The following is a 275,493-nucleotide window of genomic DNA, read 5'->3' on the forward strand; positions in this document are numbered from 1 at the left end:
GCATCACCTAGCTGTTCTTCCTTGATCAGAACTGAGGTCCAATTACTAGCCTTCTAAACAAAGGCATTCCCAACACTATGAATCCTATTTCAACACTAGTCCTACATAGCTAAGCTTCTTATATGGGGCTGGGAAGGTGGCTCAGTGGTAGAGTGCTTGCCTTGCATGCCTGAGGCCCTGGGTTCGATTCCTCAGCACCACATTAAGCAAAAAGAAAAAAGCCGGAAGTGGCGCTGTGGCTCAAGTGGTAGAGCGCTAGCCTTGAGCTGAAGAGCTGAGGGACAGCGCCCAGGCCCAGAGTTCAGGCCCCACGACCGGACCCAAAAAAAAAATTGTTTTAAATAATAGAATGTTAGTGAATTTTTTTGTTTCCCAGCAGGAAGTCAGTTTGCAATTGCTTCGGCTTCTTTCCTAACTGGTAAGACTAATGGAGGGACACAGATGTTCTATTCCTTTGTTCATATGACAGCATTCAGATTTCTTTGATATAGCCAATCATCTTTCCCTCACAGGGAAACTTAAGGAAGCATTAAAGGCAGAGCTTGCGAGGCTCTGATGTGAGAACAGACACCAGAGTGGAGACAGAGGCTCTGAGTTCAGCTGCTGTAGATTCAGGCTTTTTTGCTCTTATCCATGGAGCCTTCTGCCCTACTAATTTGCCCAGGGCAAGGATTCTGACTAGTGTGAAACCAGGCATGGCCTGGACCTGGATGAGAGGGATGAGCAACTAGTCTCATCAGTTGGTATTTTCCCAAATTGGCAACTGAATGGGTACTTACAGAGGTCTATGCTTCTGGCAATGTGGAAATGCTAAGCAAAGGGAAGCTGAGGACTTCAGTGCTATACTTAGAGTCAGCTAGGCCTCAAAGCCAAAGGGAGTGCCCCCAGCTCTCTGAGGGAGACTAACTGGCTGTACCACAGGTCTTACTCTCCTCTGTTACAAAGATGCAGGAAGCCTGCATTGGGGATGGAACCCATAGTTATGAGTGTTAGACAAGTGTTCTACCACTGAGCTAGCTCCTTCAAGCATTCTGAATTCCACCCCAGTGCCTCAACTCTGCCTGCTGATCCACACTGGGTGCTATATGTATACTCCTACCTGCCTTACTCATGTGCAGGGCATGGAGAAAGTTAGTCATGCATGGGGAAGAATTGTCCCACTGAAGCAGGTGTTGGTATATACCTAACTTTAGCTATTCAGGAGGCCAAGATCTGGAAGATAGCAGTTTAAAGCCATTTAAAGCCAGCCAGAGCAGAAAAAATTTGTGAGTCCATCTCCAAAATAACCATCAAAAAGCTGTGCTGGGGGGCATGCTCAAGTGGCAGAACACCAGTCCAGCAAGCAAGCACAAGGCCATATGACTTCAGCTGTAAGGCAAGATCGTTCTCTACTTCTTTGGCTGTTGTGCTTTTGACTCTGAGGCCTGCGTTACAGAAAGTTTCTGAATTAACTGTACCTGAGCTCTGACTCACTTGCTCTGAGTCAGGGTATAGCTCAGGTGTCTCTTGTGAAACAATTATGGACGTGTCCATGCCCTTCTGATGAGGGTGTACTGCTATGACAATGGTGGATCAGAAACAGTGGAGAAGGAGTCCTGACTCCAGTTTTGTCATCTGAATGGTGGCTGGGCTCCAGACCTTACTTTACTGCTGTTCACCCAACACATCCTGGACATCCCAGTAACAGGAGACATTGACCCACAAACTCAAGAAGGAAAGCAGTGGGACAGGCAATGGTATTGGTACTAAGACATTTATTACATCATAAAAAGTCTATTATTGTTTTCCATATATACATGCTCCTGTGGGCAGTCCCCCTATTCAGCCCCACCCATCCACCCTTTGTGGTGCCAAGCATTTCTCCAAACTTACCAACTATTTAATAAAAGAGGAAGAATTGGAGGTGGCAGCCCAGGACAGATGGGAACGAGATGGGAAGAGGGAAACAAAGTGCAGAGTGGTTGGGCTTGGCTCTCAATGCCCGACCCGGCAGGAGGGGCACGTGCAGGCACTACAGGGTTGCTACAGCAGTGCCTCCCTGAGCTGCCAGGCTGCAGGCAGAGGCTACAGATGATACCCGAGTGAGTGCTCAGGTTGGACCCTCAGATATGGACAGCAGAGGAGAAAGAGGGCCCAGTAGGGGATATCCCCCATCCACATGGCAGCAACAGCAGCTTGGATTGGGCCAGAAGAGTTGGTGACTTCTGGGACAGCTGGAATGGGGCCTGGAATAGCCTGATGGGAAGTGCTGGTCCTGATCTCTAAGGGCCCCGCTTTAGTTGACTTCAGAGGTGGGTATGGGGTCTGTGGGGCGGGGCGTGGCTAGGAGGGGTACTGGAGACGTTGCTTCAATGAGTGCAGGGTTGAGGATGATGGGCAGAGACATGGGCGGCACACCCACCTGTAGTGGGGAGGCCAAGGGCTGTAGAATTAGTGGGGGCTGGGTCAGAGCGGGAGGCCCTTCTGGGGTAGGACTCGGCCTGCTGGGGCTACAGGCCATTGGTGATCCAGGGGAGCTGCTGTTGGGGGCTCGGGGACCCTCAGGTTTCTCCAAGTCTGTAAAGAAAGTTGCAATTAGACTCTTGTCAGCATACCAAGTCTGTTTCTCCCAATTTCCCTTCCAGGCTAAAATACTGAGTCTCAAAACTCATCTCATGTTCAGCTACCTTAGGTAATAGATCCACCCTTTATCTCCTTCACTCAAACTTTGGTCTGGATTTAGCTAGAATCCATGAATCCTAGCTTACCTTGCTCTGCTATTTCCCATAGAAAGGGTGGGCAAATAGCCAGCCTGGGCTGCTTCCTTCCCAACTCCCTGCTAACACCACCAGCAAACCCAAGTTCCCTAGTCTTCCTCTTAGACATTCTTCTTCCTGCCCAACCACAAGCAGACCATCAAGGAGAGACTCACTGCAGGGCCCCAGCTCCGAGGGTGTTTCTGGGGGAGGCTGATGGCCATGTGTCCAGGGGTCACCAGCAGCAGGAGTGAGGTGAGCTGGGGCCAGGGGTTTGGGGCTGTGGTGCTCCATGGGCACAGGGTCTGGTTAGACAGAGGGTACAGGTGGCCACTCTTAGTGCTTAGTCCTGGATATGTACCACTTCTTCCACCCCCATAGGACCCAGGGGATTCTTTGGTGGGATGGGCTGGGTACCCTACCTTGAATGACAGTCTGCTTGAAGAGCTCATCACGTAAGTGTGGAAGAAAGCAGTCAATGCGCTCCCATGTGATCTCCCAGAGGGCAGAGGGACCACCTCCTCGTGAGTCTGCACTGTGGAAAATCTCTGCCGTGTCCATCACAAGGAGCATGTTCTTCAGAGACTCAGGGATGGCCTCTGACTGCAGGGGGCAGTGGGATAGTGGGAACAGAGCAGAAGCATGAGGGAGACAGTAGCAAAGGGAGAGACAGCAAGTCTCCTGGCAGGCAGGAAAGAAAATGGGCAGGGGGAATCCAGCTAAGGTCAAACATACCAGTAAATCACTGGAGCCTGCGTGCATGTACTTGTCCATGAAGTCTAGGATGGTGAGCCAGAGCGCAGCGAAGGTGGAGAGTGACAGCAGTGGAGACAGGTGCTGCAGGAACACCTGGAGCCCACGACAGCCTGTTAGCCACAGGCAGTGTATGAACCTCTACGTCCCTCTCCAGAGTTAGGAAGTAAGCCTGCTTCATCTTGCATGGAAATTGCTCTGATCAGAAATTGCTCTGAAATCCAGAGTCCTTCTGAGTCCCTGGGTCCTTTACAGTTTCCTGAGCCAGGGGTCCTGAGTACCTACATTGTGTTTCTGGGTCTCACCCAACCTGGAGATGTCCTTTTCCCTCTTTGGAAAAGGGCAGGGCTTGGGAGAGTAGGTGTGAGTACAGTGGTGAGCAGTACCTTTGAGAGCAGCGTGGAAGCCCTCATCCGGGTCTCCTCCATCCCACCCACATCGGCTGGGCTGATGTTCTCTAAGAGCTTGGTCAATAGAGGAAACAGCACCTGGTAGGTAAATAGCAATGTTATTCTAGTTGAGCAGCCTTGCCCCAAGGATAGGCAAGATGGGTAGATGGGGCATGAGGCTGGAGATGGGCAGATGGGGCAGAGCGCACCAGGGAAGTCTCATACAAGCTGAGGAGACATTAGGGGTTCTTGGGAGGCTGCCTGGCTCTCCCTGCCTTAGGTTTCAAACTTTATCTACCTTGTTAAAACAGGACTCCCATTCTAGGGCATCCAGCTTTTGCAGGTCATGTACCAGCAGTGCTCGCTGCAGATAGGTCAGGGCCTGCATCCGCACCTGGCACCGGGCATCACAGCACAGGCAAGCAATGCCTGAGAACGAGAACGGGATGGGGATCATGCAGTCATCTGGTCCTGGTGCTCTGACCTTACCTCTGCCATACCCTGCCTCCACCTGCAAGTTTACCCTGTAGTAAAGGGCACCAGCAATGGGCCCAGAGGGTGCGCGAATCGGCTTCGATCTTCTGGCCACCTGTCTCCAAGTGACGCTGCTCTTCTGCCCATGAGCTATAGATAGAGGCGGCCCGCGTGTGCAGGGTGTGCATCAGGTCTAGCAACTGGCATCACAGAAGAGAGCAGGATATGAGTGGGGTTAGGCCTGGTGGGTTCCTTGTCCTCCCCCTGTAACTGTCCCTAAGTCATCAAAGGACACCCTCCCCCTTAGTAACAGCACAGTCCACCCCTTTCTCTATTTCCTTTGTTGTGGTGTTTTTTGTTTATCTTTCCAGTCCCGGGGCTTGAACTCAGGGCCTGGGCTCTGTCCCTGAGCTTCTCTGTGCTCAAGGCTCTACCACCTGAGCCACAGCACCACTTCTGGCCTTTTCTTCTTATGTGGTACTGCAGGATCAAACCCAGGGCTTCATGCATGCTAGACAAGCACTCTACCACTAAGCCACATTTCCAGACTCTTTGTCTTAACTTGATAAGCTAGTAGCTCTAGTTCTGGCTATGTTTCTCATAGTCACAAGTTATTCATGGCAGAGGAGATTTTAGGACCAAAATTCAACACAGAATTACAGCAAAAAAGGAACTTTCATTTTAAGTCTAAAATAAATCCTTGTTAAAGAAAAAAAAAAAGTAATTAGTTAATCTCATCTTAAAAACAAATCAAATTGTCAGGTATCAGTGACTCATGCCTGTAATCCTATCTACTTAGAAGGCTGAGATCTGAGGATGGTGATTTGCAGCCAGTCTGGACAAAAATGTCCATGAGACTCATCTCCAATTAGCCAGCAAAAACTTGAAGTAAAGGTGTGGCTCAAGTGGTTGAGCACTAGCCTTGAGCAAATGAGCCACGGACACCTGAGTTCAAGCCCCAGCACTAGCACTTGCATGCATACACCCACACACAGACCCAAGCAAATCAAATCTCAAGCTCAGAGGCTTTCCTGGGCAATTGTCTGGCCAGAATTAATACTTTTTTGTTTTCTGAGACAAGGTCTTAACTAGCCTGCCTCAAGCTCACGTATGCAAGGCAGGCTGGCCCTGTCATGACCTCCCGCCTGAGCCTCCTGAGTGTCAGCATTACAGGTGCCACCACACCTGGCTAATACTTTACTTTCATAATTTTTGGAAAGTTCTTACTGAAAGCAAGCAACTCTTTTTCCATTTATTTAGTGATATAAAGTCAACTCATAAGATCAATTTTATATGCCTTGAATAGACACACAAATAACTTTGGAAGGAAAGACACAAAAACGGGGACAAAATTGCCTTTAGTGACAAAAATTCTGTGGTTGGGGGCAGGAATAAAATGGAAACATTTTTATCAGTTTACCCTGTTTACCTTTTGAATTTTGTACCATGTGCATATTCAAAAATAAATAAACTTTAATTTTAAAATAAACTTAGGCAAGCAAGGATTCATAGGTGATCCTGGATAATGGGGATACTGTGGAGGTAGTCATGGGCCTGGGCAGAACACATGGGCCCTTCCTCTTGCCCCCCCCCCCCCGCTCCCAGGTGCAGGGGAGGAGAGGAAGTAAAGGGTGCCATACTTACGTCCTGACTGACCTGTAAAGACACCGTATGGTAGCTGGCAGGCACGCCTTCATCTTCATCATCGTCACTGTGCCCACCCCGTGTGGGATGTTGGTTGGAGGTTCGAGGACGACGAAGCATCGAGCCCTCCTTGGACTTTTTCTTGAAGCGGTTCCCTTTGCTGTCATATTTATGACTCTTGCTGCGTTTCTCCTGAGATTTGCACCCTGGACAGAGATGGACCCAGGTCACACTTCCACAGCTAGAAGCAAAGATGTCCAGCCTTTCTCCCCTTTTTTCCATCCCCACTGTAATTACATGGCTCTTCCCCAACTAACCCTTCATCAAGTAACCTACCGCCATTCAGACTGGCCTCCACAAAGACACGCAGAGTCTTGACGCAGAGCTCGAAGTTGTCAGGGGTGATGTGAGCAGCATCACGAACAATGAAGGACAATGATTCCACACACTTAAGTAGGGACTTAGTGTCATGTGGCCCCAGGTCCAGCCCCACTGTTAGGCTATACTGATTCACCAGGGGTGAAGGGCCTGGCCGACTGGACCCTGGTCCTGGCTTGGAGTTATCAATGTCATCCTTTCCCACCTGTGAAGTACATAGGGTAGAAGCTGGGGAACTAGTCTTGACCCCTATTTGTCCTCTCAGAGAACCAGGAATCTCTCTTATAAGCCCAGGAGGGAAGACTCATCAGCTGCCCATACCCTCACTCACCACAAGCCAACCACTGTTGACCACATCAGCATCTGTGGCTGATCGATGCATCTTGCCAGGCCTGCCATGATCAGTGTAGACCTCTGAGTCGGAAGTGTAGCCTCGGTCTAGGCTCACATCATTCTGATGGTAAGACGGTAGCTCACTATCTGACTGGGCTCCTAAGCCAGGCAGGGAGAAGAACAGAGGCAGGTTAGGGATGGGACACTGGGGCAAAGAAAATTTAGACTCTCAGAAGAAAAGTGCTAAGGCCTGGCCTCCTCTCTCTCTGGCCTGGATTATTTCTGCCCTGTCACCAGAGGACTTCAGCCTAGACAGCTTCTCTTATGACCAAATAGGGCAATAGGCTAATTTGGGCTTCTGATAGCATCTAGTAGCAGCTGTTAGGAAAATCGAGTGGCAGCAAGGGCATAATTTCTGGGAAAATAGTCCACAGGATGGTAGGAAGCCTGGCTTCACGGCCTTCTACATTGCCTACTTGCCTTCATGCTATTTAACCTGTGGATACTAGCCAGCAGGCACTGAAAGATCTGGAAGCAGATGGCAGAAGCCAGGCATATTTAATCTGCTGAATGCAATAACCTGTGTTTTGTTTTCCTGTCCCAGCGCCTGGGCCACAGCTATTTATCTGCCAGTGAGAGTCTCCCTGGGAGAAGGCTTACCAGCATCAGGTGCATCAGTCCTAGCTGTGGCCTGCAGAGCAGCTGGAGGCTTCACACCTGAGCCGATACACTCCAGTAGTGTGAAAAGGGTGGCCCAGTCATCCCCCAAGTGGATGTTCGCTGCATTTGTCTTAAGGAGTTCATGGAGCCCATATGCAACTTGGTGACTAACTCTGGACAGCACGCCAGGCTTCATCAGCAACAAGATGCGCAGGGAGAGCAGCACCTGGGGTAGGGGTGGGGAGCAGGAAAGAGGAGAGTGGGCACATAGCTTCCTATGGAAGAAGCTTCCCTATCAGTCTCTTTAGGTCAGCCAGGAGGGTTTGGTTAGAATCCAACTTGAGCTGATGTTGCTAGTCTCTCTCTCGCACATGGTGCTGGGGCTTGAACTCAGGGTCTCAAGCTTGCTAGGTGGGCACTCTACCACTGAGCCATGCCTCCAGCCCTTGTCTCTTCTTTTTTCTTCCTATACATATATATATATTCTCTCTCTATATATGTATATATTTATTTAAAAATTTAATTGTTGTTATAAAGGTGATGTATACAGGGGTTACAGTTACCTAAGTCAGGTAAAAAGTACCTTCCTTTCTGGACAATGTTATCCTTTTTTTTTTTTGGGGGGGGGGGTTCCAGTCGTGGGGCCTGAACTCTGGGCCTGGGCTCTGTCCCTCAGCTCTTCAGCTCAAGGATAACGCTCTACCACTTGAGCCACAGCGCGACTTCCGGCTTTTTTTCTTTTTGCTTATGTGGTGCTGGGGAATCCAACCCAGAGCCTGATGCATGCAAGGCAAGTGCTCTACCACTGAGCCACCTTCCCAGCCCTCCTTTTTTTTTTTTTGGCCAGTCCTGGTGTTTGAGCTCAGGGTCTGGGCTCTGTCCCTGAGCTTCTTCTGCGTAAGGCTAGCACTCTACCACTTGAGCCACAGTGCTACTTCTGGTCTTTTCTGTTTATGCAGTACTGAGGAACTGAACCCAGGGCCTCATGCATGCTAGGCAAGCACTCTACAAACTAAGCCACATTCCCAGCTCCACCCCTCCTTTTTGAGAGGGACTGGTGATCCACTAAGGGCTAAGCACTCAGCCACTCATTTTATTTTATTTTTAAATATTTATTTATTTATATATTTATTGTTGGTTGTGGGGCTTGAACTCTGGGCTTGGGTGCTGTCCCTGTGCTCTTCAGCTCAAGGCAAGTGCTCTACCACTTGAGCCACAGCGCCACTTCTGGTTTTACTAGTAGTTTATTGGAGATGAGAGTCTCACAGACTTTCCTGCCCGGGCTAGCTTTGAACCACAATCCTCAGATCTCAGCCTCCTGTGTAGCTAGGATTATAGGTGTGAGCCACCCGCGCCCAGCTTCAGCACTGGGCTTCATTTTATTTTATACTAAACTGTTTATTGAATTGATTAGTATCATATGCAATTGTTAGAAATAATACAAAGTACCTAATATACTTTGTCCAACTTATCCCAATAGTAACAATATGCAAAACACAATCAAAATATTGATATTGATACAACTCACAGATACTATATGGATTTCTCTATTCTCTACAATTTTTTTTTTTTTTTTTTTTTTGGTCAGTCATGGGCCTGAACTCTGGGCCTGGGCGATGTCCCACAGCTCTTTGGCTCAAGGCTAGCGCTCGACCACTTGAGCTACAGCACCACTTCTGGCTTTTTCTGATTATGTGGTGCTGAGGAATTGAACCCAGGGCCTCATGCATGCAAGGCTAGCACTCTACCACTGAGCCACCTTCCCAGCCCCTCTACAATTTTTTTTAAACAACTTTTTTTTTTTTTATGTTGGTCATGGGGCTTGAACTCTGGGCCTGGGCACTGTCCCTCAGCTCTTCAGCTCAAGGCTAGCGCTCTACCACTCTACAATTTTTATCACCTATATAGCTTTATGAATCCACAAGTCAAGATGCTGAATGGCTCCTATACCATAGGCTGTTTCATGCTGCCCTTTTCTAACTATAGCTTGTCCTTTTTCCTAACCCCTAGCAATCTGTCCTCAACGTATAAAATTTTCTGAGTTCACAAACGTCATATGAATGGAATTATGTAGTATATAGTCTTTGAAGATTGGCTTTTCACTCAGTACCTAAGTCATTACATCTAGTCTGTTCCTTGAAGACTATTCTATAGTATAGAATACAGTATACTATATATAGCATTCCATAGAATATGTATGTGTACCATAGTTTACTTATTGCAAGTCATCTGGACTAATTCCAGTTGGGGCTACTCTGTAGATGTTTTGTTGTTGTTTATATTGTCATTTGTGGGACTTGAATTCTGTGCCTGGGCGCTATCCCTGAGCTCTTTAGCTCAAGGCTAAAGCTCTACCACTCTTTTTTTTTTTTTTTGGTCCGGTTGTGGGGCCTGAACTCTGGGCTTGGGTGCTGTCCCTCAGCTCTTCAGCTCAAGGCTAGCGCTCTACCACTTGAGCCACAACACCACTTCCGGCTTTTTTCTATTTCCTTATGTGGTGCTGAGGAATCGAACCCAGGGCCTCAAGCATGCAAGGCAAGCACTCTACCACTGAGCCACCTTCCCAGCCCCAGCTCTACCACTCTGAACCATAGCTCTACCTCTAGTTTTTTTTTTTTTTCTTTTTCTTTTTGTCGGTCATGGGGCCTGAACTCTGGGCCTGGGCGCTCTCCTTCAGCTCTTCAGCTCAAGACTAGTGCTCTATGACTTGAGCCACAGCACCACTTCCGGTTTTTTCTGCTTATGTGGTACTAAGGAATCGAACCCAGGGCCTCATGCATGCAAGGCAAGCACTCTACTACTGAACCACCTTCCAGCCCCTCTACCTCTAGTTTTTGAGTGGTTAATTTGATATATGAATCTCATGGAGACTTTTCTTCTCAGGCTGGGTTTGAATTGCAATCCTCAGATCTCAGCCTCCTAAGTAGCTAAGATTACAGGAGTGAGCCACTGGTGCCCAGCTGTTATTACGTTCTTGTTTGTTTGTTTTGGCCGGTCATGGGGCCTGAACTCTGGGCCTGGGCACTGTCCTTCAGCTCTTCAGCTCAAGGCTAGTGTTCTATCACTCAAGCCATAGTGCCACTTCTGACTCTTTCTGCTTATGTGGTACTGAGGAATTGAACCCAGGGCCTCATGTATGCAAGGCAAACACTCTACCACTGAGCCACCTTCCCAGCCCTGTTATTACATTCTTTTTTTTTTTTTTTTTGTCGGTCGTGGGGCTTGAACTCTGGGCCTGGGCGCTGTCCTTCAGCTCTTCAGCTCAAGGCGAGCGCTCTACCACTTGAGCTACAGCGCCACTTCCGGTTTTCTGGTGGTTTATTTGAGATAGGAGTCTCATGGTCTCTCCTGCCCGGGCTGGCTTTGAACTGCGATCCTCAGATCTCAGCCTCCTGAGTAGCTAGGATTATAGGCGTGAGCCACCAGCGCCCGGCTTGTTATTACATTCTTAATTTCAGCTTTCAAAAGTTCATTGTTAGCATATAGAAACAGATCTTATATTTTGTAACCTTATTGAACTAAATTAATAGTTTTTTGAACTTTTTAAATACGTTTTGTTTGGTTGGTTGTTTTTTGTACTATAGGCAAGAGATCTCATGCTTAGGAAGCATAAGAACCCCAAACCAGATATAGGCCTGGGGCTACTAAAAGGTAGCAGCAATCCAGCCCCACAAAACAGACTGAGAGAGGTACAGGGCATTAGCTTCAATGCTTAGGGTCATTCCAGGTACCTCTGTTAAAAGACTGTGCCACCCTTGTGGTTGGCCACTAGATTCATGTTATGGAGCATTATGTACAGTGTACACACACACACACACACACACACACACACACACACACACACGCACACACGCACACACGCACACACGCACACATACATAGATGGAGTCTGTCTTAGATCATATCCATAATGAACAGCAGCCTGCCCACCTTCCCAGATACACTCTGCTTACCTGACCACTGATCTCTTCTCTACGGAGTAGCCGGATGGCTAGGCGCAGCAGCCCTACCACTGCTCGCTCCACAAGGAAACAGAAATCTTGTGCCTGGACACAGAGGTGGTATAAATGGTCTCGAACAGTCTGCCATACACATCCCACTCGGTCCCTTACAGAAAACAGGAATAAGGACAATCTCAGTGGAGGCCACTGGGCAATTTGTCTCCTATCCCTTTCCTGGTTTATTGGAATCATACCCTAAGCAGACAGGAGTAGAGATCAAACTTTTCCCTTATTGCCTATGGGTTTGTATATTTCAGGCCCCAAAGTCTGGTATAGAGTCTGCCTAAAGACTTTTTTTTGTCAGTTGTGGGGCTTCAACTGGCCCTGGGCACTGTCCCTGAGCTCTTCAGCTCAAGGCTAGCGCGCTACCACTTGAGTCACAGCGCCACTTTTGGTTTTTTGTGGTTAATTGGAGATAAGAGTCTCAGACTTTCCTGAGCAGGCTGGCTTTGAACTGTGATCCTCAGATCTCAGCTTCCTGAGCAGCTAGGATTACAGGCGTGAGCCACTAGCACCCAGCTTGCCTAAAAGATCTTCACCTGCCTTATCCTACCTGTTCTCCAATACAATCCGTAGCAGCATCTCAAGACAAAAAGCGGCGTCTTCCTCATCATATGTTTCTTCATCTGGTGTCACTGAGACTAGAGCCTGGAGGGGAACAGCAGTAGGAAAGAAGTCATGGAGGAGAGGCCAGCCACTGGCTCTGCCTCAAAAGAAATAGAGATACTAACTATTACCCCTCCCAGACACAGGCAGCTCTCCATCTCTTCCCTTCCTCTGGTACCTTCATGAGCTCCTGCAGGGACTCCAGCTGGAGGAACTTGCTCTCTGTGATCATCTTTTCTGGGTCACATTGCTAGAGAGGGCATAAGAAAAAGAGGGTCTGTGACAAAGACTGAAGGGAGAGAGCCAGGGAGACAGGGCAGAATCCTACATGATTCTATTCTTTACCTACAAGCTACATCTTTCTAATAGGTAGGGGTTTAGGTTCTTGCCAGGGGTGGGGAGTTACCTTGATACAGTCCAAGGCCATTTTCTTAGCCTCTTGGTTCTCAGTGGATGGGCCCCGTACACTAGACTGCTCAGGGCCACTCAACGTTAGCCAGCTCACAAAGCTCAGTACTGTTGACTCTCCTCTGTAGGAAGAGGGTACATGGTGATCCCCAAAGTTCTGACCCTCCCTATATAAGATCCTTAGCTTCTGCTTTTGGTCTTTACGTACCGGTTTGATGGTGTTTCTTCTCGCTGTAGAGAGATCTTGCCATTGGGATCCACAAAATCTTCTACCTGGCATAATAGGACAAGAAATGATTTCTTTCCCCAAATCCTTTGCATTTCTGTTCCCTCAAGCAAATTTTTCTAGATTTCTTCCTGTAGCTCTCTGTCCCTGAACTATTTTTCAGGGTAATATAAGTAGTAATGACTTCTACCAGCCTTTCTTTATAACTTTCTTCAAGATCTGTGGCATTTGGGCTGGGAAGGTGGCTCAGTGGTAGAGTGCTTGCCTTGCATGCATGAGGCCCTGGGTTCGATTCCTCAGCACCACATAAGCAGGAAAAGCTGGAAGTGGCGCTGTGGCTCAAGAGGCGCTAGCCTTGGGCTGAAGAACTGAGGACAGCGCCCAGGCCCAGAGTTCAGGCCCCATGAATGGCAAAAAAAAAAAAAAAAAAAAAAGATCTGTGGCATTAATTTGAGCTTTGGCAGGCATCAGGCTCAGTGCTCCTCTCGGCCAATTCTATGTCTATGCACAAAATGCTAGGACTCTTGCTTTGTTATTGTTGATTAATCTACCAAAAATTACCTCCACCATTGCCTTGGGCAGCAGCTGGGCTCGGAAGAGCTGCAGCATGGCTTCCATGATATTCTTCCAGCCCTCCCGCAGGATGTCACCATGACGATGGGCCAAATGGAATACTGTCTTGGCTGCAATGTGGGCTTTAGGGTTGCTTCCAAATACACTGGGTAAGTTCTCAATAGACTGGAAAAGAGAATGAGAAGAGGCTTCAGGTAGTATCTGGAAGAAAACTCTCAGGTCTCTTTCTGCCTGTGGTTCCCTGAGAATCCTTCTGCTGGCTTTGCTTTTTTTTTTTTTCTTTTGGTCTGGGCCTGGGCTCTGTCCCTGAGCTCTTCAGCTCAAGGCAAGTGCTCTATCACTTGAGCCACAGAGCCACTTCCAGTTTTCTGGTAGTTAATTGGAGATGAGAGTCTCATGGACTTTCCTGCCCAGGCTGACTTTGAACCGTAATCCTCAGATCTCAGTCTCCTGAGTATCTAGGATTACAGGCGTGAGCCACCAGTGCCCAGCCTGGCTTTGCTTTTTTAATCCTCCATAATACTGATGGTCTTTCCCACTCCTTCATCTTTTCTTCCATCCCAGTACATGAAGTGATTATTCTCTTTCCAGAGTGTGCACGACTAAAATGGCCTAAGCCCTGGTGAAGCTAAGAAGCTAGGTACAGATATGGATAGGTCCACTGCTAAAGGAGAGGTCCTCCTTTGGAACTCTAAGTAAAGTTCCTGCCCGAACTCACCTCACTGCTGAGAGCTGTGAATTTGCACAGAGAGATGATGAGATTGTCAAACACATCGCTGAGGCCATAGTGGGCGGAGATCATGGCACACTTCCTGTAATGTCACCCCCATCCCCAAAACAGAGTCACTGGAAGGTCAATAACCCTTCCAAGTCCCTGTGGAGGTTTACATGGGCTTCTACCCCAATCAGACCCAGGAAGAAACCTTTCACACTAGTCTTTAAGACAGATTTCCCCTAAGCTATAGTGTCCCTCTACAAACTCAGGAAGAACCCCATTCTCAGGAAAGGAAGAGTAAAAGTTACAAGAGGTAACCATGTTAGCTTTTGAGAGATAGGAGGAGATAAAGGCCAAAACCAAAGCTGACCTACCTGAAACCTGAGATGGCTTTCTGGATGATTGTCTCTTCAAGGCTTTTGTCAAAGACATAAGAAAGAGCAGCAATAGTGGGGCCCCAAGTCATAGTGAAGAGGTCGAGATCATAGCTGCCAGGAGGCACTCGGAGGAATATTCCCTCAGGGGTGGCACCACGATGAAGAATCACATTCCACACATAGTTCTCACGAACTAAGCCAGTCTGTTCCTCGGGCATCACAATTTCCTCATTCCTGTTAAGAGATAAGGGAAGGAATAGGTGAATCTGGGTGGTTCCAAACTAGGACAAGGCCTTTGTGAATACAGCCATCTTCCATCAACATGAGGTAATCAAAACTGCAGCTCAGTAATCTGTTTCCTACCCTGGGAAGAAGAAGGGAAAGGAAGTGTCCTATAGTCTTCAAATTCTGTCTTTAAGTAGGGCCTTCAGTTCTGTAATAAGACTTCATATTCTTCTGGCTATTGAAAGGATTAAATAATTTCTTCTTTTTCTAATTTATAATAAAGAACTAAGTGTCTTATCTCTGACCTAAGCCTCACTCTTTAGTGCCCATTTTAACTTCTATACCAGCCACAGAATGCAGCCACAGTATCCAGTTACTTTAGGTTCAGGAAATGAGACAATGATACCTCACTTAAGGGTAGCAGTTTGTGCTAGGGATACAGCTCAATGACAGAGCACATTTTAATTAGCATGTGTGGTGCTTTGGGTTCAGTCCTCAGGGAGGAAAAAAAGAGTGGCAGTTTATATAAAGCCTGGCTTAAAGTAATAGAGCTCCAATATTGTCCAAGCTTCTCTAAAGAAAAATACAAGTTGTTGGAGTGGGTTGCTCCTAAATCCTGAGATTAAATCTGGGGCATTATAAATGACTGATGTGATTCTGAGAAAGGAAGCAATGTGCCTGTCCTTAATGGAGATGCTACACTTTTCTCTCTCTTTTTCTTTCTTTCTTTTCTTTCTTTCTTTCTTTCTTTCTTTCTTTCTTTCTTTCTTTCTTTCTTTCTTTCTTTCTTTCTTTCTTTCTTTCTTTCTTTCCTCCTTCCTTCCTTCCTTTCTGTCTTTTCTTTTTCTTCTTTCTTTCTTTTTTTTGTTGTTGGTCATGGGGCCTGAACTCTGGGCCTGGGCACTGTCCCTCAGCTTTTTAGCATAAGGCTAGTGCTCTACCACTTGAGCCACAGCACCATTTCTGTTTTTTTCTGTTTATGTGGTGCTAAGGAACCCAGGGCCTCATGCATGCAAGGCAAGCACTCTACCACTGAGCCACCTTCTCAGCTCCACAGTTTTCTTTATATATACTCACTTAATGGCATGGTACATGTCCTCCAGGATGTCTTGCTCAAAATCCTTGCCTCCATTCACACCTTTTAGATTTTTTCGAAACTCCTAGAGACAGACCAGTAAGTTTTTCCTGCTTTGTATCAATGTTGAAGCCCCACCCAATGAAAAAATTAAGTGAAATAACCCACCTACCTCTTCAACCCAGTTCTTTCCCGATTCCCAGAACTCTGTCCACTGTGCCCAGGGGAAACCCCATGCCCTTCTGGCTATCTCCAAAGCTGCACTTATCTTCTCTGCATTGGTTGGGACCCAGGCTTACCTCCAGCGTCATGGGTGCATTTTGTTTGCGAACATTGTGGTTGTGCTGGTCAGTGTTCAGCATGATGACAGCATAGGCCAGGGCAAAGCAAGCATCGCTATTGGCAAATGGGGAGCCATTACAATTCTGAAAAAGCAAAGAGCCCACCTGAGTCAATGCCCTGTTTTGGCCAATGAAACCCTCACTATCAATCCCCTGGTCAGTGCTGGCACAGAGAGGAGGTGTTACCTAGAAAGTGGGCAAGCTCTTGCCAATTTCTTTGCTTTTTCTTTTTTTGCCAGTCTTGTGATTTAAACTCAGAGCCTGGGCATTTTCCTTCAGCCTTTTTTTTTGGCCAGTCCTGGGGCTTGAACTCAGGGCCTGGGGTCTGTCCCTGAGCCTCTCTATGCTCAAGGCTAACACTCTACTACTTGAGCCACAGAACCACTTATGGCCTTTTCTGTTTATGTGGTACTGAGGAATCGAACCTGGGGCTTCATGCATGCTAGGCAAGCACTCTACCACTAAGCCAACATTCCCAGTCCCTCAGCTGCTTTTGCTCAAGGCTAGCACTCTACTACTTGAGCCACAGAGCCACTTCTGGCTTTTTCTATTCATGTGGTACTGAGGAATTGAACCCAGGGCTTCATGCATGCTAGGTAAGCACTATACCACTAAGCCATATTCCCAGATCAGCTTTTGGCTATTTCAGACATTTCCATGACTTTTCCATGAAAAGCTCATTTTTTGCTTTTGTTTTCTTTTTAAGTTTTAGCAAGCATTTATTTTAGTATGACTGAGTTATAGGGAGAAATGAAGAGAGAAACACTTCCTGGAGAGCTTGTACAGGAGATGGGAGTTAAAGGCTCCTCTTAGCCTTCTTTAGAGACAGCATGAGTGTTTTGATTGGGGCCCACAGAGGTCCTCAAGCTGATCTAAGGGGCTCTGCTCCTGCAACTCAGACTCACTCACCCTCCAATGTTCAGTGAATGCCTCCAGCAACCTGTGGATGACTGGTGCCTCCCCAGGCAAACGGAAGGCTTCTAGGTAGAGGCGGAGAGCTTCATCGAGCCGCAGACCCTGAAAGCTGAAGGTGCTAAAGGGAAAAAAAAGCAGAACGAAGAAGCTGGAGATAGAAAAGCTGCACAGGTTGGCCTGTTAGCCCAGTCCAGAACCCTACCCTACCCTCACTTGCAATGTTCTCTATGTAAATGGAAGGCTTCCAAAGGTGTCTTACTGGAGTCCCTTTCAGGTACAACAGATATAACTGATGGGAAGAAGAGAATGCGTGACCTGGTCATCATTAGGTCATCAGATATACTCTGAAGGGATGCCATGTTCCCCAGACTTTTATTTTCTCCCTTTGCTTCTCCTTCCCTTTCTTTCTGTAAGACTGGAGATCAAACCCAGGGTGTCATGTATGCTAGAAAAACATTCTACTACTAAGGTACACAATTATTCCTGACATTTCTTATAATTTCCTTACCTCACAAAACTCTCCAACAGGTCAATGTTTTTTCGATCACTCACAAATTCTCCAATCATTTTCTTGTCCAGCCGAGGGTTCTCTCTGAGCCATTGGGCTACCTCTGTGTTATCCATTGGGATGGTGAGGAGGCCCTTCTCCTGTAGAAACTGTATCCCCTTCTTTGGTTTCTGGTTGAACTGCTCTGTACCAGTTATTAGCAGCTGGAGAAGAAAAACTAGAGGTGTCAGAAGCCACTCTGCCCCTAAATCAAACAAGGTTAGGCAGACTCTACTAAAGCCCCCAGCTTGTTACCTAATGAGCCCATAGAACATGGTTCATAGTGATTCTACAAGTAAGAATGGATCATACTGGCTCCAGTTTTCTCTCATCTCTTTGTTTCATTAGAAGTATCAGAGGAGCTCCTTGCCACTCTTTTGGTGTGTTCAAAATGCAAGGACAGCCTCCTTCTCCTCTAATTTGGGGATCAGAAAATATGAGAAGAGAAGAGAGTTTTCTTCAGGTTATACTCATCCTTATTCCCCTCCACATGTACGGATGTATGTATCTGCATATATACATATATACACACATACACGTACGTATGTATGTATATTGGGGAGGGGGGCTGGTCCTGGGGCTTGAACTCAGGGACTGAGTTTTTTTTAGTCAAGTCTAGTGCTATATGACTTGAGCCACAGCTCCACTTCTGGCTTTTTTTAGTGGTTAATTAGAGATAAGAGTCTCATGGACTTTCCTGCTTGGGCTGGCTTCAAACCATGATCCTCAGTCTTCTGAGTAGTTAGGATCACAGGCATGAGCCACTGACACAGGGCTCACTCCTTAGTTATAGTTTAGCTTAGATTCTTCTTTGCTTTTTTGTTTATTTGTTCATTTGTGGGACTTGAACTCAGGGCCTGGGTGCTGTCTATAAGTCTTTCTTTCAAGGCTCTACCACAGTGCCACTTCCGTTTTTCTGGTGGTTAATTGGAGCCTCACAGATTTTCTGGCCTGGGCTGGCTTTGAACTGCAATCCTCAGACCTCAGAGTAGCTAGGATTATAGGTGTGAGCCACCTGTGCCCAGCTCTCTCCTTTGCTTTTTGGTTGCTTGGTTCTTAAGGTTCTGAGTTTGAAAGACCTGGTAGACTGATTATAGTGAGCACTTTGGTCCCTTTGTTGTCCAGTTGCAGCCCTGCAATCAAGGGCACATATAAGCCAGTCATTTATGGCTGGCAATAAGAGGAAGAAAAGGCAGTAGAAAATTTTCTTTGTGTTAAGAAAACTAAAAGCATGAACAGTTATTTGAACTTTACTAAGGTACTAGAATAAATGTTCTTTTATTGGTAGTCATTATGCTGGAGCTAGACATGACCAATAACCTTTGGTGACTCACATGACGCCAGTTTCCAAGACTTCTGGCACCAGAACCAGTTAACACCTGGCTATCAGCTGCAGTTAGAGCCTGCTCAAGAGTAAACAGTAGCATTGCTTATCTACATGGCTTAAGAGGAAGACAAGGAAGGTCTTGAAAGGAGATGGGGAGGTTACAAATGTCCCAGCAAACCTGAAGCTTAGTAACCACAAAAAGCTTGTAAAGGGGGGCTGGGAAGGTGGCTCAGTGGTAGAGTGCTTGCCTTGCATGCCTGAGGCCCTGGGTTCGATTCCCCAGCACCACATAAGCAAAAAGAAAAAAAAGCCAGAAGTGGCACTGTAGCTCAAGTGGTAGAGTGCTAGCCTTGCGCTGAAGAGCTGAAGGACAGCGCCCAGGCCCAGAGTTCAGGCCCCATGACTGGACCCCCCCCCCCAAAAAAAAAAAAAAAAAAAGAAGCTTATAAAGGGCTGGGAAGGTGGCTCAGTTGCCTTGCATGCATGAGGCCCTGGATTTGATTCCTCAGCACCACATAAGCAGAAACAAAAAAGCTAGAAGTGGCACTGTGGCTCAAGTGGTAGAGCACTAGCCTTGAGGTGAAGAGCTGAGGGACAGTGCCCAGGCCCAGAGTTCAGGCCCATGACTGGACCACCCCCCCCCCAAAAAAAAAAAAAAAAGCTTGTAAAATCTCCCTGATCCTCATCCTTTGGGACAGAAACCTTACAAAGGACACTAGATAGAAGTGGGCAAAGTCTGAACTCTAAGGAATATATGTATGTATACATCTATACCTTCTTTTTGTTTTTAATTTCAATTAGTTCCCGTGGATCTGGCAGAAGAGAAGAAAATCGAGGTGGCTTCCGGGTAAATTTTTTGTCAGCTAGAAATGAGAAGAAGAAAGGGGAACATCCATAAGAATGATTTTACCAGGACTTCTGGAAGGTCACTAATACATTCTCTAATTTTAATTTGCTTTCTTAGATCTGTCTGTCCATCCATCCATCCATCCATCCATCCATCCATCCATCATCCCAGGGTTTTAAACTCAGAACTTTGTGTTTGGTAGGTAGGTGCTCTATTACTTGAGTTATAACTCTAGCCCAATACTCTCCAGTGAAAAGGATGAACCCTAGAAATTGTCTTGTCCTCACGAGTCTCCTACACACTGGAATTCTTACTTTTGGAATTAAGTATTTTGTTTCTTCTCTGGGTGAAACCCAGGTGAGCTGCCAAGTTTCACTCAGGCATGACCCTAGGTTGTTGCTATGCTCCCTGCTCTGTTTCCTAACAGGACCTGTAGTAGAGGGAATTTAAGGTCATGGAAACCGGATACTCACGCCCAGAATCACCAGCTTCCTCTAGATCACTGCCTCCTAGCTTCCCATGTTCAGCTGGTAGTCTCCCTCCTGCTGACAGATGCAGGCCTGGGACATCTGGGGCCAGGCTTATGGATTTCCCATCACTGGGCGCTCTCTCAACTACTATGAAAAAAATACATGGGAAGACTTGTAAGTAGAAGTCAAGCAAAGCTACATGGGTTAAGTCTCAAGCTAAAAGCTAAATGTTCCATACAGGGGACCAGCCAGAGGTACCGGGTGCTGGTGGCTCACGCCTGTAAGCCTAGCTACTCAGGAGGCTGAGATCTGAGGATCCGGTTCAAAGCCAGCCCGGGCAGGAAAGACTCCTATCTCTAATAAACCACCAGAAAACCGGAAGTGGCGCTGTAGCTCAAGTGGTAGAGTGCTCGCCTTGAGCTGAAGAGCTGAGGGACAGCGCTCAGGCCCAGAGTTCAAGCCCCATGACCGACAAAAAAAAAAAAAAAGAAATTAGAATATATATAAGGATGGGAAAAATGACTCAGCAAGGAGAATGGATAAACACAGAATTTTGAGAACATCAAAAAGAAATGGCTGGGGGGCCTGGGAAGGTGGCTCAGTGGTGAGTGCTTGCCTTGCATGCATGAGGCCCTGGGTTCAATTCCTCAGCACTACATAAGCAGAAAAATAAAGCCAAAAGTGGTGCTGTGGCTCAAGTGGTAGAGCATTAGCTTGAGGTGAAGAACTGAGGGACAGTGCCCAGGCCCAGAGTTCAGGCCCACGACTGGACCCTCCCAAAAAAAAAATTAAAAAAAAAAAAAAAAAGAAAGAAAGAAATGGTTGGACACTTGGTGGCTCACACCTGTAATCCTAGCTACTCAGGAGACTGAGATCTGAGGATCCAGGTTCAAAGCCAACCTGAGCAGGAAAAGTCCGTGAGATTCTTATCTCCAATTAAACACCAGAAAACCAGAAATGGCCCTTTGGCTTAAGTGGTAGAGCACTAGCCTTGAGTTAAAAGAGCTCAGGGAGGGGGGAGGGGGGAGGCTGGGAAGGGAGGTGAAGGGTAAACAAAGGAGGAGGCTGCAATGCTTGGTAAGAAATGTATGCATTATCCTGCCCATGTAATTGTAACCCCTCTGTACAGTATGTTCACAAATAAAATAAAATAAAATAAAATAAAATAAAATAAAATTAAAAAAAAAAAAAGAGCTCAGGGAGGGCTGGGAAGGTGGCTCAGTGGTAGAGCACTTGCCTTGCATGCATGAGGCCCTGGGTTCAATTCCTCAGCACCACATAAGCAGGAAAAAAAAAAGCCAGAAGTGGCACTGTGGCTCAAGTGGTAGAGCTCTAGCCTTGATGTGAAAAGCTGAGGGACAGCGCACAGGCCCAGAGTTCAGGCCCACGACTGGACTCAAAAAAAAAAAAAAAAAAAAAAAAAGAAAAAAAGTGCTCAGGGCTGGCAGCCAGGCCCAGAGTTCAAGCACAAAGAAAAAAAAAAAAGAAAACAGGAATAGGGAAGATGGGCCCTTGTCAGCACAAAAATTCCAGGGAAGAACTGGTAGAGTACTTGCCTAGTGTGCATGAAGCCCTGGGTTCCATTCCTCAGTACCACATACACTGAAAAAGCCAGAGGTGGCACTGTGGCTCAAGTGGTAGAGTGCTAGCCTTGAGCACAGAGACGCTCAAGGACAGTGCCCAAACCCTGAGTTCAAGTCCCAGGACTGGCAAAAAATAAAAAATAAAAAATAAAAGAAATAAAAGAGAGTGGGAAAAAGAACAAGAGAAGCTGGGCGCTGGTGGCTCACGCCTGTAATCCTGGCTATTAAGGAGGCTGAGATCTGAGGATCATGGTTCAATGCCAGCCCAGGCAAGAAAGTCCATGAGATTCCAATTAACCACCAGAAAACTGGAAGTGGTGCTGTGGCTCAAGTGGTAGAGCGCTTGCCTTGAGCTGAAGAGCTCAAGGACAGTATCCAGGCCCAGAGTTAAAGTCCCATAACTGACAAAAAAAGAAAAGAGAAAGAGAGAAAGGAGCAAAAGGGAAGAAGGGAAGACAGGAGGGAGGGAGGGAGAGAAGAAGGAAGGAAGGAAGGAAGGAAGGAAGGAAGGAAGGAAGGAAGAAAGGAAGGAAGGAAGGAAGGAAAAAGAAATGCCTCTTACTGTCTACAGCTTCTCGGGTGCCATCTACTGCTTCATAGCTGGTTCTGGCTGTCTCTTTTTTTTCTTGCTGGGTGAGGTTGTTGAGGACTTTGGCTTGACAGTGGGCCTCAGTGCTGTCAATCACTGTCAACAGGGCATCAAGAGATAGTAGGTGTGTTGTATAGAGTTGACCAGACACAGGGAAGGCATTCTGGAAAATAAACATATCCATCAGATTTGAGGTTAAGAGAATACTTTAGTTGATCACCCAAAAAAGAAAAAAAAAATTGTCTCCTCAATTGCCCTTATGAAGTGCCTTTCTTCTTCCTGTTTCCCATCTCTGAGTATTCTCCTCCCTGAATGTAGCATCTTCACTACCATCAGGGAGGCTTCTTTAAAAAGAGCCTTCTTTCTAGAGGCCAATAATAGGCTCAGCACCTTGGACAGCAGCTTAGTGAGGTCCTCAAAGAGGTTGGAACAGTAGTAGTCACAATCATAGTTGATGTACAGTTCTGTGACAAAACTGGGGATGCGCCAGAGCTGCACAATGGCCTCCAGTGCCATCTCCTTCATCTCATAAGGCATCTTGGGATTTTCCACAGTGATGATCTCCATGAGCTTTTTGATGTACATCTGGCGATCACCAGTAGAAGAGAAAATTGGACAGGAAAAATATTAACAGGAGGCAGAAACCCAGACAAAAGTCATACATTAAGATATACTTACAGGTGCAAACATATCCTGGTATATATATCCCCCTACTCATCTCAGGGTATAAAACCTGGCCCTTTTCCTTATTCCTAATTCAAAAGAAGTTGTTGCTTTCTGTGTTCTCTATGTGAACCCAGCTTAGTTCTTTCTTTTTGTTTTTTGTTTTTTTTTGTCGGTCGTGGGGCTTGAATTCTGGGCCTGGGCGTTGTCCCTCAGCTCTTCAGCTCAAGGCGAGCGCTCTACCACTTGAGCTACAGCGCCACTTCCGGTTTTCTGGTGGTTTATTGGAGATAGGAGTCTCGCGGTCTTTCCTGCCCGGGCTGGCTTTGAACCGCGATCCTCAGATCTCAGCCTGCTGAGTAGCTAGGATTACAGGCGTGAGCCACCAGCGCCCGGCTTTGTTTTTTTTTTGGTTGGTTGTGGGGCCTGAACTCTGGGCCTGGGCACCGTCCCTCAGACTTTCAGACCTTCAGCTCAAGGCTAATGCTCTACCACTTGAGACATAGCACCACTTCCAGCTTTTTCTGCTTATGTGGTGCTGCGGAATTGAACCCAGAGCCTCATGCATGCAAGGTAAGCACTTTACCACTGAGCCACCTTCCCAGCCCCCAGCTTAGTCCTATAAGAGTTTCCTTTTGCAATTTAGTAACAGTCCTGGCTTGACTTGTAAGAGGAACTCCTGGGATGAAGACCTGCTCCCACTGAAGATGAAGTTACATTCCAGGCTTTGTATTTGGGCTCTCCTTCTTTATAGTCAGCCATTTTTCTTTGGGCTTCTTTGAACTTTTCTACTACAGAGCCAGTCAAAAAAAAACAAACTAGAGGCTAAAGTACCCTCCTAGAGAAAGCCCATAAATCCTATCCCTGTAGCATAACAGGCTGGCCCCACTGAAGATGCCATATATCTGGTTTTTTTTCTCTCTCATCCAAGATCAAGAAACTTACCTCTAATTGGAACTTGAGGTGCTCCCGCATGCTCTCAAACAGTAGGAAGCATACTCGCAGGGAAGCAGCATACAGGTTCAGCCGCTCTACACTGAGTAGCTGGAGATTAGAGGATAAGGTTGTTGGTTTTTTTTTCGGTTGGTTGTGGGGCCTGAACTCTGGGCCTGGGGGCTGTCCCTCAGCAATTCAGCTCAAGGCTAGTGCTCTACCACTTGAGCCACAGCACCACTTCCAGCTTTTTGTGCGTATGTGGTGCTAAGGAATAGAACTCAGGGCCTCATGCATGGAAGGCAAGCACTTTACCACTGAGCCACCTTCCCAACTCTAGAGGATAGGTTTTCAAAGTTGATTGATTCAGCCGACAGTCAGGAGAACAAATTGGTGAAGTTGCCATAGAATGACTGAACACTGAAGGAACTCTATCTACTACAAACCTCGGAGAGCTACTAGAACTCCTTTACTTATAAATTACTGTGAGGAAGGTACTTTCTTGGGACCCATACTCTGCACAATTGGCCAAACCATCCTCCTTCTGCTTTTGAGAGACCCTGAAAAACAGATAGGGGCTAGGAGCAATAAGATCTTACCTGGAATAAGTGGCGACACATTTCATCCTTGATAAGACCCAGGAGGGTCTGGCATTGGGCCACAGGTGCTGATTCAAGGGCCACCGTCAGTAAATGCAGTCCCATGTGGATCATAACCTCTGAGTTGTGGCGGTCATGTGGGTTGGTGAGGGAGATAAGGAAGCGGAAGAGCTCACGGATACAGGGAAGACCATAAGGTACCAGAGCTGTGCCTGGGAATGTGAGAAGTGAGACTGCTAAGAAACAACCAGCCTGCTGGCTCAGCCCAACCCATCTGTGACAACAGTTTGAAGGCTGGACTACATTTTCTGCCTGGAACATAGCCTAAAAGTAGGACCCAGAGGCAATAGTGACCTTGGTCCAATGTGATCTAGACTCAGGCATCTTAGAGGGTAGGATGAGGGAGGGAGAATGAGTACCAACCTTCTTTCTGGGAGGACTGTGTAAAGCGTACACCCCGTGGGTTGACGTAATCCATGTCATGGACTGAGGCAGAGTCAGAGTGATCAGCAGGGGATGTGCACTCCTCTAACACTTCAGGGATGGATTCCACTGATGCTGACTGGGCTTTTTCCACGTGAGCCCCTTCCTGCTATGACCAGCAGCAGGCAGAAATAATAGGAATAAGGTTAAGTCAAGGGCAACTTAGAACTTATTCCCCTCAAGTCCAAGCAATCTCCAATGGACTTCAAGGGAGAGATTCAGTTTGGTGGTTTATCAATCAATGAAAGAGATAGCTCAGGGCAGGAATAGGACAAAGGACTCAGAAAACATCTCTTGAGGTGTCATTGATTTATAGTGACTGAAACTCTATAGAGATGCAGAAAAAGCCATGGTCAGCTCCTTCCCTTTTGCCAGACACTACCATAAATACTACATTGCATAACTTGATAAATACCCTGAGCTGTCTCTCACAGTGTGTTATACTGTAGGCTTTTCTGGGAAGTATGGCTAATTCTGAGCAACAGGGAAGAACTTCCTCCCTCAAGCTTGTTTTGAATCAAGGTCTGGCCTGGACACAAGATCTAAGAGACTAAGCCAGTTCTCAGAGTGGAAGGCAGAAGAGGGACCTCTAGAAATCAAAGCCATACCTGAGGGTCAGGCTGATCAGAAACCCCTAGCTCAGCACTCCCAGGCTCTGCAGCTGTGCTTTCCCTTGGAGAAACAGGTTGCTCCAGGTCAGTGAGATCCTCCTTGGAGGTGGTCTGGGATGAGAATTCCACACCACTGTCTGTAGAGGGGCTGACCACTGCTGAGGCAGCTTCTGAACTTGCAGAGGAGATGGGTGTGGGCACATCGATGAAGGGCATGCCACCTGCCAAGAAAAGTGAAGCTTGAAGGAGAAGAGAGACTTTGTGGGCAATACATGCTCTCCAAAGGTACAAGATGCTCTGTTTCTCCAACTGCATGCTCACCTATGAATATGCTTGTCTCTAAAATAGAGTTTTTCTTACCTCTGTAAGAAAAACAATCTTAAAGAACAACTTTTACGTTGCTGTGGAATTGCTGAGTAGTCACAGTCTGATTTGAAGTATAATTGTTTCTTTTGCTCTACCATTTAAGCCACAGCACCACTTCTGGCCTTTTCTGTTTATGTGGTACTGAGGAATCAAACCCAGAGCTTCATGCATGCTAGGCAAGCACTCTACCACTAAGCCACATCCCCAACACCAAGAAGCTTTTCTTTTGTTTCTTCTTCTTTTTTTTTTTTTTTTTGGTCTGGTCATGGGGTCTGAACTCTGGGTCTGGGTGCTGTCCCTCAGCTCTTCAGCTCAAGGCTAGCGCTCTACCACTTGAGCCACAGCACCATTTCCAGCTTTTTTCTGCTTATGTGGTGCTGAGGAATCGAACCCAGGGCCTCATGAATGGGAGGCAAGCATTCTACCACTGAGCCAACTTCCCAGCCCTTCTTTTGTTTCTTCTAATCAGAGGAAACAGCCCAGGACACTCACCAGTGAGGTTAGAGGATAAGGTGGCTCCATTTGGAGTGGGCTCGGAACTTGGTGTGACTTTGGTCATATGACGTGGAGGTCGGGGAGATCTCTTCTGTTTCTTCCATTTCGATGAATCACTCATTCCTCCTGCTCTCATTTTCAGCTGGAAATACCACACCTCGTTAGCACTCTAGGAGTATTCTGACTAAGACTACCCCTAGAAACAGCTCTTCACTTAGTTCTTCTGGTCTCTACAAAAATAGTCTATTCCCTACATCTGTGCTAGCACAAGAACCTAGACCATCAGACCACATTCTTATGATTTTAACCTAACTCCTACTCTCCCCAGGGAAACCAGCCTCCACATGGCCTAGTCGTTGATAGGGCCAGCTATTTTGGCCTACAGGCTCATGGACTCCTGGGCTTTACTTAAGTACTCTACACAGCAACCCCCTACCACTAGTTTTTATGCAACTATGAGCACCAAACTTATAGCTTTCTTATTATTGTATGGATTGAGCCTAGACCATAAAAGTATATGCCTTACTCTAGAAATTCCACATCAAATTGATCAAAGAATAATTCCTTAGAGTTAGAAAAGAAAGAACATCCTAGGGTGTTTATTTGTGGAGTTGAGGGTGGAGGATCATGTCCTGCTATTGCTCTGTTCCCAGTTTGAGTATACAAGCAGGACTTCCAGTTCCTCTCTCTACTGCCTTTTCTGGCTGGAATTTTTAGGAATTTGCTCAATTCCTTCTGATGTTTGGGAATAGGTTCCCTTCCTTAAGCTCCCCCACACTCTCAGACCTGACTAACCTTTGATTTTCTTGCTTAGAAACCACATAATCTTGCCTTCTATGAGTCCAGGTTCTTCCAATAAAGGAGAAAAGCCCAAAAGCTGAGCCTTTCCCCAGTTCTTAACATAGTAACAGCTTCATATTGGATTCACACTTCTTTTTCCTTCTATCTCCAAAATGCCTGCAGTTATTCACCTAGTCTGAGCTTCAACTATTTGAGCACTATGGCTAAATAGGAACCAGGATGCTCTCTCTAGGAACCATTGCAGCTCAGCTAGATCAAATTTATGCTAAAAACTGATCTCGGAGAGCTGGGCGCTGGTGGCTCATGCCTGTAATCCTAGCTACTCAGGAGGCTGAGATTAGGAGGATAGTGTTGAGGTCAGCCCAGGCAAAAGTTTTAGAGATCCCATCTCAGCCAGTAAAAAGCTGAGTATGGTAGCACACACTGTTGTCCCAGCTACATAATCAAATAGGAGGATAGTGGTCCAGACCAGTCTGGACATAAATACAAGATCCTATTTGAAAAATAAAAAAAAGCCAGGTGCCAGTGGCTCATGCCTGTAATCCTAGCTACTCAGGAGGCTGAGGATCGCAGTTCAAAGCCAGCCCAGGCAGGAAAGTCCATGAGACTCTTATCTCCAATTAACTACCAGAAAACCGGAAACAGCACTGTTGTTCAAGTGGTAGAGTGCTTGCCTTGAGCTGAAGAGCGCAGGGACAGTGCCCAAGCCCAGAGTTCAAGCCCCATGACCAACAACAAAAAAAAAAAAAAAAAGAAAAAGAAAGAAAAAAGGAGTAGCAGCATGGCTGAAATGGTAGCTCAGCAAGTGCTTAAAAACAAAAACAAAAATAAAAAAAAGGGGCTGGGAAGGTGGCTCAGTGGTAGAGTGCTTGCTTTGCATGCATGAGGCCCTGGGTTTGATTCCTCAGCACCACATAAGCAGAAAAAGCCAGAAGTGATGCTGTGGCTCAAGTGGTAGAGTGCTAGCCTTGAGCTGAAAAGCTGAGGGACAGCGCCCAGGCCCAGAGCTCAGGTCCCATGACCGACAAAAAAACAAAACAAAACAAAACAAAAAACAGTACTGCCAGGTGCTGGTGGCGCATACCTTAATCCTAGCTACACAGGAGGCTGAGATCTGAGGATCACAGTTCAAAACTGGCCCGGGAAGGAAGTCTATGAGACTCTTATTTCTAGCTAACCACCAGAACACTGGAAGTAGCACTGTGGTTCAAAGTAGAATACTAGCCTTAAGTAAAAGAGCTCAGAGACAGTGCCCAGGCCCTGAGTTCAAGCCCCACGACCAACCAAAAAAAAAAAAAAGGGACTAACAACTGGATCTACTTTTATGAAATAGTCTTTCTCTTGAAAAGGTTTTCGCATTTTAGTCTAGCTTCCACTGAGAACCAGAGCCAGTCATTTACATTGCTTCCATACTACCATCAGTCTTTCTTGTTTCTTTTGCTATCTGCTGCAAAGTTAGCTCTGACTTGGTCATTTCAATGAGTGTTCTTGGCCTCCTGGCTGCAGTGGGGGCTTAGAAAGCTGGCAGCTCTCACAAATACTTTAGCTTTTAAAAAATGATATTTTTTGCCTAAGGCACAAGCAAGCGGTGGATGTTTATGGAACCCTACACCCCTTTATCTGTATAATTCTATACGTCAAAGGACAACAGAAACTTTACAAAAAAAGAGAGCAGGTTCTAGGTTAATAATCATGGCAATGTGCTGGGTAACCACTGATGCAAATACAAAGGAAACTGTGACAATGCATTCAAAGAGGACATAGGTCTATGGACTATCTACACTAATGGATGGACGGACACACACACACACACACACACACACACACACACACACACACAATTTCTGTCTCCAATGATGGGACGGACACACACACACACACACACACACACACACACACACACACACACACACACACAATTTCTGTCTCCAATGACCTAGATGTTACAATTACACTTCCAGTATGCATATTGTTGGACTAGATAGCTTAGATGTCCCCTACCTCTTTCTCTCCCTCCTCTTCTCCTTTTTTTATTTTTATTTTTGTGCCAGTCCTGGGGCTTGAACTCAGAGCCTGGGTACTGTCCCTGAGCTTCTTTTGCTCAAGGCTAGCACTCTACCACTTGAGCCACAACACCACTTTCAGTTTTTTTCTGTTTATATGATACTGAGGAATCAACCCAGAGCTTTATGCATGCTAGGCAAGCACTTTACCAGTAAGCCACATTCCCAGCCTTCTTCTTCTTCATAAAGTAGAGATATGGGGACTAGGATAATCTTTAGTTTGGACTCCTCCTCTAAGCTTCTTTACATCTTGACTTTGAAAAGATACAGGGTATCTTTGCAGATCCCAGAGTGTTCCCAATGTCTTGGCTATCCTGGTACCTGCTTCCTTTCTATCAATCTAGAGCTCTAAACCTTGGAATGAATCCTTTAGTGGTAATCAAGAAAAACAAGACTCACTAAACTACTGTTCCTCACCAAACTAGCACACATATCCAGATTTACTTGAAGATTGTACTTAAGCTCTCTGTCCTAGCTCTAAGATAGGGAAAGGGTAAAAAAGGGAAGTCTTGCTTAGAAGTCCAGGTCTTAAGTCTCACCATACAATGACAGCACGACCCAGGCTCTCTAGGTTATATAATATTCAAAGCTTCCTTCTGCCTCTAGGCAATCAGAGGTCCCAGGAGAATTCCCAACACTGCAAAGTCATAAACACATGCAACTTTTCTGAAGCCAAGCTGTGTTACTAGGGAGAGGTAAGTTGTGCTCTACACAATGGAAATGGGACCCAGGTGTTACAATAATAAAAAATAAGTATTTAAAGAAATAAAAAAGGGAAAAGGAGAAGGGGAGGGAGAGGGAGAGAGACCTTGAGGTTCTTAAAGAGTAGTACCCTCTCTAACTGGTTCAGGGCTTTGGTCTGCTCCCCACTACTTAGCTCCAGTTTGTTGAGGAGACATGGAGAAATCTGTGAAAGACAGGCAAATGCACGATTTAAACAGAGTGAAATAAACACACACACTAACAGGGAAGGAATGGGGATGGATAGCAGGAACAGGGGAAGGTCAGGTGCATGCACCAAATAGCCAAGGTCATCTCTGTGAGTAGAACCTCTTAGGGGTACAAGCAGAATCCTCACTAGTGGCCTGTGAAGTCCAGGACTTCTGTTCAAGACAGAAAGAGGCCATCCTTCTAACCACCCTTCTCCTACTCCCTTTGATCTGGATCCCAGCTTAATTTCTCTCTTTAACAGAGACTAGTACAAGAGTGAGCCCACTTTTACCCAGCATTATGTTTTATAACACAGCTTCTCTAGGACTCCTACCTGATGGTAAGGCTGAGCCTTGAGGAGATGGCCATGCCAACTTTTTTTTTTTTTGTAGGTCGTGGGGTCTGAACTCTGGGCCTGGGCGCTGTTCCTCAGCTCTTCAGCTCAAGGCTAGCGCTTGACCACTTGAGCCACCTTCCCAACATACATTTTTAACCCAGCCTGGGGGCCTGTTTCCATGAAGGACTGGATCATCAGCTTATGCAGAGGGCCAACAAATACAGCCCAAAAAGGCAACACTGGGGAAGGAGAGGTATCTGGGAGAAAACGAATTTCTCACTAAAAGAGTGAGAACTATTTCTAGATTCCAAGCAGACCTGTCCAGACAAAAGCATGTCTTTGCTAGTAAGCAGGGGTATCCCATAGCACTGAAGTTCAGTGATTAAGGTTTAGACAGGGACAGCAATTAATTTCTCAGATCCTACCTTTTTCATGTTGGTCCCCACATAGCTCTTAGGTTCTTCTTTAAACTGAGGTAACCTGTAAGATAGAGAATCCCATTGACTGTCATTCAGGATGACAAATGGCCTCCTTTATGCAAGCCATAGCCAAAGGCACCATGGGCCAGAGACATCCCTGTCTCTTAGGCATCAGGCTAATTTAACCCTTTTCAGAGTCATCAAAGAGCCAGAGGAAAAAATGGGGTAGACGATGGAAGGAGTGACATTGATCAAGATGCATTATTTGTATAACCTGACATGGAATTGCAATCTCTTTGTACAACTACATCATAATAATAAGTGAGTTACAGGAGCTGGTGTGGTAGCTTAGGTGGGTACCTGCTTAACAAGTATGAAGTCCTAAGTTTAAAACCTAGTACCTCAAATTTTTTTTTCTACAATATTAAGCTGGAGGCATGGCTCAGTGGTAGAGCACCAGCCTAGTAAGTGAGAGATTCTGAGAATCCAAGTTCCAGTAGTTTTTTTTTTTTTTTTTTAATCTTCAAGCTGGGAGCAGGTAGCTTATGCCTGGAATCCTAATTACTCAGGAGGCTAAGATCTGAGGATCACAGTTCAAAGCCAGCCCAGGCAGGAAAGGTCATGAGACTCTTAACTCCAATTAATCACCAGAAAGCCAGAACTGAAAAATAAAGGAGGAGGTAACAGTGCTCGATAGGAAATGTACTCATTACTTTACTCATGGAACTGTAACCCCTCTGTACAGTATTTTTACAATTAAAAAAATATATATATATAAAAGAAAACTAGAATTGGCACTGTGGCTCAAAGTAGTAGAGTACTAGCCTTGAGCAAAAAAGCTCAGGACAATCCTGAGTTCAAGCCCCAAGACCAACAACAAAAAATCTGGGCATGGGTGGTTTGCACTTGTAATACTACTCAGGAGGCTGATTTCTGGAAGATCAAGGTTTGAGACAAGTCTGGGCAGGAGTTTGGTAGACTCCATCTCTAAAAGAAACCAGCAAAAAGCAGGGCTAGAGGCATTGCTCAATGGTTACAAGTGCTAGTCAAGCAAGTACCAGGCCCTGTCAAACCACAAAGCTACATTTAAAAAAAGGAGTCACAGATGTTAGATATTTGACATGGACTAAGATGACAATCACCAGGGCAAAGTAATTAAGCAAGTATGTAGTATGGAGGTTCATTTCATTCTTAGCTAAGTCCTACTAAAAGCCAAGAGATGGGTTCAGGGCAAAAAGGGTAATCTATCAGAACCCCAGAAGACCAAGCATAGAGTGAAAAGCAAAAAACAGGTTGAGTTCAGAAGCCAATAAATTTGAATCCAAGAAGAAAGTCTTTGCATTAAGGTCCAAGAACAATCTAGTTGGTAGATAAAGATTATCATCTATAGATCTAAAAGCAAAAGAAATCTTAGGGGAAGTTTTGAAGCCACTGCTTCAGTTCTTCTCAAAGCAAGTTATTGAAAGGAACTTTGGGAAATAGGTTTTTATGTTTAGTATGAAAAGGCCTCTCAAGCTCTAGGCTTAAAGACCTTACTTAGGGAAATCAACCACCTTGCTTTGCCTGAGACTGGGGAGGGAGGGAGGAGGGGGTATTGCCAGGACATAGAACTTGGACTGCTAAAATTAGGGCAGTCCCAGGTAAACCAAGTTAAGAGATCAGTTCTCATGATTGTTGTTCACCCTAGTCTTGGCCTTCTCTCACACAAATTAAGACTGAGATCTGGGAGCTCAGTAACTATTCCAGGCTCCCTTAAGTCTGGCTTCCTCTTTGGGCTCCCTTTCTCAGCTGCTACCTGCACAGAGACAGACACAAGTTTAGGAAGCAGAACAAGATCTGTCTACATAGATTAAATAACCTTCTACCTCCCCCTGAGGCCATGCCAGCTCCCTTCTTCTCCCTTGCTCAGTAACCCTGAGCCCAGAGAACTACCCCCATCCATAATCCCAGTGGCCTCTGATGTGGCTGTGGGGTTGGCCAGGTCCCCAAAGTGGCTGTGTGGAGGCAGGCAGACTCAAGAGGCCTGGGCAGCCGGGCTGAAGCAAACAGCAGCAGGTTTACCTTGTGAAGAGCAGCTGCACCATGTCTACGAGAGTGTGCTCTGCGGATTTTCTCAATAACTCTGCACAGGCAAAAACAAATAACACAGGTGTCATTACTTGCTGTGCTATTATCAGGAGACTTCTCAGAGCAGACTCCCCTCCAAACCTTGTTTACCAAGGATTATGCCAAACTTATTAAAACCAACTCCAGCTCAGCTGGCAGTCGTAACTTCACTGGGCCACTAGGTGGCACTACCGAGTTAGGAAAAAAAGGGGGGGGAACTTGATGAGTTTTAGGCTGGTGTCAATCTCAGAAACCCCATGGGAAGGAGATTTGGTGTTGGGGTAAGTCAGTCTGGGATCCATCCCCATTCTTGCTCTGGCATAATGGGTTGAGATCTCTATTTTAGCTTCACAACAAATAGATCCCCAAGGCCCCACAAGGTAGAAAAGTCCATCTCTGGGGTACTTGAGACAGTATCCTATATACATACACAGACATTTGCCTTGGAATAGTAAAGGAGTCAGTATTCAAGCACTTACCACTGAGCCTCATTTCAAAGCAGATCCGAAAGCAAGACTGCATAATCTCACATACAGATTCATTAGTCAGGTGGGAACCTACTGGAGTTAGCAATAGAGTCCGGAGAACCTTCCAGAAAGAAAGAGAAGACGTCATGATCAACAAGGTAGTTAGGTAAGGTTTACCTGAAGGAAAAAAAGCTACCTCTTGTTCCTCCAGTCCCCTAATGAAGTACTCAGGGGTAAGTTTTATATTATTATTATTAGTAATTTTAATTTCTTTTGTCGGTCATGGGATTTGAACTCAGGGCCTGGGCACCATCCCAAGTTCTTTCACTCATGGCTAGCACTCTACCACTTCCAGTTTTCTGGTGGTTAATTGAAGAAAAGAGTCTAGGGCTGGCTTCAAACTACAATCCTCAGATCTCAGCCTCTGAGTAGCTAGAATTACAGGTGCAAGCCACTAGTGCCTGGCCAGTTTTGCTGTTTTCATTATTATTTTTTACTATGGCTTAAAAAAAATGTTAGTACCAGAGCTTGAACTCAGGCTTTTCTCAGTTTTTTTTTTTTTTTTTTTTTTTTTTTGCCAGTCCTAGGGCTTAAACTGTCCCTGAGCTTCTTTTGCTTAAGGCTAACACTCTACCACTTGAGCCACAGCGCCACTTCCAGCCTTTTCTGTTTATGTGGTACTGAAGAATTGAACACAAGGCTTCATGCATGCCAGACAAGCACTCCACCACTAAGCCACATTCCCAGTTCTTGCTCAATTTTTTTCTTTCATAGTTGGTACTCTATCACTTGAGCCATGTCTCTGGTCTAGTTTGTTTTGCTAGTTAATTGGAGAGAGTCTTAGGGACTATTCCAACAAGGATAGCTTTGAATTGTGATACTCAGATCTTAGCCCCCTGAGTAGCTAGGATTATAAGAATGATCCACCAGCACCCATCTTTAAAAAAAAAACAAAACATACTATTTCTTAAAGTTATAGTGCTGGGGCTTAAACCCAGGGGTATGCACATGCTATGCAAATGATCTACCACTGAATGCCATTCCAGCTCAGGGGTAAAGTTTTTTTGTTTTGTAAAAATACAATTTTATTGTTGTTATTGAAGTGTTGTATAGAGGGGTTACTATTTCATAAGTTAGGTAACAAATACAATTGTTTTTGGACAATGTCACCCCTTTGTTTTCCCCTAGTTTCTCCCCCTGACCACAAGTTGCATAGTTCATTTTCCAGAGTATACTGAATACTATGACTGCATTTTGTGACCCCTCCCCCTCCTGCCCCAAAAAAGAACAAAAAAACCCAATACTACCCCCTCCCCCACACTCATGTTTCCATTTCCTGGAATTCATTTTGATAAATAGTATTTAAAATGTTACAAGTTAGGGTTCCTCTCTGAAGAGTATCCTCTGTTAAGTCTGTTGATGTGTGAATGCCTAGATTCCTGTATGTCATCAGGTCCACTTAGTTTTTTTTTTTTTTTTTTTTTTGGGGGGGGGTCCAATCGTGGGGCCAGGACTCTGGGCCTGGGCGCTGTCCCTCAGCTCTTCAGCTCAAGGGTAGTGCTCTACCTCTTGAGCCACAGCTCCACTTCTGGCTTTTTTTCTTTTTGCTTATGTGGTGCTGAGGAGTCGAACCCAGGGTCTCATGCATGCAAGGCAAGCACTCTACCACTGAGCCACCTTCCCAGCCCCAGTTGTGCTTTTTTGTTCTTTGCTTTTTTGGTTGTGGGACTTGAACTCGGGGCCTGGACATTGTCCCTAAGGCTCTTCAACTCAAGGCTAGCGTTCTACCACTTGAGCCACAGTGCCACTTCCAGTTTTCTGATGGTTAACTAGAGATAAGAGTCTCAAAGACTTTCCCACCTTGGGCTGGCTTTGAACGGTGATCCCTAGATCTCAGCCTCATGAGTAGATAGGATTACAGGCATGAGCCACTGGTGCCCAGCTTTTAGTTGTATTTTAAATCTAGTTTCCATATATGAGAGAAAGGATACACTGTTTATCTCTGAGTTTGGCTTACCTTAATATGATTTGCAGAACTAACAGGGGGTAGTTTTAGTTGAAAACTGTTTCTTCACTCTATGGAACCCTGACATATTCAGAACTTATTTCAGCTCTAGCTCACAAGCCTAACAGATGGATGGCACAGATACAGTCCAGCCAGGCAAGTGTATTACAGGCTTCTGGTATTTGATATCAATTCATTTAAAGCTCTTAATTATTTTCCTTAGAAAAAGCTTTTGCTTTGGTTACCTGAGCTGCTTGTTTGGAAACAAAGTTGGTCCCTAAGCTCCAGTGGAGTCAAAACACAATTTCATGCTGCTGGCAGACTCAAGTAAGTAGAGCCAGGGGCACCAGCCCTTGGCCATTAGCCTAATTGCTCTTCTCCCACTTACCTGAAGGATTTTCATCAGAACAACCTCATCACTAGCAGGATCTGTGCCCACAAAACGGGCATGGGTGACAGCATCTGCCATGTTCTCCATGCCCTCAGCTGTGCCCTCATGAGTGGGATCTGCTCCAGTAAAAAAGGACAAATTAAATGATGTGGTAGGACAGAGAAAAGGAAGGCAGAGAAACCCGTTTGGCTTTCTCTCCTCTAGTCCCCAAATCCATGATCCCTGAGCTACCTAAGATTTTGGCTCATAAATGGCTCCTCTGAACAAATCCACTGGATAAAACAGTGCTTCTCAAATTTGAGCATATATTGAAATTACCTGGAATACATTGCTGTGCCCATCTCCAGAATTTTTGGTTTTGTACATCTACATGGGGCTTGGGAATTTATAGCTCTAGTTCCCATGTGAAATTAATGCTGCTAGTCAGGGGGGCCTTACTTTGGGAACTTTGGTATTAAACTGCTCATTTCATAGAGGAAGGACCTGGAAATAAATTTTTGCTTCAAAGCAAGTGTCAAGTAGGGTCAGAGCTGTGAAGGCCAGAGTTATAGCCTTTTTCTTTTCCTTTCTTCTTTTTTTGTGCTGGTTCTGGGGCTTGAGCTCAGGGCCTGGGTGCTGTCCTTGAGCTTTTTTGGTCAAGGCTAGTGCTCTACCACTTGAGGCATTGCTTTTTGGTGGTTACTTGGAGATTAGAGTCTCAAGGACTTTCCTGTCCTGGCTGGCTTCAAACCTCAATCCTCAAATTTCAGCCTCCTGATAGATAGGATTATAGGCATAATCCACTAGCACTCAACTATCTTTCCTTTTTCTTTTTCTTCTTCTTTTTTTTTTTTTTTTACTGGGGATTGAACTCAGGACATTACACTTGCTTAGGCAAGTGCTTTGCTACTGAGCTACATCCCAGCCCTACCTTTTGTCTTTCTCTTTTTTATTTTGTTGGTTGTAGGGCTTGAACTCAGGGTCTAGGCACTGTCCCTGAACCTCATTGTGCTTAAGGCTAGTGCTCTACCACTTGAGTCACAGCACCACTTCTGGTTTTTGAGTGGCTAATTGGAGATAAGAGTCTCACCAAGATTTTTCTGCCCTAGCTTTGAGTCACGATCCACAGATCTCAGCCTCCTGAGTAGCTAGGATTACAGGAGTGAGTGATCTGCACCCAGGTGAGTACATTTCTTTCTTTCTTTCTTCTTTTTGTTGGTCGTGGGGCTTGAACTCTGGGCTTGGGCACTGTCCCTGTGCTCTTCAGCTCAAGGTGAGCACTCTACCGCTTGAGCCACAGCGCCACTTCTGGTTTTCTAGTGGTTTATTGGAGATAAGTGTCTCACACTTTCCTGCCTGGGCTGGCTTTGAACCATGATCCTCAGATCTCAGCCTCCTGAGTAGCTAGGATTCCAGGCGCCCAGCAGCTGAGTACATTTCTTTTTGGACAATGTCACCCTTTCCCTTGTTCTCTCCCAGTTTTTACTTCCAGCTTTTTGTGGTTAATTGAGATGAGAGTCTCTTGGACTTTGCTGCCAGGACTGGCTTGGAAGTGATCCACAGATCTCAGCATCCTGAATAGCTAGGATTACTGGCACCTGGCTGTGGTTTCATTCTCATTTAAAATAATATGACAATGGACCAGCCTTTAAGAGAAAAAAGGAGACAACTAAACTGGACCGGAGTCTAGCTAGTTGGGGTATGGGAAAGAGGATCAGATTAAGAATATGGGAGGAGAGCTGGGCATTGGGGGCTCAGACCTGTAATCCTAGCTATTTAGGTTGACATCTAAGGATTTTGGGTTCAAAGCCAGCCCAGGCAGTAAAGTCCATGAGACTTTTATCTCCAATTAACCACCAAAAAGCTGGCAGTAGAGCAGTAGCTCAAGTGGTAGAGCATTAGCCTTGAGCAAAAAAGCTCAGGAACAGCACCCAGGGCCCAGGACCTATACACCTGCATGCACATGCATGCACACATGCACACACGTGAAAGCACACACAGATGGGAGGCACTAGAATTAAGACTACTAGCGCTACACTGGAAGTAAACATAAATGCTGCCAAGTGGGTAGTTCTGCTTTCACTTATGTTAAAGGAGCAGGTCAAGAAGTTGACTCCAATAAGGCCTCTGTTCTAAAGGACTCTTTCCACACTGCTTAGTTCTGTAGGGAAGAAGGGCAGGCACACGATCAAGCTCTGGAAGTGATAAGGTGCTCCTGAGGTAGAATGATATAATGCAGGGGCATTACTAATTTGAAATTCAGGGATTGCCAGGAAACTTGAATGTTTCTTTTGGAAAAATTAGCCAGAAGACTTGAGGTCATATAAAAGATCAGTCAAGTTTTGTGATTTGTATCATAACCCAGCTCCTCCTTTTATCACCTTACCTCATCACAGAAAATCCTATATTCTTTGGCACTTGCTTAAAATCTCCCTCCTGTTCCCACCTCACAGTCCTTAGTCAGTCCTCCAGGACCCACCCAAGAAAGCCAGGCCCTTCTCAACACAGCGGGGCAGGCCCTGCTTCCATCTCACAAAGCTCCTAGAGGTCCATTTCTTCCCCTCTTTCAGTAATCTCTTGTTAAAGCAATTTAAGCTCTTTTAATCTCTTTGTGTTTTTACTCCTTAAGCTTGAACAAGTAGTAAAGTTCATTTTCTAAAAAGGCAAATAATAGTGACAGGTCTTTACAACCTCGGGAAGGGCCTGTCAGCAAGCTGGGCAATCTGTGGCACAAATCCTGGTCTGGCAGCTGTGTGGGGCTGGACCAAAGGCCAGTTTACTTGTAGTAGGACCTAAAATTAACCCAGAAGCCTTGGGTCACAGAATTGAGAGGTCAGAAGCAGTTTCTTCTAAGTAGAAAGCCTAAACAGAGGCTTGTTTGGCTTGAGTTCACTTAGTAGATCTTGTCTTCCTAAGGCCCCCTCCTCAGAATGTCCTCTTCCGGCCGCTCAGGAGGCAGCTCCAGGGATATTTGCCAAACTCATCTCCTTTGCTTTCTGGCTTTTTCACATACTCCTTCCTGTCCTTTTCTTATGCCTACTGAAATCACCACCTTCAGCATTCTCATTTCCCACCACAGGAAACTCCAATGACCAGCTGGCCTGAGGACTCTAATAACTAGCCTCTGCCAAGCCCAGGAAGGGAAGAAATGAATACCAAGAGATCAGAGGGAAAGAAGCAGAAGGGCAGCTGCTGGAGGCTGTGAAGAGCCATGACCTGCAGGTGGTGCTCAGGGCAAGGCTGGAAGTGGCTGGGCCTGATTTCATTTAGGAAAACTATGAAGCTGGGACTAGAGTGTGCCTAGAGAGGTTATACATTATTCAGAACCTGGCTGGCACCCAATACTCCTGCTTAGGATCCTGAGCAATGCTTTAGCTAAACGAACCCAACTTGCCCTGACTTGAAGGTCATTTGCTTTTCTGGCTAGCTACAGCCTAAGCCTCATCTTTCCTGTTTCCTACGTCCATTATGCCTAGACAAGGATTGGTATTGGGGAAAAGGAATTTAAGATTCTTAGTGGCAAGATCAACTAAAAAAAGAAAAACAATAACAAAAAAAGGCAATGTAAACAAATTCAGAGGGTTGGGGATGTTGCTTATCATGCACAGGGCCCTGAGTTCAGTCTCTAGCACTGCAGGAAAACAGAGATCAACCATAAATTGGGTGACATATTTTGATCAAGATTGAGAGCAAACTGTGTGTGTGTGTGTGTGTGTGTGTGTGTGTGTGTGTGTGTGTGTGTGTGTGTGTGTGTGTGTGTGTGTGTGTGTGTGTGTGTGTGTATGTGCGCGCGCACCAATATTGAGCTTGAACTCAAGACTTGGGTGCTATCCTTTTTTGCTCAAGGCTGGTACTCTATCACTTGAGCTACAGGTCTCCTTCTGGCTTATTTGCTTGTTAATTTGAGATAAGAGTTTCATGGGCTCGTTTCAAACCTCAATCCTCAGATCTCAGTCTCTTGAGTAGCTAGGATTAAAGATATGAGCCACTGACACCTGGCAAGAGAGCAAAGATTTTTAAATACTATGACAGACAAGAAGTTGTTGTCCTTACTTTAGCAAGAGCTTTTATAAACTGATAAGAAAAGAGGAAAAGGAAAAGAGAATTAAAAAATGTTTGACCTCAAGAAAATAAAAACAGCAAATATCAGTTTTTACTTTCTAAAATGGTGCATGCGTGCACGCACACACACAAACACTAAAAAAAACCCATAATATTTAGTGCTGATGACCGAGTGGGAAAAATGGAAAACATTCAAACATTTCTGGAAAGAGATAAAATGCTGCAATCCTTTGGGAAAGCAAATTGGTATTCCATAAATTCCAATTTAGAAATACTTCATATAGAATCAGACACTGATGGCTCATGACTATAGTCTTAGCTATTTGGGAAGCTGAAATCTGGAGGATCATGGCCAGTTTGGGCAGAAATTTTGTTGTTGTTGTTGATTGTGGCTTGAACTCTGGGTTTGGGCTTGAACTCTTCAGCTCAACTCTACTGCTTGGGCCACAGTGGCACTTCCAGTTTTCTAGTGGTTTATTGGAGATAAGAGTCTCACAGACTTTCCTGCCCAGGCTGGCTTTGAACCATGATCCTCAGATCTCAGCCTCCTGAGTAGCTAGGATTACAGGTGTTAGTCACTAGTGCCCAGCTTGGGCAGAAAATGTTGAGACCTTCTCTTCAACCCACAGCAGGGCATAGCAGTATGCACCTGTTGTCCCAACTACATAGGAGGCTGAGGTTAGAGAACTGCAGCTCCAGGCCAGTTTGGGCAGAAAACTGCAAGACAAAGTAGACAATTACAGCTCAGGAATGTACTTGGGTAGAAGCAAGACTACTACAAAAGTAATCAGCAGGGGCTGGGAAGGTGGCTTCCCTTGCATGCATGAGGCCCTCCGCACCACATAAGCAGAAAAAGCCAGAAATGGCGCTGTGGCTCAAATGATAGAGTGCTAGCCTTGAGCTGAAGAGCTGAGGGAAGTACCCAGGGCCAGAGTTCAGGCCCCAAGACCAACAACAACAACAACAAAAAGTAATCAGCAAAAAATGCCTAGAGGCAGGGCTCAAGTAGTAAAGTGCTAGTCTAGCAAGCCCTGAATTCAAACCCCAGTACTGAAAAAAAAGTGTGTGTGTGTGTTTGTGTGTGTGTGTATACATACATATACATATATATATATATGAAAAGATTAGTGAATAAGGGCCTGTGAATAAGGATGTTTATTTCAGTCTTACATATAATAGCTTCAAAAGGAAATAAATAATAACTAAGAGAATGACCAACTGAATTGTGCTATATCTCTGCCATGATATGGAATTATACAATTAATAAGAAGAAAACAATCATACTGAACTAAGTGGTGGGGGAAGGAAGGGGAGTTAGGGAAATGGATGAAGGAAATGGTAAACACTGTTAACATAATTAATACCATTAACTTCTATAAAAATGATTTTAAAATTTCATATTACTACAATAAAAATAAACCAGATGGATCATTACACTATATCTAAATTACTACTATTAAGTGAAAAAAAGAAAACATTAAGCACATAATCTTTTTTTCCTTTTTTGTCTTAATTAGCTTACATTATCCTTGTTTTCTTTATAAAAGGGGTAGTTCTTGCATTCATGATGCTGAGGCAAGAGGACCAAAAGTTAAAGGCAAAAGTTGGTTACCCAGTGAGTTGCAGAGCAGCCTAGGCTACATATCAAGGGGATTCAGTAGAACTTCATATTTATTTACATGCAGAAAAAAGTATAAAGGTTCAAACCAGACTAGTGGAATGGTTCACACCTCCAATCTCAGCTACTCAGGAGGCAGAGATTGGTGGGTCATGGTTAGAGGCCAGTCCAGGCAAAAGGTTAGGAAGATCCCATCCTAACAAGCAAGTACAAAGATCTGAGTTTAAACTCTAGCACTACCAAAATGAATGAATGAATGAATGAACAAATAAAAGATTCAAACTAGGTCACTATCACTATTTAGTTAAGTCCTAAAAAATGACAGGAGAGACAACTTTTCTTTCAGCCATCTCTTTATTGTTTATTCTAATAGGTATATTTGAAAAAACTTGAAACAATGTAACTTGAAAGCTAAAGTAAACCCAACTTCCAAAGGAACTTTATCTTCAACTTTCTCCAAAGCATAGGTAGAGAAACCAGAATTTTAGGGCAATCTCTCTCTTTCTTTCTCCCCTCCATGAACACAACCCCTGTCAATTAGCATGAAGAGTAGCAGAAACAATCCTATTTCTCTCCTATAAGGAGAGATGGTTGAGGAAAATTTCTCAGTCTGACAGCTAGTTGTGCAGCTGAAGGGAGGCAGGAAATAAAGCACTATAGTTACCCAACAAAGCCTAAGTTCTTACCTATGAGTGCATAGGACAGGAACTTGTTTACAGAAGTGAGTGCCAGGCCAGTGATAGGGCCAGTGGTATCTTCAGAGCGAATTACTTCCAGAAATGGACGAAGGAATACATTTGGCTCAATCTCTGAGAGTTCTACAAGAAAAAAAAGAAAAAACTTAAAACTTGCAGAGGGGGGAGGAAATTTTTGTTAGCAATTCAATGGATAAGGCATTAATATCAAGAATATAAAGAGAACTCAAAAAATTGAACAGCAAGAAAACAAGAAACCCAATAAACAAATGGGCAAAGTAAATCGTTCTCACAAGAAGAAATACAAACGCCTAACAGATACATGAAGAGATACTGATTATCCTTAAGCCATAAGAGATGAGCAAATCAAAACCACACTGAGATTCCATCTCATTCCAGTCAGAGTGGCAGCATCAAGTAAATAGCAAATATAGGAGAAGATGCGGGGAAAGAGACTCCTTCATACATTTGGTGGAAATGTTGTTGCAGCCTCTGTGGAAATCAGAATGGAGGTTTCTCAAAAGACTAAAAGTAGATTTTGCTATGATCCCACCATACCACTATTGGGTATAAATCAAAAGGATACATCTACTCTACCTAGGGTTTAATTTGTTTTCTAGACTCTCATCTGTCAGAGCCAATCTCTCACATAGGCTACCTAAATAAGCCAGAAACATTTAGGGAGTTAACAAAATTGTCCCACCTTAGAAACAAAGGAAGTTGGGCTTCCCAAGCACCTTTATTTTCATGTAAATACAAGGATGATCTACTTAATTCCCACCAACTCTCTCACCCCCCCCACCCCTCCCTCTTTGGATAAACATTCCCTGGGCTCTATTGTTTCCCAGATTAATGCTTTAATTGGCAGGCTGGGTAGTATTTTCCACACTTGTCAGTATAGTGATCACAGCAGCTGTATAAAACCTGTCTCTTAGCTGGGTGCAAAGGCTCAGGCCTATAATCCTAGCTACTAAGGAGGCTGAGATCTGAAGGTCACGGTTCAAAGCCAGCCCAAAGTGGAAAAGTCCCTGAGACTCTTATCTCCAATAAACTAGTTAGACACAGTTGGAAGAGGCACTGAGGCTCAAGTGGTAGAGGGCTAGCCTTGAGTAAAAGAAGCTCAGAGACAGCTTCCAGGGCCAGAGTTCAAGCGCCAGGACCGGAAAAAAAAAAAAAAAATCTGCCTCTCACCTTTGCATTGTCTATTCAGAGATATATACAATTTGCAGAGAAATAGAATGTGTTGGTGAAAACAGATATTCTATCTCTCAATCTATTTATTTCTAAGTTTATTTTTCTCTCTCTTTTTCTCTCTCTCTGCTGGTACTAGGGTTTGAACTCAGGACCTTGCATTTGCTAGGTAGGCACTTTACCACTTGTGTACCCTTCCCACTCTCCTCCAGCCCTTGTGTGTGTATGTGTGTGGTGTGTGTGTGTGTGTGTGTGTGTGTGTGTGTGTGTATGTATTTAAAACATTAACACAGGCTGTGAATGTGGCTTAGTGGTAGAGTGCTTGCCTTGCATGCATGAAGCCCTGGGTTCAATTCCTCAGTACCACATAAAGAGAAAAGGCCAGAAATGGTGCTGTGGCTCAAGTGGTAGAGTGCTAGCCTTGAGCAAAGGAAGCTCAAGGACAGTACCCAGGCCCTGAGTTCAAGCCCCAGGACTGGTGCGCATGCATATACACACACAAAACATTAACACAAGTATCTTATGTACAGGTTGGTCTGTCATATAATGTTTGGTATATATGATACATATGTTCAGATGAAAAAAAATACTTAAGAATGGGGAAAGAAGGGGCTGGGAAGGTGGCTCAGTGGTAGAGTGCTCACCTTGCATGCATGAAGCCCTGGGGTTGATTCCTCAGTACTACATAAGCAGAAAAAGCCGGAAATGGGAGCTGTGGCTCCAAGTAGTAAAGTGATAACTTTGAGCCTTGATGAGGGACAGCGCCCAGGCCGAGTTCAGGCCCCACAACCACCAAAAAAAAAAAAAAAAAAAAAAAAAGTGGGGGAGAGAAGCTAGGTTTAGAATGGGAAGAGAAAAGCCAGGCACTGGTGTCTCCCATCTGTAATCCTAGCTACTCAGAAAGCTGAGATCAAAGCCAGCCAGCCAGGAAAGTTTGTAAGTTTGTGTGAGACTCTCTCCCTCTCTCTCTCTCTCTCTCTCTCTCTCTCTCTCTCTCTCTCTCTCTCTCTCTCTCTCTCTCTAATCTTGTTTTCTTTTTTGGTATTGGGGATTGAACCCAGGACATTACACTTGCTAGGCAAGTGCTTTCCACTGAGCTATATCACAGCCCACATAAGACTCTTATCTCTAGTTCACCACCAGAAATCTGGCCCTGTGGCTCAAAGTGGTAAAGTACTAGCTTTGAGCAGAAAAAGCTCAGGGACAGTACCCAGGCCCTGAGTTCAAGCACCATGACTGATCAAAAAAAGGAACGAGGAGAGAAACTGGGTGCTGGTGGCTCATACCTGTAATCCTAAGTGAGATCTTCAAACCCCATGGTTTAAAGCAGTAAGGACAGAAATTCCATGAGATTCTTACCTTCATTTAGCCACCAAAAAGGACAGAAGTAAAGCTATAACTCAAGTGATAGAATGCCAACCCTGAGTGGAAAAGCTCAAGGACAGTGCCCAGGCCCTGAGTTCAAGTGCCAGTACTGGCACCTGTGCACATGAGCATGCGCACCCATGTACACACGTACACACACACACACACACACACACACACACACACACACACACACACGGAGAGAAATAGATTTTCTGTTTGTTTGTTTTTTTGGGGGGGGGTGGTCCGGTCGTGGGACTTGGGCCTGGGTGCTGTCCCTCAGCTCTTCAGCTCAAGGCTAGAGCTCTACCACTTGAGCCACAGCACCACTTCTGCCTTTTTTCTTTTTGCTTATGTGGTGCTGAGGAATCAAACCCAGGGCCTCATGCATGCAAGGCAAGCACTCTACCACTGAGCCACCTTCCCAGTCCCAGATTTTCTGGGTTTTTATCTAGTTAAAACAACTTGTTTCATGTCTTCATGTGAAAGACTAGGGCAATTTTACACCAGGTCCATGTTTTCAGCCTTTTAAAAACAAAAACCATGGGGCTGGGAATGAGGCTTAGTGGTAGAGTGCTTGCCTGGCATGCATGAAGCCCGGGTTTGATTCCTCAGTACCACATAACAGAAAATACCAGAAGTGGTGCTGTGGCTTAAGTGGTAGGGTGCTAGCCTTAAGCAAAAGAAGCACAGGGACAGAGCCCAGGCCCTGAGTTCAAGCCCCAGGATGGGCAAAAACAAAACAAAACAGGGTCTCATCTCAGAGCAGGTTGCTGGTGGCTCACATCTGTAATCTTAGCTACTCAGAAGGTTGAAATCTGAGGATCATGGTTCACAGCCAGTTTAGGCAGGAAAGTCCGTGAGATTCTTAATCTCCAGTTAACCACCAAAAAGCTGTGGCTTAACTGGTAGAGCGCTAGCCTTGAACAGAAAGGCTCAGGGACAGTGACTAGGCCCTGACTTCAAGCCCCACGATGGGCACACACAGACAAAAAGAGTCTCATTAGATTGTACAGGTTGGTCTCAAACCTAGTTCTAGGATTACAGGAGTCCTGCCTTTTGTTTTTGTTGTTTCTTTGTTAATTTGGTAACACTCTTGTGTAACTACCACCACAAACAGGACATAGAACAATTTGTCCAGAAAACTCCCTACACCCTCTCATTACACTCATACCTCTCTGACACTGCTAACCCCTGGCAAGTACTAATCTATTCCCATCACCAGTTTTATTAAGACTCTTGTGAATGGAATCATACAGTTAGTAATCTTCTGAGGCTGGCTTCTTTCATTTAACAAGATGCTTCTGAGATTTGCTTGGACAGATATCAGTAGTTTGTTCCTTTTTACTGCTGAGTAGTATTCTATTGCACGCACGTGCCTATAGTTCTTTGTTATTTTAATCCATTCTCCAGTTTGGGGCAATTATGAATAGAACTGTTATAAACATTTGTATACTTTTTTTGTGTGTTAATAAGGTTTTCATTTCTCTAGGGTAAGTATACAGAAATGGGATTTCTGGCTTTACAGACAAGCTGTTTTCCAGAGTTCTTTGCATTCCAAGAATTCTAGTTTCTCCACATCTTCCCCAGTTTGGGGTTTTTTGTTTGTTATGGGTCAGTTGTGGGGCTTGAACTCGGCCTGGGCACTGTCCCTCAGCTCTTCAGCTCAAGGCTAGCACTCTACCACTTGAGCCACAGAGCCACTTCAGATTTTCTGAGTGGTTTGTTGAAGATAAGAGTCTCACCAGCTTTGCCTGGGCTGGCTTTAAACCATGATCCTCAGATCTCAGCCTCCTGAGCAGCTAAGATTATAGGCGTGAACGACCAGCACCTGGCTTTTCCAGTTTATATTTTCAGGTTTTAAATATATATATATTGATATTGATATATATTGGCTTATATCATTTATGGGGAGGAATTTCATTGTATATCTCCATAGGTTAACACTATTTTCTCAATCAATTTCACCACTTTTAACATACTCCCCAGTTCTCCTCCCTCTAAGAAACTGTCCCCAACAGGTTTCCTTGTTCCTTGTTCATAGTTGCAAATAGTCTATTCAGTCTTTTTTATCTTCTCACTGCTGTTCCCCTATGCACAGTTCTCTCCCCTCCATCCCCCTTTTGATCATCGTTTGTGGAGTTTATGCTGCTCTCATATGGCATCTTCACTATTTTTATAAAAGCCATTCATATAGGTAAAGAGTAGTATCTCTAACATTTATTTACTTATTTTAGCAGTACCAGCAATTGAACTTGGGGCTCACTTGCTTGGCTCACTTGCCCATAGTTGGCACTTTGCTCCTTGAGCCACACCTCAAGCCCAATTGTTTGCTGGTTATTTTTGTGTGTGTGTGTCTCGGTCGTGGGGCTTGAACTCTGGGCGTGGGCGCTGTCTCTCAGCTCTTCAGCTCAAGGCAAGCACTCTACCACTTGAGCTACAGCACCACTTCCAATTTTCTAGTGGTTTGTTGGAGATAGTAGTCTTATGGACTTTCCTGCCCAGGCTGGCTTTGAACCGCGATCCTCAAATCTCAGCCTCCTGAGTAGCTAGGATTACCGGCGTGAGCTACCGGTGCCCGGCTGTTTGCTGGTTACTTTGGAGATACAGTCTTACAGACTTTTCTAAAGACTGGCTTTGAACTGTGATCCTCAGATTTTAGCCTCCTGAATAGCTTCCATGTGTCACTCTGCTTCCATGTGGTTTAAGATTATATTTCCCTAATATTATTTATTTATAACTCATATATCCTTTTGGGTAATGTACCTGTTCAAGCCTTTAGTCTTTAGTTTTCTTATTGCTAAATGCTGAATTTAGAGACTTCTTAATCTATTCTGCATTGTCCTTTACTGGTGATAGAATTACTTAGATATTTCTCTGAGTCTGAAGCCTAAATCTTTTCATTGTTTTAACAGTATCTTTCATAGAGCAGACATTTCAGCTTTTGATTAAGTGGAATTTAACAGTATTTATTTTACAGATTGTGTTTGGAATAATGCCTAAATTCACAGGACTTAATTTCAGGACTTGACGATTTTTTTCTGTATGTACTTGTACTAGAACTTGAACTCAGGTCCTCAGACTCACTTGGCTTTCTTGCTGTTGTTTGGCCTCCAGGCCAACATTTTGCTGGCTAAATGGAGATAGAGTCTTGCAGATTTTTCTGCCCAGGCTGGCTTTGAACCTCAATCTTCCAGGTTGCAGCTTCTTGAGTAAGTATGAGTTGCCAGCAACTTGTGATTCACCCCCCCCACCCCCGCCTCTCCCCCCTCAGCGCCCTGTACCCAACTCAGGTAAGAGAGGGTCTCACCAGGTAGTCCAGGTTGTCCTGGAACTTGCATGTGGCTCAAGCTGGCCTCAAACAGTACAGATATGTACTACCACACTTGACTGCAATTGGCTTTTTCCCATATTTTCTTCTAAAGGTTTTCAATTTTACACTTATGTTTTTTATACTGTGACCCATTTCAATTTTTGTGTGTGAGGCCAAGGTTCATGTGTTTGTGTTTGTGTATAGATGTCAAATTGTTGTAATACCATTGTATTGAAGTTGAAACTTAAATACCAAATTCTCCTTGAGTTTTTTGTTTTTTAGACAAGGTGAGACCCGAGCTCAGCCTGGTCTGGAACTTGTAACCCTTTTGCTTCAACCTCTTCTGTGTGCTAGGATGTACCATTACATCTGGATTTTTTAGAATTTAGGAGTATAAGTTAGAGGAGGACTCTCCAGGTGTTGGTGACTCACACCTGTAATCCTAGCTACTTAAGAAGCTGAGATCTATGCCAGATGCAGGTGGCTCATGCCTGTAATCCTAGCTACTCAGGAGGTTGAGGTCTGGGGATGGCAGTTCAAAAAGCCAGTCCGGACAGGAAAGTCCATGAGACTCTTACCTCTAATTAAAACACCAGAAACCTGGAAGTGGCGCTGTGGCTCAAGTGGTAGAGTGCCAGCCTTGAGCTGAAGAGGTCAGGGACAGGGCCCAGGCCCAGAGCTTAAGACCCACAACCGACCAAAAAAAAAAAAAAAAAAAAGGAAATCTGAGGATCCAGACTTGAAGGTAACCCAGGCAGCAAAGTCCAAGAGGCTCTATCTCCAATTAGCCAGCCAAACAGCTGGACTTGAGGTATGACTCAAGTGCTAGAATGCCATGAAAACATGCTACGTAAGAGCAGAAAGCCCCAAGTTCAAGCCCCAGTACTAGAACAAAAACAACAAAAAAGCTGGAGGATTCATTCTTGGGTCTCTCTTCTGTAGAAATCTCCCATAGGACTCAGACCTTGTTACTACTTGTTTCTTTCTGGGGTTTTCTGAATTGTGTTTTAAGTGCCATGTAACAGAACACTCATTATTTGTAAGTTGATTGAGCATGAAGTGTTTTATTATACAATCACTCTCGATCACAAGAAGGCATGTGGCTACATAAAAACATTCACTCTGCCCTCTGCTCTGGAATGCAACTTTATGAGAATAATGCAGCTTTTGTATTAAGTATAGTTGAGACAGATAGGCAGATATTGTTGGGAGAACAGATGTTGGCTGGGCCCAGTTGTTTTCTAACTCTCCCAGATTTATGTGTTCAGATTCAGCTGTCTTCAAAGTTTCTCTGGGCACCTCTCAGGGTAAGTATTATGAGACTTTTCAGAGAATAGCTACTCTAGGAACTGTAGCTGTCTTATCCCCATCGGTTACAGTTTTTTTTTTTTTTTTTTTTTTTGGGTCCGGTTGTGGGGCCTGAACTCTGGGCCTGGGCCCTGTCACTCAGCTCTTCAGCTCAAGGCTAGCGCTCTACCACTTGAGCCACAGCGCAACTTCCGGCTTTTTTCTTTTTGCTTATATGGTGCTGAGGAATCGAACCCAGGGCCTCAGGCTTGCAAGGCAAGCGCTCTACCACTGAGCCACCTTCCCAGCCCCGGTTACAGTTTTGAGGCCTTTGTTTTTCTCATCAGTAAAATGGGAAATATCCCTATAAAGTTCTTGTAGCCATTAGGATGAGGTAGCCCAATCAGAATTAAGAGTGCTCAGTCTTGGTGTCACTAGGAATGGATTATGTGTTATTGTAATAACACTTTCTGCCTGGTGGAGAAAGGTGAATAAGTAGAGATGTGAATATTTAAAGGGCTGGGAGACGTTTCCCAGCAGTCCTGTAATTGATACTCTCTGGGGAATCCTCTGATCCTTTTTCAATAGCTTTGGCTACTGACCTATCACGGCTGATCTATCATCTATAGACTTTCCTAACATTAATTCTGAATTTTCTTCTTCATTTCCTTCTTTGTTTCTCTTCAAGGTTCCTAGAGAAGACCTGACAGGGTGGTATTTAATAATAAACCTGTAACTATCTTCTCTTCTTGTTGCCATTTACAATAACTTTTTTTTTTTTTTAAATGAGGCTGCAAAAGGAGTTTGTTGAAAAAGCTGCTCTAAGTATAATGAATGCATAAAGCTTGGGTGAATTATTCTGTTGTAAAGTAGAGCAGTGAAAGTTTGTAATTTCTCCTGGGCTTTCAAATTGCCTGCTTAGGTTTAGGTTTGTTCATGTATAGTGCATGCAGAAAAAAGCAAAACAGTGAAGAACTACAGCATCTCTAGTTTGCTTGTATGTTACAACCTAATTGCCTTCCTTCAATATGTGCCAATTTCCTCTAGAAGCAAGAGAACTAGTGTTTAGAGTTGATACCCATTGAACTGTGCTCTCGGTGAGACAGATGGATCAGTCTGTCTTCAGGCCTCTATGTATGTTTGAGGCCAGTCCCTATGGACATCATTTAGCTCTGCTGGCCTTGTTAAGGAGGCCTCACTCTCCCTCTTGGATTAGGAATGAACCTGGACAAACTTAATGCTTAACTGTGTGACAGTACTACAATCAGTAACTAACAGTGGTTAGCCACTGGTTAGGAGGAACAAAGGTATAGAACAAACTTTTTATTTGCTATTTTAGTCATACAATTAGGAAACCCATAGAGCCATAGTTTGACATAACAAGAATATAATGCATAGGCTGGGCGCTGGTGGCTCATGCCTGAAATCCTATCTACTCAGGAGGCTGAGATTTGAGGATTGGGGTTTGAAGCCAGCTCAGGCAGGAAAGTCCGTGAGACTCCATTTAACCACCAGAAAACCAGAAGTGGCACTGTGGTTCAAAGTGGTAGAGTGCTATTCTTTTTTTTTTTTTTTTGGTCCAGTCGTGGGGCCTGAACTCTGGGCCTGGGCACTGTCCCTCAGCTCTTCAGCTCAAGGCTAGCACTGTACCACTTGAGCCACAGTGCCACTTCGGCTTTTTTTTGTTTTGCTTATGTGGTGCTGAGGAATCGAACCCAGGGCCTCATGCATGCAAGGCACGTGCTCTACCACTGAGCCATCTTCCTAGCTCTAGAATGCTATTCTTGAGCAAAAAAGCTCAGGCCCTCAGTTCAAGACCCACAACCAACCAAAAAAAAAAAAAAAAAAAAAAAAAAAAGAATATAATGCAGTGTTTAAGAGTATCAAGCTTTGGAGTTAACAAGATGTGCGCTCAAATTCTATTTCACCTACTGTGTGGTCTTAGGTAAGTCACTTAACCTCTCATAGCCTTGGTTTCCTTATTTATAAACATAGAGACAGTGATACTGTTTCTCAGAGTTATTTGGAGAATAGAATAACCCAGGCAGGCTAGCATTGGTCGCTCACACCTGTAATCTTAGCTACAGAGGAGGCTGAGACCTAGAGGATTATGGTTCAAAGCTAGCCCAGACAGAAAAGTCCATGAGATTCCTTCTCCAATTAATTAACAAAAGCCAGGCTAAAAGCATGGCTCAAGTGGTAGAACACTAGCTGTGAGCATATAAGCTGAGTGAGAGCATGAAGTGTGGAACCAGCAACAAACAGAACCCAGAAAATAATTATAATAATAATTAAATTTTTTTCTTTGGCATGAGATCTCACTATGTTGAGCACACTAGCCTTAAATTCTAGAATCCTCCAGCCTCAGCCTGAATTGCTAAGATTACAGCTGTGCATCAATCCCTGGCTTGATAACTGTGTTTCATATATGTAACTGTTGCTGACTTCCAAGGCAAATTAAGGTTATTCTTCTGAGCAATGGAATATAATCCTAAAAGTGAGAAACAGGTTCCAGCAGCCAGCTAACCGAGCTATTTAACAGGAAGGTCCAAAGTGGTAAATCATTCTCATTCTAATCAGGATTGATGCATCATATTGGACAAAATCTTGTTTTGAAACTATTTTTCTCTGCCTATGCTGCCTTTAAGCACTTGTTAAGTCTTTCTAAAGTAGAGGCTAAGTTTGACCTCAGGAAGACCAGGCTGGCCCCACTTACCAAGAAAAGAAATAGTAAAAATAAGTACTTCAGGAGGAGATATTTATTTTTTGCTGATTGTGGAGCTTGAACTCAGGCCCTGGGCACTGTCCTTGTGCCTCTCTGTGCTCAAGGCTAGCACTCTACCACGTGAGCCATAGCACTACTTCTGGCTTTTTCTGTTTATGTGGTACTGAGGAATCGAACCCAGGGTTTCATGCATGCTAGGCAAGCACTCTACTGCTAAGCCACATTCCCAGCCCAGGAGCAGATATTTATTTATTAAAGGAAACAGTGGGTTCCTCATACTATGCTATGATACATGCTATCAGGGATTCCATACCTGGTGAAAGACACCCCCTTCCTATTTTCTCTCTCAGGAGAGGCTGAACTGCTATAAAGACAGAGATGGCCAAAACCCCAATAAGGAGTTCAAGCTAGAGAGTATAAATGCGTGCAACTGCTTTCTTGGCCACTTTAGAGGTTTCTTAAGAGGTCGTATGTTCACTTAGGAAACTGAGATATGAGGATCAAGGATTAAAGGTAGCCAATGAAGAAATATCCAAGAGACACTATCTCCGATTATCTAGCCAAAAAGCTAGACTGGAGGTGTGGCTTAATTAGCAGCATGTTAGCCATGAACAAAAATGTTGAGCAAGTGTGAGGCCCTGAATTCAAGCCCTAGCACTAACATAAGAAAAAGCAAGCAAGCAAGGAAGGAAGGGAGAATCTAGTTAAATTACTAGCTTTATCCTCCTCAGGAAATCCCAGTGCGTAAGGAAACTATGACCCAGAGAAGTGAGGTGTTTTTTGCCCAAGGTCACACAATTAGTGACAACCAGGACTAAGCCTAGCCTATTTCATTTCTCCTGCTGTACAGGGCAGGAGTACAAAGGCCTATATGGGTTGGTACTAAGCCCAGGCTAGCAAGTAACATCTGTGGGACCTGGTCTTGGCAATTTTCTCTGGAATCAATCAGTTCCTAAGACTAAATGCCCACCTGTCTATGTATAGTTCAAGATAATGCTGACGTTATAAGAGATATGACATATAATCTAGGTCTCTAGCTTTGCTTAGTTTGCTCATTCTTTGAATCACTACTCTTTTTTTTTTTTTTTTTTTTTTTGGTTCTGGGACTTGAACTCTGGGCCTGGGCATTGTTTCTGAGCTTTTGTTCTCAAGACTAGCACTGTATCACTTGAGCCACAGCTCTAATTCTGGCTTTTTGTGGTTAATTAAAAGATAAGAGTCTCACTGACTTTTCTGCCCCAGATGGCACTGAATTGTGATCCTTGGATCTCAACCTCCTGAGCAGCTAAGAACAGGCATGAGCCACCAGCAGGTGACTGGGCCACTATTCTTTTTTTTTTCCCCCAAGTTTTGAGTTTTTGGACCACTATTCTTTTTTTTTTTTGTTGGTCGTGGGGCTTGAACTCTGGGCCTGGGCGTTGTCCCTCAGCTCTTCAGCTCAAGGCGAGCGCTCTACCACTTGAGCTACAGCGCCACTTCCGGTTTTCTGGTGGTTTATTGGAGATAGGAGTCTCACGGTCTTTCTTGCCCGGGCTGGCTTTGAACCGCGATCCTCAGATCTCAGCCTCCTGAGTAGCTAGGATTACAGGCGTGAGCCACCAGCGCCCGGCTTGGACCACTATTCTTGATGTTAACTAGTGTCAAAAAAAACCCATAGCTCCTCCCTACAGTCTCTATTTATAGATTGTTCTCACTCTGACTTTTATAAGAAAATTCATTTCTCATTTTCTTTCTTTTTTTTTGGGGGGGGGGGTCTGGTCATGGGCCTGAACTCTGGGCCTGGGCGCTGTTCCTCAGCTCTTCAGCTCAAGGATAGCAATTTACTACTTGAGCCACAGCGCCACTTCCGGCTTTTTTTTTTTTCTGAGCCACCCATTTCTCATTTTCTTTACAATAAAATTTAAATTAAAAAAGAAATACAGGGGCTGGGAAGGTGGCTCAGTGGTAGAACGCCTGCCTTGCATGCATGAGGCCCTGGGTTCTATTCCTCAGCACCACATAAACAAAAAGAAAAAGCCAGAAGTGGCGCTGTGGCTCAAGTGGTAGAGCAATAGCCCTGAGCTGAAGAGCTGAGGGACAGTGCCCAGGCCCAGAATTCAGGCCCCATGACTGGACCGGGGGGGGGGGGGGGGGAGGGGGGAGGAACATTCCTAAATACAGCATAGTCAGAAAAATAGAATGTGAGGACCTAACACTTGCTCCTAAAATAGAATGTACCAGGATTGACAGAAAACCGAAAAAGGTTCTGTGTTCAAATAACTTTATTCTATACCACTGGATAAAGAACTGTCAAGAGGGGTAAACATACTAGACTTCTGTTTTTATCATGTTTTGACTCATTAGTTTGTTATACTCGATCCATCTTGTGAATGATGACATTCTGTCTCCAGGAACATGGGCCAATATTTACAGGATGAAGACTTTTGGGGGCAGGCTGGTGACCCTCTAGGAAACAAGAAGAGAGCAGAAGTAGACTCTGAGGGCAAAAGGGTCGAGACAGGCATTTCTAAAGCCAAATGGTGTTGAAATAATATACCGCAGGCCTTTTTCCTTGTCAGCGTAATCCAATTGAGAATGCCCAACTGCCCGATAAGAATCACTCAGGAGTGAAGAGTTTCACTACCAGGGAAAGCAGCTTATGTGTGCATTTTGGCTCAGGAATGTGCCAGCCCAATGTTGGCCAAATGAGAAAAGGCTGTTACAGGCTGGAGAACACAGCCTCCTGGGAGAGGAGTGGCTGCTAGGAGAGTAGGCTAGGAGATGTTCTTTTCTGTCCAAGGGCAGTGCTTGAGGCCACACATTGAGGCCTTTCATAGAGTTTACTAAAAAGTGTGGCAGCTCTGACATAAAGAGAAAACTGTCAGGATTCATTGCGCCTTTTAGTCAGGTCACACTCATCATTTGAGAAGACAGGAGACTTGGGGGGCACTGGCAGATTCTTTGATAAATGGCCAGTTTGCAACTTCTGTTTGAACATCATAATGTAGGGAACACAGTTCCCTGCCCACTGATGTTGAGCCAACAATGAACAGAACAGCACCGTGACATCTCCAAAGGGGTCACTAGCCTTGGGTTGAAGAGGCCTTTGAGACTACCCACAAGTAATTTTTGTTATAATTTGGCACTCACTGTCTAGAAATTGAACTTGAACTCCAGGAAAACCTCAAGTGTTATTCTCTAGTGAAGGATGCATTTCCTTTCCTTGGACTTGTTTTTTTTTTCCCTAATCCTACAATATGAACCAGTCACCTTCAGATTACCCCTCTTCCTAATCTGCACTGTTTGTTTACTGGACTGTTTGTGCCTTCAGGTTGACAGTCTTCCAGGGCGGGAATTTTGGCTGCTTGGCTGTAGTGTCAGATGTCTCCTTGGTTGTGAAACTACTCAGCCTGCTTACTATGAGCAACATCATGACACTTTCCTTCTGAAGAACTCAGGCAGTAACTCTCACTCTTCTAATGAAAACTCAAGAACTTAAAATCCTGTCTCTGGTCAGGCCAAGACAGAAAGTAAATCACCAGAAACCATTCTTTCTGTTGTGGCCTACTGGTGTATAAGAGTAGTAGAAGAGCTAGAAGCACAGCTTTTGAGGTCAGATGGATCTGGACTTGATTCTGTTTCTACAACTAGCTAGTTACATGATTTTTAACTGGTAGACACATTTACTTTACTTTTCTCTTTTTCTTTTTTTGTTGGTCGTGGGGCTTGAACTCTGGGCCTGGGCACTGTCCCTCAGCTCTTCAGCTCAAGGCTAGTGCTCTACCACTTGAGCCACAGCGCCACTTCCGGCTTTTTTTTCCCTTGCTTATGTGGTGCTAAGGAATCGAACCCAGGGCCTCAAGCATGCAAGGCAAGCGCTCTACCACTGAGCCACCTTCCCAGCCCCTGGCCTGATAATTTTTAAAATAGGGTTTCACTTCCTGTCCAGGAATATGCCTGGACCATGATCCAACTTTTAGGCTTCTAGTTGTAGTTGAGATAACAAGCTGCACCAACTTATACAACCTGATGGAATAATACCATGTATGTTGATTCTAGTATGAAAAAAAAAAATAGTTGCTAGATGCTGTGGCTCATGCCTGTAAGCCTAGCTACTCAGGGGGTTGAGATCTGAGGATCGAAGGATTATAGTTTTAAGCCAACCTAGGCAGAAAAGTCCCCATATCTCCAGTAAACTAGCAAAATAAAGCCAAAATAAAGTCAAGCAGTAGTGTGTTAGCCATGAGCAAGCTAGTGGTGGGAAAGCATGAAGACTGAGTTCAAGCCCTGGCACAGGGGAAAAAAAGTTTATATTGCATTTTTTTTTTTCCTGGTTGGTTGTGGGGCTTTGAACTTTGGGCCTGGGCACTGTCCCTAAGCTCTTCAGCTCAAAGCGAGTGCTCTATCACTTGAACTACAGCGTTAATTAGAGATAAGAGTCACATTGGCTTTCCGGCCAGGATAGCCTTTTAAAATCAACTCTATTCCATTTTATAAAACTGAGTCTGCAATAGATTGGCATAAAAACAAAAAAAAAGAAAAAGGAGCTGGCACTTTATCACAGTTTGAGAAGCACCATTTTAGAGGTCTACCTGAACATCTTACCCTTTTTCACTTGCATATATCCAAGAAGTACCTCTTAAATCAGTAATGTCCTTACAGATTCCCTGCTAGGAACACAACCTGCAGCTGCAGGAAGTGCTCTTGTCCGAGTTTCTCTGATGCACCAGCATTTGAACCTAAGGGGCAAACCTCCATTCCTGTTTAGAAGTGTCTTGAGAAAGTTAATTGTATCCAGGGGTGGAGAATGTCCAACCTATGTGTCATATATAGACTTCAAAATCATTTTATACATGATAGGACATATACAATGCTTTGAGATGCTTTAAGATGGGCACAGAGCCCATCTGTCTATACTGATAATTTTGTGTGGTTCATAATATTATGAATAGCCAAATAACTCAACAGAAAAAAAACTTGTCTCCTTCCATGCCAGTACAGGGTCTAGAGGCTGTCATTTAGCTTTATTTGCTCAAGGTTCCCACTTTCTTTTTTTCTTTTCTTTTCTTTTTTTTTTTGTCATTCATGGGGCCTGAACTCTGGGCCTGGGCACTGTCCCTCACCTCTTCAGCTCAAGGCAAGCACTCTACCACTTGAGCCATAGTGTCACTTCCAGCTTTTTCTGCTTATGTGGTGCTGAGAAATCAAACCCAGGGCCTCATGAATGCAAGGCAAGTGCTCTACCACTAAGCCCTCTTCCCAGCCCCCACCCTATCATTTGAGCAACACCTCCGCTTTCAGCATTTTGGTGGTTAATTGGAGATAAGATTCTCCTGGAGTGGACTGGGAAGGTGGCTCAGAGGTAGAGGGCTTGCCTTGCATGCCTGAGGCCCTGAGTTTGATTCCTCAGCACCACATAAGCAAAAAGAAAAAAGCCGGAAGTGGCACTGTGGCTCAAGTGGTAGAGCGCTAGCCTTGACCTGAAGAACTGAGGGACAGCACCCAGGCCCAGAGTTCAGGCCCCACAACCAGACACCCCCACCCCCACCCCCCCAAAAAAAAAAGATTCTCAGACTTTTCTTCTCAGACTGGCTTTCAACCAGAATCCTTAGATCTCAGCCCTCTGGAGTAGTTAAAATTAGAGGCATAAGCCACAAGCACCCAGCAATAATTTTCTTTTTTGGAGGAGTGAGGGATTGAGGATGATAGAGATGGTGGCCTCATTCAAAACATCTAGTCCTAGTTGTTTTTATTTATTTTTTGTCTGACCAGGACTCCCAACTCACTGTCCGATATTTGCTTTTACCCATTTGGCTGGCACTCTACCACCTGAGCCATACCTCCAATCCCCTTCTAGTTTTCTATTATTTCTACGAAGTCTTGATTCATGAACTGAAAGTATTAGAATAAATCTATTTTTTTAATTATTTATTTTGTTGCCAGTCCTGAGGCTTGAATTCTGGGCCTGGGTCGTGTCTCTGAGCTCCTTTTATTGTTCAAGTCGAACACTCTATCACTTGAGCAACAGAACAACATCCAGCTTTTTCTGTGATTTAATTGGAGATAAGAATCTCACAGACTTTCCTGTCTGCTTGGCTTCCAGCTGTGATTCTCAGATCTCAAGCTCCTGAGTAGCTAGGATTATAGATGTGAGCCACTGGGGCCAGCTTAATGAATCTATCTTAATAGCCAAAGATTCTAAATTGACAGATTAAAAATGTGGATATCATATGTCTGGCTCTCTCATCCACTGACTGAATTACATATTGTATGAGGGCTATACCCTGACAATTCCCCATAGGACTTTGTACAAGCTTCTGTATGGTATCACGCTTGCCTCCCAAGTCTTGGTCCAAAAGCCATAATAATTAGCTTTTTTTATTTAAAAGGTAGATTAACAAATCAAATATAGAAAGATGTAAAAAGAATAATATACCAAGACTAAGTGAGGTTTGAGAATACAAGGCTGATTCAATATCTGAAAACAAATTATTCTAACATATCAACATTCTATAGAAGACAAATATGATATTAGATGAAAAAAGTGTTTGATAACATCAATTCATGATAATAAACATCTACAGAAAACTGATGGGTATGACTGGAGGCATGGCTCAAATCAGAGTACCGAGCTGGGAAGGTGGCTCAGTTGTAGAGTGCTTGCCTTGCATGCATGAGGCCCTGGGTTCGATTCCTCAGCACCACATAAGCAGAAAAAGCCAGCAGTGGTGCTATGGCTCGAGTAGTAGAGCACTAGCCTTGAGCTGAAGAGGTGATGGACAGTGCCCAGGCCCAGAGTTCAGGCCCTATGACCGCCCCCCCCCCAAAAAAAAATCACAGAGTGCCAGTTATGAACAAGAAAGGAAGGGCCTTGAGTTCAAGCTCCAGTAATGGTACCAAAAAAAAAAAAGAAAGAAAGAAAGAAACAGAATAAAAACAATGGCTAACATCATACTTTACAGCAAAATGCTAATTTATTGTATTTATCCTAAAACTAGGAACAAGGTAAGATATCCATTTTCATAGGAGTCCTAATCCCTATAATTAGACAAGAAAATAAAACAGCATGCCAGGTGCTGAAGGCTCACATCTATAATCCTAGGTACTGGGCTGGGAAGGTGGCTCTGTGGTAGAGTGCTTGCCTTGTATGCATGAGGCCCTGGGTTCGATTCCTCAGCACCACATAAGAAAAAAGCCAGAAGTGGCGCTGTGGCTCAAGTGGTAGAGCGCTAGCCTTGAGCTGAAGAGCTGAGGGACAGCACCCAGGCCCAGAGTTCAGGCCCCATGACCAAAATCCCCCCTCCCCCCAAAATATATATACATATATATATAATCCTAGGTACTCAGGAGGCTGAGATCTGAGGATCATGGTTTGAAGCACCCTGGGGCAGAAAAGTACCAGTGTGACTGTTAACTCCAATTAATTACTCAAAACCGAAAGTAGAACATTGGCTCAAAGTGGTAGAGTGCTAGCCTTGAGCCAAAGAGCTCAGGAACAGGACCCAGGACCCAGGCCCTGAGTTCAAGTCCATGATCAACAAAAAAAAAAAAACCAAAACAGCCAGGTATCAGTGGCTCTCACCTATAATCCTAGCTACTCAGGAGGCTGAGATCTGAGGATCACAGTTCAAAGCCAGCCCAGCAGGAAAGTCCATGAGACTCTGATCTCCAATTAACCACCAGAAAACTGGAAGTGGCACTATAGCCCAATGGTAGAGTACTCACCTTGAGCTGAAGAGCTCAGGGACAGCACCCAAGCCCAGAGTTCAAACCCCAAGACTGACAAAAAAAAAAACAAAAACAAAAACAAAACCCACAACAACAAAAAAAAGCAGAATGTAAATTACAAAGAAATAAAACTGTTACACACACACACACACACACACACACACACACACACACACACTTTGCTGGTACTAGGGCTTGAACTCAGGGACTTGCACTTTCTTGGCTATTTTTTTCAAGGCTATTGATTTACCACTTCAACTTCTGGCTTTTTGCTGGTTAATTGTATCTAAGAGTCTCATGGACAGAATGCCCCAGCTGGCTTTTAAAAACTGAAATCCTCAGATCTAGGCTTCCTGAGTAGCTAGGATTACAGGTGTGAACCACCAGCACCCAGCCTTCTCTTCACATTCTTCTAATCAATACCGGAAGACATTTGAAATTGGAACCCATTCTTTTTTTTTTTTTTTTTTGGTCATGGATCTTGAACTCTGGGCCTGGACACTGTTCCTGAGCTCTTCAGCTCAAGACAAGCATTCTACCACTTGAGCCACAGTGACACGTCTGGTTTTTCTGGTAGTTAATTGGATATAAGAGTCTCATGGACTTTCCTGCCCGAGTTAGCTTTGACCTCGATCCTTAGATCTCAGCCTCCTGAGTAGCTAAGATTGATTAACCCCATTCTTTTAAAATCTTCAGTTGAGGCAGTCCTTCGAAAATCACACTTCAACTCCACTAAGCATAACTAGAGAAACTGCTGCTCTGGCTAACTTTCAATTTCCTGATGTGCATGCACACACACATGCATGCCAGTACTGGTGCTTGAACTCAGCACCTCATGCTTTCACTTGTTTGTTTTTTTTCTGCTCTTATTGGTGCTATCATGTGAGCTAATCTCCGCTTCCCTGCTTTTATTTGTTTGTTTGTTTTGCCTGTCCTAGGGCTTGAACTCAAGAGCCTGGGCTCTGTCCCTGAGCCTCTCTGTGCTCAAGGCTAGTGCTCTACCACTTGAGCCACAGCACCACTTCCAGTTTTCTGGTGGTTAATTGGAGATAAGAGTCTCAAGGATATTCCTGCCTGGGCTGGCTTCAAACTGTGATCCTCAGATCTCAGCTTCCTGAGTAGCTAGAATTGCAGGCGCGAGCCATCGGCACCTGGTTGCTTTAACTCTTGACAGGAGAGAATTATTAGTTCCTCAAGTCCTATGTAAGATAGAAGTGTTTAAAATCAGAATTTATTAGGGTTTAATTTATTTTCCATAATATTTGGTACATAGGATACTAAGTTTTACCTGGCTAAAAGCAATTGGTAATATTAACTTTACTAAAAGTAATGCTGACTCCACTGTATATACAGATTTGAAAAGAAAAGATACATCCATGCTTCCTAGTGAAGATATGGAGGGTTTTCATGGGATACATAGCCTAATTATTCCCTACTCAGAAAGAATTTGGGGGCTGGGAGGGTGGCTCAGTGGTAGAGTGCTTGCCTTGCATGCATGAGGCCCTGGGTTCAATTCCTCAGCACCACATAAGCAGAAAAAGCCGGAAGTGGTGCTGTGGCTCGAGTGGTAGGGCGCTAGCCTGGAGCTGAAGAGCAGAGGGACAGTGCCCAGGCCCAGAGTTCAGGCCCCACAACCGACCAAAAGAAAGAAAGAAAGAAAGAGAGAGAAAGAGAAAGAGAGAGAGAGAGAGAGAGAGAGAGAGAGAGAGAGAGAGAGAGAGAGAGAGAGAGAGAGAGAGGAGTGAGAAAGGAAGAAAGAAAGAAAGAAAGAAAGAAAGAAAGAAAGAAAGAAAGAAAGAAAGAAAGAAAGAAAGAAAGAAAGAAAGAAAGAAAGAAAGAATTTGGACCAGGCACCAGTGGTAGCCCAGCATGGTGGCTTCATGCCTGTAATCCTATCTACTCAGGAGGCTGAGATCTGAGGATCTCGGTTCAAAGCCTGCCTGGGCAGGAAAGGAGACTCTTATCGCCAATAAACCACTCAGAAAACCTGAAGTGGCGCTGTGGCTCAAGTGGTAGACCTCTAGCCTTGAGCTGAAGAGCTGAGGGACAGTGCCCAGGCCCAGAGTTCAAGCCCCAGGACTGACAAAAAAAAAAAAAGCTAACGGTAGGAAAAATCCAAGAATCTCTTATCTCCAATTAACCATAAACATCCAGAAGTAGAGCTGTGGTACAAGTGGTAATGCACTTTAAGCAAAAGAGCTCAGAGACAGTGCCTAGACCCTGAGTTTAAGCTTCAGTTTTGGCACAGAAAAAAAGAAAAAAAGTATCTGGGCCCCTCTTACATGATAATGTTCACTCACCTGTTTCAAACATTAATAGGCCACAGTATATACACTATTATGTAGCTATGTTCTATAAAAGCCTCTAATCCAGCCCCATTTGATTAGTCCCAAATTCTGCTGGCCAAGCCTTAGCCTCTCAGGGAGTTGGCACCAAATAGAGAAGCTGGAGTAGGATTTCAAACACCTGTTTCAGCTTTTTAAATGTCCATTTCAGGCCACTATGCTCTGACAGCAGGGACCCTGATGACATGGCTTCTTTCCTGCCAAATATTCTCACAAAAGAAAGATAGAGCTGGGGGTACAGCCACAATGAAGAACTATTTCTTTTAAAGTAAAATAAATGTTATATTATTGGCCCACTCTTAGGTATTTATTCAACAGAAACTAAAACATGTTCAAAAAGACTGTTCACAAATAGTATTAGACTATTTATAGTAATAATAGTAAAAATAAAAATCTGAAAGCAAACTAATGTCTTTCGTTAAAAGAATGGATATGTTTTCTTTAGGTATATCCATATACTTGAATATGGCTCAGAAAAATGCAATACAAAAAAAACTCATGCAACAACACAGATGACTTCCAAGAATGTGCTAAGCACAAAGAAGTTAGATACAAAAAAATATACCCTCTACGATTCTATTCATATGAAATCTCAAAACTAACCTATGTGACAGGACTCAGAAAATGGGTTTCTGTATGTGTGGATGGGTAAGGGAGCATGAAGGAACTTCAGAGAGTAGTGAAAAAATGTTCTTTAATTCTTTAGTTGTTTTTTTGACATATTTGTATTATGGAACCCAGTCTGTCTGGAACTTGTGATCCCCTGCCTCAGCCCCCCAAGTGCTAGGAATACAGGCCTGCCCCACCATACCCAACTGTATCTTTTTAAAAAGATGGTAGTTATGTAATTTACAAATTAGCGAAACTTTTACCAAATGAACATCCAATCTTTTTTTAAATTTAATTTTATTGTCAAGGTGATGTACAGAGAGGCTGTAGTTACATATATAAGGTAATGGGTACATTTCTTGAACATTGTTATCCCCCCTCGTTTTTCTCTCACTTCTCCCCCTCCCCCATTTCCCCTATCTAATCTTATATATATTATTATATATTATATCTCAAGAAAAAAGTAACAACAAAAACGACAGAAGGATATAGCTTAGGAGTACAATACTTGTTCAGCATACATGAAGCCCTCAGTTCAATCCCTAGCACCAACAAATTTTTTAAAAAAGACAGCTGGTTTTTTGTTTGTTTGTTTGTTTGTTGTAAGTCTCCTCTACTTGTCATTAGAATGAAGACGGAACAAAACTAATTTACTTCCCAACTCACCATCCTGGGAGCAGAGAGGATCAACAGCTAGCTGAGCTGCCACCTCGGTGCCCCTGAGCAATCTTTAAGGAAAGAAGAGATTTTCAAGTATAACTTATACTACTCTCAATGAAGCCTCCCCAAAGAAGTATCATTAACACACCTTCAAGGGTATTTACTTTCCTGTTGCTAAAGTATGATTAGGATTCACTTGAGAAGAAGAAAGTTCATATATAATAGACCTAGAGAACTTGTGCGTACAGAAGTAATATACAAATCAGAACTCTAATTCTATAGGTGCACTACTCTGTTATGGGGTCTTGCACAAGACATCATGTTCTCTGTCCCACAGTTCTTTCCCTATACAACAAAGTTGGTGAACTTTCTACTCCACTTTAGTAACCCCCACTCTATACTAGAGATTGAACCATGGCTTGTATAGTGCTACTTTGCCTGGGCTGTTCTCAAACTGCAATCCTGCCTCTGCCTCCTGAGTAGTTAGGATTACAGGTATGAACCATCATGCCCACCCTTATTTTAGGTTTTAACACTGTATAATTTTGAACTCTTAGAAGTTTATGTGGCCTTCAGGATCAGTTGGGGAAGGCAAGGCTGTGGTGTTCCTCAGTACTTGTACAGAGACCCACCTGTCTTTTGGCTTAACAAGGGCATCCAAAGGGATTTTGCATACCATGTAAAAAATAATTACTTCAATACACTTACAGATTAGAGCTAAGAAATTAAGATGTGAGAAGCTGCTAACATGGCAAACCCAGTGTTTCATGGGATAAAAGAAAGAGTAGATATCTTGAAAACACAGAAGAAAAACTGAAGAAAAAACCCTAAACATATATCAATGTGCAAGGTGTGCATTGTACTAAACATCTTGTACATTTAATCCTCACAAGCACTTACAGGGCAAGTTTGCTGAAGATTGGATTTGAATCTAAGTATACATATTTTGACATAGAAAAAAAAATCTATGCTTTTTTTCTATTGCCATTTGGCAAGAAATAAGTTAGAAATCCTGGATCCCAAAGGAGCTCTTTGAAACCCTGGCTTCTACTTCTTACACATAATCCATTTCCTATTCTGTGGTAGTTCATGGCATTACACAGAAGAAAGGGTTAAATCTACAGTTAGGAAGAGGAAATTCCCTGGAAAATTGGAACACATGCTGTGGCTCTGACTAAATTTCACACTCATTTGGTTGAGCAACATCCATAGTGTGTGAGAAAAGACTCTTTCCCTCTGCAGCCTCCCACCCTCATCGTTTATGCATTCCATCACCTGCTGCCTTCCTTCAGACTAAGCTGAGGGAAAAGTAAGGGGGACTATACATCTTTGCTTGGTGGATATTTAAGCCAGAGGTTAACAAACTCAGAGTAAAAGATGTACTGTGTGAAAAAAGAAAAGGAATATATTACTCTCTGATTTTTACTTGGACCAGTTCAGGAGGGAGCTCTTGGGACAAACAGTAATAAAGGAAGGGGGTGGACTTCTGTTGGGAAGGCGAGGGGGAGGCTGTCCTTCCTGGAGAGTAGGCAGAATTCAGAACAAGGCCTATTTACACCTGTCTACTTGTCTGGCATTTCGTGCTCAAATGAACTCTGTATTTCTGTCCATGAGAGTTATGTCTCACCCAGGAGAACAAATGGGAAGACGGAAACATTGCAATTTTTTTTCTCTTTACCCTCTTCAACCAGATCTCTGTATAAATAAGACAATGAATACAACTATTTGGCACTGGAAGCTGACTGAATAAAAGATGGATATTAGAGTCTAGGGTAGCTAATCAAAATAAAAAAAGGAAAAGGCAAAGGTGACCAAAAAAATTACATAGTACTAGATATGAAAATCACAACCACAGTTGACTATAATCACAAGAGAAATTCCAAGTGAGACCATAAGAACTGCCTAGCTAGGTCCTAGACAACCTATGAAATTGTAGAACATAATAAAATGTTTTAAGCCACAAACGTTTTGGTACTAGGGTTTAAACATTTGAGCCCAAAGTCCCAGGCCCTTTTTTCTTTATTTTTTGAATAGTTTAATGTTTATCCCCAGGCTGGTCTGGACTGTAATCCTCCTATCTACACTTCCTGTGTATCTGGGATGACAGGTGCAACATACCACCATACCCAGCTATTCACTGGAGATACAAAGATAAATAATGCTTAGTCCTTGCCTATAGACTATACTAGCTTATATAGCCATGGCCAAACTTCAAATATTCACCTTTTCTCTGGATAGGGTAACTCTAAAAATTCAGTGATTATGATTTTTTTCCTCTTGTTGGTGATAAGACTCAAACTAGAACTTGCTATTCAACACTTTCTACTCATTGGCAGGTGCCCTACCACCTGAGCCACACTAACAACCCTGTGATTATGATTTTTCATTGCTTGGCATGCCAAGTGTTTCTACTTGTTTAGTGAAATGTGTTTTCATCTCTTTTTTTTTTCCTTCTTTTTTTCTGAAGATAGTGTTTCATTCAATATGCCAAAATTGGCCCTAAACTCCTAGGTTCAAGCAATCCTCCTACTTGAGCCTTACAAATTGCTGGGACTATAGGTATGTACCACCATTTAAAAAACTGAAACAGTCGGGTGCCAGTGGCTACTCAGGAGGCTGAGATCTGAGGATCGAGGTTCAAAGCCTGCCTGGGCAGGAAAGTCTGTGAGTCTCCTTATCTCCAATAAACCACCAGAAAACTGGCAGTAGCACTTGGCTCAAGTGGCAGAGTGCTAGCCTTGAGCTGAAGAGCTAAGGGACAGCGCCCAGGCACAAAGTTCAAGCCCCATGACTGACAAAGAACAACAACAACAACAAAAAACAAGGAAACAAAAACTGAAACAATTACAATTTGATGCTTCCACTTTTGAGGCTAGAGCCCAATGCCTTCCATGTGATGAGTACTTGTCCTACCACAAAGCTACATCCCCAGGCCCATAGGCTTGCTTTTTGTGATTTGTTTAGTTTATAGTACTGGGAAGTACTCAGGGCCTGGGTGCTGTCACTGAGCTTCTTTGTTCAATTGAATCATAGCTCTACTTCCAGCTTTTTGGTGGTTAGTTGGAGATAAGAGTCTCATGGACATTCCTGCCCAGGCAAGGTAGCTTCAAACAGTGATCATCAGATCTCAGCCTCCTCAATATCCCAACAGTGCCTGGCTTAGCCCCACAGTTTTAAATTTGTGGCTCACATGACACCTAAATGGTGGCTTTGTTCATAACATTTATTGAATAGTCACAGATATTGTCATAGACGTGGGTATAAAGAAAGAGTAAAAGAAGACAACTAGGGCTGGGAAGGTGGCTCAGTGGCAAAGCGTTTGCCTTGCATGCATGAGGCCCTGGGTTCGATTCCTCAGCACCACATAAGCAAAAAGAAAAACGCAGAATTGGCACTGTGGCTCAAGTGGTAGAGCGTTAGTCTTGAGCTGAAGAGCTGAGGGACAGTGCCCAGGACTAGAGTTCAGGCCCCACGACCTGATCCCCCCCCCCAAAAAAGAAGAAGACAACTGAACTTACCAAGTATAGGCTATACACATCTTTACTTGAACAGTACTAGTTAAAAACTAGAGGTCAAAGATCAGAGGGAAGGAAAGTGGAGATAAATTGATCTCAAAAGTATGATATAAACACAGAAATGCCAAGGGACCAGCTACTGCCCTCATTTTGATGCAACATTTGTATGTCACTTTGAAATACAGTAGATAAAAGGAATGACAAAGAAAACAGAACAGTACAGAAATGGATTAGTACTCCCACCTTGTAGTAAAGTAGGAAGCGTAATTGCACTGTGATGTGGAAACATCTCTTTTCTAGGTTAGTTTTTATTCACTGGTTCAGGATATACTATGTTTCTGCTTTGATGATAATAACAAAACCAAGACCTTCCAAAGTATCTAGGTCTGACTCTTACTTCTCACCTTCTCAGTTTCAACAAAGAAAGATCTCCTTGATTTCTTACTACTAGAACTAATCTCCCCCTCCCTGGTATTTCCATAGTGTGCTATTGCTTTAGTGTAGCATATTCTGCTTTATAGATAAATGTAGTCTATAAACTCCTAGAAGGCAGAGAAAGACAAGCCTCCTCTTTTCTGTTACAGTATATCCTAGAACATCAGGAACATAGTAGCATTCAATGTGTCTGTATTAGTCAAAAAAAGGTCAGGTGAAAGTACTGAAGAAGGCTATACCCCAACTTTCCTATCAAAGATTTCTTGTCACTTCTAGAAAAAACATTGATAAATAGTGATGTTTACAAGGACTAGAACAGCACCTGAACAGAAGGTCTCTCCATATGTGACCAGTGGCCGTTGGCCAGGAGTGAGACTTTAGAGAAGTAACATCTCTGAGAACAGCCTGCCAATGATGATAGAAAGCAGCCTAAACTTTGAGGTGGCTGTATTTGGAAGGAAGGCCATTTTTTGCTCTTTGGGGAAAATGTTAATGAGAGGTTTCACAAATGTCAGACTTGCCTGATTAAACGAAGCCAGCTAGGTAGATGTTTTCCATATTAATGCCATCTCTGCCGAAAGAGCAAAGAGGGGGAAGAAAAGGAGGTTTGAGAAAGGAAAATGATAAAGATCAATTATTTACAAAAGAAATTATGCTTCTGCAAGCTTGGGAAGGATATCAGAGAACTGTTATATGGCAAGCCTGGTAGCCCTACATCATTGCCTCTTTAAAAAAGAAAAATTCAAGCCTTCAAGCCAAGTGAGAAGACTAGATAGATCATTGTAACTAGTCCTGGCCTATATGATCTACTAAGAACCTCAGAGAAGCTAGAGGATGCTCATTTGAATAGCTTTTTTATTTGTGTGTGTTTTTAAAATAAAGCCTGTGTGTGTGTGTGCGTGTGTGTGTACACACAAAGCTGGCCTTTAACTTATATGATACTGCCTCAACCTCCTAACTGCTGAGATTACAGGCATGCAGCACCACACACCTTTAATAGTGACTCAAAATTAAAGCTGGCCTGGTGCTGTATTCCTGTGATCCTAAGTACTCAAGAGTCTAAGAAAGGAGAAAAGAAGAAAGTCTAAGAAAGAAGTAGTTTGAGGCTAGCATGTGCTATGTAGCAAGATCTTGTCTCAAAATAAAAACTTAAAGGAAGAAAAAGTATAAAAGGAAAGTCATTCAAATAATTGATATCCTTAAGGGACTTTCTCCTCTCTTTAAAACTTTCAACTATAACTGGGTGTCAATTATATGTGTGTGTGTGTGTGTGTGTGTGTGTGTGTGTCTGTGAGTGTCTGTGTGTGTGTGTCTGTGTGTCTGTGTGTACCTATAATTCTAGTTATTCAGGAGTCTAAGATCTGAGGACTGAGGTTTAAAGCCAGCCTGGGCAGGAAAGTCCATGAGACTGTTATCTCTAATTAACTGCCAAAAAGCTCGAAGTAGAGCTGTAACTCAAGTGGCAGAAATGTAGTCTTGAGCAAAGAGCTCAGGGACAACTCCCAGAACCTGTGCCCAAGCCCCAGGACTGGCACTAAAAATAAATAAATAAATAAATAAATTTTAAAAATCAAATACGTAGTTTCTTTTTTGAATTTGCATGCCCAGAACTAGATTGCTTATACTCCTTGTCCTAAAACAAACTCTCATTAATAGTTTTTAGTTTTTCATCTAAATTGAAGGGCAGGGTGGACAAACACTGTTAAAAGAGCTCAGCCTCCTTTTATCCTTATTTCTCCTAGCTAGCCTGCAATTGTGCCCCAATCAACCAGCATTAATACAGACACATTATTTGCTGCTGATTCTGTCTAGCAGTATTCAGACTGGATCTCTATGTGTATTTAATAAATCACTCTAGTTAGGTGGATAGGATTAGTTCCAAGTCACCTAATGACTATATCATGAACTGCAGCATTAAAGGGATTAATATTAATCTGAGCCATTGCAGTTCAGTGGAAAAGGCCAATCCATTCTCGAACAGGAGCTCTAGTCGGCAAGAAATCCTCAACAAGACCAGGAAGATTAACGAGGGCTTCTACTTTCTGCCTGCAAATCTTCACCTACGAGGGTGTAGGGCAGTGAATCCCAGTCCAGACGAGCTCATAAATAACCCTCAATATCACAAGTATTTGGGGCAGCTGAGCCCCAGTAAGGGAGGGCCAGCTAGCCTGCTCCATCTTCTCCTCTTGTAACCCACACCATTGAGATGGCACAGGAATTTTACAGGCCTACACAGCAGCCGGGTATGTTTTCTTTCACTTAAGGACCCACATCTCATAAATCACTTTCTTACTTCAGGAGAAGAAGAGTACAAACTGCAGTATGGACCTGTGTATACTCAAGAATATGAAGCTTCTTGTTACTTTCCCAAAGTTAGGAAAATAACTTAGCTTCCATGATTCATGGAATGTGCTTCCAAGTCAAGGTTCCTTTCCTCACTGTACAATTCCTCTTCATTAGTAACCACAAAATGCTAAGTCAGTGCTGAGCCTACATGGAGTTAGAAATACTTTTTTGGTCCTGCCAAAGTGAATGTATCTTAGGAAGAATTAGACCTATAAAACACCACAGAAAGCAGCCTTCATATTTTGGCCTTAATTCCACCTTTCAGAGACTACAACTATAAGCCCAGCCAAACTTTAGATCTCCATAAGACAAGATACAGTCTGGAATTATGTAGATCAGAACAACTGAGCCAGTACAATATTCAGACAGAGAAAGCTATAAACTACAATTAAAACTCAATTAACTGAAACCGGTTTTTCCTTAGTGACTTTACAAGCACAACAGGAATAAATATTAAGAGCTGAGTTATCTGTTGAAGAAATCAAACTGACATAGCTGCTTCTATCTGCAGCACTGCTTTCATGTTTGGGAACACCAAAAGTGTGAACAACTAAGAACCTTCAACCTGCACAGATAACAGGAGTCAGCTTCCAAGACTGCCTTGAAATGGATACAACTGTCAACTAGAATAGTTAGGCTTCTACCAAAAAGTTTTTGAGCTGAAAGCTAGATTTCAGTAGCATCATTATATAAGCAAACTGAGGGCCTGTGAAAAGTTATCCAAAGTTTACAAATGCTTGACAAGCAACCTAAGCATAGAGCTGGTATGCCTACTGCTGAACAGAAGAGAAAGGGATCCAGTAAGCACATTATATTCCTCAACCCCACTGCAGAGTGGAGCAGAGAGAGAATATTTTCTGTTTATAAACATTCCACTATACTTATGGGAAGGATGTTTAAAGATAGGGTTCACCTAAGCTTTTCATGAAGTAAAAGAGGAGCTGGAGGGAATTATTAGTTAGATCTTTGTTTTTCAGCGCACAAGCAAGAGAAGAAAACCATGTTTGCTGGGAAAATGTTCTGTGAAGTCAGGGACCCTGTGTACCTTCAGTTCTACTGGAGAAGTTCAACTGTGGGAAAACTGATGGAGCAAAGGAATGGTTGATTCTACAGCTAACAAAATTAGTTTACTTGAGTGGGAATAGATTAGGCCCAAAGCCACAATTCATGTTATCCCCCTTTTTTTCTTTTTTCTTTTTCTTTTTTTTTAATTTTCTTGGTCATGGGGCTTGAACTCTGGGCCTGGGCGCTGTCCCTGAGCTCTTCAGATCAAGGCTAGCACTTTACCACTTGAGCTACAGTGCCACTTCCATCATGTTATCCTGACAGTGTTGCTAGTTTAGATGAAGTTCTCAACGGATGGAGGAGTTAAGGGACAGGGGCTTTCTCATCACCTTACCAATAGTCCAAGGTAACATCAAACATCTGAGTCGAGTTACAAGATAAATAGCACAGTAATAGTAGCATAAGAATTACACTAGGGGCTGGGAAGTGGCTCAGTGGTAGAGCGCTTGCCTTGCATGCATGAGGCCCTGGGTTCGACTCCTCAGCACCACATAAGCCAAAAAAAAAAAAAAAAAAAAGCTGAAAGTGGCACTGTGGCTCAAGTGGTAGAGCGCTAGCCTTGAGCTGAAGAGCTGAGGGACAGCGCCCAGGCCCAGAGTTCAAGCCCCATGACCGACCAAAAAAAAAAGAATTACACTAGAGAAAAGGTAGGATTATCTGATAACTTTTTCTTGATAATTGTAAAAGGCTCGATTCTCTCCCTACTTTCATTTCCCTGGCAGTTTCTTTCCTGGTCTAAGGAAATTAACCATCTCACATGTAGTCTAGAGCTTTCTTGTCATAGGCCAATCTTAAGGCTTAAGCTTCAGGACAACCTGGGACATTAATCAGAAGTGTTATCATGTTAAGATCATATGTACAGTCCACAGTAATCTGCTTAGAGCTCCAGCCCCAATACAGAGTGACAGAGAGTATTTATAGTACTTAAGAGTTCCCCTGTCCCTTGCCAGACATTCCTGTCCTTCTAACAAATTAAGCCTTCAAACTAGTACAAGAAAGATGCTCCCTGGACATGGGGAACTTGTGTTATATAATTCTATGGGAAGGAGACTTCTGGCAACAAACTTTCTTTCCTCAAAGCACCCTCTAAAGGAGAGCAGCTCACACCCTGCAGAGTCCCCAGGCCATCATGTACACAGGACAGAGCCATCCAGCAGGATGCATCAGGCTCCAGGAATGCTGAAGTCCACATATTTGCCATTCAACACCAAAATGGCTTTTCAAGTTCAATCAGCTATAAATGTTGCTTTGTTTTAATTTTCCACTGAACTTCCTGGAACCTATTATCCAACTGTCAGGGATGTATATTTAGCAAGAGCAACATGGCCTCTTTGACGCTGCCCCACTGCTCATGTCACCTCTAATAAATAGAAAACCAACCTCTTCCTCAATCCCTGCTGCAAATGTAGCTTGGGTTGGTTAAAAAAAAAAAATCCTTGGTATACAGGCCACAAATTGAATAACCTTACACAGTTATGTGCGAAACCCAAATTTCTTTTAGTCTAATGTTGTTAAGGTTTTCTAATAGTCCTAGGTAAAACTAGTGCTTGTAATCACTAGATTTCAAATCTGCATACATGCCTATAATGCCAATAGCTGAATACTCTGTAAGAGTAACCTAATATAGATTTTAAAAAAATTTTCAGCCAATACAGAAATAACAGTTAGTACCAGTTAAAAGATTACTAGGAAAGATTTAAAAAAAAAAAAAACTAAAGTAAAAGCTAAAAAGAATAAGCAAACAGATGTACAGCTTCAACTTCATTTCAGGAAGCTAGTTTGAAAATATAATCTCCTCTTGTTCAGTAGAAAACATGAGGTACAAGTTTTTCCATCCTGTCAAGTTTCTTCTTTTTCAGCACTGACACATTTTACTCTGACATCAAACAATAATAGCCTAGACTTGAATAAGAAATACATGAATATTATCTATCATCTTTCCAATTCACCAACTTCTACCAATAACAAATTCATCTAAACCTCACAACTATCCATATGGTCTTGTTCTAAAATTCCACCGTATCTAGCACAATCCTTCAAGCCAAACAGAAATGATGATGTGCACATATATATAAATGATATATATGATATAGTCATATTTTTCCTAAATACAAATGTAAGCCAAGAGCCAAAATATTATATTTTTGCATGAATTTATTTACTTATTTAAAATTATTTATAAAGTTACTTAAAATTATTTACATAATTTTATTAGCATACATTGGGGGCACAAGGTGGGGGGTTCACTGTGCATTTCCACACATGCATACAATGTATCCTGATCCCCTGCCTGTGTCACTTGCCATCCCACTCTCCCTTCTTAAAACAATTTCAACAGGTTTCATTGTTTTACAAATAGTTCTTTTCTGGTTTGTTTGTTTGTTTGTTTGGTGCTGTTCCTAGGGTTTGAACTCAGGGTCTGGATGCTGTCCCTAAGTTTGTTTGCACAAGGCTAACACTCTACCACTTAAGCCACTTTGGGCTTTTTGGCGGTTAATTGGAGATAAGAATCTCATGGAGGGCTAGGAAGGTGGCTCAGTGGTAGAGCGCTTGCCTTGCATTCATGAGACCCTGGGTTCGATTCCTCAGCACCACATAAGCAAAAAAAGCTGGAAGTGGCACTGTGACTCAAGTGGTAGAGTGCTTGCCTTGAGCTGAAGAGCTGAGGGACAGCACCCAGGCCCAGAGTTCAGGCCCCATGACCAAAAACAAAGAATCTCATGGACTTCACTGCCAGGGAAGGCTTTGAACCACAACCCTCAGATCTCAGCTTCCTGAGTAGTTAGGATTAGGTGTGAGTCACAAACTGGCCAAATATGTGTGTGTGTATGAGTGTGAGTGAATGTGTGGGTTTTGTTGTTGTTTTTTTGCTGGTCGAGAGACCTGAACTCTGGGCCTGGGTGCTGTCCCTCAGCTCTTCAGCTCAAGGCCAGCGCCCTACCGCCTGAGCCACAGCACCACTTCCAGCTTTTTTTTTTTGGGGGGGGGGAGGGGGGTCCGGTCATGGGGCCTGAACTCTAGGCCTGAGCGCTGTCCCTCAGCTCTTCAGCTCAAGGCTAGCGCTCTACCACTTGAGCCACAGCGCCACTTCCGGCTTTTTTCTTGTTGCTTATGTGGTGTTAAGGAATCGAACCCAGGGCCTCATGCATGCAAGGCAAGTACTCTACCACTGAGCCACCTTCCCAGCCCTGAATGTGTGTTTATAACAAAGAAACATAGAATAAATTAAGCTAAAATTCAAAGCAATTTCTAGAACTAATTCAACATCACTCAATTAGCTTCTTATTAAAACTTTCTGACTGCAGATCCAGAACTCAATTAGCTTCTTATTAAAACTTTCTGACTGCAGATCCAGAACGGGGAGAAATTCAGGAAGACAAAAGCTTTGCTTCTCATTTCACAATTAATAATAAATGAAGGTCCAGACACACAAACAAGAAGGTGCAAAAACTACAACTCGGAAGACCTCAAATTTTCAAAAACATAAATATACAAAATAAATACCATAATACCAATATCTAAATATAATACACAAGATATGGGAAGTAGAGATGAAATATCTCAGAAAAGATATTGTGAACAACATTAAGAAAAGTCACACACTGAGTTCACTAAAGACCAAATTTCAGTATTGCCAGGGGAAATACATCTCCTTCCTGCCCTTTCACATTGGTAATCTACTTTTATTTTTGATGGTACTGGAAGTTGACCTCAGTGCTTCACACTTGCTACCCAGTGCCTGACCCCTTAAGCTACATCTCTGGCTCTCATTTTAATAATTTTGCATGTGTCTCTCTATAGGCCATCTTATTAGTATTGATGACCAAAATAATCAAACACAAAATAGTCACCCTTACATTCACAGATTTAAATTTTACTGTTTCAACTATCCAAGAGTTATTCTAAAGAACCAAGACAAGTCATAATTTTTCTCAGACATGAGTCTGATTCCTGCTCTATGGGTTCATAAACTAGTGAGTGAGCCGAACTTATTTCTTAGCATATGCAAATTCATCTTTTTTTTAAGAAAACATTTACTGATTTTTTGTGCCAGTCCAGGGGCTTGAACTCAGGGACTGGGTGCTGTCCCTGAGCTTTTCTGTCAAAGCTAGTGCTTTACCACTTCAGAGTCCTACTTTCAGCTTTTGTGGTAGTAAGCTGGAGATAAGAGTTTCATGGTCTTTCCTGACTAGACTGGTTTTGAACCACAATCATCAGATTTCAACCTCCCAAGTAACTAGATTATAGACGTGGGCCATAAACTCCTGAACTAGGAATTTATTTACTTATTTATGTATGTATGTATGTCAGTTGTGAGGGCTGAACTCTTCTGGGCATGGGCTCAGCTTTTCAGCTCAAGGTTAGTGCCCTACCACTTGAGCCACAGTGCCACTTCAGGCTTTTTTCTGCTTATGTGGTGGTGCTGAAGAACTGAACCCAGGGTCTCATGTATATAAGGCAAGCACTCTACCACTGAGCCAACTTCCCAGCCTGAACTAGGAAACTTTTAAGTTGAAATATATAACATCTTAAGTATAAATTCAATGATTTTTCACAAATCTGTCCATGTAACCAGGACCCAGAAATCTCAAGGCTCCATCCACATTTTTTTATCACTTGGCACTATCTTCTATGTGTATTCATTCCACCATGGTTTTGAATTTATCCAATCACTGACAAAGTTGGATACTTTTTAAAAGTATTTATTAATAGATTACTCAGATATCCTCTATTAAGAGAGTTCTGGTCAAGTATTTTTCTTTTTTTTTTTTTTTTTTTCTTTTTCTGTGTGTGGTACTGAGGAATCAAACCCAGGGCTTCATGCATGCTAGGCAAGCACTCTACCACTAACCCACATTCGCAGCCCCAATAGGAATCTTTAATTGCCAAGTATTTTTGTTTTCTTGTGCTAGTACTGAGGCTTGAACTCAAGGCCTTCTCACTGTCCCTTAGCTTTTTTGTTCAGGGATGGCACTCTACACTTGAACCATAGCTCCACTTCCCAGTTTGTTTTTGTTTTGTTTTGTTGATTAATTGAAAATAAGAATTTCATGGACTATTCTGACTGATCTGGCTTTGAACCATAAGCATCAGATCTCAGCCTCCTCTGAGTAGCTAGGATTACAGGTATGAGCCACTGGTGCCTAGCTTGTTTTTGTTTTTTTAAGAAAGGGTCTCACTATGTAGCCAGGCTGGCCGCAAAGTCACATCCTTTTGCCTCAGCCTCTAAGTGCTACAGTTACAGGCATGCCTGCCTGTTGTTGTTTTGTTATTGTTGTTTTGCAGCTGGGGATCAAACTCAAGTCTCACACATGTTAGGCAAAGTGCTCTAACACTAAGCTACATCTCCAACACCCCTATTTCTCTCAAAATCAAAAACTGGATGTATTTCATGCAATATCTCTGTAATTCTGTGCATTTAAAAAAAGCCTCAGGGCTGGGAAGGTGGCTCAATGGTAGAGCGCTTGCCTTGCATGCCTGAGGCCCTGGGTTCGCTTCCTCAGCACCACATAGCAAAAAGAAAAAAAGCCGGAAGTGGTGTTGTGGTTCAAGTGGTAGAGCGCTAGCCTTGAGCTGAAGAGCTGAGGGATAGCGCCCAAGCCCAGAGTTCAGGCCCCACGAATGGACCCAAAAATAAAAACCCAAAACTTAAAAAAAGCCTCAAACTAAGCTTTAATTATGATCATTCATCTGAGACTACCCAGAAACACTGAGGTCCAGGTCTCAATAATTGCTAAAAATCATCTTCCTAAGATAACAGAAATGAATATGGGAAAAGAAGTCAATACTTTTCTGGAGACAAAAGTCCATACAACACATAAGTCTTTTAATAAATGGAAATTCTAGATAGCCTCTGAATAGAATCCTTTTCCACCTTTAAAGTAATTTACAGCTTAATGTCAGCTAAATTTAGTAACTTCTCCCATTTGTCCATGGCAAAGAGATTCTTGGCTAGTTTTCATGGCCATTACAAGCCTTTTCATAGATCCCTGAAATATGATGTGGCCATCAAAATGTCAGCACTTACCTGCTGCCCACTATCTGGACACATGGCCCGGCAGGACACTGACTTATAACATGAAGAAATAAGACCAGCTTCAGACTTAATTCAAAATAGATAGCTGGCAGATTCCACATTCTCACTTAAGCTAATAATAATAACAACAACATTCAACTCTTTGGTGACATTAAAAACAATCTAAAGTAACAGTTGCCCATCCACTAGTCACACAAGAGTGGAAGAAGCAGGGTTACTAAGAGTATCTGAAGTCGAGTATAATGGTGCCACCTTGGGAGGTGGAAATTAGGGCATCATTGTCAGTGGCCAGCCCTGGCAATAATAAGTTCCCAAGATTCCATCTCAACCAATGGCTAGGTATGGTGGAACATGCCTGTTATTGTGGCTATAGGGGAGGCACAATGGACAGGAACATGCCAAATATCAAATTTGAAGTGAGACTCAACCTCAGAAATAACCAATGTTAAAAAGAGATTAAAGATGTGACTCAAGTGCCAGTCTAGCAAAAAACTGACCCTGAGTTCAATCCCCAGTACTATCAACCAGAGAGAGCTTAAGTTACTTGCACAAATTCAGAGATTTAAAAATTAGATCATAATCGCTGCATTTGAGATCTTACTGAATTGGAGTTTCTCTCCAACTGTGTTTATATGTGTATGCATATGTTCACACACATATACAAATAATTCTGCATATAATTTCAAGTGGTCTGTTATAGCCCATTCTTGGATCCTGATCAGAATGCCTTACCTCAATTCTTTTTTTTGAGTTTTTTTTTAAATTTTATTTTATTTGTGAACATACTGTACAGAGGGGTTACAATTACATGGGCAGGATAATGCGTACATTTCTTACCAAGCATTGCACCCTCCTCCTTTCCTTACCTCAATTCTTACTGTTCTAATCTCTTATACAAAATTTTATTTTTTATTTTTTGTGATTATAAAGGGAATGTATAGAAGAGTTACAGTTACATAAGTCGGGTAATGAGTACATTTCCTTTTGGACAATGTTACCCTTCCCTGGCTTATATAAAATTTTGTAAATTTACTTAGGATCAAGTAAGAAAGAACATTTTCTTATGCTTAATTACAGTGTAAAGATTATGTTTTCAGTATATAATATCACAAGATTTATAACTCCTTCTGATATTTCAAATGTCTTTGAATTTTTATTATATTATTTTTTTGTCAGGCTAGGGATAGACCAGGGCCTCACAAATGCTAGGCAAATGCTCTTACTCTAAGCTACACCCCAAGCTCTAAAATTAAAAATTAAATTAAAAAGAATTAAACTATAGTGGCTCATACCTATAATCCTAGGTACTAGAGGCTAGTGTCTATAAGCAGAGATCTAGGCTAATTCTAGAGGCAGTAGAGATTAGGAGGTTCACTGTTAGAGACTGTGAAAAAAAGTTCTTAAGACCCCATCCTCAACCAATAAAAAGCTAGACATGGTGGCATGTGCCTGTCATCCTAGCAATGGCAAAGCATAAATAGGAAGAACAAAGTAAAAAAAAACTAGGTAAAAAAGTGAGACTATCTCAAAAATAACCACAGCATAATGGGAACTGGTAGCTCATGTCTGTAATCCTAGTTACTCCCAGGAAGCTGAGACCTAGAAGATAGTAGTTTGAATCTAACCTAAGCAGAAAAATCCACAAAATCCACAAAAATCCATCCTAATTAATTAGCATAAAGCCAAGCTGGAGGCATTGGCTTAAGTGATAGAGCACCACCTACAAGCAAGATAGGAGAGCAAGCCGGGTGCCAATGGCTATCGCCTGTAATCCTAGTTTCTCAAGAGGCTGAGATCTGAGGATCTCAATTCAAAGCCAGCCCAGGCAGGAACGTCCATGAGACTCTTATCTCCAATTAACCACCAGAAAATCAGAAAGTGGTGCTATGGCTCAGGTGGTAGAATGCTTGCCTTGAGCTGAAGAGCTCAGGGCCAGCACCTAGGCCCAGAGTTCAAGCCCTATGACTGGACCACCCCCCCACACCAAAAAAAAAAAAAAAAAAAAAAAGAGTACAAGAAAGGAGAGCAAACCTGAGGCTCTTGAGTTGAAGCCTCCAAACTAGCAAGCAACCAAGCAAACAACAAAAAGAACATAAAGTACCAAAGGCATGGTTCAAACCATAAACAAGTATTCAGACAATCGTCTGTATCTCCTTTCTACATTATACTTTATTTTTGTGTGTGTGTCAGATGTGGGGCTTGAACTGTGGGTCTGGACACTGACCCTGAGCTCTTCAGCTCAAGGTGAACACTCTACCACTTGAGCCACAGCGCCATTTCCTGTATCCCCTTCTAAATCAGAATACAGTATGAAAAGTCAATGAACCCCAAATATAGTTTAAGATCTTCCTCCTAAGTATATATCTGCTTCAACTTAAACTTCTATACCATTTTCCTGTTTGGATACATTTTGTAATTATTTTATTTCTATTAGAATAATTCAGTTGAGAATGAAAACTTCATTATATGTTCTGTAAATGAATGGCTGTGGAGTAAAAAACATTGAAATTCAAGTCTAGTGTGGTCATAGGAAATTCATTTCTCTAAGCTTCAGTTTCCACCTCTGTAAAATGAAAATGGAAAAAAAAAACTAACCCTACATCATAGGCTTATTTTAGGATTATATAAAATGGTATGTATAAAAAATTCAGGAATGGCTAAGGAAATTTTTGAAAAAGGTTAAATGTTGGATTTGTATATTGCAGTGTATCATGAAACAATAATAATGTTAGGGAACTCACAGGACTTAGCACAGAGTTGAATAACATAGTCACTGGGTCATTCACAAGTTTAATACCTGAGTATATGATAAAAGCAAGCATTGAGACAGACATCTTAACTTCTAATCTATTCCATTAAACATTCATATGGAAATAACTTGAATTATTCCACATGTGTGTGCATATGTGTATGTGCATATGTGCATGCATATATGTATAAATGTGAGCGCCAGTACTGGAGTATGAACTCTGGGGCCCTATGCTCCGAGTTTTTTTTTATCATGGCTGACTGACATTCCACCAGTTGAATCACATTTCTATTTGTGGGTTTTCATTAGTTAATTAAGAATTTTGCTGATTTGTCTGCCCAGGCTGACTGGAAATGGCAATTCTCAAATCTCAGCCTCCTGAATAGTTAGTAGTATAGGTGTGAGCCATCAGCACCTAGCTGAATTATTTAGGTGGCTATAGCATCAAAACTTTTCCAAGGGAGGCTTTGTATAAGGCTTTTTCAGAAGAAATCTGTATAGCTAAAAACAATTTTTCAGTGGACTCATTATCAATTGATTTTGACAAGGGTGTCAAGACTTTAATGGGAAAAGAACAATCTTTTCAATAACTGATGCTAACAGACTAGATATCCACAGACAAAAGAATAAGGCTGGACAACTGGTTCATACTATATATAAAAATTAAATCAGGCTGGGAATGTGGCTTAGTGGTAGAATGCTTGTCTAGCATGCATGAAGCTCTGGGTTCAATTCTAAACAGAAAAAGCCAGAAGTAGCACTCTGGCTCAAATGGTAGAGTACTAGACTTGAGCAAAAGAAGTTCAGGGACATGCTCATGCCCTGAGTTCAAGCTCCAGGACTGACAAAAATAAATAAATTAATTAAATCAAATGAATAAAGATCTAAATAGACAAGCTAACACTATAATATTCATTTTATTTTGCAACTTTTTATTAGCTTACATTAGTTGTACAAAGGAGAATTCCATTGGGACATTTCTATACATGTATACATGTATCCAAATCAAACTGACCTATTATCTTTCTTAACCCCATCTCTTCTTCAATCATATTCATTGAACATGAGTATGGCTGCTCCATTAGCATGTCACCTTCTTGCTGAAGCTTACCTCCCAATAAAATTATCCAATTCCTTTTTTTTAAGTTTTAGTAAAGATTTAATTTAGTATAATAGGGTTAAAGTAGTAATGGAAAAAGAGAAACATTTCCTAGCTCCAAGTTAAAGATCCAAAAGTTATCCAATTAACAACAAAAACAGTTGACAGATGGCTCATGCCTGTAATCCTTGCTACTCAGGAGGCTGATATTTGAGGATCAAGGTTCAAAGCCAGTCTGGGCAGGAAAGGATGAGAGACTCTTATCTCCAATTAACCCACAGAAAACAGGAAGTGGCGCTGTGGCTCAAATACCAGCCTTGAGCTGAAGAGCTTAGGGCCAGGGTCCAGGCCCAGAGTTCAAGCCCAACGATGGGCAAAACAACAACAACAACAAAAACCCTTGGGCTGGGAAGGTGGCTCAGTGGTAGAGCACTTGCCTTGCATGCTCGAGGCCCTGCGTTCGATTCCTCAGCACCACATAAGAAAAAAGCCAGAAGTGGCGTTGTGGCTCAAATGGTAGAGCGCTAGCCTTGAGCTGAAGAGCTGAGGGACAGCGCCCAAACCCAGAGTTCAGGCCCCATGACCAGACCCAAAAAAACAAAAAACAAACAAACAAAAAAAAAAACCTGGGTGCCAATGGCTCATGCCTGTAATCCCAGCTACTCAGAAAGCTCAGATCTCAGCCAGTCTAGGCAGGAAAGTCTGTGAGACTCTTTATTTCCAATAAACTACTCAGAAAAAGCCAGAAGAAGGCACTGTGGCTTAAGTGGTAGAGCACAAAGAGGCTCAGGGACAGTGCTCATGCCCTGACTTCAAGCCATAAGACAAGCAAAAAAAAAAGACCTCCCCCAAACAGAAACAATTAGGCCCAGTAGGTCATGCAGAAACCAGGAGAATCATGGTGTGAGGCTAACCTGGGCAAAAGACTTACAAGACCCCCCATCTCAACCAATAAATATCTGGCCACCCTGGTGCACATCTGTTATCCTAGCTATGAAGGAAGGGTTAAAAAGGAGAACCATGGTCCAGACCTGGCATAAATATGAGAACCTATTTAAAAAATAATTAAAGCAAAAGAGCTGAGGGCATGGCTCAGGTGTACAGTACCTGACTGGTAAGCATAAGACCCTGAGTGGTTAAGTTCCAAAGGTTCTCCCCACCCCAAAAGGAAGGGAAGGAGAGAAGGGACAGAGAAACAAAAGAAAAAAAGAAAAAGAAAACATAGATGTAAATTTTATACAAAGGCTTTTAGCATTGGGCACTTTTGATTGTTTAAGCAAGGTAATTCTGTGTCATAAGGACATCCTAGGATATTTAGTAGCCTATCTTCTAGCCTTCACCTATTAGATACCACCAGTGCTATATCTTTCCTCTAGATGAGATAATGAAAATGTCTCTAGATATTGCTGGGTATCCTCTAATGGGGCAAAAGTCACTCAGTTGAGAGTCACGTTTAAGACATGCTCCTTGACCTCCTCCCTTGCAAAATTACCAATGTCTACATTTATAACTACAAAATGGTTATAGAGCACATGAATTCTGTTATCCTGTATACAATGCTTCAAAATTCCATGAACTACCCCATAAGCCATCAGTTAGAGATGATCCTAGACCCTGATCAAGTGTCAACAGTATTTTAGAAAGTTCTTAATCCAACTCTTTTCATTTAGAAGGTATAGATCAGCATAACTTCTTTTTCTTGGTATGGCAAGATAGAATTTACATATCTTTGAAAGCTACAATTTTTTTTTTTTTGGGTCCGGTCGTGGGCCTGAACTCTGGGCCTGGGTGCTGTCCCTCAGCTCTTCAGCTCAAGGCTAGCGCTCTACCACTTGAGCCATAGCGCCACTTCCGGCTTCTTTCTTTTTTGCTTATGTGGTGCTGAGGAATCGAACCCAGGGCCTCATGCATGCAAGGCAAGCGCTCTACCACTGAGCCACCTTCCCAGCCCCTACACGTCAATTTTTAACTATATTAGGAGTTCTACAACCAAGTATGATGACTTGACAATACTAATCCTCTTATATTTTAAACCACTGTCCTGATTAGCCCTAGCTTAACTAACAGGGAACTGAAAAAAACAAAAAACAAAGTCAAATGACAGGTTTATTTTTGCATCATCTCTTCATAGCCAAAAAAGAGTGATGACTCTTTTTTCAGCAATCAACGAGTTAGCAATTATCCATACAGTAAGAGAAGCTATGAAAGAGACAAATCAAATAAGAAACTTTCCCTCAAATTTAGTGTCATCGTGGTAAAGAAATTAGGAAAAGTTAGATCATTTCTAAACCAAGGTCTTTGTACAGAAAACTAAGCATTCTTTTTTTTCCTGTTTTCCGAATTCCAGAGTCATTAGCTAAATAAAAGTAATGCATGAGGTCAATCTCCAGTACTGGGTTTAAAAAAACAACAACAACTAATTCATAGACTGGTAAGTGCTAACTAGTATCACAGTCAGTTAAAGGTCAGAATCCTTTCTACCATTTCAACCAGTTTTGATTTAGGTTCTGAGCTCCTATACAAATCAACCACCCCACCTGCTGATAAAATCAAGGTTTCAACTTAGAGCCTCTTCTCATTGCTAGTACAACTACAATGCCACCGTGACCTTAACTTTTTTCAGCTCTTCAATAATGCTTGTTCTACTCTTAGTGCTTGTCACTGTCTAATCAAGACCGTGGCTGGCAGGAAGAAATGGCTTTGGAAGCTACAGCTGTTATACAAACCAACTATCATCTTCCAAGTATGAGAACCATTTCCAGCTCCCTCTTTGATCAGTTTGCTCAATCCAAATTGCATATTTAATCTTAAGCCAGTGAAGGGGGCTGCAGATACTGAAACTAAAATTATTTTGTTGAAAAATAGCTAGGAAACTGTATATGCAGCCAGACAAGAAGCCAACTGCAGATACTCCAGAAATACTAAGCCTAATCTTCCCTTACCTTCCAGAAGACCTCAAGGTTCTTGCCAAGTCATGTGAAAATACACTCCATCTGACTCATGGTTACTCATTTTTCTCAGTTTATTGACTTTACCTATGCAGATGGTGTTAAGGTTATTCCTTCATCCTTTCAATGAATGTTGCTATATTTAATATCGTACTTTCAATGATAATGTCTAAAATAACAATAAAACAACATTTAGTTGTAAGGTACTAAATACAAGTCAGAACTATGACATTTAACTTTCATTCTCTTAATTTTCATCTTTTACAATGACCTTATTTTATTAAGTAATATTTTATTACTTTCCCCATTTATGGCATTTTACTTGCTTATTTATTTACTTGCTTACTTACTTTACACTATGGCACTCAGGCTGGTTCCCATCTCAACTTCCTGAGTAGCTGGGACTCTATGCATATACTAGACATGCTTGGCCTAATTTAGTTTTTTGTTTTTGTTTTTGTTTTTGCCGATCACAGGGCTTGAACTCTGGACTTGGGCACTGTCCCTGAGCTCTTCAGCTCAAGGGTAGGGCTCTACCACTTGAGCCACAGAGCCATTTCCAGTTTTTTGGTGATTTATTGGAAATAAAGAGTCTCATGGACTTTCCTGTCAGGGCAGGCTTTGAACCTTGATCATCAGATCTCAGCCTCCTGAGTAGCTAGGATTACAGGTGTGAGCCACTGGCGCTTGGCCCCTAATTTAGTTTTTAAAATAATATACAGTGAGGCTGGGAAGGTGGCTCACTGGTAGAGTGCTTGCCTTGCATGCATGAGGCCCTGGGTTCGATTCCTCAGCACCACATAAGCAGAAAAAGCTGGAAGTAGTGCTATGGCTCAAGTGGTAGAACACTAGCCTTGAGCTGAAGAGCTGAGGGACAGTGTACAGGCCCAGAGTTCAGGCACCATGACTGGCAAAACAAAAAACAAAAAATAAATAAATAAAATAATACACAGTAAATTGACTTGTAAGTGGACATTATTTCCTTTTCTTTTTCTTTTCTTTGGTGCTAGTCTTGGGGCTTGAACTCAGGGCCTAGGTGCTGTCTCTGAGCTTCTTTTGCTCAAAGCTACTGCTCTAACACTTGAACCACAGCTCCACTTCTGGCTTTTCTGGAAGTTCATTGGGAGGTAAGAGTCTCTTCACAGAGCTTCCTGCCTGAACTGGTTTCAAACTTCAATCTTCAGATCTCAGCCTCCATAGTAGCTAGGATTACAGATGTGAGCCACCAAGACTCAGCTTTTTTTTTTTCCCCTCCCTCCTTTCCTTTGTTTTTTTTTCTTTTTCTTTTTTTTTAGCACACATTAGCCATATAAGGGGAATATTTCATTGTGACATTTTCATTAATAAATACAATATACTACAATCAACCCCCCATTACTCTTCCTAATCCCATCACTTCCTAATGCAATTTCAAGACATTCTATTAGGAGTAGGAAATGTTTCTTATGAGATTTTTAAAAGCAGTTTATGAATATAATGCATCTTGATCAATTTCTATAAGTTTTAATATATATATACATAAATATACATGTACATATATATATGTATAATCATGTAACCATCTCCACAAAGAGAATGTAGAATAGTTTCATGATTCAAAAATCTTCTCACATTGACCCTTGGTAGTAACATTTTTTCCCCCCTTTTTTTGTCAGCCACAGGGCTTGAACTCTGGGCCTGAGCGCTGTCCTGCAGCTCTTCAGCTCAAGGCTAGGGCTCTACCACTTGAGCTACAGCGCCACTTCTGGTTTTCTGGTGGTTTATTGGAGATAGAATTTCACGGACTTTCCTGCCTGGGCTGGCTTTGAACCACGATCCTCAGATCTCAGCCTCTTGAGTAGCTAGGATTACAGGCATGACCCCCCGGCGCCCATTTTTCCCCATTTCTAACCCCTAAAAATCATGCTGTATTTCCTGTCTCCATAGTTTTGCTTGAAAAAAACAAAACTACTTGTGTTTTGTCTTTTTTCAATACTGGGGATCAAACCCAGGGCATTGCTAGGCAAGTGCTTTACTACTGAGCTACATAGTTTTGCCTTTTTCAGAACTTCATATAGCTAGAATCATTCAGTCTGTATAATGGCTTTGAGATCCATTCAAACTGTAATGTGTAACAATAATTCATTCTTTTTAATTGCAAAGTAATACTTCACAATGTCTGTTGTGAAAATGTGGGACCTGAGGCTCAGAAAGATTAAGTAAGGTCACCTAGGCAAGATCAGTACTCAAAACCAGGTCTGAGTCAGGTACTAGAGTTTTAAACATAAAATTCCTGACACACAAAATCGTTATCTAGATTGATAAATAAAGTCTAGATAATAAGGCCTGATATTAAAATCTTGCCCAAAAAATGCCTGCTACATATATGTCAGTATTTACTAAGCTCAGATAGATTGTAAGTCTTGATCTCTGACAAGCTAAAAGACAAATACTTCCTTAAAAATAAAGCTGATGCTTCTATATAATGATAGCTAAACTATATGGTTGGATATATACATAAAATATATTAAATACAGAAATAAAATAATACTCATTTTAGTCAATCACTTTAATTTACTATTTAATTTTTAAAATCTGTCTTCTAGTCTACAACACTGAATTAGCATCAATAAGGACAAAATCTTTTTTTTTTTTTTTTTTTTTTTTTTTTTTTTTTTTTTTTTTTTTGTCGGTCGTGGGGCTTGAACTCTGGGCCTGGGCGCTGTCCTTCAGCTCTTCAGCTCAAGGCGAGCGCTCTACCACTTGAGCTACAGCGCCACTTCCGGTTTTCTGGTGGTTTATTGGAGATAGGAGTCTCACGGTCTCTCCTGCCCGGGCTGGCTTTGAACCGCGATCCTCAGATCTCAGCCTCCTGAGTAGCTAGGATTACAGGCGTGAGCCACCAGCGCCCAGCTAGGACAAAATCTTTACTAGTCAATATTTATGTTTATTTTTGTTGATTTTATGGATTTATTTATTTAAGACAATCTCAATGAGATCTAGACTGTTCTTGAACATGTGGCTCCTCCTATCTTTGTCTCCTGAGTGTTGGGGTTATAGGCATACACCATTACAGTGGGCATAATTTTTTTTTTTTTTTTTTTTTTTTGTGGTCATGGGGCTTGAACTCTGGGCCTGGACACTGTCCCTCAGCTCTTCAGCTCAGGGCTAGTGCTCTACCACTTGAGTCACAGTGCTACTTCCAGTTTTCTGAGTGGTTTATTAGAGATAAGAGTCTCACGGACTTTCCTGCCTGGGCTGGCTTTGAACCCCAACCCTCAGATCTCAGCCTCCTGAGCAGCTAGGATTATAGGCATGAGCCACGACACCCAGCTGGCATAAAATATTTTCATCTTTTATCCCATTCTTAGGGTTTGAACTCAGGCTTCAAGTTCTCTCCTTGGGTTGCTGCTTTACTTCTTTAAGGATACCTTCACTTTCAGCTTTTTGGTGGTCAGTTGGATTTGCCTACCTTGGCTGGCTTCAAACCATGATCCTCAGATTTCAGCCTCCTGAATAGCTAGAATTACAAGTATGAGCTACTGGCACCTGGCTCTAGAATGTATTTTTAAAGCTACTGGCTTCAAGTCTTTCATTCCATATACCTATCTCAATTTCAAAATGATAAGTAGTTTTTCCTAATACCATTTTTTTTTCCTCACAGACTTTCCTGCCCGGGTTTACTTTGAACCTCTACCCTCAGATCTCAGCCTCCTCAATAGGTAGGATTACTGGTATGAGCCATTTGCTGAGGGAGGGAGGGAGAAAGGGAGAAGAGAGGTGAAGGTAGGGTAGGATAGGGCAGGGCAGGGCAGGGTAGGAAAAAAAAGGCCTTCAGAGAGATCATTACTTTCATTTTACCTCTCTTTAGTTTGACTGGAAAAAAATGTATGAATGGATAGGAGTTGGGTAGGAAGGTTAAAAAATAAAATAAAAACGTAGGATAAAATAATGAACAACTGAAATTTATCTGCAAGAGTCAATCTACTTTCTTTTGGTACTTTTTATAAATCCTCTCTCCTCAACTCATGTTTACTATGTGAATCTTTGCCAGCACAGAAATAGCTCCTTGAAAGTCAGCTCTAGTTTATTAAGTGTTATAGTTGGGATCTGGAATGATACCAGAAACTCAAGTGTTGAAGGCCTGGTCCCCAGCTAGTGGCTTTAGTGAGAGGTGATAGAATCATGAGTTTGCTAATCTCATCAATTGGTTAACCCAAGAATAAATTCACAACTGAATGGCCTTATCAGGAGGTGAGGTCTAGTTGGAGGAAGCTAACTGGGGGAAGTCCCTGGAAGGGTCTTTCTTGTCTTCAGTCCCTTCTTAATACTCACTGCTTCCTGGCTGCCATGAGGTATGCAGCTCCACCATGATACTCAGCCTCATCACAGATGGAGAAACAATAGAGCCACACAACTATGGACTAAATGGTTAAAAAAAAAAAAAGGAGTTAAACCTCCTTCCTTTAGGTTAATTACTCTCAGGTTTTTGTCACAATGACTCAAAGCTAACACATTAGGCTTCTAAATTAAACATAAAAATAAAACATACATAAAACTAAATATTTTCATGGTATTCAGTATATGTGGTATTCAGCATACATATATGTGGAAAATTAACTATGGGCAAGGATTGGAAGGGAAAATGGGGAAAGCAAAGGAAAGGGTGATACTGTCCAAAAAGAATTGTACTCATTACCTGACTTATGAAATGCTAACCCCTCTGAACACTACCTTAATAATAAAATCCCTAAACTAAGTTAGGAACTGTGACTCACACTCGTAATCCTTGCTACTCAAGAGGCCAATATCTAAGGATTTCAGTTCAAAGCCTGAGGAGGAAAGTCCTGAGACACTTATCTCTAATTAACCAGAAAACCAGAAGTAGAGCTGTGGCTCAAAGTGGTAGAGTGCTAGCCTTGAGCAAAAGAGCTCAGAGACATTACCCAAACTCTGAGTTCAAGCCCCACAACTGAAAAACAAAACACCAACAAGAAAAAAAAAAAAAACCTCAAACTATTTAAATCCTTATTTCCCAGCATGACCTAGGAGAAAACCTAGTAAGGGCTGTGTAACAAAATGTTTTACAAAGGCTCTGTCATAGCTAGTTAGCAACCATTCTGCACAGTTGGCATGTCTATACATCCACACTGCTTGTTAAGTGCGTAAGAGAAAAAGAGTAAAAAAAATGTAAATATAAGCTAAAACTCCCACACATGGATATAAGTGTTAGTGAAAGTAAAATCTCACTTGAGGACCAAATAGAACCAAGAGGTTCATTTTTCCAGTCCTTTATCAGGTTAACTTTTATACTTATAACTTACCTAAGCTTTACAATTCCTTATTGTTTAAAGAAATAAAACCATCCGTAGTTCTGGATTTCTACCAGACTTTAAGGCTGAATGTCCTATTCCTATCACTTTATAAAAGTGGAGAAGCCGAATCTCACACTATGTTCTAAAACAAATAGCTAAGGTTATAAAATAGCTCAGTGGGACTGGGAAAGTAGCTCAGTGGTAGAGTGCTTGCCTTGCATTCATGAGGCCCTGGGTTCAATTCCTCAGCACTACATAAGCAGAAAAGGCCAGAAGTGGCGCTGTGGCTCAAGAGGTAGAGTGCTTGCCTTGAGCTGAAGAGCTGAGGGACAGCACCCAGGCCCAGAGTTCAGGCCCCACAACCAGCCCCCCCCCCAAAAAAAAAAGGAAAATAGCTCAGTGGTACAGCATGAGCTCATTAGCATTCACAAAGCCCTGAGTTCAATCCCCAGCACCAAATGAATTCATAATTTTTATTTTATTTTATTTTTTGTCAGTGCTAGCCTTGAGCAAAAAGAAGCCCAGTGACAGCACCCAGGCCTTGAATTCAAGCTCCAGGCCTGGCCAAAAAAAAAAAAAAAGAAGTGCTGCAAATTATTTCAGGTACTTAAATATCATCATTTATATATTTATATTAATGACTTGGAGATGCACTACAAATTTAAACATAAAATTAATTTGTTTCATACATAATTTGTTTTACATATCATTAATTTTATATATGTTTATATATAATTATATATAAGTAAAATTTTATAAAAATTTTATACAAAATTCTAAGTAATTGTGTGTATTTTGACAGAAGCTATCACATGAAGTCAGGTGTGGAATTTTCTACTTGTGGCATCATGTCATTCAATGAAGTTTTGGTTTCCATGCATTTAGGATTTCAGATTTTCTTATTCAGGATGCTCAACCTGGGTGATACAAAGACAATAAAAAAAATACAAAACAGCTGGTCCCTGACCACATGGTAGACAACCTGTTACCAAGTCCCACTGCTCACTTTCCTGTGTTGCCTTTACTTTCTCTTTACTAAATAAACTCCTTACAACTGTGGGAAAAAAAGATAGTAGGAAATTGTGAAGTTAAATTGTCTCAAAATGAGCCGGGCGCTGGTGGCTCACGCCTGTAATCCTAGCTACTCAGGAGGCTGAGATCTGAGGATCGAGGTTCAAAGCCAGCCCGGGCAGAAGAGACCGTGAGACTCCTATCTCCAATAAACCACCAGAAAACCGGAAGTGGCGCTGTAGCTCAAGTGGTTGAGCGCTCGCCTTGAGCTGAAGAGCTGAGGGACAGCGCCCAGGCCCAGAGTTCAAGCCCCATGACTGACAAAAAAAAAAAAAAAAAATTGTCTCAAAATGAACAGAGCCAAGATTGTGTATGCTCTCGTCTTTAAATTGCATTCTATAGTATCCTAATATCAATGTTTAAGTTATAATTAACTGCAGTAACATTTGCCAGGAATACAATTCCTCTGACAATATTTCTAAACTTATGTGAAAGAACAACCAATCCAAAGAATTTATGACTTTAGGGACTTCAGAAATCATGTGAAGGTTGGAGGTGTTGCTCAACTGGTAAAGTGCCTGCCTAGCAAGCACAAAGCCCTGAGATCAAATCTTAGTACCACCACACACACACACACACACACACACACACACACACACACACACACACACACACACACACACACACACACACACACACACACACACACACACACACACACACACACACACAAATCATTTGGTCCAAGTTTTCTTATTTTAGAGGAGAAAATAGAGTGGTCAAAATAACACATATTATGAACTAGGATCTTAGAAAAAGGTTCTGAGTCTGAGTCTCTAACTCTCTGCAGAGCCCAGTGACAATGACTAGTCATTTCCATGACTACAAGTGCCAGAAGAGGATCTTTGTCAATGGTGAGGAGAACAACTGCTAGGTCACCAGTTTACCTTTTGTGTGGTCAGGCTGTCTGTGGCATGGTGCCATGGGAAAAGGATGCAAGCAGGTACTTTCACTGTTAGGATTCCACCTTCTTTTTTAGGAAGCTGGATATTAATGTCTTTAGTTAAACAAATCCCCACACTTAAGACTTTCCACTAGTCACCTCACTGTAACAGAAATGAAAAGAAGCACAGCTTCCAGTATCAGCACTTTTTCACTTTTCTGAGAACTGAAAATAGTAACATTTGTGTGTATGTATAATAATAGTGTGTGTGTGTGTGTGTTTTGTCCAACATGGGGCTTGAACTCTGGGCCAGGCCCTGTCCCTCAGCTCTTCAGCTCAAGGCAAGCATTCTACCACTTGAGTCACAACACCACTTCCAGTTTTCTGGTGGTTAACTGGAGATAAGAGTCTCACAGAAAGGACTTTCCTTGCCCAGGCTGGCTCTGACCCGTGATCCTCAGATCTCAGCCTCCTGAGTAGCTAGGATTATAGGCGTGAGCCACCAGCACCAAACTTCTTCAAAAGTTTTAATGCCTTTCTTCATGGCCAACCAGTAAATAACATGGAGAAGACAATGAAAGTGACCTAATTACTATTTCAAAATACAAAGCTAAACCTTAGGCTATTTATAGGTCTGGTGTCATCCTTGTCCTCATATCCCCTCCTTACATCTTGGATTGCCTACTCTCCATACTCACTACACTCCTACGTGCGCTACAAACTAAAAGCTCATCAGAACCATTTCTACATTTCATCATTTCTCTACTTCAAACATCAATAAACTAGCTGATATAGAACCTCTCCGTAAGGATAAAAAATATACCTAGAGGGCTGGGAAGGTGGCTCAGTGGTAGAGGGCTTGTCTGGCATGCATGAGGCCTTGGGTTCAATTTCTCAGTACCACATAAACAGAAAAAGCCGGAAGTGAGCTGTGGCTCAAGTGGTGAGAGCTAGTCTTGAGCTGAAGAGCTGAGGGACAGCACCCAGGCCCAGAGAGTTCAAGCCCCACGATCAACAACGACAACAAAAAATCACACACAAACACACACACACACACACACACACACACACACACACACACACACACACACACACACACACACACACACACACACACACACACACACACACACACACACACACACACACACACACCCCTAGAATAGAAATAGCCTAAATTAACAGAAAGCAAAATAATGCTGGCAGTAAGTATGAAAAGACAAAAAGCAAATCTGAATGGATACTATCTAGTTTATGTCAAATAAGTAGCCAAAAGATAATACACATAGGAAAATCCCAAACAGTAAAAACATCCGAGAAAATCTAATATCAATGTTTGAGTTATAAGCAAACTGCAATAACATTCTTTAACTAGTAGTAAAAGTAATATAAACAGATGGATGCCAATGGCTCACACCTGCAATGCTAACTATTCAGGAGGCTGAATAGTTCAAAGCCATCTAAGGCCAAAAAGTCCCTGTGAGACTCTTATCTCCAACCAACCACTCAAAAACTGGAAATGGCACTGTGGATCAAGTGGTAGAGAACTAGCTTTGGGAAAAAGAGGCTCAGAGACAGCATCCAGGCCCTGAATTCAAGCCCCACAACTGACCAAAAAATATATATTTACATAAAACAAATTACAAAGGCATTAGCTTGTCAATTAAATTGGCTATACTAAACAGAATAGAAAACGTAATAATTTGGTATAACAATAAAATGCAGTCAATTCTTCTAGTGCGATCATTATTTAATGAAAATAAACACAAAGATAAAGTTGCATTATGTATAACAAATTAAAGCTTTTAAAAAACTAATATAAAACCATTATCACCATACAAAATATGAGTAAAAAATATATATACCCTGGGGCTGGGAAGGTGGCTCAGTGGTAGAGCGCTTGCCTTGCATGCCTGAGGCCCTGGGTTCGATTCCTCAGCACCACATAAGCAAAAAAGAAAAAAGCTGGAAGTGGCGCTGTGGCTCAAGTGGTAGAGCGCTAGCCTTGAGCTGAAGAGCTGAGGGACAGCGCCCAGGCCCAGAATTCAGGCCCCATGACCGGACCAAAAAAAAAAAAAAAAAAAAAAAAAAAAAAAAAAAAAATATATATATATATATATATATATATATATATATATGGGTAAGTTTATGGAAAATTCTATATGAAAGTATACTAAATAGAAAAAAATGCATGTTGATTAAACTATTAAACTATTAAAGTATGTTTATATACGATAAAGCTTGGAGGAAACGTATTTATTTTAAGGTATAAAGATTTTTTTTAATGTGCCAGAGGCTTATACCTGGAATCCTAGCTACTCAGGAGGTTGAGATCTAAGGATAGAGGTTCGAAGCTAGCCTGAGAAGATAGGTCCATGAGACTTTTTTTTTTTTGGGGGGGTGCCAGTCCTAGGACTTGAACTCAGGGCCTGGGCACTGTCCCTGAGCTTCAGTTGGTTCAAGGCTAGCACTCTACCACTTGAGCCACAGCAATACTTCTGGCTTTTTCTGTTTAAGTGGTACTGAGGAGTCAAACCTAGGGCTTCATGCATGCAAAGCAAGCACTCTACCACTAAGCCACATTCCCAGTCCCTCCATGAAAATCTTATCTCCAACTGACCAGCAAAAAGCTGGAAGTGGAGTTACAGCTCAAGTTGTAGAATAACAGCCTTGAGCTGAAAAAGCTAAGGGACTGTGCTCACAGGCCCTGAGTTCAGGCTCAGCACCTGCATATGCACAACAAATTTTTTGTCCTTATTTGCCTGCTTCATTTTTTTTAGTTAAAGATATAGTTTGCTACTTTTATTTTTTTTTGGGGGGGGGTCCAGTCGTGGGGCCTTGAACTCTGGGCCTGGGTGCTGTCCCTCAGCTCTTCACCTCAAGGCTAGCGCTCTACCACTTGAGCCATAGCGCCACTTCCGGCTTTTTTCTTTTTGCTTATGTGGTGCTGAACCCAGGGCTGAGCCACCTTCCCAGCCCCAGTTTGCTACTTTTAGTCTGTAGAGTTAAACACAATTTTGGCTCTATTTTGGTTCTTTTGTCCTAAGGCAAACGAAGTACCCAGTGGATTTTTCCAGCTATAAATTCTCTAAGTAACTCAATGACAAAAGGAATGAAACCGAAGTTCATTTATAGCGTCAAACTACTTCCTAAGAGCCAAAGATGATCTGGAATTTTTGAGAAGATAAACTGATTCTCCATTTTATCTCACTCTGTCAAAGTACTAAACAAAAGTCATATATTTGTTTGTGTGTGTGTGTGTGTGTGTGTGTACGCGCACGCGCACACACACGTGCCAGTCCTGGGGCTTGAACTCTGAGCCTGGGCCCAGTCCCTCAACTTTTTGCTCAAGGCTAGCTCACTACCACTTGAGCCACAGTTTCACTTCCAGCTTTTTGGTGGTTAATCAAAGATAAATTTCCTGGACTTTCCCGCCTGGGCTAGTCTGAAGACAATTCTCAGATCTCAGCCTCCTGAGTAGCTAGGATTTAGGCATGAACCATGAGTGCTAGCCAAAACTCATACTCTTAACAAGGATTTCAGCTGGCATAGTTGGGTACATATCAAGGTGGGGCACAGGACGTAAAGATATCAGCATAGCCAGAATAGTTAATAATACAGAGGTAAGACAATGTGCCTGAAAATAGCTTCATGACCTACCTGTCCATTCCTCTTTCTTGCTATGCCTAGGAAAGTGAAGAATAATCAAGGGGGCGAGGGGAGAGGAGAGGGGGGCTGGGAATGTGGCTTAGTGGTAGAGTGCTTGCCTAGCAGGCATAAAGCCCTGGGTTTGATTCCTTAGTACCACATAAACAGAAAAAGCCAGAAGTGTCGCTGTGGCTCAAGTGGTAAAGTGCTAGCCTTCAGCACAGAGGCTCAGGGACAGTGCCCAGGCCATGAGTTTAAGCCCAGGACTGGCAAAAAAAAAAAAAAAAAAAGGAATACCCTGGGAGCACACATCTGTAATCACTCAGGTAAATTACAATGTATAGTTTAAGTACTTTATATGCATGCATTAAAATAGAATAACCTGTTGAAAGTTTCAAGGAGAGAACATATAAGACAATGATAATAGTGAGTAAGGTGATGAGATAAATTGTATGCATATATGGAAATGTCACAATAAACAACTCCTCCCTTGTACAACTAATACATACTAATTTTAAAAATCTTACAATTTAAAAAAATTCATTGTTTAATATCCCTCAAACATTAGGCTTTTAGGATCTCTGCAGAGCAAATGGATAATATCCAAAAAGGCTCATGTCATTAGGCATGTACCTCAGTCTGAAAGTAACATGACTTCATAACTCTTTTCATTTTAGTTCAGTTTATTTACACCAAGTTTTTAGAAGGTCAACTGAAGAAAATGGATTGAGGAAGAACAAAGTGTAATCTAAATCCAACTAAGGACTCTCAAGAGCAGAAGACTCCTAAGGTCAGTTGCTACAAGTGTCCCAGAAAAGAAAGAATGAAAAAGATTGCTTGGATCATGCTTACTAGGATTTTATTGGTGCTTGAAGTTGAGATTACAAGAGAGAAAAAGAAGAGACTCACATGTTGAGAAATAGTCACATGCATATTTACTATTTACACACTATGGATAATTTCAGTGACACAAGAATTTGGGAAGTCAGTGTCAGTGGCTCACACCTATAATCCTAGCTACTCAGGAGGCTGAGACCTGAGGATCACAGTTCCAAGTTAGCCTAGGCAGGAAAGTCTCTTTATTTCCAATTAAAGACTCTTTTATTTCCAATTAGCCACCAGCAAACTGGAAATGGCACTGTGGTTCAAAGTTGTAGAATGCTAACTTTGAGCAAAAAAGCTCAAGAGACAGTGTGCAGGCCTTAGTTCAAGCCCAACAACCAATCCCAAAAAATGAAAAAAAAAAAAAAAAAAAAAAAAAGAATTTGGGAGAAGAAAGAGTTGACTTGGGTGAACAGAATTTTTCAGATTAAAAAACATTTTTTAATGTAGACCTATGTGCTGTAATCTTAGTTACTCAGGAAGCTAAAATCTGAGGATCACTGATTCAAAGCCAGCCAGAGCAGAAAAGTCTGTGAGATTCTTATCTCCAATTAATTATCAAAGTGCCATAAGTGGCTCAAGTGGTAGAATGTGAGCCTTGAGCAAAAAACATAAGGGACAGCATTTAGGCCCAGCTTTCAAGAAGTTAATCATTAAATCCCAATAAATATCTTAAGTATTGCATCTCCTGGTATAGACAGCCTCTAAGATCACTTCCAATGTAATCCCTCCTAGACTGTTATCAGTGTTGATCCCTATAACCAATATATTATGGGGAAAAAAAAAAATTGACAGGTTACTTCTTAGGTTCCATCAGGAAAGAGCATGTTTTCTATGCTGGGGATGTGGCTAAGTGATTTTTGCTTGGGCATATTAACATTTATGAGACCTAGCAAAACATACATACATATATCACTTTTGTTGTTATTTGCTCTAGTCCTGGGGAATGAACTCAGTACTTGGGTGCTATCCCTGTGCTTTTTTGCTCAAGGCTAATGTTCTACCACTTCTGGCTTATTTTGGTACTTAATTGGAGATAAGACTTGAGGACTTTATTGCTTTGGGCAGGCTTTGAACCTCGATCCTCAGATCTCAGCCTCCTAAGTAGCTAGGATTCCAGGTGTGAGCCACATGTGCCCAGTTCATACATTAAAAAAAAATTAATAGTAAGTTTGGCTTTTGCTTTCTTTTAAATCATGTTCCTAAGGGTAAGCCTGTTTCCATGTTGTGAGCAGCTCTAATTCAGAAGTCCATACTGTTTGGAATGGAAGCCTCTAGCCAACAGCTATATGAGCTTGGAATTGAAGCCTCCAGCCTGGTCAAGCTTTCAAATAATTGTTTCTCTAGTTGATACTTTAAGGGATCTTAAACTAGCTAGCAGCTAAGCAGCTCCTAGATCCTTGACCCTCAAAAATCATGTACAATACTTTATTTGTTTATTTATTTCTTGGTCATGGGGCCTGAACTCTAGGACTGGGCACTGTCCCTCACCTCTTCAGTTCAAGGCCAGTACTCTACCACTTGAGCCACAGCACCATTTCTGGCTTTTTCTGCTTATGAGGTGCTGAGAAATTGAACCCAGAGCCTCATGAATGCAAGGCAAGCACTCTACCCCTGCACCACCTTCCCAGACCCTATTTTAAGACATAAATAGGCAGCCACATTTTGGGATAATTTGTTACAAAGCAAAAAACAGCACAATAAAAACAAGCTGATGAAAAATGTACCATATAAAATATCATTATATCATCTCTTTTTGGTTGGAAAGAATCATCTTCAAGTTGAAAGTGATCATTACCCAGGTTACAACAAAAAGCTAAATAAAGCCAAAGAAGTAGGTCATTGGAAGGAATTAATTGAACAAATCTTCTAACTTTAAAGACTCTCAGAGTCAAAAAGACCCCATATCAGAAGAGTCCAAAATAATTCCCTCCCAATAATTAAATCACTAATCCTACAGCCATCATAAAGATGGGATTGGTTAAGGGCAGTTTTGTGTATACACAAAGAAGTTACTATGAAGGTATCTTCTCTTATCAGAGCAGTTAAGGGTTAAATGTTGAGGCAGCAGATTTATCCCCAAAGATATATGCCTGGCACTGAGCTGAGATTCACAAGATTCTCCCTAAGTTTTCCTTACCTCTAAATGCTGGGATAACTGATGTTCACTGAATTCCGATATTTGTATGAATAAAAATGAAGGGATTTAGCAAATCTTGTTCCTGCACACAGTTGTCAAAAAAAATCTGACCTTTACAACAGGAAAAAGAGGGGGGATTTAAAGATTTAAAGAAGAGGCAGTGACTGTCTGATATATAACAAACCTTTGAAAAATTATGAAGCAGTGAAAATCCCCTACAGGTCCCAACAAAATGTGTCCAATTTGCATTCCAGCAAAGCTTTCCATACATACCATTTGGCTCCTGTGTGTACTTCCAGGCAAATAAATCCTGAGGAATAATCCCACTGGGACCTAAGTCTGATCTCTGATATATTACTACTACATAGCTCCAGACCAGGCTCCACAAACTGCCTTTTTTGTTTCAAATAACTAAATCAAAGTCATCCTGATAAGCTCTGAAAACAGGGAATGTGAGGAGTGGTTTAATGAATGTTACAACTCAACCTATTACAGAACACAGCACATTACAAAAGAGAAAGGAAAACAAAACAAGACAACAACACAACAAAAACTTCATGCTTTTTATGTCTCTAAATCTCTCAAGAACAAATCCAAACATACTTGTCACTTTGCACACCTGACTATATATAACCTATTGAAAGCACAACTTTGGTCAAATGGTTAGGATGCATTTGCAAACCCAACACACCAGTATTTACTGGCGAGTTGAGAAACAGCAAAGCCTGTTTATTGTTTTGTGTTTACTCTGAAACTGGATCTAATTTATTGAAAATAAAGTTAGTAATGGTTATAATAAACACAAAAATACATTTATTTACAGTATTTCAAATAGAGAAACTTTTCTAAAAATTGGAAAATTTTAGAGACTATTTCAACATATAAGCTAGAGAAAACAGTATCAAGAAAGAAAGAAAAGGAAATCTAGATGTCTAGAGAAAACTCAAAGGACTAGATAGAAGTTTTAGTGTCATAGGTTTCCAACATTAACCTTCTTCCTTAAGAATAAAATAATTGGGGCTGGGAAGGCAGCTCAGTGGTAGAGTGCTTGCCTTGCATACATGAGGCTCTGGGTTCGATTCCTCAGCACCACATAAGCAGAAAAAGCCGGAAGTGGCGCTATGGCTCAAGGGGTAGAGTCCTAGCCTTGAGCTGAAGAGCTGAGGGACAGCACCCAGGCCCAGAGTTTAGGCCCCATGACCGGCAAAAAAAAAAAAAAAAAAAAAAAAAAAAAAGAACAAAATAATTTTCATTTACAATAAAAAAAAATTTTTAAATTATAATAATTTTCATATAAAAATTAAGTTTAGAGACAATACACTAAAAGGGGGAAAAAAGAGGAAAGGAAGGAAAGAAAAAAGGAAGAAAGAAGGAAGGAAAAAAGAGGAAGGAAATGGTAAAGGTGAGTTCAGCTTCCAAGGAGAACTACTTGGTAATTCCATGAGAAATTTAACACAGAATTACCATATGTGCTGAGTAGGTAGGAGCGGAGGTGAAAGCCACTAGTGCCAAGCTTGAACAGTCATTCTTTATATTGTTACTTTATCATTCACATTTTCTCTTTGAAACTGTTGAGGTAAAAGCATTTACAGAGTATAAAGTCCATGCTCTGGTGTCACCTTTGCTCACATCAATATCCTCCTAGAAGGCTCCTAAAATTTCAAAATTCCTATACCTAGTGGTTTATATTTTCTCCCCATCTCAACTCTTCTACTCAGGATTACAAAAAGATATACAATATATACAAGCTTCCTGAGATTCTTTTTCATTGCTTTAATTATTACTATTCCCAAGCTTCTTTTTGAAAAGAAAGGCCTTTCTCAGCCTCACAGTTAAAAAGACCAATAGTCACTTAGGACCAAAGGATCCCAAACCTTCCTCTATGTTCACAGCTCTAGATAACAAAAGCAATAACGAAGAATAATCCCTGTTGCCATTTTAATTTATTTTTAAATTAAAAATATACTACTCGAAGAGTGATTATTAATGGTATCAATAAGCTGCTACATCCTCTGTCAGCTTGCTGCCACTTTATAAGCTATCATTTAGAATCTTAGTACCATCTTTATTCTCTGGCAGGTCTTCCTATTGAAGCTGAATAGCTAACAAAGAGAACAGAAAGGAGCCTGAAGTCTGTTGTTAGAAAACACGTCAACTAGCTGGTGCTCCTGGTTCAAGCCTGTAATCCTAGTTACTCAGGAGGCTGAGATCTGAGAACGTAGTTCAATGCCAGCCCCGGCAGGAAAGTCCATAAGACTTTTATCTCCAATAAACCACTCAGAAAACAGGAAGTGGTGCTGTGGATCAAGTGGTAGAGCACTGGCCTTGAGCTGAAGAGCTGAGGGACAGCACCAAGGCCTAGAGTTCAAGCCCCATAACTGACCAAAAAAAAAAAGGAAACAGGTCAACTGGACAGCCAGTCTAAGGTTCTCTATATCAGCTCTTTTGTTAGACAGCAGAAATAGAAAGGAAAAAGATTTTCCCCTAGAATTGTAATTCAAATAACAATGTTAATTTGCATCCAGAGAGGCAGAAGGGTTTAAGAACAGACTATATTCTATATTCCTATTCTACAAATGGCTGGCCTAATGCTTAGCTTTGCTTCTGCCCTTATCCATGTAAAAAGCAAGTAAGGAAGTTACTTCATTGCCTTTTCCCAAATTATAGCCACATTTTAATAGATTTTACTGAACATAGTACTTAATTTTTCTGAAACCCGAGTTTAGAAAGGAAGATATCATAGTTTCTATTTTAGTCTTTTATGTAGAGTGTTGAGACACATACATCTATTTTACCAATTCAGATAACAAAGAGAGCCTGAAGAGTTAAGTTCTAGGGTGGAAGAATCTAGCCCCCAGAAACATCCCAGCTGTTTCCTGCCAGTTGGTGCCTCATGTCTAACTTTGAATGAAGTTGATTTTCTTCATATAATTATTTTTGCCCTCAACCTATCTGTTTTACTGAAAGAATGATTACTGTTTAAAAAGAAGCTCTAGGCAGGTAATGCTTTAAGACTGCAAAAGCAAATGTAATAATTGGGAATATTTATTTATTGGGCCAGTTCCTAATTGGTTGAAATAAATCTGATTTCTACTCCCAACTTCAAACACAGGAATAGACAGACAGAGATAGAATTTAGCAAGTGTACCCAACCCCTGCCAACTCCTGTTCTGCTTTGAAAAAAAGAAAAAGAAGAAAGCAAAAGTCCCAGAAGTACAGGAAATTGTTTCTCAGACGAAAGACAACACTTCCTTTCCCAGAACAATCCATCTCCCACACTGACATCCTGCTCCTGCTATATTTACCCAACCCAAATCTGCCGATGATATACTTCCAGCTGCACTTCTGCCACATGGTCCTGTCACTCAGCTGGAACACTCTGAGGGGAATCTGTCCAGAGTGCAGAGCCTAGAAATCACTACACACTAATCCACGCTTCCTCTACTGCTAGCCTTCATAGTAAAGTGAGACAAAATACGGACACTATTAGTCCCTGTTTATTTTGGAAGTGACTGGGAGAGCAGAAGTACTTCATTTTATATAGTTGCTAATTTTGAGTGTTCTAAGTAGTCTGTGGAAGAGCATCGACTACCTCAAACAATGAAGAGATTAGAATGGAGGTTAAAAATAACTCTTCATGGCCAGGTACCTAGCTACTCAGGAGGCTGAGATCTGAGGATCATGGTTCAAAGCTAGTCCAGGCAGAAAAGTCCCCATGAGACTCTTTTCTCCAATTAACCACTCAAACACTGGAAGTGGAGCTATGGCTCAAAGTATTGAGCAAAAAACCTCAGGGACAACACCTAGACCCTGAGTTCAAGCCCCACAACTGACAAAAACAAAAACAAAACAACAATAACAACAAAAAAACTTAATGCTAGCTAGCTAGCCAAAAAAACATCATTTAGTATCTTCTTCCCCCTAACCCACTAAGATCCATCTATCAAGTCACCTTATTGCAAGATGAAACTTCAGTTCTGAGCAGATAGATTCAAAGAGTAAGAATGGAACTGTTTCATTCACTCAGTTCACCCTAGCATACTTTACTGAAAGAAGAAAGTCTAAACACTGGACAAGGTTAAAGGTAAATGTTAGAACTGACTCCCATTTCCTATTTTAGTAGCTCTATATTCTTGGTCCTTCTCATTCATCCCTGCCTCATCATCTCAAGTTCTTTTCTAAGACTTTCTAGTTCTTTACTTTATTTCTTTCCTCACCTAGCTCTTTTTGTTTTTAAATCATGAACAAGCATTTCTCAACATAACAAACCAGTCTTACATTAGTAATAGTTACATCATTATCCTATTCTCCACAGTAATAATAACAAAAGATCTGGGTTCAAGAGCAGTATTTCTGTTTCTATATCTTTTCTAAGGAGGATCAGTTGTGCATACATATTAATCAGATCCTTCAAAGAAATGAAAAAGAAGTAAAAGGAGAAGTATAGAGAAATAGGACGGAAGAAGAGGAAAGGTTAATGAGAGAATAGACAATAAGCATTTCCCAAACCTTACAGATTTTTAAAAGCTTAAATTGAAACTCTTAATGAATACAATGAACCTTTTAAAATAAATTGAGAATAAAAGATGAAATAAAATGATGAAAATAGTAAATCCCAGCTTAAAACAAGGGGGAGAAAGGACAGGGATATAGATCAGTGGTACAATATGTGCCTACTTAGCATGTATAAGGCCCTGCTTTTAATCCCCAGCACCACCACTACCTCTCTCACAAAAAAGAAGGAAAGAAGAAAAAAGAAGAAGGGAAAAAGAGAATCAGCTTCACAAGGCTTCTGAAGAATTGTTGAGTGAGAAATGCCATTGGGTGATGTTGCCACATGGTAGGTAATTATCAAATACTATTGGTAATTACTAACTCAAGCCTCGTTAGTCAAATATTTTGCTGATTTTCCACAACTTCTATTCTTTTTTTGGGGGGGGGAGGGGTCCGGTCGTGGGGCCTGAACTCTGGGCCTGGGTGCTGTCCTTCAGCTCTTCAGCTTAAGGCTAACGCTCTACCACTTGAGCCACAGTGCCACTTCCGACTTTTTCTTTTTGCTTATGTGGTGCTGAGGAATTGAACCCAGGGCCTCATGCATGCAAGGCAAGCACTCTACCTCTGAGCCACCTTCCCAGCCCCTTTCCACAACTTCTATACACACACACTAACACACACACCTCTACTATAGGGGTAACATAAATAATATATATATACTTAATATATATACAAATACACATACATTATACATACATATATGGAAAATAGTATCTCTATAGTAAAAAGCACAAACAACACAAGCATAATCAGGTGATCAAAATATCACCAATGAATGATTTCTATAGATGTGATACCCTGAGAAGTATGTTATATCAGTAGTGGTATGTAGACTCAAGACAGACACATATAATCTTGATCTAATTATGAGGAAACATTAGACATGCCCCATATAAGAAAGAATAGAAAAGGAGAGGAGATGGGAGGGGAGAGGAGAGGAAGGGAGGGAAGGAGGAAGAAGGAAGGAAGTAAGCAAGCAAGCAAGCAAGCAAGCAAGGAAGGAAGGGAGGGAAGGAAGGAAAGAAGAGAGAAAGAAAGAGAAAGAAACAAAGAAAAGAAAGAGAGAAAAGAAAGGAAAGAAGGAAAGAAAAGGAAAAGGGAAGGAAGGAAGAAAGGAAGGAAAGAAAGAAAGAAAACTGGAAGAGAGGGAAGGAAGGGGTGAATGTCCAAAAAGAAATATACTCATTACCTGACTTGTTAAGTAACCCCTTTGTACATCACCTTTATAATAACAATAAAGAATAAAAGTAAAAATAGGCTGGGAAAGTGGCTCAGTGGTAGAGTGCACACATGAGGCCTGAATTCGATTCCTCAGCACCACATAAGCAGAAAAAGCCATAAGTGGCACTGTGGCTCAAGTGGTAGAGCGCTAGCCTTGAGCTGAAGAAACTGAGGGACAGCACCCAGGACCACAGTTCAGGCCCCACGATGGACAAAAAAAAAAAAGTAAAAATAAAAAAGAGAAAGTAGAAACAGTGGGGACAAGAAGAGAGAGGGAGGGAAAGAAGGAGAGAACAAAGAAGGGAGTAAAAGAAAATGGATGGATGGAAAAGCTTGGCCTATATAGTTATAAAAAAAAAAAATGTTAGCTGGGCGCTGGTGGCTCACACCTGTAATCCTAGCTACTCAGGAGGCTGAGATCTGAGGATCGCAGTTCAAAGCCAGGCCGGGCAGGGGAGACCGTGAGACTCCTATCTCCAATAAACCACCAGAAAACCGGAAGTGGCGCTGTAGCTCAAGTGGTAGAGCGCTCGCCTTGAGCTGAAGAGCTGAGGGACAGTGCCCAGGCCCAGAGTTCAAGCCCCACGGCCGACAAAAAAAAAAAAAAAAAAAAATGTTGCCAGATGCCAATGGCTCACCCCTGTAATCCTAGCTACTCAGGAAGCTGAGATCTGAGGATCACCGTTCAAAGCCAGCCCAGGCAGAAAAATCTGTGAGACTCCTATCTCCAACAAACCACCAGAAAACCAGAAGTAGTGCTGTGGCTCAAGTAATAGAGTGCTTGTCTTGAGCTGCAGGGCTCAGGGACAGCACCCAGGCCCCAAGTGCAAGCCCCAGGACAGACCAAAAAAAAAAAAAAAAAGCCAGCCTGAGCAGGGAAGTCCATGAGACTCCTATCTCCAACTAAATACAAGAAAACCAGAAGTGGCGCTGTGGCTCAAGTAGTAGAGTGCTTGCCTTGAGCTGCCTTGAGCTGAAGAGCTGAGGGACAGCACCCAGGCCCAGAGTTCAAGCCCCACGACTGATACCCCCACCACCACCAAAAAAATATCAATGTTATAAAAGGACAAAAAAAATAGCTAAGCACTGGTGACTCACTCCTATAATCTAATCTTGTGCTCAGTTGGAATGCTCTGACAACATGCTCTGAAACTTTTGTTTCTAAGAACTTCTCTTCCTGGACCACAGGAAAACAATATTCTCTTCCAAAAATTACCAAGCACTGGACCCAAAAGTATTTATATATAGTTATTTATAGTAGGTATTGACAATATACCTTCAATGTAAACTCACATTAGAAAAAGAGAGGCAAGGGGCTGGGAGGGTGGCTCAGTGGTAGAGCGCTTGCCTTGCATGCATGAGGCCCTGGGTTCGATTCCTCAGCACCACATAAGCAAAAAGAAAAAAGCCCGAAGTGGTGCTGTGGCTCAAGTGGTAGAGTGCTTGCCTTGAGCTGAAGAGCTGAGGGAGGCACCCAGGCCCAGAGATCAGGCCCCATGACCAACAACAACAACAAAAAGTACCCACAAAAAGAATCTGTAATCTTTTGTTTGCTTTTAGCCTGTTCACATGAAATCAAGCTGCTGTTCTTTGCCTCTCTCTCTTTTTTTGGGGGGGTCCAGTTGTGGGTCCTGAACTCTGGGCCTGGGCTCTGTCCCTCAGCTCTTCAGCTCAAGGCTAGAGCTCTACCACTTGAGCCATAGCACTACTTCCAGCTTTTTCTGCTTATGTGGTGCTGAGGAATCGAACCCATGGCCTCATGCATGCAAGGCCAGCACTCTACCACTGAGCTAACCTTCCCAGCCCCTTGTGGATACTTTTGTACTCCACATCCACTCCAATTTTCTTATTTACTTATTTACGTACATACATATTTTAGATTTTTCAGACAGCCTCATTATATAGCCCAGGCTAGCTTTGAACTCAAAATCCTGCCTCAGTCTCCAAGTAACAGATGACTACAGGAGATTATAGGTGTATGCCACCATGTCCAGAACCAATTTTCTCTTTTAGAAAGATCTTAACTACTATTTAACTTCTTTACTACTTTACTCCCCATTTATGCCCTTGAAATCTTCCCTATGGAAAGGGGCATTCTCTTTGAGATCCCAAGGTTCCCAAAGGCTACTTCTAGGTTCTTTCTCTGGATTTCAAAAGATAAAAATATGATGTAATAGTGTACTGATTACAGACCTCAATCCTGTCCAAGTCAAATGTTAACAGGTTTGTGTACTTTTTCCCCCCCACATCCAATCCTGAGGCTAAAGACAGTAGGTGGCTACTAAAAGCATGTAATTTTATAACTAGAACCAATAGACCCTGCCTTCAGAAAAAGAGATCATTCTCTGCATTCTCAAAAGCAAAGTTTAAATTTATTAAAAAAAAAAGATAATAATACATGGGTAACTTATTGTATGGTACTCAATTCAGTCAGTTCTAAGACACATAGAATGACTGATCAAAGGCTAATATATAAACTAGTCAACCCTAAGACACCCAAAGTCCTAAGGCCACTAATGAAGCTGCCATACAGTGTTTCTGTAGTTACTGCCAGGCAGTCAGGACTAAAGCAGTAAGGGTGAGACACCAAGTGTATCAAACCACTACTGCTATTCAGACACCACCATTGCTATTCTCCTGACCATCCTAGAACCCCTTTCAGCAAATCTAGGCTACAATAAATTCCTGAGGTCACATATGGAAGCTGGGCAGACTTCAAACCAATGCCCAGCTGTCCACTCAAATTCCAGAGCTACTCATATTCACTAGACCATAAACTTTATGAGAAAATGAACTGTGTCAGTTCTCTTGAAAAACCAGTTCCCTAGTACTCAGTTCAGTTTCTGGCACACAGTCAATACTCAAGAAATATGTACTGAATAAGAACACATATATGTGCATATGCACATATTATACATTTGAATATATAGATTGATATACATTTCATATTTGTGTATATATATATATATATATATATATATATATATATATACAGAATACACATATATGATAAACTTCTACTGAAAATTCCTACAGGAAAAGATGCTGTTTTGCAATTTTCCCAGTATAAATGATTCTTTCCTCAACCCACTGAGCGTGGGTAAAAAAATATGGTTATGCCCAGGTGCTAATGGCCCACACCTATAATCCTAGCTACTCAGGAGTCTGAGTTCTGAGGACTGCAGTTCAAAGCCAACCCAGACAAAGTCCACAATACTTTTATCTCTAATTAAGTACCAAAAAAGCTAGAAGTAGAGTTGTGGTTCAAGGGGTGGAGAGCCAGCTTTAAACAAACAAACCAAAAAAAAAAAAAAAAAAAAAATCAAGGACAGTACTCAGGCCCTGAATTCAAACCCCAAGACCAGGGCATACACACACACACACCCCAAAAACAAAAGCATGGTTGACTAAAATGACATGTCAAAACATCTTTAACATAAGAAAAAAAGTTTAACGTAAGAAAAAAGGAAACTGTAACCCCTCTGTATATCACCTTTAACAAGACAAAGAAAAAAGGAATGGGGTACAAAGTGACTCATCAGTCATAATTTTACCACCAATCTTTATTTCCCTGGGGAAATATATTTATTCTAACATTCTCCAATGACTCAAATGGGCTCGAATTAATGTCCAGCAAAAGCTGGTTACCAGAAACCAAGTAAATAAAACTATTTTATTGAAAACAAAGTTCACAGGTATGAAACTCAAATAAAATACCAATGGGTTCCCAACAGTCAAAGGGCAATGGTACCTCACAGGATCCTACATAGAGTACCAAGTATGGAAGTATGGTGGGACAGTCACTCTGAATTAACACTCTCTTTGAATCCCTGCCCAAGATATAATATTGCAGAGAGACAAATTTAAGCCAGTGCTAGAAAAGGAGTAAATAACAAACCCTTTCTACAAGGCTTGCAAACATTTTTTCTTTTTTTTTTTTTTTTTTTTGCAAACATTTTTTCTTATCATGAGCAACAGGAAATTTATGTTACAATGTATTTTTCTAACAAAAACTTTTTAGAAAACAATAATTAGCCTTATTAAACTGATATTTTCCAATTTCTCTCCATGCTGGTTGCTTATACCAGAAAATAATAAAGTGTTCAAAGTAGTCATGAAAAAAGAACTAATTTGAAGGGGTTCTCACTGGCCAAACATGGAACAAATTGAGCACTGAGGATAATAATGTTAAATATCAAATAGTTAAATGTTTAGAAATCAAAAAGGGGTGAGGAGGCAACATACATTTGTCATCTCTCTTGGTCATAATCATTAACTTCCTACTCTGAAATTTTAAATTTAAAGGGAAAGAATTAAAGCCAGAAGTGGTGCTGTGGCTCAAGTGGTAGAGCGCTAGCCTTGAGCTGAAGAGCTGAGGGACAGCACCCAGGCAGTTCTGGCCTCACGACCAACCAAAAAAAAGGGGGGCTGGTGGGAAAGGAGAATAAAGCATTTACCCTGCCTTTTTAGAAAAAAAAAAAAAGGTTTATCATCTAGCATAAGTAAAGAACTTATTTTCAGAACATGCCAGCTAGCATTCCCAGGGAAATGGATGGAACTAGAACAAATCATGTTGAGTGAGGTAAGCCAAGATCAGTGAGACAAATGGAACATGTTCTCCCTGATATACAGAAGTTAGATTTAAATGCAATGGGATATGACAAAGTATAAAGGATTCTAGACACCCATATACAGTGAGACTAAAAGAGGATAGTCTTAGGAGAAAAGCAACAAAGTGGGCTGGGAATGTGGCTCAGTGGTAGAGTGCTTGCCTAGCATGCATGAAGCTCTGGGTTCAATTCCTCAATACCACATAAATAGAAAAAGCCAGAATTAGTGCTGTGACTCAAGTGGTAGAGTGCTAGTTTTGAGCAAAAGAAGCTCAGGGACAGTGCCCAGACCCAGAGTTCAAGCCCCAGAACTAGAAAAAAAAAAGAAAAAGAAAGAAAGAAAGAAAGACAGAAAGAAAGAAAAGCACCAAATAGTAATACCAAAGCACCTCTTCATATGTATATAAAATAATATACATACTGACACGAACTCCAAAGAGAAGGAAACAAAGGACCTTTTCTTAGTCTGTCTTTTAATTTTGGATGACTATATTCTTTACCTCATATACAGTGTATACACGTGCACATCTGAGGGACGGTGGGGAGAGGACACAGAGTCAGTGGGAAACTGGTGAAAATGTGCAGCAGGGGGCCCACCAGCTATGAAAGTGAACCAACCAATTCATGGGTGGTGATGGGAGGGAGAGAATGGATGAGAATGAGGGGAACAGATGATACTAAGCAAAAGGAAAGAAATGTATTTACTACCTGATATATGTAAAGGTACCCCACCGTATACCACCTCTAAAACAACAATACAGTAAAAAAAAATAATATGCCAGCTAGGAAATGTAGAATAAATATAACAGAATTATAGAAAAATCAGCATTCTGTGATGCCCAGTGAAATAAATGATTCTGGCAGATTCTTCACAAGATGACCACTAAGTAAAAGTAAATTAGAGAAAAAAATATTCATTGTTGGGGCTGGGAAGGTGGCTCAGTGGTAGAGTGCTTGCCTTGCATGCATGAGGCCCTGGGTTCAATTCCTCAGCACCACATAAGCAAAAAGAAAAAAGCCAGAAGTGGTGCTGTGGCTCAAGTGTCATAGAGTGCTAGCCTTGAACTGAAGAGCTGAGGGACAGCACTCAGGCCCAGAGTTCAGGCCCCACAACCAGACCCCCCACAAAAAAAAATATATCTATAGATATAGATATAGATATTTATTGTTAACTCTATGGATACCTTAATAATTGCAAAAAGAGGGCTGGGAAGGTGGCTCAGTGGTAGAGTGCTGGCCTTGCATTCATGAGGCCTTGTGTTCAATTCCTCAGCACCACATAAGCAGAAAAAGTTGGAAGTGGTGCTGTGGCTCAAGTGGTAAGTACTAGCCTTGAGCTGAAGAGCTGAGGGACAGTGCCCAGGCCCAGAGTTCAGGCCCCACAACCAACAACAACAAAAATAATAATAATTGCAAAAAGAAAAAAATAATGTTTTATAGTAAGGAGATGATATAGCACCAGAAACAAGTGATGAAACTTAATATCACTCATAGCTGGATAGCTGACAGAAGTGCCTCCTGTGGTAATAAAATATGAAATATACAATGGAATATGAAATATACTATGGAAGTACTCCTGCCAAAAATGTTTGCTTTTTCTGCCAGTCCTGGGGCTTGAACTCAAGGCCTGCCTGGGCACTGTCCTTGAGATTCTTTTGCTCAAGGCCAACATTCTACCACTTGAGCCACAGCACCACTTCTGGCTTTTTCTTTATTTTGTCGGTCATGGGGCTTGAACTCTAGGCTTGGGCGCTATCCTGCGCTCTTCAGCTTAAGGCTAGCGCTCTACCGCTTGAGCCACAGCGCCACTTCCGGGTTTCTAGTGGTTTCTTGGAGATAAGAGTCTCACAGAGTTTTCTGCTCAGGCTGGCTTTGATGGCTTTGAATCGTGATCCTCAGATTTCAGCCTGCTGAGTAGCTAGGATTATAGGGGTGAGCCACCGGCCCCTGGCTACCACTTCTAGCTTTTTCTGTTTATGTGACACTGAGGAATGGAACCCAGGGCTTCATATTAAGTAAGGACTATACCACTAAGCCATATTCCCAGCTGGCCAAAAATGTTTTACAAATAAAATTGAGCCTTTAATCCTAACTTTTAGAATAAAGGAAATTTGTGGGATAGAGAAACAAGTTAGATGATATCATAAGGACAGAGATAAACCTGGAATTTATAACATTCTAAAGATATAAGGTCAAAGAAAACAGTCAATGCCAAGAAAAAAAGCATAGAGAAAGTTGTAATGGATTTTAAAAGTATAAAGAGACATTATACTCAAAAAAGCATCTCAGGATTAGAATGGACATTACCTGGGGGGAAGAACATGTCCCAAGGTGACCTTTCTCATCCTATATCCTAAACCCCAATAAAAATAAATTAATTAGCTAAGCCAGCACCAGTGGCTCACGCCTGTAATCCTAGCTACTCAGGAGGCTGAGATTGGAGGATCACAATTCAAAGTCAGTCAGGGTAGGAGTGAGACTCTGATCTCCAATAAGCCACTCAAAAAACCAAGTGGTTTTTTGTGGCTCAAGTGGTAGAGGGCTCGCTTGAGCTGAAGAACTCAGGGACAGAGCCTAGGTCCAGAGTTCAAGCCCCACAACTGACAAAAAAATAAATAAAAAATTAAAAAATAAATTAGCTAAATAAATAGACATTATGATCTACTTCAGTAGGAATTTTGCTTGGATTTTGGTTTGTAAAAACAAGTATACAATATAGCTATTAAAAACAGTTTAAGGATAAATAGGAAGTTTTTCTCCATAGTTTTAGTTTTTAATTGCAACTCTCATTCAAACTAAATTCTTATCACATCTGTGAGCCACATACTTTCAAACCAAGCCTTAAAGAAAAAAAAAAGTGTATGTGTTTAGGTAGGAGGGTGATCAGAGCCCCAAATTTCGGTATAAAAACCAGTACGGGGCCGGGCGCTGGTGGCTCACGCCTGTAATCCTAGCTACTCAGGAGGCTGAGATCTGAGGATCACGGTTCAAAGCCAGCCCAGGCAGGAGAGACCGTGAGACTCCTATCTCCAATAAAACCACCAGAAAACCGGAAGTGGCGCTGTAGCTCAAGTGGTAGAGCGCTCGCCTTGAGCTGAAGAGCTAAGGGACAACGCCCAGGCCCAGAGTTCAAGCCCCACGACCGACAAAAAAAAAAAAAAACCAGTACGGGGGGCTGGGAAGGTAGCTCAGTGGTAGAGTGCTTGCCTTGCATTCATGAGGTCCTGTGTTCGATTCCTCAGCACCACATAAGCAGAAAAAGTTGGAAGAGGTATTGTGGCTCAAGTGGTAGAGCACTAGCCTTGAGCTGAAGAGTTGAGGGACCCAGACCCAGAGTTCAGGCCCCACAACACACACACACACACACACACACACACACACACACACACACACACACACACACACACACACACACACACACACACCCCTACCAGACCCAGAGTTCAGGCCCCACAACACACACACACACACACACACACACACCCCTACCAGACCCAGAGTTCAGGCCCCACAACACACACACACACACACACACACACACACACACACACACACACACACACACCCCTACCAGACCCAGAGTTCAGGCCCCACAACACACACACACACACACACACACACACACACACACACACACACACACACACACACACACACACACACACACACCCTACCAGACCCAGAGTTCAGGCCCCACAACACACACACACACACACACACACACACACACACACACACACACACACACACACACACACACACACACACACACACACACACACACACACACACACACACACACACCTACCTACCTACCTTCATGCAAATTGGAATTGTCTTAGTAAAGATATATATTTTATAGGTAGGAACAGAAGGGGTAAACTGGGAGAGACCAAGGGAAGAGATGACATTGTCCAAAAATAAATGTACTCATTACCTGACTTATGTAACTGTCTATAATTTTTTTTTTTTTTTGGTCAGTCATAGGGCTGAACTCTGGGCTTGGGCGCTGGCCCTGCACTCTTCAGCTCAAGGCAAGTGCTCTACTGCTTAAGCCACAGCACCACTTCCAGTTTTCTGGTAGTTTATTGGAGATAAGAGTCTTGCGGACTTTCCTGCCCGGGCTAACTTTGAACCGCGATCCTCAGATCTCAGCATCCTGAGTAGCTAGGATCACAGGTGTGAGCCACTGGTGCCAGGCAACTGTCTATAATTTTAAAGGATTTTTTTTTCCAATCCAGTATCCATCCCAGATAACACTGAAATCTTTTTTTTTTTTTTTTGGGGGGGGGGTCCAGTCCTGGGGCCTGAACTCTGGGCCTGGGCGCTGTCCCTCAGCTCTTCAGCTCAAGGCTAGCGATCTACCACTTGAGCCACAGCACCACTTCCGGCTTTTTTCTTTTTGTATATGTGGTGCTGAGGAATCGAACCCAGGGCCTCAGGCATGCAAGGCAAGCACTCTACCACTGAGCCACCTTCCCAGCCCCAACACTGAAATCTTTTTGAACCTTTTCCCCAACTAGTGTCCCCAACTACCCTTAGCCTCTGGTTCTCAAGTTGCTTTCCAGGACACCTGGAAGCAAGCTGCATGGCTGACTGCAGAAAATTTGCTCCCACACTACATCTGGCCTTGCCTTTCCACCAAATCAAATGCCAATTTATTGTTCTCTGATGTAGTCTGTGAGGCCACTTCCTGGATGCCCCCACTTCACACTGGGCCAGAAATACAAGGCAATAATGTGAGTTCCACAACCCAGCAAGTAATTGCTCAATAAGCGTGGAACAAGGAAGAGTCAGTTACGATCTGTGCACATGTGGCAGCCCTTCATAACTAGACCTACAGTGGTAACAAGGTTAACAGAAGGCTGGTATTACAGAAGAAACATTTAATGAGAAGCCAGTCAACAGGCAGCCAGGAGTGCTTGTCCATCTAAGCTGTAAAGGATCTAAAAAGAACAAAGGAAAAGAACAAAGCTCCCTAAACTGGGGAGGAGCATCTTATCTGAGAGCATAATATAGTCACTGTTCTCTCTCTACCATGCTTTCATAATTAGGTGATCTAAGGTGAAGTAATCTAATCTGTACTTCACTCTATACCTGACTGTAATAAATACGAGAGAAAAAAAAATGTTCCCAATCTTTCCATAAACAAATCCAATATATTACTTCAGAAACTGGGATCATCAATTAATCATCTATGAGAACCAAGGTTTGAAGCCAGCCTGGGCAGAAAAGTCTGTAACACTGTTTTTTTTTTTCTTTTTTCTTTTTTTTGTCAGTTGTGGTGCTATGGGCTTGGGCACTGTCCCTGTGCTTTTTAGCTCAAGGCCAGCACTCTACTGCTTGAGCCACAGCGCCACTACCAGTTTTCTATTGGTTTATTCGAGATAGAGTCTCACGGACTTTCCTGCCCCAGCTGGCTTTGAATTGTGATCCTCAGATCTCAGCCTCCAGAGTAGCTAGGATTACAGGTGTGAGTCACTGATACCAAGCTAAAGTCTATAAGACTCATCTCCAATTAGTCAACAAAAAGCTGGAAGTGGAGATGTGGCTCAAATGGTAGAGCACCAACTTTGAACAAAATAAGCCAAGCCAGAGAACTAGGCCCTGAGTACAAGCTCCAAGAGGGGGGGAAAGTAGTTAAAGGGGTAAGGCTAAGACAAACTGTTCACTATCTTTCCTACACATCTAATTTCTTCAAGCATTTAGCTCCTCTGAAGCCCATTATAGTACTTGTCCTGAGTTTGAGTGGGTGGAAAAGAAAAGGACTGAGTGCTTCTTTTTTAAAACAGCAACTTGCTTGCTTTCTTTTTACTCAACTGACTGATGTTACAGCAAATTGGATATATGCCTAGAGAAAAGTTTCAGACCTCCAGAGATAGTTATGCTAAAGGAGAAAAAGGCAATGACATCAAACCCAGCAACTCTGACACCTACTACAGACCCTGCTATATTGTCCCTGTAACTTTTACTGGTATTCAGGTTCCTTTGCTGTTTTTGAGAGCTAAGCAATTAAGAATACTTTTCTGCTGGTCAATGAGGGCTCGTGCCTGTAATCCTAGCTACTCAGAAAGAAGGCTGAGATCTGAGGATCACAATTCAAAGGCAGCCCAGGCAGGAAAAGCCCATGAGACTCTTTAAAACACCAGAGAACCTGAAGTGGCGCTGTGGCTCAAGTGGTAGAGTGCTCGCCTGAGCTGAAGAGCTGAGGGACAGCACCCAGGCCCAGAATTCAAGCCCCACAACCAACAACAACAACAACAACAAAAAAGCCAGAAGTGGAGCTGTGGTTCAAGTGGTAGAACACTAGCCTTGAGCAAAAAAAGTTCAGGGATAGCACACCAGGCCCTGGTACTAGTATACAAACACACCAAAAAAAAAGCCCTTTCTCCCTTTACACATTCCCCTTTTCTCATGCCCTTCTACCAACAAGCAGACAAGCTCTGATAGCTAGTATGTCTATATATTAGGGAGAGAAAAAGGGAGTGGCAGACCCATGAGAAACCAGACTAGGCAGAGATGTTTCTTCTCAAGAGTCTGCATTTCTAATCTTGAATAAAAACAAATATTTAGAGGGGCTGGGAAGGTAGCTCAGCGGTAGAGTGCATGCCTTGCAAGCATGAGGCCCTGGGTTCGATTCCTCAGCACCACATAAACAGTAAAAGCCGGAGATGGCGCTGTGGCTCCAGTGGTAGAGTACTAGACTTGAGCTGAAGAGCTGAGGAACAGCGCCCAGACCCAGAGTTCAGGCCCCATGACCGGAAAAAAAAAAAAAAAAATTTAGAAAACCTTTTTGGTTCAGAAAGTGTCAGATGAAGAAAGGTTTAGAGATCATTTGGGGAAGGATTCAATAAAAAGAAATGACAAGGGGGGGGCAGGGCCCAGGGAGTGTAGTAGTGGAGATGGAAGGGCAGGGATAGTAAGGGAAAAACAGAGGAGGAGGCAACAATGCTTGCTAAGAAATGTACTCATTACCTTGCCCATGTAATTGTAACCCCTCTGTACCGTATTTTCACAATAAAAAAACTTAATTAAAAAAAAAGAAATGACAACGAAACCACCCTGTGTAACTTAGGCTAATAAACAAATATTGCTCCTACTACTCCCCACACAATAGACATATGTAGAAAAAGTAGAGGTATGCCTTCAAACAATATGGGAGATGATGACTCTGCTAGCAAATTTTAAAAATATAATGTATACTTATTTGTTTCTGACAATGTCTTGCTATGTAGCCTAGGCTGGCCTTGAATCAGTGATCCTCCTATCTTAGCCAAGTTCTAGGGTTATAGGCTTATAATGAACTCTTACTCTTTTTTTTTTTTTTTTTTGTCAGTTGTGGAGCCTAAACCCTGGGCCTGGGCGCTGTCGCTCAGCTTTTCAGCTCAAGGCTAGTGTACTACCACTTGAACCATGGCGCCACTACCAGCTTTTTCTGCTTATGTGGTGCTGAGGGCCTCTGGCATGCAAGTCAAGCACTCTACCACTGAGCTTCCTTCCCAGCCCCTTTCTTAATCTTTTTTGACAGTTGACTTCTGAAGTTTTTTTTCCCACAGTCCTCCCAATTTTACAAATAAAACTTGATGTATGAGACATTCTTGAGTGGTTTCCTTTCTCAGCAGCTATTTCTTTCTCTTCCTCTCAATCTCTCGCTCTTTTTTCTTTGTGGTACTAGGGTTTGAATTCAGGGCCTCTTACTTGAAAAACGCCTCCAATCCTTTTTTGCACTTTTTTTTGAAAGCATACATTAGTTGCACAAGGGGAGTTTCAATGTTTCCTGATCATTCTTACCTCCTCTATCACTCTCTTATGCTCTGGTCGATACTGAGGTAAGACCTCACTTCCTGCTTAGGCACACACGTTGACTATTTTAGGGCTTCTCATCATTGCTGAGATGACAGGCGGTGTCACTATGCCCAGTTTCTTTCCACTAAGAAGAGAATCTAGCAAATTTTTCTGCCTGGGTTAGCCTGGAATGCAATCCTCCCAATCTCAGCTTCCCATGCAGCTGGAATGACAGATGCAGCCACCATGCCCAGCCACTGATTGAGAAGAGGTATTGATTGTATTCCTCTGCTGCCCTCAACTTAACAAGTACTAGGTATAAGCCACCAGCACGTGGCACCTGGGCTAAATCTAAGAGGTTTAGGTCAGACAAGTCATAGTTCTTCCTAGGTTGGCTTCAGACTCTTAAATGTTCTCTGCAAACCTCTGTAGGTCAAACATACTCAGACCTTCTAGTTCTGATCAGAATTCACAAAACTTGAGACAGATTATATCTTACAGGTATGTTTGTCCAATATAAATGATATTTAAATGAACTTCTAAGACATTCACTTTCTCCTGGCACCTATTCCTCCCTCTTATGCTCAAACCTATCATTTCTTGGTGTACCAATAAATTCAGCTAAAAAATACCCAATCCCAACAGGCTGGGAAGGTGGCTCAGTGGTAGAGTGCTTACCTTGCATGCATGAGGCCTTGGGTTCGATTCCTCAGCACCACATAAGCAGAAAAAGCCAGAAGTGGCGATGTGGTTAAAGTGGTAGAGCACTAGCCTTGAGCTGAAGAGCTGAGGGACAGTGCCCAGGCCCAGAGTTCAGGCCCCATGACCAACCAAAACAAAAACAAACAAACAAAAAAAAACCCCAATCCCTCAGAATTGTTCTATGCAATCCACTGCTATCTCTGGAAATATCTAAATTCCCAAGAGAAAACCAAAGACAGGTGGCTATACACACACACACACACACACACATACACACACACACACACACACCCCTCTGTGCATATATATATATATATATAGAGAGAGAGAGAGAGAGAGAGAGAGAGAGAGAGAGAGCCGGTGGCTTATACCTATAAAGATAAACTACTCAGGAGACTGAAATCTGAGAATCACAGTTCAAAGCCAGCTGGGGCAACAAAGTCCCTGATGTTCTTGTTTCCAATTAACTACCCAAAAGCTGGAAGTAGAGCTGTGGCTCAAGTGGTAGAGTACTAGCTCAGCCTTGAGCAAAAGAAAAAGTTCAGGGACAGCACCCAGGATCTGAGTTCAAACCTTAGTACTATTTTTTAAAAAGAAACGGAGAAAGAGAAAAGAAAAAAATAAGGAAGGAAGGAAGGAAGGAAGGAAGGAAAGGAAAGAAGGGAAGGAAGAAGGGAAAGGGAAAGAATGTAGAAAGGGAAAACAAAAAGATGAGTGAAAATGGAACCTTGTAACCTGAGGGTATCAACGAGGTTAGAAATATAAGGAGAACAATGGAAGAAATGACATTAATCAAGACACATTGTACTTAAAAAATGATTTGTTATACAGTGTGCTCACACCTGTAATTCTAGCTACTCAGGAGGTTGAGATCTGAGGATTACCATTCAAAGCCAACCCAGGGGGGCTGGGAAGGTGGCTTAGTGGCTTAGTGGTAGAGTGCTTGCCTAGCATGCATGAAGCCTTGGGTTCCATTCCTCAGTACCACATACGCAGAAAGAGCCAGAAATGGGTTTGTGGCTCAAGTGATAGAGTGCTAGCCTTGAGCTAAAAAAAGCTCAGGGACACTGCCCAGGCCCTAAATTCAAGCCCCAGGACGGGGGGGGGGGGGGGGGGGAGCCAGCCCAAGCAGGAAAGTCCATGAGACTCTTATGTCCAATAAACCACCAGAAAACCGGAAGTGGCACTGTGGCTCGAGTGATAGAGCGCTAGCCTTGAGCTGAAGAGCTGAGAGACAGTGCCCAAGCCCAAAGTTCAAGTCCCACAACCAAAAACAAAAACAAAAAACAAAAAAAAAAACACTGAAACCCCTTTGTATAATGACTTAAAAATCATTATAGCTGGACACTGGTGGCTCATGCTTGTAATCCTAACTATGCAGGAAGCTGAGCTCTGAGGATCGTGGTTCAAAGTAAGCCTGAGCAGGAAAGTCCCCATAAGACTCTAACCTCCAATTAACCACCAGAAAACAGGAAATGATGTCATGGCTCAAAATGGTAGACATTAGCCTTGAGCACTTTGGGTGCTCAGAGACAGCACCCAAGCCCTAAGTTCAAGCCCCACAACTGACCAAAAAAAAAAAAAATCTTTATAGATAGGCATCAATGGATTATGCCCATAATCCCAGCTAAGAACCCATGTTCAATTCCCCAACAAACAATAACAGGAGACAAAGAAAAAGACATAAGAGACACAGAGAGAGAAAATCTCATAAAAGAAGGTTTTGGCTGTTAGAATGTTAGAATGTTCTTCTCTTTGGGACTGTAAACCAAGAATTTTCTAGAAAAAAAAAATCTCCCCAGGTATCAGTGGCTCGTGCCTGTAATCCTAGCTACTCAGGAGGCTGAGATTTGAGGATCACAGTTTGAAGCCAGATCAGGCAAGGAAACCCATAAGACTCTTATCTCCAATAAATTACCAAAAAAACAGATGTGGAGATATGGCTCAAGTGGCAGAATGCTAGCCTTGAGTGAAAAGAAGCTGAAGGACAGCACTCAAGCTCTGAATTCAAGCCCTAGGACCAGCACCAAAAACAAAACAAAATTGGATCAAGATTCTGGCTCACACCTGTAATCCTAGCTACTCAGAAGGCTGAGATCTGAGGATCGAGGTTCAAAGCCAGCCCAGGCAGGAAACTCTGTGAAACTCTTATCTCCAATAAAAATCACCAGAAAACCAGAAGTGGCGCTGTGGCTCAAGTGGTAGAGTGCTAGCCTAGAGCTGAAGAGCTGAGGGACAGCGCTCAGGCCTAGAGTTCAAGCCCAACGACCGACAAAAAAAAAAGATTCTGTTTTCCTTTCCACGCTTCTATTCCCTGCGTATCTACCACAGTCTCTATCTATGAGACTGACCATAACAGTCCAATATGCAAGATCCCCACAAGAATGAAAGGAAATGTGTCCTCATAATCTAAACCCATGGTAGGTCCTGGATAATGGAGAGGCAATCGCCCTTTTACCCCCTGAACCCAAGATACCCCAGCCCTGCAGGCAGCACAGAGTTAACTACCCACCAGTTCTGAGAAGCACAAAGGTACATCACTGCAACATGCCTAACATTTACATTGCCTCTCTCTGCTCATTAAACAGGTTTTGGTTAAATAATGAACAAACTGTATTACAGACTCCGATGAGAATTCCAAAATTATAAATCAACTGGGAAAGCCCAAAGGGGCAGACAGACAGGGAGGGGGGAGAAGGATAATATTGACTAATATAAAGGGCGCAGCTTGACAGTGGATATTCCTGCCACACCTGATCAAACACACTCCATAGGGGGAGGGGAAAGAGAGCAAGAAAGGGAAGATGGGACAAGACAGCCTGAAATTTGCATCCGGAAAAGATTAAAACGGATTCTTTGGGGATAGAGAAAATACATAATATATATTACTATAAATGCAAAACTGTACTAAAAGCTAACTCAAATGTCAAAGATTACAGCTTGAATAAATTTAAATATAAAAGCCATGTGCTTCCTTGAGTTAATGAGAGAGACATAAAAGGACAAACTGGGCCAGGAGGCTGAACAGAGCCTTAGGCTGCCTTTGCTGGGCAATGGGTCCAAAGTTCAGCAGCAACTACACTCAAAGGCATTCCTCTAGAGTTCTGGGCCTGGAGAATTCAGAAGTAAGAATCTATTACTTTTGCACCCTATATTTGCTTTTTCAAAATTTTCAACTATGGCCAGGCCAGCCTGGCTTGCACAGTTAGTTCTAAGTCAGCCTGGATTACATAGTAAAACCTTGTTTCAAAAGAAACAAGGGGCTGGGGGTTTAGCTCAGCAGAAGAGCGCCTGGCAAGCGCAAGGTCCTGAGTTGGGTCCTCAGCTCTGGAAAAAAAAAAAAGAAACAACAACAAAAACTTTGAACTATGAAGCTAGGTGCATTGCTACAGGCCTACAATTCTATCTACTCAGGAGACTGAGACAGGAGGATCACCTGTGCTCAGAAATTTGAGGCCAGCCTAGGCAACAGTATAAGACGTTGACTTTATTCACATATCATAGAACTGCCTTGTAAAGTGTACAATTCAATAGTTTTCTTTTTTTTTCAATAGTTTTCTTGTATATTTACAGAGCTGTATAATCATTACTGATTCTAGAACATTCTGTCACACTCAAAAGAAACCCTGTACAACTTTTTTTTTTTTTTTTTTGGTCAATCATAGGGCTTCTAGTTTTCTGGAATTGGAGATTGGAGTCTTTTAAATGGAGATAAGAGTCTTGAGGACAAGCCAGGCACCAGTGGCTCATGCCTGTAATCCTAGTTACTAAGGAGGCTAAGATCTAAGGATCGCAGTTCAAAGCCAGCCAAGGCAGGGAAGACGGAGACTTATATATCCAATTAACCACCAGAAAACTGGAAATGGTTCAGTGGCTCAGGTGGTAGAGTGCTAGCCTTGAGCAAAAAGGAGCCCAAGAACAGTACCTAGGCAGAGTTCAGCCCCATAACTGGCAGAAAAAAAAAAGTCTCACAGACTTTCCTGCCTAGGCTTTGAACCATGATCCTCAGATCTCAGCCTACTGAGTTGCTAGGTTTACAGGTGTACTTACAGCCCTAACAACCACACATCTTTGGAATAACTTCCTAAAAGGAGTCTAAGAAAACCTGAAGAGCAAATGAAGGGAAGTAATCAAGTCTCTATTACTAGTGTACATTTTATCCAAAGTAACAATATGCAAATTTTGTTGCTGTTTTATTTTGGGAAGCACTAGGAATTAAACCTAGAAATTCATACTTGTTAGTTGAGTGTTCTATCACTTAATATAACACCTTCACACACACACACACACACACACACACACACACACACGCATGCACAAACTTTTTAGGCTGTTTGTTTGAAACAGGGTTCCACTAACTTCTGCCCAGGATGACCTTGAACTCACAATCCTACTGCCTCTGGAAAGTAGCTAGGATTACAGGCATGCACCACCACTCAGCACAAACTTTGTTCTTTAACATCCTTTTTCTTCCCAAGTATAACTTTCTCTTCAGATTGGTAGTCTAATATTCTATTACTCTAAACGCTATGGAGCATGATGTCAGCATGTGGATATTCCAAAGATACTTATCTGTAAGAATAACTGGTATGGACTTACCAGCCTTACTGGAGATAACAGACTTCCATCGTTCATAGTTACCAGATAGTACCTTGGAGGAGTAGGTAGTGCTTATGTACATAAAAGATCTTTATTTACAAAAGGAAAATAGATCCTTTGGGCTTACTGACAAATGCCCAACAAATTACCATTTCTAAAAGTCATGTTCTAGGCGAATAGCATAAAAAAATGTGGACAGCTTTTGCAAAAATGGGCTTAAGCCCAAGTCAGTTTCATGAGTTACAACTGAGTAGAAGGGCTAGAGTTGCTGGCAGCCCCAATCTAACTGGAATAGCCAGTCACATAATGTAGACACAATCACTTCAGTTTCTCTCTCCAAGTTGAAAGCCCTTTCCCAGCCTCCTACCATTAAAAGGCTTCCAAGAAAGCAGTCCTCCTGACACTGCCAATCAGAAAAATCTGTTTGTTTCTGTAAAAGAAACAAGAAATTGGTCATGGACTGCACAGTCCAGGACCACAGGGGCAGCTGAACCTTAAACCTGCCCCTGGAAGCTAGGACTGTGGTGGGTCAGAACCAATCTGAAACTCATAAAATGTTACATATTGGGTCCATAAAGTCATTTTCTAATGCAAGTAATATGCTAAAACTACAAAGAAATGGATAACCTTGGAAAGTACCATTTCAACATCTGTCACAGCTACTGGCCTTAGAAAACACCAATACTTTCTTTCACAGTTATCAGGAAAGCTTAGCAACACCCAGCTACGTTCTTATACCACTGACAGAACTGGCACCTTAACACATTCTGGTTTATTAATTCCAAGCAGATAATCTGGCTGGATTCCAAACCCAAGAACATAAGAAAAATAGGCAGCAGACCTAACTGATAGTTCTTAAGGCATCACAGTTTGGGCAAACACTAACTGCAAGGGTGTTCCAAAGAGAGCCCCAAAGCTTAGACTAGGACTACATCACTCACCACTGGTCTCTGAGATTAAAATTAAGCTGAAATCAAACCAACCAAGACGGAGAAATGGAAGTGGAGCTGTGGCTCAAGTGGTAGAACTGAAGAGCTAGCTGATAGACAGCACCCAGGCCCAGAGTTCAAGCCCCATGACCAAAAAAAAAAAAAAAAGAATTTAATAAAGGTATTGAAAACATATTAAAAATACTACATAGGGTTATTATGATTAGGAAAACAAAAGAATGAAAGATTCTGAGAACACAGGAAAACTGAAAGATCATTAAGAATGAAAGCAATGCAATAGTAATCACTTAATCACGATCAAAAAAAAAAAAAAAAAAAAAGAACCTTGGGGAAGGGAGGGAGGGAGGGGATGGTAGGGGGAAAACAATGGAGGGGGTAACAATGTTCAAGAGGAAGTGGAAGTGTACTCATTACCTCACTCATGTAACTGTAACCCTCTGTATAGTATCTCTACAATAAAAAAAATTAAAAAAAAAAAAATTTTATACCTATGGGCCAAATGTGGCTTAAAACTTTTTTAAAAAAAGAAAACATATTATTCATTCATGTACATATTACTCACAGCTAGTTCTGAGCTATAAATACAGTTGAGTAGCTAGTATATATATGATCTGCAAAGTCTAAACTATTTACTATATGGTCCTTCACATAAAATTTGTCTACTGCTGCAATAAATCAATTACATATTCTTTTTTTTTTTTTTTTTTGCCAGTCCTGGTGCTTAAACTCAGGGCCTGGGCACTATTTCTGAGTTTCTTTTGCTCAAGGCTAGCACTCTACCACTTGAGCCACAGCACCACTTCTAGCTTTTTCTGTGTATGTGGTTATGAAGAATCGAACCCAAGGCTTCATGCATGCTAGGCAAGTACTATACCACTAAGATTCCTTCCCAGTCCCCATATATATTCTTATAAAGATTAGTAACCCTGCCTACATGTGGACACTTACCTGTTATACTGTTTAAAACTTCCTTTAGATGACTGAAACTATGCAGCAGAGGATCCCGCTCTTCATCCTATGGAATACACAGGTTAAAAATAAAACATGTTATCAAGCCAAAAGACACAAGAGAAAATATAAATCAAGGGTTCTAAAGGATTTTTTTTTTACCTCTGAATCAATCCAGAAAATCCAGTAAGTTGGGGTATTTTTTATTTTGTTTTTTTTCTTGGTCCTGGGGCTTGAACTCTGGGCCTGGGCACTGTCCCTATGCTCAAGGCTAGAGCTTATCACTTCAGCCACAGCTCCACTTCTGGCTTTTTTAGTGGAGATAGGAATCTCATGGACTTTCCTACCTAGGCTGGCTTTACACCACGATCCTCACATCTCCGCCTCCTGAGTAGCCACATTCACTGGCATGAGCCAATGGCCTCCAGCTCCAGTAAGTTTTCTTATGAGAAAAAGAAACTTAGAAGCCAGTGGCACCATGAGCAACAAAGCTCAGCAACAGCACCCAGGCCCTGAGTTCAAGACCCACAACTGACCAAAAAAAAAACAAAAACTAAGTTATGGTTTCTAATTTTCTTGTTTCTTAATCTCTTTTCTCATAGATTCTTTGAGCTTATCCACATAAGTGAATCCTTTCATGCTAATCTACACCATTACCAACCATTCATACCACCAGATTGCCAGGTCCTTTAATACTTGTATTATTCTATCTCCTCACCTTCATATTCATTTTGTGATTATATTCATATTTATGTGATCACATCATATATAATATTCATTTCAAAGACATTCCTGATTCTATTCCTACTTCTAAACCAATCCATTTTTATAAAAAAACTGCAAACACATTTACCAAATATGCTCCACACACTGTCAAAATGTTCTACATAACTGTGCTAAAAATTGTTGCCAGGTACTAGTGGCTGATGACTATAATCCTAATTAGTAAGGAAGCTGATATTTGAAGATGAAGTTGCAATCCAGTCTGGCCATCAAATCCAAGAAACTCTTTATCTCCAATTAACGGGCAAAAAGCCAGAACTGGAAGCATGGCCCAAAAGGAAGAGTAACAGCCATAACAAGAAAGCCATGAGAAGTCATGCACCAGTTGCTCACACCTGTAATCTAGCTATTCAGGAGGCTGAGATCTGAGGATTGTGGATAGAAATCAGCCAGGGGGGGCTGGGAAGGTGGCTCAGTGGTAGAGTCTTTGCCTTGCATGCATGAGGCCCTGGGTTCGATTCCTCAGCACCACATAAGCACAAAGAAAAAAGATGGAAGTGGCTCTGTGGCTCAAGTGGTAGAGCGCTAGCCTTGAGCTGAAGAGCTGAGGGACAGCGCCCAGGCCCAGAGTTCAGGCACCACGACCGGACCCAAAAAGAAAAATCAGCCAGGGCAGCAAAGTCTGTGAGACTCTTATCTCCAATTAATGGGAAGTGGAGCTGTGGTTCAAAAGAGCTCAGTGATAGCATCCTGGCCCTGAGTTCAAGCCCCACAACCACCACCAACAACGAAAAAGCCATAAGAGCACACAGGCTTTGACTTCAAACTGTGAGCCTGCACACACACAAAATATCCTTGTAGGGAGGGGAGGATTGGGGGCGGGGGGGGGGGGGGGGGGGGAGGCTGGGAAGGGATGGAAGAGTAAACAAAGGAGGAGGCTACAATGCTTGATAAGAAATGTACTCATTATCTTGCCCATGTAATTGTAACCCCTCTGTACAGTATTTTCACAATAAAAAATAAATTAAAAAACAAAAACAAAAACAAAATATCCTTGTATATACACGAGCAACAACAACAAAAAAGGCAACTTTATAACAGGTAAGCATCTTATTCATCTGTTTAGCAAAATATGGCCTGCTTTATATGTGGATGTTTTCATTCTATAATGAGCATCATCATAAAGATATATTTTATGAGTCAATAAGTAAACTACTTAAATAAATTTAATAGTTGATAGTAGCAAGAAGGACTTAGGAAATAAGGAATCTGACATTTTGGCATATTAAAGATGTCCCAAATATATAAAGTTTGTCTGTTTCGCCAGGCGCCGGTGGCTCACGCCTGTAATCCTAGCTACTCAGGAGGCTGAGATCTGAGGATCGTGGTTCAAAGCCAGCCAGGGCAGGAGAAACTGTGAGACTCCTATCTCCAATAAAACCACCAGAAAACCGGAAGTGGCGCTGTAGCTCAAGTGGTAGAATGCTCCCCTTGAGCTGAAGAGCTGAGGGACAGCGCCCAGGCCCAGAGTTCAAGCCCCATGACCGACAAAAAAAATAAAATAAAATAAAATAAAGTTTGTCTGTTGCTTCAATAAATTAAGTTTTTTTTTTTCTTTTGCCAGTCCTGGGCCTTGAACTCAAGACCTGGACACTGTCCCTGAGCTTCTTTTGCTCAAGGCCAGCACTTGAGCCACAGTACCCCTTCCAGCTTTTTCTGTTTATGTGCTACTGAGGAATCAAACCCAGAACTACGTACAGGCTAGGCAAGCACTATAAGCCACATTCCCACCCCAATATATATTTTTTTGTTGTTGTTGTTGGTCAGATGTGGGGTTTAATTCAGGGCCTTGGCACTGTCTCTAAGCTTTTTTGTTTTGTTTTGTTTTTGTTGGTCATGGGACTTGAACTCAGGGCCTGGGCCCTGTGCCTGAGGTTTTCTGCTCAAGGCTAGCACTCTACCACTTGGGGCCACAGTTCCACCTCCAGTTTTCTGGTGGTTAGTTGGAAATAAAGAGTCTTACAGACTTTCCTGACTGGCCTGAATCATGATCTTCCAGTCTCAGCCTCATAAGTAGTTAGGATTGAGTAGCTAGGATTACAGGCGTGAGCCACCAGGACCTGGCACCCTGAGCTTTTCTGCCCAAGGCTAGCACTCTATCACTTTGAGCCATAGCTCCACTTCTAGTTTTAGGTGGTTAACTGAAAAGTTTCATGGACTTTCCTTCCCCTGGCTGGCTTCAAACAATAATCCTCAGATCTCAGCTTCCTGAATAGCTAGGATTACAGGCATGAGCCACCAGAGCCCATATCAAATACATATTCTCATGAGCTGAAATTATTTTTAAAAATGATGGAGATGGCAGGAATGATGACACATACCTGTAATTACTCAGTACATACCTAGGAGAATTGCATATGGAAAAAGTTAGTAAGATTGCATCTGAGCCAGGCATGGGTGGCTCACACCTATAATCCTAGCTACTCAGAAGGCTGAGATGTGAGGATCACAGTTCAAAGCCAGCCTGGGCAGGAATGTCCTTGAGACTCTTATCTCCAATTAACCACCAGAAAACCAGTAGCGCTGGGACTCAAGTGGCAGAGTACTAGCCTTGAGCTGAATACCTGAGGGACAGTGCCCAGGCCCAGAATTCAAGCCCCACAACCGATTGCATAGATAGAAGCTGGGCAGGATGGTTCATTCATGCTTGCAATCACAACTATATGGGAGGCATAGGATCTTGGTCCAAGACTAGTGTGGGCAAAAACTCCTATCTAGAAATATAAATTAATAAAAAACAAAAGCAAAAAAAGAAAAAGGAACAAAAGGAGTGACTTAAGTGGTAGAGTACTTACCTACTATGTATGATGGGGTTCTGGGTTCAAACCCCAGTACTATTAAATAACAAGAAGAAAATGGTATTATCTTTCCCACAGGAAAAAAAGAAGTACATTTGAAGTTAGTCAGTATAAAACAGAAGTATCCTTGATACCAAGAATAACTCTGAGCTGGTGCCGGTGGCTCACGCCTGTAATCCTAGCTACTCAGGAGGCTGAGATCTGAGGATCACAGTTCAAAGCCAGCCCAGGCAGGAAAGTTCGTGAGACTCTTATCTCCAATAAACCGCTAGAAAACCGGAAGTGGTGCTGTGGCTCAAGGGGTAGAATGCTCGCCTTGAGCTGAAGAGCACAAGGACAGCACCCAAGCCCAGGGTTCAAGCCCCACAACCGACAAGAAAAAAAAAAATAACTCTGAATTCCTTTTTTTTTTTTTTTTTTTTGGTCAATTGTGGGGCTTGAATGCTGGGACTGGGCACTGTCCCTCAGCTCTTCAGCTCAAGGCGAGCACCCTACCACTTGAGCCATAATGCCACTTTTGGCTTTTTCTTTATATGCAGTGCTGAGGAATTGAAACCAGGGCCTCATGCATGCAAGGCAAGCACTCTACCACTGAGCCACCTTCCCAGCCCTCCTATTATTTTCATTATTGCTAAGAACTTGATTACTATTTTAACTAAGGACAAGATTCCCTATAACAAGCTTAGTGTTGGCAGCTCATGCCTGTAAACCTAGTTATTCAGGAAGCTGAGATCTAAGATCAAGTTTCAAAGCCAGTTGGGTGGAAAAGTTCATGAGACTCTGATCTCCAACTAACCAGCAAAAAAGCTGAAAGTGGACATATGACTCAAGTAGTAGAAAATCAACCTAGAACAAAAAACTCAAGCAAGAATAGGAGGTATTGAGTTCAAGCTCTAGTACCAGCACACATGCACATAACACAAAAATCCTCTACCACAACTCAATAACCAGGGTATCTGCATATCCCCACTTACCAGTGGTATATGGGTGCTCCATCGGGCATTTCGTTTGATAGCTCCAACCACAATGTTAATCTCCCCTTGAATGATGTAAATATTCTTATCCACCATCCTGGCAAACCTACCAAGAGAATTAAGAGAAAAGGATGGTTAATATTTGATTATCCAGAGGATAAACATGTTTAACCTAAATAATGTTACAAGCATGACTAAACATTTCAGAACTCAAGACAAAATGTAATACCAAGACAGATGAGTACATCTTGTGCTATGAATCTGACTACTTGGCTTTCCTTGAATTCTCTGGAAGAGCAGACTAGTTCAAGATACAACTAAAGCTGGGAGCCAGTGGCTCACGCCTATAATCCTAGCTACTCAGGAGGCTAAGATCTGAGGATCGTGGTTCAAAGCCAGCCCAGCCAGGAAACTCCGTGAAACTCTTATCTCCAATAAACCACCAGAAAATCAGAAGTGGCGCTGTAGCTCAAGTGGTAGAGCGCTAGCCTTGAGCTGAAGAGCTGAGGGACAGCACTCAGGCCCAGAGTTCAAGCCCCACGACCAACAAAAAAAAAAAGATACAACTAAAAAAATCTTCAATGCAGTGCTGGGAATGTAGCTTAGCGGTAGAGTGTTTGCCTAGCATGCATGAAGCCCTAGGTTTGATTCCTCAGTACCATACACACAGAAAAAGCCGGAAATGGTGCTGTGGCTCAAGTGGTAGAGTGCTGGCCTTGAGCAAAAAAAAGCTCAGGGACAGTGCCCAGGCCGCAGGGTACTGGTGGCCCACACCTGTAATCCTAGTTACTCAGGAGGCTGAGATCAAAGCCAGCCTGGCAAGAAAGCTGTGAGACTCTTTTAGTGTTGTCTACAGTACAACTTTATTTTATTTTATTTTTTTAAATTTTATTTTATTTTATTTGTGAACATACTGTACAGAGGGGTTACAATTACATGGGCAGGATAATGCGTACATTTCTTACCAAGCATTGCAGCCTCCTCCTTTGGTTTACCCTTCACATCCCTTCCCAGCCTCCCCCCCTCCCCCCATCACAATCCTTCTCCTTCCCCCCCCCTTTCCCCCCCCCAACCGACGTTGTAAAGCTCGTTTTGGACATGACAACTTGTACTCCTCGTTGTTGCATCAGGTCCACCTGTATCCTTAAACAACTGGTTTTTCCCCATCTCCTCCACAAGTTATACTGACATCAAATATAGTGAAAGCAGGGGTTATACTGTGGGGGAGGGACATACAAAGCAACAAAGAGATAATCTTATAAATGCGTTAGAAACACATGCATGAAAGAAAAAACATTAAAATACATATCTAAGGGTTCATTTTCCTGACATCACATTATCTGACCTTTTCCGCTTGACTCATACATATACTAGATATTGCCAATAAGGGAAACCTGTGAGACTCTTATCTCCAATAAACCACCAGAAAACCGGAAGTGGCACTGTGGCTTAAGTGGTACAATGTATGCTTTGAGCTGAAGACTGCAGGGACAGCACCAAGGCCCAGAGTTCAAGCCCCATGACCAACAAAAAAAAAAAATTAAATTAAAAATTTTTTTAAAAATTAAAAAAACCCAAAAAGCCAGAAGTGGCACTGTGGCTCAAGTGGTAGCTCAGGAACAGTGCACAGACCCTGAGTTCAAGCCCCAGGCTTGGCCAAAAGAAAAAAAAAAATCATCAAAGTTTTTTGTTTGTTTTTTTTTTGGTCCAGTCATGGGTCCTGAACTCTGGGCCTGGGCGCTGTCCCTTAGCTCTTCAGCTCAAGGCTAGCGCTCTACCACTTGAGCCACAGTGCCACTTCCGGCTTTTTTCTTTTTGCTTATGTGGTGCTGAGGAATTGAACCCAGGGCCTCATGCATGCAAGGCAAGCCCTCTACCACTGAGCCACCTTCCCAGTCCCTCATCAAAGCTCTTGAGCTAGCATATCATATGCTTCAAAGTCAACTAGATCCTATGATGACTTAAAGTATACAGATATATCATAGTTGGAATATGAAATGATCCCCACAGCCTCACATATTAGAGACTTGGTTGGCAGCTTTGGAGAAGTGAATGACTCCTCATGTATCTGATCTAATCAATGGATTAATCCTTTGAAGAATTCATTGTTGGGAAGTGGTAAAAAGTCAGAGCAAGGCCTCATGGAGGAAATGGATGCCTGGGGATGTATACAGAGGCTATATGTTGCCTGCCTCCTTCCTGTACTCCCTCACTTCACTTCCTATCTTCCATGAGATTAAGTAGCCTCTGCCACATGCTCCCACCACCCTCAAGTTCTGACTCCCTATGGACTCTGAATCAGTAGAGCCAAGAACTACAGCTTAAAACTTCTTAACTTATAAGTTAAAACATACCTTTTGTCACTGTGAGTTGTTCTGTCAGGTATTTTGTCCCAGGAATGCAAAAGTAACTAATAGTTTTATCTCTAGTAATAGTTTGTTAAAACCAGTATCTCAAATCTTTTTTTTAATCTACTAAATCAAATAATTAAAAAAAAAAAAAAAAAAAAAAAGATTCAGCCGGGCACTAGATAGCTCACACCTGTAATCTTAGCTACTCAGGAGGCTGAGATCTGCTGATCAGGTTCAAAGCCAGCCTGGACAGGAAAGTTCATGAGACTCTTATCTCCAGTTAACCACTAGAAAATCAGAAGTGGTGCTGTGGCTCAAAGTAGTACAGTACTAGCCTTAAACAAGAAAGCTCAGCTGGGTGCCAATGGCTCATGCCTGTAATCCTGTCTACTGAGAAGGCTGAGATCTGAGGATCTCCGTTCAAAGCCAGCCCAGGCAAGAAAGTCCTTGAGAGTCTTATCTCCAATAAACCATCAAAAACCTAAAGTAGTGTTGGCTCAAGTGATAGAGCTCAAGGACAGCACCCAGGCCCTGAGTTCAAGCCCCATGACCAACAAAAAAAAAATTCCGAGACAGTGCCCAGGCCCTGAGTTCAAGCCCCACAAGCAATTAAAGATTCAAACTAAACTAAAAAATGAAGGTTGTGTGGACTACCTGTGACCCATGCCTGTAATCCTAGCTACTCAGGAGGCTGAGATCTGAGGATCATGGTTCAAAGCCAGTCAGGGCAAGAAAGACCCTCCAATTAACTACCTGAAAACCAGAAGTGGATCTGTGGCTTAAAGTGGCAGAGTGCTAGACTTGAACAAAAAAACTACCCAAACCCTAAGTTCACCCCCATGACCAATAAAGAAGAAAAAGAAAAAAGAAGGTTGTTAAGAAAAAAGCCCTGGGGCTGGGATGGTGGCTCAGTGGTAGAGCGCTTGCCTTGCATGCATGAGGCCCTGAGTTCGATTCCTCAGCACCACATAAGAAAAAGGAAAAAGCCAGAAGTGGCGCTGTGGCTCAAGTAGTAGAGCGCTAGCCTTGAGCTGAAGAGCTGAGGGACAACGCCCAGGCCCAGAGTTCAGGCCCCACGACGGGACCCAAAAAAAAAAAAGAGTTTCTCGGCTTTTCCTGCCCAGGCTGCCTTTGAACTGTGATTCTCAGATCTCAGCCCTGTAGGTGAGTAGTCATTCAACATACATACCTGAAAATTAAACTAGGAAACTACAGAGATAAGTAGAGATGGGGGAGAGAGGGGGCAGCAAAAATGATAGTGATAGTGACAGCGATAAAGGGTGACAGTGATCAAGATGTATCATAGACATAAATGGACATGTTAAACTGAAATCTATTGACAACTATTTACAGATAAGATATTGTTTTTTATATATAATATATTGTTTTATTATATATATATATATATATATATATATATATATATTGCTTATACATACACATATTGTTCGGGTTTTTTTTTTTTTGGTTGGTCGTGGGACTTGAACTCTGGGCCAAGCGCTATCCCTCAGCTCTTCAGGTCAAGGTAAGCACTCTACCACTTGAGCCACAGCTCCACTTCCAGTTTTCTGAGTGGTTTATTGGAGATATGAGTCTCAGGAGTTTTCCTGCTGGGGCTGGCTTTGAACCTTGATCCTCAGATCTCAGCCTCCTGAGTAGCTAGGATTATAGGTGTGAGCCATGGGCACCTGGCAAGATAATAATTTTTTTTTTTAAATTAGCTGGGCACTGATGGCTCACACCTGTAATCCTAGCTACCCAGGAGGCTGAGATCTGAGGATCAAGGTTCAAAGCCACCCTCGGCAGCAAAGTCAGTGAGACTCTTACCAATTAACCACCAGAAAACTGGAAGTGACACTGTAGCTGAAGTAGTAGAGTATTTCCCTTGAATTGAAGATCTAGGCCCAGAGTTCAAGCCTCAGGATTATGACTGACAAAAATAAAGAAATAATAAATAAAAATAAAAAAGAGGACGAGAAAAATGAGGAGGAAGAAAAGCCCCTTAGCAAAGTATGATAACACATGTTTATAATCCTAGCTACTTGGGAGACAGAAGAGGCAGGATGATCTCCTGTTGGAGGTCCTCAAGTTAAGAGTCTAGCCCAGGCAAAGTTCTCTGTCTCAAAAACAAAATAAAGCTGGTGCCAGTGTCTCATGCCTGTAATCCTAGCTACACAGAGATCTAAGTATTGCCATTTGGTGCCAGCCCTGGAAGACAAATTCCTGAGACACTTATCTCCAATTAACTAGAAAAAGCCAAATGTTGCTGGGCACTGGTGGCTCATGCCTGTAATCCTAGCTACTCAAGGGGCTGAGATCTGAGGATCGTGGTTCAAAGCCAGCCAGGACAGGAAAGTCTGTGAGACTCTTATCTCCAATAAACCAGAAATGACACTATGGCTCAAGTGGTAGAACGCTAGCCTTGAGCTGAAGAGCTGAGGGACAGCGCCCAGGACCAGAGTTCAAGTCCCAGGACTGGAAAAAAAAAAAAGCCAGAAGTGAAGATGTGGCTCAAGTAGTAGAATGCCAATCTTGAACAAACAAGTCAAGCAAAAGCTCAAGGCCCTGAGTTCAAGCCCCAGTACTAGTACAAAAAAAAAAAAAAAAAAAAACCATACAGAAGGGGTAACAATGCTCAAGAGGAAATGTGCTCATTACTCATGTAACTGTAACCCCTTTGTACAGTATCTTTACAATAAAAAATATTAAAATAAATAAAATACAAACCAAAAAAAAGTTTTTAGCTCCCACTTCGTATTGATCAGGAAATGTTTCTTTCTTTCTACTTTAACCTTGCTCTTGAAACCATCTAGCTGGAGCTCACTCTTTCTTTAATGGTATACTCTCTTCCTATTGAAACTAAGAGCTCAAGTAATAGAACACTTACCCAGAAGGCACAAGGCTGTAGGTTCAGTCTCTAGTACCACAGTTAAAAACAAAAAGGGGTGGGGCTGGGAAAGTGGCTCAGTGGTAGAGCGCTTGCCTTGCATGCATGAGGCCCTGGGTTCAATTCCTTAGCACCACATAAGAAAAAAGAAAAAAGCTGGAAGTGGCGCTATGGCTCAAGTGGTAGAGGGCTAGCCTTGAGCTGAAGAGCTGAGGGACAGTGCCCAGGCCCAGAGTTCAGGCCCCACGACCGGACCCAAAAAAAATAAAAAAAGGGGGGGAGGGGCAGGAGGGGGGGCAGGAGGGAGGGGGGGGCAGGAGGGGGGGCAGGGCGCAGCTGGGAAGGTTGCTCAGTGGTAGAGTGCTTGTCTCACATGCATGAGGACCTGGGTTCCATTCCTCAGCACCACATAAGCAGAAAAAGCTGGAAGTGGCACTGTGGCTCAAGTGGTAGAGTGCTAGCCTTAAACTGAAGAGCTGAGGGACAGCGCCCTGGCCCCCAGTGTTCAGGTCCACGATCAACAACAACAACAACAAAAAAAGCTTTGGTTCTAACACCACAATTACAATGTCAACTTAAAGACTGTATCTACTCTGCCAAGTCAGCTCCAGAAACAAGACAGTGACAATAATACAACCTTTGTAAAGCTCTAAAACTTCATGTTTGCTTACTTATAGTAGGAAATCTCAAAAAAAAAAAATTAAATGTAAGCTAAGCTCAGTACTCACAACTGAAATCCTACCTGCTCAAGAAGAGATCAAAATTTAAGGCCAGCCCAGGCAAAAATGGAATTTCCAAGACCCCCTTGTTAATGCAAGAAATATAAATAGGAGGATCACAGTCCAGGCTAACAAGCCTAGGCAGAAAATAAGACTCTATCTTACAAATAACCAAAGCTGGAGGCATGACTCAAGCAGCAGGATGGGGCTCAAACCACAGCACCATTAAAAGAAAAAATATATATATATACTCAATGTCCCTCACTGTTAAAAATATTGGGGGAAGGGCCTAGAAGAAAAACACTGAAGCTGGGCGCCGATAGCTCATGCCTATAATCCTAGCTACTCAGGAGGCTGAGATCTGAGGATCACGGTTCAAAGCCAGCCCGGGCAGGAAAGTCTGTGAGACTCTTATCTCCTATAAAAACCACTAGAAACACAATGGAATTCTATGCCCCCATCAGAAAGAATGACATTGCCCCATTTGTTAGGAAATGGAAAGACTTGAAAAAAATTATATTAAGTGAAGTAAGCCAGGCCCAAAGAAACTTAGGTCCCATGGTTTCCCTTATTTGCAATAACTAGTATATGTCTGAGTCAAGCAGAAAAGGTCAGATAAGTTGATGTTAAGGAAATGAACCCTAAGATATGTATTCAAATGTTTTTTTCTTTCAGGTGATTGTTTCTAACACATTTATAAGATTATTTCTTTGTTGCTTTGTATGTCCCTCCCCCTGCTTTCACTGTATTTGAGGTTGGTATAATTTGTGGAGGGGAAGGAAAAAACAAATCGTTTAAATAGGGATACAGTTGGATCCATTGCAACAATGAGATGTACAAGTCATTATGTGGAAAAATGAACTTTACAACTTTGGTGGGGGAGAGGGAGGATTGGGTGGGGGTGGGGAGGATGGGAAGGGATGGGAAGGGGAAACAAGGAGGAGGCTACAATGCTTGATAAGAAATGTACTCATTATCTTGCCCATGTAATTGTAACCCCTCTGTACAGCATTTTCACAATTAAAAAAAAACACCAGAAAACCCAAAGTGGCATTGTAGCTCAAGAGGTAGAGCGGTCACCTTGAGCTGAAGAGCTGAGGGACAGTGCCCAGGCCCAGAGTTCAATCCCAACAACCGACCAAAAGAAAGAAAGAAAGAAAAACACTGAAAAGATAAAATAATTTCTCTTTCAAAAAGCCAGGGAAATATACCTGAGAGCAACGAAACAGGTAAAAAACAAATAAACAATGAACTAATATATGAAAGGAAACTTACAAAATAAGATTACCATGATTATTATTTTAGACCCCCCAAATAACACACAAAAAAATAAATCTTGGGAGAGGGAGGGAAAATAAAAGATTAAGATGAGACTGATTGGGAAATCTGACAATAGTAAGAGATGGTTAAAAATGCAGACCAAGTGGTTAAAGGGTATCTACATTGAAACAACCAGTTTGGATAACAATTTGGCATTATCCTATGAAGTTAAAGTACTTCATATCCTATTTCTCAGCAATTCCTCTTCTAGAACTAGATCTCAAAGACTTTAATGAAAAAATATAGCAGAGTAGAGGGAAAGGGGATTAGCAGGACAGCACATGCATTTATTTCAGCCTCAGTTTGATGATGATCTGCTCTGGTTTTTTGGTTTATTCTGTCAGTTCAGAGGATCTTGAAACTTCCTATCCTAGCACCTCATTTCCCAACTACAGGGATTTATATGTGTGATATAACAACCAGATGAAATTTTGGTCTTTTTTTTTTTGGCCAGTCTTAGGGATTGAACTCAGGGCCTGGGCGCTGTCCCTGAACCTCCCTGTGCTCAAGGCTAGCACTCCACCACTTGAGCACTGCACCACTTCCAGATTTTTCTGTTTATGTGGTACTGCGGAATTGAACCCAGGGCTTCATGCATGCAAGGCAAGCACTCTACCGGTAAGCCACATTCCCAGCCCAAATTTTGGTCTTTTAAGTCATGATTTTTACTGAATATTTACCTCTATTCATGCTATTTCCTTTCTGTTTCTAACATTTTTTTCCCATTCTTGTCTACCTGATAAACCTTTACTCATTCCATCTAAAAGTCAATAAAGGAGTCACTTCACAATACGACAGTGATTTAAAGAAGCTTTAGAGTCAAGACAGACCTGGGTTTTTGCCCCAACTGTTTCTACCTATATGATAGTAACCAAGTTTTTCTTTTTTCTTTTTTTCCCCAGTGTTGGGTATTGAACTCACAGCCTTGCACATGCTAGCTATGAGCTCTAACACTTAGCTAAACCCCTTAAGCAAGTGTCTTAACCTCTTTGAGACTTGTTTTATAGCTCATCGTAAAATGAGGATAACACCTCAGTTTGATGTGATTCCTAAAGGAGCCATGAAGCACCTAGCATGGCACCTGGGATATTTTTTTTTTCTTTTTTCTGTTTCTCTCTTTTTTTTTTTTTTTTGGTAGGTTATGGGGCCTGAACCCTGAGCCTGGGCGCTGTACCTTAGCTTCAACTCAAGGCTAGCACTCTACACTTGAGCCACAACGCCACTTCCAGCGTTCACTGCATATGTAGTACTGAGGAACCAAACCCAGGGCCTCATGCATGCAAGGCAAGCACTCTACCACTGAGCCACATTCCCAGCCCCCACCGGGGATATTATTAAAGCTTGTAAAATGTTATTTTTATGATAACATTTGCTCTTAGATTTTTCTTTTCTTTTTTATTTTTTTCGGTTGGTCACAGTGGTTGAACTAAGGGCCTGGGTGCTGTCCCTAAACTCTTTTGCTCTAGTATTCTACCACTTAAGCCACAACCCTACTTCTGGGATTCTTGCTGTTTAATTGGAAGTAAGAGTCTCACAGACTTTTATGCCCAGGCCAGCTTTGAACTGTGATTCTCAGATCTCAGCCTCCTAAGTAGCTAGTAAGCCACCAGTTCCCAGCAATTTATAATACCTTATTTAGTCTATCTCTAACCCAAGTCTCTGAGTATCTCAGAAGAAGAGATCATGATTTGTTCATCTTTTTATCCTCAATACCTGAGACATAGTAAGAAAAATAGTCAATACATTGATGAAAGTGAACTAAGCAACTCAAGGGCAGCAATGCGAGGGAGTAACAAGAGAGAAAGAGGGAATAGCTTACACTAAGCAAAAGGAAAGAAATGTACACATCACCCAATGTGGAATGGTTGTACTGTCAAAGTTCGTTGAGTTCCTAAGCTTTGTAGACCATGATAATGACAATTCACCTTGTGAAGTTTATTAAAATGTGTTTGTGATTTTAGTTAAATATCACTATCTCACAATACTGTGAAATTTGTGTAATCAATCTCAATAAAGAAACTAAAAAAAGGGGAGGTAGGGAGGGAAGGGATGGTAGAGGAAAAATAAAGGAGGAGGTAACCACAAGAGAGGAAATGTACTCATTACCTTACTCATGTAACTGTAACCCCTCTGTACAGTATTTTTACAATAAAAGATATATACAAATAAAGAAAAAGTCAATAAATACTGAATGGACAAGTAAATTAACTAACATTAAGACTAGCCATCTAATTGTTTATTTTTTTCTGCTGTGGACACAGCTAAGATAGTAAGAGTACTTGCCTAGCAAGTGCAAAACCCTGGGTTTCAATCCCCAGAACTGAAATTTTTCTTTCAAACTGGGCTGGGAGCAACACCTGTCTAGCAAGCTCAATGCCTTGAATTCAAATCCCAGTAACACACACACACCCTTATCCAAGTAGCAAAATGATTCGCTAGAGCTGTAGATATAGCTCTAGTGGTAGAGCACTTAGTTGGCATGTACTATGGCAAGTGCTCTGCTAATTGGGTTCATGTCCCACCACCAAAAGTAAGGCAAAAAAAACCTTCATCTAACGGTTTCTCCAAAGACAAAACCCTCAGTTTTTTTGTTTCCTTTTTCACAATGCTTTCATGTCTAGCAGAGAGTTGTGCAAACCAAGTAAACTTTGATAAGCTTTCTGAGAGGGTATATGGTACAGGGGAGCCTAGTAGCCCTCAATAAGCCCTTCCAAAGTTTTTAATTCACTCAATTCCTTGAATAACTCAGAAATGTGCTAAAGATGCAAAGATATAACACTTCCAGAGATGCCCAAAACACACCATAGTTTTGTGGTTTGTTGTGAGTGAGCAAGAATTACTGAACTAATAAAAACTTACTATATTAAAGAGAATATCAAACCAGGAAAAAAGCTGGTAACCCGGGCTGGGAAGGTGGCTCAGTGGTAGAGCACTTGCCTTGCATGCCCGAGGCCCTGGGTTCGATTCCTCAGCACCACATAAGCAAAAAGAAAAAAGCCGGAAGTGGGTCTGTGGCTCAAGTGGTAGAGCACTCGCCTTGAGCTGAAGAGCTGAGGGACAGCGCCCAGGCCCAGAGTTCAGGCCCCACAATCGGAACCAAAAAAAAAAAAAAAAAAAAAAAAAGCTGGTAACCCAACAGGGTACAACTAGAAAATTCTTCCAAAGCTGCTTATCAGATAACCAGTTAACCAAAACTCTGCCATGTCATCTCCTCCCTCTGTGGGGATTCTGAAACTATCTCCAGAATTATATATTCAAAGCTGTCTTCTCTCTCTCTCTCATTCATCTTTCAATTACTTAGCACACTTAGGTATAAGGATAATAGTTGGCAGAGTGGGATAAAGGAAAAAAATCTGTGAGGCAATGATTAAATCTCATAAAGCCTGCCCATCTTCTCCATCAGAGGTCATCATTTACTGAAAACTAAGAAGACTCATCATACTATGCTTGCAGCCTAAATAACAACAAACTAACTAATAGTAAACGCCTCATTTAAGTAAGAGAATGAGTTCTCCAATATATTACAGACTCTACTATATCCTATATGTTCTCACCTAACTCATTTTACTCATTCGTACTACCTGCCTGAGACTTAACACATTTGAATTTGTACCTTTTGTTTATATAATGGTATTTTCATGGTCATAGTCCTTTATAGTACTATTGCTTTTTATGATCACTTCAGTACTATTAGAATAAATCACTAAAACTTCCATGGTCACTCTTTTTTTTTTTTTTTTTTTTGGTCGGCCATGGGGCTTGAACTCTGGGCCTGGGCGCTGTCCCTCAGCTCTTCTGCTCAAGGCGAGTGCTCTACCACTTGAGCTACAGCGCCACTTCCGGTTTTCTGGTGGTTTATTGGAGATAGGAGTCTCACGGTCTTTCCTGCCCAGGCTGGCTTTGAACCGCGATCCTCAGATCTCAGCCTCCTGAGTAGCTAGGATTACAGGCGTGAGCCACCAGCGCCCGGCTCCATGGTTACTCTTAAGCACGGGTGCCTCACGCCTGTAATCCTAGTTACTCAGGAGGCTGAGATCTGAGGGTCATGGTTCCAAGGTAGCACAGGCAGGAAGTCTGTGACTCTTTTTTTTTTTTTTTTTGGGGGGGGGGATGGTTGGGGTTGGGGCTTGAAATCAAGACTTGGGCTTGAAAATTCTTCCTTGAGCTTTTGTGGGCAAGGCTAGCACAGTTCCACTTCCAGCTTTTTGGGTAGTAAGTTAGAGAAAAGCATCTCAAGAGCTTACCTGCCCAGGCTGGCTTCAAATCTTGATCCTCAAATCTCAGCTTCCTGAGTAGCTAGGATTACCGGGCACCCACTTTGGTATTTTTACAGAATAATTATTTCTTTATAGCAAGAGAAAGAGCTAAGAGGCTTTAGGACTAAGAGGCTCAAGCCCTGAGTCAGACCCAGTACCAGCATAAAACAAACAAACAAATAAAAACAATACTTAGAAACTTCCATGGTCATCAGGGGCTGGAAGGTGGCTCAGTGGTAGAGTGCTTGCTTCCCATGCATGAGGCTCTAGGTTCTGTCCCTCAGCACCACATAAACAGAAAAGGCTGGAAGTGGCACTGTGGTTCAAGTGGTAGAGTGCTAGCTTTCAGCTGAAGAGCTGAGGGATAGTGCCCAGGCTCAGAGTTCAAGCCCCATGACCGACAGAAAAAAAAAGAAATAAAGAAACTTCCATGGTCACTTCTACAGTGTGCTCCAAAGCAGCCCACTATTATATTTTTTTCCAGTTAATTAAATGACTGTCAGGTGTGATAGCTGCCATCTGCAATCCCAGAACCAGGTAAGATGATCAGAGAAGTTCAAGGTCAGCCTGGCCTATATAGCAAGATCTGGCCCTAAAGAAATTAAAAAATAGCTGGGTACTGGTAGCTCATACCTTAATCCTAACTACTCAGGAGGCTGAGATCTGAGGATCACAGTTCAAAGCCAGCCCAGGAAGGAAAGTCTTATCTCCAATTAACTACCAGAAAATCAGAAGTGGCACTGTGGCTCAAAAGAGTAGAGCACTAGCCTTGAGCAAAGGACCTAAGGGACAGTGCCCAGGCCCCAAGTTCAAGCGCCACGATGAACCAGAAAAAGAAATACAGAAAAAGAGAAACAATAAAGATGAATAGTAGCACATTACATTTACATATATTTTTCCAGCCTGAAAGTAAAATGAATCTGTCTTAACACAGCCCTACCATGACCCCAACAGCAGAATCTTTCTAATCAGTCACACGGATCCACAGGGATAGAGTGTGATCAATCAATTAGCAGTGGCATACCAAAGCTAGGATGATCTTTCCAGCAAACATTCTATGAATAAAAGCAAGAGCTGTGTCTTCTTCCTCTCTCGTTATCCACAGTAGCCATTACAAATATCCTACCAATGAGGTTATTATATAAAAGTGGCAGTCATTCAGATTTCTAAAACATAGGGCAGTGAAATAGAAGACGAACTCTGAGAACTGTGAGCTGAAACTGGGCCTAATGCCCAGCTACTAAGGAGATGTATCTACAACCTGAGTTCCCATTCTGCCAACAAGCATCACTGTCAAGACTGAAATGTACTGTCTGCTTACAGCCATTATTAAAAAGAAGCTTAAATACAAGTCTTGAAGAAGATTTGTTGGTAGGTGGGAATACTTCCTATCTAGAAAATGATCTCCCTTCCGTTCAGTGCTAGGGATCAAACCAAAGTCCTTGCCCATATGGAACAAACGCTCAACCACTGAGCTATACCCCTAGACACCAAATGTTTGGAATTTCCTTTGATACACTGTTTGCCTATTACATGAATATACCAATTCCAACAGGCACAGATACAAAATCAAGTTGATCCAACTTGGATTCTTTGTGGTCTGACTATGTCATTTCATTTGCCAATTACAGATACTCTTTTGGAAATTCAACAACTTAGGATCAGCAAGTTAAAGGGAAAATAGTGGCTTATACCATCCCATCCCACATATTTTAAATCAATAAATGAAAATTATAAATGCTAATGTATTTATTCACATGCATTCACATGGGAATCCACAATTTCAAGAGAGAAAGGGAATTTGGTAGGAGAGACTGAGTTCAATCATTCTATCATCCTTGCTAACTGTTCCCTCCAACATGCAATAATGAGCCTCCTTGTTACTACCTCACCATGCAAAAGTGCGGTGCTCCTGAATGCCAGAGCCAAAATTAAGCCATAAGACATGATCACATACTAAAACAAATTCCAAATACATGTAACATTTATATCATGTCCAATACATACTGAAAGGCATTAGGCTGATTCTGCTTTTAGCTTACTACATGCTCTAGCTAAGGAACCACATGCACTAGCTAAAGAACTGCACATATATGCCACTATTGTTTGGGGGGGGTGGGAGGGGAGAGTTTCCCTTGACACACAGTCTATCCTTGAACTCAGGATTCTTCAGCCTCAGCCTCTTGAGCACTAAAAATGACAGGTTTGCAATACTAGATCGTGTTGCATATACTACTATTTTTAAGAAGGGTGGAGCAGGGCTGGTGTCACACACTAGCACTTGGGAGGCTAAAGCCTTGAATTCAAAGTCAGCCTGTAAGCTGGATGCCTATAGTCTTAGCTACTCAGGAGGCTGAGATATGAAGATCAAAACTGGAAACCAGGCCAGGAAGGAAATCTGTGAGACTCTTACCTCCAATTAGTCACCAGAAAACCGGAAGTAGTGCAGTGGCTTAAATGACAGAGCACTAGCCTTGAGCAAAAAAAAAGCTCAGGGACAGTGTCCAGGTCCTGAGTTCAAGCCCCAGTACTGGTGTGAAAATAAAAAATGATTTTAAAAAGTCAACCTGGGTACATAATGAATTCCTGTCTTGAAAAAAAAAAGTGCACTGGTTGATTTCAAAGTTCTTTCCTTTAAAAAAACAAAAACAAAAACAAAAAACTCAGGCCTGGGCACTCTATCCCTGAGCTCTTTTGCTCAAGGCTAGCACTCTACTACTTAAGTCACAGCGCCACTTCCAGCTTTCTGGTGGCCAAGTGGATACAAGAGTCTTTCAGACTTTCCTGCCCGGGCTCGCTTTGTACTTCGATCCTCAGATCTCAGCCTCCTGAGCAGCTAGGATTACAGGCATGAGCCACCAAAGCCCAGGGAGATCTTTCCACTTACATCCTCCTCAAGGTCTAAAGGAGGGCATGTACTGTATACCTAAAAACATACAGGTTTGTGTTGTGAATTTAAAGAATGACACTATTCCTCCTCATCTCTAAAAGTATTCTTTACCTTTGATGTACTTTTATGGTTTTACAACACAGCAATTTATCAAAGGTCATCACTGTGCAACAAACTACACTCTTCATGGTTATGCTCCATCATTACTCTGCTGCCCTGACCCTTCCATGATTGGCAGATCATCTCTCATAACTTTTTTTTACATGTTAAATAATAGGCTACCAGTACCAAACTTCTGACAGTATTCAAATCCCTCTTTGCTCTTTGTCAAAAGTGTCTTAAGAGTGTCTTCCTGGTGAAGACTCGTCTCTTTAGATCAAATAAGACCTGGGAGGAAATGTCAACCTAAAACAGGCACCAGAAAAGAGTACTTTTAAAAGATGGCATAAAGGAAGAAACAAGCTCCGAAGATAAGTACAGTGTTTGCACACATATGCAGAATGCCAAATGAACCACCCTGTAAAAGGAAAGCCTTCTCATATCCCAGTTCCCCAGGCTGAGGGCCACAACTCTTCTGACTACCTGAGACTAGGATGTACTGTTTCATCATTCCGGATTTCTGAAGCAGATCAGTGATATGAACAAGGTACTCACATATAAATGGAAACGCTATAGAACCTAGAGAGCTCCTACCTAAAGTCTGAAAACCCTTCAAATTATACATAAAATGATCCTTTAGTTTTGCTAAAAAAAAAAAAAAAAAAAAAAAAAAAAAAAAAAAAGCTCTGAAGACTTTTGAAGACCGGCTTTTTAGGAACCAAGAAGCTCTGAAAAAGAGGAGCCGACGGCTGTTAGGCCTGGGAAAACAGGAAGGCTTCAGGTACCCGCAAAGTATCACAGATCAGCTGAAATGACACCCCCCACCCCGGCGGCTGAAGCCTGACCTTTGCCCCCTGCACGCCTCCTAGGTCCCTCCCACAATACTCCCCGAGTAATTCCAGAGCCCTGAGCCCCTAACCCCCACCCCCACGCCGCTCAACTTTAAGATGCTTCCCTCTCATTCCCTATCGCGATGTCAGGGCGGCCTTCGCGACGCTGGAATTCTAGGAAGATACTTCGCTGACCTGTCAGCGGATTCAAAATGGCGGGGCCTAGTCCCAGGACCGGCAGCCGCTGCTCATGTCCAGCTTGGGCCCCGGAGACGTCTCCCAGAGGCTCCTTGGCTCTGAAGGCAGATGGGAGAAGCCACTTTTCTGGAAGTTGATGCTGAAGTTAAGGTGGGGACGCACTGCTGGCCTGGTTGAGTCGGCCCGGACTCGCGGCAGTGCCGGCTACCCTGCCTGTCAGCTCACTGACGTGGTACCTAGCCTCAGTCTACCTCGCTGCCTGGTAACTGCGCGAGCCCTGGCGCGTAGAGCCAATCACAGCGTGGTCTCGTAATAAATGACATTCCAGATATCCAATAGAAGAAAGAGAACTGGCCCCAGGAGGCGGGTAGTGGCTATAGAGGCAAGATTACTAGGGGAAAGAGGCGTGTATATAGGAAACAACCAACGGATACGAGGATTCTCTGAGTGACAGTTAAAACAGCCAATAAAAATCAGAAGTTGTGAGGGGCGGTTGGAGAGGTGGAGTTAAATAGAGTTCGGTTGCCCCGTGCAGTTTGGCAGTGGCTGCTAGGCATTATGGGGAGGAAGGCTACGATTTGCTGGAAAGGGGGGCGGGGTCCATTTTGAGAGCCTGAGCGGGCGACCCTATACCCCCAGCCACATTCTGTGAAAGACACCCGGGCCAAGATGGTGTTATTGAAGAGACCACTCCTTATGCTACTTAGGAGATAGTTCTCGTGCCCCCTCGTCCTATAACTAGCCTTTTGAAACCCTATCCCAAACCCTGTTCCCCACCCTCCCATCTGCCTACCCTGATTGGCCTCTCATAGGTGTGTTTGTCCTATCACAGCTGTTTCTGTGTCTACTACCCAATTCCTACCACCTAGAAAGAAAAAAATTGGAGGTGGCAAAAACTGAGTATCTGAAGAGCAGGAAAGTGGGTCCTGAATGGAAGCAGGCCCTATGTGCACAGTTAATAGTGGCAAAAGAACCAGGTCCCATGGGCTGGGAAGGTGGCTCAGTGGTAGAGTGCTTGCCTTGCATGCATGAAGCTGGGTTAGATTCCTCAGCACCACATAAGCAGAAAAAGCCGGAAGTGGTGCTGTGGCTTAAGTGGTAAAGCGCTAGCCTTGAGCTGAAGAGCTGAGGGACAGTGCCCAGGCCCAGAGTTCAAGCCCCATGACCGACCAAAAAAAAAAAAAAGAAGAAGAACCCTGCGCCAGTGGCTCATGCCTTAATCCAAGCTACTCAGGAGGCTGAGAGCTGAGGATCGAAGTTCAAAGCCACCCTGGGCAGGAAAATCTAACAAGAAAGGAAAGAAAGAAAGGAAAGAAAGAAAGAGAGAAAGAAAGAGAGAAAGAAAGAGAGAAAGAAAGAGAGAAAGAAAGAGAAAGAAAGAGAGAAAGAGAAAGAGAAAGAAAAACTACCACTTGAGCCACAACGCCACTTCCAGTTTTCTGGTGGTTAATTGAAGATAAAGAGTCTCAGGGAGCCAGGCGCTGGTGGCTCACCTCTGTAATCCTAGCTACTCAGGAGGCTGAGATCTGAGGATCACGGGCAGCACGGGCAGGTGAGACCTTGAGACTCCTATCTCCAATAAACCACCAGGAAACCGGTAGTGGCGCTGTAGCTCAAGTGGTAGAGCAATAGCCTTGAGCTGAAGAGCTGAGGGACAGCGCCCAGGCCCAGAGTTCAAGCCCCACGGCCGACCAAAAAAAAAGAAGAGTCTCAGGGACTTTCCTGCCGGGGCTGGCTTTGAACCGTGATCCTCAGATCTCAGCCTCTTGAGTAGCTAGGATTACAGGCATGAGCCCCAGATGCCAGATTAACATTTTTTTTCTTTGCACAAGTATAAGGGCTTGAACTCAAAACTTTGCACGACCCCATTTTTGCTCAAGGCTGGCACTCTACAACTTAAGCCACAAATCCACTTCTGGCTTAATTGGAGGTAGAAGCCTCGGAGATTTTTCTGCTTGAGCTGGCTTTGAACCTCTATCTTCAGATCTCAGCCTCCTGAGGAGCTAAAATTGAAGGCCACCAGCATCCAGCTATCAGCTCCTTTTTTTCACTACCTCTTATACCTTAGTCTGCAGGTTGAAACTTTCAGCTCTGACCCTTATATCAACCCTTGGACACGCCTTATACCAACCAGGAAAAAAAGCTAATCACACCGGTTAGTCCACATCACCAAAAACAGGAAACTGAAGCATTTCCTGTTTGCCTTAGAAATACTAAGCAGTTCATTGCAGCACTATTCACCATAGCCAAGTATGGAATCAACCCAGATGCCCCTCAGTGGATGAATGGATCAAGAAAATGTGATATATACATACAGTGGAATTGTACTCAACCATTAGAAAGAATTTTTGATGTATCATGTGCAAAGAAATGGAAGGACCTGGGAAAAAAAAATTAAGTCAAGCCCAGAAAAAGATTACATGTTTTCTCACATATGTGGAAACTAGAATTCATTTATAAATATATAAGTAAATATTGTGGGTGGCATGCAAGTATATACAAATATATTAACAAATACAGTAGATTCAGGGGAGAACTCAGTGTAATTCCTTTTTTTTTGGTCAGTTGTGGGGCTTGAACTCTGGGCTTGGGTGCTGTCCCTGTGCTCTTCAGCTCAAGGCAAGTACTCTACCGCTTGAGCCACAGTGCCACTTCTGGTTTTCTAGTGGTTTATTGGAGATAAGAGTCTCACAGATTTTCCTGCCCAGGCTGGCTTTGAACCGTGATCCTCAGATCTCAGCCTCCTGAGTAGCTAGGATTACGGGCATGAGTCACAGCGCCCGACCTAGGTGTAATTCCTTAGAAAGGTAAAATCATAGTTCAACAAAATTAACACCAGGAAATGGGTAATTGAGATGTATAGGGTGGGACCCAGGGGAGGGGTGTTGATGAATGAAGAGAAGGAGGAGGAGATTGAAGTCAAAAATTCAATGTATGGGGCTGGGAAGGTGGCTCAGTGGTAAAGCACTTGCTTTGCATGCCTGAGGCCCTGGGTTCGATTCCTCAGCACCACATAAGCAAAAGAAAAAAGCCGGAAGTGGCGCTGTGACTCAAGTGGTAGAGTGCTAACCTTGAGCTGAAGAGCTGAAGAACAGCACCCAGGCCCAGAGTTCAGTCCCCACGACCGGACCTCCAAAAAAAAAAAAAAATTAAATGTATGTCCTACAAAATGAAGAGAAGTGAGGAAAGGGGTGGGTTGGGACAGACAGGTGAGAATGTTGAAAGGGATGACTGGTCAAGCTGCATCATATACATGAACTGCTTTGTTGAATGGCAACTCCTTTGTACAACCACTTAAAGATGATAAAAAATAATAAGGAAAAAAAATAGCTGGACACCGGTCACTCACACCTGTAATCCCAGCTGTAATCCCTGGATGCTGAGTCTGAGGATCACGGTTCAAAGCCAGCCTGGGCAGAAAAGTTCGTGAGACTTTTTTTTTTTTGATGGTTGGATATGGCTTTATTTGAAATGACATACACTCATTATAACTATTAAAATATGCAATGAAAATATTCATTAGATATCATTTACAGTTTACATTCAGGTGAGACTCTTATCTCCAATAAAAAACACTAGAAAAACAAAAGTGGCGCTGTGGCTCAAGTGGTAGAGCACTCATCTTAAGCTGAAGAGCACAGGCACAGCGCCCACGCTTAGAGTTCAGGTGCCTCAACCAACAAAAACAAACAACAAAAAATGCTGCTGAGGGCTGGGAAGGTGGCTCAGTGGTAGAGCGCTGGCCTTGCATGCATGAGGCCCTGGGTTCGATTCCTCAGCACTACATAAGCAAAAAGAAAAAAGCCGGAAGTGGCGCTCAAGTGGGAGAGTGCTAGCCTTGAGCTGAAGAGCTGAGGGACAGCGTCCAGGCCCAGAGTTCAGGCCCCACAACCAGACCTCCCCCCCCCCCCCGCAAAAAAAAAGAAAGATTGCCCTGAGGGTCAGAATCTAAATCAAATGGTCACAGTTGGTCCCTGGGCAAATGGGATAAGTGCAGACTATGAAGTAATTTTGGAGCCAGGTGTTGGTGGCTCACACCTGTAATCCTAGCTACTCAGGAGGCTGAGATCTGAGTATCACAGTTCAAAACCAGCTCAGGCAGGAAAGTCCATGAGACTCTTATCTCCAAGTAACCACCAAAAAACTGGAAGTGGCACTGTGTCTCAAGTGGTAGAGCACTCACCTTGAACTGAAGAGCTCACGGACAGGCCCCAAGCCCAGAGTTCAAGCCCCACAACTGACAAAAAGAGAAAGAGAGAAAGGAAGGAAGGAAGGAAGGAAGAAAGGAAGGAAGGAAGGAAGGAAGGAAGGAAGGAAAATTTTTTACATGTACCTAAACTATAGAAACCTAAAACAAAAATACTGAAACTTGTTAATTTTTAATAAAGATTGGTACTGTATTTAAAGAGAGAGATTCCAGGTTGCCACAATATTTAGAATTGTCTGCAGATTTAGATACCTGCAGACAATTTAAAATCTGCCTGCAGGTTGAATGGGATTCTGGCATAGCTGTTGAATAGACCCAGGTATTCCTGGAGACTGGAAAGGCTGCTTAGAGGCATTGAGAATAGATAATAACAGTTTCCTCACTTTCTCCCACTTACAAATGACTCAAGTTTAGGAAAGTTCCATGCCTAACCCCATAAGAACATGATCTTAGTCTGGCACCAGTGGCTCATGCCTATAATCCTAGCTACTCAGGAGGCTGAGATCTGAGGATCATGGTACACAGCCAGTGTGGGTTAGAAACTCCATGAGACTTTTATCTCCAATTACCCACCAGAAAACTAGAACTGGTGCTGTGGATCAAAGTGGTAGAGCACTAGCCTTGAGCAAAAAAAGCTCAGAAACAACATTCAGGTCCTGGGTTCAAGCCCCAGGAATAGCACACGCAAAAAAAAAAAAAAAAAAAAAAAAAAAAAAAAAAGATAAGAAACACTGGAATGGGAATGTAGCTTAGTGGTGGAGTGCTTGCCTAGCATGCATGAAGCCCGGGGTTTGATTTACTCAGTACCAAATACACAGAAAAAGCTGGAAGTGGCATTGTGGCTCAAGTGGTAGAGCTCTAGCCTTGAGCAAAAGAAGCTCAAGGACGGGCTAGGAAGGTGGCTCAGTGGTAGAGCACTTGCCTTGCATGCTCGAGGCCCTGGGTTCAATTCCTCAGCACCACATAAGCAAAAAGAAAAAAGCCGGAAGTGGTGCTGTGGCTCAAGTGGTAGAGCGCTAGCCTTGAGCTGAAGAGCTGAGGGACAGCACCCAGGCCCAGAGTTCAGGCCCCACGACCGGACCCAAAAAAAAAAAAAAAAAGAAGCTCAGGGTCAGTGCCCAGGTCCTGAGTTCAGTCCCCAGGACTGGAAAAAAAAAAAAAAAAAAAAAAAGAAACATCTAAATAGCTCCTGCACACTAAGATCCTGGTCTTAGTCCAGCAGAGGAGCTCATCTCTTTCACCCAAATCAAATAAGGGGAGGATGTTTTACCATAATCCCTCTTTCCATAGTACCACTGAGCCATTTTCTTCTTCAATGGAAAACTGGGATTTGGTCTCCTGAGCCTGTGTCAGAGAAGTCTTGGAGAGTCAATTGGAAAATCCTATAAAAATGAGCCAAAACTCCCTGCTTTCCCATCTCTGCTTCTATATGCCTCCAAATATTCATCAACTTAAAATTATATTATTACACATTTAAAATCGGCAAAAGAGAGATGATAATTCCCTAATTTCTTTTAGCTAATAGCCATCAACTTATCTGATCAAACACCTTCCTTTCAGATTTTAGTATGGCATATTAAACTTCTACATTATGCCTAAGAATAGAAAGATGAAGAAGACATAGTGCTTGTTCTCTTAAATTTTAGTGTATGAGGGGACAAAACAAAAACTGATCACTTCAATACAGTGGGTGGAATGAGATGGGAGTGAGAGGCTAGACATCTGGCTAGTCTCAGAGTTCAGGAAAGACTTCTTAGAATAAGAACTGAGTGAAACTTAGGAGGATGAGTAAATATTGGCAAGATGGAGATTGGCTACTGTCCGGAAATGTCAGAGGTGATTAGGAATATACTAAAAGATTGGAAATAAAGACAATGTCAGACACTGAAGGTCTAGTATGCCAGACTATGCTTGATCTTTATCCTAAGGACATTAAGAGCCATTGAGGGTTTTTAAGCAAAGAGGTGAGTACGCAGATAACCTTAAGAGAATATTATATGACTATGCTCTGGGTTCTCCAGTGCATACAAGCAACTTTACTTGTTCCTTGACAACTGTACCTGTCCCTCGATTCCTAATCAATAAGTACCACCTTGCCCACAGGACTGACTCTATATGGAAAATCAGCCCTGCAGGAGCTGGTTCGCCTGAGCAAACTAAAGGTACAAAGTGAGAGGCAGAGGGTCCACACTTTTGAAATAAACGCAGGGGCTGAGGATTTCGCTCCGTGGAAGAGCGCTTGCCGGGCAAGTGCTGAAGTCGCTTGCCATTAAAGGCGAGTCCTCAGTCGGGAAGAAAAGGAAGGGGAGTGGGGCCGGAACCAACTCCGAGCGCCGGTGGGAGACTTCGGGCTGGAGGTAGGGGATAATTCTCCAAGTACTAGTGCTTTTTTCCTCCTAGAAGTGATTTTTTTTTTCTTTTAAGAAGAAGGGGAAAGGGAGAAAATATGTGGAGGATAGCTGAAGAGAGAAGGGAAGATGTGAAGAAAACGGGCGCAGAGAAATCAAAGCCACAGAGGGAGGAGGGGGCAAACAAAGCAACGCGGCGAAGAGCAAAGAAAGACGAGACGCGGGAGGACTGGAACAGAGACAAAGGAGCGGAGAGACAGACAGCAACAAGTGGAGAAAATCGGCGAAACTTGAGCGGCAAAGTCTGCGAGCTGAGACGCGGGGGCAGGCCGTGCCTTCCCCACCTGGCGCCCAGCACTCCTCTCCTTTCTGTTCTGTTCCTCCTCACTCACTGCCTTTACCGTCAGCCAGCCGCCACTGTCCGGAGCTACGTGACAGAGCTACTTGGGCAGGTTTTGCTCTGTCAAAGCCTCCTAGCCCGAGCACCGGGTCTCGGCCACGTGGGGATGCGAGGCGGGGGAGGGGGGGTCCGGTTGCGGAGAAGCGCTTCTGATTGGCTAGAGGACGGGGCTTTGGGCCAGATCCCTCCCCTGGGGGCGGAGCCTGGATATTCACAGCTGGAAAGGGTGGAGCCCGGGCAGCGCAGCTGGAAAGGGGCGGGCCCTGAGGAGCGCGGCTCGCAGCCGAGGGCTGGGGGCGCCCTGGACTGCCATAAAGTGAATGGGCGCCGGTGGAGGGTGGCAGTCCACTGCGAAGCTCACTCTCGCTTCGTGCGTCTAGGAGCGCCGGAGCGGAGCGGCCGACCGGGAGCGGGGGGCGGCCCCCACCCCGGCCGGGTGCCCGGCCCGTGGCCCCAGCCTGCGCTCCGGACTGCCGCCGCCGCCTCTAACGGGACTCTGCCTGCTGCAGGACGCACCGTGAGTGCTTGACCAAGAGGGGGACAGGAGCGCAAGGGGTCAAAGGACCATGGCTGGTTCCGGGACTCCTAAATGGAGATCTGGGACAGCTGAACTCCGGTGCTTGGGGGACGGGTCGAGGTTGGAAGGGCGGACGTACTTGGGCGTAAGGAAAGTTGGGATAAGGACACGGGAGACCTGGGACCGAAGACTTGGGGATCAAGAGCGAAGTCGGGGCCTCGAAGCCAGGACAGGAGCTCCACGCAGCTGAGTGGGGAGTGTAGAAATCATTACAAGAAAGTATCCTGGAATCTGGGGGCAGGGTAGACGGCCAAGGGGGCGAAGAGGGTGGCGGAGGCCCGGGTCATCGGGGGAGAGCGAGGCGGCCGCCCAGCATGCGGGCCGTTGACGTCGCCAGGCTGGGGGCAGACTGCGGGGTCTGGGAGCGAGGTGCGCCTGGGTCGCACACGCTCCCCTTCTCAGCTGCTGCGCGGTCGGACGGAGCGGTGTGGTGAGAGTCAGGCAGTGACTGGGGTCGGACGTCCGCCGTGAGAGCGGCAGAGCCCAGACTGGAAGACTTACTCGGGCAGGCCAGCTTGGTTTAACTTGGGGTGTCATGGTCTGCATGGGTCCGACCTGGGGTCCCCTCAGAATATCCAAGACGCTTAGGGCTTGGAGCAGATAGAATGTCCGAGGTGGCAAAGTGGGTCTCACCAGAGCAGGCGCTGTTTTTCGGCAGTGGTGGACAGAATGTCCCTGGCCGAGTGGCATGTCCATCTACCCAGCAGAGTCTGCCCAGTTCCTGCGTGTACGATGGGGTCGGCTGCGATGGGTCACCTGAAAGCCCCGCTTACACTTTAAAGAACTTCTTTCTGCTCCTCCTGCCCCAGGAGCGGGAGGTGAGCTGAGAGTGAAAGTAAAAGATGCAGCCTGGCCTGGTGGCTGAGTGTGGCTGGGAGACATCCCCTCCCCACCTCAAAATAGATCCGAGCATCACTCTGGACTTGCAGAATCCAAATTTGAGGAGAGATGGCCAGCTGCTAGTGAATCGGGACCGGGAAGGGAAGCAGAGGGCACAAAGGGCGAGAGCAGGGCAGTGAAGAGCCCAAACGAACCCCTGATGGCCTCGGTTTCCTCACAAACCCAGAATTAATGTCCAAATCCAATACAACTGATCAGACACTCCTGGACTCCTTTTTGAGCATCAGCTGATTCAAGGTTCCTCTAGGGGACAGGAGCCTGCCGGTGGGGAAAGCCATAGCCCCTTAGCCAAGCAAACTATATATGGTCTTTCTCCCCCCCCCCCCTTTGATCTTTCAGCCTCTAATCCCCAATGTGGTCCTGTTGGCTAAAAGAAAGTGGGAAGTAAACATGTGGAATCCAGACCATTGGGTCCAACATAGCAGCTATATGTTCCTTTTTTTATTTTTTGGGTCCAGTCGTGGGGCCTGAACTCTGGGCCTGGGCGCTGTCCCTCAGCTCTTCAGCTCAAGGTTAGCGCTCTACCACTTGAGCCACAGCGCCACTTCCGGCTTTTTTTTTGCTTATGTGGTGCTGAGGAATCGAACTCAGGGCCTCATGCATGCAAGGCAAGAGCTCTACCACTGAGCCACCTTCCCAGCCCACCTATATGTTCCTTTAAATCATGCTGGGGAAGATGTCTCAACCTCCCTGTTTGCTTTTTTTGGGGGGCAGGGGTTAGGGGAGGACCCTAATTCCTCTAGGCCCATTACAGTGATCACCCACCCTGACCTCCCAACACTTAACTACAGCCCAGTTAAGCAGAAGAGAACAATTAGAGAGAACTCTCTGAATATATGCAAGTGAACAAGACAACTCAACCAGGACTGAGTTTTCACAAAGACAAGTCCAAAACACTGTTTAGCAATGAGTAATCAAAATAAGTGGGTCTCAGCCCTTGTCTCATCTTAAACGTGTGAGTGACATATAATACACATTCCCCATGTTCTCATCTCTATGAATCAGTTCTAAAGTTTGCTTAGATCACAGCTAGGACATTGTTTTTCAACCTTTATTTGTCCCTTGCCCTCTTTTGATAAATATAGTTCTACTCTCAACTGCCCCTATCACATTCTAATACATTTCAGGGGCTTGTGCTTTCGTTGCCTTTGAAGAATCACTGATATTATGGATGAAATGAAGGCCTCTGCATCACAGATAGTTCCCCAAAGATTCAAAAGTTTTGCTTTTGTTAAAAAGGCCAAAATGAATGGCATCATAACAAAGATGATTGGAAACAAAAGACCGAATCTTCCTTTACTGTTGTATAAAACCATGTAGCTGAAGGTGTGCATGGTCACTAGCTCCTAGGGAGATGTTATAGGCCTAGAGAAGAACTAGAGAATAGGGTTGGCTCAGTTATAAAAGAAATGTCTTATATAGGCATGGTTCTGAGTTTGATATAAGCACCAGAAAAACAGGAAGAAAGAAAAGGAAAGAGAGCCATGTATGGTTGTTCTCACCTGCAATCTCAGTATTTAGGAAACTGGGCCAGGAAAATCTTGTTAGAAGTCATAGAGGCCAACCTGGGTTGCATAGTTAGATTCTGTCTCAAAAAAAAAAAAAAAAAAAAAAGAATGGCAGAAAGGGGAGGAGCCTGGGAGGATTGCTGGAGAGAGCAATTGAGCAATTCAAAGTTTGGGAGGTAAAATAGGATGGAAATCTACAATACAATAAAAGACATAAATAAGCAGAAGACTTGCTTGCTCCTCAAATGCAGAAACCGAAGATGAGGGAACCTTTTAGAGTTGAAGTAAATGTAACCTTGGAATGAATAGGAAAACATCTTTGGACACAATGGGCAGCTAACTTTCAGAACTCCTTTTCAGAGAGGTGATAGAGGTCAGAAGTAGAAATGGAATCCTTCAGAGATTGGGAGATCGGTGTAAATCATCACAAATGGCTGCCAGTGGAAGTGGGGAGGCATGCAATGCGCAGAATGGCTCAACCATTTCTCTGTGTTTCTTTCTCTTCCTTCCACTTTCTCTCTCTTCCTATTTCTTTCTCTTCCTTTCTCTCCTGTTTCTTTCTTCCTCTCTGATTATTATTATTACTATTTTGAGATCCACAGTCTATGTAATTTTGAACAATTTGATGCTTTCCTACCTTGTTAGAAGGTGAGACTGGCTGTTCCTGCCATGCAGGATGCTTGTGAGAGTTAAATGAAATCTTGTGTGCGAAAGCCCTTTGCAAGTGGAGAAGCCCCAGAAGCTTTGCTGCTGATACTCTACCCAAACTGTAGGTCCTCTGCAACCACAGACTCTGCCTTTGGAAGGATGAGGATGAGGTCTTGAGCCTTTCAAAAGCCTGGTCATATCTGTCCTGATTCTGATCCAGCCACAGGAAGCTTCTTATTTATATGTTTGTTTATTGTGCCAGTCCTGGGGCTTGAACAGAGTCTGAGTGCTGTCCCCGAATTTTTGGGCTCAAGTCTAGAGCTCTATCATTAGAGCCACAGCTCCACTTCTGGCTGTTTTGGTAGTTAATTGAAAATTAGAGTCTCATGGACGTTCCAAAATGGGAAGGTTTTTAAGGTGCTTCAGGTGCCAGCCATCACCCATGCCTCACTCAAAGAACCTGGAGAGTTCTCCAAGGGATCAATTTTTCTACTGGGCCAGATATTCTAATCTGAACTCCACCTGCATCCTGCTCAAGGATGTATATATGGGCCCAGGAATTCAAGTCTAGGAAGGAGGAATAGGGCCTGGTTAATCTATCTTCTCTGTTCACTCTAAGTGATGCCTGCTAGAGTATGAGTAAGGGAGATGGCAGTTAATCTAAAGGATTCATTAGATCCTGAGCTTTGAGATACCATAGGTCTCTGCTACAGACCCTTAATACCAGTGATCATAAGAAAAAGAATAGAAGATAGTGAGACAAAAGAGAGCTATGGAAATGCTTGCAAAACTCTCTACCTCTCCTTTTCCATTTTCCTTCTTAGGGCTTTCTTTTTGTTGTTTGTTTGTTTGAGGTTGAACTAACTTAAGATTCTCCTGTCTAGGGGCTGGGAAGGTGGCTCAGTGGTAGAGCGCTTGCCTTGCATGCTCGAGGCCCTGGGTTCGATTCCTCAGCACCACATAAGCAAAAAGAAAAAAGCCGGAAGTGGCACTGTGGCTCAAGTGGTAGAGCGCTAGCCTTGAGCTGAAGAGCTGAGGGACAGCGCCCAGGCCCAGAGTTCAGGCCCCACGACCGGACCCAAAAAAAAAAAAAAAAAAAAAAAAAAAAAGATTCTCCTGTCTAGGTTTTCTGAGTACTGGAATTATAGGTATTATAGGCATGCATCATCACACCCAGCTCTGGTGTCTTTTTTTTCCTTTTTTTGTCAGTGGTCAGTCGGTGGTCGTGGGACTTGAACTCAAGACCTGGGCACTGTGCCTGAGCTCTTCAGCTCAAGGCAAGCACTCTACCGCTTGAGCACCACAGCACCACTTCCAGTTTTCCAGTGGTTAATTGGAGATAAGAGTCTTCACGGGAACTTTTCTATCTGGGCTGGCTTCCAACCACAGTCCTCAGATCTCAGCCTCCTGAGTAGCTAGGATTACAGGTGTGAGGCACCAGTTTGCCCAACTTCTATTGCCTTCTTCATACTTTTCAGCTCTTTCATAGTTCCCCTTTCCCTATCTCTCTCTTTCCTGATTCACTCTGCTCACAAAGATGTTACTCTATTTTTTAAATTATTTTTATTTTTTGTCTGTCGTGGGACCTGAACTCTGGGCTTGAGCGCTGTCCCTGAGCTCTTTGGCTCAAGGCAAGTACACTACCACTTGAGTCACAGCACCACTTCTGGCTTTTTCTGCTTATGAGGAATCGAACCCAGGGCGTCCTGTATGCAAGGCAAGCGCTCTACCACTGAGCCACCTTCCCAGCCCAAAGATGCTACTCTTTTATGTTATTCCCAACCTACAAATATTCAGTGGCTCCCATAATTTGGAACAAGGCTGCTTGATATGTGTGTGGAGCAGGCAGGGGCAGGAGTGAGAGGGATATGACACAACAGGCTAGCAGGTCCATCTTCCCTGTGTGATGATCTTACCAAAAGCCTCCAGGGAGCCAGGTCCTGGTGGCTCATGCCTATAATCCTAGCTCTTCAAGAGGCTGAGGTCTAAGGTTTGTGGCTTGAAGCTAGCCAGGCAGGAAAGTTTATGAAACTCATGTTGCCAATAAACTTCCAAAAAAAGTTGGAAGTGGAGCTATGGTTCAAGTGGTAGAGTGCCAGCCCTGAGCAAAAAATAAAGCTCAGAGACAGTGCCCAGTCCCTGAGTTCAAGCCCCAGGACCAGCACACACACACACACACACACACACACACACACACACACACACACACACCACATACACACAGACTGGGGGGAAGGCACACACACTACATGCACACACACACACACACACTTCCATAAACACACACTTCACTTTTATATTTAAATGTGAGATTAAAGTATGCTTGAATTTTTAAAATCAAGCATCCCCTAGAGAGGCTAGGGGTAGAACCAGTGGTAAAGTGCTCAGGTGCTCAGCTAGTAAAAGAAAGAAGAAAGAGGGTGGGGTAGAGAAAGAGAAAGCAAGCAAGCAAGAGAGAGAAAGAAAGAAAAGGAAGGAAGGAAGGAAGGAAGGAAGGAAGGAAGGAAGGAAGGAAGGAAGGAAGGAAGGAAGGAAAAAGAGAAAAGCTAGAGATCTGAGTTGTTTTAAACTAATAGCCACTATTTCGGGTCTTGCGTCTAGTTTTCTTTTACTGATCCTAGGGATGGTGTGATGGTTTTTGCTGATGGTGGTGGTGTTGAGACAGGGTTTTGCTATATTGCCCAGGCTGGCCTGGAATTTGCTATGTAGCCCAAGCTAGCCTCAAATTCAAGATCCTCCCATCTCAGCCTACTGGGTCCAGGGACTACAGGTATACACCACTATTCCCTGCACTTAGACTTTTGTTGTTGGTGGTGGTGTTTCTCAGGCTTAAATTCAATGCCTCATTCTCTCCCTTGGCTTGCTTATTCCTGGCTAGTGTTCTACTACTTGCACCATGCTTCTTGCTGGTTAATTTAGAGATGGAGTCTTACATACTTTTCTTCCCAGGCTGGCTTTGAATCACAATCCTTCAGGACTTAGCCTTCTTATAAGCATGGGCCACCAGTGCCTGGTCACTTACAAATTGTGTGTGTGCGTGTGTGCACGTGTGTTTGCGTGTGCACGCGTATGCTGTATGCTGATCCTGGGGCTTAAACTCAGGGCCTGGATGCTGTCCCTGACCTATTTTGCTCAAGGCTAAGAACTCTACGACTTGAGTCACAGCTCCACTTCTGGCTTTTTGGTGGTTAAATGGAGGTAAGAGTCTCATAGACTTTTCTGCTTAGAACTGCAATCCTCAGTTTTCAGCCTCTTGAGTAGCTAGGAATACAGGTGCCTCTAGCACCCAGCCACTTACGTTTTGTTTTGTTTTGATGGAAAAGCTTGAAGACACTCTAACCTAGACTGAATCAGTACTTGTCTCTCAACAGAGACTTCTCAATCTCCTCAATCATTTTTTTCCTGGTCTCCCCTTGCCCATGCTGAGACAGAGACCAAGTGAGGCTCCTTGTTGTCCTCTGAGTGCTCCTAATACTGCAGTGTTGTCTAGAAAGGCCTGTCCGCCATTGCCTTCTCAACTCCCACTTCAGCACGCACCTACGTTTTCTGAGTCCCAGCCCCAGGGCTCCCACTTCTGATCTCCCATAGCCTGAGAGTCAGGACTATGTGCTCTATTTTCCCATTGTATGCTTGTTTGTCTCCCTAAACTGTGGACAAGGTCTGGGCTTTACCATTCTTAGGGATCCCTTTTAGAAAGAAGAATGCAAGGGACATATCCTGAGAATCCTATAGGATTATTTCTTTGATCCCCTGATTGAACCCTTGGTAACTTGAGTGTATCAAATCATTGTGCCTCCACCTGGGTCTTGAGGTTTCATTGTAGGATTATGGGCAAATGTGTCTTCCTTTGTTGACATCTGCACGCCATTGATTCTAGGTGTTCATCATTTTGAATGGCTTAGACTATTCAAGAACCTCACTTCCATCTCACATTTCCATGACAGCGCTACACTAGTTTAGGACCTTGGTTTTCATGCTTTCCCAACTTTCTGCTTGCTGAGTTGAACCACGGCTTCACCAGTCCAGCCCCTCTTCATTTCCTCTGCATAAAAAGAAAGTTTTCTCCCATTTAAGTCCCAGGTTATGCCTCCTGCCTCAGGCATTAGTATTGCAACTTATCATGGACTCTCTCACTGGTAACTTTGCTTTACTCATTTGGCTGCAAGATTTATCTGGGTTCTCATGAAGTTTCCTCTTGCCATGAGTTTATATTCCATGGAAGCCATTACTTCTACATCTGGTCTTACTGCCCGTGATCTGCTTTCCACTTGAATATATCCTGAACAAATATTTTGTTCATGCTGGTCCAAGATAAGTCTGTATTTTTTTAATCTTTATTTTATTGTAAAGATGCTGTACAGAGGGGTTACATTTACATGAGTAAGGTAATTAGTACATTTCTTGTTAAGCAAGTCTATACTTTGGAATCATAGCACATCTATGGGACCACTATCCTCCCTAGGCCTAGGCTTGCGATCATGATACCATGGTATCATTCCCCAGGCCTTATTCCCCAGCAAAATATATGAGAAAGACTGGTGGTGAGCCAGATGCCAATGGTTCACACCTGTAATCTTAGCCAGTTAGGAGGCTGAGATCTAAGAATCACCAGTGGAAGCCAGCATATGCAAAAAAGCCTGTGAGACTTTTATCTCCAATTAACCACCAAAAAGCTAAGGTGTGGCTCAAGTAGTAGAGTACTAGCGTTGGGTGAAAAAGAACAGGGCTCAGACCCTGAATTCAAGCCATAGTGTGCCTTTCCACCCCCACCGGCAACACACACACACACACACACACACACACACACACACACACACACACACACACACACACACACACACACACACACAGACTGGGGATGGAGCAGTCAGTCATGCTCTAGATGAACTCACTACTACCGTGATCTTTTGGCTCTCTTTGGCCCTGCCTGGTATTTTCTACCAGCATCAACCAATTCTGCAGCTTCCACACTATTCCTCCCTATCCATTGAGTGAGATGAAGTCCTTGGCCTCAGTCCCAACTCTCTAGCTTCCTGACCTCCAGCAGTTTGGGGGAGCTTAATCCTCAGCCAGCCTGTCTCCAGCTCAGACAACAGCTTGGCGCCCCCAGCCTTTGCCTGACTAACCCATCCAGATGAGAGGAGAGGCCACAGAAGACAGATGCCACACCCTTCCATCTCTCCTATGCCTTCCTGACTTTAGAGATCTTTCCCTCTCTGCCATTTCACAATGAGGGGCTCTTCTCAGCCCTGGCTGCTTCTTGCCTGTTACTAACCCATTCACGAGCCCAAAGGCTTTCTTCTTCCTTTGTCAGTCCCAGGTCTCCAATGTGACTTCTAGCTTAGGTTACTGTGCCCAACTTGCTGTTTCTTTATTGACTGGGCCATCTATGTCCAGATGGTGTTGTATCCCTCTCTGAAATGCAACTTGCTCTTCTCTGTTCTTCAGAGAAGAACATAGCCTGGGGAAGTTGAAGCACTAGTGAGTTCAATAAACTCATGCCCCAGGATCACCTGAACTCATCCCCTTATTTACCTTAATTGTCTAACTTAATGCCTAAATTCTCAAGAGTTTTATCCCTGCACCCTTTTATATGTTATATGTTATGTAAACCTTATAACAATACTGAAGGCAAAGTCAGGTCCATCCTTATCACCCCATCCCAGCACTCAAGAGGCTGAGGCAGAGGATCATGAGTTTGAGGCCAGTATGAGCTATTATATAGTGTGTCTTGTCTCAACAGCCCTGGAGGCAGGTGGAGAAAAGGATTGTGATTTCTCTTTTAGATATGATGAAATATGTAATATGCCCAGAGAGGGAAAGTAACTTGCCAAGAAAACACAGCTAGTAAAACTAAGGAACCAACATCCAGATATACACTTCAAATCAAATTGTTTAGGTCCATACCAGATTACCTTCCTCAGAGGAGCCTGGGCACTTTCCATTCCTCCTTGCTACCCCATCCTTACCTCGAGAAGAAGCCTATCAGCCAAACAGGGTATCTACAACAGCCACTGAGTGTCCACCATTCCCTGAACCCCTTGGCCTCTTCTCCCCCACACATGAGTTCTGAGCTCCCAGGACTGAGAGCTGGAGGTTCAGAGGGGCCAGTGAGGGAAGGGGGAGGGGAACAGCTATCTCCAAAACAACCCAGGCAGCTGTCCCTGTCACAGACAGAAGAGACTCTATGCTGGTGTGTTTCTGTCTGCCTGAATATAGGAGCATATGTGTGGGAGAGTGTGTGTTTGTGTCCCTTGAACTCCAAGTCCAAGTGCTCATTGTGTCTGAGTGGTAGCCTCTGTGTATGTGTGTGTGTGTGTGTGTGTGTGTGTGCATGTGTGTGTGTGTGTGTGTCTGTCTGTCTGTCTGTCTGTCTGTCAGTCTGTCTTTGAGAACAGTCTGTACTGCTTTCTCGGCCTTGTCTTTTACTTTGGTGCTTATCCCTCCTCACCCTGCCTCCCTCTGCCAAAATAGAGGATGAAATCAAGACCCAGGTGAAATGCTAGTGGGGGTAGCAGGAGAGGGGCGGGGGAGGTTGGAAAATTAGAAGTCAGGAGCCCAAAGAGACTAAAGGATGAATGGTAATAGGACCTAGTTTTTACCACAGGCAAGCCTCTCTGTCCCTTTCCTCTGCTGTGTGTTGTCCCATGCATGGTTTGAATTTCAGGGTCACTCGGGGTCTGAGGAAAGGGCAAACCTCAGAGTACCCCTTTTTTCTAGCTTTCAGTTCTGAGCCCTCCTCATCTTTGGGAAGAACTTCTGGTCAAGAATGCCACAAGTCCCTCCCAAGGGCCTCTCCCTTCCAGTGGAGCCTAAGTTTTCCAGTTCCAAGGTCTGGATACTGATTTCAGACCAAGAAAAAGAGATAAGTGGAGGATACCTCCTTCCAGGCCTGAGTTCTCTCTCTGTCTCTCTCCCTCCCTTCCTCTCTCCCTCCCTCCCTCCCTCCCTCCTTCCTTCCTTCCTTCCTTCCTTCCTTCCTTCCTTCCTTCCTTCCTTCCTTCTTTCCTTCCTTCCTGGGTTCTCTCCAGCTATTCCTTTCCAACCCAATAAAAAAGGTCCAAGGTTAAGACCCTCTGCCTATGAAACAGCAGGGACTGTTTCTGAACCCCATAGGTTGACCCCTGTTCCACTCTCAGCCTGGCTCAGCTGTGCTCACTGAGTTGCTTGAAGGAGCATTACCATGTACAAACACAGGCCGCTGCCCATCTGTACCTCCTTGAGAAAGGCTCCTCAGAAACTCAGAGCAGCCAAGTGACACACATCTCAATCTAGACTAATGCACCCTATTAATGCCACTCCATGAAGCTGCATCAAGTTCCTGATAACGGGGAGGGAATCGTCCCACCTAGCTGTATACCCTGTCCTTTGACTCCTGTTCTCCTCTAATCAAGAAGTAGCCAGAGTCTTGAGCTCCAGTAGTGCCCCTTTCTCATCATCTTATCAGAGGGGGAAACGTGAAGAGGGACCTAGTAGGCTCTTGGGTTAGGGAGGACTGACAGGAAGAAGGTCTTAGTGGTGCAGGCAGGCCTATTACCTGGAGTGGGCTGCTAGAAGCCAATATGAGATGGAGGAATGACTAGTGGGATGTGAGAGGTGTGTGAGCAGACAAGAGACAGATAGCACCCAAGTACTCTATGGTTTTCAAATTTGGTTTTTATATTGGGACACTTTATTCAAACAAAATCTCTTCAGAAATTATAAATAAAACAGACGGAAGCAGGGACTGTCTTCATGGAAAGAGACTCAAGCAAAGCCAGGCTGGAGTCTGAGCTGAATCCTAGGGAACACATGGTGAAAAAGCAAACAAAGGAAAACATTCACGAGTTCCACCAACCTGGTGGGACTAGGTCACCACTTGCAAGCTCTGTGACTTTAATCAAGTTACTTCAAAGCTCAGTTTCCTGGGGCTGGGAATGTGGCTTAGTGATAGAGTACTTGCCTAGCAGGTATGAAGTCCTTGGTTCCATTCTTCAATACCACATAAACAGAAAAAGCCAGAAGTGGTGCTATAGCTCAAGTGGTAGAGTGCTAGCCTTGAGCAAAAGAAGCTCCAGGACAGTGCCCATGCCCTGAGTTCAAGCCCCAAGACTGGCAAGCATGCGCACGCACACACACATACATACACACACAGAGCTCAGTTTCCTCAGCTGAAAAAAGTAATACAAGTTGAGTATCTGAAGGTCCAAAATCCAAAATATTCTGAAGTCTGAGACTTCTTTAGTGTACTTTGGGTTTTAAATTTTCAGGTTAGGGATACTTAACTTGTAAATCAATATAAATATTCTCAATTCCTGTCGCCCCCCCCCCAAGTCTGAAATCTCAAGCCTCTGATTCCAAACATTTTGGATAAGGGATATTCAATTACCTGTATCCGTTACCTAATCATGATGTATTCTGTGCAGCTAATGAGACAAAAGTTCACAGTAAGTACCATAAGTGATACTAGTTAATATTCTTTTTTTTTTTTTCTGTCGGTCATGGGGCCTGAATTCTGGGCCTGGGTGCTGTCCCTCAGCTCTTCAGCTCAAGGCTAGCGCTTTACCACTTGAGCCACAGCGCCACTTCCAGTTTTTTCTGCTTATGTGGTACTGAGGAATGGAACCCAGGGCTTCATGCATGCAAAGCAAGCACTCTACCACTGAGCCACCTTCCCCAGCCCCAAATAACATCTGTCCCATGGAAGGTGAAATACATGTTCCAGCGGTCTCGAAGGTGTGGTTGGCAGAGAGGCACGTATGAGGTTATAGGGCTACTGAGAAGTCTTCAGGCGCGGCGGAATCGAGGATGTGATGCCAGTAGAGTGCACTTTCCGTAATTCAATAAATGGGGAACACCAACTGTGCAGCGGGCATAGTTCAAGATGCCCTACAGTCAACAAAGTCTAGGAGGTGCCTAAAACCTCCCAGCACACACCATTTTCCTCTTAGGCTGCGATTTCCCACGCTATCGGAGCTCAACCCACTCAGGGTGGCTTTCTGTTGGTGACTGAGAAAGAGAGCAAGGAAAGGGGGGTGAAACCTTACTAGGCCCTGGGATCTGGGATAGCCTGTGAGTTTTTTTCACCCCCCCTCCCCTTTGTTAATCTGGTCTGCCTTTTCCTTCCAGAACCTTCCCTCCATGGAGTTCGGGCTGCTCAGCGAGGCAGAGGCCCGGAGCCCGGCCCTGTCGCTGTCAGACGCGGGCACTCCACATCCTCCGCTCCCAGATCACGGCTGCAAGGGCCAAGAGCACAGTGGTGAGCGCGCCCTTCCGGGGGTGGGGGGTGGAGTTCATAACAGTTCAGCTCCCCAGTGGGGGGGGAGGGGGCGCGTGGGAAACCCGAAGTAGCAACCTGGGTGAGAGCCAGAGGGGAGGTTGAGGAGGTCCCCCGAGCTGGAGGATCGGCCTCATCCTGCTCCTCAGACTCCGAGAAAGCTTCGACCTCGCTGCCCGGGGGCTCCCCGGAGGACGGCTCGCTGAAGAAGAAGCAGCGACGGCAGCGCACGCACTTCACCAGCCAGCAGCTGCAGGAACTGGAGGCGACCTTCCAGAGGAACCGCTACCCCGACATGAGCACGCGGGAAGAGATCGCCGTGTGGACCAACCTCACCGAAGCCCGAGTGCGGGTACGGCTCTGGCTAGCCGCCCTCCTCACCCCCCTCCCCACTCGGGAGATCCCGGGTCTCCCTTCGGCGGGACCAACAGGTCGTGAGGCTGCCCTGCCAGCCCCGGCCCGCCCCCGGCCCCGCCCCTCCCCGACTCCCCGGGCCTGCGGTTCGCAGCCCAGCGCCCTCCAACTTTTCAGCTCTGCTCTTAGGGTTCCGATCGCTCCGGAACGCTCATTTCTTTGTCCTGGACTCGGTTCCCCTCCCTCGGCACCCCCCCCCCACTTGATCGCAGGCTACTCTCCCCCACCCTGTGGCCGTCCCCCGCTCCGCGCCCTCCTCCCCTTCCTTTCAGTCTCCAGACCCTTGGCCTCATTTATCCTACCACGGCCCAGGTTCGAACCCCTCATCCGGGTCACCCACTGATCTGCCCCTCTACCGGCCTCCGAGGTCCCCGTCCCGCGGCGCCGGGCGTCCTGACGGCCTGTCTCCCGCGCCCGCAGGTGTGGTTCAAGAACCGGCGCGCCAAGTGGCGGAAGCGCGAGCGCAGCCAGCAGGCGGAGCTGTGCAAGGGCGGCTTCGCGGCGCCGCTCGGGGGGCTGGTGCCGCCCTACGAGGAGGTGTACCCCGGCTACTCCTACGGCAACTGGCCGCCCAAGGCGCTCGGCCCGCCGCTCGCCGCCAAGACCTTCCCCTTCGCCTTCAACTCGGTCAATGTGGGGCCTCTGGCTTCGCAGCCCGTCTTCTCTCCACCCAGCTCCATCGCCGCCTCCATGGTGCCCTCGGCCGCCGCTGCCCCGGGCACCGTGCCAGGGCCCGGGGCCTTGCAGGGCCTGGGCGGGGCACCCCCCGGGCTGGCTCCTGCGGCCGTGTCCTCCGGGGCTGTGTCCTGCCCTTACGCCTCGGCCGCCGCCGCCGCTGCCGCCGCCGCCGCCTCCTCCCCCTACGTCTACCGGGACCCGTGTAACTCGAGCCTGGCCAGCTTGAGGCTCAAGGCCAAACAGCACGCCTCCTTCAGCTACCCCGCGGTGCCCGGGCCGCCCGCGGCCGCCAACCTCAGCCCGTGTCAGTATGCCGTCGAACGGCCCGTATGAGCGGCGGGGCCTGTGGATCACACCCCCAAGGGCGGGACAGTGCTTCACCTCCTCCCCGGACTGGGGTTGTCCAGACTGGCTGGCCCTGGCCCCAGGGTCTCAGAGGGTGCTTGGGCAGCTGGGGGACGGAGGGGCGGGGATGGAGAGGGCGGCTGGCTCCAGAAAGGGGCCTGTCCCCTCGCAGCCCCCGAGGGGGTGGACTGGGCCCTACTGCGCCCACCCCCACTCCCGCCTCCGGGACTAAGGCCAGGAACTGGGACCAGCTCCCTAGGAGCCAATTTACCCTTGGCTCCCTTCCCGCCTTCTCCAGACTCCCCTACCCTATTTTCAAAGATCAATGAAATAAACGTGCGCGGACTGTCAAAGGCTTGATGATTTAGAGTTACGGTTGGGCCCTCTTCCCTGCTTTCTCCCTCATCGTCTAAAGGAGAGCTGCACGCACAGCAGCCACAAGCTGAAAAGGCCAGGCTGGTCGGGTTCAGTCTCACTCACCTCCTTCAGCCTAGAGAGGCCGGGACTCCTCCAGCAAAGGGATGCGCAAGTGGATGGAGCGTTGGCCCTGGCCAGAGGTGGTGCTGTGGCGCCACCTCGTGGTCTCGGGAGGACAAATGGTAAGTGTGGTCTTGAATTGCTTCCTTGCGGGGGAACAGTTTTGCAATTTAGGAAGCCTATGACTTCAGAGAAGTTACTCCGCCTTTCTGCACCTGTTTCTCACTGTTCCTATGGGGAAGCTTAGCCCTCTATCAGCAATAAAATTCTGGTCTGTGACAGACATTTATGAAGTGCCTACCAGGCCTAGGACTCTTATTGAGTGTCTGTGTGTGCCTCTAACCTTCCACACACGTTCCTGACTCCCCGCTGAGGATCACCCCATTGCCAGCAACCTTCTCCCTCCGCAGAAGTCCCTCACTTCCCCAAATCCCCAAAATATTGTTGATATCTCTAATTTTAAAATAGACGTAAGAAGAAAGATTTTCTAGGTAGAAATATGAGTAATTCTAGGAACCCTCCTCCATCCTGCCTCCTTCCCCAATGGCCTGGCTGGCCTACACGTCAGACACAGAAACTTCAAAGTATCCCATTCTATGGCTGCTACTTGTGGCCATAGAGGGGTATACATCCTATTGGGAAGCCATATAGGGAAGAACCCTAATCATTCTCCTAAACCTAAGCCCTGACCTTAGTGCCCTGGGAAAAAGAGAGACCCACTAGTTCCTTCTCTTCAACCCTTCACTGGCTTTTGGCCTTAGGCTTCATGTAGGTTTGGTAGAAGAAGTGGGCAAAAAGGATTAAGTAGGATGCATACAGGACAAAGGACCAGAAGAAGTGTTCTGTTGTGGTGTGACATCCATGTTCCTGTCTCCAAACGTAGTTCAGGATGCCAAAGGTGGTTCCCAAAGCCATCTGCAGGATCTGTAGGCTTGTGATGAGTACAGGAAGCCTTCTGGGGTACTTCATTTTGGCAGCCTTCAGAGTGTAGTAGGTGTACATAATGGAATGCACACTGAAGTTCATGGTCATAAACCAACCACCTGAAGGCACTTTGTTCTTATATCCAAAGCTTGTGTACAGCAGCACTGTACTGTGGTGGAACCAGTGTATAAAGATGAGTGGCCGCTTACGCAAGATGATGAAGACCGTGTCTCCTGGGAAATGGGAGTCATAACTGGCATAGCACCCAGTGCTGGGACTACCCTCTACACTATGTGTGGGGGACACTGGAGGAATTCTCAGGATAGGGAGGAGGGTGTTTGTGGCACAGAATTTGGAGAGAAGCTGGAGTGAGATGTGTTGTTAGGACACCGTGGGGCGGGGGGCGGGGGGGCGGGGGTGGGGGGGAGTGGAGGACTCTGAGGAGGCACACAAATCACTGGGCACCAAAGAAACAAAGCCATGCCACTCACCAAGTTCAACAACTTTGCTGAGAAGAAAAAGGCACGACCAGAATTTGACTACAATGTGATCCGTGAAGAAGGAGAAGCACACAGTGTGTTTTAGGCCACTGGTCAGTATCACACTGGCCATATAGCTCCATGTCCTCACTGTCCCCATGATACTGAAATAGGACAGAGAAAGAAAGTGTAAGATCATTCCCAAGCACCAGTCCACCCTTCCCCCTGGTCTGGCTAGGTCATTAAGTCTCAAGCTTCATCATCTCCCCACCCCACCAGGAGTAGAGGTTATAGCTTCAGAGCTCCTAGGGCCAATCTGGTAGCTCCAACCAGTATTCTATAGGAAAGGATGGTCAGAAAAAGACCAAGAACTGTAGAGAAGTAGAATTAAAAATGAAAAAAATAGAGTCAGGAGCCAGTGGCTCACGCCTGTAATGCTAGCTATTCAGGAGGCTGAGATCTGAGGATCATGGTTCAAAGCCAACCCAGGCAGGAAAGTCCATGAGACTTTTATCTTCAATAAACCACTAGAAAACCGGAAGTGGTGCTGTGGCTCAAGCAGTACAGGGCTAGCCTTGAGCTGAAGAGCACAGGGACAGTGCTCAGGCCCAGAGTTCAAGCCCCAAGACTGACAAAAAAAGAAAAGAAAAGAAAAGAAAAATAGAGTTCTTGGTATGGGGTGGGAGATTCAGAGGAAATACTGGCAAGATGGGGAAGATGAAAAAAATTTAGGGGAAGAAAATATCAGAAGCAGGGCTGGGAAGGTGGCTCAGTGGTAGAGCGCTTGCCTAGCATGCATGAGGCCCTGGGTTTGATTCCTCAGCACCACATAAGCAAAAATAAAAAAGGCAGAAGTGGCGCTATGGCTCAAGTGGTAGAGCGCTAGCCTTCAGCTGAAGAGCTGAGGGACAGTGCCCAGGCCCAGAGTTCAGGCCCCACGACCAGACCCCCCCCCCCAAAAAAAAAAAAAAAGAAAAGAAAAAGAAAATATCAGAAGGAGGGATATCAAGCCGGGTGCTGGTGGTTCATGCCTGTAATCCTAGCTACCCAGGAGGCTGAGATCTGAGGATCACTGCTCAAAGCCAGCCCGGGCAGGAAAGTCGTGAAACTCTTATCTCCAATAAGCCACCAGAAAACCAGAAGTGGAGCTGTAGCTCAAGTGGTAGAGTGCTCGCCTTGAGCTGAAGAGCTGAGGTACGGTGCTCAGGCCCAGAGTTCAAGCCCCACAACTGCCAAAAAAAAAAAAAAGAAGAAGAAGAAGAAGGAGGGATAGGTGTGAAGATTGTTGGGCAGTCTTGGGAAAGAAAGTTAGGAACCAAGAGTATGGCTTGCTGGAGAAATTTGTTGAAGCACAGACTTCATGGGTGTAAAAGGGAGAGAACAAAGACTTACCAGCTTGGAGTCGAGGGAAGAAGTAAAACCAATATAAAGTAGGGTAGAAGCCAGGCTCCAGTGACTCATGCCTGTAATCCTTGCTATTAAGAGGCTAAGATCTGAGGAGCATAGTGAAAGCCAGCTTTTTTTTTTTCTTTTTCTTTCTTGGTCAGTGGGGAGCTTGAACTCAAGGCCTGGGTGCTGTCTAAGCTTTTTTGCTCAAGGCCAGCACTCTACCACTTTTAGCCACAGCTCCACTTCTGGTTTTCTGGTGGTTAATTGGAGGTAAGAGTCTCATGGATTTTCTTGCCCCAGCAAGCTTTGAACCTTGATCCTCATATTTCAGCCTCTTGAGTAGGTAGGATTACGAGTGTAAGCTGCTGGTACCCAGCTGGTGAGACTTTCATCTCCAATAAACTACCAGAAAACCAGAAGTGGTGCTGTGGCTCAAAATGGTAGAGTGCTGGCCTTCTGTGAAAAAGTTCAGGGACAGCACCCAGGCCTTGAGTTCACAACTAAACAGAGAGAGAGAGAGAGAGAGAGAGAGAGAGAGAGAGAGAGAGAGAGAGAGAGAGAGTGTAGAAGCTAGGAGTCAATGGAATTGAGATTGTTGGGAAACTTAAAGGAATAAGATGGGGCTGATTGGGAAGGTGGCTCAGTGGTAGAGTGCTTGCCTTGCATGCCTGAGGCCCTGGGTTCGATTCCTCAGCACCACATAAGCAAAAAAAAAAAGAAAGCCGGAAGTGGCGCTGTGGCTCAAGTGGTAGAGCGCTAGCCTTGAGCTGAAGAGCTGAGGGACAGCACCCAGGCCCAGAGTTCAGGCCCCACAACCGGACCCCAAAAAAAAAAAAAAAAGATGGGGCTGGCATTGATCAAAATGTATTGTATTCATAATTTGGCTTGTTGAAATGAAACTCCTTTGTACAACTACATAAAATAAATAATTTAAGCCAGGCACCTGTGGGCTCATACCTGTTACCCTAGCTATTGAAAAGACTGAAATCTGAGGACTGAGGTTTGAACCATCCCTGGCAAGAAACTCATGAGACTCCTATTCTCCAATTCACCACCAAAAAAGCTGGAGGTGGAGCTGTGGTTCAAGTGGTAGAGTCTTGAGCAGAAAAGCTAAGGGACAGCACCCCAACCCTGAGTTCAAGCCCCAGTACTGGCACAAAAGTAAATAAAAATAATAATAAAGAGATGAGATGGAAGTTTAAGGGCTAAAGGACAAGAGGTGGGAAGGGAATTGTCTTACCTGAAGACAGCAAGGCAGAAGGACCAGAAGATGAGAGGTCTTTGCAAATTGAAGCCCTTCCGTGTCTTCATATAGTTCTGGCCCACAATGATGAGCAGCAAGTAAATCAGAACTATGGGGAATGAGGATATCCTGGAAGATAGAAGTTACTGGGGATGAGCTTATGAGTGATACTGCTTAAAGGAATGTCTATTCATTTCTTTTTCTTTCTTTTTCTGCAGGTCCTAGGGCTTGAACACAGGGCCTGGTTGCTGTCTCTGAGCATTTTTGCTCAAGGATAGCGCTGTACCACTTGAGCCACAGCTCCACTTCTGGCTTTATTGGTGCTTAATTGGAGATAAGACTCTCACAGACTTTTCTGCCAGGCATGGCTTTGAACTGCAATTCTCAGATCTCAGTCTCCTGAGTTGCTAGGATTACAGGCATTAGCCACCAGCATCCAGCTTCCCTCATTTCTTTGTGTGAATGCTCTAAATTACAGTTCCAACTTGGTCACCTACCAGGTGTGACTTTTTTTTTTTTTTTTTGGTCAGTCATGGGGCTTGAACTCAGGGTCTAGGCACTTTCCTTGAGCTTTTTGCTGAAGACTAGTTTTCTGCCAGTTTGAGCCACAGTACCACTTCTGGTTTTTGAATGGTTAATTGGAGATAAGATTCTCATGAGGACTTGTCCTCCCAGGCTGGCTTTAAACTGTGAACCTCAGATCTCAGCCTCCTGAATAGCTAGGATTATAGGCATGAGCCACCAGCACCTGGCCTATGTGTGACATTTTTGTCTTTCCTTATTTTTACAGAAGGGTTAATGCTCCTTTCCTGGTAATGTTAATGTATACTTAACACAGAGCAGGCCTAGAACCAGATTTCTGTAATCATTGCTTTCTCAATGAGGTAGAGGTAAATGACAGAATCTTCTAGCCCCCACCTAGAGCTAACCCAAGGTCGTGGTGTAAGAAGAATGTGGCAACAGCTTCTGCCTGGTTATATAATGGCAAATTGGTTGGAAATAAAGTCAACCAACAAACACTTCTGAGGAATTTTAGGACTAAGCCAAAATGCCTGGGGAAGCTGAAAAGCATTCTATGATGTTGCAGCGAGAACATGATCATTATGTATGGAGGGTTGTTTCTAGGCATGAATACTATGCACACAGACATGCTCATACAACTACAAAGAATAAGAAAGGTTATCATATGGATCAAATCAATCTTATTCCTCAAAGATGGATCTCACTACACTAGTCTTCCTTTTCCTCTATCTTCTCCCATATTCCTCTCTGTGCCTTCTTATTTCTGCATCCTTTATTCCAGCTCTAAATCTCTTTGAAGTGCTATAGTGAGCCAGTTGCCAAGGGCTCAAGCCTGTAATTCGCACTCAGAAGGCTGAGATTTCAGGTTCAAAGCCAGCCCAGGCAGGAAAGGTTGTGAGAGTCTTAACTCCAATTAAAAACCAAAAAAGCCGGGGCTGGGAAGGTGGCTCAGTGGTAGAGTGCTTGCCTTGTATGCATGAGGCCCTGGGTTCGATTCCTCAGCACCACATAAGCAAAAAGAAAAAAGCCGGAAGTGGCGCTGTGGCTCAAGTGGTAGAGTGCTAGCCTTGAGCTGAAGAGCTGAGGGACAGCGCCCAGGCCCAGAGTTCAGGCCCAACAACCGGACCCCCCCCCCCAAAAAAAAAAGCCAGAAGGGGAGCTCTGAGCTCAAGTGGTAGAGCACTAGCCTTGAGCACAAAAGCTCAAGGACAAATTAAAGCCCCAGGACAGTTACCAAGTGGGGGGAAGGGGGTAAGAAGGAAAGAAGAGGAGAGAAAAAGAGAAAGAAAGAGACGGAAGGAAGAAGGGAGGAAGAAATTCTTACTGTCATTCAATCCCTTTCCTCTTTCTCCCCTAAAAGGCCCTTGGCATAACTCTTTCCCTTCACCAGGTCTCACCAGTACTTCTCCAAAAAGGGTCTCATGTCCGTAAACTTCTCGAAGTCGTATGGCTGGCACAGTTGCTCTGTGTCATTCATGGCTGTACCCATTTCGTTCTGCAGACGATGAGGTTCAGACCTTTGGGAAGAAGGGCGGCTGGGCTACAGGCTGCGGGGTGGAGGATGGAAGCAACCCTCAGGATGTGATGAAACCTATCCTGGACAATCGGGATTCCTGGGCAGGCTGGAGTGCCTCGTACCCAGTCACGTGTGCTGCAGCCCACCAAGCTCTACCACTGCCTCTACTGTATATAACGTGAACTAAAGATCAGCAGATCCCTCGAGCTCAGGACCCCGCCCCGTGCTTAGCTGTGATCCAATCTTAGTCGAAGACCTGCCCTTGCCCCGCCCCCTAGTTTTATTCTCCTATCTGATTGGTCATCCTCTGGGGGTAACTCCTTTAGGCACTACCCACTCTCTGCCCGAAATCTTGCAGTAGGCCTAGCTCTTTCCACTTTCCCAATTCCTCCATCTGCCACCTCCAGTGTCTGCACCATCACCTCTTTGGGCCATCTCCCCCATGGCTTCACAAAAGTACCCAGGCAGACCAGTATTCCGTTGGCACTGCCAACCATAGCCTTTAACTCAGATTGATTTAATCTTCACCTGCTGGGAAGTGAGGAAAAGGTGGCAGTGCCTTTGGCCCTGGGTGAACTAATTCAAAAGTGAGAAAATAGGTGAACTAATTCAAAAGTGAGAAAATGTCAGTTTCCAGGGTCTCTGAGATCCTGGGAAACCCAGGTCTAGTATGAAGAACAACAACTAAGCTGGGCAATGAAGAGTTTCTCCCGTAGTCCCTAGCTTCCTAGCTTCCTAGCTTCAGGCCTGTGCTTGTGGGTGGAGAGAGATGACTTGTAATGAATTTTATAATTGAGGATGTTGATGCAAATGTTTGAGGAAGTAGTTATTGAGGTTTCTTTATAGTTTCCTGATTTCCTGAACTTCCTCCTTTCTGGTGCCCAGTAATAACCCGGGGCTGGAAATGGGGTCACCCTCTGGGCTTCTGGAATTACTGTCTTAAGGTTTCCTGGAGGCCAACTAGGGCATTGGGAGCTCAAGATCCAGTGCATCTCCTCAAGGCCTGCTCTTTTCTCTCCCCAGTACAACCTTGTCTAGTCAACTATAGTTCTTCATCTATATATCTAGTCCTAATGAAAGAAATTTTATAAACACTTGTTTTGTTTTTTTGTTTTGTTTTGTTTTGTTTTTTGGGTCCAGTTGTGGGTCCATTGTATTTGCAATACAATGCAAAGAAAAACAAGCAACATATTTAATATATACTTTTTTATTTTTTTTTTATTGTAAAGATACTGTACAGAGGGGTTACAGTTACATGAGTAAGGTAATGAGAACATTTCCTATGGAGCATTGTTACCCCCTCCAATATTTGCTGTTATGTGGCCTTGTGAAGTAAGATTCAAAAGCCATATGGAGCCTGATGATCCAGATGTGAATCTCAGTTTTACTTTCTGAATTTCATCCAACTGTGTATGGAAGGAAAGTCCTATACATGCCTTCTAAATGACTCAGCTATGCATTCCTTAGTCTTCACACCACTAACCTATTACTATAGTCACAGTAACTTGTTATATTCTTGCCTTCTTGAATATGGTGCTTCTCTCTTACATTGGAATCAGAAAAAAAAAAAAAAAAAAAAGCACCAGATTCCTCAGCCTACCCAGCCCAGAAGTTCTGTTTTGTTTTGGTTGGTTGTTTTTTGTTTTGTTTTTTTTTTTGGTGGGTCATAGTTCCTGAACTCTGGGCCTGGGAGCTATCCCTGACCTCTTCTGCTCAAGGCTAGTGCTCTAGTGAGCTACAGCGCCACTTCTGGGTTTTTCTGCTTATGTGGTGCTAAGGAATCGAACCCAGGGCCTCATGCTTACAAGGCAAGCACTCTACCACTGAGCCACCTTCCCAGGCCCAAACTCAGAAGTTCTGGCTCCTTAAGTTATACTAGACCATTATTTGAAAACCAGCACTTTCTGTTCTATCATCTAGTAGATTGTTCTATCTAAAACCTAAATCAGGACATTCTTTCCTTTTTAAAACCTTTCAGTGGTTCCTAATTGCTCCATCCATGACCTGACTTAAAAATTGTCCCTTTAGCCGGGCGCCGGTGGCTCACGCCTGTAATCCTAGCTACTCAGGAGGCTGAGATCTGAGGGTCGCGGTTCAAAGCCAGCACGGGCAGGAGAGACCGTGAGACTCCTATCTCCAATAAACCACTAGAAAACCGGAAGTGGCACTGTGGCTCAAGTGGTAGAGTGCTCGCCTTGAGCTGAAGAGCTGAGGGACAGCGCCCAGGCCCAGAGTTCAAGCCCCACAACTGCCAAAAAAAAAAGAAAAAAAATTGTCCCTTTAGTCTGGGAATGTGGCTGAGTGGTAGAATGCTTGCCTTGCATGCATATGAACCTGGGTTCAATTCCTCAGTACCACATACACAGAAAAAGCCAGAAGTGGCACTGTGGCTCAAGTGGTAGAGGGCTAGCCTTGAGCAAAAGAAGCTCAAGGACAGTGCCCAGGTTCAAAGTCCAAGCCCTAGGACTGGCAAAAAAAAAAAAAAAAAAGTCACATTATACAAATCAGTGTTTGATAAGTGAATGAACACGCAAAAGGATGAATACTATAAAATAACATGATTGCAGTACTACATTTTGTGTTGCTGCAATAAAATACCTGATTGTTGTTATAACAAATTGCCTGAGAATGGATTGTTTATAAATTTAAAAGGCTTATTTTGCCAGGCACTGGTGGCTCAGCCTATAATCCTAGTTACTCAGGGGGCTGAGATCTGAGGATCATTATCTCCAGAAGTGTAGCTGTGGCTCAAAATGGTAGAGCACTAGCCTTAAGCAAAAAAGCTCAGGGACAGTGCATAGGCCCTGAGTTCAAGCCCCACAACTGACCAAAAAAAAAAAAAAAGAGCTTATTTGAATCACAGAGGTGAAGACACAGTATAAGATCTGTCAACCACATCTGATTGGCGTATGGTTAGATCCTTCTGGCTTTGCTATAACATGGATAGTGGCATCACATGAGATCAACACATCTGACAGTGACCACATCATGAGAGAAGCAAGAGAATGATGAGGGGTCGGCCTCACTCTTTTATAACAATCCACTCTCAGTTGGGGCTGGGAAGGTGGCTCAGTGGTAGAGCGCTTGCCTTGAATGCCTGAGGCCCTGGGTTTGATTCCTCAGCACCACATAAGCAAAAAGAAAAAAGCCACAAGTGGCGCTGTGGCTCAAGTGGTAGAGCACTCGCCTTGAGCTGAAGAGCTGAGGGACAGCGCCCAGGCCCAGAGTTCAGGCCCCGTGACCGGACCCCCCTCCCCCCCCAAAAAAAAAAAGAAAAAGCGGAAGTGGCGCTGTGGCTCAAGTGGTAGAGCACTACCCTTGAGCTGCAGAGCTGAGGGACAATCCACAGGCCTAGAGTTCAGGCCTCACGATCGGACCCAAAACAAAAAACAAACAAAAAAAGAGTCTCACAGACTTTCCTGCCCAGGCTAGCTTTGAACCGCAATCCTAAAATCTCAGCCTCCTGAGTAGCTAGGATTACAGGCGTGAGCCACTGGCACCCAGCTCCATGAGACTCTTATCTCCAATTAATCACCAAAAAAACAGAAGTGGTGCTAGTCTTGAGCAAAAAAAGCTCAGGGACAATGCCCAGGCTCTGAGAGCAAACCCCATTAACAACAAAATTGAAACAAAACAGGATGAGCTAAGGAGATCTGTTGTCCTGAAGAATCAATTTTTTTCAGTGTATAGACTGGATCTCCCTGCTCTTTAAGGTAATACTAAAAAAACATGACACACTTTAGCCAGAAGTTTCAGGTTTATCTCTGTCTATGCATTCTAAATCTAACCTCTGTTCCCTGTTTTCAGCTGTCTATCAGTATATGCTGCCACTAGTATATGCTGGTGGCTTCTTCAACAAAACATGCTATTATCTTCTATATTATCCTTTTCTAAAATAAGCTATTGTACCCAGTTACTACTTCTCTAATTTCCTAGGTTAGAAATTGTGTTATTCTTCTGAGACACTGAGAACTATTGTCATATTTAAACTTAGCTGGGTCCTTTTCAAGTTTGTTTTTATGGCTTACTAGGCTAAGTGGTTTGCACTACTTTTGAAATAAATTCATGGGAAACTCTAACAGGTCCTTGTTCTGTTTCTTACTGTGTGTATATAAACTAATACTAAAATTTTGGCATAGTGTTTTATCACCTCCTCACATAATCCCACATGCACAGAGCTGTACATGTAATCAAATAGGATGCAAATGATACTTTGTGAAGTAACTGTGAATGGTGTCAATTTTGTTTTGCCTCATAGTATGTCAGCAAAAAATAAAAAATAAAATTCCTGGGCTGGGAAGGTAGCTCAGTGGTAGAGCACTTGCCCTGGGTTCAATTCCTCAGCACCCCATAAGCAGAAAAAGCTGGAAGTGGCACTGTGGCTCAAGTGGTAGGGTGCTAGCCTTGAGCTGAAGAGCTCAGGGACAGTTCCCAGGCCCAGAGTTCAGGCCCCACGACTGACAATAAAATAAAATAAGCCCAGCACTGGTGGCTCACACCTGTAATCCTAGCTATTCAGGAGGCTGAGATCTGAGGATTGCAGTTCAAAGCCAGCCTGGACAGGAAACTCTGTGAGACTGTTATCTCCAATAAACCACTAGAAAACTGGAAGTGGCACTGTGGCTCAAGTGGTAGAGCACTCCCTTAACACTAAAAAGAGCACAGGGACAGCACCCAAGCCCAGAGTTCAAGCCCCAAGACTGACAAAACTAAAATGAAATAAAATAAAATTCCTCATATTAAAAAAAAGAAATTGTATTATTCTTCCATATGGCACAAAGTATAGTATTTCTTCTAGTAGTATGGTTGGCTGGGAATGTGGCTTAGTGGTAGAGTGCTTACCTAGCATGCATGAAGCCCTGGGTTCAATTCCTTAGCACCACATAAACAGAAAAAGCTGGAAGTGGCACTGTGGCTCAAGTGGTAGGGTGCCAGACTTGAGCTGAAGAGCTGAGGGACAGAGTCCAGGCTCAGAGTTCAGGCCCCACAACCAACGAAAGAAAGAAAGAAAGAAAGAAAGAAAGAAAGAAAGAAAGAAAGAAAGAAAGAAAGAAAGAAAGAAAGAAAGAAAGAAAGAAAGAAAGAAAGAAAGAAAGAAAGAAAGAAAGGGAGGGAGGGAGGGGGAGGGAAGGAGGGAGGGAGAAAGGGAGAAAGAAAGAAAGAAGAAAGAAACTAAGAAAGAACAAAGAAAGAAACAAAAAAACAAAGAAAGAAGGAAGGAAAGATAGGCCATCTTGGAAGAGACATCATTAAACATCATGTTTTCAGCATTCTAGTCTTTAAAATGGGGGCTGGGAAGTTGGCTCAGTGGTAGAGCGCTTGCCTTGCATGCCTGAGGCCCTGGGTTCGATTCCCAGCACCACGTAAGCAAAAAGAAAAAAGCCGGGCCGGGCGCTGGTGGCTCACGCCTGTAATCCTAGCTACTCAGGAGGCTGAGATCTGAGGATCGCGGTTCAAAGCCAGCCCGGGCAGGAGGGACCGTGAGACTCCTATCTCCAATAAGCCACCAGAAAACCGGAAGTGGCGCTGTAGCTCAAGTGGTAGAGCGCTCGCCTTGAGCTGAAGAGCTGAGGGACAGCGCCCAGGCCCAGAGTTCAAGCCCCACGACCGACCCAAAAAAAAAAAAAGAAAAAGAAAAAAGCCGGAAGTGACGCTGTGGCTCAAGTGGTAGAGCGCTAGCCTTGAGCTGAAGAGCTGAGGGACAGCGTCCAGGCCCAGAGTTCAGGCCCCACGACCGGACCCAAAAAAAATAAATAAATAAAATAAAATAAAATAAAATAAAATGGCGATAATGGGGCTGGGAAGGTGGCTCAGTGGTAGAGCGCTTGCCTTGTATCCCTGAGGCCCTGAGTTCAATTCCTCAGCACCACATAAGCAAAAAGAAAAAAGCCAGAAGTGGTGCTGTGGCTCAAGTGGTAGAGTGCTAGCCTTGAACTGAAGAGCTGAGGGACAGCGCCCAGGCCCAGAGTTCAGGCCCCACGACTGGACCCCCCCCCACCCCCCCCCACCCCCCCACCCCCCCACCCCCCCCACCCCCCCCACCCCCCCCCCACCCCCCCCACCCCCCGCCAAAAAATGGAGATAATATCCACCTCAGAAAAAAGTTTATGAGGATCAAATGAAAGCATATCTATTAAAGAGCATTAAATTATATAAACTATAAAGCATTGGGTAGACAACAATAATTATTAATTAATAAAAAAATTAGATGTTGGTGGCTCACACCTGTAATCATAGTTACTAAGGAGACTAAGATCTGAGGATCATGGTTTAAAGCCAGCTCAGGCAGAAAACCCATGAGACTCTTATATCCAATTAACTAGAATAAAGCTCGAAGTGGACTGAGGGCTGGTGGCTCATACCTGGAATCCTAGCAACTCAGGAGGAGCTGAGGAGCACAATTTGAAGCCAATCTGGACAAGAAAGTTTGTAAGACTCATATCTACTAAACGAACCACCCCCCCCTCCTGCAAAGCCACAAATGGAGCTTTGACTTAAGTGGTAGAGTACTAGCCTTGAGCAAAAAAGCCAAGTGAGGGTGTGAAACTCTGAGTTCAAGCCCCAGTAGTACCATAAAAAGAAGAATGAATTTCTTTTATTTTATTTATTATTATTTTTTGTTGGTGGCGGTCATGGGGCTGGAACTCTGGGCCTGTATGCTGTCCCTCAGCTCTTCAGCTCAAAGCTAGCTCTCTATCACTTGTTCCATAGCACCACTTCCAGTTTTCTGGTGGTTAATTGGAGATAAGAGTCTCATGGACTTTCCTGCCTGGGCTGGCTTTGAACTGTGATCCTCAGATCTCAGCCTCCTGAGTAGCTAGGATTACAGGTATGAGCTACCAGTGCCTGGCTTGAATTTAAAATTTTAGTTTATTTTAAATAAGACTCAACTGAAGGAGCTGGGAAGATGGCTCAGTGGTAAAGCGCTTGCCTTCCATGCATGAGGCCCTGGGTTCGATTCCCCAGCACCACATAAGAAAAAAAGCCAGAAGTGGCGCTATAGCTCAAGTGGTAGAGCGCTAGCCTTGAGCTGAAGAGCGGAGGGACAGTGCCCAGGCCCAGAGTTCAGGCCCCACGACCGGACCAAAAAAAAAAAAAAACCAACTCAACTGAAGCGGGGCACCAGTGGATCACGCCTATAATCCAAGCTACTCAGGAGGCTGAGATCTGAGGATCACAGTTCAAAGCCAGACCAGGCAGGAAAGTCTGTGAGACTCTTATCTCCAATTAACTACCAGAAAACCAGAAGTGGAGCTGTGGCTCAAGTGGTAAAATGCTCGCCTTCAGCTGAAGAACTCAGGGCCCGAGCCCAGGCCCAGTGTTCAAGCCTCATGACCAACAAAAAAACAAACTCAACTGAAGACAGGCACTGGTGGCACATGCCTGTATTACTAGCAACTTGGGAGGCTGAGATCTGAGGATCAAGGTTCAAAGCTAGCCTGAGCAGGAAAATCTATGAAACTCTTATCTCCAATTAACCACCAAAAAGCCAGAAATGGAGCTGTGTTTAAAATGCTGAAGTGGGGGCTGGGAAGGTGGCTCAGTGGTAGAGCGCTTGCCTTGCATGCCTGAGGCCCTGGGTTCGATTCCTCAGCACCACATAAACAAAAAGTAAAAAGCCGGAAGTGGCACTGTGGCTCAAGTGGTAGAGCGCTAGCCTTGAGCTGAAGAGCTGAGGGACAACACTCAGGCCTAGAGTTCAGGCCCCACAACCGGACCCCAAAAAAAATAAAATAAAATAAAAAAATAAAATGCTGAAGTGCTAGTCTTAAGCACAAAAGCTCAGGGACAACACTCAGTTCCTGAGCTCAAGCCCCAGGATCACCCCCCACACACAAACACAAATTATTCTCAGGAACAACAAACTACAACCAAATTAGCTCAGTCCTCTTTTAATTTGGCTCTGACTATTCTTTTTCAAACAATCTTCCCTGAGCCCCTAGCACTCCACATTTTAGCTATAATGGAAGACTCACATATCTGTATACCCTTTTGCCTCTCTCTGTCTGGTTCCATCCCCCCATACATCATTTGCTTACTTGGATACATCTTACCAATTATTTGGCAATGAAGTTACTTGCCTCCTCTCCTCCTCTTCCCCTCCTCCACCTCCCCCCGAAAAGCTTAGTCTTTTAGAGAGGGTCAACGTTGAACTTATGTTTAAACTATGGACTTGGCCCACCAGTACTATGCTCTGCCTTGAAGTTGTTAGTTATATAAATGTTATACTATGCTGGTTCTTCTACCTCTTCTCAAATGTTACTTCCTTTTACTTTTCTATTTCCCTTCCTCCCTTCCTTCTCTCCTTCTTTTCCTATTCTTTCCTTCTCTTTTTTCTTTCTTTCTTTCATTTTTTCATTCTTTTTTTGGGGGGGGGGCGGGGTCCGGTCATGGGCCCTGAACTCTGGGCCTGGGCACTGTCCCTCAGCTCTTCAGCTCAAGGCTAGCACTCTACCTCTTGAGCCACAGCACCACTTCCGGCTTTTTTCTTTTTGCTTATGTGGTCCTGAGGAATCAAACTCAGGGCCTCAGGCATGCAAGGCAAGCGCTATACCACTGAGCCACCTTCCCAGTCCTCATTCTTTCTTTCCTTCTTATACTTATACTAAGGGTTTGAACTCAGGACCTTGTATTTTCACTCTGGTTTTTTTTTTTTTTTGGTCCGGTCTTGGGGCCTGAACTCTGGGCCTGGGCACTGTCCCTCAGCTCTTTAGCTCAAGGCTAGTGCTCTACCACTTGAGCCACAGCGCCACTTCCGGCTTTTTTCTTTTTGTTTATGTGGTGCTGAGGAATCGAACCCAGGGCCTCGAGCATGCAAGGCAAGCGCTCTACCACTGAGCCACCTTCCCAGCCCTTTCACTCTGTTTTTATGCTCACAGCTGGTGCTCTACCATTCAAGGCACACTGCCAGTCCCAAAATATTATTTTCAGTAAGTCTGTCATCAGCATATAGTACCTGGTACATGGTGACCACTCCAAATGTCTGTTGCCTTAAATGAACAGGCACCTAAGTGTAAAAACAAATAATAAACATATATATATATTTAAATATTCAACTTCCTTAGTAATTAATGGATGCAAATTAGAGACTATGCATAGTGTGGTTCTGATTAACAGCAACAAAATGAAATACCTACTGCTGATAAAAGCTTTAGGGAACAGGTGTATTCACATCTGGCTAATAGCCAAAAAAGCACACTTAGGTAACACTTAACAAGCGCCAGGTTTTGTTTTGTTTTTGCGCAGGTCCTGGTGGCTCAACTCAGAGCCTGGGCGCTGTCTTGACCTTTTTTACTCAAGACAAGTGCACTACCATTTGAGTTACAGCTCCACTTCTGGCTTTTGTTGTTGTTGTTCATTAATTGGAAGTAAAAATCTCGGATTTTTCTGCTTAGGCTGGCTTTGAACTAAGATCCTAAGATTTCAGCCTCCTGAACATCTAGTGTGAGCCACTGGCACACAGCTAAGAACTATTTGGTTTTGATCCAGTCATTTATCTAGGATTTTTGTTATTGTTGGTTGTGGAGCTTGAACTCAGGGCCTGGGCACTGCCCTTAAGCCTCTTTGTGCTCAAAGCTAGCATTCTACCACTTGAGCCACAGTGCCACTTCAAATTTTTGAGTGGTTAATTGGAGATAAGAGTCTCACAGGGACTATTGTGCCCCAGCTAGCTATGAACTGTGATTCAGATCTCAGCCTTCTAGTAGCTAGGATCACAGGCGGGAGCCATCAGCGCCCATTTATGCCAGTGAAATAGGCCTCAGAAAATCGATATCTATCTATCTATATATTAAAATACTTCTATCAGTGGAACTTAGAATAATAGAAAAGCTTGCACCTACTAGAATATGAGGAAATGAGTTTATTAAATAGTATTTTAGGGAAAAAATGAACTATACAATTTGTGGAAGGGATGGGAGGGAAAAACTTGAGAATGAGGGAAAGGAAAACATTGTCCAAAAAGACTCCACATAGAGCTCCCCTATGACCCAGCAATCCCACTTTTGGGCATTTATCCAAATGATCACTAACATGACCATACTAAAGCTACCAGCACAACTATGTTTATTGCAGCATTATTTACCAGATGTCCCTCAATAGATCAAGAAAATGTGGTATATATACAATGGAATTCTATGCATCCATCAGAAAGAATGATATCATCCCATTTGTTAGGAAATGGAAAGACTTGGAAAAAATTATATTAAGTGAAGTAAGCCAGGCCCAAAGAAACATAGGTCCCATGGTTTCCAGTATTTGCAATAATTAGTACATGTCTGGGACAAGTAGAAAAGGTCAAAAGCGGGGCTGGGAAGTTGGCTCAGTGGTAGAGCGCTTGCCTTGCATGCCTGAGACCCTGGGTTCGATTCCTCAGCACCACATAAGCAAAAAGGAAAAAGCCAGAAGTGCTGCTGGGCTCAAGTGGTAGAGCGCTAGCCTTGAGCTGAAGAGCTGAGGGACAGTGCCCAGGCCCAGAGTTCAGGCCCCACAACTGGACCCACCCACCAAAAAAAAAGAAAAGGTCAAAAGCTATATACATATGACCAGATAAGATAAAGTTAAGCAAACTGAACCCCAAGATAGGGACACAAGTCATTTTTGCTTTCTTGCTATTGTTTCTAACGTATTTATTAGGTATCATGTGAGTTTTTGTTGCTTTGTATGTCCCCCCCGACCCCCCATTTATAACCCCTGTTTTCACTGTATTTGATTTTGGTATAAATTGGGGAGGGGAAGGGAAAAAGCAAAATATTTAAATAGGGATACAGGTTGACCAATTGCAACAATGAGATGTACAAGACACTATGTTGAAAAATAAACTTTACAATGTAGGTGGGGGTGGGGGTGGGGAGTGTAATTGAGGAGGGGGGAAGAAGGGATGGTAGGGGAAAAACAAAGGAGGGGGCAACAATGCTTGATAAGAAATGTACTTATTAGGGTTGGGAAGGTGGCTCAGTGGTAGAGCGCTTGCCTTGCATGCCTGAGGCCCTGGGTTCGATTCCTCAGCACCACATAAGAAAAAAGAAAAAAGCCACAAGTGGCTCTGTAGCTCAAGTGGTAGAGCGCTAGCCTTGAGCTCAAGAACTGAGGGACAGTGCCCAGGCCCAGAGTTCAGGCCCCACGACCGGACCCCCCCAAAAAATTGTACTTATTACCTTGTTCATGTAACTGTAACCCCTCTGTATAGTATTTTCACAATAAAAAAAAACCTTACTAGGGCTGGGATGTAGCTCAGTGGCAAAGCGCTTGCCTAGCAAGTGCAACGTCCTGGGTTCGATCCCTAGTGCCAAAAAAGAAAAGACACAAAAAATACAGTTAAAAAAAACCCAAACAAGGAGCTGGGAAGGTGGCTCAGTGGTAGAGCGCTTGCCTTGCATGCTCGAGGCCCAGGGTTTGATTCCTCAGCACCACATAAGCAAAAAGAAAAAAGCCAGAAGTGGCGCTGTGGCTCAAGTGGTAGAGCACTAGCCTTGAGCTGAAGAGCCTGAGGGACAGCGCCCAGGCCCAGAGTTTGGGCCCCACGACCAGACCAAAAAAAAAAAAAAAAAAAAAAGAAATGTACTTTTTAGCTGACTTATATCATAGTAACCCCTTTGTACATCACTTTTTTTTTTTTTTGGTCATGGACTTGAATGCTGGGCCTGGGCACTGTCTCTGTGCTCTTCAGCTTAAGGCAACACTCTACCACTTGAGCCACAGCGCCACTTCTGGTTTTCCAGTGGTTTATTGGAGATAAGAGGCTCACGGACTTTCCTGCCCAACTTGGCTTTGAACCATGATCTTCAGATCTCAGCCTCCTGAGTAGCTAGACTTACAGGCGTGAGCCACTGGCTCCTAGCTATATATCACCTTTATAATAACAATTTTAAAAAGAAAACATAGTATTTAAGGAAATTTAATTATTTTATAAAATTATTTTATACATTTCATATGAAAGGAAAACAATATCTACTCTATTACCACAATTTTATAAAAGCAATAGTGTCCCTAAAGATTGAAGGTGAGGGAAAATAAGAAAATGTAAGTCAGTTAATGGGGTGGGTATGTAGTAACAGTTGCTCAGAAAGCTGAAGTAGGAAGATCACTTGAGTCCAAGAGTTTGAGGCTAGCTTAGGCAATATAGCAAGATATTTTCTCAAACATAAATGAAAGGACTCAGAATGTGGTTCAAATTGGAGAGTATTTGCATAGCATGTCTAAAGACTTAGGCTTGATAATTAGAACCTCAAAAAAGAAAAAAGTGGCCGGGCACCAGTGACTCACACCTGTAATCCTAGCTACTTAGGCTGAGATCTGAGGATCACTGTTCAAAGCCAGCCTGGGAAGAAAAGTCCGTGAGACTGTTATCTCCGATAAACCACCAGAAAACTGGAAGTGGTGCTGTGGCTCAAGTGGTAGAGCACTAGCCTTGAGCTGAAGAGCTAGGGACAGCACCTAGGCCCAGAGTTCAAGCCCCACAACAAACAAACAAAAAAAGGTGAGGAAGGTAGCTCAGTGGTAGAGTGCTTGCCTTGCATGCATGAGGGCCTGGGTTCAATTCCTCAGCACCACATAAGCAGAAAAAGCCGGAAGTGGTGCTGTGGCTCAAGTGGTAGATCACTAGCCTTGAGCTGAAGACCTCAGGGACTGTACCCAGGCCCAGAGTTCAGGCACCAAGACTAACCAAAAAAAAAAAAAAAAAAAAAAAAGTGGTGATACAACTTTAATCTCAGGAGGATCATGGTTTGAAGACAGGCTGGACAAAGTTATCATGAAGCCATATTTGAAAGACAACCTAAAGACAAAAGGATTGAGGGCATGGCTCAAGCAGTAGAGTGCTTGTCTAGCAATTGTTAGGCGCTGAGTTAAAATCCCAGTATAGTAAGTGGTTAAGTAAGTAACTATATGAATAAGGTAAAATAAAATAAATAGAAAAAAACACACAAGAAAGTGAAATCTTGCATTCTAATATGTTGACATCACTTTTCGTGTGTGTGTGTGTGTGTGTGTGTGTGTGTGTGTGTGTGTGTGTGTGTGTGTGTGCACGCAAATACTGGGGCTTGAACTCAGAGCCTGGGAACTGTCCCTTAGTTTTTCGCTCAAGGCTGTCACTCTTACCACTTCAGCCACAGCACCACTTCTGATTTTTTGGTGATTAACTGGAAATAAGAGACTCACAAACTTTCTTTCTCTTGGCTGACTTCAAACTTCGATCCTCAGATCTCAGCCTCCTAAGTAACTAGGATTACTGATGTATGCACAATACCACACCAGGCAATAATGCTTCTAATGACATAGGAAATGATTAAGATATAATGTTAAGGGCTGGGAAGGTGGCTCAATGGTAGTGTGCTTGCCTCCCATGCATGAGGCCCTGGGTTGGATTCCTCAGCACCACATAAACAGAATAGGCCCGAAATGGAGCTGTGGCTCAAGTAGTAAAACACTAGTCTCGAGCTGAAGAGCTGAGGTACAGTGCCCAGAGTTCAGACCCCATGACTGACAAAAAAAAAAAAAGAAAAAGAAAACAAAGAAAAAAAGGAAAAAGATAATAATGTTAAGTTTAAGCAATGTAGCCTATAATAATATAGTGTGACTCCATAGATGAAAAAATGCTTACAGTTTGTGCAGAAATAAACATTGGTGAACTATGTAGAAAATGAAGATTAGATGTACCAAAATGTTAATCATTTATTTCTGGATTATGAATGTGTGTGTGTGTGTGTGTGTGTGTACACGCGTACACACGCTCTGATCTGCGCACACACTCGGATCCTGGGCACTGTACTTAGCTTTTTTGCTCAAGGTTAGCACTCTACCACTTGAGCCACAGCTCCACTTCCAACTTTTTGGTGGTTAACTGGAGACAAGAATTTTTTTTTTTTTTTTGGTCCGGTCGTGGAGCCTGAACTCTGGGCCTGGGTGCTGTCCCTCAGCTCTTCAGCTCAAGGCTAGCACTCTACCACTTGAGCCACAGCGCCAATTCTGGCTTTTTTTTTTGCTTATGTGGTGCTGAGGAATCGAACCCAGGGCCTCAGGCATGCAAGGCAAGCACTCTACCACTGAGCCACCTTCCCAGCCCGAGACAAGAATCTTTTAGACTGAGCTGGCTTCAAACTATGATCCTCAGAACTCAGCCGCCACAGTAGGTATTTATTAAAGACATGAGCCACAGTGCCCATCTGGATGGTAAAATTTAAAAATATTTTTTATAGTCCATAAATGTTCAAAACTAAAAAAATGATTCACATGTCTAAATTTAAATCTGTTTTTTTTTTCTTTTTCCTTTTGGTGCTGAAGAAGAACTCTGGGCATACACAAGTAATCCTATCATTTTGAAACAAGACAGGATGATCTTAAGTTGGAGGCTAGCAGGAAAGAGTTGGTAACAATGTGAGTTCAAGGTCAGCTGAGGCTACAAAGTCAAGGCTGGGAATGTGGCTCAGTAGTAGAGTGTTTACCTTTGCATGCATGAAGCCCTGGGTTTGAGTCCGCAGTACCATATACACAGAAAAAGCCAGAAGTGGTGCTGTGGTTCAAGTAGTAGAGTACTAGCCTTAAGCTAAAGAAGCTCAGGGACAGTGCCCAGGCCCTGAGTCCAAACCTCAGGACTGGCCAAAAAAATCAATGGGTTGGGAATGTGGCATAGTGGTAGAGTGCTTGCCTAGCATTCATGAAGCCCTAGGTTTGATTCCTCAGTACTACATAAAGAGAAAAAGCAGGCAGGGTGGGGGGAGGATTGGGGGGGGGAGGCTTGGAAGGGATGGGAGGGGGAAACAAAGGAGGAGGCTATAATGCTTGATAAGAAATGTACTCATTATCTTGCCCATGTAATTGTAACCCCTCTGTACAGTTTTTTCACAATAAAAAAGAAAAAGCAGAAGGTGGTGCTGTGACTCAAGTGGTAGAGTGCCAGCCTTGAGCTAAAGAAGCTCAGGGTCAGTGCCAAGATCCTCAGTTCAAGCCCCAGGACTAGCAAAAAAAGAAAGTTTATAAAAAAAAAAAGTTGGGGGAGCTGGGTGCCAGTGGCTTACCCCTGTAATCCTAACTACCCAGGAGGTTGAGATCTGAGGACTGCAGTCCAAAGCCAGCCTGGGCAGGAAAGTCCGTAAGATTTATCTCCAATAAACCACTAAAAAACCTGAAGTGGCGCTGTGGCTCAAGAGGTAGAGCGCTAGCCTTGAGCTGAAGAGCTGAGAGACAGTGCCCAGGCCCAGAGTTCAGGCCCCAGGACTGAAAAAAAAAAAAAAAATCACGCATTTTTGCTAGGTCTTTCTTTTTTAGTGACTATAGGTTTTTTTCTTTTCGTGTCTTTTTTTTTTTTTTTTTTTCCATTTTTTTCCCCCAATCCTGGGGCTTGAACTCAGGGCACTGTCCCTGAGCTTCTTTTTTTTTTTTCTTTTTTTGGTTGGCCGTGGGGCTTGAACTCTGGGCCTGGGCGCTGTCCCTCAGCTCTTCAGCTCAAGGCGAGCGCTCTACCACTTGAGCTACAACGCCACTTCCGGTTTTCTGGTGGTTTATTGGAGATAGGAGTCTCACGGTGGTCTCTCCTGCCCGGGCTGGCTTTGAACCGCGATCCTCAGATCTCAGCCTCCTGAGTAGCTAGGATTACAGGCGTGAGCCACCAGCGCCCGGCTCCTGAGCTTCTTTTTGCTCAAGGCTAGCACTCTACCACCTGAGCCACAGCGCCACTTCTGGCTTTTTCTGTTTATGTGGTACTGAGGAATTGAACCCCGAGCTTCATGCATGCGAGGCAAGCACTCTACCACTGAGCCACCTTCCCAGCCCTGTATTTTCTTTTTTTTTTTTTTAATTGTGAAAATACCATACAGAGGGGTTACAATTACATGAGCAAGGTAATGAGTACATTTCTTATCAAGCATTGTTGCCTCCTCCTTTGTTTCCCCTTCCCATCCCTTCCCATCTCCCACCCCCATCAAAGTTGTAAAGTTCGCTTTTGACATAACAACTTATACATTGTATTTTCATTTTCATTGAATTGTAAGAACTTTCTAATTTCTTCCATGCCCCAGGTGTTATTCAGTAGAGTATTATTCAGCTTCCAGGTGTTTGAGTGATTTCTGCAGTTTGTTTTGTTGTTGATAACTAGTTTGATTCCACTGTGGTCAGGAAGGATGCAAGGAATTATGCCAATCCTCTTTATTTGCTTGGTTCTTTGTGTTTACTATGATATGATCTATTCGGAGAATGTTCCATGGGAACATTCAAATGTGAATTGAGTCATTGTTGGGTGTTGCCTGGCTCTTGAGCACTCTATCACTTGAGCCACTACACCACTTTCAGTTTTTCTCTATGATTAATTGGAGATAAGTCTTTCTTTTCTTTTTTTCTTTTTGTCGGTCTTGGAGCTTGAACTCTGGGCCTGGGTGCTGTCCCTCAGCTCTTCAGCTCAAGACACCTTGAGCTCTCTGACACCTGAGTCACAGCACTACTACCGGTTTTCTGGTAGTTATTAGAGACAGTTTCATGCACTTTCCTGCCCAGGCTGGCTTTGAACCGTGATCCTCAGATCTCAGCCTGCTGAGTAGCTAGGATTACAGGCACAAGCCACTGGCACCCAGCTGGAGATTAAGTCTTTCAAATGACTTTTCAGCCTGGGCTGGCTTTGAACTGTGATGTGATCCTCAGATATCAGTGATTACAGTCGTGAGCCACTAGTGCCAGCTTGTTTACATTTTTAGAAGACTATTTTGGAGTTTTTTTGAAATTTAACATAGAATTAATTACCATCTGACCCAATAAAGTAAATTCATAAACAGAGTCAATTACTTTAGCTAAATGTTCACAGTATCCTTGCTCACAACAGCCAAAAGCACAAACAACTCAAGTGCTAATAACAAGTGGATAAACACAATATGGTATGTACATACCATGTTATATTAGCCACATAAAAGAATGGAGTTCTGACACATTCCCCAACAGAGATGAACCTTAAAACCATTATAGTCAGTGTGTGTGTGGGGGGGCGGGAACAGAAACAAAAGGACAAATATCATAGTGAGAACTTATCATGAAATATCTAGAATAGGCAGACCACAGAAAGTAGGCTACAGGTTACCGGGAGCTGAAGGAAAGTGCAATGACTAGTTGTTACTTAATGGGTAAGGATTTTGTTCAGATGATGAAAATGTTTTGAGAATACATAGTAGTGATGGCTGGGAAAGTAGGGTACATCTGCCTTATGTGTGTGAGGCTCTGGATTCAACCCTCAGCACCACACACACCCACACACATGCACGCACATACACATACACATACATACACATAAAGCATGGTAGTGTACGCCTACAGTTCTATCCCTCAAAAGGCTGCGGTGGCTCAAGCCTGAAATCCTATCTACTCAGGAGGCTGAGATCTGAGGATCATGGTTCAAAGCCAGCCCGGGCATGAAAGTCCATGAAAGTCTTATCTCCAATAAACCACTGGAAAACCAGAAGTGGCGCTGTGGTTCAAGCGGTAGAGCGCTCGCCTTGAGCTGAAGAGTGCAGGGACAGCGCCCAAGCCCAGAGTTCAAGCCCCACGATCGACCAAAAAATAAAAAGTTTGATACCAACCTAGGCTACATAGTGAGGTCCTGTCAAAAAAGGAAAGGAGAGAGGGAGGGAGGGAGGGAAGGAAGGAAGAAAGGAAGGAAGGAGGGAAGGAAGGAAGGAAGGGAAGGAGGGAGAAAGGAAGGAAGAAGGAGGGAGTGAAGAGAATGGTGGATGGGTGAAAGAAGGGGAAGAAGGAAGAAAAGATTAGAAAAAAAAAGAAAAAAAAGAATAAATAAGTTATTCAGGTTGAAGATGAACATCAAGCCTGAATTGGTGGCACATATCTGTAATCCCAACATTCAGAAGGCTGAGGCAGGAAAAATCTCAAATTTGAGTTTAGCCTTAGCTACCTAGAGATATCTTGTCTCAAAATAACAGAAAACAAAAACAAAAACTCAAATAAGATGGTACTCCATTACCTTGCAGACACACTCCATCCTTCCCTATGCATTTGTGTTGACTCACTAACAACATCTAGGCCCTATAAATTCTATGTGAGTTCGGCCAATGTAGCAATAATGAGTGGATTAAAAAAGAATGAGATTAGCAGATTTCCTGGCTCCCAATCATCAAGGTGTGAGACCTAGTTTCCTTTAAGATTTTCCCCCAAGGTCTTTCTGTTTCTGCATCCCGGTAATGGTTCTCTTTCTCTACTTGTCCTCATGGAAAAGTTGGCACTTTATGAAATACATCTGTCTTTCCCTTCACTAGTTCATTCATTGCATAGTTGAGGCTTTCCTCAAATTACCTAGGATGAGTGTGCTATCAATTAACGTGCCTTAGGCCAGGGGGACATAATGGAGTGAGGAACAGATGTTACTAGAATAAAGTCCTGAGTTTCCCATAGGTTAGATGATGAGACATACATGGCATCTGGCTCTTATAAATTGGGGAACACAGGGGCTGGGAAGGTGGCTCAGTGGTAGAGCGCTTGCCTTGCATGCCTGAGGCCCTGGGTTCGATTCCTCAGCACCACATAAGAAAAAAGCCGGAAGTGGCGCTGTGGTTCAAGTGGTAGAGTGCTAGCCTTGAGCTGAAGAGCTGAGGGACAGCGCCCAGGACCAGAGTTCAGGCCCCACGACCGGACCAACAAACAAACAAACAAACAAACAAAAAATAAAGAAATTGGGGAACACAAGAAAGAGCCTAAAAACAAACAAACAAAATGCCCACAGGATTCAGGGTCATAACGAGTAATCACAGCAGAACTCAGCCCTAGACTCAAGTTCCAGAGCAGGGCTGGGAAGGTGGCTCAGTGGTAGAGCGCATGCCTTGCATGCCAGAGGCCCTGGGTTCGATTCCTCAGCACCACATAAGCAAAAAGAAAAAAGCCGGAAGTGGCGTTGTGGCTCAAGTGGTAGAGCGCTAGTCTTGAGCTGAAGAGCTAAGGGACAGCGCCCAGGCCCAGAGTTCAGGCCCCACGACCGGACCCCAAAAAAAAAAAAAAAAAAAAAGTTCCAGAGCAATACAATTGCAGATACTATCTATTTCAATCTTGGGAACACAATTGACTCTTTTCCAATCTTTCAGATAATGCAGGAGGCAGACAGGAAGAAGTTGACTGGTTTCCAACAAAGAAACAGAAAACAGGTACCACAAAGAAGTAGAACTAGAACTAGAAGCTCTTGGAAATGATCCTGGAATACAAGTCTGACCAACTGGGTGAAATGTCAGAACTGACATAGTGTCTTGTATTGGCTCAGTCTCCCAAGTAAGTGATGTGGAGATAAAGCAGACCATGGACTCACTCAGACCTCAAGGTTTATGAGGCAACCATAACTTATGTCAGCAACTATCCATCTGTTCCTTCCCTGAAACCATATTCCTTTACAGTAACTGAAGGGAGATTTTTCCCAAAATAACCCTTCCCCCACGTAATTACACCTCTCCAACTACTTCACCATTTCCCCTCTTTTTGCTGAAGTCACTTCCTCCTACTACATAGTGAAAGATACACATCAAACTCCACATCTCTGCTGAGGCAGATTATCATGGAGGTATTACCACACTTCCAAGGCTTTTTTTTTTTTTTGTTGGCTGGGGTCTGGTCATGGGGCCTGTCCCTCAGCTCTTCAGCTCAAGGCTAGCGCTCTACCACTTGAGCCACAGCGCCACTTCCGGCTTTTTTTCTTTTTTGCTTATGTGGTGCTGAGGAATCGAACCCAGGGCCTCATGCATGCAAGGAAAGCGCTCTACTGCTGAGCCTCCTTCCCAGCCCTTCAAAGGCTTTTTTAAACTCTTCAGGTTCTGCTTGACTTACTTCCCCCTTTGGTTCAATCTGGTTAGGATGTAATTCCAATATGAACCTTAAATCTTGATTACTGGACCTATCCTGTAGGGCCTCCAGTTGCTTCAGCCAGCCTGTCTCTGTAAAGCTCCTGGAATGGGTGTGGCCAGCACAATAGTACAATCTTTTCTTTCTTGTCACAATGGCTTTACTCCCACAAGAACACTGACCTACCCACTTTCTTCCATAGTGCAAGGACGCAGTAATGGCTTAGAAGAAAGTAAGTAGGTCAGTACTGTGTGATCTAGGACAAAGACCTTACACCATCTTACTGTATGCTTCATCACCTTATTGTTAAGCTCCTAACCAAAGTCTGGCTCATAGCGCAACTGCTAGATGTTGTCATCATTTGCTACTAGATTTTTTTTTTTTTTGCTGGACGTGGGGCCTGAACTCTGGGCCTGGGCATTGTCCCTCAGCTCTTCAGCTCAAGGCTAGCGCTCTACCACTTGAGCCACAGCGCCACTTCCAGCTTTTTCTGCTTATGTGGTGCTGAGGAATCGAACCCAGGGCCTCATGCATGCAAGGCAAGCACTCTGCCACTGAACCAGCTTCCCAGCTTGCTACTAGATTTTATTGGTTTGTTTCTTTCTTCATTTATCTTGGTGCCAACCCTGAGGCTTGAACTCAGGATATATGTACTATCCCTGAGCTTTAGTGCTCAAGGCTAGCATTCTACCAGTTGAGCCACAGCTGTACTTTCCAGCTTTTTCGGTGATTAATTGTAGGTAATAATCTCATGGACTTTCCTGCCCCACTCCTCAGATCTCAGCCTCCTGAGTAGCTAGGATTACAGATGTGAGCCACCAGTCCCCAGTAATTTTCTTTTTTTTTTTTCGTGTGTGTGTGTGTGTGTGTGTGTGTGTGTGTGTGTGTGTGTGTGTGTGTGTGTGTGGTGCTGAGGATTAAACCCAGGATCTCATATACTAGGCAAACACTTGACCATTGAGCTACAACCCAGGCCTACTACTAGATTTACAAAATACCATTATGGCTGGGTGCTGGTGGCTCATGCCTGAAACGTAGCTACTCAGGAGGCTGAGATCTGAGGATCACAGTTCAAAGCCAGCCAGGTAGGAAAGTCCGAGAGACTCTTATCTCCAATAAAGCACTCAGAAAACTTGAAGTGGCATAGTGGCTAAAGTGATAATAGCACTTACCCTGAGCTGAGGAGCTGAGGGACAGTGCTCAGGCCCAGAGTTCAAGCTCATGACTGAAAAAAAAAAAAAAAATAAAAAACAAAAAAACCCACTATGTTGTCATGACTGGTACAATATACTCCACAGAATATGAGTCATAATAAAGGTTATTTCTCTCTATTTCCCTCTAAGGTTCTGCATGCCTGCATCTAAGTTAACTCGATTTTTTTTTTTATAGGAGGGGAGAGCTTATTTCTCTATTGCTCTAGCTTTTTTTTTTTTAATTTTAATTTTATTTTATTTGTGAACATACTGTACAGAGGAGTTACAATTACATGGGCAGGATAATGTGTACATTTCTTACCAAGCATTGCAGCCTCCTCCTTTGTTTACCCTTCACATCCCTTCCCAGCCTCCCCCCTCCCCCCCAGTTAACTTGATTTTTAAAAATATTTTTAATTTTTTGTCGGTCATGGGGCTTGAACTTGGGTTCTGGGCACTGTCCCTTGTGACGGACCAGCTCGGCTGGAGCACTGGGACCAACGGGACAGGGATCTCGGGATAGGTGGGCAAGGAGTCGGCAAAGTGACAAACAGACACAGACTCAAAAGAGTTGCATTTGAGTGTATCTTTATTGAGGAGAATTAACTTTTTCTTTTTTTTTGCCGGTCATGGGGCTTGAACTCTGGGCCTGGGCGCTGTCCCTCAGCTCTTCAGTTCAAGGCCAGCGCTCTACCACTTGAGCTACAGCGCCACTTCCGGTTTTCTGATGGTTTATTGGAGATAGGAGTCTTACAGTCTCTCCTGCCCGGGCTGGCTTTGAACCGCGATCCTCAGATCTCAGCCTCCTGAGTAGCTAGGATTACAGGCGAGAGCCACCAGCGCCCGGCGAGAATTAACATTTTTATACAGTGTGTGATTGTGACATAGATTCTTTGTTTATTTAAGCACGTAATCAATTTTTTTTTAAAGGCAAAGCATTGATGAATTACATGAAAATTGATGACTATCCCACCAACTGTTTAAACTAAGTGGTGCGAAACAAGTCTAGCATATTGTTTAATAGAATACGTCATCTATTCAGCTTTTTTATGTTTAATAATTAACAAACCTAAAACAGGGCTGTACTTATATTGTACTTTTTATTTTTATTTTTATCCAAGTATTTTCATCTTTATAAGCTCCTGTATAAGGAAATGGTTCTTGGTTGGTTCAGGAAATATGTTACTAACTTTATATTTTGTGTGAAAACACCATCTATTCCCTATAACGTAAGTTGGACTAAACTTAATCATAACTGTTGGGAGAATCTTTCTTTTTCTTTTATAATCAGAGGTCCCTTCTTTTTTAGAACTCTTTGAACTACTGGATAACTCTTTCTAACTTAGTTTAATTCATTGATTTTGTCTGTTGGACATATCTGGAAATTTTAAGTCTCTATATTTACTATGCGTGAGCTGCAAAACTGCTTGTGAAGTTGTAGGAGTTTCTGGAGGCAAAGTCACATCAGATGATAGATTGATTGGGGCATTGCCCACATTTAATCTTTGGCCTTAGTCTTTATTACTTAGAGAAGCCATCTCTATTGGACTGGAAAAATACAACATGCTCTGTTTGCGGATCAATAGAAAAATAGCCAAAACGAGAATAAAGGCAACGAATATACAGCCAAGAAGAATATAGTAAGAATAAAGGTAAAGGCTATAAAGGTGCAGCCAAGTGTATGGGAAGCCTTGAACCAACACCCCCTTTCTGCAGGCATGCTTCCTTGAAGCTCTTTGTCTAACGCGATCTCTCACGCAGACTCCGCATAAGGTGGCGTGGCACCCACTGGTCACAGAAAGATGTCCACTCAGCTGGAGATACCAGGAACCACTGGAAGTGCAGAAACTTAAGCATTTGACCTTGTTTCTCTGGCCAGAGACTATTCATTGAATTGCAGCCCCTTATTCTGTTGCCGATGTCAAATCAGAAACCATCTATCCACCACAGGCAGCTTTATGGAAGTGCTCCGCCCACCTGCGCTGGCCTCTCTTTGCTGAACCCAGCTAAGGACTCCTTGCAGACACATCTTCATGGCTGCTTTGCCTGCTGTGATCTTTGCTCCTTTCCAAACGCTTGCTTTGGCAGCTTCCCCTCCATTGTGCCTGTGCCTCTCGGACTGGGTTCCCATGGGTGGTTGGATACTGAGCTGCTTGTTAGAGGAGGAAACAAGAGTTGTTGTATACAATGGCAGGCCTGAACTGGCCTGGAGGCAGGACAGACGCTCTCCCAGGTGGGACTTGTCAGGGCACAGGGCAGGCATCCTGCCACTGGGCCCTGGGTCACTGTGGTGAGCAGCAGTCACACTGGAACTTCTCTTTCTCAGAGAACAACGGGTTAAGTCTGACCAGATTGTCTTCTTAGGGATCCAGTTTTCCACCAACTCCTGGGGGATGCCTGGGGCTTGAGTCTATGCCAGGCTCCACTCCTGTCCAGAATCTTTCATTCCAGAAGTTTCAACCAAGTATATGTGGTGTGGCATACCCATACTTCCAGTTGTTTTTTTCACACTGCTGGGTCCTCACGAATGTTAGGCAAGTTTTCTACCACTGTCCTCAGCCACCCATGCCTCTGCCTCTGTTCACATGCTTTACAAGTAAAGCTTTATTTGGTTTTGTTTTGTTTTTGGTCGGTTGTGGGGCTTAAACTCAGCCTGGACATTGTCCCTCGGCTCTTCAGCTCAAGGTGAGTGCTCTACCTCTTGAACCACAAAGCCACTTCCAGTTTTCTAGTGGTTTTTTCTGGCCCAGGCTGGCTTTGAACCGTGATCCTCAGATCTCAACCTCCTGAATAGCCAGGATTACAAGTGTGAGCTACCGGCCCCCGGCTCACTGTTTCTTTGTTTCTTTACTCTGGTGATAACAAACCCTCACAAACACTAGGCAAGCATTCTACCAATTTGTCACATCCCTAGCCTAAAAACATGCTATTTTGTAGGTCTTGGAGCTTGAACTCTCAGCCTAGGCGCTGTCCCTCAGCTCTTCAGCTCAAGGCTAGCACTCTACCACTTGAGCCACAGCGCCACTTCTTGTTTTTCTGCTATGTGGTGCTAAGGAATCAAACCCAGGGCCTCATACATTCAAGGCAAGCACTCTACAACTGAGCCACCTTCCCAGTCCCTGACTTTTTATTTCTTTATCATTTTCTTAACTTTCTCTTCATCTGCTTTAAGGTCTTTGAGCTGTCTTTAGGGCAGACATTTAAAGTCTTTGTCTACCTTATCTGCCATTAGTTGTTTTTTGTTTTTGGTTGGTCTGGGGCTTGAACTCTGGGTCTGGGCTCAGTGGCAGAGCGCTTGCCTTGCATGCCTGAGGCCCTGGGTTCAAATCCTCAACACCACATAAGCAAAAAGAAAAAAGCCGGAATTTTTGGTGCTGTGGCTCAAGTGGTAGAGCGCTAGCCTTGAGCGGAAGAGCTGAGGGACAGTGCCCAGGCCCAGAGTTCAGACCCCACAACCAGACCCCCCCCCCAAAAAAAAGGCAAGGAGGGCGGGGAAGCTGGACACCCAATAGCGCATACCAAAATCCTAGCTAGTCAGGATGCTGAGATCTGAGGTTTGAGTTCAAAGCCAGCCTTGGCAGGAAAGTCCATGAGATTCTCATCTCCAATTAACCACCTAAAAGAGTTGGAAGTGTTAGAGCACTAGACTTGAACAAAACAGTTGGGTAACAGCTGAGCACTGATGGCTCATGCCTGTATTCTTAGCTACTAAGGAGGCTGAGATCTGAAGATCACGGTTCAAAACCAGCCCAGCAGGAAAGTCTATGTGACTCTTATCTCCACTAAACCATCAGAAAACCAGATATGGAGCTGTGGCTCAAGTGGTAAAGTGCTTGCCTTGAGCTGAAGAGCTGAGGGACAACACCCAGGCTGAGTTCAAACCCCATAACCGACCAAAACAAAACAAACAGCTTAGCAACAGTGCCTAGGTCTTCAAATTGCGCCCCAGGACTGGAACAAAAAGCCTTAATAAACTATTCAATCACAACTGGACTCAAAGCACAATATACTGCTCATTTCACTGAAGCTGATCTGCCTAGTCATGACTCTCCTTTCCCCTAAAAAGCAGCCAGTATTCTCCCTTCAGTATAATTACTTCCTTTTTCTTCTTTGTATTTTCACCCTGGGAGGGTTAGGAGGCTCAGTATCTCCTGCAGCTAGCCTTCCAGGGCCTGGGTCACATTTATTCCAGAAGCTCAAATAGATAGGTTCACCCTCTGTAAAGAGCTCCAGATACATCCGGGAGTGGATTCTCTTGCTGTGAACTTCTGGAGTCCATTCAACTAACTTGTGGAATTAGTCCAAATAGTCTGATCAAGTTCTCTACAGTAGACAAGAGCGTCATCTATTGGCTTCTTCAGTAACATCAGACGTCTTAAACAGGTGTCCAGGCAGATCTAAAACTTGGCCAGTTAGAAATGTTTTCCTGCCAGGTGCTGGTGACTCATGCCTGTAATCCTAGCTACTCAGGAGGCTGAAATCTAAGGATCATGGTTAAAAGCCAGCCCAGGGGCTGGGAAGGTGGCTCAGTGGTAGAGCGCTTGCCTTGCATGCATGAGGCCCTGGGTTCGATTCCTCAGCACCATATAAGCAAAAAAGAAAAAAGCCAGAAGTGGCGCTGTGGCTCAAGTGGTAGAGCGCTAGCCTTGAGCTGAAGAGCTGATGGACAGTGCCCAGGCCCAGAGTTCAGGTCCCAGGACCGGACAAAAAAAAAAAAAAAGCCAGCCCAGGCAGGAAAGGTCATGAGACTTTTTTTCTTTTTGGGGGGGTCCAGTCGTGCAGCCTGAACTCTGGGCTTGGGCGCTGTCCCTCAGCTCTTCAGCTCAAGGATAGCACTCTACCACTTGAGCCACAGCACCACTTCCGGCTTTTTTCTTTTTGCTTACGTGGTGCTGAGGAATCGAATCCAGGGCCTCATGCATGCAAGGCAAGCGCTCTACCACTGAGCCACCTTCCCAGCCCCGAGACTCTTATTTCCAATTAACTATCAGAAAACCAGAAGTGGTGCTGAGGCTCAAGTGGTAGAGCGTTTGCCTTGAGCTGAAGAGCTCAGGGATAGTGCCCAGGCCGAGTTCAAACCCTATGACCAACAACAAAAAAAAGTACTCACTTTGGCAGTACATATACTAAAAAGCATGGCCTCTGCGCAAGGATGCACACAAAGTCATGAAGTGTTCCATATTTTTTCTATGCTTCCATCAAAAAGAATGACACCGGGCTGGGAAGGTGGCTCAGTGGTAGAGCGCTTGCCTTGCATGCCTGAGGCCCTGAGTTCGATTCCTCAGCACCACATAAGCAAAAAGAAAAAAGCCGGAAGTGGCGCTGTGGCTCAAGTGGTAGAGCACTAGCCTTGAGCTGAAGAGCTGAGGGACAGCATTCAGGCCCAGAGTTCAGGCCCCACGACCGGACCCCCCCCCCAAAAAAAAAAAAAAAAAAGAATGACACCGCCCCATTTGTTAGGAAATGGAAAGAGACTTGGAAAAAATTATATTAAGTAAACCAGACCCAAAGAAATATAGGTTCCATGGTTTCCCTTATTTACAATTAATTAGTGTAGGTCTAGGATAATCTTATCAGATGAACAGAAAAGCTCAAAAGCTATGTACATATGATCATAAAAGATGATGCTGGGGGGGCGAGGGGAGGATGGGAAGGGATGGGAAGGGGAAACAAAGGAGGAGGCTGCAATGCTTGATAAGAAATGTACTCAATATCTTGCCCATGTAATTGTAACCCCTCTGTACAGTATGTTCACAAAAAATTAAAATTTAAATTTAAAAAAAAGTACTCATTATCTTACCCATGTAATTGTAACCCCTCTGTACAGTATTTTCACAATAAAAAAAGATGATGCCAAACGAAAATAACCCCAAGATAGGAACACAAGAGGGGTTTTTGTCATTATTTTTAATGCACAATGTGTTTTTGTTTCTTTTGTATGTTCTTCCCCCTATGGAATACCCTCTGTTGTCACTGTATTTGATTTTGGTACCCTGCATCTTGTATATATGTTTATCTAATTAGGGGAGGGGAAGGGCCATAACAATATGCTGAAACAAGGACACAGGATGACCAATTGCAACAATGATACAAGACATTATGTTGGAAATGAAATTTACAACTTGGGGGGAAAAGATGTGTGTGGGAGAGAAGAGCTAGTGAAAATCAAAGGAGGGGGTAACAATGTTTGACAAGAAGCATATTATCAAAAAAAAAAGCATATTACCTTTCTCATGTAGCTGTAACTCCTCTGTATAGCATCTTAACAATAAAATAAAGAGTTAAAAGAAAAAAAGGAAAAAATAGCTAAGGTAATATATACTTAATGTTTTATCGTAACACACAAAACAAAAATATGATGAATTTGGTAGTGTTAGCCATTGAGAAAGCAAAGTCACTTCCATAAATTGTTGCTGAAATTACAAATTATAGTCTGTCTTAGAGGATAGGTCAATGGTAGAGCCTTTTACTTAGCAGGCTCAAGGCTCTGGATTTGATGCCACTTTTTTTTTTTTGGTGCCAGTCTTGGGCTTGAACTCAGGGCTTCAGTGTTATACCTCATCTTTCTTGCCCAAAGGCTAGTGCTCTACAACATGAAGAACAGTTCCATTTCCAGCTTTTTTTTGGTCGGCCCTGGGGCTTGGGCACTGTCCCTGCGCTCTTCAGCTCAAGACTAGCGCTCTACCCATCGTGCCACTTCTAGTTTTCTAGTGGTTTATTGGAGATAAGAGTCTCAAGTAGCTTAGATTACAGGCATGAACCACTGGCACCCAACTCTACTTCCAGTTTTTTACTTTGTACTTCATTGGAGATGAGACTGATAGACTTTTGTGCTTGGGCTGGCTCTGAACTGTGATCCTTAGATCTCTGCTGCATTAGTACCTAGGATCCCTGGCGTAAGCCCCTGGTGTCTAGCTGATCTATGCTGTTTTTTTTTTTTGGGGGGGGGGGGTGGTGGTGGTGGTGGTGGTGGTCAGTTGTGGGGACTGTACTCTGGGCACTATTCCTGAGCTCTGTAGCTCAAGGATACCACAGTGCCACTTCCAGTTTTCTGGTTGTTAATTGGAGATTAAGAATCTCAGGGAGGGCTGGGAAGGTGGCTCAGTGGTAGAGCACTTGCCTTGCATGCATGAGGCCCTGGGTTTGATTCCTCAGCACCACATAAGCAAAAAGAAAAAAGCCGGAAGTGGCGCTGTGGCTCAAGTGGTAGAGCGCTCCTTGAGGTGAAGAGCTGAGGGCCAGCGCCCACGTCCAGAGTTCAGGCCCCACGACCGGACCCAAAAAAAAAAAAAAAAAAAAAAAGAATCTCAGGGATTTTCTTGCCTGGTCTGGCTTTGAACTGTGATCCTCAGATCTCAGCCTCCTGAGTAGCTAAGATTATAGGCATAAGCCACCGGCACCCAGCTGATCTATGCTTAACTGGGATGACAGGTCACTGCCAGGATCAGCTTTCTCTGCTATGCTGACCTGGCACCTCAATCCTCCTGATACCCTCCTATATCTCTAGGATGATAGATATCACCAGTGTCAGTTATGGTTTAGGAAAGGAGTCTCAAACCTTTCTTTTCCAGACTGGCCTTGAACTGATACTCATTCTGAATCCCAAGTAGCTAGGATTAAAGGTATGAGCACAGGAGGAAGGGACATATGACACCATTCTCAGCTTCAAAGTGCCATCTTTTTAAGAACTTAAGAGGTTTTCAACTTGTGTTGCTCATTAGGCGAATTGGGGATTGTTACAAACTCCTAACACTTTACTGCAATACAAAGCACTAGCTTGACTCAACAAGTTTGGGGATGGACCTCCATGTGTCAATGTTTCTAGATTCCTTAGATAATTCTGGTGCAAGGAATCACATAGTCTAAGGTTTGTAATTATTGGGTTTGACAGAATATCTCGTAAAAGGCCATACATAGGCCATATATAAAGTACTTTGGGCTTTGCGGACCATTTGCAAAGCCTCTGACACACACACACACGAAAAACAAAACAAAAAACACCACCTCAGTTAGATACCACTCTAAACCCTTTAGGATAGCTAAAACAAGACAGGGAAAAACTAGTGTTGATAGGGATGAGAATAAAAGGAATTGACCTAGCTACTCAGAAGGCTGAGATCTAAGGACGGACACACACACACACACACACACACACACACACACACACACACACACACACACACACACACACACACACACACACACACACACACACACACACACACACACACACACACACACACACACACACACACACACACACACACACACACACCCTACATTTAAAAACCTTTCTTACACCTGGGTGCTGGTAGCTTACACTTGTAATCCTAGCTACTCAGGAGGCTGAGATCTGAAGATCCTGGTCCAAAGCTAGCCCACCCAGGCAGAAAAGTACATCAGACTTTATCTCCAATTAACACCACAAAGTCAAAACGGATATGGCTCAAATGGTAGAGACCGAGCCTTGAGCAAGTCTCAGGGACCAGTATCCAGGCCCTGAATTGAAGAAACCCCAGGAACAGCACCAAAAAAAACAAAAAAAAACAAAAAACTAAACTGTAGCCAAAACCATTAGTTAGATTTGGCTCATGGCCATTTTGCTAAACTCTAAATTATGTATTAATATCCTACCTAGAACAAAGTTTGGACATGTGAGGAAGAGGCAACAAGAGGGTGCCCTGGAAGTTTCTATAGCAAATGTACAGGCAGGTCTGAACCATGGCCCTCTCTTGGCACCCAACCTGTTCCAGGTCACACTGAATAATAAAATTTCCAGCTGGGTATCGGTGGCTCATGCCTGTAATCCAAGCTACTCAGGAGGCTGAAATCTGAGTATCACAGTTCAAAGCCAGCCCAGGCAGAGAAGACTATGAGACTCTTATCTCCAATTAATCACCAGAAAATCAGAAGTGGTGCTGTGGCTCAAGTGGTAGAGTGCTCGCTCACCTTGAGCTGAAGAGCTGAGGGACAGCGCCCAGGCCCAGAGACCAAGCCCCACAACTGACAAAAAAAAAAAAAAAAAAAAAAAAATTAAAAAGCTAAAAATAAAGGGCTGGGAAGGTGGCTCAGTGGTAGAGTGCTTGCCTTGCATGCCTGAGGCCCTGGGTTCGATTCCTCAGCACCACATAAGCAAAAAGAAAAAAAAAAGCTAAAAATAAAATAATAATGAATTCCCAACACACATGATAAACCAGTTTGTTTATTGTTTTGTAATCAGATGTAAAACTTTTACCATGCAGACTGAAACGTAGGTCAGCTCGGCATGAAGGGTGCTTTTCTTCCTAAAGATAGTTACACAAAGAACCAGGTTTTATAAGGGTTATTTAGAAGTGGAATCCAAACTAGGGGAAGCTCATGCTCTCGAAAACTAGACTCTTCTCTCCCCTTTGCTCTGGCTAAGCTTAATAGTCAGATGTCTAATTCAGAGAACCTCACAAAAACACTAGGCAAGCATACTATCTGAGCTATCCCCAGCCCTGCTGTTTATTGTTATTTCACTGTTAGTTAGGCTTCTGAAGGGGGAGCCCATGGATTAGTTCCCAGTGCCAACTTAAAACGCAGTTATCCTATTAGAATGCTCTCCTAATCGAACTCTACTGAAATTTTACATTTTGAAAATTCTTTCTACCTCTACTAACACATAGAGGTTACCAATGAATTCACCTAATACAACCAATCTAATTCCTACTAAGGATCAGGGATTTAATTATAGTACAGTTCTTTTCCCTACGTTCTTGTCAGTGATACCCAACCAGGTAGAAGGAATTCATCAATTTTGTGTCATCACTGCTACCAACAGATAAATACTAAATGAAATGCACTTTTCACGAAAAAAATCAATGGGATTTTGTTCTGTATCATATATACAACAAAAGATTCAATCCTCTCCTCAGTATACCACTAGCATGTCAAGTCACTGAAAAATGCCTTTTAACAGTACTAATGTCTGCTTTCAAATTAAAAACAAAAGATGTACTGCAAACATTATATAACACTGACAAAACTGCAGAAAATGAAATATTCAGTCTGACCCATGACTTCCACACACTTAAATTATCTGCATTTTACAGGGCAAAATGTTACAAAAACAGTGACTTTTATCCCGAAGTTGTAGGTCCACACTGGCTGAAAACTTTAGTCTCATACTCAAATGAGGATGATAGTGCATGCTTAACAGATATAAACACATACGTTAACCAGTCTTTAAAATTGTCTCTCACCAGGGCTTTGAAAAGAGGGATAAAATATAGACATGTGCATTCACACAGGAAGAATCTCTTAATTATAAAATTTTATAAGGGATTATTTACTATGTCTTATTTATTTGCTTAAATTTTATGTGTGGGAGCCCACCTCTGAAAATCACAACAAAAATTAATAAGAAATTATTTAATATAAAATATACAAATTTCTCAGTATGAGGACTTTCACAGAACAGGAAGAAGAGAATGACAACTAGAACAGATTCTTAAAAAACAACATTCTTCTTACCATGTCCTTGACACTCAAAAACAAATCTGTACAAAACTTGGAACATAAAAAAGGACCGAAGAGAATGTTATGTTGCAAAGTCTTAGGACCTACTCTGAACTTCTGTTCATACCAAGACTTTCCACTAACGGAGCAGAGTTCCTAGGTCCACCACAGGTGAGTGGCCTCCCTCATCACCCTTGCTTTGCCAGGGGTGGCCTTAGGTCACTCACTGTCGAACTTAATAGAATTGACCTGAACAGAGATGGAGCCTCCCCGGTAGCTGCCCCGCTTCTTCTTGGTTTTCTCATGCCGAAAGGATTTGCCTTTGGTGAACTTCAGAACCTGATTGGCTCGTTCACCCCAGTCTCCAGCTGCACCTCGCTAGTAAGGAAAAGTGCAGTTAATACACAAGGACAATGCCAGAGAGGGTCCTGTCACCTTATCTATTTCATGCTCAAGACATCCTGAACCAACCCTGGCATCTCCAGCCCCACCACCAAAGAAATGGCAGATATCTTCTTTTTCTCACCTTGGCATCAAATGAGTTGTCTGCCACTCGTGAATCTACCTCAATTTCCTCCTCCCTCACCCGTCGGAATGGTGAAGATGCCCTTTTTTCTCCCTAGAGAATGAAGTAGGAAATAAAGATATTGTAGTCACTTCACATCTCAGTGACACATGTAGGGTATCAGGTCTGGCCAAGGCGTCATAATGAACCTAAAATTTTCATTTTCTTCTGCCTTTTTTTTTTGGTCGGTCATGGGGCTTGAACTCTAGGCCTGGGCACTGTCCCTGAGCTCTTCAGCTCAAGGCTAGCACTCTACCACTTGAGCTACAGTGCCACTTCCAGCCTTTTCTGTATATGTGGTGCTGAGGAATCGAACCCAAGGCCTCATGTATGCAAGGCAAGCACTCAACCACTGACCCACCTTCCCAGCCCCTATCATTTTTTGTTATGTTTGGGGGGTGGGGGGTTACTACTGTGGTTGAACTCAGGGCCTGGTGCTTGGTAGGCAGGCACTCTACCATTTGAACATGTTCCAACTCCTAGATTTTTCTTTTGTTTTAAAGGGCTACCTCTTGAGAACATAAAACATACTTTCTTCCTTTTTGGAAATGTGTTAGGAGTCTGGATCTTAATCTTCTTGGCTTGAGGAGTCTCTGAATCCTTAGTTGCCTCATTCTGCTTCCGCTTCTTTCCTGAACCTACAAAACAAAGCCAGACACAGAAGCCAGGTATGATGTTAAACACCCATAATACTAGCTCTCAGGAGGATGTGTCAAGAGGACTGAGAATTCAAAGCCTGCTAGGCTTCATATTGAACCACTGCCTTAAAAAGCAAGTCAGGCAGGAGTCAGTGGATCAGGTTACTCAGAAGCCTCAAATCTGATGATATTGGTTTGAAGATGTCCAAGGCAGCAAATTCTGAAACTTTCTCTCCAACAAATGCTCCACTATGGGTGTGGCTCAAAAGGTAAGCACCAGCCAGGAGCAAAAAAATCTGAGAACTCAAGGCCTTAAATTCAAGTCTCAGTACACACCTGTAAATACACACACACACACACACACACAGACCAATTTTCTGTTCTTCTTGGGTTCCCTGCCTAGGGGTGGGTCTCCTTTGTCTACTGCATTCCCCAAGAGTCTATCCCATACAGTGTTGGGGAACAAAACCAGAGGGGTAAGTGTTCAGTATACAGACCTGGCTTGGACACTGACAATGCTGCCTTTTTCTCTCCCTCCTCTTCCTCACTGTCCTTGCCTGCTTTTCCATTCTGAGCAGTCACTGCTACGGTGCCATTGGCTTTGGGTGCTTGTGATTTTGGAGTGCTCTTGCCCTTGGGCTTCTCTTCTTCCTCCTCACTGGAATCATCTGAGGAAGAGCTGCTGCTACTTTCAGCAGCCACTTTCTTGGCAGGGGCTGGCTTAGTAGGGGCTGTCTTGGTAGATCCTGGCTTGGCAGGGGTTCCACCTCCTGCTGTCTTCTTAACTGAAGATTTAGGTGTCACCTTCTCCTCTTCCTCACCACTGCTGGAGCTGTCTGATTCAGAACTGCTGTCCCCATTACCCTGAGGAACTTGTTTGGCAGGCAGAGAGGATACTACTGCTTTGGCAGGCAGTGGCTTGGGGGTAGTCCCAGTCTTCTTTGTCCTCTCCTCCTCACTGGAACTGCTCTCCTCCTCACTAGAGCTGCTGTCAGCTTTTCGGGTCAGAGGCTTCTGGCCTGCAGGTTGCTTAGGAGCTGCAGCAGCTTTGCCTACAGCTGTTTTGGCTGCAGTTGGCTTGGCCGAAGCTGACTTAGTTGTAGTTGGCTTGGGAGTAACAGCTAGTTTACTTAAGGAATTCTTGGTGGTACTGATTGGTTTCCCAGGAGCTTCATCCTCAGAGCTGTCAGAATCTAGACAGAACAGACAGAATGAACAGCTTCAAGAATCAGGAAAACCCTGGAGCAGCTGCCAAAGGGAGAAACTTTTCCATTGCCCTGAAGGCCTGTGTATGCCTTACCTGAGCTGTCTGAAGAGCTCTCTGCTGCCTTCTTTGCTGGAGGTTTAGCAGGAGCTGCTTTGGAGATGACAGGCTTAGCTGGAGGCTTCTTTTCTTCCTCAGAACTTGAATCTAGAAAGAATCTGTGGCATTACTCGGAGTCCAGAATCCCAACCCAACTAGGAGAGCCACAGAAAGAATGCAGACACAATGTCTTAGCCCTGTCTTAAGCCAAAAGCAGTGGAGAGATAAGAGGATTTCTCTTTTATCCCACACACCCTCCTCCAGAGTGACAGTTAGTGGTAAACTGCATCCTTGGGACTTACCAGACTCTTCACTGCTATCTTCACTGCTCTCTGTGGGCTGTTTCTGCTCCATGGCTTTCTTGGGAGGCTGAGTTCCCAAGGACTTCTTTGGTGGGGGAGCAGAAGGCGGTGGAACTGAACTGTACGGACCTATTTAAAAAGGAAAAATGTGGTCATTTAAATATATATTCTATATATATATATATATATATATATATATATATATATATATATATATATATATACACACACACACACACACACAAAAAATATTTTTCACAAATACAAATACACACACACAGCCAGGCGCTGGTGGCTCACACCTGTAATCCTAGCTACTCAGGAGGCTGAGATCTGAGGATCGCGGTTCAAAGCCAGCCCGGGCAGGAGAAACCGTGAGACTCCTATCTCCAATAACCACCAGAAAAACCGGAAGTGGCGCTGTAGCTCAAGTGGTAGAGCGCTTGCCTTGAGCTGATGAGCTGAGGGACAGCGCTCAGGCCCAGAGTTCAAGTCCCACGACCGACCAAAAAAAAAACAAAACAAAAAAAAAAACAAAAACAAAAAACAAACACACACACACACATACAGCCAATGGCTCCTAACTGTAATCTTAGTTAGGAGACTGAGATCCTAGATCCTGGAGCCCAAATCTAGGCAGACAAATGCAAGAGAATTTTCTCTAATTAACCACCAAAAAGCTGGAATTGAAAGCGTGGCTGGTGATAGCCAGCCTTAAGCAAAAAAGCTAAGTGAGAAGGGGAGATCCTGAGTTCAAGCACCAGTAACAACACACACATAGACACAACCCACAATATACCTCAGAAGATCAGTATTTGTGAAGCATACGCAAAGCCGTGTTTGACCCCAGAAAAACACAGAGTATATAAACTTCCTCGATGCTGTTTGCAGAATCAGAATTCTCTCGAGTGTGGACTAGAACTACTAACTCACTTCTAACCAAAAAAAACATGGTAAAGGTGACAATAATTCACTTATTTGTAGAGGTCATCCACTATTGCTTCCTCCCTGCCGCTCCTAGATTCCTCATGCTGGGAAAAGCTAGTTGTTACATCATGACAACAAGCAAGCAGCTCTATGAAGAAGTCAAGCAGTTTGACTCCTCATGTCCAATCACCTGGTTTTTTCTTCAAGGGTTTTGTCTGCTGCTCTTCCTCTTCACTAGAGGACTCTTCACTGCTAGAACTCTCCTGGGTAGGCGTGACACTTGCTTTCACTGTAGTCTTAGGCACCACTTGCTTTTTAGGTACAGTCTGCATTGGAGAAAAAGTTGACTATCAACAGAAAATGGTGACCTAGACAATCCTGCTAGGGAATGGAGATACACACATTATATGCTTCTATCCCTGACAGAGGTTATGGCCCAGACCTTTTTGGAGACTGCTACTACTGTCTTCTCCTCTTCTGAGTCATCGCTGCTGCTGCTACTGCTGCTGCTGCTGCTGGCTGCTTTGCCATTGGCTACTTTAGGTGCTGCTTGAGCAGGCAGACCTATGAGAAAAAGAAACAGCATAAGTAGAATTAAGACAAATTAGAGGACCATGAAAATCTTTCTACTAACACAGAATTTGAATCTACCCATTTTAGCTACTGAGCAACCCATAAAGAAGAACACCATGGTTATTTAGAATAAAGAATGAGTTTCCTATCAAACTGCCACTATCTAAAAACAATATAAATCATTTAAATACCCTCTTGTCTGAGGTCTTTCTCATCAACCTCTATTTATTGATGTTCTAATAGGTCATAAATAACTCCAATCATCACAATTACAGCAGGAAAACAAAATCTCTCTTGTTTGTCCTGTGGAACAAAGGTACAGAATGGTACAAGGTGGTATTTTTTGTACTTTAGAGGTAGAGATAGAAACATTTTGAGTTTGAGGCCAGGTTTGGCAAAGTCAGCAAGACCTTATCTCAGCAACAACCTAAGCACAGTGCCAGTGCCTCAGCCTGAAATTCTAGCTACTCAGGAGACTGAGATCTGAAGATCACAATTCAAAGCCAGGAACTATCCTGGGTAAGAAAGTACAAGAGACTGATGTTAAATTAACCACAAAAAGGCCAAAAATGAAGCTGTGGCTGAAGTGGTAAAGAGTTCTTCAGCTCAAGGATATTGCCCAGGCCCCCAGAGTTCAAGCCCCACAAACTGCCCCTCCGCCCCCATCCAGACACACACACAGCCAGAAGTGGAGGTGTGGCTCAAGCAGTAGCTTGAGAAAAAGAACTGAAGGACAGCACCCAGGCCATGAGTTCAAGCCCCAGAACTGGAGCACTCGCACACATACACACAAAGACAAAGAAAAACTAGCTACTTTTAGGTTGAGCATGACTGTATTTATGTATAATCTATGAATTCAAGGTTAGCCTGGGATACACAGCAATATCCAGTCTCAATGTTATTTTACTTGCTGCAATGACAGTTATCTTATCTAACTGTATAATCCTGTCACTTATTGAAAGTGTTCCTTAAAAAAAAAAAAAAGAAATAAAAAAGGACACTACTCTGGAAGCTGAGATATGAAGATTGCAATTCAAAGCCAGCAGGAAAGTCCATGAAACTCTGAACTATGAGCCTGGGCACTGTCCCTCAGCTCTTCAGCTCAAGGCTAGTGCTCTATCACTTGAGCCACAGCACCACTTCCAGCCTTTTCTGCTTATGGGGTGCTGAGGAATCAAACCCAGGGCCTCATGCATGCAAGGCAAGCACTCTACTACTGAGCAACCTTCCCAGCCCAGTCCATGAAACTCTTATTTCCAATTAACTACCAAAAAAACAGAAGTGAAGCTGTGGCTCAAGTGGTAAAGTGTTGGCCTTGAGCTGAAGAGCTGAGGGACAATGCCCAGGCCCAGAGTTTAAGCCCCACAACTGACTAAAATATCCTAAACTTTTAGTTCAATAAACTACCATTTCCTCCTAGTGCCTAATGAACAAGTTGAACAGCAGTCCAAAAATGATATGGTGCTAACCTATTCTCTGAAGATCAGAAATACCTGGTTTGCCTGGAGATTTAGGCTGAGCTTTAGCTGTCTTAGGTGTGGTCTTTGGCTTCTGGTTCTTTGGTGCCTCATCTTCTGAGCTTGAATCAGAATCAGACTCAGAGCTCTGAGTCTTCTTAGGAGGAACTTTAGCTGCCTTGGCTTGAGGTTTAACTCCCTTCTGTTTAAAACAAATATTAAAAACAACTACTTTAAAACAAATTTTTTTAAAAAATGGAATCAGCAAGTTTCAAGATACCCAAAAGGCATTCTGGGCTCCTTGTATTCTTTAGGGGCCTAGTGGGGCATTACAGGTGATTGAAACCCAAATAGGACAAAACATGGCAAAAGTAAAATATTCTTCATAAGAAACAAGAAATTCAGCCACTTGATATATTGGCCCTCTTCCTACCATGGCCCGTCAACAACTCCCAACAAAACACTTGTTTTTAGTGTCCTAAACAGTACCCCTAAAGAACTGAAACCTCCAGCAGGGTGCTGGTGGCTCACACTTGTAATCCTAGCTAGTCAGGAGACTGAGATCTGAGGACTGTGGTCAAGCCTGCCAGGCAGGAAACTCTTCAAGACTCTTATCTCCAATTAATCATCAGAAAATCAAGTGATATTGTGGCTCAATGTGCTAAAGCCCTAGCCTTCAGCAGAAAAGCTCAAGGACGGTATCCAGGCCCACTGTTCAAGCCCCATGATTGGGAGGAGGGGGATCCAAACCTCTCAAAGTAGAGGGGATGAATTCCTTTAGATATGGAGCTTCACACAGTCTTCCCAGACCTCAAATTTCTATCTCTCCATGAAAATTCCTAAGTTTTATTTCCTATAATTGACTATTGAACAGCTACCATCACCCCTTGACCACAGCTAGAAGATAACTTTAGGTTTCTTCCTTTCCAAACCCTTAACAGCCACCTCTCTTTCCAGCGCTACAAACCTGGACAGGCTTTTTCTTGTTATCCTCCTCCTCCTCCTCTTCATCACTAGATTCTTCACTGCTGCTGCTTTCTGAAGCTTTGGCTGCAGCCTTTCCAGGATGCTGAGGCAGACTGGCCCGCTTAGTAACTACAGCTAGAAAAAAAAAGCACAATTCCCAGTAAGAATCAAACATGTAAAGCCCAGTGCCACTGACTCACACCTGTAATACTAACTACTCAGGACGCTGAGATCTAAGGATAGCAGTTGAAAGCCAGCCCAAGAAAAGTCTGAGACTTTTTTTTTTTTTGGGGGGGGGGGTGGAGGGGAGGGCTTGGGCTCTGTCCCTGAACTTCCCTTTGTTCAAGATTAGTGCTCTACCACTTGAGCCACAGTGCCACTTCCAGCTTTTTCTTAGTAGTTTATTGGAGAAAAGTAGTTAACTAGAAATAAGGGTCTCATGGACTTTCCTGCCCAGACTGGCTTTGAACTTTGTTCCTCAGATCTCAGCCTCCTGAGTAGCTAGGATTACAGGCGAGTCACTGGCACCCTGCAAGTCTGTGAGACTCTTTCTCCAATTAACCAGCAAATAGCTGTAAGTCAAGAAGAAGCTGAAGTGGTAGAGCACCAGCCATGACAAAAAAGCTAAAGGAGAATGCTCCGGCCCTGAGTTCAAACCCAAGCAGTAGAATTTTTTTTTTTAAGCCGTGCACTGATGGCTCACACCTGTAATCCTAACTATTCAGGAGGCTGAGATCTAAGGAACAAGGTTCAAAGCCAGCCTGGGCAAGAAAGTCCATGAGACTCATCTCTAATTAACTATAAAAAAAGCCAGAAGTGTCACTGTGTCTCAAGTGGTAGAGTGCTAGCCTTGAGCTGAAGAGCTGAGAGGCAGCACCCAGGCCCAGAGTTCAAGCTCCACGACCAACCAAAAAAAGTCTGGATAGACAGGTGGCATATTCAAACCCGAGAATCACCATACCAATCCTCTTGCCCTTCCTTACCACCTTTCTTAGGTGAAGAGCCTTGAGCTTTTTCCTCCTCCTCCTCGCTGCTGTCCTCACTGCTGTCACTGGATGAGGTCTTCTTAGCCTTCTTAGTCACTGGCCCATTTGTCTGTAACTTCCGCTTTGGGGCCTTGGCAGACCTGTTGATGTAAATTAGGCTAACTTCTGGGGAACTGGGACCTTCTCAAACAAGGAACACAGACAGCCCAGCCCACCGAGAGGAAGAAAATAGCCCAACTGGGATAAGGGAGGCTTACCTGAGCCAGAAGCTATAGATGTCCAAGAGGGAAGAAGCATTGGCATCCTGCTGTGTCTGCAGAAAATAAGGGGGGGGCATTAATCTTTCATTAAGTGTGACTAAGCAATTATAAACCTAATTTTTTTTGGGGGGGGGGGTTGAACCATTCGGCTTGAATTCAGGCTTGGGCTCTGTCCCTGAGCTTTTTGCTCAAGGCTAACACTCTACCACTTGGGCCATAGCTCTACTCTTGCCTTTTTTTTTTTTGGGTGGTGGGGGTGGGGGTAGGGGTGGGTAACGTAGTGAAAAAAAATCTCAGCCTCCCTGAGTAGGTAACATTACAAGTGTGAATCACTGGTGCCAGTTAAACTTACAAAATTTGAAGTAACTTTTTTTTTCTTTTTTGCTGGTCTTGAGGCTGATTTCTGGGCCAGGGTGCTGTGCCTCAGCTCTTCAGCTCAAGGCTAGCACTCTACCACTTGAGCCACAGTGCCACTTCTGGCTTTTTTCTGCTTATGTGGTGCTTAGGAATCGAACCCAGGGCCTCATACATGCAAGGCAAGCTCTCTACCACTGAGCCACTTTCCCAGCCCCACATTTTTTTTTTTTGGTCAGTTGTGGGGTTTGAACTCTGGGCTTGGGAGCTGTCCCTCAGCTCTTCAGCTCAAGGCTAGCACTCTACCTCTTGAGCCACAGCACCACTTCTGGTTTTCTGAGTGGTTTATTGGAGATAAAGAGTCTCATGGACTTCCCTGAACCATGATCCTCAGATCTCAGCCTCCTGAGTAGCTAGGATTATAGGCGTGAGCCACAGGCTGGTCTGATAAACTTTTTAATAAAATTATGTTAATCTGAGGGGGGAGGGAGCCAGAAGTGGAGCTGTGAGGGCACTACCTGTGAGCAAAAGAAGCTCAGGGACAGCACCAAGGTCCTGAGTTCAAGCCCCAGGAGTAGCACCAAAAACAAAAACAAAACACACAAAAACCTGTAGGCAAGCTAAAAAACAAAAACAAATCCTAAACTGATATGTATACAGAAAAGAATTGCTTTTCTGGAGCAAGGAGCAGAGGCACATGCAATCTCAGCTACTTGGAAGGCTGAGACAAGAGGATCAAGAGTTTGAAACTAGTCTGGGAAATATATCAAATTGTCAGGCTGAGGAACAGAGGTGTGAACTGAAGCCAGGACTGTGAGTTTGACAGCAGCCTAGTCTACACAGCACAATACATTGTCTAAAAAAAAATAAATAAATAAGGGCCGGGAATGTGGCTTAGTGGTGGAGTGCTTGCCTAGCATGCATGAAGTCCTGGGTTCCATTCCTCAGCACCACAAAAACAGACAATGATGAAGTGATGTTGTGGCTCAAGTGGCAGAGCTTAGCCTTGGAGAGAGGTTCAATAGAGAGCCCAGGCCCTGAGTTTAAGCCTAGGATTGGCAAAAAAAAAAAAAAAAAAAGGTAATTATGTGAGATCATATGGCAAGCTGTCCCAGATTGAATCCTTTAGGATGCTGGCTGGATCCTCTCCTTGAGCAACCTCATTCTATTATAAAGAAGAAACCTACCATTTTTACTCTTAACACCGTAAAGACCTACCACCCAAGTGACTTTTCCTATAGATAACACTTTTCACTTTCTTGGTCATTTTGCCATTACAAGTAAAGTGTTTCTTTGAAACATCCTAAATTTCTGTAACTAAAGTAACAGTTGTGTGCCACTCTTTCCAGGGTTTCTGGGCAACAAGATTAAGCTCCACTGGGATTGCTACATTATATATTCTTGCCCCTCACCGCACACTGCCAGCACGTGATCTGAGCCACGCGGGTAGCACGCTGCCGCCACTACAGGGCAGCAAAGAAAACAAGACTCGGCGCTACCTGGTCGGATCCGGTGAGACAAGAGGCGCCGAGGCCCCAGACTTTGCTCACCGCGGATAGTCATCCCCGACAGTTCAGAACAATGGGCCTCGTAGACATTAGGCCGGCCGACCCCAAGACTTCACTCGGATACCGAAGCAAGACACGGCCTGAGGCCTTGCCACCCCAGCCCACCATACCAAATCCAGGACTTACAGCGCCTGTCGCTTTGGCGAACTTATTTGCCACCTCCGAAAGCTGGTTATCGCGCAGAAAGCCGAGTACAAGGGGATAAAGATCGCTGGGAACCACGCGGCGCAAACCGGCGTCCGCCATGCTCCCGGCAACACGCGTCACTACCGTCGCGGACGCAGCACGACTCAGGAAGTCAGTCGCATTCACGTAGCGGAAGGGGCGGGTCTTCACGCGGCCTTCCGTTCACGTGCTGTTGACAGGGTCTGAGCGGAGCCGGCAAGCTCTTTCCGGTCTCATGCGGGTTGCCATACAGGCAAGGGCGGAGCCCACCGGCCGACACTTTGCGGAGGCGGAGCGCTGACGTCCAGCGCCACGCCCCTGCCGTGGCGGGAAAACTTGCGACTTCCCGCGCGTCTTTGTTAGAAACACGTTTTTTTGGTGCTGATACAGTGATTTATAATCAGGGCCTGTGCGCTGCCCTTGAGCTCTTCTGCCCAAAGCAGTGCTCTACCATTTTGAGCCATAGCTCCACTTTTGCTTTTTTCTCGTTAACTGGAGTATCTAGATCACGGACTTTTCCTGCCTGGGCTGGCTTTGAATATTGATCCTCAGCTTTCAGCCGGAGTAGCTAGGATTACAGGCGTGAGCGAGCCACTGACACCTGGCTTAGAAAGTTTTTGCACAGTAGCAACTTGCTATATCCCAGCTGATTAGGATTCCAGAATAAATAAGTACTGGGGTGGAGGGTGTCCAGCCATATTGTCACCTCTTGTGGCCTCAATGAGGTCTGACTGCGTACATTTACATGCTGCTGGTTTCCTTCCCACCTTTCCTCTACATTCACTCCAACATAGGGAGACTTTCTCCAATACTATCCCAGCCTCCAGACTCCCACTTTTACTACAGTGGATACTAAAGTTGCCACCTGTCAAGAAGGGAGGGTGCTGACTGAGGTGCCCCCACCACCAAATGAGGGCATTCACTGCCAAGTCCTTCTTGTCTGGCCACAGTCCCTCTTGATGCAGGGAACTTACTATCCCCCGAGCCCTCACCCTTGGGAGAGGAGTGCTTCACCCCAGAGCTTAGTAGCCAGTAAGTCTGCAAGTTCTCAAGCGTACCCCAATTAATATCATCTATCATTTTGTAAATCTATTTTCTAGTAACTTCTCATTTGTACTGCCAACACAAAACTGTAAGGATTGGACAAGAATTAAGGGCAGAACCTCTTTGTAGAAATTCCAGGTTAATTATTAAAGGAACAACTCAGAAGTAGACTCAGGAGAAAATTAGGGACTTAGACAAGTGTGGTAAATAACAGTGAAACTCAGAAAGCACCAGGAAATCTGGAAGGTAGTTTGACTTCGGATGTACTAAATTCAGAATGTTTTGGTAAATGTCAGCTAAACCAACCCTTATCGGGAATGAAACAAAGGGGGAGCCTGGAAATAAAACTTTTTTTTTTTTTTTTGGTCCGGTCGTGGGGCCTGAACTCTGGGCCTGGGCGCTGTCCCTCAGCTCTTCAGCTCAAGGCTAGCACTCTACAATTTGAGCCACAGCGCCACTTCCGACTTTTTTTCTTTTTGCTTATGTGGTGCTGGGGAATCGAACCCAGGGCCTCAGGCATGCAAGGCAAGCACTCTACCACTGAGCCACCTTCCCAGCCCGGAAATAAAACTTTTGCCTTGTGATCACTGCTAGTTTTGCTTCTGTAAACCTGCTTGCTATCTTATCATATACACTGCCACCTGTGTGTGACTTGCCCCTTTAAAACCCAGCCACAATGGGGCTGGGAAGGTGGCTCAGTGGTAGAGCGCTTGCCTTGCATGCCTGAGGCCCTGAGTTCGATTCCTCAGCACCACATAAGCAAAAAAGAAAAAAAGCCAGAAGTGGCGTTGTGGCTCAAGTGGTAGAGCGCTAGCCTTGAGCTGAAGAGCTGAGGGACAGTGCCCAGGCTCAGAGTTCAGGCCCCATGACCGGACCCAAAAATAAATAAATAAATAAAACCCAGCCACAAGAGAGCTTGGTTGCTGATCTTCCCTGTCCCAATAGTGGAGACCAGTTGCTGTGGCTAATAGATGCCTAGCCCAATTGGCTGAGTGTTTGTGATTGTGACTCCTTTCGCCAATTGATGGTTAGAGTCCTACTGGCCCTGGGAAGTTGGAATACCTCACTGATCCACAAAACTGCAGCTGGTTCAATAATGTCTTTTCTGTAAGACAGTCATCCCAGGGCACTGATGGCTCACATCTGTAATCCAGCTATTCAGGAGGCTGAGACCTGAGGATCCCAGTTCAAAGCCAGCCCAGGAAGGAAAGTCCATTATACTATTATCTCCAATAAACCACCAGAAAAACCAAAAGTGGTGCTGTGGCTCAAGTGGTAGAGCACTAGCTTTAAATGAAGAGCTGAGAGACAGAGTCCAGGTCCAGAGTTCAAGCCCTACTACCAACAAAAAAAAGAGAGAGAAAAAGAAAAAAATAAAAGTATCCCTTTAACCTTACTCTAATACTTCCTACTAATGATCCTCAGGAAGAGTATGGATCCACTTCCTAATGGAACATCTTTCTCTGAATGTCAATAGTCTCTCCTAGAGAGAATTCTTAAATTTCTTTTTCTATAATGTTCGATCCACATGCATACATTCATTTAAAATATACAAGGCCAGGCTGGGAATGTGGCTTAGTGGTAGAGTGCTTGCCTAGCATGCATGAAGTCCTGGGTTCCATTCCTCAGTACCACATAAACAGAAAAAGCCAGAAGTGGCACTGTGGCTCAAGTAGTAGAATGCTTGCCTTGAGCAAAAACAGCTCAGGGACAATGCCCAAGACTGGCAAAAAAAAAAAAAAAAATCACAACCAGGGGGCTGGGAAGGTGGCTCAGTGGTAAAGCGCTTGCCTTGCATGCTTGAGGCCCTGGGTTCAAATCCTCAGCACCCATAAGCAAAAAAAAATCCGGAAGTGAGTGGTGCTGTGGCTCAAGTGATAGAGCGTTAGCCTTGAGCTGAAGAGCTGAGGGGCAGCGCCCAGGCTCAGAGTTCCCACAACCGGACCCAAAATAAAAAATAAAAAACAAAAGAAAAGTACCTGCCACCAACCAGGTCCAGAATTCAAACCTTAGCATTATAAAAAAATTAAAAGAAAGCATCTGCTGCATGAAGAGTATTGTGCTCAAATTAAGCTTAATTCTAGCTACTCAGGAGGCTGAGATGCCAGTTTGAAGCCAGGCTAGAAGATCCTTGAACAACTCAGCATCAATCCTGTCTCAAAAAGAAAGGGGCTAGGGGTTGGGAAGGTGGCTCAGTGGTAGAGCGCTTGCCTTGCATGCATGAGGCCCTGGGTTCGATTCTTCAGCACCACATAAGCAAAAAGAAAAAAGCTGGAAGTGGTGCTGTGGCTCAAGTGGTAGAGCGCTAGCCTTGAGCTGAAGAGCTGAGGGACAGCGCCCAAAAACAAAAACAAAAAAACAAAGGGGCTAGAGATTAACTCAATAAGAGTGTCTATCCAGAATGAATGCCTAAATCCTAGATTCCTTCAATCCCCAATACTAACTAACAAAACAAGAAATCTCCAAGCTGGGTGCCAGAGGTTCATCTTAGCTATTCAAGAGGCTGAACTCTAAAGATCAAGGTTCAAAGCTAGCCCAGACAAATTAAGTCAGAAAGACTTTTACTTCCAATTAATCAGCAAGCCAGAAAAAAATGGTTCAAATGGTAGGGCGTCAGCTATGAGCAAACATAGTTGACCAGGCACCAGTGGCTCACACTGGTAATCCTAACTACTCAGGAGGCTCAAACCTGAAGATTGCAGTTCCAAGACAGCCCAGGCAGGAAAGTCCTAAGACTCTTATCTCCAATTAACCACCAGAAAACCAAAGTGGAGCCGGGCGCTGGTGGCTCACGCCTGTAATCCTAGCTACTCAGGAGGCTGAGATCTGAGGATCGCGGTTCAAAGCCAGCCCAGGCAGGAGAGACCGTGAGACTCCTATCTCCAATAAACCACCAGAAAACCGGAAGTGGCGCTGTAGCTCAAGTGGTAGAGTGCTCGCCTTGAGCTGAAGAGCTGAGGGACAGTGCCCACGCCCAGAGTTCAAGCCCCACGACCGACCAAAAAAAAAAAAAAAAAAAAAGAAAACCAAAGTGGTGCTGTGGCTCAAGTGGTACAGCGCTAGCCTTGAGTGAAGAGCTCGGGGACAGCATCCAGCCCAGAGTTCAAACCCCCACAACCAACCCCTTCCCCCCCCACAAAAAAAGCTAAGCAAGGCCCTGAGTTCAAGCTCCAGTGGGCACAATAAATAAGAAGGGAGGGGAGATAGAGGCGAGAGAGGAGAGGAGGAGAGAGGTAGGGAGGGAGAGGATGATGGAGCTGTGGAGAGGGAGAGGAGAGAGGGGGAGGAAATGAGAGAGACATACATACATACACAGAGACCCCCAAACAACTACAACTAAAATGTCTTCAAGTCTGAGCAGCACTATACTAAGTTGACTTATTTCAGACAATGTACCTGAGGAACCAACTTTTAAATCCAGTAGGATTTTGGACCTAATTAGAAGCACTAGAAGCCTAATAGAAGTAGGCATGTACGTGAGTTGTGTTCATAGAAGAATAGTGAATACGTTTGGCACGAGCACTACAAAAAAGAAAAAAAGAAGTACAATAACACGAGTTCTCTCTAGTTCATATTTATTAGTCTGCATAGTGACTTAGATGTTCCCTCAGCCCCAACCATCTTACATAGGAATGCAATTGAACTTGTTTCAATACCTATTATAAAAAAAACAACAAATACCCTTTAAAAAAATCTGATTTAACACATTTTTTATTTCACTTTTTTTCCATTTCTTATAAAAGTCATCTCCTCACTAGCAGCTCTCTCCCCTAGAGTAGGGGAGGGGGGGATAGAAGAGGTTAGACACCTCCAAAGAAAGGGGGTGGGTAGTTTGAGAGGGCCCAGGGTTACCTCCGGAGGTTCTTCTGGGCCTGTTTCAACAATGTGTCAAAGTCAAGAGAATCAAATTTGCTCTTTACAGGAGCAGGGTCAAAATCTTCCCGGTTGGAGTCTACAAAGGTAGAGAGGGACAAAAAAAAAATCAAGGTCTCTGAAAACATATCGCCGCTAATAGTGTTTCTCAAAAAGCCAGTCATCTCCCATCCAAACAATGGGTAGAGCTAAATTGTCCTGATTTAAGTTAAAAGTGATATGGAAGAGCCCACATTTCCTCTTATCCCACCCCTTAGGTTCTTCGCACCTCAGATGAAAAGTTTGCCTAGTCCCACTGTCAAAGAGGAACTCTTCTGAGGAGAGAAGAAGTATACCCAAGCCTCAGGTCCTCCTCCATTCACTCACCAAGATCAGAATAACTCCTCTTGCAGAACTGTCTGCGGCCACCAAAGCAAAGATCAAAAGGTTGCTCATCAGCCTGCCGCAACTTGTGGCCACTCTCAATAGCTGCAAATGCCTCCTCAGCATAGCGGTAAGTGACGAAGCCATAGTTGTCACTGGTAGGAAAGGTGAGCCATTTGGGTACAAGTCATGGAGAAAACACCCCGGGGAACAGAAGTGGTTCCTCTTAACTCTAATGGCCAACCCTGATTGTAGAAATGAAGTTGCCCTACATTGCTCAGCACAGTAGAGTAAGGATGAAAAAAAAAAAAAAAAAAAAAAAGGTAGGTGAGTGGCACAGATAGATCAGCCATCCTGACCTTGGGACTGAAGCTTACCCTTGGACACGGAAGTGGATGGTACACTCCTCAATCTCTCCAAAAACAGAAAACCTCTGCTTCAGCTCTGACCTAGTCATGCGGCCAGGTATCTTCCCAATGAAGACCACCCTTCTTTCTTCCTATGTTGGATATTAAAGAAAAGTGATGCTTGTAAGCCAAGGGCTGCAAGTGAAAATGACTCTGAGTTTGTGGATCAGGGTAAGCCCCTCCTCCTATAACCTATTCCTCTACTCACTATTGCCCGCTCCTTCTGCAGAACTCTCTGCCTTTGGTAATGGTCATGTGAACGATAAGCACTGTACCTGACAAGAGAGATATGTAATCAATCCCCTAGACACAACGTGACTCAGAACTCTCAGGTATTTGCATCCCAGATCCACAGCCTCTGGAATGTTCATGCTCACCGCCGTCTCCTGTCACTTCTCCGGCGAGGGGATGGGGAGCGAGATCGGCTTCGGGAACTGGATGAGGAAGAGGAGGAAGAGGAGGAAGAGGAAGAAGAGCATCTTCTAGAACGTCCAGAAGAACTGCAGCTAGACCTAGAGAATTAAAAGGCATGTGAGTATGGTAAGAGGAGTGCAGATATACACTACTTACCTCACCCAGGCCCAACGCAGCCATTGCTACCCCATCAGGAAGCTCAGAACCAAAGCAGAGAAGAGCTCCAAAACATTTTCACATATAAACAAACAGGCCTTTTGTAGGCCTTTAGATAGATATGGAATGCTTTGGAGTGTTTTGGCTGACATTTTTCAAATGTACCACTAAAAATTGAGATAGCTACATGGTGGTACTTACCTGTAATCCTAGCACTAGGGAGGCTAAAACAGGAAGAGCAAAAGTTCCAGACTACTGGACTACATGTCAACACACACACACACGAAAAGGAAAATAAGCAGAGGGAGGGAAATAATTAAAAACACTTAACAAACCAGAAAATAGAAAAGTAAATGGAAATAAAAGGTTGGACCTTAGTTCTACAACCAGTTTCTTTTCTTTATTTTGTTTCCATTCCAATCCTGGGGCTTGAACTCAGAGCCTGGGTACTAGCCTTGAGCTGTGGAGCCACAGCTCTACTTCCAGTTTTTTGGTGCTTAATTGGAGCTAAGGAGTCTCATGGACTTTGGTTGCCCAAGTTGGCTTCAAACCTTGATCCTCAGATCTCAGCCTCCTGAGTAGCTAGGATTATAGGTATGTTCACACTGGTGCTCAGGTTTAGTTTCTATGGTGCTGGGTTTCTAGTTACAACTGCTCTACTTCTGTGACTATGGCACAAAGGGAGGTGATCGTGACAGATCCATAGCAAGCAGCCATTTCTGAGCTTGGCATCACTGCCAAAACACTTGATAACCTTGCTAAATAAATGGGAAAACAGGCTTCTGAGAAAACAAAAAACATACTACCAGGAAACAGATAAGGCCCAAAAGAACTGCACAGACACTTTACTCAAGATGATTAAGGGAAGAACTGTTCAACCAACCACCAAGAAAATATCAAATATGATGACTGGAAACAGTATACGAAGAAAGCAACAGAATCCAGATCAAACTGTAACAGTCTCCCTAAGGCCCAGCTATGGAAGCAGACCTTAGGAATACTCCAAATTCTAACAGGGAATAGTCTCATAATTCGCCTCCTTCAAAGTCCACAGAAGGGGAGGAGGCAAAAGTCAAAGAAACAAAACCTTAATACATCAAAATACTCATCAATGTGTAAGTTTTTGTTCCTTTTTTTTGAGGCTTTCTTGTTTTGGTATGTGGAAAAGCTTAAAAAATAAAGCACAGAATAAAATATATAAACTTCCTAAATGGGAGGATCTAACAAGCCATCATAGCTCACCTTCGCCACCTCTTGTGGGGGGGGGACAGGGACCTGGACCGGGACCGGGACCGGGATGAGGAAGACGCCGATGAGGATGAGGAAGATGCTTCGCTGGTCAGGTTGGACCCAGAGCTGACAGAACGGCTGCTGCAGCCACGACGGCCCTGCCAGCCACAGCTTGGGGGACTGGCTGACCTGCAGGCTTTTCGGTAACAGCGCACTGACCGCTGCTTGGCTGAGGGCTCAGGGGGAATTCTAGTGTTCATTTCATTCCGGCAGGGTGAGGCCTCAGGAGACAGCAAGGCAGATGGGGCAAGGCAAGATGCCGAGGGATCTGCCTGCTCATTGCTAGTCCTGTGATCAAGTGGTTCCTGGGAGGCAGTTGTGCTTGGGAAGGGAGTGGCTGGGCCCAGGGACAGAACAGGTTTGATAGTGATGTCCTGATGGCGTTTGACGTTCCATCGGGAGCCCACCTCTGGAATGACTAGGGCAGGCATCTTTTTGGGAGGTGTCCTGCTTCGGACACAATAGTCATGGTCCCCAGAGCCCACATGGACTGGACTAGGGCCATGGACCCCTTCTTGCAGGCAGGCTACAGCTGGATGTTTGGCCTCTGTAACTCCTTCAGGCTTCGGGGTTCCCTCCTGGGCGGTGGACTTAGGAGATTTGGCTTTGGCCAGCAGAGAGACAGCAGCCAGGGGCTTCCATAACTGGTGGGGAGGGGTAGCTGGAGGGGTGAGCCCTGTTGAGGGGGGAGGCAGGATGGAGATAGCAGGGTGAGATCCAATTCTGTACTTCTAAATACTGTGTATCTAGGCTCAGGAGACCTTCTCACAAAGTTCACCAGGCTTGGTCAACAGCCCACCTTCTCCCACTGTTTTAACCCTTACTTCTCCCTTGGTCCCAGCCTGAGGGCCAGCATAGAAATCCAACTAGCTAGGGACCTCCTAAACCCATTTTCCTGGCTATCTAACCCATTAGTGTCTAGGTCCAATCTGGTCTACCATGCTGTGCATTCTGAGCCCGCCCTCCTACTCAGTACTGCTTGCATCTTGCCTATTACACTCATGAAATGAACTTCTCTTCTAGCTTCACACCTCACCACCTTTACATTCCTGCTGGACAGCCCATACAAAAATTAACATGAAAAAGCTTTTCCAATTGCTTCTTCAATATACAAGTAAAATCCAAACAGCTTAACATGGCATTCAAGCTCCCCTAACTAGATATCCTTGTTACTTTAGCTTTGCCTTTTGTTTCAGTCTACCCACCACCTTCATCAGCCACTACACTCCAGCCAAATCAAGCTATTCACATGCCCAAAACATAGGATGGTTATTTCCTCAGTCCGTTCAAGCTATACCATTCACCTAGAATGTCCTATCCCCTCAATCTACCACCTGATTGATATCAGGGATTTTTCTCAAAACTCAGATTAGAGAATAAACTTCAGATTTCACTGCAACACAGGCTTAACACTTACTTCTAATATTTAATAATATTCAACATGTCCCCTTGTTTTTACATCTGCTCCCTAGACTATGAGCACCTCAAGGGTAGAGACTGATCTTTAGCCTCACCGTCTACACAGCACATGCTGTACAAATAGCCAAAATTCCCCAACCTGAACCCACCTGCCACGTTGGCCAGTTCAGGGGCTTGTAACCGGTCTAGGGGCCTCTTCTCCTGGGGAGTGTCAATGCTGCTGGTGGGGGGGAAAAGGGAGAGCCTGGTTCATTGCCTCATTATTGTGTGTACCTGCTTTCCTCACAAAGCAATGGGAGAAGGTTGTATGCTGAGAAATATGGAAGTCTAGAAGTGCCCCATCATCTCCCCCTAGCACAAAATAGCTTTAGTGACTGGGGTCTCAACTCAGCTCTGATCACTAATGAGGTAAGCCGGCTTGACCATCAATACCCACCACCCTCCTTCAACTCAGGAGGCTTGCCTACCCACTTCCAACCAAACTGAAACCAACCAATGTAGACAAGAACATGCTTTTGGTGTGTGTGGGGGAGGGGGGGAAGGGATGTTATACACAAAGAATGAAAAAGGCCTCTCATATTTTGAAGGCCAGGAAAAAAAGAGGCCCAAGATACCTGTGTCCTCTAAGGAGTCAGGAAAACCCTGAATCATTAAAATTTCCCCCTATTTTAAAGTCACCCTGTCACCAGCATTGAACAAGCTTAAAGTCTGCTAAAGGAGAAAAGAAATCCCTAAAGGTATGATTTGACAAAAGGTCAAAGGCACCTCCACAGTATTTGGAATCTCTAACTGGAACCAGTTGGAGGGCAATACACACCCTCCCTCCTCATCACCCAGGGCACTACCTGACAGTGAGGGGAGGAACAGGGGATGGGAAAATAGGGAAAGACTCTAGAGGTAATGGAACATTCCTGAAATAGACGTATCTAGTTGATAGTCCTGGGAGCACCGGCTGGCTGCTGACCAATAGCTGTAGGGTAACTCACTCACATCTCCATACTTACCCTGAGTTTCCTACAGCCAAGCTGTCAGCAGGAGCTGGGAGCGGACACTCCTTTTTGGCTGCAAAAAAACCAAACTAGTTAAAAGCTCAACCAGATGTTCAAGACTAGGTGGCACAGAAAGGCTTGCTTTGAGAGCCAAAGGAGGAAAATCTACTTTGCCTACATATTCCCTGTTGGAGTGCCAAGAGAGATCCAGACTTCTGGGAGAAGCCAATTACCATGTTTAATATTGTCTCTACTCAGAACATACTGAAATCTGAGATAGAGATAAACTTAAAAGCCTAGTATTAAAACTTCTACATGACCTGCCTAACTAATAACTTCCTAGTTTCACAGCCCACTGTTTAACTTTTGTGGTGCTTGAGAATGAACCCAGGGCCTCGCACATATTAAGCACAGGCACTACCACTGAACTATAGTCTTAACCCATAGCCTATTTTGTGCTCACTTATGTAGCATAGATACCTGATAAAAACTCAGGCTTCCTTTCTGCAGATTTATCTCAATTAACCCATAAACTCCTTAATAACAGGACACAGACTACAGCATCTACAGCCATGCCTTATTAGTTCTTTTTTGTTGTTGTTGGTCATGGGGCCTGAACTCTAGGCCTGGGCGCTGTCCCTCAGCTATTCAGCTCAAGGCTAGCACTCTACCACTTGAGCCACAGCGCCACTTCTGGTTTCCTGATGGTTTATTGGAGGTAAGAGTCTCACGGACTTTCCTGCCCCCAACTGGCTTTGATCCAGGATCCTCAGATCTCAGCCTCCTGAGTAGCTAGGATTATAGGCGTGAGCCACCGATGCCCTACATCTTACTGGTTCTTTTTGTGTGTGCCAGTACTGGGGCTTGAACTCATGGCCTTATGCTCTTGCTTATAGTGGTCTCGCACAGCTTTTTTTCTTTTTTTTTTTTTTTTTTGGGGGGGGGGGGTTGGTCACAGGGCTCGAACTCTGGGCCTGGGTGCTGTCCCTCAGCTCTTCAGCTTAAGGCTAATGCTCTACCACTTGAGCCACAGCACCACTTCCTGCTTTTTCTGCTTATGTGGTACTGAGTAGAACCTAAGGCCTCATGCATGTGAGGCAAGCACTCTACCACTGAGCCACCTTCCCAGCCCCAGCTTTTTTTTTAATTGTAAAGGTGACGTACAGAGGGGTTAGTTACATAAGTCGGGTAATAAGCATATGTTTCTTCTTTTTGAACAGTGTCACCCCTCTCATTTTCTCCCAGCTTTTTCCCTCCCAACCCCTTGAGCCCCAACTCTCGCTTAGCTTTTTCACTCAAGTTTGGCACTCTGCTACTTGAACCACACCTCTACTTCTGGCTCTTTGGTGGTTAAGTGGTTGGAAAAGTCTCATGGACTTTCTTGCCTAGGTTGGTTTTGAAATAAGTTCCTCGATGTGAGCCTCCTGAGTAGCTAGGATTACAGGCAAGAGCCACCAGTCTCCAATCTATGCCTTATCTTGAGAAAACCAACCTACGTATTTGCCTTCCAAGTATATCATATAGAATCATTTTTATATCTCCTCTCCTGTTGTTTACTACACTCTTTCTCTAAATCTTGTCTTTGAAGGCTCAGTTTGAGAAGCATTTCCCTCTTTAAAACTGTTCCTAGACAATCCCAACATAAATGCACCTCCTCACTGTCTTCTAGTATTTGGAAGATATAGCACCATTATCCTGAGTTTAGATTAATGTCACAGGTAAACCTTTGTTTTTGGCAGTACTGGGATTTGAACTCAAGGCCTTGAATTTGCTAAACAGGCCTACTTTGAGCCCATCACAGGTGAAGTTTTGCCTCTCCATACCAATCAGAGGTCTGCTCTAATGGCTTAGATGTTCCCTCCCCTGTACTACAACTAAAGCAACTACAAGGCTGATCTTAAAGGAAGTTATCAACAAAAGGAAGCAACAAAAAAGGGCAAAGAACTAATTCATGTAACTGATACTTGAGCTCAATCCTTAGTATTTTTTTTTTTTTTTTTGCCAGTCTTGGGGCTTGAACTCAGGGCCTGGGCACTGTCCCTGAGCCTCTCTGTACTCAAGGGTAGTACTCTACCACTTGAGCCACAGCGCCACCTCTGGCTTTTTCTTTTATCTTTTTTTTTTTTTGCCAGTCTTGGGGCTTGAACTCTGGGTCTGGGCGCTGTCCCTCAGCTCTTCAGCTCAAGGCGAGTGCTCTACCACTTGAGCTACAGTGCCTCTTCCGGTTTTCTGGTGATTTATTGGAGATAGGAGTCTCATGGTCTCTCCTGCCCGGGCTGGCTTTGAACCGGGATCCTCAGATCTCAGCCTCCTGAGTAGCTAGGATTACAGGCGTGAGCCACCAGCACCCGGTACCTCTGGCTTTTTCTTTTTTCTTTTTATTATTTTTTTTTGTTTTGTTTTGTTTTTATTATATATATATATATATATATATATATATTTTTTTTTTTTTTTTTTTTTTTGGTCCAGTCGTGGGGCCTGAACTCTGGGCCTGGGCGCTGTCCCTCAGCTCTTCAGCTCAAGGCTAGCGCTCTACCACTTGAGCCACAGCACCACTTCTGGTTTTTTCTTTTTGCTTATGTGGTGCTGAGGAATTGAACCCAGGGCCTCAGGCATGCAAGGCAAGCACTCTACCACTGAGCCAACTTCCCAGCCCACCTCTGGCTTTTTCTATGTATGTGGTACTGAGGAATCGAACTCAGGGCTTCATGCATGCTAGTCAAGCACTCTACCACTAAGGCACATTCCCAGCCCACTCCTTAGTAGTTAAAAAAACAAAAAGCTATCCATGCATAGTGGTGGTTCATACCTTAGCTACTCAAGAGACAGAGGAGAATGGAGAGTTCAAGAGAAGCCAGGCAAAGTTCCCTAAACTCTTATTTTTATTTTCCTCACTTTCCCTTATTTATCCTAGACTCTGTTGGGGGGGGGGGGGGAGGGGGAATGTGGCTTAGTGGTGAAGTGTCTGCCTCACATGCATGAAGCTCTGGGTTCTAGTCCTCAGTGCCACATAAACAGAAAAAGCCAGAAGTGGTGCTGTAGCTCAAGTGGTAGAAAGCCTTACGTAAGCAAAAGAAGCCCAGGGACAGTGCCCAGGCCCTGAGTTCAAACCCTAGGACTAGCCAAAAAAAAGCCTAGCTACTCAGGAGGATATGAGGATCACAGTTCAAGACAACCCCAGCAGGAAAGTCCATTAGACTCTTATCTGTAATTAATCACCCAAAAGCCCGAAGTGGAGCTGCAGCTCAAGTGATAGAATGCTAGTCTTAAGCAAAAAAGTTCAGGGACAGCACCTAGGTCCTTAGTTAAAGCCCCAGTACTAGCCTAAAAATAAAGAATAAAAAAGAAAAACAGAGAGAGGGGGGAAGGGGGGAGGAGAGGGGAGGGCAGTCATAACTAAAGTGTACAGCTATATATGTGAGAAGCCTTGCTTTAATCCCAAATACTACCAAAAAGTGTGAATGTGCTTCTCTGTAAATGAACCACCCAAGTTCTCTCACCTTCTGATTTCTCAAATTGCTCCAACAGACTGGACAGGTCTGATGCTTCAATTCCTATAGAAGTAAACAACAGAGCATTAAAAAGAGCATTAAAAAACAACTCTAAGGGGCTGGGAATGTGGCTTAGTAGTGATAGGAGTGTTTGCCTAGCATGAATGAAGCCCTGGATTCAATTCCTCAGTACCACGTACACAGAAAAACCAGAAGTGGGGCTGTGTCTCAAGTGGTAGAGTGCTACCCTTCAGCAAAGCAGCTCAAGGACAATACCCAGGCTCTGAGTTCAAAAAAAAAAAAAAAAAAAAACAACCCTAGGGCTGGGAAGGTGGCTCCGTGGTAGAGTGCTTGCCTTGCATGCATGAGGCCCTGGGTTCGATTCCTCAGCACCACATAAGCAGAAAAAGCCAGAAGTGGCACTGTGGCTCAAGTTGTAGAGTGCTAGCCTTGAGCTGAAGAGCTGAGGGACAGCGCCCAGGCCCAGAGCTCAGGCCCCATGACTGGCAAAAAAAAAAAAAACCCTAAACTGGGCACTGGTAGGTCACAGCTACTCGGGAGGCTGGGATCTGAGGACCCTAGTTCGAAGCCAGCATGGGCAGAAAAGTCCCTGAGACTCTTATCTCCAATTAACCACCAGAAAACCAGAAGTGGAGCTGTGGGAGCTGTGGCATGCAGTAATAAGAGCACTAATCTTGAGCAAAAAAAGCTCAGGGACAGTGCCCAGGCTCTGTGTGTGTGTGTGTGTGTGTGTGTGTGTGTGAACACACATATAAACTGACTACAGAGAGAGAGAGAGAGAGAGAGAGAGAGAGAGAGAGAGAGAGAGAGAGAGAGAGAGAGAGAGAACACACATATAAACTGAGTACACAGGTCTCTGGAAGCCTCCAAATCACCAGTTTGCCTTTATATGCCCCTATGTGGTACATGTGCAGCACTTACAAAGCAGAAAGGAGGGCTGGGAATATGCTTAGTGGTACAGCGCTTGCCTACCATGCATGAATGCATAAAGCCCTGGGTTCAATTCCTCAGTACCACATGAACAGAAAAAGACGGAAGTGGTGCTGTGGTTCAAGTGGTAAAGCACTAGTCTTGAGCAGAGAGGCTCTGAGACAGAGCCCAGGCCCCAAGTTCAAGCCTCAGGACCAGCCAAAAAAAAGCACAAAGGATTTAAACCCAAGCTCACCAATCTCACTGATGAAAGCCTGTACCACATCCTCAGGACCCTGGGCACATGGAGTAGGCAGGAAGGACAGCTTCTTTAGACGAGCTGGGTGGACAGCAGGCAATTTGGGGACAGTGTTGTGCCTTGGTACGGGAACAGCCTTGATAGCAGGAGAGGGGGGCTTCTCCTTGGGCCTGGTCTCCTGGGCCTCAGGCTTTAGCCTCTCTGATGTAGGTTCCTCAACAGCTACACCCTCAGCAGGCAGAGATGGAGTCTTGATCTGGGAGCTTTGCACCAGGGAGGATACCTGGTGTTTCAGAGGGGGAGATGCAGGCACTGGCTTGACCTCCACCATGGTGGGTTCTATTTGTGGAGCTATGGGATTGGTTGATTCAAGATTGAGGGGAGGAACCATCGGCACAGGAAGTACATTTTCAGAAGGGCCAGCTGGAATGCCACTGTGCTCTACCTTAGGTGGGGGAACAGCTCTCCCAACAGAGGCTGGGGGCAAAGGAGGTGGGGGAACAGCAGACCAGAATGGAGGGTGTTGTAGTCCTGGGCCCCATCCCATGGGCCCATAAGTACAGCTGGAGCCATAAGGTGAGACTGGTGCAGGTGGAGGTACCCAAGGCACATTGCAAGTGGGGGGCACAGCATAGGCACCAGGAGCACCAGACACTAAGGGCACCGATGGTGGAGGAGGCAGGCAAGGATAACCAGAAGGGGACACAGGAGGGTAACAAGGCCAGGGTGGTACAGGGGCATACTGAGTAAAGGGATCAGGTGGCATGGGTCTCATAGACACTGGAAGTGCAGGAGGCTGCAAGGGAGGTGGGGGCAGACTGGGGATCCCATGCCCGCTTGAGGGAAGGGGCAGCATAGGGGGCATGCCCAGCCCACTGGCGGGGAAAGGCAAAGGAGTGGGCATTGTGGGAGGCATGGGCCCAACAGGAGACACAGACTGCACAGGAAGGGGAGGTCTTGCTGGCAGTGGCATCTCTTGGGATGGCACCTGTTCAGTGGAAGTTGAGGCCATGGGTTTGCTTGCAGATGGCTCAGGACTAGGAGAAGGGCTGGGAGCCACGGGCACAAAGCAAACCTCTGGGGGAGCTTCAGGGCTTCTCTGAGGAGCTGCCTTCTTGGCTGGGGCTGGTGGAATAAGACAAGGGATGTCTGCCAGCCCTGTAGGGGTCTCTGGGAGGCTGGGCCACTTCCCAGCTGGGGGCTGGGAACTCTTCTCTTCTGCCTCTGCTTGTCGTTGTTGCCTTCGTCGCCGATACTCAGAAAGGCTGAGAGGCCGAGGTCTAGCTTCCTGGGTTGTGGTATTGCTAGTACTTTCTACCTTCACAGGACCTACAACCTCCTTGACTTCAGGGACAATGATCTTTGGAGGGTCTAGAGACTCTGAGTCTAGGAGATGGGAAGCTGAACTCCCTTGAATTGATGCTGCTGCACCTCGTCTGGGGTCAGTTGGTCTGGACTTAACTAGCACAGGGTCAACTGGTGGCAAGTTGTCTGAGATGGGAACAACCACTACAGGGTCAGCTGCCGTCTCCGATGAGTCAGCCAGGATTGGGCCAGTCAGCACTGGGTCAGCTGGGAGAGGGTCAACCAGCTCTGAACTGGCTGGTGCTGGATCACCAGGTACAGGATCAGTTACACTGGGGTCAACTGCAGTGGGATTGGCTTCCACAGAGTCAATTGGCATGGGTTCAGCTTGAACAGAGTCAACCAGGGAGATATGGGTTGACACAGGGATAGGTTGATTAGGATCGACCACCTTGGAGCAAAGATCTGGAGAATCTTCTTGAGGAGGACTGCCTTGTCCAGCATTTCTCTCCAAGTTCTCAGAGCCAGGCTTCTCCAATGCCGCTGCCCAGGCCCGAGCCCAAGCCCTTGGTTTCCCCCTGCCCTGGGGAGGCCCAGCTTTTCTCTGAAGTTCCTCCTGAGGCTGTTTCTGTAAGCCACATGCCTGAGAGGTCACTTCTGTAGCTACTGTAGTCTGCCCACGGGAGGATGACCTCAGCCTTCTGGTATAACCTTCCATAGAGGCTGGTGGCTGCTCCTTGCTCTTCTTCTTCCTGCCCTTTCTGGGAATTCTCTGGGAACCCAGAACTGCCTTGACAGGTGGGTTCGAAGGCCCTTTGGGTATCATTGGCTCTATGACCTCCCTGGGCTCCAATACAGAGGCTGAGTCCAGCAAGAGCCCCTCTTTCTCAGGGCAAATATCTAACTTGGGCACAGCAGCCTCTGTCTCCGACTCCAAAGTGGGCATGATCAGCTGCAAGGCAGGAGTAGCCTCCAGTGAGTCATCCAAGAGCACAGACTGGGGTCCAGCAGGGATCTGCCGAACCACAACTGGGATCTCCAGATCATCACCAGCTGTGGCTGCCTGGCCAACAATCTCAAGAACCACACAACCCTCAGGCAGTGTTAAATCATCTGGCTGCTCCTGAAGCTCATCCTCCAGTGATGCCAGGTGGGTGAGGTTGGGTAGGCAGTACGGGTGCATTGCCCGCACCAGCTCACTCAAGGAGGAGATGCTCTCATCACCAGGTACTGGAACTGCTGCCTTTACTGCTGTTGATTTCCCTTCCTCCTCAGGGCAGGCCAGGTGCATGGGAAAGTCTGTGGTACTGCTCACAGAACTATCAAGTTCCCTAGCAAGCACCTGGCCACTAATACTGGCCACCTCTTCTTCTTCCTCTCCATCACTGCGCTGTTGGGGAAGAGGGGACTGGCCCCAACGTGGTCTTGATCTTGGAGGTCTCCAGCTGGGCAGTTTAGGGGAAGAGGTCTCCAAGAAGGAAGGTGGGGAAAAGTCCCAAGAAGAGTCTGTAAGAGACATTTCAACCTGCAGGAGAGAAGACAAGAAAGACTCAGGAAGAATTTTCTATGGGAACTCTTTCCAGACCAGTCCTCACATACCCTCCCCCCACCTGTGAATTCCCTCAAGAGTCCCTGGGTCAGGCCTACCCCACTCACTCTACTACTGCCTGTGCCAGGTCCCAGTGAGTCAACTGGGGTGATAAGGTCACGTTCTGGGGGTGTCCGAGAGAGTGTGAGCAGCTTGTGCAACTAAGAGGGAAAGAGATCTGAAATCAATTTGTGCTTCAGAGATACATGAACAGGCCACAGATGTAGTTATAACCTTTGTGCCAGCCACATGTCCCTCCCCCTGGCCCCACACTCACGGAGGAGCCCTCCCGAGGTGACACAAGTAGCTCCGAATCAGGAATGCTGTCAAATGGAGACAGGTTCTCAGAATCTGCATTGTCCAAGATCTCCGTCAGAGCTGTGAGCAGTGACATTTCATTCTGGTCCTCCAGAGATAACCTGCTCTGTTCCAGAAAGACAACAGGAAGTTCCTACCAACATCTCTAATAATGTAAAGTGAACTAAGTTGCTGAGATGTTAAGAGAACCTACCTTCCAAGCTTCATTCAGCTTAATTTGCCAAATAGAGGGATCAAAAAACCAGAAGGTAAGCCAGGCACTGGTGGCTCATGCCTGTAATTCTAGCTACTCAAGAGGCTGAGATCTCAGAATTACAGTTCAAAGCCAGCCAGGGCAGGAAAGTCCATGAGACTCTAAAAAAACCACTCAGAAAACTGGAAGTGGTGCTGGGGCTCAAGTGACAGTACCCAAGCCCAGATTTCAAGACCCACAACTGACACCCCCCCCCAAAAAAAAAAGAGAGAGAGAGAAAAAAAACAAATAGGAGACATGGGTTCCAATCTCATTTATCATCCACAAACTCTCCAGAGCTAACAGATCTTAAGCTTGGGTTTCACACATTACCCAACTTCAGGTAAGATGTAAGAAGCTAGGCAAACAATTCTTGACTAGAGTGGAATTTGGCTTAAAAACAGATCAGAACCCTCAGGACACATAGATCAAAGGCTTAGATAAGAGGAAAGGCCTCAGGGCACAGTCCTAACTAGACTAATCATTCATTACTTGGGCCATAATCTGGAAACTTGTAGCTAACTCCCGTCTAGACACAATGAAAAATATATATACTTTAATCAGATCAGGCACCAAATAATCAAGGATCTTCCATAACAGAGCCATGCCTAAAACAACTCTAAGGTAAAGCCTTAAATGTAGAACTTCTGCCTACAATGTAGCCCCAAATTTAGCCTCAACTCACCTCTCCAAGGCTCCCAAAATCCTCAATGAGGGAAATGAGGGAGGCATCCATGTAGCTCTGCATGGTCTCCAGTAGTGTCTCATCCTGCAGTATCAGATCCTCCATTTCCAGATCTTTCTCCCTCAGAGACGGGCCCAGCCTTGACAGATTGACAAAGCCAGAATCACCCCCCTCATCATGCAGCAATACCTGGGGCAAAAAAGGAAAAGGTCAAAAAAGGTTCCTATTGAATGAAGCTAATTGATAAGATATGCTCCATAAACCAGATACTCAAACCCTAACCACTAACAACAACAAATAAATCCAAACTTAGTCACCATCACTAAACCTCCTGGCTAGCCAGGCAGCAATAAGTACAACACAAGAGCAAAAAGTCTTAAGTAAAAGCCAGGCAATGGTAGCTCACGCCTGTAATCCTAGCTGAGATGTGAGGATCAAGGTTCAAGGCCAGCTCAGGCAGGAACGTCAGTGGGACTATTTCCAATTTACCACCAGAAAACCAGATGTGGTGTTGTGGCTCAAGTAATAGAGCGCTAGCTTTGAGCTGAAGAGCTATGGGACAGAGCCCAGGTCCAGAGTTCAAGTACGACAACCGGGAGGAAAAAAAAGAAAAAAAAAACTCCTAACCAACATTGCATTCTGTGCAAGAGTTTAGATTCCATTCACAAACAGATAGAACCAAAGGAGATTATGAAACTGGAGAGAAAAAAATAAATAAACATGATAAAGACCAAAACTAGCTGGGCACCCAGTGGCTCACACCTGTAATCCTAGCTACTCAGGAGGCTGAGATCTGAGGATCAAGGTTCAAAGCCTGCCAGGGCAGGAAAGTCTGTGAGACTCTTATCTCAGAAAACCGGAAGTGGCGCAGTGGTAAAGTATTAGCCTTGGGCTGAAGGCCAGCATTCAGGCCCAGAGTTCAAGCCTTATGACTGACAAAAAAAAAAAAAGACCAAAACTAACTCAAGTATGGTAGCACATAACTATATTACCAGGAGCCTTAAGACAGACTGAATTCAAGGCCAGCCTAGGCTGCACACAGCAAGGTCCTATCTCAAAAATAAATTTTAAATTATTACTCAGAAGACATCTGCTGGCAGTGGAGAGGGGACCTGGCTGAGGGACATATACTAGACAGGTAAGTTGCCGAGACAACTCAGCTACCACAACCTGATGACCTAAGTCAAACCTCTCTTAGGTCTCAGTTCGCTATTGAGTTCAATTCCTACCTTCCTCTAGAAGATACCTCAGGCTTTCCCAGACCATGTCGATCTCTCTTCATACCACATCACATTTTTTTGTTCACTTTTCTGACAATCTCATCCTATTCCACTAACCCCATGACATTTTTTTTTGCATCTCTTCTAAAATTGGATTTCATGTTCTTTCGGGGTAAATAATCCTTTAGATTCTATTAGCTTTTATTCTTCCAGACTCCGAAGAGTTTAAATGTGCTTATATTTCCCAATTGCCCTACACACAGTATTCATTCCTTTCACACTTTTCTGGTACTGGGGGATTGAACCCAGGACCCTGTTCACTCTGAGCATACTCTATTGAGCTAAATCCCCAATCCCAAGGGAATGGTCCCTTCTCCCACCTCCATCTGGTGAGAGCCAATGAGAAGACTTGATTCTATATTGGAGAAGCCCCAATCCCTCATTCCTCTGAGAGGTAGCAACATCCTTAGCCTTGTCATGAGGTAGGGCCCACTCAGACTTGTCATAACTATAGGCAGGGGCCAAAAGTGGTATTGGTGAAGCTAAAGTCTTCACTATCTCCACTATTAGAAACATGGTCCAAAGGCCTGAGGACAAGATCAAACACAGAAAAGACAGGCTCTTCTTCAGCAAGGGGAAATTAAGCACTTCACTTCCTCCGAAAGAAAAAGGCCTATTCCCCTCTTCTTCTGAAAAAAGTTGGGGAGTTCTGGAGCCCATGGGTGGGGGGGGAGGGAAACTAGTTAGGAACATTTAAGGAGACCAGATCCAGAGATGAAGTGAAAGGCAGCAGGTTTCAAACACTAACCCCTCCCAAATCTTTACAATCCTGTAATTACAACCAGAAGTTGAATAGTACTTGGCTCAGCAAATAGACACAGGTGAGCAAGATGCCTGCAACTAACCCTGCCCTGCCTCCTCCCTACTAGAGCCCCAGCTACTAGCACAGAATCTTAAGACAATGACCAGCTCTACAAATCATTCATCTCCACTCTCAGGAGGTAATGGCAGGCCCCCAGAGAGACACCTTTTCTTATATAAACACCCATCCCTCAAACAGCATAGTTCCCAGTTGACCAAAATTACCCAAACAGGACCAGCCATCAGCATACTTCCTAGCTTCAACACCCTCCCAATTGACTTTCCCACATTCAATCTTGTTCCTCCAGCCGGTGGTGAAAACTGGCGTGAAGATGTGGCTCAAGTGGTAAAGGACTTGCCTACCTGGCAAGCCCCAGGAATACCCAACAACAACAACAACAAAAAAACAGCCAGAAACTTTTTTTATGTATTAATAATCACTTCCTGAGACCCTTGTAAATACCATCAGTAGCATCTTACTGCACTTAGCATTAAACCCCTTAATGTGGATTACAGGGGTCCTGGTCTTCAGCTTTTTCTCTCCCATTCCTGATATATAGGTCTCTTCGTTCCTCCAATAAGCCATGTTCTTCTCACCCTTCACACCATTGCCTCTGATGAAAGTTTTTTTACACCACATTCAGCTTTCTCAGCTTAAAATGTCATTCCTGAAAGGGGTGGAGGGGCGCTAGGGTGAGTGTTAGGGTGAAATTGACTGGAATACATTGTAAACATGTTTGAGAAGGTAACAATGAAATCTCCTCCTGTATAACTAATGTAAGCTTTAAAAAGAAATTAAAAAGCTGGGGCACAGGTGGCTCATACTTGTAATCCTAGCTACTCAGGAGGCAGAGATCTGGAGAGCATGGTTGGAAGCCAGCCCTGATGCGAACCTAATCTCCAATTAACTACAATAAGCCATAAGTGGATCTGTGACTCAAGTGGTAGAACACTAGCCTTGAGCAACAAAGCTGAGGAACAGCACCCATGTCCTGAGTTCAAGTCCCAGGACTAGCACACACCTACAAAAATGTTCCCTCTCATACCCTTCAAAATAGATTACTACTGCTGGCAGTAATCCTAAATACTGTTCACTTTCCTTTTGTTCATGCACAGTATCTACCTGTCCTGACTAAAACCTAAGATCCTAGAGGGTACCAGTGGCTCACACCTGTAATCCTAGCTACTCAGGAGTCTGAGATCTGAGGATTGAGGTTAGAAGCGGGGTAGGAAAAGTCCTTGAGACTCTTATCTCCAATTAACCACCAGAAAATTGGTACTGTGGCTCCACTGGTAGAGCACTAGCCATAAGCTGAAGAGCTCAGGGACAGCGCCCAGGCCCAGAGTTCAAGCCCCACAACCGACAAAAAAAATAAATAAAAATAAATCCTAGAGGTCAATGATCATGTTATTCTGTGCCTAAACTTATGTATCTCAGTACATAGAAAATATTACTTTGGATCTTGGATCGCTATTGCCTCTGCCCTAAAGGAAAAGCCCACTAGCCCAACCTCTGAAAAGGTAAGAAAGTGATAAATTCCAAATTCATATTCCAGAAACCATTCTCCTCTGAGAAAAAAAAACAAACAAACATAGAATAGCTGTTTGAACATATTACCAGGTAGCATACACACAACCCAACTCCCACCTAGGTAGAAAAATGAAGTGAAGGACCCATCTAAATTGCTTAAGAGAGAAAAGAAACAGTTTAATTCTTGCCCACGGCCAATATGGGTGGGAACTTTTACAAACGTTTTACTAAAGAGTGGGGCTTTAATACTTTGCAAGTGTGGAGAATTAAAGACCAAGAAAACTGTGACCAAAAGAATTCTCCCTCATCCACTAAATGTTCAACTAATGTTGAAGAGTTCTCAAACTCTTCCAACCTCTCCCATCCCCAGCAAAAATTCCAGAGAACATTAAATTTAGAACATCCTGGTTTCTGTATCAATTCACAAAAGCAGGCCTTAGCTGCCTCCTCCAAAGAGATGCTGGAGAAAAAAGTGACAGAGGCACCTCTCCTTTTCTTAAGCTTGTCCTAGGTGTACGATGACAACTCCCCACACCCCTGAATCACAAATGAGAAAGAAGGTAGAACGGGAGGCAACCTAAACGCCAGTGCCAGTGAGTCACAACCCACCCCAAGCCGGTCAGCCCTACAGACTCAATCCTCCCATCACACCCTGCCATCCATTACAGGGAAGAGACTTCACGAACATCTGGAAAGTCTACCACCCGCTGTCAAAAAGCGATGCAGACCAGGGAAAAAAGTTCAAAGGCTCTGGGCAGCCTTTACCTTCCTTTCTGGCCAGGGGCCCCCAGCACAGGCCAGAGATGGCGGGACCGGCTGAGACACACCCAGTTCCCGGCAGTGCGGCTCCGGCGTGGATAGTAGATGCCCGCCAGCCTGGGCCGGGAGCCACGTGGACACCCCTTTCCCCGCCCCCACGGGGACCCGCGCCCTGCGCCCCCCTCTCCGCCTGGAGCCCAACCCACGTGGGTCTCCCCGCCGCCTCGAGGGGGAGGGGAGACAGACAAGTTCTCCCGGGAAAATCGCTCTGCCCCCCCCCAACCCACGTGTTCCGAAAAAGGAACTGCGGCGCTGGGCTGGTGGAGCCCGGAGCGGCATCCTTAGAGAAAGGACTTGGCCTTCGACTCCAATGCCGAGTCCCCGGCCCCCCCAAATGAGGGCCACGTTTCCGATACCCGCTTCGGTCCCGCCGGCTTGCCCAGGCACAGCTGTAGGAATCCTGTCTCTGCCAGCATAGCCCCCCAAAACGGTTTAGGTCTACCCGGTCCAACCTGACTCCCGCGGCCATCAAGCATCGACTCCCAAGTGCTTCCTCCCTTTCCCGTGGCGTCCACGTGTCACCGCCCGGCACACGCCGCTTTGCTGCCAGCCGCGGGCCGCCCGACAACCTCTCACCTGCTCTCCACCGCTGACGGTGCCCGCCGTGCCATACGGTGCTTGGCTCCGACTCCCCCAACCGCTTCCGCGGACTCCGCCGCCGGGGTCAGGGCCGGGGCCCCCAGTCGGGGGCAGCACGACTCCGTCTCTCCGGCCCCGGCGCGCCGCCATCTTGGCCCCTGAACGCCCAGCGCTGCTCTGATCGCAGGCGCCGCCTCGCCCTGCCGATTGTGGGAAGCGAACTACAACTCCCGAAGGACACTGCAAGACTACGAATCCCAGAAGCCCGAGTGACATTTCGAGAAGAGAGCCCGAGTCTCGCGCAAGAGATCCTGGGAGTCGTAGTCTCTTAAAGAAAGCCGGGTAGCACACTTTCTAGGCATATTTTAAGTGCTTAATTTTTGTTACACAAGGAGACCAAAATTGAAGAGATCTTAGTAATGAGAAGGACGGTTAACATTTGTTTATTTTTTATTTTCGTTCATTCATCCAGCTGTTGGAACGCCCTCAGTCTGACGTTCCACCTGCAGTACATTCCATTCACTTCATTTCACAAGGGCCTCTGTTTTGAAACAGTACCCTCTAGTGGACACTTGCAGACCAGCACTAACTTCCACGTAATTCCACACTGCTGGACTTGCTACATGTTACTCTTGTTCTGGTTTTTGTTTTGTTTTGTCTTTTGCCAGTCCTAGGGCTTGAATTCAAAGCCTGGGCACCGTCCCTGGGCTTCTTTCTATTTGCCCAAAGCTAGCACTCTACCACTTGAGCCACAGCTCCACTTCTGGCTTTTCTGTTTATGTGGTACTGAGGAATCGAACCCAGGGCTTGATGCATACTAGGCAAGCACTCTACCACTAAGCCACATTCCCAGCCCCTCTTGTTCTGTTTTTGTTATAGAGTTTCAAGATTCCACTCCATAGACAGGCGCCTGAAACTCACACATGTAAATCCTACCTATTCAGGAGGCTGAGATCAAGTTTCAAACCCAGCCCCAGCAGGAAAGTTTGTAATACTCATCTCTATTCATCACCAAAAAGCCATACGTGGAGCTTTGGCTCAAGTAGTAGAGCAGTAACCTTGAGTTCAAGGCCTGGTACCTACTTATAAAAAATAAAAGAAAGCTGGGAGCCAGTGGCTCACACCTGTAATCCTAGCTACTCAGGAGGCTGAGATCTCAGGATCGAGGTTCAAAGCCAGCCCTGGCAGGAAAGTCCATGAGACTCTTATCTCCAATAAACCACTAGAAAACCGGAAGTGGTGCTCTGGCTCAAGCGGTAGAGCACTCTCCTTGAGCTGAAGGACAGCGCTCACAAAAAAAACAAACTCACAAAAAGTGTGCTGGAGATGTAATTCAGTGGCAGCCTGCTTGCCCAGCTTGTCACCTGTGAGACTCTAGGTTAATCCCCACCATTTTCAAACATGAAGAAAACAAACTATGGCCAACCACAGAACCAGCCATGAAAAAGACAGAAGACAACTAAGAAGACAGAAGACAACCCAGGCACTGATAGCTCACAACTGTAATCCTAGTTACTCAGGAGACTGAGATCTGAGGATCACAGTTCAAAGCCAGCCTGGGCAGGAAAGTCATGAGACTTTTTTTTTTTTTTAATTGTCAGTCGTGGGGCTTGAACTCTGTGCTTGGGCGCTGTCCCTGCACTCTTTTTTTTTTGTTTTTGTTTTGTGGGTTGTGGGGCCTGAACTCTGGGTCTGGGCTCTGTCCCTCAACTCTTCAGCTCAAGGCTAGCGCTCACCACTGGAGCCACAGCGCCACTTCCGCCTTTTTCTGTTTATGTGGTGCTGAGGAATCGAACCCAGGGCCTCATCCTTCCAAGGCATGCACTCTACCGCTGAGCTACCTTCCCAGCCCCTGTGCCCAGGGGCTCTTCAGCTCAAGGTGAGCATTCTACCACTTGAGCTACAGCGCCACTTCCGGTTTTCTAGTGGTTTATTGGAGATAAGAGTCCCTCGGATTTCCTGCCTGGGTTGGCTTTGAACTGCAATCCTCAGATCTCAGCCTCTTGAGTAGCTAGGGTTACAGGCATGAGCCACCAGTGCCCCACTAGTCGTGAGACTCTTACCTCCAATTAACCATCAGAAAACCAGAAATGGTGATGTGGCTCAAGCGGTAGAGCGCTTTCCTTATGCTGAAGAACTAAGGGACAGCACCCAGGCCCAGAGTTCAAACCCTTTGACCAACCAAAAAAAAAAGTCTCACAGACTTTCTTGCCAGGTCTAGCTTCAAATGATGAGCCTTAGATCTTAGCCTCTTGAGTAGTTAGGATTAGGTGTGAGTCACCAGTGTCCAGCAAGGAGCCAACTTTTTTTTTCCGGTTGGTCATGGGGCTTGAACTCTGGGCCAGGGCGCTGTCCCTCAGCTCTTCAGCTCAAGGCAGGCAAGCACTCTACCACTTAAGCCATAGTGCTACTTCCAGTTTTCTGGTGTTTTATTGGAGATAAGAGTCTCATGGAGGGGGCTGGGAAGGTGGCTCAGTGGTAGAGCGCTTGCCTTGCATGCATGAGGCCCTGGGTTCAATTCCTCAGCACCACATAAGCAAAGAGAAAAAAGCCGGAAGTGGTGCTGTGGCTCAAGTGGTAGAGCGCTAGCCTTGAGCTGAAGAGCTGAGGGACAGCGCCTAGGCCCAGAGTTCAGGCCCCATGACCGGACCCCAAAAAAAAAACAAAAAAAAAGAGTCTCATGGATTTTTCTTCTCGGACTAGCTTTGAAACACAATCCTCAGGTGTGAGCAACAGGCGCCTGGCTTTTTTTTTTTTTTTTTTTTGGGGGGGGGGAGGGGTCAGGTCATGGGGCCTGAACTCTGGGCCTGGGTGCTGTCCCTCAGCTCTTCAGCTCAAGGCTAGCGCTCTACCACTTGAGCCACAGCGCCACTTCTGGCTTTTTTCTCTTTGCTTATGTGGTGCTGAGGAATTGAACCCAGGGCCTCATTGCATGCAAGGCAAGTGCTCTACCACTGAGCCACCTTTCCAGCCCCTGGCTTTAAAAAAAAAAAAAAAAAAACGTTATATGGTACTAAGGAATTGAACCCAAGGCCTCATGCATGCTAGGCAAATACACTACCATTAAGTCACATTCCCAGCCCCAATTGGAGACTCTTATCTCCAATTAACTACAAAAAGCCAGAAGTGGAGGTATGGCTCAAGTGGTAGAGTGCTAGCCTTGAGTAAAAAGCCTCATGAAGGGCTGGGAAGGTGGCTCGGTGGTAGAGTGCTTGCCGTCCATGAAGCCCTGAGTTGATTCCTCAGTACCACATAAGCAGAAAAAGTTGGAAATGATGCTGTGACTCAAGCTAGCCTTGAGCTGAAGAGCTGAGGGACAGCACCCAGAGTTCAAGCCCCATGACTGACCAAAAAAAAAAAAAAAAGAAAGAAAAATAAACCTTCATGAACAGTGCCCAGGCTCTGAGTTCAAGCCCGAGGACTGGCATCAAAATAGAAGGGGAGCCGGGCGCCGGTGGCTCACGCCTGTAATCCTAGCTACTCAGGAGGCTGAGATCTGAGGATCGAGGTTCAAAGCCAGCCCGGGCAGGAGAGACCATGAGACTCCTATCTCCAATAAACCACCAGAAAACCGGAAGTGGCGTTGTAGCTCAAGTGGTAGAGCGCTCGCCTTGAGCTGAAGAGCTGAGGGACAGTGCCCAGGCCCAGAGTTCAAGCCCCACAACCGCCAAAAAAAAAAAAATAGAAGGGGACAAGGAGGAAGAGGAGGAGGAGTAAGAAGAAGAGGAGAAGGAGGAGAGCCTACCCCTTTTGGAAGATTAGGAATGTACCTCAGGGTTACAGTACTTACCAACTGGGTTTTATCTCCAGTTATGGGAGGAGGAGATTCCAAAGCTACTTGATCGCTTTAAAATGATTTGTTCAGAGCTGGGCTAGTGGCTCACACCCATAATCCTGGCTACAAAGTAGGCTAAAATCCAAAGATCTCAGATCTCAGGTGAAAGCCAACCTAGGCAGAAAAGTCTGAAACTCCATCTCCAAAATGAGCATAAAATTTCAGACTGAGGCCGGGCACCGGTGGCTCAGGCCTGTAATTCTAGCTACTCAGGAGGCTGAGATCTGAGGATCACAATTCAAGGCCAGCCCAGGCAGGAACATCCAAGAGACTCTTATCTCCAATAAACCACTAGAAAACCAGAAGTGGCACTGTGGCTCAAGCAGTAGAGTGCTTGCCTTGAGCTGTAGAGCGCAGGGATAGCGCCCAGGCACAGAGTTCAAGCCCCACAACTTACCAAAAAACAAAACAAAACAAAAAACCAAAATGTCAGACTGGAGGTATGGCTCAAGTAGTAAAACACCAATTGTGCAAACCAACTAAACAAGGACGAACCTGTGTGTTTAAATTAGGCAACAGCAAAAAAAAAAAAAAAAAAAAAAAAAAAAGGAAAAAGGAAAGACAGAAAGAGAAAACAAGAAAATAAATCTAAGCCAGGTACCGGTGGCTCACGCCTGTAATCCTAGCTACTCAGGGGGTTGAAATCTGAGGATTGTGGTTCAAAGCCAGCCCAGGCAGGAAAATCCATGAGACTCTTACCTCCAATAAAACACCAGAAAACTGGAAGTAGCACTGTAGCTCAAGTGGTAGAGTGCTCACTTTGAGCTGAAGAGCTGAGGTACAGCACCCAGGCCCAGACTTCAAGCCCCAGGAAAGAAAGAAGGAAGGAGAGAGAGAGAGAGAGAGAGAGAGAGAGAGAGAGAGAGAGAGAGAGAGAGAGAGAGAGAGAGAGAGAGAGAGAGAGAGAGAGGGAGAGGGAGAGGGAGAGAGGGATAGCTGATTCAACAGAACATGACTGGAAAAAAAAAAATCTCATACTTTCCTGTAATCTCAGCACTCTTATTTAGGAGGCTGAGGAAGATGAATAAAGGCAGAGATAAAAATACTAGTCCAGCCGGGCGCTGGTGGCTCACGCCTGTAATCCTAGCTACTCAGGAGGCTGAGATCTGAGGATCGCGGTTCAAAGCCAGCCCGGGCAGGAAAGACCGTGAGACTCCTATCTCCAATAAACCACCAGAAAAACGGAAGTGGCGCTGTAGCTCAAGTGGTAGAGCGCTCGCCTTGAGCTGAAGAGCTGAGGGACAGTGCCCAGGCCCAGAGTTCAAGCCCCACGACCGACAAAAAAAAAAAAAAAAAAATACTAGTCCCAGGGGCTGGGAAGGTGGCTCAGTGGTAGAGCACTTACCTTGCATGCCTGAGGCCCTGGGTTCAATTCCTCAGCACCACATAAGCAAAAAAGGAAAAAGCCGGAAGTGACGCTGTGGCTTGAGTGGTAGAGTGCTAGCCTTAAGCTGAAGAGCTGAGGGACAGGCCCAGAGTTCAAGGCCCTACAACCGGACCAAAAAAAAAAAAAACGTTAGCCGGGCGCTGGTGGCTCACGCCTGTAATCCTAGCTACTCAGGAGGCTGAGATCTGAGGATCACGGTTCAAAGCCAGCCCTGGCAGGAGAGACCGTGAGACTCCTATCTCCAATAAACCACCAGGAAACCGGAAGTGGCGCTGTAGCTCAAGTGGTAGAGCGCTCACTTTGAGCTGAAGAGCTGAGGGATAACGCCCAGGCCCAGAGTTCAAGTCCCACGACTGACAAAAAACAAAACAAAACAAAACAAAAAAAAACTAGTTCCAGCCATTCACACCTGTAACCTTAGCTACTCAAGATGCTGAGATCTGAGGATTTCCAGCCTGGGCAGAAAAGTAGGTGAGACTTTTATCTCAAGCCACACAAGTGATGAAGAGGTTCCAGTGGTAGAGAGCTAGCCTTGAGCAAAAAGGAGCTCTCAGGCACAGCACCCAGGCTCAGAGTTCAAGCCCCAGGACCAGCAAACAAACAAACAAACAAACTTCTAGTTTCATCTGGCCTACAGAATAAATCTCAGTGTTAGATATTGAAGAACCAAAAGACAAAAACAAAAACAGAGGCAGAGGGCTGGGAAGGTGGCTCAGTGGTAGAGTGCTTGCCTTGCATGCCTGAAGCCCTGGGTTTGATTCCTCAGCACCACATAAGCAAAAAGAAAAAAGCTGGAAGTGGCGCTGTGGCTCAAGTGGTAGAACGCTAGCCCTCTACCACTTGAGCTGAAGAGCTGAGGGACAGTGCCTAGGCCCAGAGTTTAGGCCCCAAGACTGGACCCCCCCCCCAAAAAAAAAAAAAACAGAGGCAGAAACTAGGAAGCTCAGGGTTTCAGACAATAGAAGATAGGAGCCAGTGTATGTGTATGAGGGGGGAGGGGGCTTCAGTAATACTCCATCCTGGTGTGCATGTTTATTATCCCACTAGAAGGGAGGAGAGAAGTATAGTTCTAGACAAAACTTACAAGCTCCTATTTGAGAAATAACTAAAGCAAAAAGAGTATGTGGATCCAAGGTGCCTGCCTAGCAAGTGTAACATTTTAAATTAAACTCCAGTCCAGGAAGGGGGTGGGGAAAGTAAGGGGAGGGGGAAGGAGAAAAGCAGAAAGAAAAAAGGGGTAATGAGAGAATTTTATCTCACATATAAAGCCAAAAGCATACTGTATGGTAGTAGTTCCTGTCTATATAGTAATCCCATAATCCTAGCTACTCATAAGACTGATTTCTGAGGACATCTAGGTTCAAAGGTAGTCCAGGAGGAAAAGTCCATGAGATCTTATTTATTTATTTTTTTTTTGTCGGTCTTGGGGCTTGAACTCTGGGCCTGGGCGCTGTCCCTCAGCTCTTCAGCTCAAGGCTAGCCACAGCACCACTTCTAACTTTTTCTGTTTATGTGGTGCTGAGGAATCAAACCCAGGGCCACAAACATACAAGGTAAGCACTTTATCACTGAGCTACCTTCCCAGCCCTCCAAGATACTCTTATCTCCAATTAATCACCAAAAAGCTGGAAGTCAGCTGTGGTTTAAATGGGAACACTAGCCTTGAGCAAAAAAGCTAAAGGAGCTGGGCGCTGATGGCTCCTGTGTATAATCCTAACTACTCAGAAGGCTGAGATCTAAGGATCACGATTCAAAGCCAGCCCACCAGAGCAGAAAAGTCCCTGTGAGACTCTTATCTCCAATTAACCACTCAAAACTGGAAGTGATACTGTGGCTCCAGAGGTAGAGAGCTAGCCTTGAACACAAAGAGGCTCAGGCCCTGAGTTCAAGCCCTACAACCAACAACAACAAAAATCACCCAAAACTAAAGGACAGTATCCAGGCCCTGAGTTCAAAACCCATACCAGCACAAAAATAAATAAAAATTTAAAAACCCCATACATCAGCAAAAGCTCCTTTTCTATAATTGTTATGAAATTAAAGACCTTCTACTCCTCCCTACCATATCCCAATCTCTCTCTCTCTCTCTCTCTTTCTCTCTCTCTCTTCCTCTCTCCTTCCCTTCCTTCCTTCTTTTTCTTTCTTTTTTTTGGGGGGGGGTGGTCCAGTCATGGGGCCTGAACTCTGGGCCTGCCCGCTGTCCCTCAGCTCTTCAGCTCAAGGCTAGTGCTCTACCACTTGAGCCACAGCGCCACTTCTGGCTTTTTTCTTTTTTGCTTATGTGGTGCTGAGGAATCGAACCCAGGGCCTCATGCATGCAAGGCAAGTGCTCTACCACTGAGCCACCTTCCCAGCCTTCTTTCTTTCTTTCTTTCTTTCTTTCTTCCTTTCTTTCTTTTTCCAGACTGGGGCTTGAACTCAGGGCCTGGGTGCTGTCTCTGAGCTGCTTTGTGCTCAAGGCTAGCACTCTAACAACCGAGCCACAGCACCATTTCCAGCCTTTTCTGAGTAGTTTCTTGGAAATAAGAGTCTCACAGGGATTTTCCTGCTTGGTCTGGCTTTGAACCATGACCCTCAGATCTCTGGCCCTGGAGCTAGGATTACAGGCAGGCATGAGTTACCAGAATCAGGCTTCCTGATGTATTTTAGATCTAGCTTCCGCATATCAGAGAAAACATTGGCCCCTTGTCTCTCAGAGCTTGGCTTACCTCGCTTAACATGATTTGTTCTAGGTCCATCTGTTTCTCTGCAAATGACATATTATTCTTCTAATGACTGTAAAATTCCATGTGGATTGGTACTACATTTTTTGATCCACTCATCCTTTTTTTTTTTTTTTTTTTGTCGGTCGTGGGGCTTGAACTCTGGGCCTGAGTGCTGTCCCTCAGCTCTTTAGCTCAAGGTGAGCACTCTACCACTTGAGCTATAGCGCCACTTCCAGTTTTCTGGTGGTTTATTGGAGATAAGAGTCTCAAGGACTTTCCTGCCTGGGCTGGCTTTGAATTGTGATCCTCAGATCTCAGCCTCCTGAGAAGCTAGGACTACGGGCATGAGCCACCGGTGCCCAGCTTTCTTTGTTTTTGTTTTTTTGTTTTTGTCAGTACTGGGGCTTGAACTCAGGGCCTGGGCACTGCCCCTGAGCTTCTCTCTTTTTTTTTTGGGGGGGGGGTCTGGTCGTGGGGCCTGAACTCTAGACCTGGGATGCTGTCCCTCAGTTCTTCAGCTCAAGGCTAGCACTCTACCATTTGAGCCACAGCACCACTTCCGGCTTTTTTTCTTTTTGCTTATATGGTGCTGAGGAATCGAACCCAGGGCCTCAGGCATGCAATGCCCCCCCCCCCAGCTTCTTTTGCTCAAGGCTAGCACTCTACCACTTGAGCCACAGTGCCACTTTCAGCTTTTTCTGTTTATGTGGTACTGAGGAATTGAATCCAGGGCTTCATGCATGCTAGGCAAGCACTCTACCAATAAGCCACATTCCCAGACCAATGTTTTCTAGTTTTTTTGTGGGCTAATTGGAAATAGTCTCATGGGGACTGGGATGGTGGCTCAGTGGTAGAGCGCTTGCCTTGCATGCCTGAGGCCCTGGGTTCAATTCCTCAGTACCACATAAGCAAAAAGAAAAAGCCGGAAGTGGTGCTGTGGCTCAAGTGGTAGAGCACTAGCCTTGAGCTGAAGAGCTGAGGGATAGCACCCAGGCCCAGAGTTCAGGCCCCACAACCGGACCCAAAAAACAAACAAACAAACAAACAAAAGAGTCTCATGGATTTGTTTGCCTCAAATCTTAATCTTCAGATCTCAGCCTCCTGAGCCAGAGGTGCCTGGGTGAACTTCAGTTTTGAGGTGCTGGGGACAGAACCCAGGGTCTCACATCTGCTACACATGCCCTGCACTATACCCCTAACCACTGAACCTCAGTCTGCTTGCTTGTTCAGTGCAAGCAATAAATATCACCTTCCAAAAGTCTTCATGAATGAAACAAACTGGAGATTTGAAAGTCCTAACATAGTGAATAACCAACAATGTGAATTTTTTTTTTCTTCCTTCTTTGCCTTCTTTCACATTCCACAACTCCAATCTAGAAGGGACACAAGAACTTTCCTAGGGTAGGTTATAATCCTCATGGTCCATTCAAGTGACAGTGATCATCATGGAATCTGACCAAGCTAGTTGTATGGAATGGGTGACCTTAGGGGTAAGTGGTGACAGAAAGATAAGGCCAATACACAGACAGCATTGAGAGAAGGGGGGGGGAGCAGGTCAAGGTAGTTATATGACCAGGTCATATCCAATCCTTTCCAGGCACTCACAATAGCAACCTCAAAACAAGCAGAATATCTATATCTAATGTTAATATATCTTGTAAGTACTGTGTGTGGGAGAGTGCTGAGCTAGGAAACTGGGTATATATACATTGTCTGGTTTGCATCTCATCAAGCTTCAGGTATTAATCTCAGAGGGTAAACCTAAATTCAAGGTAGGGCAATCAATTGTCAAGGTCATTCAGTTAGCAAAGGGGAAAGCTGAGATTCAAACCTAGGTATCCAAGTTGCAGACCAGTTCTGTTGCTTTTGTTTCCTCTACTCCCTGTAATGCTAGTATCTGAAAGAGAGTAGAGATGGAGATGGGTAAAGCTGAAGGTAGGGTAACCCACACTGTGGAGCTCCCTTCATCCTAAACACAGAGGAGTAGGTCTCATTCCTAGGAAGACCTTTTTATCACTGTCTAGACTTCATCCTTCCATCTTTTTATGCCCCTCAGCAAAGACCTAAGTTGAAGAAAAAGGGGTCTCATAAACAGTTTATAGGTCCCTCCACATCTGTAATCTCCCCCAGCCGGTCAAACCAGCTGTGCAGACTCAGAGCTTGAGTTAAGGAAAAGCCTTCTCAACCAATCCCCCTAAAGTAACAAAGGGAAGCCCCCCCACCCCTTATCCAATCTAGACCAGATGCTCTAGGGAGGGGTTATTAGACCAGGCTCTCAAGAGTCTAAACCAGGAGCCCACCCAGCTTGAGAAAGAGAAACTAGAAGTTGGGGACCCCAAGCCTCCTTCTCCTGCAGGCCGCTCCCCTTTCTCTCCTCTCACTTATTAGGTATTTCCTGTTTATGAGGCAGCTAGGGCCAGGCATTTAGGAATGGTTGGGGATGAGCCCCTCCCTTCTAAGGAAATGGGTAGGAGAATCTTAGGAGTACCAAGAGGTTTAGGAGAGTTCTCCCTGGGGGAAAGAATGCTTCCTATACAGATTCTAACACTGCCCCCCCCCGCCCTTCCCCCACCATGGTCTCTGTTCCTATAGGTAGGGGGCACTGGAGGCATCTGCTTTCTGTTCTCCGGTCTCCAAAAGAGAGCAGAGAACTGTGGGTGAAAGAAGAAGCAGGGTTGGAAGGAGAAAAGGGGGAAGGGAAAGCGTGTTTGGCAAGAAGTCCTGCGTATCTCTACACGCCCCCCCCACTCCCACCCCGCGCCACCCCTAGTACAACCTACTGGTCATCTGTTGCCTCCTCCCCTTCCTCCACTCCCTCAGCAAAACGCAGTTTCAAGGCCTTAGCCTAGGCTAAATTAACCCTTTTAGCTCCAGTCCCAACTGGTTTAGCAAGCCAGAGAGGAGTGGTCTGAGTCTAGGGTTTGCTAGCTTTAGGATAAATGCTGCTTTTCCCAGAAAGCACTGGGTGGATGGAGCATGCAGCCGAGGTCTCCAGAGTAAGACTCGGGTCTCCACACACAGAGCTAGGGCATGGGGTCCACAGTTCCTTTTTTTCCCTGGGCAGGGGGTGCTGGAGGGAGGGAGAGAGCAAGAGCGCAGACCTTTCTAAACCCGAGTATCAGGGGCACAGACACTCAGTGGCAGATTTCGTCTCCCACCGCCTTCTCCTTCACCCTCCCATTTTGGGGTCTCTGCCTCAGTCTCCTTTTTTTTTTTTTTTTAATAGCTGCGTCACAGGCGAGCTGTTCTGCTGATGGCTCCGGGCCCCTCGCCGCCCGCCCGCCGCGCGGCGCACGCACGCACGCACGCACGCACGCCGTCTCTCCCTGCGCGCTCTCCCGGGTCACTTTGACACGGTTCTCCCCTCCCACTAAGCAGGGCAATTAGCATATTAATAAAGCCCGGCCCTGCTCGGCGGGGGCTGGAGAGCCGGCGCCTGCTGGAGGGCGACCGCGGGCACGAGCAGCGGCCGCGGCGGCGGCGGTGGTGGTGGCGGCGGCGGCGGCGGCGGGGCGGGTGTGCGGCGGCAGCGCACAGACACGCACGCGCACACGCGCGCACACGGACACACACTCCCGGGGACGCACACCCGCGCGCACACACGCAGAGGCAGCTCGCCTTCCTGCCTGGCTTCCTTCCTGTCTGCTCCGCGCCTGACAGGCCTCTCACTGCAGCCTGGGGCCACCCGAACCGGGCTGAGGCCGGGGACCAGGCCGGCGGTGAGGGTAGCGGGAGCCGCAGGCGGCGGCAGCAGCTCATGCCCGACCTGTCCCTGCAAGGGGCGGGCACCGTGACTCGGCTGGGCCCCCAGCGGCGTGCGATGTGAAGATGTCAGTGGGCTGTGCCTGTCCTGGTGAGTGGGGCGCGCGGCCGCCCGATCCCTCCCTCCCTCACCCTCATGAGCCCTTCACCTCTTGCTTGAGGAGAACTTATGTGGGGGGCGTCGAAGGCCGTGTGTGTGTGGGGGGGAGTCGGGAGCTGAGAGGGGTAAGCGGGGCCTCTTTTGAGGGAGGGTTTTCTCATCTGTGTAAATACGTAGCAGCCTTTTACTCGGGGAGGGGGAGCTGAGAATCGCTTGTATGTTTTTTGGGGGGGTGGGGTGGGGTGGGGAAAAGCTAAATTGGGAGGGGTGCGGGGGGGGGGACTGAAATTCCCAGAATTCCAATGTGGTAGCCAATCAAAAGTGACTCTGGACTTTTGACCCCCCCCTCAGGTCATCATAGAGTTGTGATTGGCTGGTTTGGTTTGGCCCCCCCTTCTTTGCTGTCTACAGCCTCATATATACTAAGATCCCCACTCCACCCCACACCCCCGCCCCGCTTTTTCTGAGCACGCTGTTTGGGGGGAGGGATTGATTGTGGCCCATCTTGTCCCTTCCAATTCTTCCTGCCTGTTGCCAGGGAAGGTTGGCTCTCCTGAGGGGCAGAAGGTATCCCTAGGGGGTGCCAGGTAATTGGGCCTTTGGGTCTGGCATCTCTGCCTTAGTGGGAGGGGGAATCTGGCAGCCCCAGATAGACTAGGCAATAGTGAAATGGAGAGAGTTAAGGGAGTAATACTTGAAGACCTCCCCTCCCCCCCCCCCAAGTGAGAACTTTCGGGAGGACCATTATATGTAGACCACTACCTCCTCCAAACAAATATCAGCTCTTGTCAAAGGATGGCCTGTATGTTTTTTCTTATGGGAGGAGGGTAGGTCCTATTTCAACTGCTAGGAAGAAACAGAAAAGCCATGTGACAGAGGGTCTCAGAACACTAATACCATCTCCAAGACTCTAAGTCCCTAAATTGATCCTCTTGTCTGTTGAGAGTCAGCTTTCTCCAGGAAGTCAGTGTTCCAGAATCTAGCCTAGTGTAGACACTTTGCCTTTCCAGATGTCCTGTTCTCTGAGAGGCCAACTGGACCCTTCCCCTAACACACACACACACACACACACACACACACACACACACACACACACACACAATCACCATCACCAAGGGAAGCTTCCAGTGCAGAAGCTTCCTTGAAAATCATGTGACCCAGGCTGGGCTGGGCTGGACATACACTTCAAGTGCCTACCAGCCTGACATTTAAGGGATATGGGGCCCAGTGGGAAGGCTAGGAGAGTCTAAGGATCCTGGAATAACATGATGAAGGAACCCCTGGCTCCTGATGCATAAGTGTGAGGGAGAGGAGGAAAGGAAAGAGTTTGGTCCCATCATTCCTCCTATCAGCTTGGTGTGTATGTTTGTGTGTGTATTTTCTCTTTGTAATTGGTCCATGCTGGGTACTTTAGATCAGATCTGTCCATGCTGTAAGCCCACTTCCAGGTTCTGTCCCTCCACCATACACAGAAGGAGAGCAAAACCAAGGGCTGAAACCTAATCTTGGTTCTTTATGAAGTGTAGAGGATGTGAATGGAGGGGATGTCAAGTTGGAGGTAGATGGGAGACTCACTCTGGGGTTGGAGACCTATTCTTATTCTCCGACCCCTGGGTCAAGTAGGGGGAAGAAGGAAGTTTTTCTACTCTATCTCTGTTAATAGCTTGAGGACAATAAGAAGACCCAGACCCAGGGGTATATATATGTGTGGGGTGGAGGAACTTCGGTCAGTTCCTTTTGTGTGTTTGGTGGTCTGGCTGAAAGAAAAGGGACAAAGATAGCTTAGAATAAGGTATCTATTTTTTTTTTTCTTCAAAGAAGTCTTGTGGATTGATGCTGTGGAGGATGGATGGAGGTTAGACTTCAAGGAGAACCACCTAGGGAGGGGCTTGAGAGGTGGGGAATGATAGAAGCTATAGTGAGAGGCAACTAGAATTGCATGGGAGGGTGTGAGCTCATGTTTAAAACACAAGGGCATCATATAGCAGTCTAGGCCCAAGGACCCCACTACCACCTTGAGCAGCCTTGGAGTGAGGGCCCAGACACCCTGGCAAGCAGCCTGCTGCCTGCCTGCCTGCCTGCCTGAGTCTCTCCTTTGTGCTCTGCTGTCTCCTGGCTCCTCCTCCTCCCCCAGCCCAGCAGAGACAGCACATGCCCCACACATGTGACTGAGGGAAGCCAGAACACACACAGATCCACACACATGCACACGCGGAAAGAGCACAAGATACACAGGCCACACTTAAGCTCCCTAGTGTTTCTGGGGTGGGAAATAGCTTCAGGGGTGAAATGGTCAGAAGCAGGGACAAGCCTTGCTAAGGGGTAACTCCCTGGGCAGGATGCTGAGGGGCCAGGATTTGTGTGGGGTAGCATGTGGCTCAGAAGGGTTAAGGAAGGGAGGAGGGGGAGGGGGAGAGGCAGCAGTGGTGGCGGCTGGAAGCCAGGAGAGGAGGATGGCAGAGCGCCAGGCCAACGGGAGGCCGGGCACAGACAAAGGAAGGGGGGCAGGCACACTAGAGGCCTGGGTCAGGGGCCCCGGGCAGGGGGCAGTGCTGGTGCCTCATTCTGTGGTCTAGGGCTAGCTACTATCTTTTGAGGCCCCCTACAGAAGGAATGAGTCCTCTCCTGCAAGTAGTCAACCACAGCTTTTCTCCCTCATCACCATTGTCATTTTCCCTCTCATACACACCAGTTTTAGGGCCTTTTAAGTCAGACTTGCTCCCTTTATCTGGATTGTTCCTGCCTTGAGCACAAGGGGAATTGGGTCAGAGCAGGAGCAGACTTGCTACAGAAAGGGAATGATGTTTGAATGATAGGCCAGAGCGTTGATACATCTTGTTGTTTAAGGGTCCTCCTTCATACAGTGAAGGGGAAGGCCCCTAATAACGCCTATTTGGCTAGATACACTAGATGGGTTCTGAGCTCTCAGCATTGGGCAGAAGCCAGAAGAATCATACTACTTCACCATCCCCATGTAGACAGTCATTTGAGGCTTGGAAGGGGCAGGGAATAAGAATTGCTGAGATGCCCCAGGGCTAGGGTTGTATAAACTAGGCTTAAAAGTCTAGGGTTCAAACCTCAGGCCTCCTTGGCTATGATCTTTTCAAGTTAGGATATTTGACCACATATGTGTGTCTGCGTATAAGCTGAAGGTACTGCTTGATCTACACGCTTTGGAAAGTATAAGGAAAAAATGACGGGCTGGGAATGTAGTTTAGTGGTAGAGTGCTTGCCTAGCACACATGAAGCCCTGGGTTCAATTCCTCAGTACCACATAAACAGAAAAAGCTGAAAGTGGCACTGTGGCTCAAGTGGTAGAGTGCTAGCCTTGAGCAAAAGAAGCTCAGGGACAGTGCCCAGGCCCTGAGCTCAAGCCCCAGGACTGCCCCCCCCCAAAAAAAAAAAAAGGAATTGCCTTGTTAGTGGGGGAAGAGTATGTGGCCAATCCAGAGTTGGGCTGCAAATTTTCTAGGCAAGTAGGATTATCTTATATCCTGGTGGTAGGCTGTATGTTGCAAGGTCTGGCCAGATATCATAGACGTCAGTGTTCAGGAAAGCTGGGTGTATTATGTGGAGGTGATAAGGAATTGTGCAGGTGTCAGGGAGACTAGTGTGTGGGATGAGTCTGTGTAACAAATGACCAGGTTATATATGGATAGTAGAGCCATGTTTTGGTGTGAGTATTGGAGTCAGGGTGCATATATGTATTCCAGCTCCCAGTGTGTATGGGAATCAAGGTTTGATACAGAGTGTTATATGTGTATCTGTATGTCCAGGGTTTGGGTTTATTGAGGGTTTGAAGTATATCACAGGCTGAAATGTGTATTTATGGTGATTTACATAAAAGTAAGAGATGTTATTTATGTGTGGATAATGCTCAAACAGCCAGATGAAGGTTTTTTTATGTTTTCTTTTTTTGTTATTGTTATATTTTGGGTGGTGGTATTGGGACTTGAACTCAGGCCTTAAACTCTCCCATGGCTTTTTCTGCTCAAAGCTGGTGCTCTACTACTTGAGCCACATATCTCCACTTCCAAATTGTTTCTGGTTAATTGGAGCTAAGAGTCTCAGATTTGTCTTCTTGGGCTGCTTGGAATTGTAATCCTCAGATCTCAGCCTCTTGAGTAGATAGTATTACAGGTGTGAGCTACCAGTAACTCGCTACTATTGCACAGACAACCAATGTGTATGTCATATGAAATCCTGTTCTTGGGATTACGTGTGAATATAGTTGGAAGGAGGTAGTGAGTAGAGGAGACACTCAAATTGTAAAGAAGAATGAAAGTAGCACCCCTCCCAGAGAGAGAGAGAAAAAAAAAAGAGAGAGAGTGAGATTGCCTTCATGAGTGCCAGTATACACCTTCCCTTTCTTTTCTTTTCTCTTTTGGTTGTGGGGTTGGAACTCTGGGCCTGGGCGCTGTCCCTCAGCTCTTCAGCTCAAGGCTAGCACTCTCCCACTTGAGCCATAGCGCCACTTCCGGCTTTTTTTGCTTATGGGGTGCTGAGGAATTGAACCCAAAGCCACATGCATGCAAGGCAAACACTCTACCACTGAGCCACCTTTCCAGCCCTCTTTTTTTGCTTGCTTCTTTTTTTTTTTTTTGTCAATCGTGGGACCTGAACTCTGGGCCTGGGCCCTGTCCCTAAGCTCTTCAGCTCAACGTAAGCACTCAACCACTTGAGCCACAGCACCAATTCTGGCTTTTTCTGCTTATGTGGTGCTGAGGAATCCAACCCAGGGCCTCATGCATATGAGTGAAGCAAGCATTAAACCAGGGAGCCACCTTCCCCGTCCGCCCCCTCCCCATTTTTTTTGTTGGTCGTGGGGCTTGAACTCTGGGCCTGGGTGCTGTCCCTGAGCTCTTCAGCATAAAGCTAGTGCTCTACCATGTGAGCCACAGAGCCACTTCTTTGAGTGGTTTTCTGAGTGGTTTTATTAGAGATAAGAATCTCATGGACTTTCCTGCAGGGAGCTGGTGATCCTCAGATCTCAGTTTCCTGAGTAGCTTGGATTTCAGGCTCTCTCTCTCTCTCTCTCTCTCTCTCTCTCTCTCTCTCTCTCTCTCTCTCTCTCTCTCTCTCTCTCTCTCTCTCTCTCTCTCTCTCTTCCTGTCTGTATCTAGGTTGTGCGTGTGTGTTTCCTGTCTGTATCTAGGTTGTTAGTCCTGGATCACTATCCAAGTTTCAGAAATATATCCTTCATCACCTCTCCCTTCAGATAAAACAGTAACCACTTTCCTTTTTTTATTGTTTTATTTATTTATTTTTAAACCAGCGTGTTGGGGAGGATTCAGGAGCCCTTTTTTAGGCCCCTACTGGAGACCCTCGGATAGGCAAAATTTCCTTTCCTAGCCCTGACAATGCTCTGATTCAAGGGGTGGTAGTGGAGAAAGGGTCTAAGCCCAGGGTTGGAAGTTATTAGGTAGATTGGAGGCCAGGGAAGCCTGGAGTGACCCCCCCCCCTTTTCCTCTAATCAGTGTTTACTGGCTGAAGTCAGAATGTGTCTCTTGTCAAAAATAGCCCCCAGAGCCTCCCCACCCCAGCTGCTCTGGGATTTCACCAGAGAAGTCCAGAGTGGCAGCCCAGGCCAGCTTTCAACCTGAGATCACGGGAGCGATGCAGAGAGATTGGGGGAGGTTTGGCGGGTGGATTGAAGATATTGGAAGTCTGCAAAGGCCAGCCAGCACACTCCTCCCCCTGCCTGTGGCTTTGGCTCCCTTGCCCACCCCTGAGCTTCACGCCTGAGTCTGGAGGGTACAACTCTCCGCTCTCCTCCTCTCCCCCCACCCCCCGCCTCTTTTCCGCCCCGTTCTCTGGACCCAATCCTCTGGATCCCCAGTCTGCGGGTCTCCTCTTTTGTTTTTCTCAGCAGTCCCTCCTCCCTCCCTCCCTCTGCTCTTCCTCCGGCTTGCAGGGAGGGGGCGGGGCCGGCGGGGGCAGCTCCACCCTCCGCCCGCCCTGGGGCCTCATTCGGAGTGAGGCTTGGAGAGGAGCGGGGAGGAGAGGGAGGGGAGAGGAGGGAGAGAAAGAGAGAAAGGAAGGAGCCGGCGGGAGCTGCGTGTGTCTGTGTGCGAGTGTGAGTGAGTGAGTGAGTGTGAGTACCGGGCCGCCCTCTCCCGCTGCCCCAGCGAAGGGGCCCCGTGTCCTGGGGAGGGAGGGCGGGCGGGCTGCTTGGAGGCAGAGGCAGCGAGAGGCGGCGGCGGGGAGAGCCAAGGAGGAGGAGGAGAGAGGAAAGAGCGGAGCAGCCATTGTTGAGGGAAACCTTGCAAACAAAGAAGGCTCTGGACTCCCCGCGGCCCCCCGCCCCCCAGGCCGATTCCCTGGCCCCGAACCCCCGGCCCAGTGACCATTGTAACTTTCCCCCGGGGCTGTGGCCGCCGCCGTGCGGGCCAAGGCTTGGCCTGTGAGTCTTTGTGCGCCCGGTGGAGTGGAGCCTCCTACATAGGCCGGTCTGTCCCACTCGGGACATGAGCGGCTGAAGTTGGCCCCACCTCAGCCCTCACCCCTGCCAGGGTCTCTCTGGGTTTCCAGGTGGTCCCCGCATCTCTCCTGGCCCCCTCAGTTCTCCCAGGTAAGTCTGGGCACCCTGCAAGCTTGTTGGGGGTGGGCGGAAGGCCCTCCTCTGGCCCAGGCCTTGTATGTTGGAAGTGGGAGAGATGCCCAGCTTGGAGAGGCCTGGACTGCAGGCCTCCTGACCTGTAATCAGCCCCCAAAGGGAGAGGGCCTGCCCTCAGGTCAGGCTGGTTACCATGGGAATGCCCTGTTGGAGGTACCCACTTATCGCCAGGACGCAGCTTCCAACCTAAGAAAACTTTGTAAGTTCTGGGCTCCTGTTTTCCTCTCCCATTTCCTAAGGGATCCTAGATTGCTGGGAAGGGGTGTCTATAACTCCAAGGCTAGATGACACATCCTCTCCACTACCACCCCCACCTTGCTCCTACCCTGCTGCTGGGGACCAGCAGCAAGGGAGACAGATGGTCTGGGTGATGTCCCTCCCCTTCTCACTCCCAGCCTCTTGTGCTTTAGCTCCTGGGAGTTGTTTTAGCTCTGGAGAGGTGTTGAGTTTGTTGTGTCCATTTACTGGAGGTACAAATAGAGGCCTCAAAGCTTTTGGGCTTTAGCTTCTTAGAACTGTTACCCAGCCCAAAACAGTGCTTTGTCTAGAGAAAGAAACTAAGGTTTCTGAAGCCCTTTTTTAGAATTGAAGAGAAACTCAGATGTCATACTTTCATTCTCTTCAGTCTTTTTTTTTTTTTTTTGGTCAGACTGGGCCTGGGTGCTGTCCCTCAGCTCTTCAGCTCAACGTGAGCCCTCTTACCACTTGAGCCACAGCACCACTTCTGGCCTTTTCTGTTTATCTGGTACTGAGTAATTGATTCAGGGCCTCATGCATACAAGGCAAGCACTCTACCACTGAGCCGCCTTCCCAGCCCTCTCTTCAGATTCTTAAAGTGACCCTAAAACTAAGGGAGAGAGGTAGTTTTGCTTTTGAGGAAAGGATGGCCTAGGTAGGAGATAGGGGCTAGTCCTGAGAATTTTAGCTCTTGTGTTCACTGCCCAGGCCTATCCTCTGATGTACTTCTTGAGTTTGGACTTCCAATGTGGCCTTATTTGTCTGAGGAGACAACTTGGGGGGCTTGGTGGGGTCTATTCCTTGCTGGAGACACAGGCTCAGTCCAAGACTGGCATGGGAAGGCAGTTTGTGTGGTGCTTAGAGCATGTAGACATGGCCCATGAGAGCTCCTGAATGGGTTGAGGGCCTTTTGTGGCCACCCTCATTCTGCCTGGGGCTGCTGGGTTCCAGCCCTTAGTAGGCGTGTTGGGACGAGCTGAGGATGGAAGCCTGTTGGGCAGGATGAGACACACTCATGTGCAGGCACACACAGGCTCCAACTCTTGGCACCTTCAGGAACTGTGTAGTCTGGGCCCCTCTGGGACCCCCTTTTTGCCCACAGTGTGAGGAGGGGCCTTTGGGGAGAGAATTAAATGACATATTGGCACAAGGTCTTCCTTTGTCTCTTTCCCTCAGGAACAAAATAGATTTTGTATCTAAATTGGGGAGGGGACTCATATACAGCTATTGGGCTACCCTTCCAAATGCAATCAAATTTGGGAAACCTGTGAAAGCAAATATCACTGGGCCTTAAACCTTTGGGACCATGCTTTGGCTTTTCCTTTCTGGGAGGGAGGAGAAGAAACAGAGTACCTGGCTCCTACCCAACTGTGAATTTAACTGTTGACAGAAAATAGTATTCTAGGAACCATATATGCTGCTAGATGAGGTGGAGAAGAGACTGCCTAGATATACATCCATGACTCCTGTCTAGTTACTACTTATCTATAGACTGAGACCCCGGGAATCTAGAATACCAGGCCTCCTATGTTCTACGTGGAAGTAAAATTGGATCCAGTGGAGGCTCCTCCATTTACTGCAAATCTCAAGAAAAAACAGACTAAGGCTTTGGGTTTCTGGTTTGGAAACAATACTCTACCCAAGGTGGGTGTGGGGGCTGGGCTGATAAGGGAGTGGCGGTTGGTGGGAGTGGGGGAGAGACAGAGGCCCAACTGGTTATCTGGTGGGCGGCACCCCCCTTTATCTTTCTATCCCCTGCCCTCCTAAAACTTTGAGGGTGGAAGAGGGATAGAGAGTTTTCCCAGTCTCCCTTTGTCCACCCCACCTGGGTTATTTGAGAGCAATAAAAGGGTCAGATGGTAGTTGATGATATGGTAATATCTGGGTTTGGATCCATTCTGTCAGGTAGTAGGTTTGAGTTTTTTTTTGGGGGGGGGGGGAGGGCAGTTGCGAGTCTTGAATTCAGGGCCTAGGCACTGATCCTGAGCTTCTTTTGCTCAAGACTAGTGCTCTACCACTTTGTGCCAAAGCACCACTTCCAGTTTTTGAGTGGTTAATTGGAGATAAGATTGGGGGAGGGGGGGATGGAGGGCCACCAGCTGGTTGGCTTCAAGCTGTGATCCTCAGATCTCAGCCTCCTGAGTAGCTAGGATTACAAATGTGAGCCACAGGCACCCAGCTAGATAGTTGTTTGTTTGTTTTGGCCATTGTTCCTGAGTTCTTTTTTTTTTTTTTTTTTTGCCAGTCATGGGGCCTGAACTCTGGGTCTGGGCTCTGTCCCTCAGCTCTTTAGTGCTCTACTACTGGAGCCACAGCGCCACTTCCAGCTTTTTCTGTTTATGTGGTACTGAGGAATTGAACCCAGGGCCTCATGCTTGCAAGGCAAGCACTCTACCACTGAGCTACCTTCCCAGCCCACTGTTCCTGAGTTCTTTTGCTCAAGGCTAACACTCTACTACTTGAGCCACAGAACCATTTGTAGCCCTTTTCTGTTATTGTGGTACTGAGGAATCTAACCTAGGGCTTCATGCATGCTAGGCAAGCACTCTACTACTAAGCCATAGATAGTAGTTGTTTTTCTTTTTTTTGGGTTTTTGTTTTGTTTTGTTTTGTTTTTTTTTGTCAGACACAAGGCTTGAACTCTGTGCCTGGGCGCTGACTCTCAGCTCTTCAGCTCAAGGCTAGCACTCTACCACTTGAGTCGTAGCATAACTTCCGGTTTTCTGGTGGTTTATTGGAGATTCTTTTTTTTTTTTTTTTTCTTTTTTGGGTCCAGTTGTGGGGCCTGAACTCTGGGCCTGGGCACTGTCCCTCAGCTCTTCAGCTCAAGGCTAGCACTCTACCACTTGAGTCACAGCACCACTTCCGGCTTTTTTCTTTTTTGCTTATGTGGTGCTAAGGAATCGAACCCAAGGCCTCATGCATGCAAGGCAAGCACTCTACCACTGAGCCACCTTCCCAGCCCCTGGAGATTGTGTGTGTGTGTGTGTGTGTGTGTGTGTGTGTGTGTGTGTGTGTGTGTGTGTGTGTGTGTGTGTGTGTGTGTGTGTGTGTGTGTGTGTGTGTGTGTGTGTGTGTGTGTGTGTGTGTGTGTGTCATGGGGCTTGAACTTGGACCTGGGTACTGTCCCTGTGCTCTTCAGCTCAAGGCGATAATGCTGGAGCCACAGTGCCACTTCCTGTTTTCGAGTGGTTTATTGGAGATAAGAGTTTCATGGACTTTCCTGCCCGGGCTGGCTTTTTACATGATCCTCAGATCTCAGCCTCCTGAGTAGCTAAGATTACAGGCGTGAGCCATCAGCGCCTGGCTTATTGGAGATTCTTATGGACTTTCCTGCTCATGCTAGCTTTGAACTGCAATCCTGAGATCTCAGCATCCTGAGTAGCTAGGATTACAAGTGTGTGCCACCGACTCCCTCCCGGTGATCTTAGATCAAAAACCTTTATGATCTTTGGGCAGATAAGTTGCCTCACCCATACAATAAGAATGTTGCTTTGGCTGGGCTATTCAGAAGGCTGAGATCTGAGGACTATGGTTTGAAGCCAGATTAGGGAAGGAAAGTATGTGAAACTCTTTTTTATTTTCTTTCTTTTCTTTTTTTTTTTTTTTTTTTTTGTCGGTTGTGGGGCCTGAACTCTGGGCCTGGGTGCTGTCCCTGAACTCTTTTTTTTTTCTTTTCTTTTATTTGTGAACATACTGTACAGAGGGGTTACAATTACATGGGCAGGATAATGCATACATTTCTTACCAAGCATTGCAGCCTCCTTCTTTTGTTTACCTTTCACATCCCTTCCCAGCCTCCCCCCTGTCCCTGAACTCTTAAGCTCAAGGCTAGTGCTCTACCACTTGAGCCACAGTGCCACTTCTGGCTTTTTCTGTTTAGTTGGTGCTGAGGAATCGAACCCAGGGCCTTATGCATAGAAGGCAAGCATTCTACCACTGAGCCACCTTCCCAGCCCTTGTGAAACTCTTACCTCCAATTAACTACCAAAAAGCTGGAATTAGGAAGAGCACTATTCTTGAGCAAAAAGAAACTCAAGGACAGCACCCAGGCCCTGAGTTCAAGACCTAGAGCCAGGACCAAAAAAAAAAAAAAAACTGGAATTGGAGCTGTGGCTCAAGTGGTAGGATGCTAGACTTGAGGGGGGAAAAACAAAAACAAAACTCAAGGACAGTGCCCTGGCCCTGAGTTCATGCCCCAAGGCCAGCCATCGTGAACACACACACACAAATACAATGTTGCATGAACACTGCTACCTTACAAAGTTGTGATAATTAAATGAAACTAGATAAAAAAAGGGGTTATCAAAATTCTAAAAATGGTTGTATGTTCATTCTATGATTGCTTCTCATCTTCAGTTTCTCTTTTGCCATTCAATGTTCAAAGAAACAGTCTTGAGTATGGGCTAGGATTGGGGCCGAATAGTCCCAATTTATTCTCTCTCTGTCTCTCTCTCTTCTCTTTTTCTCTTTTAAGAGTCTTTGTGCATGTGTGTATACTGATACCCATGAGAGCTTTAATTCAAGGCTTTGTTTTCTCAGATGTGTGTGTGTGTGCGTGCGTGTGTGTGTGTGTGTGTGTGTGTGTGTGTGTGTGTGTGTGTGTGTGTGTGTGTGTACATACCAGTCCTAGAGTTTAAACTCAAGACCTCAACATCTGTAGCTTTTTTTTTTTTTTTTTTTTGCTGAAGCTAGTACTGGTTTTTGGCTGGTCATGGGGTCTGGACTTTGGGCCTGGGCACTGTCTTTCAACTCTTCAGCTCAAGGCGGCTAGCGCTCTACCACTTGAGCCACAGTGCCACTTCTGACTTTGTTTCTCCTTATGTGGTGCTGGGGAATTGAACCCAGGGCCTCGTGCATGCAAGGCAAGCACTCTACCACTTGAACCACCTTCCCAGCCCCCATTCTGGCTTTTTGGTAGTTAATTGGAGATGAGTCTCGTGGACATTTCTGACCAGGCTGACTTTGAACTATGATCCTCAGATCTCACCAGTAGCTAGGATTACAGGTTTGAGCCACTGGTACATGGCTTCACTCAGTTTTCTTGCTGACCTACCACTTAGCCCTGCCTCCATGGTTAATTGGAGATAGAGTCTCTAAGACTTCTGCTTAGGTTGGCTTCGAACTGTGATTCTCCAGGTCTTAGCTTCCTGATTAGCTAGGATTACAGGAAATGAGCCACTCGCCTCTGGCTGCCCTCAGTTTCTTAGTTAAACAAGATGAGAGCCATTTTGAAGAAGTAGTAAATGCTTCCTCCCCCTGTATACCCCTCCCTTGGAACCAGGCTAGAGGGACTCCAAAAGATCAGTCTGAATCCACATGGTCTAGCAGGCTTCTAGGAGAGCCCCCAAGAGGATCCCAGGGAATTCTCTTTTCTCTTGCTTTTTAGGTTGTTCCTCAAAGTCATTCAAGCTGTACTCGCCGAAGGAGCCCCCGAACGGCAACGCCTTTCCCCCCTTTCATCCCGGCACCATGCTGGATCGGGATGTGGGGTGAGTCCCTTGGTTACTTCTTAACCTTTCTCCCTTTGACCATGTAGGAGCCTCCTACCTGGAAGGGGAAGGGGCTGACCCCCCCTTAATATTTCCTATCTCCACCCCTATTCTCATGGCTTCTTCCCTTACACAGCCCAACTCCCATGTACCCGCCTACATACCTGGAGCCTGGGATTGGGTAAGTGGAGTCCTGCAGGAAGTGAAGTGCTTTTCATCACCTGGGTAAAGGCAGAAGGGAAGCAGTGGGAAGGCTCTGCTCCTACCGACCTCCCCTCTTAACTTTTCCAGGAGGCACACACCTTATGGAAACCAAACTGACTACAGAATATTTGAGCTCAACAAACGGCTTCAGAACTGGACAGAGGTTTGGCTAAGGGAAAAGTGATAGGGAGGATGGAGTCTTATTTGGATACTCCTGTGGGAGGTCTTATGACACATATACTCTTTCTGTGTGTGCTCTCTAGGAGTGTGACAATCTCTGGTGGGATGCTTTCACAACTGAGTTCTTTGAGGATGATGCCATGTTGACCATCACTTTCTGCCTGGAAGATGGACCAAAGAGATACAGTGAGTGCTTCTGGGGGTTGTGTTTTGAGGTTGTATGGTCTGATGGTGGGTCTGGAAGTGCCATGAGATCCATCTTGGCAGGGAAGGTATCTGCCTGACCCCCCTCTTTGAGGTCCCTCAGTCCTGAAAAGTGTCCCATCTCTACAGCCATTGGCCGGACCCTGATCCCACGCTACTTTCGCAGCATTTTTGAAGGGGGTGCTACGGAGCTGTATTATGTCCTTAAGCACCCCAAGGAGGCATTCCACAGCAACTTTGTGTCCCTCGACTGTGACCAGGGCAGCATGGTGACCCAACACGGCAAACCCATGTTCACCCAGGTCAGCAACCCAGCAGGATGTGGAACACCCGGGCACCTGGATTTGATTTCTTCTCTCCCAACATGTACCCAGCTGTTTCTTAAGAAGGAATAATGAAAAATGGTCAAATTAAAAGGGAGGGCAGGCATACTGCAGCATTCAACAGACATTTATTTGATTTGTGTCCGTTTTCTGGGCCTCACGGGTATACAGCAAACAAGAGCCTGCCTTCATAGCATGAATGTATCCCTGCCTCATGGGAGAAGGACAAGGATCTTTTAAGCATTGCAACTATGCATGTGTACAGATAGGTGTATGTAAGGCCAGCTATGGGAGGCGCATGGGATGGGGTGGGGTTGCTGTGATAGTTTTATACCTAGATTGATGTGCGGATAGCAGAAGTGTATCCAGTGGGAGCAAAGGACAGAACTATGACAGGCATGTTTTCATGTGTGTGGGGAGGGGACAGGGTTGTGACAAGCCTGTCCCCAGGTGTGTGTGGAGGGCCGGTTGTACCTGGAGTTCATGTTTGATGACATGATGCGGATAAAGACATGGCACTTCAGCATCCGACAGCATCGAGAGCTCATCCCCCGGAGCATCCTTGCCATGCATGTGAGTTTGGGGCAGGACCCAAAACAAGGGGTAGGGAAAGCTGCCAGAAGGGGAGACTGGGTCTGTCATTTCATGATCCTGACTTGGAGAGAAGAGGAGGGTTTCTTCATCTGAAACACATGCTTAATGTTAATACTCCCTCTTCTCAGGAGAATCACAATGCTCAGATGAGCAGTGAGGATGGTGAGCAGATGCAATCCAGGTGCTAATGTTCTTGTCTTTCTCCCCATCTAGGCCCAGGACCCCCAGATGTTGGATCAGCTCTCCAAAAATATCACCCGGTGTGGGCTATCCAATTCTACTCTCAACTACCTCCGAGTGAGTTTGTGGTACCCATTTCTGCCCCATCCTGTTTGGTCACAGTCTCATATCTCTTGACATGCTCTTATCTACTTCCAGCTCTGTGTGATACTTGAGCCCATGCAGGAGCTCATGTCCCGCCACAAGACCTACAGCCTCAGCCCCCGAGACTGCCTCAAGACCTGCCTTTTCCAGAAGTGGCAGCGCATGGTAGCACCTCCTGGTGAGTGCCTTTCCCTGTCCTTACTAGGACCTGATGCAGTTTTCCTTTTTTTTTTTTTTGTCGGTCGTGGGCTTGAACTCTGGGCCTGGGCGCTGTCCCTTAGCTCTTCAGCTCAAGGCGAGCACTCTACTACTTGAGCTACAGCGCCACTTCCGGTTTTCTGGTGGTTTATTGGAAATAGGAGTCTCACGGTCTCTCCTGCCCGGGCTGGCTTTGAACCGCGATCCTCAGATCTCAGCCTCCTGAGTAGCTAGGATTACAGGCGTGAGCCACCAGCGCCCGGCCTGATGCAGTTTTCCAAGGCTGCATTTTTTTTTTTTTTTTTTTTTTTGCTTTTTGGTCAGTCATGGGGCTTAACTCAGGGCAAGGACACTGTCCCTGAGCTCTTCTTGCTCAAGCACTGTACAGCTTTGGGCCACAGCACCACTAACAGTCTCAAGTCTCAGATTCTTCCCTGCCCAGGTTGGCTTTCAACCGCCATCCTCAGATCTCAGCCTTCTGAGTAGCTAGACTTACAGAATGAGCCACCAGCACCCAGCTTTGAGGCTGCATTTTTATCTTCTTATCAAGTTCTCTGTCCCTTCCTTGCTCTTGGGGCTACAAGACCGAGGATGGGGCAGGCTTGGGCTTCTCCCAGAATGGAGAACTGGGGATCCAGGGCCCTGTTCCACTTGAGTTTCCTTTCCTGGCACAGCGGAACCTGCACGGCAACAACCCAGCAAACGGCGGAAACGGAAGATGTCAGGGGGAAGCACCATGAGCTCAGGGGGCGGCAACACCAACAACAGCAACAGCAAGAAGAAGAGCCCAGCCAGCACCTTCGCCCTCTCCAGCCAGGTACCTGTAAGCATCTCGGCTTTCTTCTCTCTTCTGGGCTGCCCCACCACTCACCCCTGACCCATATCCAGGCTTCAGCAAGTTAGCAGGCACAAAAGCAAAGACAGTTTTCCCCAGTATACTCTGCCAGCATGAGCTGACTCTTTTCACTTAAGAGAGAATCCTTGGCAGGCACATACATAGTTAGAATCACAGACTCAGCCACAGCACATAGAGTATAAAAGGAGAGAGAGACATTCAGGACAGACAACCACAGGAACATATTACAGAAATACACTCACTGATAGAGGAATATTCAGTCTTGAATGCGGCTGTAGATCTAGAGTACACATGCATCCACACATACTGCCCTCCCTCTTGGTTTTGATCTGTTCCCTCTCTCTGACATATGGACAGAAGTTTAGGAGCCCATTGAAATCTTGAGTGAGATGAATTAGGAAGCTAGGGAAATAAATTGATATTGTTTCCTCCCAGAGTCTAATGGATATAGGCTAAGAGCTGTGATGCTCTAGAGTCCCTCAGTGAGAAGAATTCCAGGAGCTGAGGGAGTCAGAGGAGTTGGGGTTTTAAACTTGGGAATGAGGAGGGGGAGGGAGGTGTTGAGCTTCTAGGATGGGTATGGGGGTTCTGGGGATATCTACTGCCCTGGGCCGGGCGAGCCCCTGCCCCGATTATGTTTGGGGACCTCCGCCACTCTCAGGATGTGATGGTGGTGGGGGAGCCCACCCTGATGGGCGGGGAGTTCGGGGACGAGGACGAGAGGCTCATCACCCGGCTGGAGAACACCCAGTTTGACGCGGCCAACGGCATTGACGACGAGGACAGCTTTAACAACTCCCCTGCACTGGGCGCCAACAGCCCCTGGAACAGCAAGCCTCCATCCAGCCAAGAAAGCAAATCGGAGAACCCCACGTCACAGGCCTCCCAGTAAAGGCCCTGCCATGGCCACCCAGCACTCTGCCTGCCTGTCCTACCCCTTGCAGCCCCAGGGAGCAGAAGACAGAATGAAGAGACTGGGCATCTAAATGGGCAGCCTCCATCCACCCACTTCAGGGAGGAACTGACTCACTGGGGGCAGGTGCCAAGATTTGCCCCCCAGTGACCCTGGGTTGGGCTGGCCCCTGCAGAGCCTTTTGGGGGAAGGGGGTACTCATGTGGATGCCTACATGGACCCTGGGCCTCAGAAATGTTCTGACCCTTCTACCCTATCCCTAGGGCATTTGCCTCCATTTTCACCCCAGGTTCTGGGTTCCCTACCCTCATGACTTTACCCCCTTTCAAGCCTGGGGTGGTCTGACCCACAGACCTTAGGGGCCTAGAGTTTTGGGGCTTGTTTGAATGCCCCTACCCCTAGGCGGCTGCTCTGGGTTCCTTCTCCCTTCTACCACCTGTCCCAGCTCCCAAGTTTTTAAAAAAATAATATTATTAAAAATATAAGTTAAAAAAATCATTCATGTTTCCCCGTTCCCCATTAAAAACCCAGCTACCTCCCTCCTCCTAGAAAACAGGGCGAAGGTGGGGGGACTAGGAACCAGGTGGGGGTGAGAGTGGGGACAGGAGGGTATGCATACTGTTTTATATACTTTGAGAGCTTCAGACCAAGGAGACACTGCCATCCCCCCTTTTTCTGTGGGGTGACTAGAGTCTAGGAAGGCCTGCCATGGTGTGGGGGTGAGGTTACTGATGGCCACATCTTTGTGACAACCCCTGCTGTTGTCTGGACCCTGGCCTTCCCTCCTAGTGCTTGTGACTCTTAACCCCAGCCTCATTCTCCAACCCTCATGATGTGTGTATTCTTTACAGTTCTCCACTAGAGCAGCTGTCTTGGATGGAGGGAGGGGAGGCTTCCTCCCCTTGGATGGGGGGCGGGAAGGGAGCAGCCTTGTTTGTTGCTGTATTTTTTTTGTTTTGTCTCAGTCATGCAGGTATGGGATAGGAGAGAGGGTCTGGGTCCACTCCTCTCAGAATCCCCTTCTGCAGCCTTTCAAACTCCTATATAAAACTAGCTTCCTTCCACAGAGGGGGAGGAGCCTCTGAGGACATCTTAGCTCTAAGCCCACCAGGGAGAAATAGGCCTCTGTCCCCTCCTCAGCTGAGGTAGATGTTCTTCATCTCCCATTACCTTCCCCCTCTCCCCAAAGGGAGGAGGGGCAGGCAGGATCTTCATCTCTTTTTTACAGTTGAACATGTGGAGGTTCAGGGCCAGGGGAAAGCCAAGAGCGGGGTCCCCTAAGGCTGGGCCCAGCTCATGGATGGCTTTGCTGCCTTTTCCTGTGGCCTGTCCCAGAATGTGTCAGTCCCACCTCTCTCCGCACCCTTCCCTTGGGAGTATGGGGCCCCCCAAAACCTATTTTCTCCATTCTAGCCACACTTGGGGGAGGTTACTGCGGCAGGAGCTGAGGGAAGGGGTAGGGAAGGTACATGTCTCCACCCCAACTGTAATGCCTTTTTTTTTTTTTTTTTTTTTTTTTTTTTTTGGCCATTTGAGTCATGTATGGTACCAATCAATAAAGAGACTTTCTGGTTTGAGAGTGTCCTGGTTAGTCTTTGATGCCAATAAATACTCTTGTTAAAGGCAATCTTTCCCCTATCCTTGGAGTTCCTGATAAGGATTTCCTTCAGTTTTGTAGTGATGGTTCCTTGAATTATCCTCTCCTTCACCCTAGGCCCCAAAGTTTGTGCCCAGGTGTCACATTTGGCTTTCCCTACCCCCACCCCCAACTGTTGTCTCTCACCTCTAGATGAGGTTACCAGACATGTGGCTCTCCTGAGAGAGAGCTGGAATTAGATGGATTAGATGGACTCTATTGTTGAGGGATTGTGGGGGGAGGGGGGAGCGTGGGAGGGGCAGTGGGCAGAGTGGCACATGGTCCTTGCTTAGGAGACTTGAGTCTGAGGATCTTGGGCCGTTTAGAGTGCCTAGAAGACTTTGTTTCCTGTGAGATTCTTACTTACCCTAGCCTTACCTGACGGCCCCCAGCCTGTCAGCCTTGCTGAGAACTAAATTAATTGCAGGGGTTAAAATGAAGTCCCTGGATGGAGGATTAAGAGAGGAACAGGATTGTTTATCTCCTGCTGATTCAATGGGGACACCTAAGGTTTACCTCTAGAAGGAAAGAGGAATTAAGCACTTTCAGATTCATTTCCAAGGAGTTAAATGTCTCCCAGGTCCCCTCTGGACCACCACTAGAACATTATCAGAATGAGGAGAGCTTACTATGAGTTGGAAATAGGGGTCTTGGCCTCTGTAAACCCCTCTACTAGGCGTCGGTGGCTCATACCTGTAATCCTAGCTACTCAGGAAGTTGGGATCTAAGGTTCAAAGCCAGCCCGGGAAGGGAAGTCCTTGAGACTTATCTCTAGTAAGCTACCAGAAAACCAGAAGTAGTGCTGTGGCTCAAGTAGTAGAGCACTAGTCTTGAGCTGAAGAGCTCAGGGACGGCGCCCAGGCCCAGAGTTCAAGCCCCATGACTTGGTGGGGGGGTGCGGGGGAGAGAACTACCTAGTGTCCCTTGTTTTCATTCCAGTCAGGGAAAGCTGAGGCCTCAGACCATTACCCCATTGAAGTGTCCAGATGAAAAGTAAAGCCTGATAGACCTACATTTCCACCTCATCTCCCCAGCTGACAGGAAGACACCGCAGAGGAAAGAATTTTCTGGCCTACCCCAACCTCCAATCTACATGGTTTCCTTGGCAGTGCCATGGTTCCAGCCCAGCTCATAGCCCCAGTGCCTCAGAACCCATGGACTGTACTTGTACCACCTCCCACTTTCCTGTAGGCCTGGGCTGACATTTACCAGTCAGCTGCCTCCACCAACTCACCTTGAGAGTTTCAGGTAACACCTCTAGTGGGCTGATGTCTGGCACTGGATGCACATCTGGGCTTTCTGTCTTATGTATGTGCCACTTTATGTATGCATGTGATTGCCGAGCTAGGAGGGGACTTGCAAATATATGTGTAAGTGTGTAGGCATGTGTATATATGTGTGTATGTCCATGTGTGTTAGTGAAATAATCTCTTCAGTTAGTCTTCATTGAGACCTCTCAATGAAAGATGGAGATTACTGGATGGAAGTGGAGGCTGTACATAATGAGAATATGGTAAGTGCTTGTCTTGGCAATGAGATTGTGTTGGGTTATTGGCTGCTGGGTAGTGGTCGTATGATTGGGTTGGGTACTTTTCACATCCTCTACATGTGGGTATTGGGGAAGAGATTGATCTTCAAGCAGAGCAGGGGACTAGGAATAAGTCAGAGAGATGGGAATTCACTATTTGAATTCATGAAACAGTGAACTCATGATTTCGCTGGAACCTCAGATCCATTTGCTACCAGCAGCCACACTGGTCAAGGCCCCTGATGAAGAGGAATTAACTGAGGTGAAGGAAGCCTTCATCTCCAAAGCCTTCATCCCCTCAATTTTCAGGTGTTGGCCCCAGCACACTGCTAGAGAATGTGTCCATCCAGCTAGGGGCCCTGAATGTAACTCAAACCTCTGTTCTTTCCTTTTGACCTCCAAATCAGCCTGATCCATCTCTCCTGTTTTTGGCTTGGACTCATCCAGCTTGAGCTCTAGTCCCTTTCCTAGGAACCTCATATAATCTAGCTCAACTTCTAGCTCCTTCCCCCCCCCCCCCAGCCCTGAGGCTTGAACTCAGGACTGACCCTTTTTTGCTTAAGGCTAGCACTCTACCACATGAGCCACAGTGTTCTTTCTGGCTTTTTCTGTTTATGTGGTACTGAGGAATGGAACCTAGGGCTTCATGCATGCTAGGCAAGCATTCTACCACTAAGCCACATTCTCAGTCCCTCTAGCTCCTTTAATATCTGAGCCCAGGCTTCTAATTGGTCTTCAAATGAAGGAGCCTATCTAGCCCACTACTTTCCTAAAACAAAAACCACAAAACATACATACCTAAATAAAGAATCCTTTGAGGGTCTAAACCCAATCATACTTTGCAATTCCCCTAATCTTAGGGATTGTAGAAGCAGACAAGAAGATAAGAGGCTAGCTGCTATATTCTGGAAGAAAAAAGTACAGGGGAGGCAGGGAGATAAAAGTCTTTAGTTGGGGGCTGGTAATGTGGCTTAGTGGTAGGATATTTGCTTAGCATGATGAAGCCCTGGGTTTGATCCCTCACTACCACATAAATAAATGGAAATGCTGGAAGTGGTGCTGTGGATCAAGTGGTAGAGTGCTAGCCTTTAGCAAAAAGAAGCTCAGGGACAGAGCCCAGGCCCTGAGTTCAAGCCCCAGGACTGGCAAAACAACAACAAAAAGTCTTTAAGTGGGCTAGGAATGTGGCTTAGTGGTAGAGTGCTTGCCTAGCATGCATGAAGCCCTGAGTTTGATTCCTTAGTACCACATAAACAGAAAAAAGCCAAGAAGTGGCACTATGGTTCAAGTAATAGAGTGCTAGCCATGAGTAAAAAACCTCAGGGATGCAGATGGGTTCAAGCCCCAGGACTGGCACCAAAAAAAAAAGTCTTCAGGTGCTGAGGATGGCCTAAGTGTGCTCTGCTCTGGGTTAGGCTGACATTAAGGCAATGCAAAAAAGGAATTTGAATCTACCTATTTGGGGGAGCTTTGAGTCAGTGGCTCCCTAGTTCCAGGCCAGATTTCAAAGATGATTTTGCTCCTGCTGGCATTGGCTTCCTTAAGTACACAGATGTTTGCAGTTGTCTGCTTTCATCCATATTAGCTGGCCACAGCCCCATTTTCTTTTTTCTTTTTTTTTTTTGGGTCCGGTCGTGGGGCCTGAACTCTGGGCCTGGGCACTGTCCCTCAGCTCTTCAGCTCAAGGCTAGCGCTCTACCACTTGAGCCACAGTGCCACTTCCGGCTTTTTTCTTTTTGCTTATGTGGTGCTGAGGAATTGAACCCAGGGCCTCAGGCATGCAAGGTAAGCGTTCTACCACTGAGCCACCTTCCCAGCCCCACAGCCCCATTTTCTTAGGACCTATCTCATAGGTTCCTCCCCACCCTCAAGTCTTCAGCATAGGAAATGGAGGGGAGAGATTGTATACACCTTGCAGTTGTTCTTAGCTTGGTGTAGAGGAAGCTGAATGGGAATAGAAGCTGACCCATACCTCTAGATTCATTCTCCAGCCTTGAGAAGAGGAAGTTTTCCTATTAATTCCAGGATTTTTTTTTTCCCCGAGATAATTCAACGTGGGGTAACTGCTCTCCCAGTTGCCCTCGTTCTGTTCTACCAGCTCACCTGGAGAGGTAGCCTTAGAGAAAATACCAGAGCAGGTGGGGAAAGAATCTTTTCCCCATCACCCCCAAGAAGTAAGCTTGCATAAAGGAGGTAGGCATAATAATTTTTTTTTTCCATTGTGAGGCCTGAACTCTGGGCCTCGGCACTGTCCTTCAGCTCTTGAACTCAAAGCTAGCACTAGCACTCTACCACTTGAGCCACAGCGCCACTTTCAGGTTTCTGGTGGTTAATTGGAGGTAAGTCTCAGGACTTACCTGCCTGAGCTGGCTTTGAACCGTGATCCTCAGATCTCAGCCTCCTGAGTAGCTAGGACTACAGGTGTGAGCCACCAGTACCCGGCTTCAAATAGGTATTCTTGAAGGAATCATAACACAGCACAGTGGTTCAGAGCATGGGCTTTTACAATAGTTACTCTGGTTTTGATTTATAGCCCAACTACTTACTTGTACTGAGCAAATAATTTAACGTTTCTGAACTGTTTCCTCACCTCTAATAATAACTTTTATTGTATAGGGTATCTAAGAGGATAGATTGATAGAGGATAGATTGATATTCAATGGAAAAGTAACTGGCAAAGATTTTTTGTTGTTGTTGTTCGGGGGAGGGGGGGGTTGAACTCAGGGCCTGGGTGCTGTTCCTGAGCTTCTTTTGCATTCTACCTACCACTTGAGCCAAAGTGGTACTTCTGGCTTTTTTTGTATGTGGTACTAAGAAATTGAACCCAGGAGCTGGGCCCTGGTGGCTCATGCCTGTAATCCTAGCTACTCACAAGCCTGAGATCTGAGGATCGAGGTTCAAAGCCAGTCTGGGCAGGAAACTCGGTGAGACTCTTATCTCCAATAACCACCAGAAAAAAAACAGAAGTGGTGCTGTGACTCAAGTGGTAGAGCGCTCACCTAGGGCTGAAGAGCTGAGGGACAGCATCCAGGCTCAGAGTTCAAGCCCTATGACCAGAAAAAAAAAAAAGAAAAAAAATTGAACCTAGGGCTTCATGCATGCTAAGCAGACATTATACCGCTAAGCTATATTCTCAGCCCCAGAATAAATTTTTTATAGACGTTATCCTTTATGCCAGGTGCTGGTGGCTCACACCTATAATCCTAGCTACTTAGGAGGCTGAGATCTGAGGATCAAGGTTCAAAGCCAGCCAGGGCAGGAAAGGCCATGAGACTTATCTCCAATAAGCCACTAGAAAACTGGAAATGGCACTGTGGCTCATGTGGTAGAGTGCTAGCCTTGAGCTGAAGAGCTGAGGGACAGCACCCAGGCCTAGAGTTCAAGCCCCATGACTGACAAAAAAAAAAAAAGAAGTTATCCTTTGTGATATGCCCAATAGTCTCAAGAGCTCAGAAGCTAGGGCTTTTCTGTCCCCAGCCACCTGTCAGACTAAGAATAGTTCCACCACCACCTCTCCCTCAGCCAGCTCACCCAGGTGGTAGTCATAGGAGATGAGCTGAAACCCACAGGACTGGGAATGTCTAGGACTCAATATTGATGAAAGGATTGCAGTAGGAGAATGGGCTAGGAAAGGTGGAGCTCTCTGGTGCTTCATTGTTATCTTATATTTTGAAATTAACTTTCAATATTTTACAAAATAAAGTCAAGTGCTAGTGGCTCACACCTGTAATCCTAACATGATCTGAGGATCATGGTTCAAAGCCAGCCTGGGCAGGAAAGCCTGTGAGACTCCTATCTCCAATTTACTACCAGAGCGCTGGGAATGTGGCTTAGTGGTAGAGTGCTTGCCTAGCACGCATGAAGCCCTGGGTTCGATTCCTCAGTACCACATACACAGGAAAAGCTGTAAGTGGCTCAAGTGGTAGAGTGCTAGCCTTGAGCAAAAGAAGCTCAGGGACAGTGCCAGTCCCTGAGTGCAAGCCTCAGGACTTGCAAAAAACAAAAACCAACAAAACAGTTATATTCTACCAGAAAATCGGAAATGGTGCTGTGGCTCAAGTGTTAGAGTGCTAGTGATAGCCTTGAGCTGAAGAGTGCAGGGACAGCGCCCAGGCCCAGAGTTCAAGCTTCACTACTGAAAAAAAATTTTTTCTTTTGAAAATTGAGAAGGCCAGGTTATGAGTAAAACAGAGTGGCCTAGGAGCATCCCACCAGACCTCTCAGAATATCAAGATGCTTTCTGGGTCCAAGAGAAACTATCCCCTTTGAAATAGATTCTGGCTAGTTGGATCAGTGTTTCCCTGGGTTGGAACCAGTACCTCTTTCCATTATCAATGCCAGGGTCTAGCCTCAGTTTATTTTCTGGTAGTACTGGTGTTTGAATTCAAGGCTTCCCACTTGTTAAAACTCAGTGCTTCCCTCTTGCTAGATCGGAACTTTACCACTTGAACCATGTCCCCCTACCATTTTTTAAAAAATGATGGCCCTGAGGCTTGAACTCAGGGCCTGAAACTATCCCTGAGCCTCTCTGTGCTCAAGGCTAGTACTCTACCACTTGAGCCACAGCTCCACTTCTGTTTTTTTCTGAGTAGTTCATTGGAGATAGTCTCATGAACTTTCCTGCTCTGGCTGGTTCCAAAGCATGATCCTCAGCTCTCAGCCTTCTGAGTGGCTAGGATTACAGGTGTGATCCACCAGCACCCAGCTCCACCTGCCCTTTTTTGATTTGGTTATCTCTCCAATAGGGTCTTGGGCTTATGACCAGGTCAACCTGGACCACAGTCCTCCTATTTATGCTTCCTGTATGGGTGGGATGACAGTATGCACCACCATGCCCAGCTTTTATTGCTTGAGATGGGAATCTCTGGAGCTTTTGGCCAGGGCTGGCCTTGAACGTATGATCTTCCCAATCTCTGAGATTACAGTGGTGCCCTGCCCCAGTATGGGCATTTGATGTCAAAAAGGACAATCCATATGTTGATCCAAAGTTGGAAGGAAGTAGGATAACAATAAGCACCAGAGAACTCCACCTTCCCAGCCCCACTGCAGGATACTTCCCAGCAGGCTGGATTGCATTTTTCCAATCCCATGCTGGGATCCTAGTTATTATCACTTCCAAGTTATTAGGCCAGCCTGAACTACATATATATAGCAAGACAAGGATGGGTAGGAGGATTGGCTGAAGTGGGCTATACCAAGTAAGCTCTGTAAAAACCAGTTTGGGACTCACAGTAATAGTTATAGAGCTCTCTTTCTAGAAGAGCCAGTACTTGAGAGGGGAGGCATGGTCATTAGATTTGAATTGAACTTCAACCATAATAGAGCTGCAATATTGGCACATTTAGCCAGTACAGCTAGGTGCACTTAGCATAGAGAAATTCCATTCTAAGCAGCTGGGAGTAGGACAGGGAGACAGCATTTCAGGTTCACTGTGTGAGTTTACTGATTCAGGCAATTTACCCCCCATACAATATGAACACTAAAAGCAAGCCAGTCTTTTCCCTTTCTTTTTCTTTCTTTCTTTCTTTCTTTCTTTTTCTTTCTTTCTTTCTTTCTTTCTTTCTCTTTCTTTCTTCCTTCCTTTCTTTCTTTCTTTCCTTCCTTCCTTTCTTTCTTTCTTTCTTTCTTTCTTTCTTTCTTTCTTTCTTTCTTTCTTTCTTTCTTTCTTTCTGTCATTCTTTTTTTTCTCTCTCTCCTCTCTCCTCTCTCTCTCTGTTTCCTTCCTTCCTTCCTTCTTTTTTTTTTTGTCAGTCCTGGGGCTTGAACTCAGGGTTTGTGCTCTGTCCTTGAGCTTCTTTTGCTTAAGGCTAGGGCTTGGGGCTGGGAAGGTGACTCAGTGGTAGAGCGCTTGCCTTGCATGCATGAGGCCCTGGGTTCCATTCCTCAGTACCACATAAGAAGAAAAAAAAAAAGCTGGAAGTGGCGCTGTGGCTCAAGTGGTAGAGTGCTAGCCTTGAGCTAAAGAGCTGAGGGACAGCGCCCAGGCCCAGAGTTTAGGCCCCCATGACCGGACCCCCCCCCCAAAAAAAAAGGCTAAGGCTCTACCACTTAAGCCACAGATCCACTTTCAACTTTTTTTTTTTTTTTGTAGTCTAGTGGAGATAAGCGGCTCACAGGCTCACAGATGTTTTGCCCAGGCTGGCTTTGAACCTCCAGCTTCAGATCTCAGCCTCCTGAGTAGATAGGATTACAGATCTGAGCCACCAGCAGCCAGACAAAGATTTTTTTTAAAACCTTCTTTGGCCGGACGCTGCTCACACCTGTAATCCTAGCTACTCAGGAGGCTGAGATCTGAAGATCGAGGTTCAAAACCAGCCTGGGCAGGAATATCAGTGAGACTCTAATCTCCAATTAACCATCAGAAAATTGGAAATGATGCTGTGGCTCAAGTGGTAGAGTGCTAGCCTTGAGCTGAAGAGCTCAAAGACAGCATCCAGGCCCAGAGTTTAAGCCCCACGACCTACAAAAGAAAAACCAACCAACCAAACAGAAAAAAACTTTTTCTTTGTGATGCTGAAAATCAAATGTAGGACCCGAGCAATGCTAGATAAGTGTTCTACCATTGAGTTATATTCCAGACCTCAAAAAAGTTTTTTGTCAGGGACTGTGGCTCATGCCTGTAATTCTCACTACTTGAGCTTGAGATCTGAAGATGGCAGTCCAAAGCCAGCCCAGGCAGGAAAGTCCATCCGAGAGACTCTTATCTCCAATTAACTACCAAAAAACAGCTGGAAATGATGTTGTGGCTTAAGTAGTGAAGTGCTAGCCTTGAGCAAAAAAACTTAGGGACAGTGCTCAGGCCCTGAGTTCAAGCCCCAGGACCAGCTCACACACACAAACACACACAAACACACACACACACACACACACACACACACACACACACAAAGTGGTTTATTTAAGAGAGATGTACCTCCATTTCATATTTTTTGTATAAAATTAGACTTTATTGATTTTTTTTTTTGGGTCCAGTCATGGGGCTTGAACTCTGGGCCTGGGCACTGTCCTTCAGCTCTACAGCTCAAGGCTAGCGCTCTACCACTTGAGCCACAGCGCCACTTTCGGCTTTTTTCTTTTTGCTTATGTGGTGCTGAGGAATCGAACCCAAGGTCTCAGGCATGCAAGGCAAGTGCCCTACCACTGAGCCACCTTCCCAGCCCTTTATTGATTTTTTTAAATATAACTTTTTTTGTTGTTGTTGTGGGGCCTGAACTCTGGGCCTGGGCACCGTCCCTCAGCTCTTCAGCTTAAGACTAGTGCTCTACCACTTGAGCCACAGCTCTACTTCCGGCTTTTTTTTTTGCTTATGAGGTGCTAAGGAATGGAACCCAAGGCCTCATGCATGTAAGGCAAGCACTCTACTACTGAGCCACCTTCTCAGCCCTAAATATAACATTTTTGTATTTCAAATTCATGGAAATTTGACCATATTTGTACTGTGTCAACCCAGGAAATGGTTGTACCTTCAACTTCCTCCCAGTTCTAGTCAGAAAGAAGACTTTTGGTAGCTCAAGCTCCCTTTGTCTAGGTGACACTGTCCTTAGAATCCCAGGACTCCCTTCCTCTCTCTATGATTCTGTTTTCTGAATTTTTTCCTGACCACCACCACCTCCTCCTCCTCCTCCTCTTCTTCTTTCTTGCCCTCAAAGAACCTTGATTTATTATCTCTAGTAGGGTTGGAGAAACTTCTTTCTACCAAGGGGTCTTTGGATATTTGTATCATCATTAAAGGACCATACAAAATTATCAACACAGGCAGATAACTCTGGGCAGTTGAGCAGAAGCATACCTGTCTGTCCTGTCATGTACCAAATGATTTCCCAGACCTTATATGGCTTGCAGGCCAGAGGTTCCCCACCCCTGCTAGGCTTTCTCAGTCCTTGGTTGAGAAATCTGCAAGTATGTGCCTGCTTGAGAGTAATAGGTGGAACTGGAAGTGACAAGAGTAAACCACCAGGGGGAGCTTGTGCCTAAGAAGAGGCTTTGAGTGGGGGAGGGGGGGTAAGGGGAAGGGGAAGATGTTGGGTTGGGTTGGGGAGGAAAGTGGCTAGGGACCCTTTAGTATTTTTCTGGCCTTTCCCTCCCATCCTCTAGGCACAAAAGCAAGAAGTATAAGAAATATTCAAGGTAGTGGCCCTGTGGCTCAAGTGGTAGAGCCCTAGCCTTGAGCTGAAGAGCTGAGGGACGGCACCCAGGTCCAGAGTTCAAGCCCCATGACTGACAAAAAAAAAAAAAAAAGAAAGAAAG

The 275,493-nt window shown here is 44.8% G+C and overlaps 6 protein-coding genes across 29 annotated transcripts; 2 read left to right on the plus strand and 4 right to left on the minus strand.

The window, feature by feature from the left end:
• Positions 1 to 1,736: 1,736 nt before the first annotated feature.
• Positions 1,737 to 143,248, minus strand: Gbf1 (golgi brefeldin A resistant guanine nucleotide exchange factor 1). Of its 15 annotated transcripts, none has more exons than XM_069994767.1 (41): positions 143,000 to 143,248; positions 127,453 to 127,558; positions 122,898 to 122,964; positions 42,206 to 42,337; positions 35,858 to 35,976; positions 33,477 to 33,585; positions 32,953 to 33,013; positions 30,898 to 30,952; positions 30,038 to 30,112; positions 26,339 to 26,483; positions 25,478 to 25,701; positions 24,810 to 24,975; positions 24,387 to 24,598; positions 23,800 to 23,898; positions 22,582 to 22,776; positions 22,165 to 22,354; positions 20,023 to 20,163; positions 19,477 to 19,565; positions 17,337 to 17,539; positions 16,823 to 16,946; positions 15,872 to 15,997; positions 15,575 to 15,657; positions 14,270 to 14,506; positions 13,899 to 13,992; positions 13,169 to 13,345; positions 12,590 to 12,654; positions 12,380 to 12,503; positions 12,152 to 12,223; positions 11,921 to 12,015; positions 11,320 to 11,473; positions 7,367 to 7,592; positions 6,705 to 6,865; positions 6,332 to 6,578; positions 5,996 to 6,201; positions 4,401 to 4,551; positions 4,176 to 4,306; positions 3,875 to 3,976; positions 3,471 to 3,584; positions 3,158 to 3,338; positions 2,912 to 3,040; positions 1,737 to 2,556 (listed from the first exon to the last, which is right to left on the minus strand). In XM_069994767.1, the coding sequence occupies exons 2-41, from the start codon at positions 127,546 to 127,548 to the stop codon at positions 2,276 to 2,278; spliced, it is 5,658 nt and encodes a 1,885-aa protein (XP_069850868.1). In that variant the 5' UTR covers positions 127,549 to 127,558; positions 143,000 to 143,248; the 3' UTR covers positions 1,737 to 2,275. The 15 variants fall into 15 exon arrangements, with proteins under 15 accessions (XP_069850868.1, XP_069850860.1, XP_069850854.1 ...); XM_069994759.1 differs by having other exon boundaries at positions 20,023 to 20,166; positions 24,810 to 24,978; XM_069994753.1 differs by having other exon boundaries at positions 6,008 to 6,201; positions 30,014 to 30,112.
• A 19,450-nt stretch (positions 143,249 to 162,698) lies between these two features.
• Positions 162,699 to 164,271, plus strand: Pitx3 (paired like homeodomain 3). Its single transcript, XM_069993607.1, has 3 exons — positions 162,699 to 162,828; positions 162,996 to 163,198; positions 163,681 to 164,271. The coding sequence occupies exons 1-3, from the start codon at positions 162,711 to 162,713 to the stop codon at positions 164,269 to 164,271; spliced, it is 912 nt and encodes a 303-aa protein (XP_069849708.1). The 5' UTR covers positions 162,699 to 162,710.
• A 1,107-nt stretch (positions 164,272 to 165,378) lies between these two features.
• Elovl3 (ELOVL fatty acid elongase 3) lies at positions 165,379 to 170,919 on the minus strand. Its single transcript, XM_069993621.1, has 4 exons — positions 170,715 to 170,919; positions 168,793 to 168,924; positions 166,176 to 166,327; positions 165,379 to 165,917 (listed from the first exon to the last, which is right to left on the minus strand). Exons 1-4 carry the CDS (start codon positions 170,804 to 170,806, stop codon positions 165,502 to 165,504), a joined length of 792 nt encoding a protein of 263 aa, XP_069849722.1. The 5' UTR covers positions 170,807 to 170,919; the 3' UTR covers positions 165,379 to 165,501.
• A 29,958-nt stretch (positions 170,920 to 200,877) lies between these two features.
• Nolc1 (nucleolar and coiled-body phosphoprotein 1) lies at positions 200,878 to 212,472 on the minus strand. 4 transcript variants are annotated; one of them, XM_069994816.1, is made up of 14 exons: positions 212,340 to 212,472; positions 210,289 to 210,344; positions 210,032 to 210,171; positions 209,047 to 209,180; positions 208,116 to 208,281; positions 206,492 to 206,613; positions 206,240 to 206,375; positions 205,123 to 205,251; positions 204,818 to 204,928; positions 204,015 to 204,710; positions 203,411 to 203,517; positions 202,841 to 202,933; positions 202,564 to 202,692; positions 200,878 to 201,119 (listed from the first exon to the last, which is right to left on the minus strand). In XM_069994816.1, the coding sequence occupies exons 1-14, from the start codon at positions 212,457 to 212,459 to the stop codon at positions 200,904 to 200,906; spliced, it is 2,355 nt and encodes a 784-aa protein (XP_069850917.1). In that variant the 5' UTR covers positions 212,460 to 212,472; the 3' UTR covers positions 200,878 to 200,903. The 4 variants fall into 4 exon arrangements, with proteins under 4 accessions (XP_069850917.1, XP_069850915.1, XP_069850920.1 ...); XM_069994814.1 differs by having other exon boundaries at positions 210,029 to 210,171; XM_069994819.1 differs by having other exon boundaries at positions 201,018 to 202,692.
• Positions 212,473 to 216,990: 4,518 nt separating this feature from the next.
• Positions 216,991 to 236,313, minus strand: Pprc1 (PPARG related coactivator 1). Of its 4 annotated transcripts, none has more exons than XM_069994841.1 (14): positions 236,149 to 236,313; positions 231,142 to 231,330; positions 230,184 to 230,330; positions 229,975 to 230,067; positions 227,011 to 229,843; positions 225,834 to 225,887; positions 222,349 to 222,406; positions 221,494 to 221,561; positions 219,878 to 220,601; positions 218,443 to 218,577; positions 218,274 to 218,340; positions 218,036 to 218,157; positions 217,662 to 217,813; positions 216,991 to 217,374 (listed from the first exon to the last, which is right to left on the minus strand). In XM_069994841.1, exons 1-14 carry the CDS (start codon positions 236,299 to 236,301, stop codon positions 217,271 to 217,273), a joined length of 4,899 nt encoding a protein of 1,632 aa, XP_069850942.1. In that variant the 5' UTR covers positions 236,302 to 236,313; the 3' UTR covers positions 216,991 to 217,270. The 4 variants fall into 4 exon arrangements, with proteins under 4 accessions (XP_069850942.1, XP_069850953.1, XP_069850932.1 ...); XM_069994852.1 differs by having other exon boundaries at positions 218,274 to 218,334; positions 221,494 to 221,564; XM_069994831.1 differs by having other exon boundaries at positions 221,494 to 221,564.
• An 11,188-nt stretch (positions 236,314 to 247,501) lies between these two features.
• Ldb1 (LIM domain binding 1) lies at positions 247,502 to 265,661 on the plus strand. Of its 4 annotated transcripts, none has more exons than XM_069994875.1 (11): positions 247,502 to 247,931; positions 260,184 to 260,286; positions 260,423 to 260,467; positions 260,578 to 260,653; positions 260,754 to 260,856; positions 261,004 to 261,176; positions 261,648 to 261,770; positions 262,005 to 262,088; positions 262,170 to 262,293; positions 262,988 to 263,136; positions 263,831 to 265,661. In XM_069994875.1, exons 1-11 carry the CDS (start codon positions 247,907 to 247,909, stop codon positions 264,059 to 264,061), a joined length of 1,236 nt encoding a protein of 411 aa, XP_069850976.1. In that variant the 5' UTR covers positions 247,502 to 247,906; the 3' UTR covers positions 264,062 to 265,661. The 4 variants fall into 4 exon arrangements, with proteins under 4 accessions (XP_069850976.1, XP_069850981.1, XP_069850988.1 ...); XM_069994880.1 differs by having other exon boundaries at positions 247,613 to 247,931; positions 262,988 to 263,130; XM_069994887.1 differs by lacking the exon at positions 247,502 to 247,931 and adding an exon at positions 253,911 to 254,512.
• The last annotated feature ends 9,832 nt before the right edge of the window (positions 265,662 to 275,493 follow it).

The sequence above is a fragment of the Dipodomys merriami genome, unplaced genomic scaffold (genome assembly GCF_024711535.1).
Source record: "Dipodomys merriami isolate MVZ:Mamm:240054 unplaced genomic scaffold, mDipMer1.0.p SCAF_102, whole genome shotgun sequence".
Taxonomy (NCBI): Eukaryota; Metazoa; Chordata; class Mammalia; order Rodentia; family Heteromyidae; genus Dipodomys; species Dipodomys merriami.

Coding starts and splice junctions, on each gene's coding strand:
- Gbf1 (XM_069994705.1), bottom strand. CDS start 127,548: ATGGTGGATAAGAATATTTACATCATTCAAGGGGAGATTAACATTGTG. Junction 122,965..127,452: donor GGAGCACCCATATACCACTG/GTAAGTGGGGAT, acceptor TGTATTCCATAG/GATGAAGAGCGGGATCCTCT. Junction 30,113..30,897: donor TGGGGACCAACATGAAAAAG/GTAGGATCTGAG, acceptor TGTCTTTCACAG/ATTTCTCCATGTCTCCTCAA.
- Pitx3 (XM_069993607.1), top strand. CDS start 162,711: ATGGAGTTCGGGCTGCTCAGCGAGGCAGAGGCCCGGAGCCCGGCCCTG. Junction 162,829..162,995: donor CAAGGGCCAAGAGCACAGTG/GTGAGCGCGCCC, acceptor CCTGCTCCTCAG/ACTCCGAGAAAGCTTCGACC. Junction 163,199..163,680: donor TCACCGAAGCCCGAGTGCGG/GTACGGCTCTGG, acceptor CCGCGCCCGCAG/GTGTGGTTCAAGAACCGGCG.
- Elovl3 (XM_069993621.1), bottom strand. CDS start 170,806: ATGGGTACAGCCATGAATGACACAGAGCAACTGTGCCAGCCATACGAC. Junction 166,328..168,792: donor TTCTGCCTTGCTGTCTTCAG/GTAAGACAATTC, acceptor GTCCTATTTCAG/TATCATGGGGACAGTGAGGA. Junction 165,918..166,175: donor CAGCAAAGTTGTTGAACTTG/GTGAGTGGCATG, acceptor CCCATTTCCCAG/GAGACACGGTCTTCATCATC.
- Nolc1 (XM_069994814.1), bottom strand. CDS start 212,459: ATGGCGGACGCCGGTTTGCGCCGCGTGGTTCCCAGCGATCTTTATCCC. Junction 210,345..212,339: donor TCGCCAAAGCGACAGGCGCT/GTAAGTCCTGGA, acceptor TATTTTCTGCAG/ACACAGCAGGATGCCAATGC. Junction 203,518..204,014: donor ATTGTCAGTGTCCAAGCCAG/GTCTGTATACTG, acceptor TTTGTTTTGTAG/GTTCAGGAAAGAAGCGGAAG.
- Pprc1 (XM_069994831.1), bottom strand. CDS start 236,301: ATGGCGGCGCGCCGGGGCCGGAGAGACGGAGTCGTGCTGCCCCCGACT. Junction 230,331..231,141: donor ATTTTGGGAGCCTTGGAGAG/GTGAGTTGAGGC, acceptor TTTCTGGAACAG/AGCAGGTTATCTCTGGAGGA. Junction 217,375..217,661: donor GAGGAGTTATTCTGATCTTG/GTGAGTGAATGG, acceptor CTACCTTTGTAG/ACTCCAACCGGGAAGATTTT.
- Ldb1 (XM_069994875.1), top strand. CDS start 247,907: ATGTCAGTGGGCTGTGCCTGTCCTG. Junction 247,932..260,183: donor AGTGGGCTGTGCCTGTCCTG/GTGAGTGGGGCG, acceptor CTTGCTTTTTAG/GTTGTTCCTCAAAGTCATTC. Junction 261,771..262,004: donor GGAGCATCCTTGCCATGCAT/GTGAGTTTGGGG, acceptor CTCCCCATCTAG/GCCCAGGACCCCCAGATGTT.